This window comes from Pteropus medius, unplaced genomic scaffold, assembly GCF_902729225.1.
Source record: "Pteropus medius unplaced genomic scaffold, Ma_sr-lr_union100, whole genome shotgun sequence".
Taxonomy (NCBI): Eukaryota; Metazoa; Chordata; class Mammalia; order Chiroptera; family Pteropodidae; genus Pteropus; species Pteropus medius.
In genome coordinates this window covers 10,420,855-10,709,212 of record NW_024342467.1, presented here as the reverse complement: position 1 = coordinate 10,709,212, position 288,358 = coordinate 10,420,855, and the positions used below count along the sequence as shown (strand labels likewise).

Sequence of the window (288,358 nt, the reverse complement as noted above, 5' to 3'; positions counted from 1 at the left end):
GGGAAACTTGGAAGGCCGAGGTGGAGATGGCCCAGCTGTCATCCCTGAAGAGCTGCAGAAATTAGTCCCTCTTATCTTAAGTTACAACTACAATGGGATTTCAAATGAGAGCAAAATGAAGGTCATGGGAAAAGATTTCCCATTGTTCTTCCACGGCTCCGAAATAAGCTGCCCGCCCAAGAGAACCCCACCACGGCAGGGAGGTCTGCGTTGCCATCTGCAGATCTGCTATGTAGTCACTCTGTTTGTAAGGAATGCGGGAAGGTCTAGGCCCTCAGCCCCTGCTGCCAACCCCACCTCTGCCTGAAGGCCCTCAAACTGAAACCGGCTTTCCAGATTCTTAACAGAAACGTATCAGCAGAAACAACACCCTCCCCCCCACCTTTGTTTTACAGCCTCTCAGGCCTTTGGGTTACAAAAGAAAACAGGTGTGACACAGCTCTCTGTGGCCACCTCCTACCATGTGGACAGTGCAAAGTTTACTCTGGTGACAGGAAATGCACACCTTGTCGGGGGGCGACGGGTTGTCCAGTTGTCAGTTTAGGGGGAGGGGCTACAGTGTCCCCACTCACAACAAGAGTATTAGAGAGCCCATGAAATATCTCATCAGGTTTTACAGGGGTTTACTCTGCACAGAGCGTAGCTCATCGGCTGTAAGTTTCTAGGTGAGATTGTTGGATCTCCAGGGGAAAACCAACAAAACAGCAAGTGTTTGGGAAAGGGTTTCACTTCCTAGCTGGCAGCAAGCCTGAGATCAAACCTGTTACTCAGAGCCACAGGTGGAGTTCCTGTCAGAGGCACAATCCATCCTATTGTTCTGTCTGAGGCCCTTGCTTCTCCCAGGGGCCCTGTGGGTAGATGAAGCAGAGACCCCTTAGTAGCTGAATCGAGAGCTCACGGGCCATCTCCTCAATGAGCTTGACTAGCGTGTCTGCAGAGAGAGTCCGGTGGCCTTGGAATACTCATGACGGGGGTAATTTCAGATAACTTCCTGAAAGTGGAAGGGAATTTGTATTTTAGTTTAGTTTTTTTTTTTTCCACGAGGAAGTAGGTAAGAGTGGAGTGATACATAGTCAGAGGCAATCAAAGTTAACATAATGATTGGCTAAAGCCAGGCACACAAGGACAATAATAACTGGCCGTTATCATGCACTTTCGAGTTGCCTTGAACTGTGCTAAGCACTTCCTAGACGTTATCTCGTTTAATCCTCACGATAACTCAGTGAGGTAGGTGCAATTACTCTCTATCTTTCATAGCAGAGGAAACTGAGGCCTACGGAAGCTGAAAGACTTGCTCTTTGTCACAGGACTAGGATGGCAGAGTTGGGATTCAAACTGCAACCTCCCCAAGAGCCCCGGCCTGGCACCAGAGCCTTAAGCGTGGCTGTTTCATCAGACAGTCCCTGCTGTCTCTGTGGCTGGTCTCCTCCAAGATCTCCTCAGCTTCCAGGGGCTTCTGGCTTGTACCACACAGATGTTGGCAGGAGTCGGGGCGGGGGGACCTGGGGAAGTGGGATTCAGCATCCCCTGAGAACCAGTTTACAGGGACAGCCTCTGGGGCTCTGTGGGGCCTCCCTTGTCCCCCCAGTTCCACAGGCTCCCACGTGACCTGCCACCCTACGCTGGACACCAGCTCTTGGTCAGCTCCTTCTACAGCCTGGAGCTCATTCAGCTGGGGTGACTTTTGGGGCACTTTATGCAAACCAAATTCATGGTGGCTCCACCAAAGCGGAAGTGTTTTACCTGATTTGGCTGAGTGTGTGTGTGTGTGTGTGTGCGCGCGCGCGTGCACACGCGTGTGTATAGGACGCAGAGCTGAAAGGTAGCTGGCAAATGCCAGCCCCTAGATTACCACAGTGTCACGGAGCTGGTGACACTGTGCTGTTGCCCTGCTCCAGTGCTCGCTGGTGGCAGTAACTGAATGTGTACAGCGTGGGAGGGGCACAGCCGCAGCAGAAGTCACGTCGTGGGAAACCGAAGATCTTTTCAGTCTGCTGGGATGATCATTTTGTATGTTTTTTCATCAGATAGCAGATACCGCTTTAAGTTTCAGCAACACCCAAGACAACTTTTCTTCCCTGAGCTCCTCACGATCTTTCCTTTTCCAAGTTGCCTGGACAAGATAGTCACTTATGTCTTCCCTGTTTACTGTCATAGCCCCACGTCTCACGTAGCTCCTGGCATGTGGCGGGTGCTTAGTTAATACCTATTAAAGCGACTGATTAAGTAAATAATGAATTGAATAAGTGAATCGGTGAAGCATTAATGTTGGGTCCTGATGTTGGAGATAAGCAGAGAGCATAACAGGAGGAATGTTACTTTCAGAGATTTGGGGCGTGTGTCAGTTCAGGTCCTGCAAGAGGCAGACACTGGAATAGAATGAAAAGTGTGGGTTTCTTGGGAGGAAAACGCCGGTGAAAAATAAAGAAGGAAGAAGCCAGACTGGGTAAGGGAGTCTGCTCCGCAGATCTGACACTCCTAGGGAGAAGGGAGGAGCGAGCGGGGGTGCGAGGCCCGTGGGGAGCAGCTGGAGGCCCGTCAGCCATCAGCTGACTGCAAGTTCTTTCTTCAAGTGCGATCTGAGCTCTGAGCACTACACCTCCATGGCTATCAGGAGGAAGGGTGGGGAGACTATCTGGGTGGGCCAGGGGTTGTTGCTTTTCCTTCTTTAAGCTGTGTCTTCCCATCCCATGTTTCCTCCAGTTGGGGGCACCTGTGACTCCATCACCTCAAACGCCTCCTTCTTTCCAACAATACCTCTGAGTCCTCCAACCTGGGAGGCGAGGCGACCCGGGATGCTGTGGCCCTTTCGGCGTTGCCATATTCTCTCTCTTTCTGACCAATTTCTGAACGTCTCAAACTCAGTGGGCCCAGACCTCACTGGAGTAGGTTCCTTTCTGTGACATTTTTCTTTCCTAAGATCCTAACTCTGTCAAGGCACCACCAAGTGCTGCAGATGAAAATCCAGCTTTCTTGTTCACCTTCACCCTTCGTTCCTTTCCCAGTGGCTCAGACACTCAACCAGCCACCACCTCCGACCCCACACATGTGAGGAAGAGCCCTTCAAGACTTCACTCCCGCTCTGCAGGCACCGGCTGCAGGCCAGGCCTGCCTCCAGGGGGGCCGGGTCAGAACGGGCGGCACCACATCCTTGTTTTAGTCAGAGAGTGTGTCTGGTTATCGGGGCCTGAGTAAACAGCCGACATGCGGAGGCCTCTGTTATCGGAGAGGGGAAGAGCACGCTTGTTTTCTTGTCTCCTTGCATCCTGGCAGTTGGCGTGCTGAACAAACAATCCTGTTTACTCAAGTCACTTATCCCTCGAAAAGTGCTGGTTCTAACTCTGAACCTTTCAGCCGTGCCTTGAATATGAACTTGTGTGTTCGGCACTTCCGCTCACTTTGATCTTTTTACCCACGGTAGTTATAACGATTGCCTTTGCCTTCCTCCTGTTCACTTCATTCACTCCTTTGGTTTTTGTTCATTCTACAGACACTTACTGAGAGAGCCACATGAGACTGTAGTTAGAGGCATGGGCCCTGCAGCCAGACAACTGGCTAGGCTGAATCGCTGTCTAGGATGTGGGGCCATGGTCAAATTACCTCACCTCCCCCCGCCTCGGTTTTCTCATCTGTAAATGGGGGTAATTAGAATGCCCATCTCAGAAGTTAATAAGGATTAAAACAGTTAAACAGCGCCTGGCACATGGTAAGGTCATTAAAAGGATACTGAGTCAGTAACATCAAACCCTTGCTCTCAAGGAAGTTCCGGTGATCACGACCAAGGCTGGTGTGAGCTGTCACTGGGGTAAACTCAGAATTTCTCCAACCTGGAACCCTTTTGAGATGAGGGTACTAGTATAATGGAAAGTACCTAGTTCTAGAAATTATTTATTGACTAGCGTTAGTTTCAGCCCAGTGGAAGAACTATAAATAGCTCTCTTCAAAAATGAATATAGAAAAGAAAATTCTTTTTAAAAAATAGAAAATAACTTTGCTCATGAACATAAAGCAAAGTTTTTAAATAAATAATTTTATATTGATTAAGAAAATAGAAGCAAAATACAATAATATACATATTGTACATTAATATGCATTAATCAGTTTTTCAGTAATAACTGTCTATTGCGATAAGTTCCTCACATTTTTGAAGAATGTATTTACGTCATTGTCTTTATTTTTAATTTTTAAAATAAAATTGGCTGCCATATTATTTACGATTTCACTTCATGATTAATAAACTTGAAATGGTCCCTTCTCTGTGAACCAAAGTATTTTTAATTGAGGAAATGCTCTCTAGAGGCACTGAATTATTTAGTAAGCTCAGAGCAAATGCAGTTAAATGGAAGATATTCTTAAGTCTAATGTTTTTAAATTGGATCGTTGATATTTCAGCTCAAATAACTTCCCAACGTATGTCTTTTGCCCTCATTCAGAGCATCCTTATTCAACAAATATTTTTACGAGGACTGAATCGTGAAATAATTCCTCGCTATTTATGATTCTTTTGTATGTTTCACTAAGGTTAGATGTAAAATGGCAGGCCTTTTCAATTATATTCTATTTCAGTACAGAATGTAAATTGATCCAATTAAAAATAGGAGATTCATTAAACAATCCTTCCCACAAGTCAAGGTATTGTCTACCTCTGGGCTCCCGCGGTTTAATTTCTTCATTTCCTCCCTTGCTTTGGTAGAGGCAAAATCAGCATGTCCCAGTGTCAGCTTGTTTTAGATCATTACAATTCGTAAAAAGCTTCACAACTTGAATTTCTTTGTGTCCCATTTATTGAGTAATTTATTAAAATATTCCAATTGATTTTCATCAAAATGTAACTGACATTTTAAAAATTATTCCAAAAAGAATTTGGTAGTAGTCTAGGACACATAGCTTGATTTATAAAATGGTTATTTGGAGCCTCAGACATTTTAAAAATCAGGTGGCTGATGAGCAAAAGAGAAAGGAAGAAAATGTGTACTGCCAAGCTGAAGTTTTTGTTGTTATTGTTGCTGCATGAGGTTGGTGTGTTTTGAGAGAAGTGATTGAATACTTAATATAAGTTCTGTCACAAGAATTTTGGACTTTACTCAAATCAGTAGTTTCAAAATAGTCATGGGGTTGTGAAGTGCAGCATAGGAAATATGGTCAATAATACTGTAATAACGATGTATGGAGTTAGTTGGGTCCTAGATTTATCAGAGTGATACCTTCTTAAGTTATATAAATGTCTAATCACTCTATTATATACCTGAAAATAATATAATATTATATGTCAACTGTAATTGGAAAATAAAAAATTATTTTTTAAAAATTTTGTGCTTCATACATAGAAACATTTGTCATTTTTGACAATGACAGTTTCTGTTTCTTTTGGTGGAATGTCACAATTGTTTGGATACGATCATGAATTGTGTGTCCACAGCAGTGCCTAAGTATATTTTTCTCTGTAGGTTTCTTAAGTTGGTCAGAACATTATTTTCCACGAACCTAGGCTCCCCTCAATATTTATATTCCTGTTATTATTGCAAAAACACATCTTCACTGTTGAACTTTTGAACTGAATATATAAAAGTATTCCCAATAATGTCAGATGTTTTACCTGAGAATAAACGTCCAACAACTTTACTTTGATTTCGTGAATTGTATGAGGAAAGAAAAATCACACCGTCATTGGAATTAACCAATTTTCTATTGGAAGTATCTGGGGTCTCTAGTATATAGGGGGTTTCACGTGTCTGGTCAGCTGTTCTTCTTTTGCTTAAGTCATCAAAACACATACAGCTATCAATTCACTTTCTGTATGAACAGAGGAATAAAAGTGGGCAAAACTAATTGAGAAGAGCAGTCGTTTGAACTAAATGAAAAGTCAAGCTTCACAGGGTGATTCATGAACACATTTTCTGCAGCCGCACCTGTGAAATAGTTTTTTGGGGATGAAGCATTCTTAAAATAGTTCTAACTTTTGAAGGAGAGGCTGAAACTTCATCAGTATCGTGTCTGGTTTTTATGCAAACAGTGATGTCACTAGGGTCCAAAGGTGGATTGTAAATGTCATCAAAGAATTTTCAAACAACAAACATATTTATTAATTTTCTTGATATATGAACATTCAGCACTTAGTTTTTCATTTAATGTGCACATTTTTTGTTGAGTTGCTGCTGCAAACATTTATTGTCAAATAAAAAGTGTTAGCAAATAGTAAAATAGTTGTAATTTTATGTCATATTACAAATGAAAAACGTCTACTGCAAGATTATTCATATGCTTATTATACACTTTATTGAAGGACTGCCCAATCTCTAACTCCCACACATTTTACACAGATGCCTAACATACAATTTCCCTCATTTTCCAGAGTATACTAACTGGAAGCCTGATGGCTTTATGCATCTTTCAGGCCACTGCACTGGCCACGACACACCTGGCTGATACGCCAAACGCCCAGCAGCAACAGTGGTACAGAATACAACTGTACCATCCAAAACCAGAAGGATACATACATATATATTTATCAGCAGTAAGTGCCCTGCATGTTGTTCTTGAAAGGGAGATGTTACTTATCACCTCTTCTGGATCTTATCTAGAAAAGTTCAGGAAAAGAGAGGGGGTATTGATGGTCATCTTTCACATTTAAGCATGTATTAAAATAAGAACCCTGATTCAGCCCATACATCTTATGAAGGACATCAACCAAACTCACCCCAGCTAGTTTTAATGCAATCATCACTAACGGTATTTTATAAAACATCTGGGACAAATGCTACAAACTGCATGGGACACTAGGCATAAACCGGAACTGGTCCAGGTGAAACTGGATGAGTTCTCTCACCAGCTATGAGTGAGGTAAGTGAGCATTCTTTTGGGAAGGGTGCCCAACAGAATGGGAGGCCAGGGCAGGTTTCTTGGTACCCGAGTTCCCAAACAGAACCTTAAAAGATAGATTAGAAATTGCCAGGTAAAATATAAGAAGTGTTTAAAAATAAGAGATTAGAAAAATGTAAGATGCCACTGGAAGGAAGTGGAGGCCAGGTTGTGATGGGCTTGGGATGCCAGGCTAACTCGAATTGAGTTTTGAGAGTTGCAAAGAGCTATATCATGGCTCCCCTTCTCCATGAAGACCTGCGGAAGGCTGCAGCCTTCACCCCACCCCACGTCTCACCCATGGTGCTTATTGTTTACAGGTGAGCTGTAGCTGTAGCTAAGGTAAACACAGTTTAGTACTTTGCTGAATACCACCTTATACAATTTTCTTGCTCTTCTATGTGTGCATATTTGGTCTCTCAAGCAAAAACCTTAGGATTTTTAAGGCAGAAAGTGATACTTTATAGATACTATAGACTTCTTAATAACCCCCCTCTTGGTGCTGAACACACAGGAAGTGTTCAGAAAAACATTTGTTGATGGAAGAAGGGTCATCAATAAGTAGATTTTGGATTGCATTCAATTGCTTTCTCTAATACAGTCATGAGCCACTTTAACCACTGGGATATTGTTTTGAGAAATGTGTCATTAGGCAGGCAATTTTGTCATTGTGCAAACACCACAGTGTACACCTACACAAACCTAGATGGTATAGCCTACTGCTGTAATTGTATGTGCTATACTTTTATATGACTGACAATGCCGTGGGATTGTTTGTATCAGCATCACCACAAACACATAAATAATGCGTTGTGCTATGACCTTACAATGTCTCTGTCATCACTAAGCAATAGGAATTTTTTTGCTCCGTTATCATTTTCTGGGTCATACAGGTGGTCCGTCATTGACCGAAACATCATTATGCAGCACATGACCATATCCCAAGATTTTAGAAATTTGACAAGTTTGGACCTGATTTAGCTCTGCTTTTGGACACGTGCCAGCTTTGTTCTGTCCCCCAAACTTGCTCTTTGGTTTGTTCACAGCTGGGGCTTCCATTTTAGCTGCTCGGTCTTGCATTATGGTTGTACTTCCTGACTCCTTTTCTGCCCCATCTGAGTAACAGGCTCATTTTTTTTTTTCCCAGACAGTCAAGGTCAAGTGAGTCCAGATGTGCAGGCAGTTGACCCATTAATGCCTCATTGACCACTCCCATTAGTATGTTACTTGATTTTAAACTCAATTGATTAGTCTTCACTGGTTTTGGTGAATCTGGCCAGATCTACATAGGACTAGAACTCTGGAACTGTTACACAACATGGTAACCACTATTTAAATTAATTAAAATTAAATTAAATTTAAAATTCAGTTCCTTAGTCACATCACTTACGTTTCAAGTGCTCGATAGCCACATGTAGCTGGTGGTTACCCTATTAGAAAGCACAAATTTAGAACCTTTTCATCATTGTAGGTATTTCTACTGGAACAAGGAAATTGATTTGAGGTAAGAATGTGGACAAAATTAACAAATCGTGGAGCCCAAACTGAGCAGTATAAGACAAAGTTTTGATACATGATTCTTATTCTGGCTTATTTATTATTTAATATAATATTAATAGAATTCCCAGGGATAAAATTACTTTGTAGCACTTATATAGCTATTTGTTCAAGTGTCTGTGACTTACAACAAATCTGTGAGCTCTTCTGGAATAGGGAACGTATTTTATCTTTCTGTCTACCAGGCTTGAATTTGTGTTTGGTACAGAAAGGGCTCAAAAACTGCTTGAAGAATGAATAAATAAATGCTTAGAAACATCATTTAATTTTCTTTATTGCTAACGATAGCTATAAGTCTCACAAATTATCTTCTGAGATGTACCAACTTTTTAAACCTATTCCTACAATTTTTAATACTGTGTGTTATTCTGAGGGTATGAAAGAAAGCAGTTCAAGAATGACACACAAATTTATGTGAATGAGAAAACTATGTTGGGGACACAGAAGGAAAGCTCCCAGGGGACCCAGGTGGAGACTGTGGAGGCTTTAAACTGGAAGCGATGTGACCCTAATTTGTCTTTTTCGTGGAGTTGGCAGGAGCCAGCATGGGTCATCATGACTTTCGATGGCCACAGGTGCTCTGTCCCTGGGTCAAGGAAGGCGGTACAGACTCTGGAAAGTCAGCTTCCTGTCCCTTGTCTTTCCCTGGAGGGGCCCTCTGCCAGAGCCCTGTGATGCTTATCTGGGCTCTGCAGATCTTTGGAATGAGGTCATCTGGGAAGTTGGATCCCTTTGATACAATATCTCTGCATCCTCAGCCCTTTGTTCTTGTGGAGAATGACCGGTGACCCCCATGCTTCTTACGTGGTTGGAACAGCTGTTGTGAGGTGGGGTGCCAGGTGCAGGCTTCTGTGTGGCTGTGCATGTCCTTCCCCAGATGTCAGGATGGGGGCCGATGGGTGTAGGTGGGCTCCCCAAGTAAAGCCCAGTTACAGAACTGCAAAGGAAAAGAGAGGACAAAGGAGAATTTATCTGTGGTGGAGACTTTCTCCCACATGGACTTATATACGCACGTATATACACACACATTCGTCATGACAAAACCAGCAGTTTTTCCTTTTCAATTCATTTTAGCTGACAACCAGTTAGACTAGCTCTAAGGGTTCAGTCTTTTCTGAAGGGGTAGAGGTGGGTAACTTTTCAGAATGAGATTCCTCCACAGTCCTGAGCCTATCTCTTCACATATTTTAATATACTCTTCCTATTATATGCAATATTTTCTACCCAACAAGAATTTTCCTGTGTTGCAGGCCTTTCCAAAACCCCATACCTCTGCCCTGTTTCCTATACAAATCCCCGCTCCCCCAAACCTGTGTGGCCTAACCTGTCCGGCTGTGAACACAAGATCACCTCTCCCCACGGTTACAATCAATCAGTGTGTGGAGGGGGAGGAGGGGTTGGCAATGATAGGGAAGCCTTCCGGCCACAGCCTAAGACCAGTCAAATCGCGGGAGGACTGGTGAGATGTGCATTTCTTCTGGAATAACTCTCCCATTTCGATGTTCTTCCATTCCGAGATCCCCTGTCTACTCACTCTTTGTCCCTTGTTTTTCTGTTTTCTGTTTTCCAGCTTATGATTATTGAAATGTACTATGAGTGATCAGGCATTATGTGTTGGCAGCAATAGCGGGTCTGAAGATCTCAGCATTTTTCTGCCCGAGGTTGAGCTCACAAAGCAACTGAATTCCTTTGCTCTTAGGGAATGAGAAAGCATTTCTCTAGAAAGAGACAAGACTCCTATTTTGTGTGTATGTTTAAATATTGTCCATATTACATGTCACCCATAGAATAACACACTGGGATCGTAAACTGCCTATTAGAAACAAAGGAAGGGAAGGTTTCTTGTTTCCAGTTGGTGGGTGAGTGGGGCAGGAGGGCCGGAAATAGTGGATTACGAAGGACATTTGCTGTTTGGGGCTGCCTGGTATCCATTCTTCTTCTTAGTAATATTTTCCCAGTCTTCATTCGGGTAGTATACTAGTCAAGTTTGGGAAGAAGACAGATGGCAGAACCACGGGATTTAACAAATGGGCTTGTTGCAGAGGCGTGGGTGGGATGGAGATCAACACAGGGCAGTGGAACACTAAGAGACTGGCACCAGCAGAAGAGGCCATCACCACCCTGGGCCTGATGAGACGGGAGCCTGGCCGGAGCTGGAGCTGGCTGGTAGGCTTGGGGGCCGCCCAGCAGTTGCTATCCCTCACGAGGAACAGGGCCTCTGCTGGGACCCTAGCAAGGCAAGGGCCAAGCTGGGGAATAGTCACCCGGACCCTGTTCTCCTCCCACCATCTGATCTCCCATTGGTGTTCCCAGGGTCAAACCTAGCTACAAGCCAGAGAGCGAGTGAGCTGGGGCGATGCAGTATGAAGGGTTTGCCCCTGAGGGTAAAGAACAGCAGAGAATGGAGGAGGGGCGAGAGTCAAACAGCGCAGGCATCATGCCTCTTCCACCAGCCATGCGCTCTGGGATTAGAGACTCCACTCCAAAACCATAGCCCTAGGCTCTGATTAGCTGGCTCTGATTAGCTGGCCCCGATCAGCGCGTTCCATCCCCCTGGCCACAGGGCTTAGTTCAGAACACACAACCCGATTCAGGCCGACAATCCAAAATAATTTATGTTTTAGAGACTTTTGGAAAAGACATCTCACTTCTATGAGAGCTCCTAGGAGAGAGAGGTTTTTTTCCCTTCTTGCTAGGCATAAATGAGAAGACATGCAGCCCCTAAAGCTGCTTCCAGCCATTTTGCAAGCATGCAGGGAGTCAGCTTTAGGATGAAGCAGGTACCAAGAAAGAGAAGATGAAAAGAAACTGTATCTTTGTGCCATCGTCGGGCCACCCAAACTCATTCTATCACTATAGTTTTTAATTACTGAGCCAATACCATCTTTTTATTTATGTTAATTCACATTGGAGTTTCTGTTACTTGCAACCAAAAGCATCTTATCAAAGTCACCAAGAATGGGCCTGGACCCAGAGAACATTTGCCCATTCAGTACATCCCAGAAGAAAGAGCACCATCGAACAAGGCAAGCTATAGTTTGATAGGGGTAACTGTAATGTGAACAATAGGAAGACTCAGAACAGGATCAAGTCCAAAGTGCCTGTGGAACGGTGGGAGCTGGAATCACGGGACCCAGGGTTCCATGTCTGGTATAGACAAAGTTGGCGAGAATTCATGTCAAGAGCAAATGAAGAAGACCACATCATGGTGGTGAGTGTGTCTGTCTGACGGGCTTTCAAGGCCTGGGGCAGGTTGTTCAGACAGTTTGAATGAGGTCATCACATTCTTTAAGCAGCAGGACACAGCTTTCCCCATATTTCTTGAGAATACTTGGCTGTCGAGGCAAAACCGGTGCTGCGTTCTCAGCATTATCCGTCATGACTCAGGAGAGTAAGTCTTGGGGCTCGGCCTGTGGTTTCAGTCAGAATTAAGGGGCGGAGGGAGGAGATGAGGTTGTCCCCAGGCTGGCACTCGCTTTGCTGCCAGCCGCAATACAAAATACTCTTTAATAACGCCTTCCTTTGTTAGGGATTGTAATAATGCCTCTCCTTGGTCGGAACATTAAAGACGTGCTCTCCTGGCAGTGCTGGTGGTAAATAGGAAGATAATAGAAATAGTATTAGTTATATTTATTGAGCACTTGTTATACACCTGGCTCTAATCCACGTACTTTATGTGCACTTATTCATTTAATCCAGAAGTCCCCAACGTTTTTGTCACCAGGGTCCGGTGCTCCTATGAGAATCTAATGCCCAATGGTCTGAAGTGGAGCTGAGGCGGTGATGCTAGTGCTGGGGAGCGGCTGCAAATACAGATGAAGCTTTGCTGGCTCACCCACCTCCTGCTGTGTGGCCCGGTTCCTAATAGGCTATGGACCAGTACCTGGTACAGGCCCGTGGCCCCAGGGTTGGAGACCCCTGATTTAATCTTCACCACATCCTATGAGAAAATTACAGTTATTTTTCCAAATAGGCAGGTGAGGGAAATGAGAAGTCACATGGGTTGAGTTTTAAGCAATAGAAAGGGTTTTAGTCATCTGGTTCACCCTCTTTAATAAACTATGATGTATTATAAATATGAACCTGAATGTAAATGTACATATGTATTATGAAGAATAACATAACGAATGCCCGAATGTTCACAACCATTTTGAAAAGTGGTGCTCTCAAAGACGCTGTGTATCAATTCCCTAATTGAGCCCTCACATCCTCTGCCCTTGAGGTAAACCCTTGGCTGAACTTGGTTTTTCTCATTCCTTGCTTATTCTATGTGGTTTTACTACCTATAGATCTGCCCAACCCATGTCAGGCCTTTCAATCACATCAGACACACTTAAAATCTTAAAAATATATTATTTATATTTATAAGTTTTTGAAATTTATATAAATAGTATCATTTTGTATAATAATGCAACATGACGTGAGATTTATTCATGTTGATACAGGTAGCTCTGTTTACTCATTTTTCACAGAAATGTGATATTTCTTTCTATGACTATACCATGCTTTATTTTTACTATTGTGATTGTTGGACAGTGTGATAGGGGGCTTTTACTATTCAAACTTCACCACTATGAACACTCTGCAAATGTCTCTGGTGCCTACCATAGGCAAGAGGCCCCCCAGGGTATAAACGTAGGAGCAGAGTGTTTAATTTGTAGGGTATATGCAGCCGCAAATACCCCGAATAAAGACTAGCTGTTTAGCAAAGTGATTGTGTTAATGTACACTCCCACAAGCAGTGTATAAGGGTTCCTATTACACCACAGTCTTGCTTACCGTTCATATTTTCAGATTTTTCGAAAAAATATTTTTCTGAGTATGTTGGAAATTGTTTTATTTGTTTCAAATCAGTATTCAAATACTCGTTTGGTATAACTCTGAAGTCTCTCTTGCTATATAGGTTTCCTCTCCATCTCTAATTTTGTTCTTTTTACGACTTCTTTGTTGAAGAAACCAGGTCATTTGTCTGTATAGTTTCCCACAGTCTGGATTTTCCTGATTGCCTACAATGTGTCAATCAACATGTTCTACTGAACCTTTGAGTCCCTGTAAATTGGTGGCATGATCTGGAGAATAGGTCTGATTTAGCTTTATTTATTGGACAAGAATACTTCAGATAATGTGTTATACTTCTACCCATTAGGAAACATATCATATCTGGATAAGTATTTTTTTTATGATGTTAACAACGGTCATTAATGATTATTACCTAGCTTCATTACTTAACTATGGTGTTAAAATGTTATCACTCTCATTTCATTTATTAGCTAGGATTTGTCTATGAAGAAATCCTTCTCCTCATCAACTATTTGATATCCTAAGATACAGTTTATAAATAGATTCAGTTTGCTTGATTCCTTTTATTTACTTGTTTTCAAAATAACAAATTGGTTCCCAGCATCCTCTGGATATGACCAGTGAACTTTTTAAATGATTATCCACCACATTTAAAATATATTTGATATTCCAACTCATTGCAACTACTAAACTTACTGATGTTCAATTGTCCCATCTTTGGCCAGTGGGAGTCTGAGTTGGTTTATATGTGATTTTGACCCATTTGTAATATACTTTTTATGTCACAGACTTGAAATCAGCTATTTCCCCAGAAGTTTGGAAAAAAATATTAAGAGTAACAACCTGGGTGCTAGGTGTTGTTATTTGCTTATTGTTAAAGACAACTTCTTGCTATTGGGTTGGTGATGGCTCACCCTTGCTTTTTTTCATATTAAATTTTTTTTTTTTTTATCAATTTGGCATAGGTTTATAATGATATTTCTCCAATTTACTAATGAGCGTGAACATCTTCCATATGTTTATTTCTTCTTTATTATTCCTTTGTGGTGACAGAACTATTCATATCTTTAAGGTAAATTATATTAAAAGATTTTCTAGTATTAAACTAACCTTGGTCATACGTATTTTCCTTGTTATTCACTGGGCTATTTAGTTTGCTAAATGTTTTATTTAGAATTGTTGCATTTGTGTTTATGAGTGAGACTGTCGTATAATTTTCCTCGTGTGATCCTTGTCTCGTTTTGACACATTAGCTTTGTGGAGTTATTTGGAGTGTTCTTCCTCTTCCATCTTCCTATCCTTCACGTCCCTCTTCCTCTTCCTGTCCTTCCCTTTCTTCTTAAGAAGTTATATAAAAAGACTGGAAACTTTCTGATCCTCGAATGTTTGTTAGAGTGTACTGTTGCTTTCTTTATAGGAAAACAAAACCCACAACCAGAGATCGAATTTATTTTAAGATTATAAAAATATCAGGTTTTCCGTTCTTGAATCAGAGTTGGAAAGTTATACTTTATGAAACTTGTCTATTTTGTATTTCCTATTGTAGGTCTAATACGATGTCGAACTGAGTATGTTCTCATCTAAACTAGTGCTCTCCACCAATTCCTCCAGTGTTCCTCTGCTACCCTTCTTCGTCTCAGAATTCTATTCTTCCAGTTAAGTAGAACACAAGTCTTGAAGTCTTGTTTGATCCTCTCTTTCTCTTTCAACCCATTTGCGATCAATCAGGAAATCCTTTTGACCTTTCCAGAGCCATCTCCATTACACCGAATGTCTAGTCTGTTAGGGCCGCCATAACAAAACATCACAAACTGGGTGCCTTATAAGCAACATAGATGTATTTCTCAGAGTTCTGGAGGCCGGAAGTCCAAGATCAAGGAACCAGCATGATTGCTTTGTGGTGAACCAGCCAGATCTTTTCCTGGTTCACAGCCAGCATCTTCTGGCGGTGTCCTCACATGCCGGAAGGGAGGCTAGGGAGCTTTCTTTCATAAGTACAGTAATTCCATTCATGAATGCTCTTCCGTTATGACCGAGTACCTCCCAAAGTCCCTGCCACCTATCACCATAGGCTTCGGGGGTGAGGATTTCAACATATGAATTTTGAGGGAGACTCAAACATCCAGACCATGGCGCCAAGCTGTCTATCCATCATGACCTTCTGCTTGGCACATAGTATTAACTGATGCTCCAGCTTTCACTCTTGTTGCCCTCCAGACTGTTCTCCACACAGCACTTCGAGTGAGCCTTCTAAATGTTAACTTACCCTTCAGTGTCTTCCCAGCAATTGAGAATAAATTCTGAGTCACCATATGGCCCACAAGGTGCTCTGTGGTCTGCCCTCCTGTTGTCTCTTGGACCCTACAGAAGACTGTAGAGAGTTTTCTACACTCTTCTTTTCCTCCCCCTGCTCCAGATACCTCTCATTGCTCAGACAGGCCTGGTTTAGGGGCTCTTACATTTTGGGGTCCCTCTGCTTGAAAGTGCTTCCCTTTAATATCTGCATGGCTCACTTTCCAGCTTCTTTCAGGTCTTGCATACATGATACATCATCAAAATCCTTCCTTCACCAAACTATAAAATGCCACCTCTATCTAGTCAGTTATTGTCATCCTTAACCTTATTTATTTTTTTTCTTAGCATTCATCATTGCCTGATTTATATGTTTGTTTATTGTCTATCTTCCAATATTAGACTATAATCTCCTTCAAGGTAGGGCTTATCTGTTTTGTTCGTTGCTGTATCTCCAGTGTCTGAACGCACAGCATGGAACATAGTAGGTATTCAATAAATCGGAGTTACAAATTCTCAGGGGAGACTATTTCACTTTTCACCCAATGCCACAACTCTGCCTTCTTCATGTGGCAGTTTTGTTCTTGTGTTTTTGTTGTCATTCACCGTTTTCCTAAGGCGTGGGTAGCCCTTTGGAAATCTAAATTTGTGAAGGAAGTATCTGCCTTTTCACCCGATACCTTCTAAGGGCCCTTCTTTCATCGCTTCTTAAAAATTCTGAATTCTTGCTCCTCACTACATTTTTTTTTTTTTTTTTTTTTTGGTCCTCTGAGGATTCCTCTTACATTCTTGTGAGTGTAGCTGTGCATTTCAAAAATTATCTCTAAATGTCATCGGATTTTAGGGAAGGATTTTAGGTGATGTGGCACCATATTGAGTGGAATTATGGTAAGTGCCGTATGGAATATGGAACTCTCCAAACTTTCCTTCCTTTTTTTTTTTTTTTAATGCAGTGCACAGAAGCCCGACAGAGGACTTGTCCAAGGTCTCGTTGCAAATGAAATAGCTGAGATCAGACCCTGGGGTTCCTCACCTCCAGAGTGACATTTCACTTCCATGTTGGGCTGATGCTCTGCCCTATTTTCTTTAGAGTGTCTAATAAAACAAATATTTTCTATCTATATGCAGAGAGGACAAAAACGAGGAAAAACCGTAATAACACAACAGTCTCCAGTGCTACGGAAACTATTGCAGCCACTGAGGAGGCTGTAAGGGCCATTAGTGAGTATGTAATAGAAAGTAGCTCTGGAACTATGGCTTATTTCAGCAGAGTTGCTTTTGTCAGAAGTTGCTTCTTTGCTTTTTCTTTTATTTTTTCTGTCTGAAAGACGTATTTTCTTTAGGATTTCTGCTCTGGCCTAAGGCTGGGCAGCCATCTCCTTTCTGTTCCTGCAGTTCATTTAGGCCGCACGTCAAGTAGTTATCAGTCAGAGTGGAAACACTGACACCTTGATAAATCATATGGCAGATTAAAAAAAAAACTCTTATTGGCGCTGGCGAGATAGTATAGCTGGAAACAGGCTATACTTTAAGCAAAATGGCTGTGGATTGGAGCACTCATAACATTATGCAAATCAGTTGAAAACTGAGAAGTTCAGTCAATTAATCAATTTGCTGCATATGATACCAACTGACATTTTTCTTTTTAAACCTTATTTGTCTCGTGGAATTGACTCACTTTGGGGCCTGAATTGACTTAATTGCATAGTTTGTTTTGATATATGGTGCATAGTGATTGCTCTGTTGGAGCAAGATCAAATGCAACAAATAGGCCATGAATATTAGTGGACAGCCTCAGTTGGTAGATTGCTGTCTAAGCTTTTCCTTTCAAAATAACTTACTGCTGCCAACCTAGTAGTTTGTTGGTTTAAAAAGCATGTCAGTAATAGAGAGTACAGCATTCTGTCCAGTGAATTAAATTTTAATGTATCACATCAAATCACTGGATCAGTTAATTCAGTACTGGTTTTGATTGGTAAGGTTATGATGACCTTTGAAATGTAGGAAACAAGCTATTCTGGGATACCTGTCTTTGGTCTTTTGCTTTGAAGATTTTCCTTAAATTAACAGCATTAAATTATATTTTCTAAAAACTATACAAGTATTATTACAACGCATAACTATTTTTAATGGTAACATTGTATTCCCTTGTAGTAAAGTAAAACAGTTCACTTAAATATTCTGTTGTCAGGTTGTTTCTTGTTATTGATTATTATAAATAGTGCTCAGTTGAACATCTTTGTACATTAAGTTTTTTTTCTGTGTCGTAAATCATTCTTTTAAGCTAGCACCCCGTAATTATACTAGAATTATTTAGTCAAAACTTATAGATGTTTTTCCAGCTTCTAAGACAAACAACCAAATTATTTTCCTGAAAGGATATCCTTATTAATATTTACTCTGACAAGATTCATGAAGATTTATCTCACCACACCTAAGGCAGTATGAAATATCACATTTCTTTTTTAAAAAATGCTATTTTAACTAGTAAAAATTATAGCTTTTTAAATTTGCATTTTTCGATTATTCTTGTTTGAATTTTTTTTATTAGTTATTTTTTGAAGAACAGCGAACTAGTCTGTTCCTGTCTGTTCCCCACTTATATAGTGGGATCTCACTGCTTTTTTCTCATAGAGTAGTATAAAATCATTACATACTAATTAAATTAATTTTTTGTCTTATGTATGATAAACGTTATTGTTCATTTAGTCTGTGCATTTTATTTTTCTTTTGTGTTTTTTTAATAAAACCTCTAAATTTTTATATAACCACATCTATCATCCTGTTGTTATTTTTTACATTGTATTTAAGCTTGGGAATCAAATATAAATAGATGGTAAAGACATCGATCATAGTGTTTACTTTTAACAGTGCTATTGAGGTATAATTTACATACCATAAATTCATTTGTTTTAAGTATCTAATCAGTTACTTTTAGTAAGTTCAGAGTTGTGCAACCCTCACTACAATCTAAATTTGGAACACTTCTATCACCTCAGAAGAAGCTTCATGCTGATTTTCAGTCACTCCTAATTTCTATTCCTAGTCCTGGGCAAACACTAATCTACTTTCTGCCTGTAGGGATAACTCTATTCTAAATATTCTGTAGAAATGGAATCGTACAATATGTAGTCTTTTTGGACTGATTCCTTTAATTTACTATAATGTTTTCAGGGTTTAGTTGTAGCCTATACAAATATTTTATTCGTTTTTACAGCTGAATAATAGTCCATTGATGGAGAGACCACATTTTGTTTATCCATTTATCCTTTGATAAACATTTGGGTTGTTCTTTCCTTTGGACTATTATGAATAAAGGTGCTATGAACATTCACACAAGTCTTTGTGTGGACATATAGTTTTACTTCTCTGGAGTATGTACCTAGGAGTGTAATGGCTGGGTTGTATGGTAAATTTACGTTTAACCTTTTAAGAAACAGCAAATTACTTTCCAAAGTGGCTGTGCCATTTTCCACTCTCATCAGCATTGTTCCAGTTTCTCTGCATCCTTGACAGCACTTATCATTGTCATTGTCAACTTTTTATACTACACTCCTTCGCTTGTCTCTTTTGTTTTGCTCTGAAATGCAAGGTAAGGATTCGAAATAATTTCCCCCATCCCATTTGTTTGTCGTGTCTTGTTATTATATTAAATCTATAATTAAATAAAATATTTTTATATCTTTTTTCTCCCAATATCTCCTTTCCATATTCTTCAATAAAGCTTCATCTTTTTCCTTCTCATTCAAACAAAAACAAGCATTTCCTTGAAATTTGGCCATATGAAATGTTAGGATAAACTAATGTGACAATTTATGTGTTAATTTATTATTATTATTATTATTATTATTATTATTATTATTAGTGACATTGGTTAACAAAATCTAGTAAGTTTCAGGTGTACAATTTAACAGGAAGGCATATATATATTGCAATGTATGTTCACTGCCCATAGTTAGATCTCTTTCTGTCACCACATATTTGATGGGCCCCTTTTGCCCCACCCTGCCTCCCCACCTCCTCCCTCTCCCCCTTCCCCCTCTCCCCTCTCCCTCTACCCTCTGGTAACCATTAGTCTATTGTAATGTGACAATTTAATGAGCACTGACTGCTTTAAATCTTTTTAAAAGAAATGAGATAAAAATCCTTTTTTAAAAATCCTACAAATGAGTAGGTTTATCCTCAAAGTCTTTACCTCGACTATTCTGATGAGGCTATCCCTGAAGGTATTTGGGGACCGTTCTTTTGGAATATTGCTCTGCAGAGTCTGTGGCATAATATTTTGGCTCTCTTTAGTAGTTACTATGTTTGTGGCAGGTAAAGTTTATTTTTAGAAGGAGCATAAAGTCGTTTGTAACCAAACATACTCAGTAAGGCAAGTAATAGTATTGAACCAGATACATGGACTGGATGGAACACACACCGACACACACACGTGTGCACACATGCACACACATATGGGATTGCTTCTTCTGTGTGTTTCCTAGATTAAACAAGAAAACAACTCCAAACATAGATATATCAATATTTTTAAGTGATAACACTATTAGTTAAACAAGGGAATAACTTTCTATAGTTTACAACTTTAAAGATTAAAAACATTTGAATAGATGTTTTAGTTCTAGCATGTCTATTTAAAAGTTTATCTCACAATTTGATAGTGACATTTAAATTCACAGTTAACTTTGATAATTCTAAGTTCAAAGTTTCATTCATACTGAAAATGCTCCTCTAGGAGGTTCTGATTACAAAGTCAGGGGTATATTGGAAGAAGAAGTCTGTACTTTGTTTTTAAGCTCCCTACTGGGCATATAATGAGTTTCTGGTCTCACTGGCCCCGTGTGTTGAACTTGATGAATATCAAGCATATCTATGCTTCTTGTAGGCTTCTTCAGAATGCTAATGATTCGCAGTTTCTACAAAAATGCTTGGAAAAATCTCTTTCTTTTGGTGTCCTCTCACCGTATCTGTATTCCAAAAGAGTGTTGGATTGCCAACACTGAAGCTCTCCTGAAGGCTGAAAAGCAGACTTTCAGAGTTGAGTTGGAACAGAGATGGAACTGCCTCGCTGTGTTATGAAGGCGAGCAAGGGAGAGTTCAAAGACTCTAACTCTGCTGCCTTCCAGATGGAGTGTAGTCAGAGCAGCCTAGACTGTGGACTTTGACGTGCTTCTGACACTTCCCTGGGCCTCAGTTTTCTCAGCTGCAAAATGGGCACAGAATAAAAAGTATCTTTCTCACAGGGTGTTGAAAAATTGAAATGTAATAACACTCAGCACAGTGTGTGGCACATATTAAACATTCAAATGATGGTAACTCTTATTGTTGTCATTATTATCAGTCATCATTATCTTTGTACCCCTCTTTAGCACCATCACAGTGCCTGTTTAATAGGAGCACAATAAATGGTGACATATTACTATCATCCTTGTATTCTTGTCATCATTTAGCACAGAGCCTGGCATACAGCCAGTGTTCAATGAATAAATATTAAATGAGTGAAAAAATCCACTTTAATGATGTGGCTGCCAGATGTAATTCATATTGGATTTTCAAAAAAAAAAAAAGATGTTTAACATCATTTAAAAAAATTTTTTTATAAGAGTGTATTTGAGCCAAGCTGATGACATATGCCAGGGAGCAAGATCTCAAATGTTCTGGAGAAGGACAGTTTTGCAGCTTCTTTAATGTCTTCAAAAGTAAGGAGGGGGACATCATTTTAAAATTAATAGAACCTTTCTATTCTATTATGTGTTTTGAGAGAGGCAGTAGAATGTGGTTGTTACAAGCACAGATGCTGGGACTGCACCACCTGGGTTCAAATCCTGGTTGTGTTTCTTATTTGCTGTGTGACCTAAGACAAGTTACCTTCTCTCTCTGTGCCTCATTTTCTTTATCCGTAAAATACTAGTGCCTTCCTATAGGGATTAGAGAGTTTGCGCATGAAAGCGAACTGGCAAATAGTAACGGCCCTATAAGTATGTGCTTGGGAAGGGAAGAATTTTAAAAAGGGAGAAGGCAGAGCCGCCTCCTCTGAGAAGCATTCTGGTCCTCAGGGATCCACCTACAATCACAAGGCAGGCGAGAACATGAAGGCGAAGCCAATCATATGTGAAGAATTTAGAATAGCAATGGTGGCTTTTTGGTACATGTTTAATAACCAGCTCTCTGGGAGGAAAAAGCCATGACTGATAGTTTCTCTAATTTCTGTGTTGTAAGTATTCCTACCAAGGCCGATTTCAAGCCACCATGGTGGCATTGCTGAATGTGGCACTGGGAACAGATGCATACAATTGGTTCTTGCAGGCTGATGTGAGTGGGCTCTGGGGCACTACTGAAGAGAAGCTTCAGGAATCCAGAGGAGAACTCTGCACATTGGTGAGATGGACTGTGTGCTTTCAAATCTCAGCGGCTGGAGAATTTTATCTGGTTCTGGGGATAAGACAGTAAGCCAGAGGGAGGGTCTACATTCTTTGCAGAGTCTACTGCTTAAAAAAAACATTCCCCTTTTCACCTGATCCCTAAGATCATCCAATAAGTCAGTTTCTTTGACCATTCAAGCCTTGACCTTGAGATTGCCAGTGGATAGGACAATTATGGAGATGGTTCAGGTTTGCTGAGTTTGAGAGAGAGGTAGAAGGATGGGATCCTCATTACCTCCTAAGGTACCCTTCTTTAGGCATCTCAGAGAGAAAGAATCACACCAGAGTCCTGGGCCCAGACTCCTGGGGTGACTTTATGAAAGCACTTGAAGTTGTCAATTCTCATGTTTCCCATAACACAATGGGTGGAAAGTATGGCGGTTGTCCTGTACAGCAATGATTTCCTACTGCCTGCCTTCCAGGTGCATGAGAGGATCAGCTTCCTGACCACGTGACCACATCCTGTCAGGGACTTGTGAGAGGGAATGAAAGTCTTACCTTTGAGCACAACATCCCATTGCTAGAGCAGAACACTTCCAAGGGCTCTTTTCTCTCTGCCACAGTGAACAGCCATGTTCTGGATGATGGCTACTCGGTCAGTGTGCATGCTACAGAGAAGAGGACATGAGCTAGATCGCGCAGGTGACTCGTGAGAAAACAAGCAAGAAATACATATTCATTGTGTTCATCCATGGAGACCATGGGGGTTTGTTATGGAGCACAACCTGTTCTATTCTGGTGCAAGGACCAGACATGAGAAGCAAATGCAATTATAAAAGTCGGATGGAGATATTCTGTCCATATTGAAACTCTACCCAAGGAAGGAATTAGCATCTCTCAATTAGCAAGTGGGTAAAACAATTTGAGAAAACTCGTTCTTAGAAACATTATTTGCAATTATTTTTGAAGTAGAAATCAAACTCTGATATCAGATCTATACCATGGGTCAAATTTGCTGTTAGCTTTTCTGGTCTCGGGCTGGAGAGCAGTCAGCTGCAAGCCTTTGGGGTTGAAGTGTCCAGAAGTGTTAGTGAGGAGGGAAAAGATGTCTTGTTTAGGAATAGGAACAGTGACCATGTAACAGTAGCAGCTCCTTCAGTAAGGAGTAACTATGAGAATGGCCATTTCTTGAGTGCCAGAACTTCATGTATAAAAATGTCTAATCCCTGCATCACCTTGACCCCTTTTCAGAGAGCGAAAGCTTGTCAACGGTCATATAGAAAGAAAGTGCAGAAGCCAGAATTCAGACCAGATCTACTGTAAATTCTGCCTTAGATTTTCCCAGACAGAGACCCTGAGACAAGGATTCAAGTACAAGTAATGTGTTGGGCAGTGGGAGTAATCCTGGAGAGGGGAAACAGCCAACAAAGCATAGATTATTATATTAGTTACTCTGATGGCAATTGTGGTTTAATCCCAAGGAGAGAAAAATAACACAACTCATGGCCTAGAATTACCACACTCAAGGGCTGAGGGAGCTGGGGTTTTATACACCAACACCTGAGAGTCATTGGTTGAGGACTGCTCCCAGGGGCAGAGTGGCCTGCTGTGGTCTGGGGAATCACAAAAGCCCTCAGGTGCAGAGATGCAGACCATGGCGATTGGCAGTCATGTGGAACTCATGAATGTCCAAGGGTTGTGGGTGAAGATATGATAGCATTTGCTCCAGGCTCCAAAGCCTGAGATCTCCCCACCACAGTACCCAGCTCAGCTCCCTGCGTCCCTGAGACAGGGTGAGCTCCTGGGCACATCCCTCTACTCTTGCAGGGCCCCTCCAGGGTCAGGGAACATCGCCCCCACCCCCGCCCCCCCTGCCAATCCCCAGGGCTCTAAAGGGTTAAAACTAGAGGCCATTTGATGCTTAGCAAGTAGACTAAGAAGCTCTTGGATGAAACTATTTTAAATGGGGATAATGGAATCCACTTCCTAGGGTGGAAGTGAGAATTAAATGAGCGCCCGTAGCATTTTTGGACATGTCTGATGTATAGTAAACAGACAAAAGATGTTTAGCTATGATTGTGCTGAGGACAATGTATTGGGCAGGAGAGGATGAAGGGAAGGAACAACAAGAAGAGAGAGGGACAGAGAGGGAATTAAAGAACAGAGACATAAAAAGCTCTTGTCACAATGTATCATTCACATGGTTCTGTCAGATCAGCAAACTGTTGTTCTCTTCCCTTTTCTCAAGGTTTGGGAGTACTATACTTTCTTATCAACTAGAGTAGTGCTAGATAGCTTCCTGCAATGTCTCTAGTTCTCATGTCTACTCAAGGTTACACTCCTGATTGTGACACTGCTGAAAAGATAAGACAAACAATCTGGGGCTGTAATTCTGGGCGCCAGAGCAGCCTAGGATAGGGTGGGGCTTTCCAAAAGGCTTTTTCAGTTGAACCTAGGGCCCAGAATTTCATGTTTCCCTATGTGATAATGCCAGTGTGTGAAATAATGTCCTGGCAGTGTGTGTTTGTGTATGAGTGTGTGTATGCACATGTGTTTCACATGCAGGATGGATATAATTTTAGATATTCTGGAAAATAATTGCTCTTGATTAGGACAAATGGCAGTCACCATTTCCTATTTTCACTACAAGCTGAAGGAGAAAAGCAAAGGCTTACATCACAGAACAGATGTTTCAGATTCAATATAAGGGGAAATTTCTTTTTCAGATGGATTCGATAAACCCTGGAATGGATTGTCAAGGGAAATTTTGAAGCCTCTTTCTCTGGGAGCTTTTAAAAATAGGTTAGATACTCATTGGCCTGAGATAGCTAAAACACAGTCCTATCTGGAGATGACATGATGCACTGGCTTCCGGATAGGAGTGGAAGAGAAAGGAGACCTTTTTACTGAGGTCTACTGCCTAAGCATTTCATTTCACTTTTTAGAGCATTTCAGCATAATTGATTTTATCCGATTTAAAAATACATAAGTGTTTGTTATTTAAAATTCAGAGGATATAGAAAAATATGAAAGTAAAAATCAAACAAAATCCTGTAATTCAAAGATACAGAAAATAACTTTTGGTACATATGTATTTTTCAGACTTTTTATATATAACACAGAGCCTCAAAAAAATTATTTCACACACTGCATGCTTCTGTAATCTTGTTTCCATACTTAGTATATTGTGGACTCCTTTCTATGTTGATAAGTATTGTTTTGTATCATTTTTGGTAGTGAAAGATTATTCCATGCATATGCATGTAGCATGATTTATTTAGCTAATTTTTTTACTGTGGAGGTTTAGGTTGTTTTTCCTGGAAATTCTTGTACATATGTCCTTGTCTAATTATTTCTTAAGGATAAATTCCTGGAAGTAAAATTGCTGTGTTGAAGGTATGCCTGTTTAAAATATTTCTACTTATTGTTAGATTCCCCTCCAAAAAGGTCATAGCAATTTACATCACCATCAGAAATGCTTGAGAGAAACTGTTTCCCTTTTTTCTAAATAACATTGACTACTGTCCATAGTCACTGTTTTAAGATACATTTCTTTGAGCCCTATGAAGGTTGAGGTTTTCAAGGTTTTCAATCACATATATTTATTTTGTTGCTTGCTTTTTATGTTTTTTATCCATTTTTCTACTGAGGGAAGAGAGAGAGATACATATGGATGGATTATATCTACATCTACATCTCTCTATCTCTATCTAACTATATTTTTTCCAAGTTGTCATTTACCTCTACCGATTATGGATATGTTGTACAGAGATTTGCCACTCAGATTATGCTTTGGGCTACATTAGTTGTAACTAGAATATAATTACCTTCTGAGATCCTGGCCAAAATTTTGTCACCTGCTTCTGAGCCAGATGAAGTCTCAAGTCACCAGGGAGTACAGGGCAGAGTGTGGGTAGGTGGGTAAGTGCATATTTTACGGAATCAGGTCACGGATGCCTGTAATTGAAGTCTGAGCCACTAGGCTTGAAAACAGAACAGAAGCCTTCAACATAGAAGCACATGGTGGCGAGTAGAGCAAAAGATGAGAGACGAAGAGAAGGCAGGGAAGATGGTTCTTCAGGGCCAGTTCCTCTGATCCCCTCCATCTAAATGTAACAGCACTGATGGGATTGACCAGTCGATGCAATCGAAATGCCTAAGCCAATAGTGTGCGACAGCCCTTTCAATGTAATATTAAGATAATTGCTTGAAGAGGGTAAAATTTAATCAATCAATCAGATATTATGTCTACACAATGCTAGATAATCAGATTGATCTGCATTTCTCAAATTGACACAATTAAATTAATATTGTTTTTGTACCATGTAGAGATAGCCAAGTACATTATCTCTTCAAGTGAAATCCAGGTACCACCTCTCTTGGGAAAGTTGTTTCAATATAGATTGCTGGTCTCCCACCCCAGACCTCCTGAATCAGAATACCTGGTTCCCAAGTTTTTCTTAAGCAGAAGTTCTCAAACTTAGCTGCACATTAGAATTATCTGGGGGAACTTTTAAATCGCTCAGGCTGACCCCAAACCAAGTGAACTAGAATCTCTAGATGGAAGCAGTGTGGTGGGAAACAATCATCGATGTGTTTCAAAGCAAGCCAGATGGTTGTAACGCACAGGTAAAGTTAAGAATCTCTGAGTCAAGTTGCATGGGAGGAGGCAGACATCAGGATATTCTAAAAGCTTCTCATGGGATTCTAATGTGTAGAAATTCCAGAACATACCTTCTGAGAGATGTTACCTGTACGAAAGGCATGTGAGCATTCCTTCTGAATTCCTGGAGCTGTTTGCTGCACTAGTGACTCATGGTGAATTTTTGGCTGGTGAAGAACTGCCGTGGAGGGCAACGGGTCTTGTGTCTGTTTATGTGTCTAACACGGCAGTCAGAAAGTCCCTAATGCCCAAATCCTCAATCCTAACGTTTTTCTTGCTTGTAGGTCATGGTCTCCTCCTCTCAGAGCATTCCCAGGTGCATCCTGCCCCCTCCCGCTTTGTTCTCAGGGTTTTACTCAGAGCTTCTCTCAAAGCTTCTAAAGCACAAGGCTCTTTTCCCACTGGTTGTGTAGTGAGAACCTGCTATTCTAACCAGTCAATACTTATTCATGTGGGCTAAGGGAATCACGGACTACTTTCTCCAGAAAACTCTTGTGTTTTAGTGCGAGCCTTTTGTAGAGAATTCTTTCAACCAGATAAGACAAAAACTGCTTTCTGATCCTAACTCACCTTGTCTTGTCTGCAGTCCCTAACCTCTCCCCTCCCCAACCCCATCTGTATATAATTGATGAGCTGAACTGGAGACACTTGTGGGATAGAACCATAAAAACAATTTTATTTCTTTTTCCCACTGCTCCCTTAAACTTGTTCAATGGGGCTGTTTCCCCCCTTTTCTTGGATGAAAACTCAGGGTGATACCATAACTTTTTTGGTCACTCTCAGATAACAATAATCTTTCAGTCACTTTAAGTCATAATTTGGACATGAATTTCTTCCCTTTCCCAGTGGTCCAGAAAGGAGCAAAAGCTGGTGGCTTCTTTCTTCTGTGTCTTATGTTTCTACTGCTCCTCAGGCTAACTGGACCTCTAGACCACATTTTCTGGACCTTCAAGGTTGAAGCAGGAGGAAGGTTGGGGGATAGGACAGGTAAGTTGCCCATATCCATTTACTGAGCATTACAGGCATCCTGTAAGTACTTGACCATATTTGACAGGTATCGTCATAAATTGATGGCACACTCTCTAGGCCCTTCTCTTACAGGTGCTTTCCTAAGTTCTCCTGAGACCCCCCACACTGGGCCCTTCCAAATACAGTCAGCCCTCCAAATCTGTGGATATTGTATCTGTGGATTCAACCAACCACATATCAAAATATTCAGGAAAAAAAAAACCTAAGAAGCTGTAAAAAGCAAAACTTGAATTTGTCACAAGCGGAGCACTACACTGAATCCACGTGAATGGTGTGTAGGAATACCTGCTGTAGCCTATATGCAAATATAGGTTATACGCAAAAACTACCACATTTTATGTAAGGAATTTGAGCATTTGCAGATTTCGGTATCTGGAGGCGGGGTCCTGGAACCAATCCCCGACAGATCCTGAGGATGACTATACAGCATCCCTGACTCAGGCAGTACCTCCCCTCTGGCTGGCCTCTCCTGATGCCCCTTCAACTCTGTCCCTGGTATTACATACCCTCTTACTTCGGATCCCCACCTACTGGGGTAAAATCCACAGGCCAACATTCCTACCACTGTTCCCACATCTGATTCCCAGGACTCATACATCTTTGCCCTGCCAATAGAAAGCAGTAATTCACTCTGCTGACACAGGCCATAACAGCTGGGGAAAAGGAGTGGGCAGGGAGACTCGCTGTTCCCAAAGAAAGGATCTTTAAAAATTCTCTCGACTCTTTGTCTTCCTCAGTGAGAGCCTGAGAGTCCTGGAGGTGGTTCTCATCTCATAGTCGCCTGTCTCCCAACATCCAGTGTACATAACAGCTTGGTGTCCCTGCTGAAACTTCCAACTTAATACTTGGTTCCATGTGATGGCCTTGCTTCCTCATCCACAGCCGATGAGACCAGGGGTGAACTCCTGGTCAAGGCCACCCAACTTACTGGGTGGCCAAAGACCTGAGATGTGAGCGTTCCAGTGCAAATGAACTAGTAGAGATGATCAGATCTGAGTGAGCAAATTTAAACAAAGTAATACATTGCCTCTGATTTGGAGCAGAATTTGTAGCCAAAGAATCTCAACGCACATCAGGAGCGGTGGCTGTGTTGCAGGAAGCAAACCAGAGGAAGAAGCAAATTGAGCCAGTTGAGAGGAACAATAAAATTCAGACAAAGGAGCAGTGATGAGCGATGGCATGTGGCATCTAGGCAAAGGAGCAAGTCTTCTCAATTCCTAATTGCCCAGGGGCCATGCAGGGCTTGGCTTATGGCCCTCCCATATCCATGCGCTTGCCTCTTGCCTCTTGCATCTTCCTATTCCATCTTTTTCTTTGGGCCAGCACAGTGGGCTTCTGTTGCTTTCAACTCAAACTGGCTGATTAGATCAAGAGGCAACTGCTGTTCTGGGTGTCCTGGATAACAAACTTCTGAATCTTATCCCTTTCAAGTTCCCCTCCTGCAGAGATCTTTTCAATGCTGGAGCAGATCAGCTGCTTTATACCATGTTTTGGGAAAATGCAACTGTCAGCCAGACTGTCGAGTCAGCACAGCACAGGCTTGGTTGTTTTGTGTGTGGTTTGAATGCCACCCTCCCCGAGCTGGGAAAGGGTATCAGCTCACAGGAAGTCTCACATCTTGTTGTTGTTACTAACCAAGTTGAGAGAAACTTGAGAGTATCAAGCAAACAAGCAGCAATTTGCTGTCAAGTGTGGAAGGGTAATTCTGAACCCTGGCTGCATCCACTAGACACACTGAAGGAGTTATAAAAACTATTAGTTCTGGGTTTCGCCTAGGCCAATTAAATTTGAAACTCTTTGGAGCAGCCCAAGTTTTACACTTTTCAAATCTCCCTAAGTTATTTTAATGGGCAGCAAGGGTTGAGAGTCACTGATCCAGGAGGAAGAAGTATGTGAAGGATCAAGGAAACTAATATTTGCTGAATATCTACTATGTGCTGGTCAATTTACCTAGTAGTAACTGCTATCTATTGAGTGCTTATTATGTGCAAGGCACTGTTTTAAGCATTTTATATCCATTGACTGGTATTTATAACAATCGTCTAAGGAATTAACATCCATGTTTCAGTGAGGAAATTGAGGCACAGAGAAATTAGAGCTCATGAGTGATGGAGCTCAGTTTCATATCAAAGCAATGTGGCTTCATAACTGGTATTCTTTAATAATACATTTTACTGTCTCACAATAACCCTGGCCATGAGAGAAGGTGGGCTGTTTTATTCTGGGGATGGTGGAAATAATGCAGAAATCCCTTAACAAAAATCACGCAAAAATTCAAAAATCTCCGTGCTACCATATTAACAAAGATTATTTCTTATCCACACTAAGGAAAAAAAATATGGCTTCCTCAATCTTTTGGACCAGGTAAGAGAGAGATAGTCATGTATGGGTTTTGTACTGCTTCAGCCAGAAGTGACATATGTTATTTCCACTCATCCTTCATTGGCTAAGACTAGTCACATGAGCCCCCTAACTGCAAAGTGGGTAGGATGTGTAGAGGAACAAATGGAATACTTGTAAGAATTAATTTCTTTGCCATACTCTGAGGTGTCTGTTATTCCTAGTTCAAGAAGCAATCTATGAGAGATGAAGAAATGTGCCTGAAGAAACACAAAATTTGGAGTTGAGCCTCACACTCGAGTGGCCTCACTTGAATTCTTGTGCTCTTTCTACCCCATCAGTGACTAACTATAAGTGCGTGGCAAAGTATTCTCCATACCAGTTAGCATTTATTTATCCTCGAGGGCATCTAGTAAATGTGAAACAACATCACCAAACATAAGCTGACACTAGAAGTTTCTGGGTTGTAAATATAGATAATTGTGCTATTTTTATGAGGTGTGCTCGTTAAATCATCAGGTGTAGTATCTGTTGCCTGGGAATATAAAGGATCATACTTGGTGCCTAAAAATAAAGAACTGATTCACTATGGATTGCTAACATATGTAGTTTTAAAAAAAGCAGCCACCTAGTAGCATAGCTCCTGTCTGTGTAAAAGACTGCATTTACACTGTTAACAGCAGCTTTTTGCAGTTCCTGGAGCTCTGCCATCCCAAATTGCTCCAGGTACAGAGTTGACAGGTTGGAGGAAAGTTTCTCTCTCTCTCTCTCTCTCTCTCTCTCTCTCTCTCTCTCTCTGATCAGCCGTGGCTATGGTTGCTTGTTAACTCACAGCATGAACAGGAGTAAGAAATTTGCTAAACTGATGACTCCACAATCGTAGTGTGAAACTTAGCAAGTGCTGAAATGTCTCACCTTGTCCAATAGCTTGAGATCTATTGTTTTGATAATTACATTTTAAAAGATCCTGCATTTTCCAAACAGCCAGTCATATGAATGGGAAAGAAGAGTGTGTCCTGGGGTGGGTAACCCCCACTTATGTGTGCCGCCACAAGGAGCTGCTTTGTCTCTGGTCCCAAGCCAGACACCCAGTGCTAGGACCCCGAGGACACATGTCCATCCTGCACCTCCAGGAAGTCTCACTTCCACAGCATACCCCTCACAATGTGATGCCAGTGCTTGGGGTTCTATTGTGTAAACATTGGGGAGCCCATTCCAAAACTTCCTCTCTGACCCGGCACCTCCTCCAGTGCCCCAAGGATACTACTTCCCCTAGAAAGGAGGCCAAGGCAAGAGTACCTAGGCTGGCATGATGGACCACAAATAAAAATCAAACGATGATAAAAATAGCCATCATTAATGAGCTTTACTACATGCCAGATGCTTCTGCAACCACTTTACATATGAATTTAATTAATCTTCCCAACTATTCTCTAGCATTATCTTTTACAGATATGGGAGCTTGAGGTACAGAGAGGTTAAGAAACTTGCCCAAAGTCACACAGCTGGAATGTGGCAGAACCAAGTAGTCGAGGCAGGCAGAATGGTTTCAGAATTTAGGCTTTTAACCAATAAAGAGAATAAAAAGAAAAAAAAAGGTTTTGAATGGGACAAAAAGATTGACAAGAGGTAATGACTAATCCCTTTGCTATGTTTCTCTCCTTGACTTTGACAAGGCCCAGCATGAGACTGGGTTACTTCCAAGCAAGATCAGACCTGGACTCCATCATTCCACAGGGATCTGGGGCCCAAACTGAGCTGATCATTGAAACCTCCTGGGAAACTTTAAAAGACAGCTACTCAAGCCCTGCTCCTGAGCTACTAAAGCAGTCGGGGTCCCCAGAAATGACATTGTACATTAAACTTCCTTGGGAGTTTCTAATGGCCAGGCAGGTTTTGGAGTCCCGAAGCACAGGGATAGGCCAGAGCAGGCCTGGGGTGCAGGAGGCAGCCCCAAGACAAATCAGCCTTTATATACATCGCAAGTGTGTTTTAAAACAAGCACGAAGAGGCTCAGAAGTGGTCATTGTTCAGAACGGGAAATGTGCAGCCAGCAAAAGTCTGATCATACAGTTAAGTCTGCCCCAGTCATCAGTTTGTCTTGGTGATGGCACTGAGTTCCTTTGAAAAAATACTTTTATTGTTCCTTTTGCTTTGTACACAATATGCACCATTGTAGGAAATGCAAATTAGTAAAAAGGAGAAAATTAAAAGCATGGGCATTCCTATCATCCAGAGTTATACTGCTGACAGCTGGGTGTACAGAATCACTTCCTGCCAGATAGTGCAGATGGAGAGTTCTTGTCCGTATTAGTCAGGGTTCAACAAGAGAAGCAGATCCAGTAGGAGATATATACATATATGACGAGAGAGGGAGAGAAAGAGAATGATTGATTGATTGATTGCAAGAAATCAATCTTGATTAAAAACACTTCTTGTCGGTGTTTTAGACAGGCTGGTGGCACTCCCATTTTACCATCTTCCCACCTGTGGCCTCACTAAGTGAGGCACCAGTAGGTACCCCATTCCTTCAGTGGTGGGGGGAGGGTTGCCGAAGCTTGAAACTCAGGGCCCTCTTCCAAAGAGCTAAGCTGCCGGAAACCTGTGCAATGGACAGATTTGCTTTGGTGGAGCTGTGCCACTGTTTACCACGACTCCTGCCACATTAGCAGCACCACAACCACTAGCACCAGCTCCGAATCACAGTGTCCAACCTGGGGAAAACCTCAGAGAGCACCTGGCGGTCATTTTGTAAACAAGGAAACCAAAGCTTAGGAAGCGAATGTCAAGCGCAGCTGTCTATCTTACCTGGCTGTGAGCTCTCACATCCCTGAAACGTAACTATGTGTCTGGCAAAGCATCAGGTGATTCCCAAGGGACATAATTAATGAGAGGGCTACAAAAAAAACCCCACAAGGGCAAAGCTCACTGAAGCTGGACTTTGTAAATACTTTATGACAAGTTGGCTCACCTCTTTCTATAATTTAACTGCTGGTTAGTTGGGGGAAACCCACAAGGGTTGCCTTCCACATGTTTTTGTGACAATACTCCCATACTCCCTTTCTTGCTATCTCCTTCTGCCATGTGATTGGTTAGGTCTGGTCCTGCTGAAGCTTATAGTTTTGGAGTATCTTAGTAATGACCATTTTAATAGACACTCTTTAAAAAATATTTGTGGTATACTGCTAGAATTGGAAAACTTTTTCTTGGGGTCATATAGTAAATTTTTTCAGTTGTTTGAGCTATAGGATCTCTGTTGCAATGACTCAACACTGTGGTTATTGTACAAAAGCAGTCACAGGCAATATATAAATGAATGAGCATGTCTGTGTTCTAATAAAACTTTATTGACAAAAGTGGGCAGCCAACCCACCTAACTTCTACTCTCTTGAATAATTACAGCCTATCTAAAGTCTTAATTGTTGGATGAGATGTCAGGAGAGAAATCACTGAATCTTTAGCGAGAGTGCGAAGTTATATCTATTCATCAAACAAAGTACTTTGTTCTGAAAATTCTACTTTTTCTGCTTTTTAATGAATGCCGGAACAATGTTTTTTTTTTGCCAAACATATGTGCCAGTGATTCCATGTGAATATATTCATAGTGTGGAATTATTTAAGCTTGGAATACACAGTTCACCGGTCTCTCCAAGACATTAAAACAGATGAAGGTTGGTATCTAAACCACAGATGCTAAAATTTCAGTTGTTATTCAAGCTCTCAAAGTAACTAATTCTTTGTAAGAATATGTTATAATTTCCTGTATCAGTTAGTTGCAAAAATAAACCACTCTAACTTAATGCCTTAAGACAATTATTTATTTAGTTCACGAATCTGTGGATTGCCTGGATGATTCTTTTGGTCTAGACTGGCCTCATAAGATATAGAGTGGGTTTGCTCATTGGTCTGCAGTCAGCTGGTAGGTCTGTCGGGAGCTGACTGATCCAGCATGACCTTCTTCATGTGTCTGGTGGTTGGATGGCTGTCAGCTCAGGCAGTGGTGGGTGGGGAAGGGGTACTGGATCTCATGCTCTCATTCTACCAAACTAGCCTAGAATTATTTACTCTGTAGTTGCAGAGGGCCAAGATTGGAAATGGAAGCAGGAACGGAGGCCTAGGATCAAAACTGGCACACGGTCACTTCCACTGCATCCTATTGGCCTAAGCAAGTCATGAGACCAGCCCATATGCAAGAGTTGTCAGACGGGAAAGGGGTTGGGGACTCGGTGAAAAAGATAAAAGGAGTAAGAAGTACAAATTGGAGTTACGAAATAGTCACAGAGTTGTAAAGTACGGCCTAGGGAATGTAGTCAATAATATTAGAACAACTATGCATGGTGCCAGGTGGGTACTAGACTTACCTGGGGGATCACTTTGTAAATTGTATACATGTCTAGCCACTATGCTGCACACTTGAAACTAATATAAAATAATACTGAATGTCAACCGTAATTGAAAAAAAGAGAGAGATGGGGAAATAGATTCCACCTCTTAATGAGAGGACCGCAAAGGGGCACAGCAAAGGGCACAGACTCAGGGAGGCGTGGACAGTCGGCTGTTACTGTGAGCAATGCAGCAGAGCGTCTACGAGGATGGGCGGAAAATTGTCTGGAAAATAGGACAGGAAGATCTGTTGACAACATCATTTGCATGGCTGAGATGAAAACAAAACTAGCAAGACTGACGTATATTTTCACACAGTTGAAGCCTGTTCTTACTGTTGAGCGAATCCAAGCCAAGTCTCAGGTTCTGTCCCTGCCCGCCTCACAGGTCTGTCCAAGTCCAGCGTGTTTCCGGGTGTGGGCAGCTGGGTTCTCCCTTCAGAAAGCTCTGAAGACGAACACTCCAAGTGTCAAAAGAGAAATTAGGATGTTATTCTTTGACTGACAAGAATTCTTTTAATTTTTAACAGACGGTTTTATTATAGAGTTCCTTGAAATAGTGAGTGCTCTTTTTACCATGTCATTTACTTTGTACAAATTTGGCCTGGAAATTTTCCGGCCACTCCTATCATGTGAAACAAGACATCCTATTTCTTTTCTCAGGACTCCTTACATATTAAGATGTTACTCTTAGCCCCTGCCCCATGTTTACATATATGAAAAAACAAATGTGAGACAATAGTACCTCTTTTTTGTTTTTCTTTTTAGGGGCCATCCACATGGGGTCTGGGGGAAAAAGCATGGGGCAAAAGTTCAGCAGATGTGAGTCCCAGCCTCAGCTCAGTGAGATGGCACAGGTACTAGACAGAGCAGCAGGCTTGGAGTCAGGAAATCTGGGAATGGAAGTCATCTACAAATATTTTCTTCTTTATAACACATCCTTCAATTCTTCCTGCCTTCAGTTTATTAGGGTGGGTACCTCTAGTATCTATCACTACATGGTTCTGTTTCTGGCTTCTTTGGGCTTTAGTGTCCCTCTCTGTAAAGTGGGGCTAATGGTACTTACCTTGCCAATTTCACCAGATGGTAAGAATCAGCGGAAAAAATCAGAAGTGCGTTTACCATCAAGCTCCTGAAGACTGAACTGTGGAGCTCCTCACTTGCATGGCTTCCTTCTAAATAAGTATTCTTTTGTACCTAATTTCGTACTCATAATTTTGAATCTACCAGAGTTTCTTAAGAAAAAGAAAAGAAAAAGGAAGGTCCTTAACAGTAAAGAAAATAGCTATATAATAAATAAAAGCTTGTATCTAAATAAATATAAATAATAAAGGAAAGAATAAGGTGGGTCCTGAAGGATGCCAAAACCTGAATATGCCTCCAGAGAGAATATTAAAGAGGTGTTTTATTAGGCTCTAAAGCTTAGAATTGCGTATGAAGTTCTTTCATTTAAGGTTTTCACACCTAATTAAATGCAAATACTGCTGGAATGGGTAGACTTATCTGTCATTTATACTTAGAGTGTGTAGGTTAGAGCTTTTCCTGAGAGCAGGTTTTAACTGATAGGGACAGAAGAGAAAGCATAAAGTATGAGACCCTAAAATGAGTGGGGGAGAACCCAAAAAGAGAAAGTAGGGTGACATCTAGGGTAAGACTTGGACAGTGACCAATCAGAAAGGGTGCTGGCCATCTCCCCACAGTGGAGCCTTTAGTGATTAGATCCTAGGGGAGGCCCAGAGATACTAGGGGAAGAGGTGGAAAGTCATAGGGCAAAATGTTGACAAAGCATCTATCTTTGGGTGGCATGAATATTTTTTATGTGTGTGCATGCTGTTTTTCCCCCCCCAATTATAAAATGAACATGAATTCACTATATAAGAATGGTTTCTAACGTTTGATAAAGATTCTACATTTCAAAGCAAAGAGTACAGAAAAAATACTTCACAGTATTAGACCAAAGCTAGACTGAATTGTTTTGAGATGAGATAATGTTTCAGACAAAGGCCCTTTCTACTGGAGGTTTTTCTATTTCCAGACAAGCATACCTATTTGACAGAAGCATTTTCCTCCATGAAAATGATTCAGACTAAATAAGAGTTTTTAAAACTATATAAAATCGAGTCTAGTTTTCTTATGGATGCTATTAAGAGACTCTTAGGATAGAAACTTTCACCAGAGTTCATTCAATTTAATTCAGTTCAGCTCAATTCTAAAACCATAATTTACTGAGTGGGAGGTATCGCGATGAGTAAGCCTTGATCACTGCCCTCAAGATGCTCAAAGCCAAGTGAATGAGACAGGTGCAAACACAAGAACCATCATACCGTCTGTGACAAGTGCTGTAGCCCTATGAACTCCTGCCACCTCAATCTATTGGCCTTGATCCCAGAGGCACAGGGAATTTTGGATAGCACTTCCTATGTAAGGGAGTTTCTCTCTCTAGCTATTCACTAAGCATCGCCACTAACACAGACGCAGATCAGATTTCAGCTCTCATTTCATACTTTGGACTTTAAAACCTTGGTCCCTTTCTTTAGCTGTCCTTTGGAGACCTCATCCATAAGTATGCTGGAATATTCTAGAACACTGCTCCTTCTAACCCACCAGCCTTCCATGCTTCGCTTCCATCAGTTTTTGGTCCCATAAACATCACTCTTTCCTCCTAATAAAAAGTGGAGTGAAATTCAAAATGCCCGTATGTGATTTGCCCCAGTTTTTCCTAACTGCTCCAAGTACCTGCTACCCTACCTTCCTTTGCCCATATTTTTAGTAAGTCCTGTGAAACAGAGGCCCAGAGTGTGGAGGGATTGAAGGAGAAAATGAGTTCCACTTGGGAAGAGAAACCTGAGTCAATTCCTGGAAGAGAGGCCATTTGTGAGTACATAGGTATGATTTCAGAAGATGAGAGCGATGCTTTCTAGAAGTGGGATCTCCATAAAGAAAGGGCCAGAGGTGGGCAAATAGAAGGAGGAAGATGATGGATTTGGAGTCTGCTCTGGGATAGGTGTACTGCTCGTGGAGGAACGTGACTCAGGGGAGAGAATGAAAGCTGGAGGGATGCTTGGCAGCGATTCTGCAGAGGCTCTTAGATGTCATTCTAGAGAGTTTAAAATGTATTCTTTGTGCAAAGGAGATAACCCTAAAATACGGTTGAGGGGGAAGTGTCCATGGAGTCATGTGTGCTGAAAGTGAGCACAGAATCCCTCTCTGGAAGCCTCCCCACACAGCCTGTATCTTAGATCCTGTTCACAAACCAGCTTGCCTAGAATGGGGCCTAGAGGGCAATGCTCCTACAGCTGAACTTCATAATCAGCCCCCAGAGCCCTGCAAAAGTACATGCTCTCAGAGCAGAGAGTTATTCCCTCCTCTTCTGCTCTACAAATACTTACTGAGTCTAGGCCAGATCCACAGGAGTGCACTGGTAAGCCTCAGGCATGGAAACTTCACGAAAAATCCCTCCGTGTCCAATTTCAACACATGAACCTGGGAGTAAAAGGAATATGTTGTGAAAAGCAGATTTCCTATTATTTTGTTGTGAAAAAGACCAGATATTCACTCTCGCCATCCTCTGCCATGGGATGAAGGAAGCGAGATTCAGCTCATAAGGAGGCAAACAGATCTCAGGGAAGAAACACATTAGAGACATAATCCCTCCAGAGTGTTTCAGAAAATTGCCTTTGCTGAGCCATATTGGAAAAACAAAACCAAACCAAAAAAAAAAAAAAAAAAACAAAGTGCATTTGATGAATTCTGCCAAAAACTCCTGGAAAATTATCTGAGTTTAAAAAAATTTTAAAGCAGAGCTTAAAAGCATTAGCGGGCTTTTGGGGGTTGGGAAAATAACAGGTGTGCACACACATGCACACACACAATGTCAATTCGTGCCTTAATGGTGTGTCTCTTTGTCAGATAGTGCCTCTAACCTAGAGTAGTGTCATTTATTGTTCATTTCCTACCGGGAGAGGGAAAGGAGGGCTAGTGAAAGGTGTGAATTTTAAAACAGACTCCAAGAGTGAAAGAAATCATATGGGAGGAACCCGAATCCCTTGTGTTTATTATGGTTGAAAAAGTGGAAGCATTGAGTCTTGTGCGTGGGACTGAATCTTTAATTTTTATAGCTATTTCTTATATAGAGAACAAAGACATCTGAAATACATTGGCAGGGCGTGTCTAGGGGAACAAGCAGGATTCTTACTGTTTACCTACTATTACTGTTCTTGGGACAGGCCAGAAAAGGGAGGAACAGAGTGTACGATTATCTGCTCACTTCCTTCAGTTTCCTGAACGTCCCTTTGCAACACCTGGCCAAGGTGTGATACAGATCTTGTGCCCCGTGGCCAGGGCTTCTTGGAATCCAGAGAGGTAGAGACTCTGGGCATCCATCTCTAAGGACAGGCCTCGGGTGTCCAGGCCGACCTGCCACCTGCCCTCACAGAATCAGTCTCAGCAGTGGCTGCAGCAGCAGCAGAAAAGTGACTGAAGGTCTGGGACACAGAGGAGGCAGAGAGCATCTGAAGATGTACATAAAATGGGTCTGACACAGGGAGGAACCAAAGACGGTTATACCGGATTATTACAAAGACCTGTCCTTCTGGTCAGATGACACAGAATTTAGGCAGGACAGAATACTGTTGACAATGTGTCTCTTAGTTAATTGGGTTTGGAGTATATCATCCTCTTTGAACAATTATGCAGGGACTATAATCTAAGAGAATGAAGATAGGAAATTATTTTTAAGGTCTTATTCAATGGCTTCTCTTGTTATAACGGTGTACCTTCAATTTGTCTGTATTCTGAGTTTTACCAGGGGCTCGTTCAGCCCAGAAAATGGCCCTAACCAGAGTAGGCCTGGGGCACTGTTCTAGAATGTGCCTCATCACTGGATTTTAATTGAACATTTACTAAGTACCAGGCCCTGGATGAGAAGAACATACGAGAAGAGCACACGAGCCTGCTTTCCAGGCCCTCACTTTGCAGAAGGGAGGCCCGCAATGGCCTGATCGAGTTGCACTGAGGGGGGCCCAGTGTTTACTCTCAGGACCCCCAACATCTAGTCCTCGAGTGGTCCTTACTCCCCTGAAGTCCTTGATCAGATGTCACCTTCTCAGAGAGACCTACCCTGAGCACCCTATTATTAAATCGCCGTGCCTCTGATCCCCTGTCCCTACTCTACTTTTTTTCGTTTTCACACATATGCGTCTTCTAACATACCATATAATTGACTTAGTCTTCTGACTATTATTCATAAATAGTCTCTACCCCCAAGAATGTAAACCCCACAGGGCAGACATTTTTGCCTGTTTGGTTCACTATTTTATTCACAGACGAATCTTGAGTGCGTCATAACTGACCGGTAGAATAACCTTGGCGCAGCCCTGGGCCCCTGAGCTATGCTGGGCTGGGGCTGGTCTGGGCTCCCACTCGAGCAGGCTTCCGGATAGTGGCTGAGCCAGGCTCTGTGTTCTACAGCTCAGACCACTGCTTTCTTCTTCTCATTTTGTGATTGAACACTGATTGCTCGTTAGGACCTAATACCGGGATCTGGGGTTACTTCTTCTAACGCTCTGTTCCTAGGCTGGGGACAGAGATTGTTTCTCTCTCTTTTCTGCCTTATCTCTGATCACAGTGCCTGGGATTTCCTAGGTGCTCGATTAATGTTTATTGAAATGAAACTTAGTTGGCGATGACATTTAATCCCTCCCTTCCCAAATATGGGAAGAGCCCTATTGCACTCTGTTTCCACCACCCAGGATTTGGCTCTATCTAATTGTGCGTCTCCAAGAACAGCCACGTGGGGCGAAAGACTGGTTTGGTTTGGGGGTGTGGGGTGATTCTTGTTCCTCAGCATCAGTTTTCACCACAGCTTCTCCCTCTTCTGTTCCTAAAATTCTCTCCTAATGAGTTGCCCAAGTCCTTGCACACGTCTGCTCTCCTCGCTGTCCTCGCCTGTCATCTCTGAGTCAGCCTGGATGTAATCACACCCCTCCTCATTGATTGGGCCCCAGATCTCCACTATCAGAAACATTATTTACATCTCCCAGCTCCTTTCTAGGTTACCCGAGATAAGCAAGGGGAGGAAGTGAAAATAGGGCGGAAGGGCCAAGAGACACCAGAACGAACTCTAAGGGGTCATCAGGTCTTTCTGGGCCAAAAGTCACGTCTCTGATGCGTTCTGATGGCAGGTTTCATTTCCAAGAGTCAGCAGCCTGCAACGGGGCAAGGTGAAGGGTCGCAGCAGAAATTCTTTATTGTTGCTTGAGTTCTGGAAGGCTGACTCCAGATGTTTCCAGCCGCTTGTCCCCTCTGGCCTGGGGCATCCAGGAAGGGTGCAGAAAGTTGGTGGAGCTGCACAGCATCTCTTTGTGGCTGTCAAGCCAGAGTTTGGTGTGGGGAAGAAGCCCTTCTCCCCAGGCTGGATCCGTTCTCTGCAGCCCAGACAGGGCCTTGGAGGGGACATCTGGTGTTAGTCCTCTGTTCATTGATAGACCCAGAAGAGGGAGGTCAAAATTCTAGAAAATGAACATCAGTCCCTCGTGTTGCTGCTTCTCTGGGAAAGCGTCTTTACAGTCAGAGCTAGATCAAATAGGCTTGAGCCAGAGCAGGCTGGAAAGGGATACAGATACTCTCAAGGGAATAGCTTTCCCCTGGTACCAGGATTCCTTGGCCTCAAGACTTTGCTGTGGCCGTCAATGCCCACTGGCCATTTGGAGAGTGGACAAGTATGGGGACCCAGATCCCTGTATCAGTACCTAACTAGTAACCAATGTCCTCTGAGACAACGAAAAGAAGAAAGCTGTGAGGGGAAGAAAATAAGAGACTTGGTCTAAATTACATGTCCTCTGCCTTTTCCCCAAGTTTACTACCTTGCCAGGACATTCCCCGTACTTCTACCATACAGCCGGTCCCCCACCCCCACTCCTGCTTGGTTCCTACACACGCACACTTTCTCTAACTCCAACAAACTAGGGTAGGAAGTGGTCATAAACTCCAGTGGTCTCAGCAGAAACATGCGAGGTTGTCACCACTTTCAGTTTCTGAGTCGGCAAAAGATAAGGAAAGTCAACTCCCCACTACTCCATCTGAAGACGCCCCCAGCTGCTGCTTCTCATGCCCAAGTGTGGCAGGGGGCACCCACTGAAGCATGGGGCTGGGGTTCCTTGGAGAATCCCACCGCCCTTAGGCAGCTCTGCATAGCCACCATTTTCCTCAGCTAAGGCCCCATCCTCAGGATGAGTTGGGGAGAACGGGCAGGTGGGTGGGGCCAGTATGATTTTGCCAGGGCCTTAGTTCAGTATAGCATGCCCGTTGTAAAAGCCAGTGTTACCTTACTGAGAACAGAGGTCTGGTTCAAAATGAGAAGAAAAGATAAATAAGGAATAATCTTGGAGGTTGCTATTGATATTTGGCTTTCCGTTGTGTCTGGAACTGGGATATTTAACCATAGATAGTGCTGGGTATTGGCCTGTAATTCAGTCTGGATCATTTGGGCTGAAATTAATTTTTAAAATGTCTTTTATGGTAATGTTAACAGAGACTTCCAACTATGGACATAATTGTAAGTTACAAGGGCCTGCTGTGTTTGGGAAGTTGCTAAAAGCAGGGAGAACCCATGCTCTGCTGTCTATGTATACATAGCCCAGCTGTGTACCATGATCATTTCTAAATATTTATCATGGGTCCTGTGAACAGGATAAGAAGCCCACAATAGGTAGAAGTCATGGTTATATAAATACCTCTTTTTCTTCTTTCCCCAAACTGATTTCAATTCTTGGCCAAGAGGAACGTTCAATGTCATTTGCTATTTGTTTCCTACAGTGAGTAGTGTTTCTAAGGAATTGGCTTCTCTGAGAGTAACGTTCAACAATATCATGTGTTTGGAAATGTATGCTCGCCCACTTCATGTAGAGAATATTCCTTGATAGCAAATAGAAATATATAGACTTCAATTGAAAATACAGAAACCAACTAAACATTATTTATAATATCTTTTCTGAAATGGCCAGCTATATAGCAAGGAGTTCCCTGCATAGCCTGAGAAGGATTCAGGAGAATAAATCATGTTTCATTTGCTCCTCCTTTGATGGATGCTCCATGACACTATGTTCCATCAGACTGATGTCTGGGGAAAGAAATACTGAAGGATGAATGAAATGCCAGTTAATTCCATTATGTCATTTACTGACACTCTTGCTAAGCTCAATCTATCCTCAGGGGACTCTCTATAGGGGAGTGCATCGGATGGGAAATATAGATTTTGTGGTCCTAATAAGCCAACAAAGGTAACCACGAGTCCTGGGCTTGGCAGTGGAGGATGTCAATCTGAGACCCAAGAGAACTGGACAGATTCTTATTCTTCCTCTATGTGCCATGCCCTTTGAGCTTGGGAAAGGTTGTGAAGACTGGGTTAATTCTCTGTAATTAGAGCATTACCCACATATTGAAAATTATGCTAGAAAGAAGATCTGAGTTCAGACTCTGTTCCACCAGTTATCAGTTCGTAGCTGTCTTAGCCTTCAGTTTCCTTGGTGATAAAATGGTGATAACCACAGTCACCTCCTGAAAACACTTTGATAGCTTTGAGGTGACATTCAAATATAAGCCATAATTATCACCATTACGATATGGCCCATTATGCTTCTTCCCTACTTTAAATAGTGGAACAGTGTCTTTAACAAGAACTAGTAACTTCCTGAGTTGCTTTCATGCTCCCCCTCATATTGCCCATTAGAGACAGATCTTCTGACAAGCCCTAGGAAACCACCAACCTCAGTTCCTCTTTTGGAGATGAAAAGCTAAGGTAGCAACTGATCTTGCTAAGAAGAGTTGAGGGGTTTTTCAATCATAAAAATCTAGGTTTATTACCTGCCAAATAACCCCCTCAAGATGAAACCCAGCAGGGGTAATTAAGCTAAAATTAGCAATAGTATCTGTCACTGAACTTCTAGGATGATATAGAATTTTGTGTGATTTTAAAAACATCTTACCTAAGGATTGAATTCAGTAATTAAATATTGTAAATTAAAATATTATGCTCCTTTATTATTGCTCACTCTGAAAAACTAAGCATTCCATTCCCGCCTGAAGGTTGGCACACTTAAGAAATTGGAGCTTTCTTATTTCATCATGTTGGATTTGATACGTGATGAGGAGTTTCACTGGTCTCTGCCCTAAAATGCATAGGTGTTGCTGTAGGAGGTAGCCGATGTGAGTCAGTGACCTTGATTGGCAAGGGTTGGACAACCAGAAGGAAGCACAGGTTGGATATTGCAGAGAAGTCACCTATATCTTGATTTTCACAGATGTTTAGGTGATTGAGATTATATCAAGGACCTGATGTTCAAATCATAGTAAGCCTAGACACAGACTCATAGATTTAGACCTGGAAGGTATTTTAGAGACAATTTAAACTTCTGCTACTCAAGAGTGTGGTCCAAGGACCAGCAGCCTTAGCATCACTAGGGAGCTGGTTAGAAATGTAAGCCTTCAGAAAGAAAGAGAGAGAGAGAGAGAAAAGGAAAGAGAGGAAGGAATAGAATGAAGGGTAAGAAGGAAGGAAGAAAGGATAGGATAGCTGAAGGAAGAATAGCCGAAAGGAAGGAAGCTGTGAAGGCTGAAAAATTGTTGTTGTTGTTGTTGTTGTTGTTTGTTGTTGTTGTTGTTTATTGTTGTAAAAAAAAAATGCTCGTTGTTGTTGTTGTTGTTGCTGGTTGTTGTTGTTGTTGTTGTTGCTGTTGTTGAAAGTTAAAGAAAGAAAGAAAGAAAGAGACAAAGAGACAAAGAGACAAAGGAAGGAAGAGAGAAAGGAAGGAAGAGAGAAAGGAAGGAAGAGAGAAAGGAAGGAAGGAAGCAAGCAAGCTATTTGGTGGCTAAAAAAGAATAATATGGACTTCAGGCCCCACCCCAGACTTGTTGAATCAGTCTGAACATAGTACGATCCTCAGAGGACTGGAAAGCACATTAAAATTTTAGATGTACTGGTCTAACCCTTTCCTCTTATTTTATAGATTAACAAACTAAATCATGGCAAGTCTAAATGACCTACCTGTTCAAGAGCTGACAGAGGTCACTGGCAGAGCAGGAGCAACCCCATCTCATAATCTGATTCTTAGACCTATGAATTTGAGTAGCAATGAATGAGTCGTGGACCTGGTCCCCAGTTCAAAGTTGGGTTCTCCCAATAAAACATGCAATAGTGACATAATACAATGCTGATTCAAGACATCAGTCCTCATGCTTGTTAGTTGTCTTCAGAGTACCACAACTTTCTGGGTGGCAGTTTATTCTCACTGCAGGTTGAGTAGCTAGATGCCTTGAAAATAGAAACTGTTAACAGGACAGCAGTGAGGAATGTTGTTTTATATCCATTGGATGAGGTAATGCAGTGCACTGTTGAGATGGGGTCCACCTCTGCCTTGGGGCTCCCTCTGCCTTGGACGCTCCACTTCTGACTCTTCACATGGTAGGCTCCATCTTATCATCTGAGTCTTATCCTTGAAGAAACTTTTCTTGGTTACTTGATGTAGAGTACTTCCCTTCTGATCTCATTCCCCTCATCTCTATTTCATTATCTTGTTTTATTCTATTCTTGGCAACTATTAAACGAAATTATTTAGTTTAACAATTTTATTGTCTGTCTTCCCTCCCAAAGCATGTACATTTGATGAGAGTAGGAATCTGGCTCGGCTTATCCAGTCACATCCCTCTTGGCCAACAACAGTGCTTGACACATAGTAGGTGCTTAATAACTTTTGCTACATGAATGGATAAGTAATTTAGAGCAAAGTTTGTCATATTCATGGTAAGGATAATCATCAGCTGACATTTATTGACTTTAGAAATCTGCTAGGTCTTGTGTTATGGGCTTCATATACATTGTTTCATTTAACTTAAGTTTTAATTATTAAAGTTTCCAAAAACCAGCACTAGTGCTGACTGTTTGGAAGTTGTGGCTTTAAATTTCTCTTCCTGAAGATGAGAAACTGACTGAAACCCAGACTTGACTTCAGGACATTTCCCTAAAGGAAGCACTGAGTGGCCTTCTGCATAGTCATCTACACTGGCCGAGGGTCTCAAGGATCCAGGCTGAATGGTTGGACCAAAGAGATCACTGCATCCAATCCTGTATATTGGCCCCCTTGCCAATTTTCCTTTGAGCACATGAATAGAACCAAATGGACTTAGGGGTATGGCTTGGAATGAAATGTCCTGATGCACTTTTTCAGAGTGACAGTGGAAAAATTAACTCTTGCCCATTACCCCTTGTGGGACCGGAAAAACCATCTGTAGTGGAAAAGAACTTGTGTAGAGAGGAACGTGATGCCAAACAGAGGGCGATCCTTGATTTTCTCATTTTTCACCAAAGGAGCAAAGCGAATAGGCCAATTTTGGCCTCGATTATCAAATACATGTCATGGCGCCTACAGAGAGGTGAAGGGCAATAAACTTGTCTTCATGATAGCAACTCAGTATTTCTGCTCAATTTTTTTTTTTTATTTAAAAATTTCCCAAAGTGTTCAGACCCCATTCCACTCTCCATCTTGGCTCCCAGCAGCTCCACACATCCATACCAAACAGATGCAACCGACTGAGTCAGTCAAACTAGGCCCACCAAGTGATCAGGGAGCCAGCCGGAAAGGCACCTCTATAACTAGAAGCAGGAGGATGGAGGGAAAAACAACTTCTGAAGAGCTTTTTAAAAAACTGTTTAACATTTAAAGTTCTATTATTACTTTTGGCAACGTGTTGAGTCCATGTCTCTTTTTTGGCTACTTTTCTAGTACTTTATGTATCTGGAAGCAAATTTTGCAACCAATTTCAGTAACACTGGGAAAGATTTTTCAGTATAATTATAGGAAGTATTTAAATGCTATCTAAATGTTATTTTGTATCCTCACCAAATAAGAGGCACAACTTAAAATGACTGTATAAAATGACCTATAATATAACTTATGTTTATATATCATAGACCTATAAAATGCCTTAGTTCATTGCAGAATTAATTGTATTTAAAAATCCAATAGCAATTACCCATAAATTCCAAATTAGTTGCCCAATACAAAAAACAGATGGGTATATAAACCTGTGGGTGGTCCCTTCCTTCACATGGTCAGTCCTGGGGCCTGGTATCTTTATTTTTATAGACTTTTTATTAGGGACATTTCAAACATACACAAAACTAGGGAGACTGTATAACCATCATCCAGCTTCAACAATTGTTCACCTCTTGACCCTGTACATCGATGGTGAGAGGATGCTGGTGTGGCTCTCGTGACAGTTAGAAAGGCAAAGCAAGTGTCTTTCATGGCAGGGATGGGTCTGTAGCTGGTTGTCCATACTAACTGTTTGAAGCTGTAGAAAAAATATGTCGTTCACAAGCTTAATCTTCACGTCTGCTTTAGGATATCAGGCCAATTTTTTTTTTAAGTTTGTAAGCATTTGTTATCTACCATGAGCCCATCGTTGTTCTAGGTAATGTGATATATATAGTTATTAAAATATTGGAATGGTAGATAGTTTCCATTTGCCCTTCCACACATAGTCTCCACATTACTCCACCCTGCTCTGCATCCTGGAGGCTGGTCTGTACTACATCGGAAGTCCCCCTGCCCTCTGGCTTCTGCTGGGTTGAGCCAAGGGGCAGCAGAGGGAGAAGGTCATCAGCAGGAGAGTGGGAAGCTAAGTGGAGAGGGTACAGGTTCGTATACAATGTGAGGTGGTGCTACGGGCTTTGACTGTCCAGCCAAGGAGTTTTAGTTGATTCAAAAGCAGTAGTATGGTCAACATCACTAATCTTTAGGAAAGTACAAATTAGGCCACAATTAGATACCACGTCACACTCATTACGATAGCTGTTATTGAAGAAACAGAAAATGACGACCGTTGGTAAGGGTGTGGAGAAATTGGAAACTTTGTATATTGCTGATGGAAATGTAAAATGATGCCACTGTGGACAACAGAATGGCAGTTTCTCAAAAAAGCAGACATAGAATTACCACGTGACCCAGCAATTTCTTACTGGGTGTACTGAAAAGCATGGGAAGCAGAGACGTGGACAGATGTTTGTATACCAATGTTTATAGCAACATTATTTACAATAGTCAAAATGTAGAAGAAACAACCCAAATGTCCATGGATAGATGAATGGATAAACAAAATGTGGTCCATACATAAAAGTGAATATTATTCAGCCTTAAAAAGAAATGAAATTCTGATGTATGCTACAACATGGATGAACCTTGAAGATATGCTAAGTGAAACAAGCTAGACACAAAAGTACAAATATTATGATTCCACTTATATGAAGAATCTAGAGTAGTCAAACTTATAGAGACAGAAAGCAGATTATAGGTTAGCAGAGGCTGGGAGGAATGGGGAATGGGGAGTTCTTATTTCATGGGTACAGTTCTAATTTAAGAAGATGAAACTATTCTGGTTATGGATGGTGGTGATGGTTACACAACAATGTGAATGTATTTCATGCCACTGAAGAAGAAGTCAAAGTTGGGAATATAGCGTTCGCTAACTTTATTTTCTGCAAATTGGGAAAAGACCATCATTAGTTGAACTTTAGAATTAGAAAAGTTTAGATATTCAGAGTAAAGTGTTTCCACTTTTGTTTCTATAATCTCTCCTTTGCCAGCCTGGATTTCTGTGACTCAGTTACACACAAAAGGAAAATCTAACCCTTTTGAAAAGCAAACCCTCTCAAGAAGTTGGTATCTATTAGGAGCCAACAGTATCTTTTTTCACAGTTGACTCTAACTGTCTCATTATTCTCCCTTCTCAAACACAGACCCCTAATACACCCAACTGAACTTTACCTTCTGATTCACTCAATCAACAAATATTTTTTGAGCACTTAACATGTGCAAGCACTATTCTGGTCTCTTGGGTTATGTTAGTGAACGAACAAGTAAGAATCCCTGACCTCTAGAAGCTTACATTCTAACCACTTTGAGGGTAGTTTACTATGCAGATACTAATGGCATGACTTCTAAGGAAAGTAGAATCCATTCTGATGTAGACTTGGATTCAAACCACAGCCTTTGCATTGCCATATCTGCTGGTAAATAATCTGAGTAAGGAATATTAACAGGAAATATTCTTATAAACTATGTAGGTTCTGAATTCTGACATTTGGACCCTACTTCAGATGGGACAACTGAGAGCCTGGTAGAAGTTACTGACTAGTAGCCATTAAGAGTTAGGTCAAGTCCGAGTTAAGAAGTATTTCCTTCAGAGCAGTCAATGTTAAAGAAGCCTTTTCTCTTCCACCCCACCCCAAGCATTACGCTAGCCATTAACTGCTCACGAATTTCGGACATATATTTTGTTTTTCTGCACAGATATCAGTAATGGTAGAAAAACAAAGTTTCGGGATAGAAACAAAGTTTCGGGGTAGAAACAAGGCAGAATGGGTGGGGACAGAGAAAGATGACAGAACAGCCTAGTGGTTTAAAACCTAAGCAGTGTCAATAGGCACAAAGACAGAAATGTTTTATTGTATCTAATGCTGTTTCTCAATTTAGGCTAATCCTTTTGAAACATCACACAGCCTTAAAAATTTTAAGAGAATCTTTGCCATTCAAAATCTGAAAGCGTTAGATAATGGAGAAGGAGTGTGGCTTATTATTTTCTTTAGAAAATGTGCTAAAGTGTAGATATAAATGAACTTATTAAGTAGATTTTAAAAAGCAAATGTGAAAAATATTGAGCTTGTATATCTATAGCTTTAACTTCATGAACATTCGGACTCATAAATTAAGACTTTATTTTTTTAATTAAAATTGCTATTTTGATAAATTATATATTTTATGTATCTTTTAAAAATTCAACAAATTCTTTGTGCCAGTTTTTCATATAAGAAAATGCTATTTGGTACTTCCCCAAATTTTGCTGTTCGTTAGGCTCAACTGACATGAGAAGTTATAATTTTCTTGGTTTTCTTAAAAAAATGACAGTTGACATTTTGTGACTTTTGAATGTGGGTAGGAAGATGACAAATAGTGGGAAATATATCATTAGGCACTACTGAAGAAGTTGATTAAACTCTAGGATGCGGGTTGGGGATGAAAGCAGCACAGAGGAGGGGGATTCTTAGCAAAGCAGAAAGGCCCATCTCCGACTGCTGAAGAGTTCAAAAAAGCGCCTGAATTTTGCACAGGCATCCAGCAGTCTCTTGTTCAAAGTTTGTTTGTTTGTTTGTTTTAAGATATCTAATTAGGATTAATAAAATAGTCTTCTTCTGTGTGAAGATCTTCAATATTGTAATTACTTATCCAAAAAAAAAATATTTTAAATTGAATTTCGTTATGTTTCATGCTTTCCTCATTGATGCCTTCTAGACGTTCTTTTCATGAAACTTATTGCTTTCATCTTGATGGTACTTCAGTTTAATTAATGCACCATCTCTTTAGCTATGAACAAGAAATATAGCTCTTCCCAGATTAAATTTCAGAGAGGTTTTCTTAATCTTTGTTAATTGAAAATTAGAAAGCTTGCTTGTCTGTCTGCAATACTGAGATATGTGTGGATAGGTCAGATTCATAAAGAGATAGAAAGGCTGAGAGTCCGCCTGAGTTATCTTATTCTGAAGAGCTTGATTTCGTGTGTGTGTGTGCTTTAGCCATGAGCTGAAGTATAGGTTCTCCATTCTGTCCACAAGTTTAGGAAATTGATTTGAAGAGATCGATTGGGTATAAAAGCGATGAATTATGGACTATCAAGAGCCCTTCTCTGATTAGCAGAATTGTCATTGGCGTTGGTCTGGACCCCAGAGGGATGGCTTCGTGTGTTCACACTGAAGCCCTGTGCTGCAGGCCCTTGCCACCATCCTCCCCAGAGCCACCACCTTCTGGGCCAGTAAAAAAAATCATTCCATCACATCTTGCAGCTAATCAGCCCCTGTTTTAATTTCCCAGTGCTCCTTCTCAATATACTGTCCTAAATATAAATTAAGATTGCCCTAAAATTTAGAGGGTGTGAGTAGTAGTGCTTTGAAAGGTCCTGTTAGGTTTTTCTAACAATTGAAAGTGTAGTGGACTGGATCCAACAGCTGTTGAGGGACTAACACCATTTTGGCTCCTTCTTGCCTCTTCAGGTCTACTTGAGTTCCTATCTTCTGAGAAACCCTGAACCTTGGCTGCTTAACTCAGAATCCAATATAGACAATGCATGGTCAGGAATGGCCAGCCACAAATTAGCTCGTTGGGATATAGTGGGGATTTGTTAGTAGAAAATATGCTGAAAGCTTATCAGGAATTTACCTCACAACTAAGTTTGACACCAGGGTTTATAAAGATCTTATTGATTGATAATGTTAAACCCTATTGAGTTTTATGTGTGGCAAGCTCTTTTTAAAGAATTGTATTTTCTCTGGGGAGCTATGTCACAAGCGTTATGAAGAACTATATATTAGCAATTCCTGACATTTTGGGAAAAGAATCTACTGTCTTTTACCCCTAAAAACTTTGCAGTGTAATTAGAAACAGTTAAGTAGATGTACACGAAAATCACAGGTCAATTTTAAAAACATGGCATTGAATGAAAATGGTTTCCAGTGAAAAAGAATGAAATGAGATTTAGCACAGTATGATTTATGTACATTAAAAACACAAACACACAACCAAAGACACTACACATTACATAAGGGTACGTAGATATAGATATAGATATAGATATAGATATAGATATAGATATAGATATAGATATAGATATAGATATAGATATAGATATATAGATATATCGAACACTTGAGAGTGACATGCATTTGGGATGGAGGAATGAGGAGATGTGAGGGGAACCTGGAGATGAGGGAGTTAAATGAAATAAAGTAAAATAAGCAAGCGAGGACCTTGCATGGCCCGAGAATTCTGTGCTATGGACTGAAGAATATAATTCACTCACCTCTGTGAACCTGAGGGTCAAAGATAAAAGAACAAACGTCATTCCTGTTGTAGGAGTAAGGAGAGATATAAGAAGGGAGGTTTTTAGGAGGGGAAAAGGAACCTACTTAGCTCATGCTTCCTCTTCCATCCTGCCTTCTACCAGGCATCGCAGTGGAGTCTGAAGAAGGCGCCATGCCACAGGGCTGGGGTCAGCAACTTTTTCTATTACATATAGAAAATATTCTAGGGTATGCTGGCCAGTTGGTCTTTGTCACAACTACTCACCTTTGTTGCTGTAGCTTGAAAGCAGTCATAGACAATCCATAATGAAGATGCATGGCTGTGTTCTAGTAAAACTCTTTTTTAAAAAAATAAGGGGCAGGCTGTATGTCACCCATGAACTATAGTTTGCTGTCTCCTTCCTTAGGGAGCTGGACCTCATCAATTGGCATGGCCTCCCCTCTTATGGAGGGTCCAGAGCAGGGCCTCTAAGATGATTCTGTCTTTCAAAAGTATGACCCGTAAGGACAAATGTGAAGACTTGAGGCTTATTTAAATTCAGAGAAAAGGAACACGAGGTCTGCAGAGGCTTTCATGATTATAGAATCTCAGATGCTGAGCATTTGCTGCTGGGATAAATAACCCGTGGGCAGGGTTCTTGTCGCTTTCACTTGCTCAAGTCAAGAGCTTGTTTTATAAGCAAATGCAAATGCTCAAGAGGTTTTCAGAGTTTGCAGCAAGTGGCATGAATTTACATTCTGCATCTCCCAGTAGAACTGTGTCAAGGACTCCCTGCCCACCTTTTTTCACACATCTGTTTTAAGTCCCAAGGAAATTCCCTCCAAGAACCCCCACACTGGACAGAGGCTGTCTAAACAATAGCTAACCCCATGCCTGCAGCTCATATTAAGGGAACGTAAGTCAAAAATATAAAACCCTCAAAGCAATCATTTGTAGGTGAATAGGCCAATCAAGCACTGTACATTCAAACACTGTGATTATTAGTGCCACGATTTCCAGATACCAGCAGGAAGAGGCAAACGAAATCAAGTGCTCTGGACTGCCTTTCACTTCACCCTGGTCCACTGGCTTCTAGTCGTTAATAATTGTCTCTGAAGGCACCTGCCCTGTCTTGTTGTCCAGGGAGCATCTCAGGCTCCCTCTCATTACCGAGTCCCCAGCTGTTTCCCAGCAGAGGGACGGCTTCCTCTGGCACCGGAAAGACAGCTTGTACCCTGATGTGGCTGACATCTTAATTTAGTCCTGTAACAGTGTGCTGATCCACGACCATCTATTTGTCTCAAGTTAGATTTCCCTAGGTGCCCCTCCCCCATATCTTACTCAAGTCTATACTTTCTTGCTACAGTGCCTATGCTTTACTCTCCCGAGAAGAGCCTGTAAGGCAGAAAAGGACCCTTTTAAGCCTGTATAAATTAGTGTCAGTCATAAAATTCACCCACAGGATTGCCCGGGCGTCCATGGGTCAAGAGAGAGGTGAAGAGAATTATTAGCTAAGATGCTGGTCTGTTGGGGCCCATCAGCATTTCACTCCAGGGTCTGCACGTCCCGACTATGACAGGGAAGGAGTTCTCCAAGAGGACTCAGGGGAAAAAGATTAATAGATAAAGTCTTCATGGACCTATTATTCCCGTGTCTGGTTATAAATCCAGAATATTGAAACGTGTTCATGAAAGAAATACACTTCATTCATTTCTAAGTAATGGGGAATCGCCCTCCGCATCGTTAACTGTACCTGGTTTGAAAGTTTACTGTTAGGTGACAAGAGGAAATGTTAATCTGACTGCGTACTTTCCTATAAACAAATGTTACTCAGTCATTCAAAATGATGCTGAAAACATTCGTCTTAGCTCGCCCACATGACGGTTTGGCTGCCCAGTGACAACTACTTCCATCTTTTCTGTTTTGTTGGGGTGAAGAGAACAACTCATTTGTGACTGCTGAGTGTCCTTTGTCTTCCCCCCCTCTCTGCCCAGATCAACCGTTGTCATTATTTTCTCAATACTGCAATCGGCCCTCTTTTTTTTTTTTCCCCTCCTATATCTGGACCTTCTAGGCCAACCACTTACATAACCTCTTCACCTTCACAAATCTGCATTTCCTTGGAGGAGGAAAATCAAGTGTGCTTTCTCTTTTTCAGGCACAAAGATGACAGTAAACTTGAGAGAAAAACAGAGAGACGTGGAATTCCTCCCACTTCTGCGAACATTCTGGGCATTTTGTTTAAAGGGGTGATAGACTGACCTTATTCATAATAGTATTATTAGCTAACATTACTGAGTGCTCATTGGATGTCAGGCACTGTGCTAAGAACTCTGTGCAACCACACAACAACTCAGTGTTGAACACTTCTTTTAGATAAGGAAACTGAAATTAGGTAAGTTAAGTGACTTGCCCAGGACTCAGAGCTGACAACGGGGGTGGAAGTTGAAACCAGGAATCTGGTCCCTGCTTTCAGCCTCTATTCTGGAAAGAAATACAGGAGGTACCATCCTAACTCCAGCCACTCTTTGCTTATGCAGCTTCTCAAGGAAGACGAGTCTCCATCATCCCATGTAGGACTTATTCAACGTAAACTCAAAATGCCTTATGGATTAATCTGGCAGCCTTCACCTTGTCATCCTCTCCCCTTATCTTGCAATCAGCCCTTGTCTCTTGAGGGAATGTGAATTCAGGTTATGGTTAGCTAAGGAATAATTATGAATATGTATATAATTTATGTATGTAACTGTTAGAAGTAATAACACCTCTTTCCTGTCCTTAATCTTGTCTATAGTATTATCATGAGGGGGCATTTTGATGTCTACAACCTTATCTCTTAATCAGAATAGAGTTTTGTTTGGATTTAATTATGTGTGGCATAAATCCTTAGTAGACTAGAGGTTGGATTTTTTTTTTTTTTTAAAGAGAAATGCTTGTACTTGGCCTACTAAAAAGATGTCACTGACCCCTTTATCAATGAAGTGTTTTTCTAGACTATTTTCCTATTTTGAACAGTGACACAGGTACGAAATGGCCAGGCAGAATCAGGGGTACAGAACTGTTTTAGAACAATGCAAAACTAACTGTTCTACCTTTGCCCCAAACAGACCTTGGCTCCATGGCATTTTTCTCTAGTGGAGGTAATTATCCAAAGACAGACTCACACACGGACAAAACCCAGGAGCAACCGTAACAACAAGAGCCGATCTCTATTTAGCGCTTTCTATGGGTTAGGTGCTGTGCTAAGCAAATTACACATATTAGGTAGTCGCTGTATATTTGAAAGCAGTATTATACAAACCTAACAAATGAGGAAACTGAGGTATAGAGAGGCAAATCACACAGCTAGTAAAATAGTAGAGCCAAATTCAAACACAGATCCCATTGACATTTTTAGTTCTCCGAATCACCATGATACTCAGCCAAGTGACACAATCCCAGCTGTTCCCGGGGCCTGTGATACCTCGTTATGGGAGTCCTAATAAACAAATACGTGCTTCTTTTTTTGGACCTCTGTCTCTTTTCCATCATGAAACTTCAGACAATAGGAAATGGGCATCTGCCTGAAGTAAATGGGAGAAAAATGTACTTTGGGAGAAAGAGAATGTTTGTCTAAAAACTCTGTCTTCTGGCCTAATACATAGGGGACTTGCTGAGGAAGACCCGTGTGGCAGAGCCTGTTCATGCCCTGCCCATGTCCCCTCAGGCTTTACCCCTATCACATGCCCCAGCCAGACTTTAAACTGCCAGCATCATGTCGCTGTGTGTGGAGCTTTTTCCTTGGTGCCTAAAACCTACTGTGTCTGTGCTCAGGGCAGACAGGACCCATCAGATAATTGATACCCAACGACTGACGGGTGTTGGAGTGTAAGTACCCCGGCTCTCTCAGCCTCCATTGGAATAACTCTGTCAACTTTATAGCGGCTTCCAGAATTCTCTAGCAGGATTAAGCTCCCTTTATCCTTCTCGATAATGCACTTTAATTGGCTCCTGAGGAAGTTCTCCACTCTTCTGCTGTTCCTAGGACCATATTCCAAGTAAGCTACTTGTTCTAGAATTCTTATTTCGACAACCTGCTTTCTGGCTACCTATGTGTGCATGAAACTTCCATGTTTAAAGTTGCTTCTGTGGTTTCTAATGTAATGAGCTGACACATTGTATCAAGTTCTTTCTGGGGTGAGTAGTCCACCACTGGTGAACTCTTGGAACATGTCCTTGCAGGGGAGGGGCTTGCTCTACAGTCTTGCCTGTGTGAACGTCCCTGCCTCGAATAAAACACTCTGCATTTTTTCTTCCATAAATACGAAAGCACAGTCCTTTCAATGCTTATTGGCTTTTATTGGCTTGTGCTCTTGTGTCATACATATCTATATGTTGAGTAGATGTGTTTGCATCAGCATTGTGTGATTTTAATAGGTTGGCTGTGGCTGAGCCAAATACCTCCTTATGGGGCTGTTACTATAACTATTGTGAAGTTTGGTTTGCCCATGGTATGGGGTGATTGATTCTGAATAGAAATCCAAGAGACGTGACAGAAGCAAACTTCTTAGGAACAATGCAAGCCGCCCTGAGTGCACTGTGAAGGCATCTGCCAAGGACCGCTGACCCTAAGCCTATTCCCCTTTACTTACAGGTTGATGGAATGTATGTCAGAAGGTTTAGGTCTTCTCAGCGACCACTCAGAAAAATGCTAACGGCACTCCTCATTAAGTAACTTTCAGCATCCTGGGTTCCCTTAACCCTCTGAAAACTGTTTATACACAAGCCCCATAGTTTTGGAATGAGGACAGCTCTGGGATAAGGCTCTAGATGAATGTATTAACAAAGCCTCACCTGACGAGGCATTTAACCTCGACAAGTATCTTGCCAGTGAGATGCCTTATCTTTACCCATTTTGGAAAGGTTTTTGCCACAGAAGCTCTAACTTCGTTGTTTCTTTCATGAATCTGTTATACGAGTACATAAATCCTAAGAAGTCTTGCTGGCTTACGGAATTTATATGAAACTTTCAGGGGTCCACCATCATCATGTTTAACCAGCAGTAAGTGCTACATGGTGTTTAGCACGGGGCTGAGGGACAGAAGCACAGCTTTAAAGGGCTGCGGCTGACTCACTCCATGCATTTGAGCCGACTTATTTACCTTCTCATTTACTGGTAAAAAGAAAATAATAAAAGTGTACGGCACTCTATTATTTTCTATCAAATTATTAAGAAAAGCCACCCCTGTGAATTGATTAAAGTATTATATGGAAGGAAGATTTCAAATAGGCTCTGGGTAAATCTACTAACTCATGTAAATCCACCCATTACATTTAAATGGAGTTCTTCAAAGTAGGTCATTCTGTAAAAGGATGAGGGCCTTAATCCTGTCTTTAGTTTAAACATGTTTTGTAAGATAATTTCTCTTAGCAACCTGTTGGGGTATTAGTCTGGCCCTGATGCAAACAGGGTTAGCAATGAATCAAGAAATACAAAATCCCTTTATTCGTTTCCCAGAATTTGTTTCCTAAAATTTAAAAACAGTTTTTGTTTTTGTTATGTTTTAATAATGGCAAGTGAGTTTATTAGACTGAAGATCTGACATTGTCTTGTTATTCTAGACAAGGGCGCTGAGCAGCTCCTGGAAAGTTGGTATCTTTGCCTGAATCCTCCTTTCATCTCCATCTCAATATCTTGTTGGATTTTGCTTCAGTATGTTCAGCTCTTCCTTTCCTCTCCATTCCTGCTTAGACTATTTGGTAGCCTAAGTTGTCATCACCTCACCCGGTGTCACTACGATATCTCCAAGCTGGTCTCCTTGATCTTAATTCTGGAAGTTCCAGTCAACGCCGCCTCCTGTTTCTTGGCTAACCATCCCAAAACATAGTTCCACCTTGTCTCTCTCCAACTCAAATATACCATGTTCCCTAAGGCTTACCATGCGCCTTCCAAAGTCCTCTGGCTGGTTTTTGATGCCCTTCATAATCTAGTCTGTCCCATAGTATCCTAATATATACTATTTTTCACTGCTCCACATGATTTTTCCACTTACCATGAACACGTCATGATGTCTTCCTTAACTATGCCAACTCTCATTTGTCTCTTCCTCCTTTGAAATTCTGGATGTCTTTAAGCTCTTACCGCTCTAACAGTTCCTTATAAGAACTCCCCTGCTCCAGAGGGCATGAGCCCTTTCTCATTCATCTTTCCATCTCTACAACAGAACACAGCGGGGCCTAGTGACTACTGAACAGCTTTCTCTTTGTTCAGATGTGATTGTTCTGACTCCTCCAATGAGTTTCTGAGCCCCTTGAGGAAATGAACACTGCTGTTCACATATGTAGTTTGCATTGTGCCAAGTATAGGATTGGTGTCCTATAAATATCAATTGTTTGATTCCTGGGCACAATCTATGATTAAACCAGGAAGAAGAAAGAACAACAAATGTTGATATGTTTCTTAAGGCAAAATCAGCATTATTTCTACTTTGATTCCAGAGATATCTAATGTGAACCAAAGGTGTGATCTTGAAGTAATAGGCCCTTTCCAGGCAGTTGTCAAAACTGTCCAGGGAGAAGAAAGAATTGATCATTTTGTAACCAATATTAATCAAGTGGATTTCAAGTAAGGCAACTTCAATTATTTAGTTATCAATATGCAAACCGAATGGCAGCAAACCTAGAAAAGTAACATCTCTGCCTTCTTGTTAGAGATTCAAATTTTCTGACGATTATCTGTTGTCATGGCAGAAAATTGTTCTAAATACATATCCAACAGTAGCTACGAAGAGTCATAAATTCTCTAGTAAATGCTCCAGAAAACACGGTCACAAAATTCTGTCATCCCATATGTCTTTTTCTTCTCATGGAAGATCTGTGCTGCCTCAGAAAGACAAATGCAAAACTAAAACAGAAAACAAAGCTTCCTCCTGCAGATGCCCTCTCTTGGCATTTTACCCCATAGCATTTTATCTCTCATATCTGATACTGTGATGATTGTCACTTTTTTAGGGCATTTTTAGGATACGAGCATAAACAGAGGTGTTGTATTTCCATTTGTTTGCCCTTCCCAGACTGCCTCCAATCCCTCCAAAAATCTCTTTGCCAGCTGATATTGGTCTGTTTTACAAACACCAGTGTGGAGTGTTAACTTTGGTTTGTTTTCAGGTTAGTATCTTATAGTGGTGGTGGGGGTAAGGAGAGGTCCATTCGTGCTAGTAGGTGTCCACTAAGAGAAAGAACAATCCTTTAAATTACAGTGGAATTCAAATTTGAAAGCCTGATAAAGCCTTGTCTCTTTCATCAGAAAAGTGCACCATCATTGTTCATATAATTTCAGGAGGTTCCCAGCCTTTCTAAAGCATATGGACCCTGGATTGAAAGGAATAATAAAGATGATCTCTAACACACCTGTATTCATGACTGTGCCAGCACCATCCTAGCAACTTCATATATATTGCATTTATTCCCTGTGGTAACCTAGTGAGGCAGGTCCTATGGTTACCCTCATTTTACAAATGAGGGTGTTGAGGCCAAAGATGTAGCCTGCTTAACTTCTCAGGACTGATAAAAGGCAGTGGGAGGATTTGAAGCAGGCCAGTCTGACCCTAGAGACCACCCATACTATGTGGTGCTCTTTTAGGATTCCTGGATTAGAGACCATAAAGAAAGATGATAAGAAGTGAGCTATTCAAATAACACACAATATTTCCAAGTCTCCTCTATGATTTCATGGACTCATGACTTCTTCTTATCTCTTCTAATGTCTACACTATAAAAAGAGATCTAAAAAATCATCCTGTCCATATACCTTGAATAAACTTAAACTTTGTAAACATTAAGGCCTATTGATCCTCTGAGTCTCCCTTGTCAATAAATATTAAATTCTGTTGTTACCATTGTGAATAGTATCTAAGAGAATGTTTCAAATCTATGTATTTGAAAAGTGAAAAGGTATCAGTTTCGATCTAGAATTATAAAATTACAGTTCCATATATTACCCACCATGCAGAAAACAATCCTTTAAGTAATGAGGAATTTACATCGTATTCAAGAGTGACATCAGTCCTCGGGAAGTTCAAGCCAAAGAGGAGTCAAGGATAAAAAATGTGCAGACATCCCAGAAGACTATGACCAACACCTGCTCATCCTGAATCTATGAGAGAACTGAATCAGAATCTCTCAGCCTTGACAATGCAGGTTTTGAAATTTCACCAGGAATAAACAGAAACTTTATGACTATCACTTCTACTTCTAAATCTACAGACATAAAAGAGATAGGCAGATGAAAGATTTTGTTAGCAGCTCTGTTAAGAGCAGTTATTATCCCTTCAAGCATCTCTTCCTCTAGTCCTCCTTTCCTTCCCAAGGGACTGGGTCACAGAGAGAGAGAGAGAATCAGATGAGTGTCACATTTTAATTTTCTGAGAATGTTCTTCATTGCTGCTCTTATCTCTATGATCTCTTTTAAGTAGGTTTATTTAGAAAAAAAGATTGATATGTCTTAGTGTTTTTCTTTACGTGGGCTTTATATAAAGCTTTAGAAAGGATAAAAAAATTGGGAGCAATGCCCAGAACACAAAAACAAAGTTTGTGTGCTTATAGAAATATATGCAGATTTCACGTTAATATCTAATAAATGTATACATGTGTGTGTAAATAATTTCGATTAAATATTCAGTATGGAATTTTTTTTAGGTTAGACCAATTTTTAATGTAGAATAGATGAGATTTATTAATGACAATTGACACATATATAGTTTTACAGTTTGCAAGGTGTTTTTCTAAATATTATTTACTTTAGCTTTTATAACCACCCTATAGATTGGGTTTTATTATTCCTGCTTTATAGGTGAGGAAACAGGCTCAAGGAGGTGAAGTGCTTGGCTAAGGTCACAGAGTTAATAAACCAATAAATGTGGGACCCAATCATGGTGTTTCGATTCCATATTCAATGTTTGTTTTCCTACCCCATAATTGTATTCAGACTGTAGAGGACAAAGAGGTTATGTTTCGGTGGCTGGCAGTACAAAAGATACTTCAGGAATAACCTGTATAATCTTTATAAAGATTTGGGATCTTTCTGGAGAGGTGAATATGTGGGGAAAGTTGCTGAAAACCATATCTAGGCCATGGTTGGTTCATGAGGTCACTCAGCTTTTTTGACGCGCATTAGGGATTGCCTACTGGCGCTCTGGCCGTATGGATAGCTGCAAGAGGCATCTTATTAGCTTAGATTCTTCACATATATCTTGTCTAATCTTTTCAACAACCTATGATATGAGTATTACACAGAGCAGAACATAGAGGCTCAGAGAGGCCAAGTAATCTGTGACCACATAACTAGAAGGTATAAAAATCTGGATGTGAATTCAGGCTCATCTGATTCCAAAGCATGTGTCTTTCCATTTCACTGCCCCAGGTCACCTTTGTGGAAATCACTAGTTCTGTGTCGTGATATTAGCTTCACGTAGGTAGTTGGGAAGTGGGCAGGTCAGAAAGCTTTTTTAACCTGTTCATGTCATCTTCCTTTCTTATTATCAGAGATAAATCTTTTTTTTTTGACCATGCCTTATAATAGCAGTTTTCAAGTTTTTTGATCTTAGGACCTCTTTACACTCTTAAATTTTGAGGACCCCAGAGAGTTTTCATTTTTGTGGGTTATATCTGTGGATACTTACTATATCAAAATTTAAAACAGCAAACATTTAAAAACATTTATTAATTTAATACATGGTAATATAAATAATATGTTTTGTGAGATATAACTATTTTCCAAAACAAAACAAAATTTAGTGAAGAGAGTGGAATAGTTTACATTTTTGTTAATTTCTTTATCGTCTGACTTTATAGAGGCAGCTGGATTCTCACATCCCTACAATTGTCTGTTGCAACATCATATGTCTGTGACCTCTAAAAGACACCAATGTATACTCATGACAGAATAAGAACAAAAAGGGCAAATAACATTTAGCATTATTAAGAAAATAATTTTAACCTGTGGAATCCCTGAAAAGGTCTTGAGTATGCTCAGAAGCCTCCAGACCATACTTTGGAAATTGCTGCCCTATAACCATTCCAGTATGGAGTAGAGCCAATGAAATAACCAAATCTTTGTGTTGGAAGAAACATTACAGGTCACTGAGTCCAATCATCCATATGGCAAAATAAAATCCCATGAAGTTCAGTCTAAGCTCCCTATTTTGCAAGGATAAGGACTCTCTACGTTCAAAGGGACTTCACTATGTTCAGAAGAAACATTTTTCTTTATTGTCTCCCAATTTGGTCTTAATGCTGTATAGAGTAAGTCCAATCCTCTTATGGATATTCAAAATACTTGAAAACAACTACCTTGTTGTCCCCTGAATGCTGTCATCTCTCCAAGCTAAAGACCTTCTTTATGTTTAAGAACTCTGGAGACCTTCCTGCTTCGAGCATTTTCTAGCTCCAGATCTGTGTCTTCTTTCCAAGATCTTCAAAAGCCAATTTGCGCTCAAACGATGTTGCCAGAACCTTAAGGCAGATTTTCTTTACGTCTTATTCTGTGCTTGGCTTGGGTCAACGCTATAAATGTTTAATATTCACAAACAGGAGGAAACATCTTATTAAAGTTCTCTCTTTTGGTCGGGCATGATCTTGAACACTCTTCTCCAAGGCATCATTTCATGTTCCTTCCCTTTATCCCTACAGAAAGGCAGTGCTGTATGTGCAGTGCTTTAACATTTGCAAACGGCTTTACAAATATTAGTTTCTTTAATTGGCACAGAAACTGTGCACAGCACTCAACGATGCAAATAGTAGAAGAAAAACAGAGAAGTTTCCATCAAACAGGTTTTATGGATTACCATCTTAATTCTTCATGCCTGGAATTCTGTAACCTGCTTTGCTGGCTGCCCAGCTCTCAGTGTCTCCCTAATTCTGTCTACATTTTGATGCTAAAACCATCTTCTATCCCTGCTGATCTGAACAAGCCACCATCTGGACTCTATTTATAGCCTCCATCACCTTGGGATAATGCATTTTCCTCTGACCTTAGAGACCATGCATCTGCTAAGACCTCTGTCTTGCTTTCCTTGACAAGGATGGTGGTGTTTAGCTAATCACAATTTTGTTCATTCGTTTGTTCATCCATTCAGAATTCACTCATGCATGCATTTACTAACTGAGCATTTACTATGTGCTACGCACTGCATTTAAAGAGAATATGAAAATGAATAATTTCTGCCCTCAAGGGGTTTATAGCCTAACATAGGTCTCACATGCAAACATTTAACTCAGACATAAAAAGGACTATGATAAGAGAGGTGGTAAAAGTAGACTTAGAGTTGTAGGTGAGCCCTTAGGTTTACCTGAGGAAGGATTGATCCCAACGGGAAGAGCAGAGAAGGTTCCTAGGAGGAGGTATTGTTTGATCTGTGTAAGGATGATTTCCATGAGTACAGCAGAGAAGATGGCACAAGATTGGCTTGGCTTTCTTGCCGTCTGCTGGTCAAGTTAGTTCTCTTATTTTGCTCTTTCCCTGTCTTCTTGGGCATTTGACCATAGGAATATATATATTTTTAAAAGTGTCCTAAATATGCAAGGGCCTGGTAAACTTGCACACCTGACTTAAGAAAAGAAATTTCCTGGATGATAACAGTAAATGGCATATGAAAAAGCATGAACAGACAGATTTCGTTTCAAGATTATGAGTGTAATGAATAGAAGATGAACTTAAAGGATCAGTACCCATCTTTATGAGCCAGTCTCTGGCTGGAGCTACCAATGCAAATAGTGTAAGGAAAATGTATCATCCCCGAGGGGAATATATGCAAGATGCATAGTACAAGATGTACTACAAAAATAATAGCACAGTATCACACAGGTTTGCCATGAACAGTTTGATGGCAGATAGTTCTATTTATGATTCCCGAAAACTAAAATAAAATGAGTAGGCTTAACATTTTTAGATTTGAAACATGTTTCATTATTTTGCTATATTTCTCCCAATGCATATTCATTCCATAAGAAAATATAAAAATAGTGTTAGTATCCAGTATACAGAGTTATATCTGGCACTCTCAGTAGAGGCAGTATGGACAGTATTAAATTTCTCATGCAAGATCTGCCTTCTGATCTCCCACTGCTCAACCTTAGTCCTTGGGAAGGTCATATTCAATCCACTTTAATCATTACACACTGAAGTGTTGGCAGGCTTGAATAGGGAAACGAAATTGTGTGTAGGTTTTCTATTTTTGAGAGCTGGTAAAGCAATGCAAAACATCTTAAATGGGAAGGGATGGATGCCAAGGAGGACTCATCAAAGTACTAATAACTATGATGTCAGGAGACTCATTAGCATGACATGTAGTTTGTACATTTATCAGGAGATGAACAGGTACAAAGGGAGTGGAAAAAATAAAGGAAAGCCCAGCTGATAGATGCTTTCCTTGGTATTCATGGTAGTCATGAGACCACAAAAATTAAAGGAGGAAGATTTACTAGACTCGCTATGCCAAATTCCATACAACTGTGAACGGGAAGTCATCTGCTGTGTCCTCCAAGGACCCACTCTAGGAAGAGGTAGACTGTCTCTGCTCTCCCTCGACCCCCTGAACACCATAGTCTGGCTCCACCCTTTATGATTATGTTTTTGGACACTGGTACATCTATATCTCTAGTCTTTTCTCTTGAGCTCCAGCTGCTCTGCTGGTTGGATTTCCACTTGGGTGCCCTCTAGTTTGGTCAGTTTAACTACAATGTAAAACTAGCTCCCCTGGCTTCCATGAGTTCTCTGAATCTGGAAACTTTTTTAAGAATAATTTTTAATAAGTAATACCTTTACATATTTCTTTAAAAAACAGAGTTATGCATGAAAAATTTCCCATCTTTTCTTTCCCCATATAGCCAATTCCAGTCACTTGCAAGAAATTTCAAGCTTTTTTTACCCACATACAAATACCTCTAAACTTAGTGGCTTAAGACAATTTGTTATTGTCTTTCATTGTCTGGTGGGTTGATTGGGCTCTGTTGGATAGTTAATTCTTGCTTCTGCCTCTCACCGTGGTTGCAGTCAGATGTTGTTTAGTACAGGAGTCATGTGAAAGTTCGGCTGGACTGGGTGTCTACATTGTTTACAAATGACCAGCAATTGATGCTGTTGTTGAATGGGAGCTCAGCTGCCAGAGCAGTCCTGCATGAACCCTCCAGGTGCCTTGGGCTTCTCACAGGAAGGCAGCTGGGTTCCACATAGGAGCATCCAAGGAGGAAGCATTCCAAGAGAGCAGGAAGTAGAATCTAGTAGGCCAATTAAGGACTACTTACAGAACTGGTACCATTACCTCAGCTGTATTCTATTGGCCAAGGTAGTCACAGGACCTGCCCAGATTCAAAGGAAAATAAGCCCCATCTCTTCATGGGGAGTGGCGAGATCATATTGGAAAAGACCTTGGGGGATAGGGATGCTGTGTTGTTGGTCATCTTTGTAAAATACAATGTGTAAGTATTTTTTTACTTCTCCTAACGTGTGCAGGGCCTAAGGAGCTTTCTTCCATAATGTCTGATATCTAACCTCCCCCTATTGCCACTGTGCCCACTAATTCAGACTCTTATCACTTTGTAGCTAGTTGTCAAAGTCATTTTCCTGGTCTCCAATTTCCCTTACTGCAAATAGCCAATAAAACTTACATCTTCTTACTTTAGTTTGATGATGTCATTCTCCTAAGTCAAAGTCGGCTCAGTTACCCCAGTTGTTTTGTTTGATCTGTGTGATGTTGGTGTGTATAGTATTTACATTTTTAAAAAAAACTTCCAACATTGCAAAATCCAGATTAGGCTCCTTTTGAAGAACTGGGTTCTCATATGTGGAAAAATTCAATTACTCAACTAATATGTTCAAAATATGGAACAAAAGGGAAAAAATTCAGGCCCTTGTGGAACTTAGATTTTAGTGTGGAGAAGCGGACAACAGACAAATAAATAAAATATATAGAGTACTGGCTGTCAATAAGCTATGTGGAATGCTGGGGGGGTGGACAGAAAAAAGAGTAGATGAGAACGGCTACAATTTTAAATTACATTGTCATAAAAGGCCTCACTGAAATGAGACATTTCAGTTAACAAATTTGTGGAGTAGAGAAAGAGAAACATGGATTTCTAGAATGTTGCCTTCTATTAGAGTAGCCCACAGCCACATGTAGCTATCTAAACTTATATTAATTCAAATTAAACAAAGTTAAAACTTCAGTTTTTCAGGTATGCTAGCCACATTTCAAGTGCCTGATGTGGCTAGTGGCTATGCAACAGAGAACATTCCCACCATTGTAAAAATTTCTGTTGGACAGCATTGCAGAGAAGTATTCCAGGCAGAGGGTACAGCAAGTGCAAAGGTCCTGAGGTGGGACATAGCTTAATTTGAGCATGGCTCTTCTGTTTACACACGCCTACTATTCCTTGTTGTCTGTCTTCTACGGTGGTTGAATGGCAATTGTCATTTATCCAAGCCAACTTTCCAAAGGTCCTTGCTGATACTGAGTTTTAGACCCTTGGTCAATGCCATTGAATGTATGAGACAAAGTCCAAACCCCCTGGTCTTGCATTGAGAGGCTGTGTGAATGACAGCAAAGACCAAGAATCTGGACTAGGAGACAGAACACATTTGTACAATTTTGGGGGCATAGTAGGTTTATGGTGTGATTCAAAAGATATCATTAGGAGTGAGATGGCACAATCACCCACTAACCAGAGTGAATGTTGACCAAAAGTGTCCTTGAGGGTCTCTACTGGACCAAGACTACTGGACCTTCATTTGGTGTTTCAGAAGGAAATCTGGAGTTTGGGGTGGGATTCTAGGGCTCAAGGCAATGACTGATTATCAACTGGAGCTGAAGTATTTCAACATTATATAAATGGGTACAGTCTTATATGATACATACAAGTGGGATTTCTGCCTTGAATAAATAAATGGGATAGGTATTTGGAAACTGTGGTGGACCATATAGTTCATTGCAGAGTCCTTTCCAGTAAACACACACAGCTTAAGGTAACTGGAATCAAGGCCTCCTGCAGTGTGTCACCAGCATCTGTTTCTGTGCGATACCACCTTGGCATTGTTCTCATGGTTTTCTTTTTTACTTGAAGGACCCTCACTCTCCTTTCTGCCTGGCTGAATCTTCCCATTCAACTTTAAGGCACAATTTAAACTCCCTTCATTGACTTTCTTCACCCATCTCAGGCCAGAAGCATTTCTTGCTCCTGTGGTTCAGAATGCTCATTATTCACACTCACTTGGCAATTACCAAGAGTACAAAAGCAATATCTTTGTCTTTCTATATGTTTATTTTCTCCTGGGCCAAACCTTAAGTTTTTTGTGGGCAAAGGTCATAGGTCATTCATTTTTCTTTTTCTCTTACATGGCCATATTTCCATATTTATTTGCCAGGCATCTACTCAGTGAGGGGCTGAGGGTACATGGGTAAACCAACTAGATTATTCTCTGACTCCTGTAACTTTATTATTTGTCTTTTTTTTTTTTTTTTAACGTGAATAAGCTTATTCAGTTCTTACAAGTCTTAGGCAAATATGGGGACCCCAATGTCCTACCGATAAGCAGTAAAAGCCCTAGTTGGCCCTCGTTGAACATAGCTTGAGCTAGTATGTGAAGATTCACAGCCACCTGGATTTTAAGGTCCCACCGGAATAGCTTCCCTCTCAATGCTTTACTATCCTCGCTTCTGGAACAGTGTAAACAGTGATTCACGCCATGGTCGGCCTTCGCAGTTTACCAAGCACATTCATCACACTCACCAGCCTTTCAGGTTCCAACACGCTAACAGAGATTCACCTTCGGGTCACCAGACTTGCATTTATTTTGCTAAACGCCTATCATAACCAACACAAGTCTTCTTCCCTTATCCTTTCATGGTAACTGTGCCAAAGAGGGGACAGGGTGGTGGGGGCAATTCTGTCTCAATGGTGTAGCGGAATACGGAGCCTATGTTGAAGTTCTTTGGCACAAACCGCTTCCAGGGCTGGGGATTATGATTTGGGGCTAGGCTGGGCAAAAAGCAACGAGGGAGTGTCCCAGACTTCCCAGTTCACTTGGTTGAAGCCCAAGTCAACCCGGGGTGTTGGGAAAAGGGAGTGAAGTGGGACTTTTCGGCCTAAAGGGAATTGGGGGTTGGGGGCAGTAGAGTGAGTTTGGTGGGGGATTCTGGGAAGCCCGCACCTAGGGATGAGACGGTGCCCAAGGTGTCCTATCTTCTCCTTCTCAGGTTCCGGGATCCGCGGAAGCTGGGCCAGCTCCGCCGGCGTAGGTGAGCCGCGGGAGAGGGCGGGGCCGGGCGCACCTGGGCGGGGAGGGGGAGGTGCGCGGGGCTGAGCCCGGCGGGGGCCCCGGCGCGCGCCAATGGGCAGCGGCTGGCAGCGCGCCCCGCGCCCGAGCCGCAGTCGCGCCCTCTCGCTGCCTGGCGCGCGGAGGCGAGCGTGGGGGAGAGGAGCCGCGGGCGCTGCAGCCGCCGTCAGGGCATGAGGATGGCCGTGGGCTCCGTCAAGATGCAGCCGCCGTACGAGAGCCCGGCCCTGGCCGCAGCGGCAGCCGTGGCGGCGGCGGACAGCGCCCTGCGCCGCAGCTCCAGCGCCCGCGAGCCGGAGCGCGAGCAGCCGCCCGCGCCGCTGCGGCCGCGGCTGAGGGACCTGCCCGCACTGCTGCGGAGCGGGCTTACGCTGCGGAGGAAGCGGAGCGCCGCCGGGGGCAGGGTGAGTGGCCGGGTCCGGCCGGGCCCGGGCGGTCCTGGGCGACGCGCACGTGGAGCCCGCGCCCACCCTGGGGGTGCTGGAGGGGGCGTCAGGAAGCTGGGGAGGTGGCGCACTGGGCGCCCTTGTGCGGGACTGAGCAGAAGAGGGGCCCGGGACAACGGGGTCGTGGGGTGCTCCCCAGTGAGCATTGGTTTTTCTTCCCCGCTCTGATGCACCTGACTTAACCTGAGGGCACCTGGATTTCGGCTACGGGGTCGTGAGCATCGCCGGAAGAAGAGCCGTTTGCCTCTCCCCAGAGGGGAAGCTGCAGGTGTCCGGAGCCTAACTGTCGGTCAGCCCTGTCCCGCCTGCAGCCTCAGGCCCACGAGTGGGATCCCAGGTTGCAGGACGCATGCGACGTGTGCACTTGTTTTGGACGTCCCGTTGCGAGCTCTGGGCATTGGAACTAGCTCTGGTGCCGCCGCCGCCGAGAGGAGACCCAGAAGTTGGAAGTTCCAGGGCGAGCTGTCTAGCTCCAGGGTGGCAGTCTCCAGCACTTAGTACTAGGCGACGACGCCCCCCTTGAACAGGAGGGTGCACGCCCACCAAAATCTTAAATCTTAATACTTCCTGATGGTGTGTTCAGATATGATTTCCTGGTGAAGGAGTGTCCCTCTCTGGGTTCTTAGTGCATCTAAGGCTTGGGAAGGTCAGACATGTTTTGTATGTTAGAGAAGAGGGACGGCCTGCTGATCCCCTGGCATCTTTCATTAGCCTCTCAGAAGGCCCGGGGCCTCAGGTCATCTGGCTGACTTACTCACCAGGGCCTACGGAGCACCTTCGTTGGGTTCTACTGAGATTTAAAAAAAAAAATTGCCATTATTAAGCAGACTTTACTGAGAAGCTGCGACAAGATAGATTTAGGGTGCTATAATTTAAAAAAATGAAGTCTTGTTTGTCTGCCTTGTAAAGAATATCTTACAAAGGGACTTTTACCTCTCGCATAGATAGGTTTGTAGAAGCCAGAGAGTTAGAGAGAAACACTCGTTCTGCTGTGGCTTCCTTTGGGCAGGGAAGGGTCTGAGTTGTTGTAGGTCTTCAGCCTCTCTAGGCTGACGTTCCTCCTTTCTTAGGCATTTTCTTTCTCATGTTGGGATGACTGCATGTGGTCTACCTCAAAAGGATGTTCTGAGGATTAGCTAGGTGTAATAGGATGTCTTTAAGTTCATGACCAGGGGAGTTTAGGAATTGCCCACGAGTGACCTTAGTGTGTGGCATACAGGATTGCCTGCAAAGAAAGCAAGGAAATATGTCGCAAAGATGAGATAACTAAGTAGACATAAGAACCAGAGTTATAGATTTTGCATGAATCTAAGGAAAAGTAGGTCAAATCGTGTTCCTATTATCCTTGACAGGTTTTCATGGCACGGAATGCTGAAGACATGAGGGCAGTCAGGCAATCTTTGAGGTGATTTGCTGAGGGTTTCTGTGTCAGTCGATCTGTAGTGTTCGTCTGCATGGAGGCTGTGTTTCTCGCCACCTAGGATAATGTTGCGTGCCTTACCAATATACAGGTTTCCTCTTATCTTCTTAATTATTCTGAATGTGGTGTATACTTCACATAATGTATACTTTTCAAACCCTTCTTCGGTTCTAATACTGTATTCTCTTTAGGACATTCCAAACACATTTCATAAGTGCACGGTCAGTTTCTTATTGGGGGAAGATTGTCAAATTTTCCAATGTTGGAAACCCATAATTTTCAACTGTTTCCCCCTCTGCTGGCTTTGGAGCCACCTTTGTGATTTTGGAACCTTCCCTAACAAAGAGGTACGAATCTGAAAGAAAGAAAAACAGGTGAAATAAGTACTTGTATTAGTCTACTCAGGCTGCCGTAACAAAATACCATAGACTGGGTGGCTTAAACAACAGAAATTTATTTTCTCATAGTTCTGGATGCTGAGAAGTCCAAGATCAAGATGCCAGCTCATTTGGTTTCTGGTGAGAGCTCTCTTCCTGGCTTGCACACAGCTGCCTTCTTCCTACGCCTTCTCCCAGTGTCCTCATATGGCCATTCCTTGGTATACGCGGAGGGAGAAAGATCTCTCTCTCTTTCTTTTCTTTTCTTATAAGGCCACAAATTCCATCATGGAGGTCCACCCTCATGACCTAGTCTAGCCCTAAATATCCCCCACATGTCCCATGTCCACATACCATCACAATGGGTTTAGGGCTTTAATTTATGAATTTTGAGAGGACTCAGACATTTGGTCCATAACAGAAGTGGACTGAAGGAAAAAGAAAAACAGGTGAAGTGTGTAATAAACCAGTTGGTGACTTGTGAGCATCTGAGGTCATCTGCTTAAACCCCTTGGTTAGGGCAGTGATGCTAATGCAAACAGCTCATGGCTTAGATTCTTCTGTAGACCCTTAGTCTTGTGTCTTATGGGCTATACCTTCAGATTACAGCTGAGTGATTATATGGACAAGTTAACACAAATTTATTACCACTGATTAAAAAAAGACAAGGAGCTCTATGCATTGCACAAGTTGGTAAGAAAATTTGCAATTTCTGTATTGACCAAGATCTGGTTTAGGAATACTTGTGGCTCGTGTCCATGCTGCCTTGGGCTTCCACAAATCTGCACAATCTGATATCAACTGTCATCAAGTAAGCTCTTTGTGGATTGTGTTGCCCAACCTGTGTGCCTTGTAGGTGATCTCTTACTGGAAAAAATTAAGCTGACATTTGGTTAATACTGTGAAACTCCCAGGTTCCTTGGTTCAGTCACTTCTAATCATATTGAATTCCAAATGCACACTTATTAATACTCTTTGCATCTCTTTAGGCTAAGTGGGGAATGACTAAATTTTGAGTTGTGGGAGGACCCTGGCTGTCTCTTAAAATTCGCTGGTAAGGTAAGGCACAGCTTGAATTCCCACCAACACCTTTGATCATTTTTTTTTTTTTTTTAGAACTTTGCGTTATGGACGCTATGAGAGTATAATAAGCACCCAAGCTTCAACAGTTATTAACATTTTACCAGTCTTGTTTTATTTATTTTCCCCTCTCCCACTTTTTTATGAGGGCTGGTATCTTTTAAAGCAAAATCCAAAATATCATGTCATCTCACTCATAAATGTTTCAGTTTACATCTCTGAAGAGGACTTTTTTTCTTTGAAGAAGAAACAACTTCTATGCTTTTTTTCATACCTAAAAATGTTAATAATTCCTTAATGTAATTCCCATATTCAGATTTTCTCAAAGATATTCTTTCACGTATGATTTGTTAGAATCAGGAACTAAACAAGGTCTGCACACAGCATTTGGTTGTTAGGTTTTTAAATCTATATTTTAGTCCTCTCTGTCCCCACCCCCACACCGTTTTTGTTTTTTCATGCCATTGATTTGATGGAGAGAGCGAGTCATTTGTCCAGTAGAGTGTCCCACTTTCTGGGCTGACTTCTTGTGGGCTGACATTTGTTTCTCTATTCTCTGTATTTCTTATAATCCTCTCAGTTAAATGTAGAGGCTTGATTAGATTCAAGTTCAAAGGTAAACATCTTTTGTAGGTGCTGCTATGTAAAATCTATTGCATCACCTCACAAGACACATGTCTTTCTTTTTGAGATGTTAAGATTGATTAGTGGGTTCAGGTAGTCAACTTACCTTTCTACCTTTCACCTAATGATTTTAGCTTCATAGATGGTTGTAGCCTAGATCCATTTCATTAGGGGTTGCAAAATGCTGATGATCTGAATCTATGACTTCTACCTCTTTTTTTTAAATGTTTATACTTTTTTTCTTTTTAAAACTGAGGTATAATTGACATACAATATTATATTAGGTTTAGGTGTACAATATAATGATTTCTATTTGTATGTATTGTGAAATTATCACCACAGTAAATCTAGTGAACATCTGTCACCATACATAGTTGCAGGACTTTTTTTCTTATGATGAGAACTTTTAAGATTTACTCTTAGCAACTTTCAAATATGCAGTACCATATTGTTAACTATAGTTGTCATGCAGAATGTTACGGCCCGTGGCTTATTTATTTTTTTAACTGGAAGTTTGTACCTTTTGACTCCCTCACCCCTTTTGTTTACCCTGTACTGTCCACCTCTGGCAACCACCAGTTTGTTTTCTCTATCTATGAGCTTGGTTTTCTTTTTTGTTGTTTGTTTGTTTGTTTGTTTTTAGATTCCATGTATAAGTGAAGTAATATGGTATTTGAGTTTCTCTCTCTGACTTATTTCACTTAGCCTAATATCCTCAAATTCTATCTATGTTGTCACAAATGACAGATTTCATTCTTTTTAAATGGCTAAATAATATTCTATTGTGTGTGTGTGTGTGTGTGTGTGTGTGTGTGTATGCAATATTTTCTTTATCCATTCATTGATGGGCACTTAGGTTGTTTCCATGTCTTGGCTATTATAAATAATGCTGCAGTGGATATGGAGGTGCATATATCTTTTCAAGTTAGTGTTTTTGTTTCCTTCAGATAAATGCCCAGAATTAGAATAGCTGGGTCATAAAAGTAATTCTATTTTTAATTTTTGAGGAACCTCCCTACTGTTTTCCATAGTGGCTGAACCAATTTACATTCTCACCAGCAAAGGATTCCCTTTTTCCACATTCTCACCAACATGTATTTCTTGCCTTTTTGTATCATTCTTCTTGCATTTATTAATTGGAGTTCTGTCTAGGAAGAACCCACCCTCATGACTATTTGCGTCTCCTGAAACTTAGATTGTGTAGAAAAGACAGGAAAAAGGCTTAATTTTTTTCCTTTTATCACTTTCTAAGTAATGATTTGGTGCTCTGACAACCTCCCATGATAATCAATGAGTTTCTCTTTTTTGGGTATCATTAAGAACTTGTGGATCTTAATGTATTTGTTTCAATCCATTGCAGTCAATATTCTTTTTGATGATCAATTTGTCCTTATCTCCTGTATACTTTTTACAAGATTTACCCAGTAATCTTTGACAGTTTTCTTGCTTTCCGGCACAAGATCCTCTCAGCTTGTCTTGTCCATTCCCGACTCCAGACCTGAAGTCAGCCATTTTCTTAAGGAACACTTATTCTTTTTACCAAAAACTATTAATCTTGAAGTTTGAATCCAGGCAGTCTGGTTCCATAGTCCAACTTTTGCCTCTCTTAATGGTAGCGTTATTTTTACCTTGGCCTTCCATTTTAAGTTTTTGTTTCTTTTTAAAAGAATCCTTCTCATCACGCTGTTTCTAAGGCTGTCATTTTCTCCCTCTAATAAAAAGCTGGTGACTACCATTCTGTCTTTCTATATATACTGTCAGAGTGCCGGGCTGACTTATTTTGGGCTTTGGCTGCTGTGATCTTTTCTGCAGTGCTCTGCCACTTTCTTCAGCTCCTTGAAATCTGTTTCATTTCCAATAGCCAGAGCGATTCGCCAGTGTGCCAGATTGTTCACCAAAGCCCTCCAGTGATCCTCAGGTCTTGGATCATCTTCCCTCCCTGACCTCTTCTCTGTAGCCACTCTTTACTCATTCAGGGTCCCTGTGACACAGCAGGTGAAACTGGAGAAACCAGAAGAACAGCTGCTTGCTCTGTGCATGAGATTCTCTCATTTTCCTTTACAGTCACTACCCAGATGCTTCCCTCTGAAAAGAAACAAGGTAGTCCATTCCCCTTGTCCAACCTGGACTGCTCCGAGTTATACCAGTGTGTCCCATTTATAGTCATTTTATACACATATCATACAGGCAAAGCATGTAATTTATTCTTTGTATTTAAATTAATATCAGTGGCTAACACTTCATGACACTTAATTAGGTGGCATGAATGTTCTGATATACATAAACTTCATTGAACCCTCATGACGAGCCTATGAGTTAGATGCTATTATTTGCATTCTACAGATGGGTAAAGTGAAACAAAGATGAATGTAACTTGCCCAAGATCATAGCGTGGGTGGAGGGACGGTTTGAATCCAGCTAGTCTGGTTCCATAGTCCACACTCTGAACTGACTCTCTGGTTTTCTTTAAATGCACTGAGGGCAAAGGATCTATTTACTCTGAACTACCATAGCCTCATAGTACCTGCCGATATCACCCTACCACTCCAGGGGTCAGTTAATGCTCTTGATAAGGCCAGATGTTAACTTTTCTTGTATTTGAGCCCACAGACTCTTGAGATAGACCTGCTGGGTATGAGGGGAGGGAGGAAGGGGGTGTATTGTGGTTATAGGTGAATGCTAACTGTTATTTACTAAAGGTAAAAGTACCATTCAGTGTGTCATAAACAAAAGCTAGCCAGGCCCACCTTAATCAAAGCCAACCCAAAAAAGCTTGTGAATTTACCAGCTTACTTTTTTCTTATCTGCTTATGGTAGCCTGTCAGAAGATAAAGGCCATTAAGGGAGGCATGCGTCTTCCAGAAAAAGTGAGTCAGACCAGATATGAGGGACACGTGATGATCTTATTTGAGAAACATTGACTTCTTACCAGCTCAAATCTTGATAGTGTTATAGAACTGTGTTGACCATGGCTACAAATAAAGTAAGACCCTAGGGATGCTGCCTCTAAAAATAGTTATTTGGGGGAGAAGAAAAATTATAGATCCATTTATTCCATTTTAATTTCATGTGAATTCTAGCAAAGGAACTCGATGGCAAGTTAATGCTGTATTTACTTTTTTTCTTTCTCTCTCCTCCAACTCCTCACACAGGCTTTGGTTGCATAATTAGATCAGAGGAAAAGAGCCTGGGCCATGGCTTCAGAAAATGGGTTTGGATTCCAGGACCAACACTCTTGTTTTCTGAGTTCGTTAAGCCTCAGTTTCTTTCTCTATAATGAGATTCATTGTGGGTCAGGCTTTTCCAAGAATAGAGACAAGGCATAGAAAGTTTTGCGCACATTGGAGCTTAAATTTTTCCTTCCCCAGCTGGATGTTTATTCTAGGCAAATGAACTTTCATAGACATATTTATGAAAATCTAGGCTCAAAAACTTTTGCTTTTATATGCAATGTCAGATTCCATGTTTTTAAAAATTGTGATATCCTAATGATAGTGAATATTTTAGGTGATATCTAAATACTGGTGCCATAACAAAACGGTCTTGAGTTTCACACTTGCACTGTCTCTTAAATTGACTTGGCAGTAATTGGTAACTTGTCTAAAAATAGATGGCTAGGTGGGAGATAAGTCATTGGTGGTGACTTTGAGTACTTGTGATTTTTTTTTTTTTTTGGCTTCTATATTGTATAACAACCATCGTTAGGAATACAGTAATTTCAGTAATGATATGTGATCTGGAACTAGTTTGTGAGAAGTTATACAATTTTCTGTGAAGGCAGAAGAGTTAAAATCAATGACCTAACTTTTTGTGGTAAATTACTATAATGATAAATCATTAAAAAAAAATGGATATCGAAAAGGGAAAGGTCCACAGACACCATTGTGGATACTGGCACATTTTTATCAAATTAAAACTTTCATAGTTCCTTAAAGGGAGAAGGTATTTTCACGTATGAGGGAACTATAGTCCAGAGAGGTTCAGTAACTTCTCCATGGTCACACAGCTAGGAAGTAGAAGAGGGAAAATGGAGCTCAGGATGTTCTGATTCCAAAATCTATGGCCTTTCTCTAGTACCATGTTATCTAAGACTTTGACATATCATAAGATGTGTATTGAAACAACGGATGCACCCAACATTTCAAGTTTTAGTGTAAAACACTAACTGCCAGCGTCTTCAGTATTGGCATTCAGGATCAGTCTTTAATTACATACAAGTTTGGCAAGGCTCGAGCAGCAGCTGTCTATCATCTCCCAGCAGTATCAACCATAGACAAGAAACGGGAAGGTTTGAGATGACTCATCCCAGAAGCCATTGTTTTCTCAGGAAGTTTGGAAGCTGACTTGCTCCATATTACAAATGCACTCGGAGATTTTAAGGCAAGCAAATCACTTTTCTGGGGTATAAAGGGGACTGGAAGAAGAAGGAAGAGTTTTTGGTAAGCCAGGATTTTCGTTTGTAGTGTAGTAGGATGTTTAAGAAACTTCAGATTAGGAAGTGGGAAGTGTGAGTACCTATCAAGGTAAATGGATCATTTACAATTGAATAAAATCATTGAAAATACTCAAATATCCTTTAATTAACATTTGGTATATTAATCTTTTAATGTAGTATGATTATCCTAAATGAGGGGTTCTTAACATTTTGGATCTCAGGCCTTTTTAAGAATCAGAGGATAGCACCCCAGTAAAATGCACTCGCAGACATAATTTTGCATCTCATTTCAGATGGCTTGCAGATCTTGTGAAGCTTGAGCTATCACAGACCCTAGTACAAAGGACTTTCCCTACCTTGCTTTCTAGAGAACAGTATCATGATTCTATAAGTATTTTACTTTTTATCTTTCTTTCCTCTAAAAACCTAGCATAATATCAAGCACTGATTCAGTTGTCAGTAAATATTTCCTTGAATTAAAGTATTTTTTTGGTTTGTTGAATTGGAAATTCAACCTCTGAATGTAGCAAACATGCCAGTGAGCACTGGTAGATGGTGGCGATGGTGATGATGATAACTATTATATATTTAACAAATCCTTATATAACATCAGTGATGTCTAGTTGTTTGAAGTACTTTAAGAATATTAACTCCTTCAATCCTCAAAACAATCTTATGTGGCAGACGCTCTCATTCTCTTCTTTTCCAAAAAGGAAAATGAGGTACAGAGGCTAAGTTGCCTGAGATCACCCATTAAGCGGAGGAGCCAAGATTTGAACCCAAGAAATCAACTTCCATATCTCCAGGTCTATCAATTCTGCTGTATCCTCTCTCTAAATAGAACAACGGATATATTGCCTTGATTATAGTCTCAGTCTCTCTCTCTCTCTCCCCTCCTCACTGCCTCTCCTCCTCCCCCTCCCTCTTCCTCTCTCTTTCTCTCCCCACCCCCCACCTTCTTCATTTTAACATTTTTGAAGTAGGGATGTATGCTACAATTGATGTCATCATTTAATGGGATACTTTTCTTTTTTCCTGTGAAGCTATCATTAAAGTGATGGTATGTCTTAAAATTTTGGTGTCTTAAGAGTAAGTAAGGGAACTATAGTAAAGTCATGTTTCAGTTTTTGAAATTAGCTGCATAGTTTATCTGCAGAAATATCAAAGTTAATCACACCTTTACAACTTCATACAAACAATATCCATATCTATTTATGAAGTGTGAAAAATATGAATTAAGATATATTAACAATTTATGTACATACTGATATTGCTTAGGTAATGATTTAAATGTCAGAGGAGAATACATTTAAATGTTTCCTACAGAAAGTGTGAATAATAACCTCAGAGTAATGTTGAAGGTAGAAGAAACCAAAATTCTTCCCATATAAATTTCTTACTTTTTAAAACCAAGAATTGTGAATATACCCGAATGACAATAGATTGAGACTTGCCTGTGAGTCACCATACTTTGTGTGGTGAGTTGGCAGATCTTACCTCTGTGACTCAGTTCATCTTCTTTTATTTTATCTGCTTTGTTCATGGGGCACTGGCTTCTCCTTTGTAAAATACTTTTCTTTCATTTTGCACTATTTGTGTTATCTGTAGAAAAAACCTAATTCAGAATTTCTAATAAAGGCAACACAAACCTTTACTATAGTTTAAGAGTCTGGAAAACCAAGGCTTCTGCAATCTAGGCAGTTGTCTTCCTGCATTTTTTTCCCCCCTAACTGGTCTAGCAACTTAAACTCCAGCCCCATTGGTGGTTTTGTTGTTCGGTTGAATTTGACCTTGTCAAATCATTTACCTGCAGCCGTTATGAGATGTACAGGCAAATACTTGTGATTGCCCCACACTGACGCCTTTGGTGCTGACTGTAAATTTGTTTTACTCTCTCCTGTTACTATTGAAGGAAATGAACAGCTTATCACTTCTGCTTGGTCTAACACTCTAAATGTTGACTGTAATGAACAAACACTACAGACGGTTTACTCCCTCATATTGTGTTATGAATTTATATATAGGTATGAAATCTTTTGTAGGAAAAAAAAAAGGTAGGGAAGATATGTGATGATACCTTTTAGATATTAGGGGAAGTGTTATACCTATTTCAATCCATTAAAATAGAATTTGGCTGTGGTGGAGTAGAGAGAACATTTCCCTATGTTTGTCACTTAATGACTGTTGGACCTGGATTAAGTCAAATAACCTTTCTGAGTCTCTGACTCTAAAATGGATACCAACATTCTATCGTAGGACTCAGTGTTGAGAGGGGGTCAGTTTTCATTTTGTGCTCCTTGTCAGAGCTGTGGTTTTTCTCTATTGAGATGCCAACTCAACCCCTGGGGCACTTCGGGGTACATCTTAGACAAATGGAAAGATGGATCTTTAATCTTTACCACGTCTCTTGAGTTGGGGAGGAGGAAGATAATGCATTAGTAGGAAGAGCATTCGAAGATGCAGGAAGAATCTGATTAAGAATCTGTCATATCAAAAGAGCGGAAAAAACATATCTATAAATTTGTTTCTAGAAGATTGAATTGTTTGGCCATTAACAGAATTCTTGGAGAGGTGTCAGAAAAGAACTGTGACAGCCAATTCTTTCGTCTGGGGAGAGCCTACCAGGTGGTTTTATCTTCTTTTAGATAAGAGGTTTGTTGCTATTTGTTGACATCAATGAAAGCTGTTTCTTTGCCTCAAATTAGCATCAATATTGGTTTTCTTCTCCTATTTTAAATTCATTGCAAATCTTCAAATAGCACCCACTGAAACATTCAAATTTCCCATTCCTCTTGACACACAACTCCTTAAAAAAAAAGCGGCCTAGTCATATTCTAATTTACCTTGCATATCTCATAAATTAGAACTTAAAAAGAAAAACTGAGCCAATGCACTTCATCAGTCGTTGGCTGTTTACTCTGTTATCATTTATATAATGCTTTACATTACAAAGTGCTTTTACATACATTCTTATTTTACTGTTTTCATAACACTGGAATAGGTATTCCTTTCTTATATAGAATCAAGGGCAAGTTACTGAACTTTTCTGTATACCACAACCTCACCATCTGTGAAGCAAAGATAGTGCCCGCCCCATAGGGTGGTGAGACTAAATTATTTTATACAGCACTACTAAGGCAGAATTAGTTATGTAAAGAAGGCTCAGTAAGTGTGAGCTGCTGCTGTTGTCATTGCCGCCATCATTGTCATCATCATCATCTGAAATAACAGATCTGAGGGATTCCAAGGTCAATCCCTTTGAAAGCTGAAGGAGATCTTATTGGTTATATTGAAAGCATCTAAGTACAAAAACTGAGGCGCAAACACTGGTCTTGCTGAAGGTCATAGTGAGGAAATTAAAAGAGATTCCTTAGGCTGGATCCATTCAGTCCAAGGGTCTCTGTTAGTTATCTATGGACTGTTCTCCCTGAAGCTGTCAAAGATGGGTTTAAGGAAGGACTTCTCAGACTTTAGCATGCATGAGAATCCCTGGAGGGCTTGTAAAAACATAGGTTATAGGGCCCAATCTTAGAGACTTTGATTTAGTAGCTCGTGAATGGGGCCCAAGAGTCTGCATTTCTATCAAGTTCCAGGCGATGTGGATGCTGCTGGTCAATGGACCACACTTAGTAGCAATGGTTCAAAGGGCCTCAAAAGTTTGGTGACCTTCATCATCATAAAATTACAGAGGCCAGGAGTCTACTTTGTTTTCTGTGCGTGTTCATCCCTAGGGCTCTCTTGGTCATGTGGCTTTGATTTGGGTTCAGTCAATGGAAGGCCAGGAGGAGAGAGATATCAGGGGTATCTGTCCCTCCTGCTGTCTCTTTTCCAGTGTTGCTGGCAGTGACCGTGGCCATCTATAAGTAGCTACCACTGGGCAGTTCCCTCCTCAATCTCTTCAGCTCTTTCCAGCCTCCAGTAAAGCTGTGTCTTCTCCTGGCCCCGCCGCCTATGACTGCTAAAGGCTTGTCATTACTGGCTTCTGTATCTCCTGGTGGGTCTTGAACCTTGCCCACACATCTTTGACAGGCTCTTTTCTGAGAAGACCCTCAATGTAGGAGCCCAGGGAAGAACAGTGCTGGGAAGAGTGACAGTAGAAGGTATAGCCTGGGTAAGAAGAACCTCATGAATGGAGTGGACATTGGCAGTGATTGAGGCACGGAAGCCCGCATAGCCCCTGAAGTTTAGGTCGAGAGTAGAAGAGGAGAACAGGGAAGGGGCCCTTTAAAGTGGTGCTGGGCTTAATTAACCACAGAAGGTCCCAAAAGGCCCCTGGTAGAAGCTGTACTGTGCTAGAATGTGACCCTTTTCCTGTGTCATTTCTGCACATAAACTTGGATGGCGAGGGTTCAGAATCAGAGAAGCTTTTATATGAGGAATTTGCATTTCTTCTCTGCAATTACCTAACAGTGTTTTTCCCCCTACTTTTTTCCCAGACACCCTTAGTGTTGTTAGTCTATACACAGGAGTTATGTGGTACTTTGATCTTTGCTAAATTTTGTCACAGTATATTGAACATGTTCTGAAATGCCTGCCAAAACTACATTCACAAAGTAACAAATAGTTGAATAGAATAATTATACCTTCGGTTCCTTTGCTCATGAGTTCTAATGATGGGCGTGTCAATAAGATGAAAAACATTTTTCATGGTTTTTGTGCTCAACCAAATCATCTTCTACTATAATGTTACCATAAAGCGGGACCACAACACAAACTCATACCAATTCTGTGTGTTTATCAGTTCTTTTATATTGAAATGTTATGCCCAGGTTGAAACTGTTTCACAGCTTTTATGGATAATTTTGGGGTAGCAAAGGTTGAATATCAACATCCAACTACCTTGTCTTAACAAGTGAAATGTTCGAAGACAAAACAGGCCCTTTGGTCTCAAATTTTCTGTTGTTAAAATTCTTCTTCAGAAGAAAAGTTCTCTATGACAGAAAATTAACTCTGGAAATTTTTTTCCTTCTTTCTGGATTTTCCTATATTTATGTATCAGGAAACATGGATATGTGAGGGAGTTAGGGGGTGCGACCCCATACATTTGAGGCAAATGATGATGAATCACCTCGTGTTACTCACTGTGGCACAGATATAAGGCATATGAGCCCTTTTGTTTTTTGCTCCATTTTCCTTCCTTTCTGGTCATTTATCCAATTAGGTTTGGTGGCCGGGCACCCAGAGAAGAGAAGCCACTGGAAGCACAGAGGAGAGGATCCCAGATCTGCTGGGAAGGGGCTGGAGGCTGCCCAGAAGGGTTGACCTGTGAGCGACGCCGTTAGTGGAACCTGAGCAGAGGAAATGAGAGGGATTCCAGTGCAAGTCCCTCTGGTGGGGAGTCCACATCCTGTTCAGGGAATGACGAGGAGCTCGGTGTGGGGGCCTGGCCGGGCCCCGGTCCTGCAGGCTTCTCTTCCGGTCTCAGACCCCGGGGCGAGGATGCTTCTTGCTCATCTACCTTGTTTCCACCTCCAGCCTAGACTGGAGGTCCTCCCTCTTCCCCTCGCGGGGGAAGGAGCCCTTTCTCAGTATCTTCTTCTCTGCTTCGGCCCTGTGAAATCTCTAGTTAACCTTTCTCCTGTTTTTGTGAAGACTCGTCTCCTTACTCACTTCCCTCGGAACAAGATATCCACCTTCATTTGGGGTTTGGTTTCCTTTGGCTTTGCCATTCCTGTTTTCTTCTCCTCCTCCCTCAGGCTTTGTTCCCTTAAGTCTTTTCAGGTAGGTCGTTTGCCCAACACTTCTCTGAATCAGCTCATCCTATTGTTTGCTCTCCTTGTTTCACTGCACGGCTCTTCTCCAATTTCTCCACCCCTTTACTGTTTACCTGGCCGCAGCTGAGGGTCCTATTTCATATGGAAGAGGATGCTGGATGCTCTTTTTAGGAATTGAGGTGATTTGAGGCTACTTTAGCATGTTAAAGATAATTAAGAAATTCAGAGAAGCCCTCATCCAACTTCCCTTAAAAAAATTCTGAGACTATTGAAGCTCTTACAGCATTTACGATATCCTCTCCTCCATCCCTTACCCTGTCTCCTCACCTCCACTCAACAGAAGAGGAACATTTGCAAGTAGCCAATATCTAATTGGTCTGCATTAGGGCGATGTAGAGCTTACGAATGTATTGATTGCTGACAAGCATTACATTTTCAAAACTAACTTCTTCGAATAGAGACTTCCGCCTTAGTCAAAAAAGTGTGTACAAGAAGGCATTGCTCTGGTGAGAAGTAAGATTATAAAATTTAACATCAGTTTCATTTCTTAATACCTAATAAATGTAGGAGCTTCAATTCAAGCAGTTAGCTTTGGGAGTACAAGGCTAAACAGAAGACAGAATGAAGTGGATTGATGATTTTATTGACTGTTCTTTCACAGCAGGTAGCTTCTTGCAATGTAGCACCTGACTCTCACATCCCAGACTGAAGTCCAGTGTGGTCGCCCCCATTTTTGCATTTCCTGGTATCTTTTCTTTCTTCTAAATATCTGTATTACGTGCCTATAATTGATTTGTCAGTAAGGATAATATACGTTTTGCTGCAGTAACAAAAACACACCAAAATCTTTTTGGCTTAACACAACAAGAGTTTATTTCTTGCTCACAAAAAGAACATTTTTTGTCTGGGTGCTCTTCAGGGTAGCCATCATCCATGTGGCAGCTCTGCTTCTATCTTATGACAGTCCCATGTCATCATCTTCCACAGTGACTGCAACATGTAAAAAAAAAAAAAAAGAATTTCAAACAGGCATTCAATGCTTCTGCCTGAAGTGACTTTGCTCACATCTCATTGTCCAGAGCAGAGCACATTACCTGATTTCAGGGCACTGAGGAAGTGCGCTCTTCACAGGAGTTTTTGAGAGAAAAGGAGCACAGATATTAATAATGCCTACCTCAGGTATCAGAAGCCGAGAATACAGAAATGAATAAAGGCACAATCCTAGTCTCTAATTCCAGCAGGGGAGATAAATGTGTTAATAGTATTACAATATAGTTTTACAAAACCATACCAATTGCAAAATACATAGCATAACCACTACTATAGAACAGAAAGTAGCTTGGGAGCACAAAGGGAGAGAATTTATCTCCCTGGGCCTGGGGATGAGAGGCAGACCTCGGAGTGGAGGTCACATAAGAGCGGGAGTTTGTCTGTTTGCTGAGTTTAGGCCTACACTACTTTGGTAAAGGTGGTATCTCACTTTCTTTTATGTGCTGCATAATACCTAAACTAATAATTTGAGATAAAGCACAAAGAAATAGGTTTCTCTATTCTTTAAGACCTCAAGAAAGAATTGAAAGCAGTCTGTCAGCAATAGAATAGATCTAGTTCACATAAAATGCAGCACACAACAGATCCTTTTAATGAAGACTTGCAAAAGCTACTTTTACTGAGCAATTATGCTACTGACAGTTCTTTGATCTCAAAAATTAGACTTGTTACAGTAAGAAGAGAACAAAGTCAAGTGTAAAACAACAATCAAGGTTAGTTATTAGGCAACAAATATTGCATATATGGTACTTTGATTTGCCCAGAGATTCTGACATATTTTACATTAGATATAAATATGAACGTTGTTAACAGTGTGAAGAATTTGCTTTATAGACAAAAGAAGACAATCTCGTTCTCCAATCTAATAAAGCCATATCCGTGTCCTCTTTCACTGCTGTCACCCTCCTGGCCTTCCTGCGGGTCCTCCGTCATGCGGGGCATGCTCCCATCTCAGGGCCCTTGCCCCTTTGTCTGAAATCCTCTTTCTCCAGATATCCACTCACCTGCTTCGTGTCTTTGCTCAAAGGTCATTGTCTTGATGAGGCCCCTTGGCCACCCTATTTAAAATTGCACATCTACCTGCTCCTGTCCTTTTCCTATACCACCTTCTAACATAAATAACTGATAATTAACTAGCTTATTTTCTTTATAATCAGCTTTCACCCACTACTACATAAGCTACTCAAGGACCAGGATTATTGTCTGTTTCATACATGGTTGTATCCCTAATCATTTAGGCCAGTGTGTGGAGCACAGTAGGTTCTCAGTAATACTTGTTGAACACATGGGGGATATATTTTTTCCTATAAAGCTTCCTCTAAACTATATACAAAGTTGTGTACTTACATATATTTTTCATCCATAAAACCTCAACTCTTTTTAATTCAATAATTATTATAATGAGCCAGGACTGTTCACTAGGAGAGCAAGATTGAGGACCATTAGAGGAGCTCATAGTCTAGAGGAGAAATTTGATGATTCTGCTTATAATAGTAATTATATTTAGCAGATTTTGGAGCACCTAATGTGTATAGATTTCGAATAAGATTTCTACATTCTAGAAGCTTCTTCTTTTTGAATGTGATATGCTAGGACTTCAGATTTGTCTCTTCACATCATGAACTTTGATGGAACACCTCCTCCCCAGTGGCTCTTAGCTTTTTCTCTGCCATAAGACACATGAAGAGTAGGGCCCACATGCTGGGCCCTTCCAGGGTTGAATCCTCTGTCAACAAATGGTAGATTATTTTTCCCATAGGAATTCTACCAAATTATACCTGCAGTTGGTCTTCACCTTTTGCTCTCCCATTCAGAAAGTACGTTGGAAAAAGATGTTTCAGAAAACTATTCTGATTTGATTTAAAAAACTATTAATAAACCTTTGTACTTATCTTACTAGTAATAAAGCTCTTATGGCATATAGCAACTGTGTCATGATGGCTCGTTTAATAATTGGTTTAGACAATCTATACTATAATGAAGACAAAGAAGATTGATCTTGATGAGCAGGATTTAAAGAGGTTTCTGGACAGAGGTAGTACTTGAGGATAGAATTTAACTAGTTGGTAAGACTAAGAGGTAGAGAAGACATTAGAATAAGTCAGGGCAGAAGGGAGTATGGCATGTGATAGGGACCTTGAGGGGTGGGCCTGGCGAGCAGGAGAGAACAGGGTAAAAGGGTTGGATCTGTAAACTGAGAGGAGATGATCAGTGATCTTGAGTTTGCTCTGTGTTTCAATTTTCCATTGAACATGTCAATGGAAAACTGCACTATAGAGGTTGCCAGACTTTTTATTTAATTCCCTAGTAAAATTGGTTTTAAAAAGTGGGAACTATCACAGGACTTTAGACTTCTTTTATTTTGCCAAATAAGAGTCTAAAAAAAACTCATTAGCTCTTACATTTTGTAAGTGAAAGACATTTTAGCACAAAGGCAAAAAGAACAAAACCCCAAATAAAGAGCTGCTCTTCATAAATAAATTTAGTTTTATAAAAAAACTTACTCTAATGCATGTATGGGGACATTTGAGGACATTTGAGGACAGTAAAGTTGAGACTGTATGTGGACGTGATCTAACAGATATAAGGCGGCAGTAACTCTCAGTTGACGGAAGTGCTTCTTTAGCAGGATTAGTCTAGATGGGTGGTGTGAAAAATGGAGAAAGGAGAGGCTGACAGCTGGGATGTCACTTAGGGGGTCGCGATCCTGGTGGCAGGGGCCGAGGGCCCGATCTAAGACGGAGACATTGAGAAAGAAGTCTGAGAGTTGGAGAAGGATGGGATGCTAGGATTTAGTGGTTTCCTTTCTGTTTTAATGCGCAGCTAAAAATCAGCAAGCACTCAAAATCAGTTCCTGGTGTCAAGAGGGATGTAACTCTTTCGGAAATATGACCGCAGGTTGTCTCTATAGACAGACAGACAGACAGACAGACACACACACCACACACACACACACACACACACACACACACACACACACAGTGAGAGACAGTGAATTTAAATGAAAAGTTGTCTCTATACATGTAAGTCAGCTTATTTTTTAATAGTAAAGGAAAATTTATTGTTTAAAAGTAAAGGAAAACGAGGAAAAAGGGGTGCTTTTTAAATGACTGACTGGCGGGATTTTTCTCTAGGACATTTTTTGAAGTTTCAGTTTTTTGGTTTAGGGAAGGAGAAACTAAGTGGCCGTCTGCTGCCGTTCTGGTTTGGCCCCTCAGCGTCGGTACTGCCTTGTGGCCTCTAGACAGATAGAAATGGATTCCTCCCCATCCTTCCCTCCTTCCTCTACCCCTAGCCCTCCCCTCCCCAACACCTTGTCCTCAGGCTGCATCTGCTCTGTGCCAGCTCTCCACCCTCGGTGCCCAGATAAGTATTATGCCAGCTGCCCTCACACTCAACCTTGGGTTAGGCGGAGGAAGATAAGGGAGGAGATAGCTCATGTGGGAAGAGAGGCAGCTGGCTGGATATAAAAGAGAGTGTTTTTTTTCCTTTAATCACTCCTGACTTTTCAGTTCTTAAACTTCTCTGTTTGCCAAGTTCAGGGAATTATGGCCTGAAGATACTCATAGCTGCTTTTCACAGTTGACTCAGGTAGAAAATTGTGAACTTCTATAGCTGACCACATGAAATCTACCAGCCTTCTGTTTGAAACTGAGAATAACAAAACACCACTCACTGTTTCTTGCTTTTATAAATTTAATGATAGCTGTTGCTTCCCACCCTGTAAGATAAAGATTTGACTCATTTACATGACCAATATGTCCCACCCTCTCTTCCCAGTGTTTCTCAGGCAATCGGCTTGTTATTGGGTCAGAGTACAGTGCAGGCTTTTGTGTTCACCTAAGCTTGTCTCTATATTGGATTTGGGACTGAGTCAGTCAGGGGTCTTGATTGCAAACAGAGAAACCAACTCTGAAATTGCTAGAAAGATGCTGGAGTGCAAGTTGGCCTGCAGAATTATTGGATGACTGGAAAGGTAGGCTTCCAAAGGGGCAGGAGCCAAAATCATTTACAGGGAAGAAGACACAGAATGTAGGAAATAGGAGCACAAATGCTGAAACCTACCAGCCTGGGTTTCTCTGCCGCTCATCCCCATGGGCAAGTTATTTATTCCGTGCCTCCAAGGATAATTATGAGTAGTATGTGCATTAATATATGTAAAAAGTGCTTAAAACAGTGCCTGGCAAATAATAAGCAAGGTATCAATGTTTGGTAAGTATATATTTCTAATCGAGTTTACATATGTATATGTATTGGCATTTAGCTGCTAAATATATGCCAGGTTGCTCTCTAGCCTACAGATTTTTCTTCCATGTCCACAACCTTTTCTTTGCTCATACTGGCTCTTCTCTTATTACAAATTGCCAAACTCTGTTCAAGGGCTTTGTTTTAGTTCTTCATGGTTCCCTCAGAAACATAGATGATTCTGAAACATTATTAACAAGAGAAGGCACATAAAGATCTCAGTCTCTATATTTGGGGCTTTAGTTTTACTTTGCCGCAGTTGGGGTAGAGAACAAGCCACCCCAAGGTATGCAGAATATTTTGAGCTAAAGGCAACTGAGACCCTGTGGGCTCAAGAGGAACTTTTGCTCCACCCCCAGCTGTCTAGAGGAATTTGAATTAGGGGCCTTGTCCATAACAAGAGGTTATCAGAGATGACCTGTCTTTATGGCATGGTGAACTCCTGGTTACTGAGCATGTGCTCTCCCTAATATTACCTGTGAAGCCCCAAGGTGCCTCATCCTTAGCCCAGAATGCCACAAGTACCTCAGTTTCCCTTTCTGTCTGGAACCTCTTGTGTATGTGGGATCTCTGACTCTCTCATATTATATACATATGTATATAATTAAAATTGGTCATTTTCTCTTGATAATCTGTCTCATGTCTATTTGATCATTAGATCAGCCGAAAGAACCTTGAAGGTAGAGGAAAGTTTCTTCACCCCTCACACCACCCTTAGAAATAGAATAGTGAAACTTTTCCTGCTACTTGGTCTTTTTTTTTTTTTTTTCCTGACAGTTTTCATGATCATTAACATCCTCTTTATTCTTTCTTCCGGTTATTTTGTGAAACGAGAAACAGCCCAAATGGAAACTCCTGTAGAAGGTAAACCATCCTACCTCTATGAAGATTTGTAGGAGCCCCATTCTTTTAAAGTGTAGCATGAATGTTTAAAAATAAAAAATAACAGGAGATATTTGCAATACATATTCTTTTCCCTTTTCAATTTGGTTCAAAGAAAATTATATCTATCCATTCTTTCACTGAGATACTCTTTTCCTTAAGTAAGATTGTTAAGAGTGTTGGTTATTCTGGCAAATCACAGCATAGGCTATTTATAGAGAAGCTTTACTTAAAAAAAATCAGTGACTAAGTATATCCTGTGCATTGATTATGCTGTTTGGGATCCTAAGGTTAGTTGGTTTCTCTCTCTCTCCACAGAAACACACAAATAACATTTAGTTGTATAGTCATGCAGTTCAGTCTGATTTTGAATATGTAAATATGTAAGTTCTTAAATATTTATTGAATATTTTGAAGATTCAAGTAGCTCAAAAAAGTGGAAATATTTTCAAGACAATTTAACATGAGAACTGTAGAATCATTACAATGAAATGTTACCATTTAATATAAATATATATATTCAAAGGCTCAGAGTTCATCTTATTTGGGAGGCAGTATAAGGGATGATTAAAAGCATTTGATTCAGATACACACACACACACACACACACACACACACACACACACACACACACACACATGTTTACATGACCTGGATCACCATGTAAAATGTGTTCCTTACTGTGGGTTCCAGTAAAAAAAAATTGAAAGGCAATGATTTAAAAAAAACAGCCACAGCCTCTTCCAGTTATTTTCTGCTCACCTCGTAGTGGGTTGCTCCCTCAGGCGTAGAAGAGAGTGAGAAAGCCAGAAAGAAGATGTTTGAAGATGAAATGCATCACCTGATGGTTAATAGGATGGTGATTGTGTCGAAGTGTTTGTTGTCCAGCTTGAGATTCATAGGACTTAAGTGAGAATTATGTGAAAGGAATTGCCTGCCATGAGTCATAGGATTAATTTATAATTGGAAATCTTTTAAAAACAAGTTTCCCTGTGTGTCAGATATAGTCAGTAATAAGAAATGGGAATTGACTTTCAAAAACCTTTTGTCAGCATTGACTCTTGACTACAGATGTGGGTGAGTGTGGAGGGACAAAGTGCTTTGCCAGGAAAGAACTGAGGTCTGTTCTCTACAGGTGGAACAGTCCTCATTTTTACCTTCCTATTTAAGTCTTTGTTTATACTGGTGACCTTTTGTGCTGCATTTAAATACAGTTATAAGAAAGAAACAGGGGCACACAATTGTGTTAATTAACTCCTGGAGTTACATTTGCTCGTGAGTACATTTTTGACGTTGTCATTTAAAACCTCATTGAATTTAAGAAGTAGGCTTACAAAGCATTAAATCTCCCCATCACATGCAGGCACAGGCAATTCAGAGGCAAAGTTAGAGAGTGCCCTAGAAGAAAACCTTCAACCTGCATAGTATGGCTTCCATTATGTGTTTATTTCTTAGTCATGGAGATTATCATTTATAAGTAAATTTGGAATTTCAGAATCTATGAAATATGGTTTAAAATTTTTAAAGTTTTTAATTGTGGTAAAATATAGATAACATAAAATTTACCTTTTTAATCAGTTTTAAGAGTACAGTTCAGTAGTGTTAAGCACATTTACATTGTTTGTACAACCAATTTCCAGAATCATATATGGGTTTAAAGCCAGAAGAGTATAAAAGCTTTATTATAAGTCTGCTTTTCCCTAGGATTTTAACAATATTTTAGTATTCTATATTTTTCTATTACTTAACAAGTGTCATCTAATTCTTGGTTTTAAAATACGTAATAGAGATAGAAAGATCCTTGGTTACTTGCTCACTGCTCTCCCCTTCTTTCTTGAAAGTTCTAGGTCAGCTCAGTATACCCCTTGTAACTATTTTTAAAGGAGTCTTGGCCTTTTATTCCAAGGGACTCACATATATCAAACTCCAACTGGTACAGAAATGCCAAGCTTCTGTGGGCTTCATACCCTGGAGTGGGGGCATACCTCCTAGGAAAAATGCAAAGGTCTCATATCTTGTGTTCTTTTGCAAGGACTTTGGTCTAATTCAATTTTATGTTCTATCTGTGAGTTTTAAAATAGTTTTCAGTGTAGCTTAGGAACTGCTTTAAAACCACTATCTTGGTGATTTTATCTTACCTTAATTGAAAGATTTATGTGGACAAGTAGTTGATTGACTATGTACTTAAAGGCTCTTTAAAACCTCTCTTCCTCCTCCCTCTCTGCATGTTGGGGTCTGAGTACTGACATTCTCTTCTGTGGAACTGGAGAGTTGTCACTCTGGATTCAGGAAGGAACGTGATAGACAATGAAGGTCGTGAGGCTGGGATCAAAGTGTCAGTCAGTTCTTGCTTATGCCTCAGATGAAGCCAGTGTCCCATATATGTAGATCATGATAAATAAAACAAAAATTGATGTGCAATTTGCATATCCAAGAGTAGTGAATGTAGTACAAATACTCTGGGACAGAGGAGGGAGTCTAGATTTTACTAGAAACTACATTGACCATGTGCCTTCATATCATGTATTAAGTAAATTTGGAATTTTTGAAATCTATTAAACATGGATTTATAGCTGTCTTGTAATCCATTGTATATCTCTCATTCTTCCCTAGGAAGATGATATCTGACTTGGCTGTGTATAGACAATTAAATTTAAACACCGGGACCCCCCCAAACTATTGATATTCGACTTTGGAGTATTTATTTCTTCAATTGTTTTCTTTAGATGTGGTTAGCAGCAAGAGAAAGTGATCAAAAAACACTTCTGCAAATTGACCACAAAATAGACACTCTGAGCACTGATGTTATCAGAATAGGAATTCTGAGCAGAGCCTGATTTATATAGGGTACAAAGGCCATTTAAAAGTGGAAGGGCTGCCCCCTATTCTTGCTATGCTGTTTGAAATTTCTCCACTATAGTTTCTCATTGTCTTCTCTCTCCCTTTTTCTCTCACATAGAGCTTCTTCCACTTACATCGAGCCTCTCCATGCTCATGTCTCTCTAGGGCAGACATCGAGAGTGGCTGAATGGACTCCACTGAGCAGAAAGGAGGAAGAAGTAAAAACATCCTTCCTAGCATCGTCTTTAACCTGACCTACCTTCTTGGCCTTTTACCTAGAGGTTTATCTTACTCTCCCCCACTCATAAATACACTACCATTAGAGCTAACTTAAGCTACTGTAGACATTTTCTTGATCCTTTACATATGAAGTGTTACCATTTTCATCTATTTAGCTTTGACTTTCCTTTTAGACGGAGGGCAGAGATATGAGTGGAGGTTTTATCCTGCGTTTGATGTAGATTTATCTATCTGGTTATAAAAGGAATATATTTAATATAGAACAAATGGAAGTTTGGAAAGAAACAGCAATCTACCAGAGACTGTTGCTGTAAGCATTTGGCTTTATATTCTTTTCTCTTTGTTTTAGTTGATCTCATGTTGTTGCTTCAGTTTTACTTACTCCCCTGCCCCACTTTTCACCGAAATACTTCCATGTGTTCTTTAAAATATTTGTAATGGCTGCTTAATATTTCATCATGTGCTTCGAGTAAGATGCGGGAGGGGTGGAGTGTGGGTGGAGGAGGGCAGTGGAGAGACCACAGTGTTTTTAGATAACCAAGGACTGTAAAACCCTTCTATGTGGAAAAATACTCTAGCAAAAGGTTTCCTCCTCTATAATTCATTCGCATTGTGTCGGTTAAATCCTCAGTCACCTACTTTTGGAATGTAGGGCACTTTATTAACTTTACATTTTTTTTTTCATCTAGACATAGATTATCAATCAATATTAACATACTTTGAAAGGGACCTCTTAAAAAATTAGGCTTATGATTTATTCTAGCTGAGCTGAATCAAGTCAGAGAAGATATTAAATTTGTTACCTAAGTTCCTACAGATCGAAAGCAGAAAGAGTGCAGTTGTCGGTGTTTAAAATGAAGTTTGATTAAAAGTAAAAATTGAGAGAGTTCTAAAAATGGAACCTCTTATGAAATACCTCTTAACAGTAATTATGCTTAATGAGGAGGGGTGAAGGCAGGAAACCTGAAGTGGCTTTTGGATGTTATATAGCAGAATACATGTAAATTAGAATCTGAATGTGACTTTCCTCTTAGACTATGGTGAAAAATAGTAGAGGGAGGAGGCAAAATATGTCCAGAAAGTGTGGGGCGATCACAGACAGACTGCTTTCATCGGTACGGGTAGCTCTGGTGTTGGCCTCATCTGTTCATCGTGGCTTATAATGTCCTGTCTTTGGGGCCAAGGCTGGTCTCTGCTGGATCTCCCCGGCCAAGAATGTAGAAAGCAGCATCACATCTAAACTTGATCAGCATATATACATAAAGGTCGTTGATAAACAGGCCAGAAGGAGAAGTTTGGAGCGAATACTTTGTAATTGTCAAATGGAGGTGCTTATGTTCTGGAACGAGATTTTTAATCTAACATTTTCCGTTAATGCCGATAAATATGCTGTGAGACGGTAACAGATGTTTATCAAAGTAGATAAGTAGATTTTTAAAATTCCTTGGTCAGACATGTCTGAGAAATGTTGGATTAAACGTTTGTTTACTGCAGGAATTCTTTAGCACCTTTAATATGCTTAGGTGCAGTTTTTATCTTTAAGGAGAGAGAATAGAGTAAGCAACATTTTCAAAACTCATTTTGCCCATATAATCCTTTTGCAGGGGGGTCTCTAGATAGCTTCAGGGGCTTTATGTGATTTAGAAACATTTGTGGCAGAAGCAGGGTTTCTTATCCAGATAGTATAGATGAATGCTTTTCAAACTTTACTGTGATATGACTCAACTGGGGATCTTATTACACCTCATCTATTAATTGTGCAGGTCTGGGGTGTAACCTGAAAATCTGCATTTCCCAGAGGTGCTCTGGTGATGCCGAGGCTGCTGCTCCACAGACCACATTTGGAGGAAGGGTGTAGGTAACTTGATTACTAGCATCCGAGCTTAGCTGCGATGGGGCCCAGAGGAAGATAATACTTGCCAGGTAGTTTTAGTAGCATTCCAGAAGCCTCTACTGGGAGACCTCTGATGAGCAAGGAGAACCGATTGGCAGTTGTGGATGCCTGCTCTGGCGAAAGGGAATTTCCAGAGGGAAACCAGAGATCCCCTTGAATTCCTGAACATCTGAACTCTGCTTACATTCTTTGTTTCTCGTTCTGGCTGAAGAGATCCCTGCTTATGTGTGCTAGGACTAGAGTGAGGCTTTGTGCCCGAGTGGAAAGCTGGGGGAGGGAGGAAAACAGTTTGAAGAAGGCCTCTTTGTGATGACTTATTAGAGAAGAGAGAGGCTGTCTCGATGAGTTGGAAGAAATAACTTGGTAGGAAGATTAGGAAGGGGATGATTTGGTGGAGGTAGGAGGAAATCTAAATCAGTGTCAAGGCACCGGGAAGTGTAAGCACACAGATATCAGCACCAGTGTAGCACAATGCTGATTAGACTCTGCCCTTTGTAGAGAGGGAACCCGGAGAGGAAGTGACCCTGTTCTGAACCCCACACTTCCTGGAATCTGATTTCAGCAAATTAAGAGAAGTGATAGCGTGTCGTGGAAACAGTAAAAGGAAACGATGTGATTGAAATTCAGATCCTATAGTGTTACCGTTGGAATATATTAGAAAAGTAAAAGGAAGTGAAAGAAACTCGTGTGGCTATAAAGTGAGCTTTCAGTGGACCTCATTTTAAAAAGACAAGTACACAAGAGGAAGCGGGACATGTGACCCAGGATAAATAACGTTTCACAAGCCTGTAAGACTCAAGCACCAGCTAACTGAGGGCTTATTAAATAAGTGAAGGCCAACAAAGCCGACAATTTTCTGGATGATCAAAGCAAGAAAATAAGGAAGGCCTAGACCGAAAAGATGACAGTATTCTTACCTCCATCAAGAGAATAATTTTTAAAACTGGAATTGCACAAGATAGGCAGTAATAGAGTTCCCATTTGCTTCAACAGTCAGCAGTCCCCAAACTTTGCGGCACCAGGGACCAATGCTTCTATGAGAATCTAATGCCTGATGATCTCAGGTGGAGCTGAGGCAGTGATGCTAGTGCTGGGGAGCGGCTGCAAATACAGATGAAGCTTTGCTCACTTGCACACCACTTAGCTCCTGCTCTGTGGCCCGGTTCCTAACAGGCCACAGACCAGTACAAATCCATAGCCAGGGGGAACCCCTGCTTTAACTGACTTCAGGGGAGCTAGAAAAGCAATCTTCCATGATACTGAAAGTCCACGTTTGGGATCCCAGTACTGCTGTTAGGATTATTTGCAAAATTGTGGAGAGTCTGTGTCATAACCCTGTATTGCAGGTGTCATGAATTTTGTAAGTTGTGTGTGTGATTTTGTAGACTGCTAAGATTAATATAGATCCTCTCAAATCCTAAAATGAATTATTAAAAGATTTGGGAGCACCAAGGACAGTAAGTAGTAATGACCAGGAGACAGTACTAATTTAGAATGAACGGCAGGATTTCCTGTTAGTAGTATCCAGGTAAAACTTTTGTTTATGTAAGGACAGACTATACCTGGAATTTTAAACAGTGATGGTTGCAGGTTGTTACCATTGACAGAACCCCAAAGAAATTCTGTACCCATCTGGGGATGGACCATGGTCCCCAGAACCTTATAAAGCTGATTGATCCCGAGTTAGCTCTTCAGACTCCCAAGTATGGGAAATGGGGCCCAACCCTCATGAGTCGAGTGGGTGAACAAAAGAGACTATGTCCAAAAGACACTTGATGTGAAACTCCTGGGCATGTTTTCTTTCACGAAAATCCTATTTTCTCTTCCAGCCAAAAGGAACCTTGGGTGAGAGTCAGAGAATTCTGTCACTGCTCTGCTGGCCTTGCTTTGTCATAGGCACTCTGCCATGTTCTAGGGATGTGGATGAAAAAGATACAATCTTATCTCTTTGAGAAGCTTACAGTGTGGTTGAGAAGACCCACATTTGTGTACATAATAATAAGTAAAGTTTGCTGAGAGCTCACTAATGGTTAACACTCATTGGGCATTTATAAAACAACAGGCACTGTTCTGAGCTCTTTTATAATTTTTTTGTAAGTCAGTGCTTCTCAAAGTGTAGTTCACCAGCATCAACACTCTTTGGGAACTCGTTAGTAAAGCTGATTTGTAGGCCTTTCTCCCGACCTGCCGAACCCCCAACGCCTGGGGATGGGGCTCGGCCATCTGGTTCAGTAAGCCTCCAGGTGACGCTGATGCATGCTGAAGTTTGAGAACCACTGTTTTAAGTAATTTAATCCTTACAACAACCTTATGAGTAGATTTTATTTCTCCCATTTAAAGAGGTGGGAACAGAGGCACAAAGAAGTTAAATAACTTGTCTGAGGACACATAACTTTTAAGTGGCACAGATGGCATTTGAATCTAATGATGTAAATTCAGAGCTTGGCTCTTAACTGCCACGCAAGGCTGGCTCCCAGGAAAGAAGGTGCAATGCACAGAATAAGGAGCTGCAAATTCAAGAAGATGGAAAGAGTTAAGGAAGGTGTTAAAAGAGCTGGATTTTTCCCCCTCTCCAAATGTTTGATAAGAATTAAATGTATGCAGCGATACTTAATTGTATGCAATGCATCATGTTAGATACTGTGGACGTTTATAAATACGAGTGGAATAGAGACCCTATCTTTAAGATTCTTAGAGTGAATTAGAGGAAATCCAAATATAAATAAATATCTGGAATCTAAAGTGCTTTGGAAGTACATAAGAGAAATTTTAACAGGAGATTTGAGCATGTGAATACATTTAAACATAAACTGTATGAAAACTTAAATGAACGAGGAGAAAAGCATTCTAGGTAGGGAGAATACTGTGCAAGATTCAGATGTTTGAAACCACATATTCTTGCACCGACCAGTCCTTTTGTGTATTTGGCCCTTAACATCAGTTTTGTGTAGTTTAGACTTGTCTATATTATGGTATAGACTGGAAGTTCTTAGTTTAAAAGGAGTTAGTAAAACTCATTGCTTCTTTTTTTATTTGTTTTAATCTTGGGAGCCAAAAGTTGTTTTGATTCATTTCTTGCTTTCATGTAACATGTAAGTGAACATGGAAATGTGCATTAAACAGTTTTGGAGGAAATAATCTTAAATTGCAGTGAGAGATCATTTGGTTCAAAATGAAAATAAAATTGTATCAATTACTGGTTAAGCACTGGAATATTTTGCCAGTGAGATTCTAGAGCACCTCCAGCTCTGTAAAATTTGATAATCTAGACCAGGATTGGTAAACTTTTTCTGTAAAGGGCAAGATAGTGAATATTTTTGGCAGGAAAACAGAGACCATATTTAAACAAATGGGCACAGCTGTGTTCCAATAAAACTTTATGAAAAACAGGTGGCAGCTGGGTTCGGCAGTGGGCCGTAGTTTCCCGACCCCTTATCTAGGTTCCCACCTGACTCACGTGGTTTAGATGAAGGCTATGGAAGGGGCCAGGTCACCTCAAAATGTCCTTTGCAGTGATACAGTTCTGAGGCTCTTTGTATGTCTTAGTTGAGTAATTGAGAAATAAAAACTAGAACTAGTGACTGGAAGACTGTATTTTATCATCTTTGTTGTTTTGCAGCTTTCAAAAATATATGTACAGATTGACAAGAAACATATAGGAGACTAATTTATTTCCAGAGCCAAAGAAGGCAAGACAGGTGGTTGTTCCAAGGTGTATTTCTTTTGCTCACTTCTGGAAAGAAAAGGAGAAATGAACATTTTTCACTCTTGAAGACCCCACACAAAGTGACTTAACTGAAGTGTTTTTCACTACAAAGAAATAATTGGCATTCAAGTGGATATTTAAGTTTTAAAACAAGCACATTAATTATTCAGTGTATAAAATAGATAGCAGGTCCTCGAATAACATTGTTTCATTATAACATCAATAAGGAAAAGAATCGATTCCTGGCCGGGGCCACTGTCTGTGTGGAGGAGTCTGCACGTTCTCCCCGTCTGCGTGGGTTTTCTCTGGGGACTCTCTTCCTCCCACGTCTGAGAGAGATACATGTGTGGTGAACCGGCATGTCCCAACTGTCCCAGTCTGACTGAATGCTGGTGTGGGTGGGGTCCCGCCTTGCGCCCTGAGCTGCCAGGAGAGGCTCCGGCCACTTGGGACCTTAAACTAGAATGAGTGGGTTGGAAAATCATTCTTTCCTTTTTATTCATCTTTCTCAAATGTATGTGTAGCTCGTCTGTATTTAAGTGTTTAATGTTAGAAGTGTTTGGGGTCTTTATTAGGAGTTTGGTGATGTTTCTGTGACCAGAAATATGCCATAGGAACTTAACTCTTGTTTATATCAGTTAGCCTGTGGTAAAATTGGTTTCTTTATATTTCGTTTCTCTTAAAGTTCGCAGTTTCCAAGAACCTGCGGACAACATTTAATGTGGCCTTGCCGTGCTCTCTGTAGATGCTCGCTGCGCACGTGACCACTTGAGACGGTAAAGGAAAGGAAGGTGGCAGCAGTGGCATATCAGAGGTGACGGTGGGTTTCGTAGATTTTGAGGTGGTAACATCCCACTTTACCACTTGGCCCGAGAGTCCGGATCATGAGGCGGTGTGGCACTGGGAGCAGTGGTCAGCTCCTTCTACTGTAGAAGGTGCTAGATTCACAGGAGTTATAATTCCCTCTGGGGGTTTACAGGCTGGTTGAGGAGCGATGGCATACACATACACATGGAGCCTGCTCAAGGCATTATATTTTAGTGGCAAATACAGACAAATGTTAGAGCTTTGGGAGGGAGTGATAAATCATGGGAGGCTCAGGGCTTGAGGTGGGCTTCATGCAGCATTTACATGGATCGAAGGAAGGGCAGGATGTGGCAATGTAAAGAGATGCAGGGAGCAGAGGTCATGGCAGGGGCAGGGGCGAGAAGGCACACAGTTTGCATAGTAAAAATCGGACGACGTGCTTGGCTAGAGCGGACAGTGTGCGGGGGAGCAGGGCAGCGGGGCTTATGTGGACACTGAGGGCACTGACCTCTCCAGTGAAGTCTTGGAACACAGTCTGTGAGCGCTGAGGAAAAGTAAACTGTGTTTGTTTTTAAATAATTATCTTAAAAACAAGGTGACATAGGTAAGGAGATGTCTGAGGAAGATGAATGTGATTTATGTGAAGATGCTAGCGGTCAGAGTGAGCAGGGAGCAAGTAGGGTCATTCTGTTTTGTAGCCTAAGATAATAATATGCTGAGGGCAGTGCAGCTTTTGGCAAGGAAATAGATGCTGTCTTTTGAAATAATACTTGAGTTTTTTGGTTTTTTTTAAGACTCTATTTGTAGGGAGGAAGGAGGCCGTTCCTTTTCTGTGTAACTTATTTTAAAATAAGTTACTTTCAGACTTAACTTTCAGACTTTAAAGTTGTATAAATAGTACAGAGAGAGTTCCCATGTAACCATTACCCAGCTTCCCCAAATGTTAACATTTTATATAACCACCGTACACTTGTCAAAACCAGCATCAACACTCAATTAACTCAAATATTGACCTCATTCGAATTTACCGGTTGTCCTACTACGTTCCTCTCTCAGTCCAGGATCACACATTACCCTTCATTGTCAGCTTCCTTTGGTCTCCTCCAATCTGGGATAGTTTTTCTTGGTCTTTCATAACCTTGACAGTTTTTGAAGAGTAAGGCTAGTTATATTGCAGAATGTCCTTCAATTTGAAGTTGTCTGATGTTTTCACATTAAATTCAGGTATGCATTTTGACAAAAATACCGTAAAAGTGACTTTCTCAGTGTGTCATATCAGCAGGTACATGATGTCAACATGTCTCATGATTGGTGATAACTTTGATCACTTTGTTAAGGTGGCGTCTGCTCATCACCACTGGAAAGTTACTGGTGGTTGTGTTTTTTTTTTTCCCCTCTGTACTCAGTAATATCTTACGGGGAGACACTTTGACACTTCACAAATATCTTATATCTCATTATATTTTTGTCCCCTAATTTTGGCGTCCACTGATGTTTCTTGTCTGCAACATTTAGTAATGTAGTGTTTGCCTAAGGGTGCTTTTCTATTTTCCTCTTTTTATTGCATTAGGTAATTAGAATTATTCTTTATGAAAGAGCCACCCTCCTCCACCAAATGTTTATTTAGTTATTTATATCTGCATATACTCATGGATCTTTATTCTATGAATATAATGTAATACTTAAATTATTTTGCTGCTCAAATTGTCCCAGATGTAGCCAGTGGGAGCTTCTTCATGTTGGCTGCTGTGGAAACGATTCTTCTTGGAGTCCAGGTGTGACTGGTGGGTTGATATTAATACAAGTCAGGAATTTAGTGAAATGTGGTGATAAACTAGCTGGTTAATTTGACTGTTGTTCCAAATCTTTAGTGACTTGATTCCTAAAATTTGAAGGCTTTTCTGGGATTACATTAACCAAGGAAGCTCACCTTGTTAGGCAAAAAATAATATTCTCTTGTTTGTAAACACAGTGAAAAGAAAGATATTTTCCCAAGGATTGCATAAAATCAAGTCGTCAACACTTTGGGTTTGTTTCAGTTGTACCTATTGCATATATTTTCCCAGAAGCTGCTGGTTTTGCCGATTTATGTCCCCAGGCAGGTGAGATTGTGAAATATTTATAAGTATTCCTAGAACCCACTTTGATTTTCTACTGAAGCTTTTAAGTGGGGCAAACATGTTTACACTAGAAGAGAGTCCTTTAATAATGGGAAGTGAAAATTAAGTTTAGCACTGTGGATCCCCTTAAAAGGGTATGTTCTTTCAGAAGGTATGTAGGTGATATGCTGTTCTGCAAACATGAAGGTACCTTGGCTTAGGGCTATGTCTGGGCCGGGGTAGATAGAAGGCACATACCGCACAAACAGGTGCAAGGTGGGATTTACTGAAACACTGGCTCTTTGTTCTACGGCAGCCAGACTTAGAAGCTCAGCCACAGAGCCCAGTGCTGCTGATCAGATGACTTACTACTCTACTGTGTTATGAACTCAGCCAAGAGTGTGAGGGAGGAGATGTTTGAGGAGTGCTCCAAGCCTTATAGATGAAACTGGATGATGAGAGGTTCCAATTGCCAGTTTCAACCCCTGATTTTTACAGTTTTTCTTGAACCTGGGTACATGTATGGGGCCGTAATTAAAGTTAGGCGTAGGCTGCAAACTCGGATACATTTTTTAACCTTTTTATGTCTAGTTTTGTCATCTGCAAAAAGGGATTAGTAATGGTACCTACCTCACAGGTTTTCAAGGATTGAGTGATACGTTGCATGTAAAATACTTAGTAGAATCTCTAGGATATACTAGAAACTCTTTTATTGTTTAGTAATATGCAGCATGTTACAGCATGGCTTTGGAATCAATGACTTTCGTTTCAGTCCTGGCTCTGTAACTCTCCAGCTCTGGGACCTTAAGTAAATTTCTTAATATTTCTGGCCCTCGAGCCTCTTGTCTGTAAAAATATGAACAGGTGGGTGTAGTGACTGATATGGGAAAGTGCTGAAGACAAAGCGCTCAGCAAGCATTTCTGTCACCTTGTCTGTCATTCCATTTTCTTAGCACATCACAGAGCAATAGAAAAATGTAATTTTAAGAACATTGTGGACTCTGGTGCAGCCAGGCCATGCTGAGAAGCTATTATTACAAATGGCCCTTTGGCTTTGACTGACTGTTGGGAGCTCACTCCTCGGAGCCCAGGGGAAGTGGTTGTGGGCCTGCATTGTGACCAGAGCTTGCAGAGAGTCATGGTGAATTGCCCTGCCCTTCTGGCTCCAGTTTGCATTATACTTAACTTATGGTGACCATGTAATTCTCGCACCAGTATACTGGAATTCTGTACTTTTAACCTTGATCAAGCTTTGATTGGGATATGAATGTGTCCTGGGGCTTAAAAAGGACCTGCAGACTTACAACAACTATACTGGAGCTCAGCCTTTAATGTTCTAGTCCATAATCTCTTTCTTTTTTTAATTTTTAATTTTTCAATTAGAGTTGACATTCAGTATTATTTTATATTAGTTTCAAGTGTACAGCATAGCAGTTAGACATTTATATAATTTACGAAGCGATTCCCTGATTTGTCCAGGACCCGCCTGGCACTACACAGAGTTCTTATAATATTATCGACTACATTCCCTGTGCTGTACCTCGCATCCCCTTAATCTCTTAGCATATCTGCCCTCCAGTTACTTAGGGAGCTTTTCGGTTTCCCAGGACTGTAAGAAATCTCAGTATACTTATTCTACTTTAACATCTTCCTATTCAACTCGGTCACCAGAAGGGGAAAAAGACAATGGCCGAAGGTGACATAAATTTGTGTCATGAACTGAATTCTCAAGTTATCGATAAACTTGGTGGTTTTGTTGGTTCCTGTTGTAATAGAACAAGTCATACTTCTGTGGTGAGCGAAGTGATTCAGCCTTTCTCCTTTCATTTCTTTCTTCCCGTGGTAGACCAAGAGCTTTAACTCAGTCCGAGGTGAGGATTAAGGCACGTCCTTTAAGAGCTGATAAAAAAATGTGCCGTCAGTCTGCCATACAGTTTAGCAAGATAGTGACTCTGGAACGAGTCCCTTGCTTGGTTCAGATCCAGCTTCATTCACTGTTATAGTTTAACTTTAGTGGACACCTCACTGAAAGACATGAAGGTAATGTGTGATTGCTAACCACTTTCCCTTTTGAGTTTTGCTGTTGTTTTTTCTGGAAGTTCATTTGTGACTATTAAAGCGTGGCAATTTTCTAATACGTGTTTAAAATATGAGGTTTGCCCGGGGTCATTTAGGGAATCGTTTTTCACGGTTTATTAAAATGGAAAGGAGAAGAAATAAATTTGAATTGAAATCTAATTTTATTTATATTGTTACCAGGCTTCTCTCTATCGTGTGTATGTATATATATATATGTTTTCCATGAAAGCATCATTTCACCTAACTTAAGTAATTCTAGGAAACTGGAAATAAAGGGGGAGAAAAGAACCATCATCTCTTCTGGGTGTTGTATTTATGATGGTATGATGGTGGCAGGCATTTAAAAGAGGACACCCTGTAGCAAATGGACCAGCCATTCAAGACTATAAATTGTTAAGAAAGTGAGGTCAAGAAAGAGAATTCATGGGTTTAAAGTGTTATTTAGATCCTATGTCTTCTGGTAAATGGATTCCTAAATAATGGATGGAAACTTGTTCATATGCATGTTTCTGGAAGCTCCCATACTGCCTGGCAAAGAACTCAGTAGATGCTTCATGGATGTGAAATGAATGGAAGTGGTTAGATGAAGCCGTGGAACGCTGAGAAAGAAAACTGAGGGAATCAAAGATGGGAGGAAGACATGAAAACAGCTGAGTAATTATATATTAGGGAAAGAATATTGCAATGGAGAGGGGTGCATTTTCAAGGGTGTTAGCCCTGCAGGTAAATCCTGGGAGAGGAACTCATGAGGTGACTTAGAGCAGTGTTTCTTAGATTCATATAATTTGGCCCATGGTATTCCCTCGATAAAATTATGCAACAATCCTTTCCTGTTAAAAATGAGGCAATGGATGGGCTCTTCCTCCATGTCCTTTTTTTCTTTCAGTCTTTGACACTTGGCTATTTTTGCCACAACTAACAGAGTAGCCTTCGAAAAAGTACAGAGTTATGGTAGTTATTTTAAGTTTGACAAGTCAGTGCTTTTTGGAGTTCTGCAGAGAGCTCAGTAGCTTCCCCGAGCTCAGCTGAGTTTGAAAACTGCTGTGCTCCAGCATTAGTGAAACAAAGCTCCCCGGGCCCGCTTAAGGGAGGGCTTCACAGGAGTTTCTGACAGCAGATCAAGGTGTATGTCCCGTACAAGGCAGTTTCTTGTTCTGTTGCTCTTGTCGATTCCCTGTGGGCTAGTAGCTTATCTAACACTGTTATCTAGTCAGCGTGGAAGAATCCCATTGCTTTATTTACTCGCCTTACCCATTTTTTTCAAAGGAGCCATCCATGGGGGAGGTTTCTGTGAAGTGGAATTGTGTGAGTGTAAAACCAGAGTTGAGATAGCCAGATTTAGGTTGGCAGCAGAGAGAAAGGAAGTGGTACTTTTGTGAAAGTGCCCCTGCCTAGTTCTTTAGAACTTGTTTCTACCTGAACGCTTTCTTCTTAACTAGATCATAGGAAGTTATTTGCTTTTCTGAGCTGATTCGGGCCATTAGATGAGTAATAGGTTGTCAGTTCTGGCCTGCCGTATTGATTTTTAAACGTCTCTCTGGGAGGAAGAAATCACTTATCATGATTCATCTTCAAATTATAAATCTGGTGGATATGCAAATTTTAAATTGTTCAGTATTTCAATAAGTGAATACAATACCTGGGCTCAGATGACAGAAGGCCTAGGAAGAGCCAACTGGGAGTGTGCATAGACTAGACTAGAAGGGGTAGGTGGATGTTTTATGTAACACAGGGTAATTTAAAATGGCCTGTCTCATAAATTTCATTTTCTTTGAAGCTGTTGCAAATCTTTAGCAGAGTGTACCGATTGGCATTTTTGGGTAAAGAGTCTATACATTTATTTTACTTTAATTAGAATATAAGTAGCGTGGAAGGCGTATGGAGTGGGAAAGAGGCAGAATGGGAATTCTATCTTAGATTAGATTTGGTAGAAGGTCCAGATGCTGGAAGGCGATGATTGGCAGGGTGTGCTTTATAAGTTTAGCAAGTTCTAGGAAGTAGAGGTGGCAGACTAAAAACTACGGGATCTGAAAAGACAGCAAGCCTTGGAATAGAGGTGTAAAGAGCTTTTAAAACATGGGTTGGAAGCTCAGTAAGTGTTAGTTCCTCTGTTCTTTTTCCTATACCACGATGGGAAATGATAGTCATTTTCTATTGTGCTTAAGCATATGTGGGTGATGGTGCTGCTTACTGGATTGTTAGTTAGGAAAAATTAGCTCCTACATTACTAAGTTGATATAGAGATATAAATATCTACAAATAAGTAAATAGAAAAATAAACATTTTTGTGAAAGGTGGTGTGCTAGCTGCTGTGAAAGCAAAGCCACATAAGCTGCCAGCACGCCCGCCCTCCAGGAGCTGATGGATTAGTTAGAGCAAATACACTCACAGCAAGACAGCCAACAATGCAGAGCACCTAGGAGTTGCTACATGAATAGTCAAAAAAGAAAAAGAAAAGAAAGAGCTCCAAAGGCAGACAAACCCTGGTGGATCGCGGCGGATCAGAGGAGCTTCACCCAGGAGGTGATCGCACAGATCTGAACTTCAAAGACTGATGGGATTCAAGGAAGTGTCAGGAGAGACGGAGGGCTTGCTAACGTGGAGGGTGGTGTGCGTGGAGGCAGGATATGAGTGGCAGGTTCTTCTGATGAGTTCTTCTTGATAAATCAAAGAAGCCAGATAGGGAGGTGGAAAGGGAATACTAGAAACCAGTTAGAAGCAGACTGTGGTGGGCACAGAGGGCAGGCCGAGGGTTCTGGATTGATGCGTGTAAGCAGTAAGAGACCCACTGTAAGTCCAGGGGACGGTTTAGAGACATTTGTTGAGTTGAGGTTTGCAGGATGGCCTGAGAGGGCTTAACTAGAGGGCAGGGAAATCCCTGGAGAAGCTGAGGCAGCCGTTCAGGTGCATAGAGATAAAAGCCTGAGTTAGACTGGGGAAAGCGGAAACGAAAAGGAAAAGAGAAATGCAATTAAAATCAGATCGAGAGTAAAGTGACAAGTACAGAAACATCCCTGTCTTTCTGTTGTACTTTTTAAAGTCGTGCTGTCTAGATTGGGGGCTATTCAAATGGCAGATCCTGTCCTCCTGGCACGAATGTTGACCAGATACACTGAATGAGAATAAGGATGTTAATCGAACGCTGTGGCCTGTGACTAGAGATTTAAGCTCATCGATTGGCATGGACAACTGCTGGGCCTGCCACTGTTGCGCATATTGTGCCCTTATGGTACAAAGATTTCTATTTGGTTCTAATTTTTCCCTTTTTTCTTTTTAAAATAGACTCTATCGAGAAGAATTTCCAATCCATACCTTGAACATACTTCTTCCCAGGTATGATTCTTTTCTCTCTTACTGTATTTTATGAAACAGTAATTCAGAAATCCTGATGTAGAATTCTCTAGTTATACCTGTCCCCTTTGCTCCTGATCATGCTACCTCTTTCACCTGCGGATTACACAGCCGAAGGTATTTGAGATGTCCCAATAATTCTGTCATAGTTCAAGATGTTTACTACAAAGGAAAAAAGTTTTTTTCCCTATCTTCCAAGTCCTTTAGAATACATTAGCAATATAGCAGAGTTAATTTATAACATAAATATTTTCAATTTGCTGTATTGATAGAAACATTGTATTTTTAAAATAGTGGATATTTTACACTGAAAACTGGATTATTTATATTTATAGTTATCTAATAGTAGAATATCACTGTATGAGGATGCCTTGATTGTGTCGTGTTAAAGAATCAGTCAATAAGGAGCTGCAATTTTTAAAATAACTGGAGACCATGAACTTTGTGAGGGCAGGGACCTTTTTGGCCTTGTTCCATTATTGTATCTCCAGCATCTAGAATGAAGCCTGATAGCTGCTTATTAAATGTTTTTTGAATGACTGAGTGACTGACCATTGGTACTATGTCAGGACGGGTCGAGTGTCAACTGACTTGTAGGTCTTTTATGGTAATAGTTTCTGTCATCTGACTTGTAGAAATTTTTTTTTTTTTTAGTTTTTTTTTTTTTTTTTTTTTAGTTTTAACATGTTAAAAATAAGTCATTTCCCACCCTTCTCAGTTTCTCATTAGTTTAGGAGGTGATAACAGGAAAATTGAGGAAGTTTAAAGATGGGGTTGAATTATTCCCTGTCAAGTCTTAATATATCACTAGTTTGTTTGCTTTGAGAGAAGGTATATATTTTGTAGGGGCAAAATTTTATAGGTGCAAAAAGAGTTCAGAAAGAAACTGGTAAGTAGATGTGAGCACATACACCCAGTATGTATTAACGTTCCTGAGCATTTACTTATGAAGACAGTTCGTTTCCATTTAGCCTTCTTTATGAAGCAGCACTGCACTCCATAGGGAGGTGCCAAGTGTAGAGAAAAGAGATAGTATAAAAGTAGGACGTAGACCTTTCTGGGTCTAAAGAATACCCTCCTTCATTCTCCAAGAATTAGACACTCATATAGGCAAATTAGAAGATTAAAAAGAAGTTAAATGAAATTTTTATCTGCTAGATGGAATTGGGAAGTAGATGAAACCAGGATTCTTGGAATTAACTATTAACTCTGCAGTTGAGTGAAGCTTAAAAGCCAGGCAGATAGCAAGCAGCCTGCTATCAAATCGTGTCATGGTGCAGGATGGTCACTAGATAGGAAAATATTATTTTCCCACCTTCTAAGGCCTTTACATGAATGCATTATCAATATGGCAGAGTTAATGTATAATAAAAATATTCTTCAATTTGTTGTATTACTAGAAACACTGTGTTTTAAAAAACTGGATATTTTACTCTAAAAATTTTGTGTAAAAAGAAATTATTTATAATTACAGTTAAAGCAGTTTAGCATGTGGAAAATAGCTCAATAACATAAATGAACCAGTAGCAAAATTATAATACAATAAGCAGTTGTAGTTCTGTAGCTACATTAAGTGTCTTAAACTTAGGAATTTGGTCATGGTTTTTTATGTATAGTATGCTTACAGACTGTCACATTATTGTTCCAAACTTACAGTGATTATTTGTCTTTTCCACTTAGATTTATGGAGAGAATTCTTCTTGTGCAGGAAGAGCACTGAGGAATATCATTATTGTTCAGGCAGCTGACCTGATAAAGGACAGAGTGAACCTCAAGGGATTTTACAGGTAACACAGTTTTCTAACACCTTGTCAGAATTTCTCCTTGTGAAAAAAAAAATGTGTTAAAATTGTAACCTTGATCACAGAGAGCTAGGCTATATCAGGACAGGAGTAGGAGGGATTGGTCAGTTTGTTTGAAGTGTCTACTCGGGATACTGGTGGTGACCTATTCCTTCTTTAAACTTAGCCGAGTGTTTGTTGAGAGCTGGACTCCTGGTTCTGAAGTCAGAGTCTGGAATCCCCAGCCACAGACGTGGATGGATTCCTGAGAGTCTTTGCTTTCTCCGAGATGGAATATTTTATAGTAATTTTATTGGGTGTGTGCTGCACTAGGACTTCCATAAGTCTAGGTCCTCTCTAAGAGAGGACTCTCTGTATGTAGGTCCATGGACTGAGAGAACTGCTGCTCAACTCGCCAGGTGAGAGCGAGCATCCTCTTGGGCACTGCAAAGAGGGGAAGGGACAGGTTGGCATAGGGATGGCATTTTTCTGCATTTGCTCGTGAATAAAGGCAGAGTTATTAGAGTAAATGGTGGGTTAGTGGCCAGTTTTAAAGTACAGCTGGACCAAGATAGCCGTGACTTAGAAAGTTAGGAGTAGATGTTTTCATTTTCTGGAGCAGTTTAAAGAAAAAACAAAAGTAAATTTTTACCTTATTTTTTTCACTTTTTATTTTTATTTTAAGTAAAGATATTAAACCATATCAAACAATACCAAAACTACAAAAATAAAACAAGAATTAAAAAAATATTACCATTTATTACCTTTATTCTATCCTATAGAAATGAGATTGTAATACCATAAAGAATAGGATGGGTAGTCACAATAAGTGACAGCAAAATAAAGTGGGAAAGATTCCCAGAATAAAGGAAGTTTCTTTAAGTTAACTAAATTTAGACACATCTGATCCCCCTCGCCCCCTTTTTTTAAAACTAAAACTGTATAAGTCTTTGGGTCTAGATGTGAGCAAGCTCATGGGATTCACTTTAGCCACTGCATAAAGCTGTGTGTAACATCTGTTGTTGTTTTCAGTTTCATTTCTTTATGTGATCTCTATGGATATAGATTGAAAAAAGATTTGGAGATGTACATTAATCAGGTTCATGGAAAAGGGCCTTCTGTCCAAGTCAGAACATTCTTAGGGTTTAATGGGAATAGAATGGGGAGAAAGCATGTGTTTTGCTATTTCAGGTTCTCAAAAGTGGGGCCAGAAACTCCTTTCTTTCATAGTCTAAAGGCTGATTAATATTCTGGGTTTAAAAACAAAGAGCTGAGACGATGGCCTAGCACAGGTTATTTTCATATGTCTGGTAGTAAATTGAGGTAAAGTGTTCCCCATGTACCAGATGAGAATTACTTTCAAAACTGGTCTCTGAATATCATCACCCCATTGGTACTCGAGATTAGCGTTCTGGCTGCACTACCGTGAATTAATTGCTAAAAATGTAACCAGAGACAGAAGGAAGCCAAAAGATATCAAATGTTCAACTCCAGAGACTGGTAAAATCAATGCTTTATTATGGCAGTCACATCGACCTTGTAGCTAATCGCACTCCCTATCAGCATTCCTACCTAGTATTGCAACTGTAGTTACATCTACATGTACTTGGAACAGTTTCTTCTGGATTCGGTACAAGACCGAAAATATTCTGGGAGTAAGAACTGGTGGCGGTATTCAGATTGCTCTCTTCCAAATATCTCTGTTTTCTTCCTCACTGCTCTCCCCTAAATCCTATTTTAACTGGATTGTAGTGGACCTGCCCAGAAGTCACGGGAGTGTGAGTGAAATGCAGAGGCAGCTCACCTCATTATTCGCTAATGTTGTCATGGCAGTTCTGTATTTTAGCATATTGACTCAGCCTCGCCCCTCCAAACAAAATGAACCCTTGGCAATGACGAGGTAGAGTTGAGGGTCGGGGCACTGTGGTCACCACCGTCACCAGGGAGCCAGTTAGAAATGAGAACTCTCAGACCCCAGCCCAGCCATACTGCCTCAGAATTCACGTTAACAAGATCCCCCAGGTGACTCCTAAACATGATTTTGAGAAGGCCTGGTCTAAGAAATCTCTTCCCCATCACGTGTGAACAAACATACACATGCAGTCTGTCTAGCCACTGTTTGCAATTTGGCAGTTTAGTTTGTTCAGGAAACATTTTGTTGTGTCTTTTCATATTCCAGGTCATGTCAGACATAGAGTAAGCTGAGGAGCTTACTCTAATGTTTTGAGAATAAGGATTAAAAACAACAGTGTTTAATACATGTGATAAAAGTGCTTCCAGCAATTAGCTTGAAGATGCTGGCTAATTGACAGAGGTGCTGAGAAATTAATTAACACTTTGAGCCTTTAATATGAAAGGTGTCCTATAGAATTAGAAGTTAATATTGGTCTAATTGCTTGTTTTGTTGCGATCTGTTTTCTCATTTGTTTTTTTTTTTTAAAAAACACACATTTATTTGACTGTTAATCTTTGTAATGTCTTAATGCTAACCTGCAATTAAACGTGTCTGTTATTGCCTTAATTGCCTTAGAGTATCTTATAAATAGTGACACTGTACCAAAAAAAGTGATGCTTTATCAAAAGCTAGAATATTTGATCAAATATCTCAGCATGAAAGCTTACTCCCTTATGTTTTCTTTACCCTAGAAAGTGTAGCACCTCATTTCTTCATATCGTTGGTTACTGCGTGATTTCTAAGTATTTGTGCCCATACTAATCACAAGAGATAGACAATATTTTCCTATTTTGGGAATACAAATAAAGTCGACATCTTTTAGTCATTAAATACCAAACGTAGAATAAATATAGCCATTTACATGATATATCTTAAAAAAAAAAACATTTTGGTGACAATTTCCCATGAAGGAGAGTGGGATTCAATGAAATTTCTGCAAATGAAAAACCATATTTCAAAAATTTTTCTTTTTTTAGTTTTTCATCAGAAGCTTATAAAGATGGAAACATAGGTGCAAAAATACTGCTTATAAGGCTCAGATTGGGACATCCATTGAATATAGTTCTGTATTTTAAGATTACAGAGACTATTGTGTATATATGTGTGTATAGTTAGTGGAATCCATCACATACATCTGGATTTATGGGTTTTTATGATCTAAGTTGCTTAGCTCAATTGCTTAGATTATATTTAAAAGATTAACAGTCAAATTTATTGTTTTTTGAGACATTTTCGAGTTTAATCTCTGAAGAGTAGCAAACAAAACTCTACACTTCTCACTGTAGTCCCAACTTCGTCTAACCTTCTTGGAATTATTTTGTTTTCAAAGAGATTAGGTAGAAATCCATAAATGGATGAACCAAAGTTTATCACCACCAGCTTGAGGTACTTGTCTTACCAAGGCAAAAGCATTACCTTTATTTAAAGGACTACTAAATTTATTCATTCATTTTTTCAAACATGTATTTTGAGAGCTTACTACGTCCCAGGTCTGTCTTAGTTGTTGAGGTTTAATAGTGAGTTATACATAGTCCTTGCTCTCCTGAAAATTATCCTTAAGTGAGGAAAGCAGATATTATTTTTCCAGAAAGATGTATAGTTACAAAATGTTAGGTGATTTGAAGAAAAAGTATAAGAGGATACATTTCTAAGTTTCTCTAAGGAAGTGATTTTTGAGCTGAAATCTGAAAGATGAATAAGAAGTACATGTCGTTTATTCTCGAGTCACTTGTTTTGAAAAGCAAGCACATGAAAGGGATGGTATTAAATATCAATTTTTTGGCAAATGAGTAGCAACAATGTCTTATGCAAATGGCTTTGTTTTTGTCCAGGAGGAGCTGTGTTGGGTCAGAGCTGGTAGACTGGCTTCTGGAACACTGTCCTTTTGTCCAGTGCAGGTCAATGGCCATAGGGGTCTGGCAGATCCTACTGGATATGGGAATTATGTCATCAGGTTAGTATTACATGTTTTGAAGGCACAGAATCATTATTAAGCTACCAGACCAAAATACAGTTGATTTTCTAGAGGTTGTTACCATCTGGATGGAAATTGTTTTTGCAGGTAAATATTTGTATTCTCTCTTATTTTAGAAATAAAAGTGACACGTTGTTATTTGATTGTTACTTCTCTCATACCTTTTGTAAAAATAATTAAGGTATAGCTGCTGACTCATAGGCCTGCACCTATAAGAGTCTTTTCCTTACCTCCTCCCGTCTCTACTCAAAAGGCAGCTCACATTTTTTTTTTTAAACCGGTGACATATTTAGTTGCCCTAAATGTGTGATTTATCTTGCTATACTTAGAATAATCATCATGAACCATTAGTGGAATGTGTATGCCATCTTGATTGACTAAGTAATCATGAACAGTTAGAGATATGACCTATGAAAATTGGCTGTTTAAGCAGAACACAAAATTGGTGTTAACTAGAAACTAAAGTAGATGGTGGGTATCTTTTTTCTTTGTTGAGCCCAGAGAATTGAAAAATTAGAAGTTAAAGCAATCCGGATTCTTCATTTAGCTCTGTCACATAGGTGCTGGCTGGTCACTATGAAGCCCTTTTTTTCTATAGGTAATGTACTGGGGGCCAGAGAACATTGTGAGGTTCAGAAAGGCATAAGGCATATCCTAAGTCCCATTGTGAATGAGTGGTGCAGATGGGGATGTGAGTATAATCTTAGTTAGTTAATAGTACCTAGCACCTGATATTATTATTTAGAAAATCAATTAGCCATCTTTGAAGAATGTTATCAGCTTGCTTGTGCAGTTAAACAAAACATTGTTTTAATCTTTTCTGGATAAGTCTTCTGTTATTGATTCCTTTAAAACGGTGTTTCCCAGCCTTGGTAGGGTTGAGATTTTGGGCTGGGTAATTCTTTGTTGTAGGGGGCTGTTTTGTACCTTATAGAATGTGTAGGAGCAGCTCTTTCTTCTACCCACCAGAAGCCAGTAGCACCCCCTAGCTGTGACAACCAAAAGTATCTCTAGACATTGCCAAATGTTCCCTTGAAGTCACAGTCTCCCTGGTTGAGAACCACCAATCTGAAACTTGCCATCTTTTTGTATTCGAGTGCCACTAAAATAATTAAATGTATTAGTTTGCTTTGAGCCACTAAAAAAATTTCTCCTCACTGTCTTTGAATTACTACAGATTTCACTTGTCCCTAAAGCAGAAAAATGATAAAATATACGTGAATATGCTAGCCAAAGCTTCAAGGAATAAAAATAGATTGGTCATTAAATCCTTTTTAATCAATTGGATGGTGAACATGAATGGATTTAGAATGTATAAAGAGTCCTACCCATGGTTTCTCCCTAACAATTAGTAAGGCTTTCAATTTAGTATTTGGTTTATGACTCTAAATAATACGCTTTAAAAAACTGACCCACACCGTTTTTGTTTGTTTGTTTCCAACAGTGGACCAGCATTTATACTTTCAAGATACCTATGTTTTCTATCAGTTTTCATCTGACGAATGTAGCTATTTGTACTGCGAATTCGAAAGAGAAGAAGAATGGCAGAATGGTGTCAAACTTTTACTGCAGCTTGTGCCTCTCATTCCCACTAGAGCTGGCCTCTGTGACCTGTAAGTAGATACTTTTTGTTCTGTTGTTAAATTATTCTCACTTAGAGAACGTTTACCATGTCTATTGTTTACTGTTCTTTACGATTACCACCTCCTTCAAAAGCTAGTCGTTCTATTCCCATTTCTCGGATGCAAGTTCAGAAAGCTAAAATAAAGTGCTGAAAATTAAATCAGCTGATAAACGACTGAACTGGTATTTAAATCTCAGAAGTCTGTGCCTTGCCAGCTGCACCATGCCACACCATGCTGCTTCTAATTTAATCATCGCTATAGGAATAGATGATCCAAATTAGGAATAAACATAATTTGGCTTAAGTTGGAAATAAAATAATAATTTACATCTTATCTACTATCCAAGTCGTGACTTTCCTAAGAAAGAACTCAACAGACATTTCTGAAAATAATCTAGAAGCAACATTTGGCAAATTAAAGCACATGAGTCATTATCACATGAAGATACTGAATCACTATATGATTAAAATGAATTAAAATTAACTCAGTGGAGAAGGTTTGGGAACAGGACTTGTCATGCTATAGAAATTCTGACATGCTTTTGTTTATCCACAGCATTAATGACAAGCTTACTTCATTATAGTGAATTGCAGATTTAAAATTTCTGTTAAGAACCTTTCCATATTCAGTCAATAACTTTTACATATTCAGTTTTCTGAATACATTCCCATGCTGTTGACTCTTTCAGTTCTGTGAGATTAGCAGGGCAAATGACGTTATCCACATCTCATGGGTAAGAAAGTAAGTTCAGGGAGAAACACCTACAACTATAACAAAGAAAAATTACTCTTGTTGAAAAAAATGACAATTAATACTGAACAATTAATGCAGGCTTTTATAAAAATAAGTGTTAGAATACTAATGAGACACTGTGCTAATAGGTTGATTGTAGAGAATATGTTTTGTGTCAGGTTCTATGCTAAATGCTTTATGTTCGTTATTTCATCTTCAGATGAATTCTATAAGACAGTTACTACTATTATTTCTATTTTGTAAATTGAGAAGTCAGGTAATCTGTCCAGGGTGACACAGCAGCGGTGAGTGGAGTGTTTAGGGTTTGAATGTATGTCTAACTGGTTGTAACACCCACACTTTTAACACGTGCTCCCTAGGAGTTATGGAGGTCATTCTAGTTTCCTTTGCAGTTATAAACAGAAGCTATAAAAATGTTAGAGTGACTCTGGAATGGTTATGAATTCACCACGACTGTTTATAGAGGACCTGGCAATGATAAAGCAAAATTCAAATATAATTCACCACTCAATTGTCCAAGTACAGAAAATATGCTTTTAATATAGGTCAGAAGTTTCAATAAACTTGAACCAGCTTTCTAAGAAGGAGTGGTATGCTTTTTTAGCTAAAGGTAGCCGTCACTAGCTTTGACTCTGGCATTCTCTAGCAACTGTTAACCATTTCCTATCCTGAATGCAAGATGGGCATGTGTGCAGTCCCATGGGCATACACAGATTCACGGCGGCAGAAGGGCACTGAAGTCAGCTTGCTGGCGGGCCTCATGCGTTTGCAACATTCCCTTCTCCCCGCTTAGGGGCAGATTGGAATGCCAGCGAGGTCACCTGTCTATAGGAAAACCCCAAGTCTACTCTCAGTTCTGAAAATGGAAATGTTGTAAAAATCCAGGTCTTAATATTCATTCCAGATTACTTACAGTCTTTTGTCATAGTGATCACTGAACACAAATGTCATTCCTCTGGATTTGAGAGTCACTGTAGCATGCTTTGTTTATCAGCAAATTTTTTCTGTCAATGTGAACATGCACGTTTAGGAGTGGTAATTCCTGTTGCAAAACTGTCATTGGGGAGCTGTGGATCTTTTGTCCCATATTAATAAGTACTAAATATAGAAAGATAATGAATCACTGCAAGTCTCTTCTAGAGAGAATATATATTTTTTCTATACTACAGTTATAGGCAAACTTTTAAGCTATGGTAGAATGTCTTTGGCCAAATTTTGAAAAGCCAAGGTTTAGGTTATCCAGACTTGGAATAAATGATAGAAAAAAAGATGCCCGTTGTCGTCTTTCAGTTGTCACAGCCCTTTCTTTGGTTTGATGCATATGAGTCTGTCATAACTTCTGCCGTAATCTGGTGAGCTCCATTTTTTCCACCCCATCCCACATCCATTTATTCTTTCATGCTCATGTAATGCTCTGCTCTGACCTCTGCCTCTTTTCTGTCTAGTCAAATTCTACCCACCCCTCCAGGGGGAGCCCAAGTCCTACCTTGTAGACGGCAAAACTCCCACGATGTCTGCAGCCCGTCAGTCTTTCTTTTAGTAACTTAACTGTTTTTGCTTTGTTGTCAAAAATTTTTCCATTTTTGGGTCATTTTTAAATTTTTTTTTTATTAATTTCAGGTATACAGTACATTGGTTAGACATATAGTTTATGAAGCGATCCCCCGATTGCTCTTTCTCTCCTCTGGCTCTCCACCCAGCCATTACATTAAGGCTGACTGCTTTGCCATTCTTAGTCCTATCCATCCTGCTGCGTTACCCGTTCCTTTTTATCCGTTCTACTGAAATGCCCTCTAAAGTCTGCTTGATTCACTGCCTTAGGTTGACCCCTCATGAGCTGAAAACCCAGTCTCGTGGTCCTTTTAATAACCTTTTTGATACTTGGCTATTAGGGTCTGCCTCTGTGGCTCTCCATTAAGCCCCTCTAATTTGCTGTCTTCTTTGAAACTGTGAGGAAACCACTTAATGTCTCTATGTTAACACAGCCTGTTTTGTACAGATGCATTTTTAAAAAGAAAAAATAAAAGTGGATTTTTTTTTTCATTTAGAAAAAAAAAATGTTTAAAGCAGGAACAGAAATGGAGCTGCAGCATGTTGTTAGGCTAGTTTAAGGAAATGAAATTCCTATTCTATACAAAATGACTTTCATATCCAAACTGAGTAGATAATTTGAAAGAAGTCAAGGGTATTCTATCTTGGAAAAAGAAATAACAGTCCTGGTGTCACGTGCAAACGGAAAGCCAAACCAAACCACCTAGAATGAACTTTTTTCTAACTCTTTTATGGGGAGGGTGGGCCTGAGTAGGAATACTGAAAGAACTGTGGGGAAACGCAGCTTAATAATTCCTTCAGGACTAGTGGGACGTTTTTCTCTGACACTGATTCGGTTGAACATTTAGGCTGCGAGGAAGCTTCGCTATTTCAATTCAGCCACCATTGCAGCTCCCAGCTTGCCAGGGGTGGGCAAGGGGCGCTCCAAACAGCCAAGTCCATGAACCTTGAATACGTAAAACTATTTTCTACCAATTACAGGAATCTGTTTTTAAGAGTTGTAGAGGATTATTGAAATTAAACTCACACCATACTCAGACATGTAAAGAAAAAATACAGCTTTATTTTTCTCTTAGTCTCTACATGAAACTCCATGCTGCTGCAATAGCCAGAAAGAAGGAAAAGACGCACCATAATTTTAGTCTAATCTGGTAAAATCGTTCTAATCAATTTTAAAAGTCCCTTTAGTTAGCTGTTTAGTATATTTGGGTTAAAATATGCCCTCCCCGTCCTCCTCAGCAAGAGAGCCTGTGGGTATGTGGGGCATGGTGTGGGCCCTGGACCCTGGCAGAGGATGCTGTCCTGTCAGGGCAGACCATTTTCCGCCCTTACTGATGCTACCCAGCTGATGGGCCGCCAGTTCCCTAGAGACCCCTGCGGTGAAACTAGGGTGTTCTGTTGCATCCGTTGTCAGGCCTGAGGCTGGTAAAAGCTGTGTCTTTCTCTCCTGGCTTGAAAAGTGCCTGGTGGTCCTGCCTGGCTGCTATGCCCTCCTGGATGCCTGCTGGCATTGCTTCCACAGACATCCCACATCCCATCCAGCCATGTGACCTCTGCTGAAACAGCTCCCCCTCATTGCATCCCAAGCTGACTTATTTTCCCAATTCTAACCTATTTTTTTAAAAAACCATACCTGTTCATTGTTGTTACTATTACTGAGCAGTATTTTTAGTTGGCTGGTGTGCGAACATTCAGATTCCTCACTAACTGGCTCTATGGAAAGTTCAGTCCAGTGCGTTAAGGTAAATTTCTTAACATTTTTGATTCCATGCTCCAGATGGAGAAGCAGAAGGGCACTTGAGGTAGATGGAATGGTGTGTAGAACATGAAGTTGGGAAGACTGGTGGCATGTTGAGACAGCTTGATGTGGCTGGACAGTGGGTCACAGCCAGCAGAACTCAGACTTCAGAGGGGTAGGAAGCAAGACTCAGATTGACTGCAGGGAGCTGCAAATCCATAGAGAAGCTAAGCATTATCTTTACACTGAGTAAAGAGAATGATTTAACTGTGTATAGATGCTACTGAAATAAGTACTATGTTACTTGAATTCACAGTAACATTTTTGTAAAGGATTTCCTCGGTCAACATATACAGAGTTTATGGGTCTGTGATCTGTTTCTATGATAAAGGGGTTCCCTTACTTAAAAAATGGGGAACTGACTTAGTCACTCAGCCGAAGCTGCCCTGGCAGTGACAATAATGAAAACAGTAATCACAATAACAATTAATACTTATTACATGTAATGACTCATTTAATACAACAGTTTGAAGTTACTGTTGTTCCGATTTTTCAGATGAAGAAATTGAGGCAAGGGAGGACAGGCTTCTGTACTTAGTAGCAGCAATGTAAATTAAAGGTAGAGAGTGAAGCTGGAAATAAGCTCTAGTGGTGGTCCTCAACCTAGATGCTTTTAAGAAATAAAGAGCTATGATCTGAGATCTGCTGAATCAGGACTGGGGTGGAGAATGAGATGTGGGTATCAGGAAAGAACTTTTTTTGTAAAGTGCTAGGGGGCGTGGCTAATATACACCAGGGTCGAGAACTACTTTTCTATAGAGCTACCCTTATAGAAAGAGCCCTGTTAAGTGATAGGAAATATGAACATTAATTGAATCTAAGCCTCAAAATACTATGTAAAGAAGCCAGATTAATATTGTGACATAAAGAAGATTTTATCGAGCATGGTACCTATCACCACTTGGCTGACACTTCTGAAAATTTCGTAAATTTAGCTTCAAATTCTATCTGGAAGGGATTTTCTAGATAATTGAATTTGCTACTCTTAATTCTTAGATGAGAAAAAGGGGCAGAGAGTAGAGGGTCTGGAAAAAGATAGCCACTTGGCACCAGCACTCTACAGAGTGACTCACTCAACAGGACGTTATTGATCATCAAGTTTGTATAAAATACTCTGCTTTGCTCTGTGAAGAATATGACCGTATGTAAATAATGTAAGGTCTTTTATGAGGCCAGCATTATAATGATAATGTTTAGAAAAATAAAAGAGGCCAATATAATTCATGAATGTAAACACAAAAATTTTTCTCAACAAAAATTAGTAAATGGAATCCAGCAATATATAAAAATAATAGTACATCATGAAAAAAGGAAATTTAATCCCAGGAATACAAGGATGCTTCAACATTCAAAATTCAATCAATGTAATTCACCATATTCGCAGTCCATAAAGGAATCTAGATGATAAACTTCATAAATACAGAAAAAGCTTTAAAGAAAATTCTATATTCAATCATGATGAAAAGTCTCAGAGAACTAAGAATTTAAGAGAACTTTCTCAATCTGATAAAATCTATAGCTTACATCATACTTAATAGAGAAAGAATGAATCCTTTCTCACTAGGACTGGGAAATCTATAGCTTACATCATACTTACATCATACTTAATAGAGAAAGAATGAATCCTTTCTCACTAGGACTGGGAACAAGGCTAATACATCTTTTCTTATCACATCTTTGCAATACTAGCTAGCACAGTAAGGCAAGAAAAAGAAATAAAAGGTATACAGATGAGAAGGAAAAAAAAATAAAGCCATCTATCTTTGCAGATGACATAATTATATTCATAGAAAATCCCAAAGAATCTACAAAAAAACCTTACTAGAACTAATAAGTGAATTTTGCAAGGTCACAGGATACAAGGTCAATATACAAAATTCAATTATATTTCTATGTATTAGGACAAAGAAGGCACCGAAATACTTAGGTATAACTCTAAGAAAATGAGTGCAAAAGCTGTATGCTAAACACTTTAAAAGTCTGATGAAAAAATCAAACAAGACTTAAATTAAGTTCATGGATTGGAAGACTCAATATTGTTAAGATGTTAATTCACCCCTAACCGACCTATCTTTTTAATCAGTTATCTCCCGATCTGTTGCCCTCACCATACCTGCCTAATAATAAAACCTACATTTAGAAACACTGACCTCTAAACAAAGAGTATCCTGGAACTCAGTCTTCAGACTTCTTTTCTGCTCTCACTTTGGATGTGCCCTCCCATAGTCATGTATTTAATATCAGTTCCACAGTGACGACTCCCAAAATTCAGGTCCCTGTCTCCTCTTAGTACCCTATATACAGTATCACCACCACCACCCATTACCTGTCACCTCTGCTCTCTTTACTCTCCTTATCCTCCCTAACTCTTCCTTTTCCACCTGACATGTAAAAGCAACATAAGAAATCCATTGGCATCCTTAATTTCTGAAATGATGCTGGATTAACACCTTCTAACTGGGGAGATCAGCTTCATCCCAAACCTACCCTTCGTGTTCCCAATTTTTCTTAATGAGATTTTCATTTTGTGATCTTTGGAAAGGAGAAAATACTATATGAGTAAATAAACATTTTAAAAGTCTTTCTCAAAAAAAGGTTTTCATGATGGAACTTGGCATAAATTTTGTATTAGGATCATAGGTGAAGAAAATTTCCATTTATCACTTTAAATTGTATAAAAAATTGCAGTGAAACCAGCTGGTCTTAGTTCTTAGTCTTCATTATTACTCATCATCCCCTCTCGCAAGGAAACAGTAAGTCCTCCAAGATTTCCATTGTTTAAAAATAAGGGTTATTCTAGGTGTGGGAACAGATTGGTTATCTTTGTCAGAGTACATCAATATTTAAGAGTAGTACAGGAATTTTAACAAAAATTGAACTTTTAGGCCTGGCTGTGCTAGCATTTGAAATTTAACTGTTTAATTAAATATAAAGCACGAATCTTCAGATCCTCAGTATAAACTGTGTAAAAGAAATATCAGTAATAATTTTATTCAGTTTTAGATGAATGTGTAACTATGTATTCTGGACCCTTAATGAAACCTATTTCATTCATAATTGACTACTTTTTGGTAAATTTCCTCTATAAGCATAACTAGTAGCCTGGTGCTATGGAAAATTATCTTCTCTTGAGAAGATTTAACTGATGTTTGTTTTCATGATATCAAAGACCTCAAAATTTTAATTTTCATTCTTCCACCCTCTCATTTTCTTTTTTGTCATAGGAATTCACTTAGTTAAGCAAAACAGACCTGTTCAGAATATGGATGTTATGGGAGAATGTAGATAGGACAGTACTTGAGTGTTACATATGACACCTTTTTCACCCTCTTGAGGTCAGTAGCTATTGCATGTGGTAGAGATTGAGTGTGTTCCTTACGGAGCATTCCCTTTTGTGCCGTCTGGGACTTGATGGCAGTGATTTCTTAGGAAGGAAAATTTCAAATCTGGCTCAGGCAATATTTTTGAAAAAGAATGTTCCTGAATACCTTCCCTTGCCTGACACTCAGCACGTGTAGACTGGACTCTGGGTTGTCAGAGGAAAATGTGAATTGTGGCCTCATTGGCCAACTTAACTTCACTCCTTCTTGGCTGGTGGAAGAAGAGCCCCTCCTTCTGCTCAAGACTCATTTGTCTACCTGGATCGTGAATCTTACCTCCTTGGAGACTTCCATGCCCGCTTTCTCAGTCTCTCATTCTCTCTTGGCTGTTCTCCTTCAGCAAACAAATGTTTCTCTAAGTCATAATAACAAGAAACCAAACCTACATTTGGTTTTATATTTTATAAAACCAAACCTACATTTGGTTTTATATTTTCTTCTAGCTACTTCTCCATCCATCTGCTTTGCTTTACAGCTTCAGCGTAAAACCAGACTCTTTAGCAGTAGCAGACTGGGCCCTGACTCGTCTGGCCTTGCTTTTATTTCTTGCCATTCCCCACTTCCTTGTCCTGGTAATCCTGCTGCAGTTCCTGGGTCACTCCTTCCCCATCAGAACCTCACTTGGATTGCTTCTCCCAAGATGCTTCTGACCATCACAAATCAGGCTGGAGACTCTCACTTGTGTTGGCAAAATATCTTTAAAATAGATTTTTCTAAAGCCACTGCACGGTATGATTTTTTTTTTTCATATATTTGTGTGCTGTGCATTTCTTATTTCTCGTGGGATCATGTTTGAAAGTTTCCTGTATAGTTTGTCTTGGTTCTGACATATTTTATGCCCTAAAATTTCATCAGCCTCTGGCAGGAATAGTCTGAAGTCCATCTTAAAAATTGTGTTTTCTCAAGTCCCTCCAAACCAAACAGTCCAGGGAGGTCAACAGGAGCCTGGCTACGGGGGGTTACGGTGGGAGGTAGTGGATGGGTCTTCCTATTTCCCCCAAGAAGACCCTCTTTCCTGTCAGAATTCTGATTTGGAGACAGGTGTGTTCCCCGCCCTCTTTAGATCTCTAGCTAGAATATGTCTCTTTAATGCAAAGGTTGATGTGTGGTTTGTATGTAAGAAGCACACAGAAACAAATGAAGGCCCCTGAGGTGGCGGTAATGGCATTGTACATGAAAGTTGACTGACAACACGCTTCATATTGTTAGCATTCTCTGCAACCTGCTCGTGTCCTGTATAGCGCTGGCTCAGGTGGGCCTGGAGGCTTGTGAATGATATCTCAGCTGGATTGGCATGTGCCAGTTACATGCAGTCTCTATCCCTTGAACTACTTAACTGCAAATGTCTGTCTATTTTGTGGTCGTTAGGATGTATTTAATACATTTTCCTGTAGGAACAATGTTATGTAGTGGTACCTCTTGGTGGCTCACATATGCTAATCAATATAGAGACACAGATACACAGCCGGAACTTGTGCATTTTTAAAGTTATATGAATATACAAAGTTAAAGTGATATTATTTGAATACTATTTCTGTAAGAAAATGCTTCCAACCTCCCACCATGGAATATCAGGAAACTTCTTCCACTTTTGAAAAGGAAATGGCATTTTCCTGTGCAAGATGGTATTGATTGCTCTTGGATTTTAAGGCACAAATGTTTTGCTCAAAACCTGATTAAGGAATGTGGATTCTCTCTCTTATATATAATAGTTATGGCAAGCTTTATTTTTAAAAACTTCATTCTGTGGTACATATATACAGCGGAATATTACTCAGCCATAAGAAGAGATGAAATATTGCCATTTGCAACGACATGGATGGACCTCGAAATAATCATACTAAGCGAAATAAGCCAGACAGAAAAAGTTGAAAATCACATGATATCACTTATATGTGGGATATAAACCTAAAAGCAACAAATGAACAGGACAAACAAATAGAGACTCATGGACGTGGACAATGGACTAGTGGTTAACAGAGAGGAGGGGGGAGGTAGATGGGGGAAAATTTTTAAATCATTTCTTCAATTAAAAATTAATTAACTAATTAATTTAAAAAAATTGAAACCCATTATACTAATTCTCATGAAGGGATTTTCACAAAGAAAATTCTGGGAACCTCTGCAAGGGATACCAGTTAAATCCAAGTTGCTAGAGCTTATACTGGGACTGACTGGTGTAAAGTGTATTCCATTGCTCAGGTCATGGCTCCTGCGAGCTACCTCGTAAGGCTCTTTATGGGAACTCAACCATGATGAGCTGAGAGCTGGTGTTGGGAGACTTCTCAGGTGGGGAGCTTCCTGCTCCTGTTGTTCACTGTTGCATTGTGAATTGTGCGAATGTCTGGCCAACAATTGCCTTGGTGGGGAGCTGTCACTCCGTCTGTACTTCTTATTTCTTAGGTGAAGATGAGGAAGTAGGGGTGAGTAATTATGTTGCTGTTATCTAAGATATTTTCAAAATTACCACCTGTTTGGAATTCGATATTAGAAAGTCAGCCTTGATGGATTTTAGTGACAAGGAGGTCATTGAAAGGAAGACCTGTTGCAGGTTGCTGGAAGAATGATGGATAGCTAATGGGAATGAGTATAAGCAGGGTCCTTCAGTTGAACTGATGGGACAAGTTAATATTTTGTGCATAGTCCTGAGATAGTGGTTCATAGAAATTTAAAGTACTCAATTTATTCAGCAAATATTTATTGAATGCCTCTTATGTCCTAGGTTGTGTTCTAAGTGTCGGGAATGTAACAATGAACAAACAGATGGGAATCTCCCATGGAGCCTAGAATTTAGTAGGGGAAGATAGATCGTTTCATAAATAAACAGATTTATGTTGGTTAAAAGTGAAAACGTTACGAAGAAAAATAAAGTAGGAAATGAAGGATACAGATATGGGTCAGGAAAGGGTTCTCCAGGAAGTTCACAGAGACGTGAAAGACATAAAGAGAAAAGCAATGTGGATATCGAGGGAAGTGTTTGTTCTAGGTGGAGTGGACACCAAGGCCCAAGGCAGAAGCATTAAAAGCAAAGCAGATGTGGCTGGAGGAGGGTGAAGAGATGGAGAAATGAGAAAATTACCCTGAGGCTGGATCCCCAGGGCTTTGTCTGCCATTGTAAAGGCTTTGGCTTTGTGCTTAGATTTTGAGTGATTCTTGGATTCTGAGCAGAGAAGGGACATGATCTAACTTACATATTAACAAGACCACACCGACTCCTGGATCCAGGTAAGATTTTATGGCTGGGACCACAGTGGTAATAGTAGATGTGGTGATAAGTGATCAAATAGGAGATACACCTTGGAGCCAGTAGGATTTCAGGATGGATACAGGGTGGAGTGCGGGCAGCTGGGTGTACATCAGTGGGGAGACTTCCAGCTGGAAGGTTGGAGTTGCCATTAATTAAGGCCAAGTCCGCAGGGGAAACAGGGTTTTTTTGTTTGTTTTTTTCATTGAAGGCTGGATACAACGAATGTTAGAGATTACAAGGGCGGAGGACCACAAGCTTTTGCCATTACTGTGTCCTCACAGCTTCACCCCTAGACATCGCAGGCCTCTCGAACCTATAAAGACATCTGCCCACAGCACTAGGACTCAGCACTTTTCCTTGGAGAATTACTGTGTTCAGGCCAGGGCTGTTGATAAGCGGAGACCTTGAGAAGCAATCCCAGAATTCTAAAAGCCGAGTAACTGTTGGAGCTTCCTCCTGGCACAACCCTGAGGATGGGTCTTCCTTCTTGGGGGTCACTCCTTTTTTCTTCTGTCTTAATGCCAACCTGTCACTGCCATTACCTGCTGATTCCAGTGAGGCTTTCTTTACTTCCTTTCTCTAACCCCTGACAAACCACACTCAGAGCTTCTCTCTTCCTCTCTCGTTCCCTGAGTGGCACAGCCCCCTTTGGTAATAATTGGAAAATGTGCAGTTAAAGTATTTCGTTATTTTCTTTGTTCTCCTTTGCCCCATCTGTTTCATTATCTATTTTGATCTGCTACATGAGAACTTTGTCTTCACCGGATTGCACTGATGTGTATTTACATTCCATAAAATAATCAAAATTAATCTACATTTTCGTCAAAGTACATTTGCTGGGAAAAGAGACTCTGGTATTTCCGGGCATTTGGCACCGAGTTGGGAAGGAACCACAGTGGCGAGGAAGGAGAGTGACTGTTATTTTCTCTTCCTTCCCTCTTTTCAAGCTCTTCCACTGTTTACCCATTACCACCAGTTCTGCACCCTCTTCCTCCTTTCTGCCAGGTGAGGTGCAGGTACCTGCAGATGCGGTTGGGCGGGGGAAAGGGAATGGAACACTTTAGCAGGAAAAGAAGATTATTTCTGAATTCTAGAGCTCTTGGTAGGCAATGGAATAATTCTTGATGGTTTCGACTCTGGAGAATAGCAGGACCAGATCTGGGTTTTAGAAAAATAATCTGGTATCTGTAGGAGATTGAAAACCAGAGAAGCCAGAGATAAAGGAATGGGTCAGAAGGTAGTTAAAATAATTTGTGCAAGAAAAGGTGAGGACCTCACTTTCAGTGAGCTTCACTGAGGCTCGACAGGGAGGGACTGAAAGAAAGCAGAGCTTGAGGACCAGAAGTGAGAAGAGCTAGTGTCTGGCAAGAGTGGAAGGGCGGGAGGGAGGGACCGGCCACAGGGTGACTGTGAAGCTGAGCTGTAAGAAGCACAAGTAGAAACAGTGAGGGCAGGAGGCACAAGGAGTACAAGCTAAGTTATTTTGAGTTCGAGGAGCCTATAAGATCCCCACATGGGTGAAAGTATTCTGGAATTGCCACCTCAGAGCCACTCTGAATGCAGATGGAAAACCAAGGTGAGCCCAGGAGAGATTCAGGAGCTGGAGAAAGGCTTGAGAGTTCTAGGCATAAATCACCGAGGGGATAAAAATGGCATGTGGGCTGCGAGGCAGCTCTCGGGAGATCATCACTGTCTTTCTTACACGCATTTCCTTTAGAAACCTTTTTGCCAAGGCATATTTTGTGCTGGAAGAATGATGAAAGATAGTTGTGCTTCTGGACAGGGACTAAATTATTTGTCATTAAACCAGCAACTGCTCAGCCATTACTCATGAAGTGGCCATTATCAGTCACATACACAAGAGCTTCCCTTGGAATTCTGAGTTTCTTTCAGCAGTTTGTTGAAAACACACTTAGGACAGAATGTGTGGTTGTGCGAAATACCTCGTCCCATTAACTAATCCTTCAGGTATCTGCTGGGGTCTGAGAAACATGAGACAGCAAGGCCAGCCCATGCTTCATCGCAAACACAGATGGGACATCGAAGCCCTTGGAATGTGCTCTTGTGTCTTTGGTGTTTGGTGCTTAATTTTCTGTCCAATCTGTTGAGTACTTTGGCTTAATCATATAAATCTGGTTTGGTGGCTTAGGTTATAAAGGGTTACAAACCTCTTAGTACAACTTCATGTATAAGGAAACCTTGTGAATAGATGATTTTAATCATGGAACTCATTGTTTGAAATATTCATTATCAAGGTAACTTATTTTTTTGGGAATACAGTAAGTTATAGTGTTCAGTTCCCACTGTTTTTATTGGGAAGATTATTAGCTAAGATTTTGAACACTTTGATGTACAAATAATGAAGTCGTTTAACAGCATCAGCTCTGCTTCATACCTGTATCACACAATTCTTGTAAAGGTAGTAGTTTGTAATTCATTGCTTTGATTTAAAGGGTATGGCATTTTTTTTTTTTATAAAAGGGTTTAATAGCATGTACAGAAACAGGAAGGCAATGACAGAATTGATCCCACTAGCTTTTCCCTTCTTAAAGAGCTATAAGCCAGGAGAAGCCCTCCTGCCCCACAAGCTAGTACTCCAGCTGGCCCACTGCAGTCACTGAGATTGAAATCAATCACTGGACTGCCATTCTGATAACTCTGCTCTGCGGGGCAATTACCACCAACCCCTCCAATTCCACAGAAGGTGTTGAAAGGGATTGCTTGTGGAAATAGATCGGGGAGGCAATTCTATGTATTCAATCGGCATCAGTTAAATTTTTTTCTTTGATCAAACCCAGAAAAATGCCCAACTTTATGTGTGTGTGTGTGTGTGTGTGTGTGTGTGTGTATTTATGCGGTGAAAATTTTTCATGAATTACATTAGAAAGGTGTTTTTTTCTAAACAAACAAACTGATCATATACTGTGTAATATGTTATATATTTCTTCAGTTATTTAACTTATGCAAAATTTCCTTGGCTTATCAGCTGGGCTGTGGCATCTTAAAAAAGAACAAAAGCTTCTGCTATTGTATTCCTCATAATTCCTATCATAGTATTGGGCCTGTAATAGACCATTTCATAATATATCTGTTTTGGCTGAATCTCAAATATAGTGGAAACTCTAGTTTCATATTTTCAAAATCTGGGTTTCGTTTAGACCAGAGGGAATTTCAGTCCTTAACCACCATGTAGTCACATTTCCTTATGTTTTGTGCGTGCCCGTATTTGTAAATCTAGTGTGTCAGAATTATTCCATGAAATCATTTGGAGAACAGTACTCCAGCCTCAGGATTTAATTGGTGCTTTGTAAACTGGTACTTGCTAACTGATTTTGAAAGAACAGTTGGGCTGCCACAGAGTTGTGTTTCCAGGGCGTCGCTGACACCATATTATTTGCATGCATACCTTCACCAGTATATTACACAGTAATGCCATTATTTGCTACATAGTCCCCGTAACTTGATAGAAAAATTTGAGCAACCAAAGGTGAAGGTTCATTCATTCTTTGTTTTTCAAAGGTCTCATCAGAAAATCGAAGACTCGGAAGAAAGCAGCGATGAAATTCTTGCTCGTCTAACATCTGCGGTAAGGCCATGCAATTTCCCTTCCTAGGGTTGCAGAAATAACGAGTCCAGGGTTTGTGAAGGGAGACAGTTGGGTGATGATGTAGAGACACTCACCCTGTGGCTACCTAGCCTTGTGGGAGGCCCAGATCAAGGCAAACGGAAACAATGGCATTGACTGCAAGATCATAGATAGTCCTGGTGGAAAAGTCCTGGAACTTTAGTGAAGGCTTAGCATCTGATTTTTTAAATACAGTATGACTTAACCTAGGGAAAGTTGTGACTTGCTGCACAAGGGAGAAAAGACTGTTTGTTTCATTAGGGAAAAAAAGAACTACCTCAGCCATCAAAAGGCCAGGTTGTTCATTTTTAATGTACTATATTGCAGCATTTTCATTCTGTTTTTTAAAGCTGCTAGTCAGAGTTGGTCATTGTCTTGTTGGCTGAAGAATAGCTTAAGCCCTTCACAGAAAAAGCTAGCTGCAGTAGGTCGCTAATCATTGAGCTCTCATTTTTGATGGGCTCTAGCAATCCTGCTCACAAAATCTTTATGCATTGGCTAGGTTTCCTGGAAACTTTTCTAGCCTTACCGAAGATTCTTTAGTTCTGCTGTAACTGTATTATTAAAATGGTAATTGCTGAAAATCATGCTGGATTGAATTATGTATGTAGATGAAACTGATCTTGCACACATTTATACACCAGATCTTCACCTCTGGGCACAGCCTGAAAGTTAAAAATTGCCTCTCCTGCTCTTCTGGAATGTAGCTTAGAAAAGTAATTTTTGGCTAAATACAGTGATTGGTGGTATAAAACTTTGTGTGAGATGGAATTTTGGCAGCATGTTAAAAACTGTCCTTTGCTGCTTATTTTTATTTATTTTATTTATATTTTTATTAAGGTGTAATTGACATACAATGCTATATTCGTTTCAAGTCTACAACCTAGTGATTCAATATCGGTATATATTGTGAAATGATCGCCACGATAGGTCTAGTTAATATCTGTTACCATACTTAGTTACAGAATTTTTTCTCGTAATGTGTGTGTATATTCTTTATCTGCCTGTTGATGGACACCTAGGTTTTTCCATATTTTGGTTATTGTAAATAATGTTGCAATGAACATGAGTTTACAGATATCATTTTAAGTCATCGTTTTCATTTTGGGGGGGGGTAATAAATACTCAGAAATGGAATTGCTGGATATTATGGTAGTTGTATTTTCAATTTTTTGAGGAATCTCCAAACTGTTTTCCATATTGTAGCAACTTACATTCCCACCATAGTACACAAAGTTTCCCTTTTCTTCATATCCTTGCCAACACATGTTATTTCTTGTCTTTTTGATAACAGTAAGATGATATCTTATTGTGGTTTCGATTTACATTTCCCTGATGATGAATGAGGTTGAGCGTCTTTTCACATACCTGTTGGCCATCTGTAATTAGTCTTTGAAAAATTGTCCGTTCAGATCCTCTGTCTATTTAATAATTGGTTTGTTTGTTTTTTGCTATTGAATTTATGAGTTCTTTATATATTTTGCATATTAACCCTCTATCAGATGCATGATTCGCAAATATTTTTCCCATTCAATAGGTTACCTTTTTATTTTGTTGATGGTTTTCTTTGCTGGGCAGAAGCTTTTTAGTCACACTTTGATTTTTTGCTTTGGGTGCTTTTGCTTTTGGTTTTAGATTTAAAAAATTTTCATCAAGACCAATTTCAAGGACCTTACTGCCTATGTTTTCTTCTAGGAGTTTTATGGTTTTAGGTCTTACATTCAAGTCTTTAGTCAATTTTGAGTTCATTTTTGTGTGTGGTATAAGGTAGTGGTCCAGTTTTATTCTTTTGCATGTGTCTGTCCAGTTTTTCCAACACCATTTATGGAAGGGACTGTCTTTTCCCTGTTGTGTATTCTTGGCTCCTTTGACTATGTAAGCTTGGATTTACTTCTGGGTTCTCTAGTCTGCTCCATGGATCTATGTGTCTTTTTATGCTGGTAGCATACTGTTTTGATTACTATAGCTTTATAATATAGTTTGAAATGAGAGAATATGATGCCACCAGCTTTGTTCTTATTTCTCAAGATTTCTTTGGCTATTCATAGTCTTTTGTGATTCCATACAAATTTCGATATTGTTTGTTCTGTTTCTGTGGAAAATGCCATTGCAGTTTTGGTACTCATTGCATTGAATTGTAGATTGTGCAATTTAAAATTTTGACCAAAGAAGAATGCCCAGTGTAGGAAAAATATTTAAAAAGGCACTCACTATGAACCAGATACTATGTTAAACATTGTCTGTGTTTGTACAAATATGTACGTACACATTCTGCTAAACTTTGTAACAGCCCTATGAAATAGGTGGCATTATCTCCATTTTATAGATGTACAAGATTATGGAGGTTAAGTAACTTGTCCAAAGTTACCCATCCAGAAAAAAACATAGCCAGGATCTAAACTCAGAATTTTCTGCTTCGTAATCATGTTCTCTTATCTACTATACTTCATTTTTTCATGATATATTTTTTGTAATATAGTTATTGGGATATTTTCAGAAGCAGCAAAGACATGTAAGGTGTGGTTCCTATATCCATACTAGGACATTTTGGAAGTTAACACATAGAGTGATTAGCAACTGAGCACCAAAAATTATGGTGTCTAGGTAGTAAATTCAAAAACAGTAATGGAAAGGTTCGTTGAAGAGACCGGACTTGAACCACCATTAAAGGCAGTCAGGATTTGAACAAGTGACAATTAGAAAGATGTGTACTCTAGCTATTGGGCTTATTATGTACAGGTGGAGGAATGAGAAAGTACAATGAGAAAATAGTAGACCCACCTGATTAGAGAAGATCCTAGCTAAGAAAAACGAGAGATTTTTTTGGACAACAGATTAACATGTTAAAGTAGACATTTAAGAAAGATGATGAGTTGGAGATGGAGAGACTGGTTGAGAGGCTGACAACAACCTAGTGTATGGAGGTTCAAAAAGGAACACAAAGAATTTTTAAAATATCAGTAGGACTGGGTAGAGGTAGAGGATGAGTGAGATGACTAAAATTCTTGCATGAATGGCAAAGTGATAATTCTTTTAGGAAGCTGAATAAAATATGCAGAAAGAGAAATGACATATTTTTGGACATATCGAGTTTGGGGAGATAAGAACATAAAAATATTCAGAAACTGCCTGGAGACATGAATCTGGAGCTCAGAGAGGTCAGGGCTGAAGTTATGGAAGCCAGTCACAGAGAGGTTATTGATTGAAGAGCAGTGGAAGATGGAGTCTTGGGGAGCACTCACAGTCAGAGGGCAGTGGGGAGATGAAGGACAGTGAGAGGAACTGGAAATAACTGAGTGGTTTAAACGATGAAAGTCAAATTCAAGGGAGCCTTTAAAAAGGAAGCGTGGACAGCGAAGTGTTTGTTGTATATTCGGTTGAGGTGATTTACTGGAAAAATCTCCAAGCTAAAAGACTGAATAATTTGAGGTCAGGTCCTAGAGTAGTGGTATTTAGGAATGAAAATAAAGGGCAGAGGAGAAAATTTCATCTCTTTAGCTGGCCCAGAATAGTGAAAATATCATTGACCTGAGATTAAGGGCCTTGATTATTATTTTTTATTTTTTTTTGAGTATAAACATACTTTTTCTTCTTTTTAAAATATATTTTTAAAAAATTTATTGAGGTGACATTGGTTAATAAAATTATATAGGTTTCAAGTGTACAGGTCAATAATACATCATCTGTATATTGCATTGTGTGTTCACCACCCAAAGTCAAATCTCCTTCAGTCACCATATATTTGACCCCCTTTACCCTGACTAACCTATCCCCTCCCCACTTTCACTCTGGTAACCACTAAACTGTTGTCTGTGTCTGAGTTTTTATTTGTTTGTCTTGTTTGTTTGTTACTTTCAGTTTTATATCTCACATATGAGTGAAATCATATGATTCTCATCTTTTTCTGTCTGACTCATTTTGCTTAGCATGATTATCTCAAGATCTATCCATGTTGTTGACCTTGATTCTTAATTCTTTCAACAATGTGACTTTGGCCAAGTTGAGCATTTGGACTAGACAGTACTGAGTTTTAAATTTCTTAATCGTATAAGCATTTATTAAGGAACAGTTGTGCTTCAGTCTTCATGATGTAGTTACTCTTGTTGGCAGTGGTGTAAAAACTTTGTTACCTAGGTGTTAACACCATACAGGAAGGAAAATATTTATATTCCTCACTGAAGTAACAGTTTTCATCTACCACGACTGTGAAATGCATTAAATGAAAGCAAAAGTGACATCTGTAATGCAGAGCTGCTAACGTGGGCCTCAAGAGTTTGCACGATTTGGGGGCACTGGAAAGGGAGCAGACCCTTCCAGCAACATTTGACTGTACCGTCTTGTACATTCATCTTTTGTTATTCAGGCCTGGAAATATTGTAGGTGGATGTCTTAAAAATAATTCCTCATTCCCTTAAGCCCAATAGTTTATTTCTTAGTCCCAGTTTAGGTTCATCAAGGGAAATGTCCCATCATCAAAAAATAATAATAATAATAATATCTGAAATTCTACCCTGGAAGAAAACATAAGTGAGTTTTCATAGTAAAGGAACATGACAAGACAGTGCCTGTATAGAAATAAAAATGTCTTTATAATTAGGTCAGATTTACAATTGTTAAATTTATACACACATGAACGATAGAAATGTTCCACCCATGTTTCTGGTGATTTTCAGCAAAGAGCCACCCTTCCAAGTGCCTGGTATCCACACACCTAAACAATAGAACTCAATAAGAAGTTTTCAGCTTAGGGCATAAGGACATGGCTATAATAGACTCCTTCACTTACAGAGCTCCTGCAGACACACTCTGGGCATTATTATCTGGAAATTGTTTCCCTGTTGTACATACGGTTTCTGCCTTAGCACCTTTGCTTCCTTTCTAATATCTCTGACCCTGCAAGTTTTGTTACCTTGAAAATCTTCTCTTCATTTACTAGGAGTCTCTGTTGGTCTGATAAAGCTGACGGGCTAAGAAGGACCTTTGAATGACATAGCCTACCAGTTCCCATCCTTCAACTTCAGAGCGTTATTTTATTTTTATTTTTATTATTTATTTATTTTATTTTTAAACATGAATTCTTTTAGTGTTAATGACAAAAGAATATTCAGAATTGATGACACAGCTTTTACAAATTTGTATCACAATCCAGGGTAAACTCAATACAGGGAAGAGTTTACAGTGCACGAAGTATTATTTTCAAAGCCATAGCTCTTAGGATGTAAATTTAGGAAATATATTAAACTTGGAGGCATTATAAAGAACTTAGAGTACTTGGGAAGCATCCAAAGACAGGAAATGGAAACATAGATATCCTTAAATAGGAGATAAAAACTGATCTAGACTTCCATTTCTTGCTTACTTAAAATCAACATCCAAAACAAACCGTATTAGGCTATTTTTCTTTCTTTAGGCTAAATTTTCATGATGCAAAGTGTAGAGATAAGAAAACACAAGCATCTTATCTGGGCTTGAGTGAAATTTGTGATTTTTGTTTACACAGTCTAAATGTCAAACCACTGAGGTGATGTGAGTTAAGCTAAGATGTGAATTTTGTATATTAAATGCCTCTTTGGTGGAGTGGTTACATTAGTGGCACTTATAAAAAGACAGGGGGCATGCGGTGTGGTACGCTGTGCTGCCTGGTCTAGTGAAGTGAGCCTTCATTGGACGGTGAAAGAAAACAGTGTTGAGTGTCTACAATAAAACATTAAGTTGGTGATAATAATGGTGGAGAGTTTGTGGTCAAATCTGAGAATTCAGTGGGAATGAGCAAAATCCGATGCTCTGGGACCATTTAATAAGATACTCTTATAATCTCGTATTCCTTCTCAGAGCTTATTGAGTTTATAATGTTCATCATTTTAAATTTCTCTGTATGTTTCTGTTGTATCCCCTCATTCATTTTTCTTCTGTTCATCTAACTTTATTGTAGAACTTCTGCTTCTGATGCTTTTAATGGTATTTTCTAAATCCCTTCTCATAGGGTCTTCAGGTACATTATCACTCCTGTGAGAAATAACACTGAGCTAAAAAATTCTTAACTTGCCAATCAAACTCAAATTATTAATGGAGGTGTTTGCTATAAGTTCTGGAAGATCTTGAAGCAGATGAAACCCCAAGAAGCAAACAGTCATGCTTTTAGTGAAACTTATAAAGTGAAAGAAACCTGCTATAGATTTTTTTTTTTTACATCTCTCTAGGAAAAAAAGAGATGGTTATTACTAACTGCTGCACATTGTCCACTTCACAAAAACATTTTTTCCTGCCCAGTGTCCAGAAATCGTGACATAACTCTATCAGTTTTCACATCAATTGTGAAATCGTTCTCTTATGATTTCTTGCATTCTTTCTAGTTAGAGTCTTTTTCTCACTTTTCGCCCATTTGGGATCCTGCTTGACAGGTAAAATCATTCTGATTTTACTTTCATTAACTAAGGCCTGCACTTAACGTGGGCCTTTATCTGGTTCTTCTCCCGAGTTGTCTTTTCCCCAGAGAGAGTTCTGGTTACAAAGGCACAAGGAGCTGGGTCTTAATGGAAAACCAGTTGTCTGACTCACTGAATGCGTGACACTATGAAAGTCAAAGATGCAAACATTTCAGAATTCCTGTCTTGTCAACTATCCCATTCCTCTAATATTGCCTGTTCTCATATTTTGCTTTCATTCATTTAAAACTCCTCTCCTTTCCCATGGCTAATCTTTCACCTGAAGCTTCAGTCATTTTCTTTAAGAATGTGTCTTTCGTAAGACTGTTTATCTTCCTTCCGGGTCCAGGCAGCATATAAAGTGTCTAGGATTCCTAGAGTTTATTCTTCTTGATGATTTGCAAGTTGGGTTAGATACGTTGGATAAATTCATTTTTGAGCAGTAGTATCTGAAGATGAGAGTGACAGTTTTTTAAATTGGAAACTTTCAAATCGATACTGGTCCAGGAAGCAGAAATAGCATGGAATTTTGGCTTTGGTAAATCTTAAAAAGTTAGAATTTTGGAGAATTACTTATAGGCTGAGTTAGCAAGGTCTAGAAATAATCTTAGGTTAGTCAAGATGGAGACAATCTGTCACATTTAGTACATGATGAGCACAACCCAGTGATGATTTTTACCGCATTTAGATATATGTTTTTAAAAACACTAAAATACTACTTTCTACTCATCCTTTTTCCTGGCTATCTGCCCCTTCTTTTCTGGGGAATGGAAAAATGAATTGTAGTTAATCTTTCTTTTCTTCATCTATCACAGACCTGAGTGAGCATGTTTATTCAGAGAATAAAAGTAAGTTACTCCCTCAGGGAATGACTAACCTTCTGTCTAGCTGCCACAGGATCATGAACATCTTGTCACCTTATATTTCTTATCTGTAGGGAACATAAAATTCCAACTTGGGATCCGTAGCCTGGCTCCAACTCTTCCAGTGGCTTAAGAGCTACAATATGATTTGGAGACAGGCCAGGTAGATTGAGTCCTTAGAGAAAGTGTCAGTTGAGACCCTAGAAGACAGATCTGGTTTCAGGGAACATTTGAAAAGCACTAGAGGAATTGTAGCACATTTCTGGTATAGTATTCCTTGTTCTTGTTTTTTATAAGAAGCCCTGGGGCTCATTAGTACCTTCCTGCATTGTTCTTTAGAGCTGCCCACATCAGCTAGAGTGTCCAAGGGGCCTTGGCTGTGGATTGTAGGTCTCTAGGACCACATGGAGAGCTGGTTAAAGCTCCTTCAGTTTCCCTCATGTAGAATCTCACAGTAACACTTCACAAACCTATGCCTGTCAATAACTGAACAGGTAGCTGAATGGTATATTTCTATCCCTTGTCCATAAAAAAAAATGCTTATATGTTCTATGTCTATTGCACATTTAAATGATTTTCTTCATCATGAGAATAGATCCCCAAATACCAAAAGATGCAGATGTACACTTCCAAAGAAACCATCTGCACCTACCCAGGTTATGTGGTAATCTAATTTAACTCTATAGACTTGAGAATTTTAGTCTTGGTGAGCAGTATAATACATGCTTTTTGCCTACTGAAATGAGCCCAATGGGGGGACATTTATTTAAAAGCATCTGTTCAGAAAGCTGTGTGTGCAGAACCAATTCAAGAATAAAACATATCTCAACGAGTCCCTTGTGAATAGGGGAAGAAATGTGTGTGTATGTGTGTGTGGTGTGGTGTGTATGTGTTTGTGTGTGTGTGTGTGTGTAAATGTATATCATGGTATTTAGGTATCTATTAACAAGATGAAGAAAAAATTATTTTGATATGCAATACACATAGAAAACAGACATTTTAAACTAAAAAGAATAGAAATATACCATTCAGCTATCAATTTGTGTAGACAGTCATGGGTTTGTGAAATGTTACTGTGAAATCCTAGGAAGTTGAAGGAGCTTTAGAAAGATGATCCATGAACATTTCCTACTGAGCTGCTTCTCTGTGCATTTGTGTAAAATAGAACTTTTTATAGATGCTAAGACAAAATGTAATTTTGAATCCTAAGTGGTTCCATAGTATCCCATTCCACAGAGTTACCATTATCCCTGTTTTTTAACATTGTACTTATTTTCAATCTTTTGCTATTGTAAATAAGACAGAGATGAACTTTCGCGTGGGTAGATGAGTGAAGAGACTTGCTTGCAGTTGTTAATTTATTAAACCGTTTTTGATTTCAGAAGACTAACTAAAAAATCGGTAAAAGGCTAAGTAAGAATGGCTGATATTTGTCTAGTTTTTACGTTGTGCAGGCTTTCTGCTAATGCTTTCCATGCACTATCACATTTCAATCTCACATAGAGTATATTATTATTTACGTTGGAGAGATGAAGCATTTGAGACAGAAAATATTAAAAGTTTATGTTAATTACAAATAACAATTTAGGGTTCAAAAAGCAATTTTCCACATTATCTTCACTTAAAACACTTTCTAGTTACTGAATAGGTCTCGACAGATTGGGTTTGGGATTTGACTATAGAATTTTCTTACTTGAAGAATTTTATAAAATGAGACCTATGAAGTTATATTAAATAGCATTTTCATTTTTAACCTGTTAGGAATTATTAAATACTGGTTAACATAGCTGCAATTTAGAAATTCATTCAGACTGGTTATCAGGTCCTCTGGTTCCATTGTGTGAACTCAGAAGTGTGTGAAGTCTGGTACAGATTTTTATAGCAGATAAATCATGTTCCAGAGTCAAACTCTATTAGCAAGTTACTATAAGGCCCTAAAAAGGTGTCGAGGGACAGTTCTTCAGGAAAACTCTGAGGACCTATGTTACTATTTCGTGGCAGGTAGAATGGTCTCCCAAAGATAAATACCCTGCTTAACACCTGTAAATATCACATTAGGTAGCAAAAAGTACTTTGCAGATATAATTAAGGCTACAGACCTGGGTTATCTACATGGACCCAGTCTAATCCCCTGAACCCTCTGAAGCAAAGAACTTGCTCTAGTGAGAGTCAAAGAGAAATAGCAGAAGAGATTGAAAAAAAAAAATCCAAGTGCAAGAGGGATTCAGCATAGCATTGCTGGCTCTGAGGAGGAGGAGCCCACATGCAATGACCAGAGATAGGCCTCTAGGAGCCAAGAGGTTCCAGGTAACAACCAGCAAAGAAACAGACACCTCAGTGCTACAGATGCAAAAAAAAAAAATAGATTCTGCCAACAACCTGAATGAACTAGGAAGCATATTCCCCCTCAAAGCCTTCAGTTAGGAGCACAGTCTTACCCATACCTTGACTTTGGCCTTGCGAGTCTCTAAGCAGATGATGTGGTTGAACCATGCTATACTGGACTTCAAACCCCCAGGAATGTGAGATGATAAATGGATGTCATTTTAAGCCCCTAAATGGGTGGTAATTTATTTTGGCAGAAATACAAAATTAATACACATTCCTTTTTGAATACATACCCATGATCCCTTGATTCATAAAACAGCAGTTCTCTCTCGAATGTCAAAAGCTGCCAGCCCACAGCTAGTTGATTGCAACCTCTGAAGTTTCAAAGGGAATTTCTAAACCTAAAGTCTGTGTTTCAGACATTTATAAAGGCTTCAGAATTCTGTGGAAATATAAAAGTTTATTTTTAAAATAAACTCTGAAAATGCCAGTACTTTAAACACTGTTCACAACTTTTTGATGAAACGTATCAGTCCCTTTTATGCTGGTTACAATGGAGGTCTAGGTTGGTGGAATATAATGAGCATAGCTAATACTGGTTGTCAAGGAGTAACTAAGTAAGTGACAGCCACACAAAGTGGGGAGGTGGAGAGGTATTCCAGACAGAGGAAGAACACATGGAAGTTGCCTAGAGCAAAGAAAGATTATTGTTTCTTCAGAGAATTGCGAAGGTTCTATTTCACTAAGGCTGGAGCATTGATATCTTTTTTTTTTAATACATGGATTTTGAGAGGAGGAATAGAGATAGAGTTGGTACTGAAGACCAGATCAGAAGGCTACAATATATTCAATGCTAGACATTGGAGTTGGTCATGGTGTCACGGGGGAGTCTTTGAAGAATTTTTTAGCAAGAGACGTAATATTATAAAATTTATATTTCAGGATGATTAGTCTTGCTATAGAGAAAGAATGCTGCAATATGAAGAGAGATGAATTAGAGACAACAGTCTGAGTAGGAGAAGATGGTGGTCTGAGCTAAATCAGGGATACCTTACTCTTTGGCGTGAGACTCGAGTGAATGTATGGTGATACCATTAATTGACTGGGTGTTTGGGACCTGGAGCAGATTTACGGGGTGAAGAGAGGTGGTAAGAAAATGTCTTTGTGTTTGGAAATGTTGAGTTTGAGCTACTAGTAGGACATTGAAGTCCAGGGGTAGATGGAGATGGGACTCTAAGGCCTGGAGATGTAGACATACTCGAAGCTCTGTGACTAAATGAAATTGCCTAGGGAGAATGAACAGAATGAGAAGGAGGTTAAGAGGGCTGAAGCTAGATCACTAAGAATCATCGAAATTTAAAGATAGAGGGAAAGGAGAGCCTCGAGAGAAGAGAGGTAGCATCCAGAAAGGAAAGAGAAAAGCTGGAGCATGTGGTATCATGGAATCTCAATGGTTAAGAAGAGAATGAGGAGCAGTGTCAGATCCCGCAGAGAGGACGAGCTAAATCTATCACATTTAGCTTCAGGGAGGGGGCTATCGCCTAGTTGTCCTCTTATGGATTGAACTACTCCTCATGAACCTAAATAAACAGTATTCTAGACCAAATACAACCCAGATGTTGGTCTTTCTTCAGTCCATCATTTTTGTGTGTGCCTGTGACCTGAATGTCATTCTTCTAGTTACATTCCTAAAAACATTATTATCTATTCTAGGTAATTTCATTTCCGTTGTTAACTCCTACCACGCTTGTGATCATCTAAAAACTATCGGATCTTTTTAATGTGAACCTCTGTCCAAGTAGATGTATGTACGTGTAGCCGACTTAAATGATGGACTTAACAACCTGAGTGTAGGACTTTATTCTTGTCCATTTTGTTACCTTCAGGCCACTTCTACATATATGTTAGTCTTTGAACGGTCAGCTATTGTCTAAGTTATAATAAAATTAATAGGTCATATCAATATGTAGTCAACAAAAAAGTTTATGTAAGAGATTTTTAAAATATCCTTAATAGCTTGAAATAGGTGAGTAAGCATAAGCATATTTTATCAGCCCAGCATGCTAAACAAACACATCTTTGATGTGGCGACAGCAATTACTGGAAAAGCAACTATTTGTTAAATAACCTATTAGGTAGAGAGCAGTAGCATCTGGACAGATATATAAATAACTTTCTTAATTTCTAATTATTGGTTGACATTATTAGGTAGTCACAGGACTATTCACGTGTCAGACTTGTGACAATGAACTTGAGAATAGGAAAACAGGCTTCTGAGGAACAAAGAAAATAGTTACTTAGCCCATGGGTATTCCTTTATGGGACAAAAGTCTAGCTACCATCACTGCTCCATATATGTCTTATCTAAAAGTACGTTAATTACTTTAAGAAGCATATTTATTTGTTTTTTTTTTTTCCCTAGAATTTTTAAAGTCCTTAGTAGCTTAAGATTTTATAGAGATATAAGTGAGTATATTTGGGAATAAAACAGGGAAGAATGTTGGATCATACCTCTTCTTAGATTTCATTTAGGAAATTGAGAAAATGGGTTCTATGTTTTAAAACAGTTTTATCATGGTGTAAAATTTAAACATTTCTAAAATTAATAGATTTACTAAGAACCTTTAGGAAATTTGTGAATTGATGATTCTACTCAAAATTAGTTTGTGAGGACAGCCCTTTGGTTAGCTAAGACCTTTGCACTATTGGTTCGTCCTCTCTGAATGACTTTTATTCTGTCCAGCTTTGCACTTGGTTTTCAAGGGCCTCTTGCTCCAGGAAGCCTGCTCATGTCTTCTCGGTTTACCTTTCCCCCCATCACTCAGTTTGTGTGACACTTTCTGTTGTCTACTGAGTCTTGGCATTGATGCAAACAGCTTTGCCAGCATTTGGATTTTGAGGCTGAAGGCACGATTATAATGCCAGAGAGGAAGGAAGACAAAATGCTGAAAATAATATTGGCTCTTGTTCCTGTTCAATTTTAGGGCTATTTTGTGAACAGCCTTGCTGATTATTGAAGGCAGAGAACCCGAGCATTCTAACACGAGAGGGAAATTTTTGAGATACATCTTATCAATCTCGTAATTATCCTCTATTTAGATGTTTACAAGAGCAAATATACCCTAAACTACGGGTGTATATTGAATTATATAGTTCTTTTTCTGTTGAATAAACTATATTTTAAATTAAAGTTAAGCTTTTTAAAAAGCATCCTTGCAGTTTTCCTTATACTTCAGTAGACTGCGTCTGTCAAACTGCTGATGTGGTAACTGAATCTTACCATTTGATGGGATTATAGCATCATTTTTATACCTAAAACACAGTGATGGTCATGTTCCTTTACAAATGAATTAAATCAGAGGAGAACAAAATAAAAAGTAAAGATTGATTGTCAGTTGAAATAATTATAAGATTAAAAGGTTGAATCCTGGGAAAACTAAGGTATCTTATTGAATAGAGCAGTGATTCTCAACCCTGGATACAACCTATAATCACTTAGGGACCCGTGAAACAGCAGCCGCAGCAAATACCGATGCCTGCGCCTCTCCCCCAGAGATTCTGACTTAGTTGTTTACAGAGAAGGCCAAGGTACTTCCTGTCAGATTAAGAAGAATGCGTTTCTTCTAATTACCTAAGTAATGGCTTAGCACCCACATTCAATCAAAATGGCCAATATCAGAATGTGGCTCTTGGCTCTCGGTGTGTGCATTTCTCCAGCCTGATCTGAGAGGAAGGTTCCATTCCAGTTATGATGAGAGAAACTAAGGTTAACCAACAACACAAATAGATAAAATGCAAAAATAACCATTGTCCTATAAAAGACTCTTCATCATAACAAACTACCCAAACATTTAATGGTTTAAAACAACACATGTTTATTATCTCAAACGGTTCCAGAATATCAGGAATTCAGGAGCATCTTAGAGCTGGATGGTTTTTGCTCAGGGTCTCTGAAGAGGTTGTCAAAATGTGGGCCAAGTGTCATTCCACTGAGGGCTTGACTCTGCTGGAGTACGGTATCTTCAGTGCCACCAGGTCCCATATTAGTAACTTAAAGAAACTTCTAGTTTCTGTTTCTGCAGTTGCTCAAAGGTTTCGTTTGCAATATAAACCTAACAGTTATTTGCAAAGGAAGCCTTGAGTCCTAATATGTTCTGAAGATTCCCATAGGGGTAGCTTATCAATGGGGAATGCCTTCTCTTTTGATTTTCAGGCAGCTTTTTCTTTCTCCTAAATCCTTCCTCTTCTTTTAAAGTTGCCTATGCATCTGCCTCCCTGAGCGTCAGTGAATGAATGCTGATTGCCATAAAAAGAGAAACAAGTCTCTGTCTCAGTGGAGCTTCCATCCAGAAGACAAGTGTTCGTCAGAGAATTGAAAATGATTAAATGATTGCTAGTGTGCTTTAAAGAAGTGCTGTGAAGATACTATAGAAGCGCATAATGGGATCTTAGCTAATTTGTGTCCTTGACCATGCTTTGTGGTTTGTGTTTTGTAGGAAGAATAACCTACCTTTGGGGTTTTGTCAAAAACCTTTTCCATCCTGGGGCAGCGGAAGCTATTCTATACCCCATCCTGCACAAAACACTTTTACATCCTCCCTGACTACAGACATTCAGGGGGGTGAGTGTAGTACAGTAGAGTAATCTCATTTACTTTATTTTTTTTTAACTTATGTTTCTTCAAAATTAAACTGTGCAGTTATTTCTCATTGTCATCGCTCATCTCCTTCCCTGCCCACTTCTTTTAAAGTTGTATTGATTTCTTGTCCATCCATTCCTCCCTTTCTTCACCAATCTGTGAAAGATGTAGTTATTCAGTGGTAGGGATATAATACTTTCCTTTCCTGAGCTATTTATATTTTGGGCTTTATTTCTAGTTTGAGAAAGAAAAGCCAAAGATACTCAAGAGAATTTCAGGCATGGAAAACTGAAAGAGGAGGGTAGAGGGAAGACTTGTTTTTGATCCTCCGTAAGCAAATGAAGTGGTCCACCTCATGTGTCATTTTTTCCATCTCTGCTTTCTTTCTGTCTCTGAGCCATGATGGGATCATCCCATGAAGGTTATAAAATCAGGCAGCTATTGACAAGATCCTAGTGAATATTTATGGTCTGTATCTTGGCCCCATCCCCAATATTTGTGACATGGTGGAGGACAATCCTGAGATGTTAATAAACGTTACTAACAATTTCACATACATAAAATATGCAATCATCGATGTTTTATTTTATTGTTATTTTTATTTGACTACCCATACAAGTATTTGTAACGTTTTTCCTATGGTCACTTCTATCTATCTCTTCCAGCTCTCTTTTTTCTCCATACATCCTTCAATTGCAAATTTTCCTACTGTAAGTATTTCCAGAGCTCAGACTTCCAAGGTTGGAGAGGGACTGATTGTCTTCTCATTACTGTATAACTTTCCAGAGAGAGTCTTAAGGTATCAAAGAATCAGCCAAATCAAGAGTATACCCTTTTGAATCACATGCAGACTAGCCAGCCAGGGAAAGCATGGCAGTAAAGCAGTGACATGAAGCTGCCTTCTTCAAGGTGATGATGCCCTAGCCATTTTGAAAGTGGTCCTAAGTGGAGTCCCAGTGTCTAGCCGATAGTGCTACTTTCACCTTCAATGGAACGAATATAAATTAGATTCATTTCAATAGTAAATCTTTAACCTTGAACTTCCATGTTCTCCCTTTAAAATATAATTAGCAGGGCACTTCCAAACTCACTACCACCACCTCCAAACACCTGAAAACACACACACACACACACACACACACATCTAAGCTTGAAAAGATTGTGTCCTGAAGAATGAGCTTGCTCATTATGGAATTTTTCTATTGCTACCGACATAGATTTCCCAAAAGATTACCCTCGTTATCTTTTTTTCCACGTTACTTTAGAAAGTCTCTTTGGTTATCTTTTTTTTGTCTCTGTTTTATGCTCCTCTTTGAGAAGACTTTTACGAAAGGATTTAAGCATTCAAAGTGTGTGGGGTGTTGAGAGAAAGTGAGCAAGCAAAAATCGGGACCAATAAGTGGGGCGTTTTAAAGGTTGTCTTGTCTATTCACATTCCACCTACCCTATGAGTCGATAGCACTAGCTTTCATGTGCCATATTTTCTAAGCTGGTTGCTGTAGCCCTGTCAGACATCAAGTGAATTCACTGTGTTTGAGCAGAGGTCCAATTAAACTAGGGTCACCTGTCTTAATTGTTCTAGAATTTCTGTATAAACTAGAATCTTCGAGAGATAAATAATAACACTTTTGCCAAGGTAGCATACTTGTTTTAATAATTTATTTACATTATTTCTGAATGTTTTGTAGTTTTATATTTTAGTGTCTTCTCATCATCATGGCAAAAATACCAGTGTTTTTACAACATATACATTTTGGCAACTCTAATTTCTTTTTTAAGTGAGTCAATGTGATTCTTCCAGGTTTTTAACCTAAGATTCTCATGCAGAGGTTTTCTCATGTTATTAAAAACAGATAAAAACACAACAGTAGCAGCAAACATAGCTCTAATTGTAATAGCTCTTAATTTGGGTTGCATATGTAAAAACAAAGTACCACTTTTGATGACTACATTTTTCTTATTCTAATTTGATTTTTTCCCTAATATTTCATTAGGTGCAGAGAGAGCTAGCAGCTGTTATTGCTTTGAAAGCAAAGAAGTCTGGTAAGTAGTCTTTCATGAGGCCTGAGGAAGGTTTTAATTCTTTGAGGATATTTCGTATATCATGTGGTAGTGAGCAGTTAAGTGTATTTCAGAAAGTTTGGGTGTAGAATGCAGAAAAGAAAGTATCATTGTATTTTTTAAATCATTTATTCTACCCTCAAAATAGCACAGGATATTACATATGGTTCTTTAAAAATTTGCTGCCTTGCTTTATTTCATATTTCAAGGAAAAATGAAATTTAAAATGTTTCTAGTTCTTGCAAACATGAAAAAGTCTAAACTTCCACGAAAAGAAAGCAAACACATTGTATTACCTATATAACAGGAAAATAACATAAAGGTAGATATATATTTTTTATCTCAAACTAGTTTCTGCTAAAAAATAATTTAATTGCATAATGACACTTAAAATCAATCATTTTGCAAAAGCCTGATTGCATGGATCTGATTCCTGATACCTGTAGGAAATAATCAGTGGAAGTCATATGTAGAAAGGAAAAGGGAGCTTTCAAATACATTTTGGAGGAGAGGCTGAAATTCAGCATGGAATAGAGACTCACTGAAGTAGAAAAACACTTGCTGAGAGAGGAGGAGTGTCAGACAGAGGCATCCTTTGCTGTTCAGAGGGAGGAGGTCAGTGCCGAATGGAATACAAACTCAAGCAAGATTCTTCTTGGATAACGTCGAACTAGAATAAGACTTTTCAGGTGGAAAGACTATGATAAAATCAAAGAGCGGAGAAAATTTGAACTAAATGAAATGCAAATGTCTTGAGACCACAGGCCATCTATTTTACATCTTTCTTTTCCCAGTTAGAAACTCCAAGGATTTGCTTTTCTCTCAGTTATTTTATGAATCACACACACCTTAGTATGTATTTGCCAATTATGTTTATACTACATCTTTGTTATTTGGCTGCTGTAGAGGGCACGGACACTGGATGCTGTAAAGGTGGAGAGGAGGATGCAAAGAACACCAGTCTTGACTTACAGGGTATTGGACAGAGAGCGCAGCATCAATAGGGCTCCTTAGTGAACAGCGTTAGGTTGTGGATATTTTCACAGGTGGAGGCCAAGATGGGGAAAGATATCAGTATAAAGGTTATAGGAGGGAGGGCTTAGAAATAAAGTGCTAGAGCTGATCTTGGTTCCTGCAATCATAAGGAGACAAAATTTACAATCTGTACAAGTTGGGGTGTCAGTGCCTTGGAGGTTAGTTGTTTTTTTTTTTTTTAGTTCCAGAAGAAGTTGGAGAAATAATTAAAAACTTAGAGTGTGTCATTGTTGAAGAAACACAGAGCAAATAAATACAGATAAGAAAGCTGGAGAAGGGGGTTGCTGATTTGCACAGAGTTGGGTGGGAAGGCCTCTGACAAAAGACTTCTGAGCAAAGCCCTGAAGCTGGTGAGGTGCCAGGCCCTGTGGATACGCAGACAAGAGCATTTGGGCATTGGTGTGTGTGAGCTGTGAGGGAGGGCAAGGAGATGAGAGTGGCTGCAGCCAGGAGAACAAGGTGAAAAGAAGTAGGTTTGGGGTGCCAGGCTAAGAAGTTTGAACTTCTGGAGGTGAAGGGAAATGAAGAGGAGTAAGCAAGACCCACACATGTTAGACTATGCACCGTCGAAGATTGATAGGAAGTCAACTTTATTATGCCTTGATGTAGCCATGTGACTGTTTTCCTTCCTTGTTTTATCTATGGAGATCGGAATGTAAATACAGCTTTGACAACTTCCCACGGACAGAGTGAAATGGTCTCTCACGCATACACTAAAGATGGGGACATAAATTTATAGTTTCTCGGAAAAGCCATTTTTCAGTACGTTCCACTCCATGATTGTGGTTCCGGCTATGGGGTGTAATCAGATGCATGTGAAGATGCAGATAGAAGAAAACTATTGCATTTTTTTTTTTTTAACAATAAGAAATTAAAAATAATCCTTAAGTCCCCATAGTAGAGAAATGGTAAAATTGAGAACTCAGTGTAATGGAATGTTGAGCAGCTTTAAAGATTATATTTTGATGAATTAATGTAGTAAAATGTTTAGTAGAAAAATATATACAACGAGCATGTATTACTTTTCTTTTTCATAATAAAAATAGCTTTGATTACTTTTTCTTACTACTATAGTAGTATCATACTCATTGAAAAAACTTTGGTATGAAGTTTTATGAAGAAATTGAAAAATCACCCATCATATCACCAACAGAAATAACCACTATTACTATTTTCTTATGTATATATTTCCAGACATTTCTCTTTTAACATGTAGATATTATATTATGATATATTAATGTGTAGACTTTATAAAAGTGGAATCGTTTTATATGTGCTCTCTTATTTTGAGTTAATTGTACATTCATATGCAGTTAAGAAATAATACAGAGATGTCTTGTTCCATTTACCCAGTTTTCCGTAGGATAACATCTTGCAAAACTAGAGTACAGTATCACAACCAGGATATTGACAATGATACAGACTGTCTCCACCACCATAAGGATCCTTCATGTTGCTTTTTTTATAGCTATGCCGACTTTCCTCCTTCACCACTCCTTAACCCCTGCAATTACTTTTCTCTATTTTTATAGTTTTGTCATTTCGAATATATTACGTAAATGGAATCATACAGTATGGAACCTTTTGGGAGTGGCTGTTTTCGTTTGCCGTAATTCTCTGGAGATTCATTCTGGAGGTTGTTGTGTACATCACTAATTCATTACTTTTTGTTGCTGAATAGTATTACATCATATGAATGTACTACAATACGTTTAATCATTCACTCATTAAAGGACTTATGGTTGTTTTCAGTTTGGGATTATTATGAATAAAACTACATGTACAAATATTAATGTACAGGTTTTTGTGTAACTGTCTTTATTTTTCTAGAATAAATGCCCAGGAGTACAATTGCTTGGTGTTTTGGCAGTTGCGTGTTTAGTTTTTTTTTTTTTTTTATCTTTTTTAGGAAACTGCCAAACTGTTTTCCAGAGTGTCTGTACCATTTTATATTCTCACTAGCATGTGTAAGTGATCCAGGTTCTCTGCATTCTTGCCAGCATTTGGTATTTTTATTATTATTATTATTTTTTATTTTAGCCATTCTAATAGGCATGTAGTGATATCTCACTGTAGTTTGTATTTGCATTTCCCTAATGGCTAATGATATTGAACATCTTTTCATGTGCTTATTTGCCATCTGAATGTCATCTTTAGTGAAATGTCTGTTCATGTCTTTTGCCCTTTTTGTAATTGGATTGTTTTCTTACTTTTGATTTTTGAGAGTTCTTTATATAGTCTAGTTACCAGTCCTTTGCCAGCTACATGGTTGGCAAATATTTTCTCCCAGTGTATAGCTTGTCTTTTCATTTCTTTATCAAATTTTTATGCTAAACCAGTTACCCCAGTAGCATTTATTGGATATGATGCTAACTTGATTATCTACTAAGTTTATATATACTTGAATTTATTTCTAGTCTCTGTATTCCTTTGATCTATTTATCTCTGTGCCTGTTTCAATTACCAAAGCTTTGTAAATAAGAATTTGATGGTGGTCGGGGGGAAATGGGGATAAAGCAAATCTCTTCTTATTTTTCTTGGTTTCTTCAGTTTTGTTTTGTCAAGTCTCATGAAACCCCTTTAGGGAATTTTAAAAATATATTGAATTTATAGATTATGAGAGTCATTTTGGAGATAATTGTTTCCATTCATGAACCTAGGATATCTTTTATTTTTCAAATCTTCAATACATTTTTTTTAAAATTTCTTCTGAAAAACCTTGTACTTTTTTTTTGTTTGATATATTTTTAGATACCTTGTGATTTTGGTTACTATTATAAATAAACTATTTTTTCTATTCTTTTTCTCTGTCTTTTTTTTTTTTATAGTTCTCATCTCATTTTGTGAGGGTTTCTCAAGTTTTTGTCTTTCATGCCTTTTTTTTTTTTTGGATAGACTTTACTTTTTAGAGCAGTTTTAGGTTCACAGAAAAATTGAAAGTACACAGTGTTCCCATACACCACCTGACCCCACATATGCTCAGCTTCCCTCACATCAGCATCTCAGAGTGGTACATTTGTTCTAATCAATGAACCTACATCAACGCATCATTATTGCCAAAGTCCATAGTTTACCTTAGGATTCACTCTTGATGGTGCGCATTTTATGGGGTCGGACAGATGTATAATGACATGTGTCTACCATTACAGTATTATACAGAGTAATTTCACTGTCCTAAAAATTCCTCGTGCTCCACCGATTCACTCCTCCCTCACCCTAACCCCTGGCAACCAGTCATCTTTTGATTATGGTCCCCATGGTTTTCCCTTTTTCAGAATGTCGTACAGTTGGAATCATACAGTTAGTAGCCTTTTCAGATGGGCTTCTTTCACTTAGCAATATGCACTTAAGATTCCTCAGTGGCTTTTCATGGCTTGATGGCTTATTTATTTTTAGCATTAAATAATATTTCATTGTCTGGATGTTCCATAGTTTATCCGTTCATCTACTGAAGAACATCTTGGTTGCTTCCATGTTTTGTCACTTATGAATAAAGCTGCTATAAATACCACTGTGCAAGTTTGTGCAGCTCCTTTAGGTAAATAAGGCTGGAGGGTATAATAAAAGTATATTTAGTTTTGTAAGAAACCACCAAACTGTGTGCCAAAGTGGCTGCACCACACTGTAGTCCCATTAGCAATGAATGAAAGTTCCCATTGCTCCATATCTTCACCAGAATTTGTTGTCAGTGTTCCAGATTTTGGCCATTTTATAGGTATGAAGTGGTATTTCATTGTTTTAGTTTGCATTTCCCTGATGACATATGATATATTTATTCGCCATCTGTCTTCTTTGGCGAAGTGTCTGTTAAGGTTTTGGGCCCACTTTTTATTCAGGTTAGTGGTTTTATTTTTGAGTTTTAAGAGTTCTTTATATATTTTAGACAACAATCCTTTCTCATATATGTCTTGCAAATATTTTCTCTCAGTCTGTGGTTTGTCTTTTCATTTACTTTCCATTGTCGAAGAGGCAGAAGCTTTTAATTTTAATAAAGTTGAATTTTCTTACCTTTCTTTCATGGAATTATGCCTTTGGTGTTGTATCTAAAAAGTCATGCCATTCCCAAGGTCATCTAGCTTTTCTCCTATGTTATATTCTAGGAATTTTATAGTTTTTCATTTTACGTATCGAATTGATTTTTGTGAAAAGTGTAAGGTCTATTTCTAGGTTTATATATATTTGTTTTAATTTCGGTGTCCAGTTGTTCCCACATCATTCGTTGAGAAGACTGTCTTTCTTCCATTGTATAACCTTTGCTTCTTTGTCAAAGATCAGTTGACTGTGTCTGTATGGGTTTGTTTCTAGGCTCTCTGTTGCATTGTTCTATTTGTCTGTTCTTTTGCCAATACCACACTGTCTTGATTACTATAGCTTTGTACTAAGTGTTGATGTCAGGTAGTGTCAGTTCTCAAACTGTGTCGTTCTCCTTCGTTATTGTGCTGGCTATTCTGGATCTTTCCCCTTTCCGTATAAACTTTAGAATCAGTTTGTTGATATTTACATCTATTATCTTTTCTACTTGGTTATTTTTTGCTGTAAGCGAACTCGATTTTATTATGTCTAGCGAAAGTGTTGAACTCAAATGAATTCCAATAGCTTGTTTTAAAATGATCTTGGATTTTCTGTATGGAAAAATACATTATGTGTATATGTCAATAGTGACTATTTTGTCTCTATCTTATCAATCTAAGTAACTCCTTTGTTTTCTCATATGATTTTATTAGCCATGGTCTTGCAATATAAGGTTGACTGATTTCATTGATAATCAGCATTCTTATATTGTCCCTGACTTTAACTAAATATAATATTTTCTGAGTAGAAAAGTAATATGAGCAAACATATTTAGAGAAAAACAAAGGCATTTCTCTCCCATACCCCAAATTTGTGATGCAATCTAGGGACAAAAATAGCCAACAAGTCGTGTATTACAATATTCAAAAAATCCAAATATAGAAGAAGTAGAGATACTTACTTGTTTCATCTTACACTCTGATTGCTTGAGTTGGCATTGAGGGTAGATGAAAAATAACAATGGCAAGGTAAAAGAGAGGCTAATGTGTAGATATTGCATTCATTCATTCCTTTATCAGATTCTAATTTGTCACCTACTATATGCCAGGTACAGCGTAAGATGGGAGGATACAGTGACAAGCAAGAACAAATACAGGCCCTGCTGTTTTTAAATCACAGCATGTGTTTTATAAATTTTAAAAAAAAACAATTAATACTTAATGGCTGACTGAAAAAGGAAAACTTAGTACTGTACAATTAGGAGGTGATGAAAGGCAAAACTGTTAAGCACAGTCTTAATTAAAAAGAATTCCAGCTGCAGAGTAGTACTTTCTGTGTGTGCTTGTTGTTTTTTAAACACTTTTTTTTTTTTCCAAGTAGAAGCTGGTATGCATCTACTAAAAAAGTATTAAAATGATAGCTGGCTGATCTTGACAGAAGAAACTGATTATCCTAATATCTTATGTCTTGCAGTAAAACTGTTAATTAAGGCTCAGGTGGTCATGCCAGATTCATGTCATACTGCAAAGGGCTTATTAAAACAAGAATTAGTATAAAGTTTTTTGTTTCAGCTCACCATACAAAAGGAAGTGAAAGTAATAGCCAATGATAAATTATATAAATGATTCAAGGCTCTAGCTTAGTAAAAATCCATTTTGTTGTAATCTTCTAAGAGGCCATTAGGATGTGCCTTTAAACAGTTTTCTCCTCTGCTAACCTTAGTAAATGTGAAGAGCATTTTAAGGTTTCACAAGATTTTTAAAAATTAGCCCAGATATCCTCGCACGTAGTTCTTTTTGTTGGGTTGCTTATTCTACTGCTAATGCTGGCGAATTAGAATCTTGGAGATATGTTTCTTCCCTTTTCCATGGAATCCACAGCCAAAGTGCTTTCATCTCTCTATCTTTAGATCAGATGAACCTCGTATCATGGTAGACTTCTATTTCTGGAAAGCCAGAAATCTCGTATTGGTAAATCTCCTTGGCAGTTTTAATATTCCACTCTCTTTGATTAGCCCATGGCTAGTAAAGTGTTTCAAAACTAAGTATCTAGGATACTAATGCTGGGAAAAGAAAGGAGGGGTCCTAGGCTTTATTTAGGGCATGAAATATCTCTATGACCTTAGCAAAGTGAGTCCACTTTGGATTATGAATGGGGGGTTGGTGTAGAATCTGGTAACCTTAGAGATTCCTTCCAGCTCTAACATTTAATTTTAACAATGAATATTTTCATTCATTACCTTCATTATTCTTAATGGAGTTACAACCCTGGGGACATTTTATTCAGAATTCTTTTAGGTGCAAGTGATAGAAAAATAAACTGAAAACCAGAAAGGGAATTTATTGGCTCAGAGATCCTATGGAGTTAAATAATCTCAGCAGAAAGAAAGCAGCTCTTTCCTGGTAGGCCCAGCAGAAGTCTTGGCACCTCATGGGAAGGATGAAATGCCCACCTCTGGACCAGTGGAAACATGATTGGGGGATCGGGAGAAGAGATCAGGTCAGCCCCACACAAGACATGTGGACGAGGCTAGAGCAGGCATAGTTCCTCAAGGAAAACCAGCAGAAGGGCAGCGGCTGTTGGCACCTGTGCACCATGTGTTTGTTACTGGAGTAACTGTTCGTATTGACCCAATCTCAAAATTCAGAGAGGAAGTGTTGTGCTTGAGATCACTCAGGCTAGAGAGTCTCTAGACAGGATGCAAAACCAGGTTTTTCAATGCTCAGTCTCCAGTTTTTCCAACTACACTATGTCCTGTCTCGTGTTTATAAGTTTCTGGATTATGAGAGTAGAGATGTGATTTGTGAAGACATTCCCATTTTCCACTTTCATTCCTGAAAATGGAAAAGAACAAAGTGAAAACTCAAAAATTTTTCAAGTAGTGGATAGCAGCATTTCCCCCGCCCCCCTCTTTTCTAAGATAACTCAGCCAAGGGTTCAGGTTAAAGTGTTCTTTGTGAATCAAGATATTTTATTATTTTTTTTAAATATTAAAATATATATAACATTAAGTAGTATAAAAGGGTTTACTTGTTGTGTTTAGTTTTGGCTGTTTATAAATGTTATTTTTAATAGGCTAGAATGATTAAGAGTGAAGTCAGTATTTGACATTGGAGTTAAATTACTTCTCCTAGCCTTGGAGATGCTCTTGTTTGTTTTATCACCTATGAATCCTGTATTCAAGCTGAACTAGACATTTGAATGGTCGCGTGATTTCAATAATCTGGTTACTCCTGTTTGCCATACATTGAACTCGGTGTAACACATTTAGGTAGGCAACTCCTAGGTCTGGTGATCATGTGGCCCCAGCATGTAAGTTGAGGGTCTGTTATCACCCTGGTACTCTAGTTAAATTCCCAGCTTTTAATATCTACTGTTAGTAGCAAATATTGGTCACTAATAACAGTTTTTAGGAAATTTTAATAATTTTAAACCCCCTTCTTAAGTATATGTATATAAGATTAGAAGAAGTCAAATGTTGACAGGAAGCTCTGTCTGAGGTTTGAGGTCTGACACAATTGAAAAGACATCTCCTTCAGGCAGAAGTATTCCAAAGAAAAGATATTCATATTGCTTTGTCATGAGAAATTAAATAGATTATTTTTAACAGTAGAGAATAAGGCTTTTCCTTTTGCACATTTAGGAGAAAAAAAATAACCATTAAACCTATGGAATTGTTCTGACTTTTATCAGTCCTCTAATTGTTTAGTTTTTATTTTTAGTTGACAGATTTCTTTTTTTTTAATATAGCGCCATGTTTGATTTGACCCTTATCCTTTTGTAAACACATTGCTCTTGTATAGAGGGATGTACAGTATAATGGGATTGTAGAGTAGATGTCAGTACTAAAATTAAGGATCAGCAAAGATGGACTCTCATACTAGTACAGTTATTGCTCTAACACCTGCTACCTTTTGGTTTTCTGTGATAATTTTTTATTGAAATCATTTAAATGCTCTTAAAACTAAAAGCTATGGTGATCTCTTGAATTTTTTTTTAAAATCTAATCTCCGAGTTTTCCTATAAAGAATATTTGAGCTAAAAAGAATGCTAGTTTATAATGGCAGAAGTCTGTTGGCTGTATTTAAAGTAATTAAGAAATTCTGCTTAATTTTTAATGATACTTTCAACTATTCAAATTTTCCCAAGTCTTTCAGAGCCTGTCCTCAAGGGATATACCTTGTTCTCTCAGAACTGGTATTTCTAGAGTTGTTTTGTTTGTTTGTTTATTTGTTTGTTTGTTTGTTTGTTGTCTTTTTCTTCTTCTTTGCCACCTCCTGGATGTCATGCAGGCCAGCAGCCACCACTGCCATTTGTGGTCAGCACAGAACTACATTGATTGTCTTATAACTCCACTGAATGTGGTATTTAGCATCTGTTAACTAAGAGGAAAGAAGTAGCATGTGTTTGCTCCTAAAATAATCAACCACATTCTGGTCTTCCCTGATTGATTTATGATCTAGGATGATTTCCCTAGAAGAGAGAGCTTTGTTTAACACCATGCTGATTGTTGAAGTTTGTAAAGTCTTTCTCCTGCTCTGATCCTATAATAATTCCTTGTTCTAACATTTCCAGAGACTGTTCTTCTGTTTCTGATTAGTAACAGATTTGTGCATTCACATCTCATCTCCAATCTGTAAGTTCCTATTGAACAGCAATCAATTCAGTGGTTGACAGGTTGTATCTTCCTTTTTTTTTTTAATATCATAAAACCTTAATAAGAGTCTTGAAACTGTAATTCTCAATGCAGTATAAAGTTAGAGGATATTTGAAAATGTAAAATTTTTATAATCAAGAAAATAATATTTATAAAACCCAGGAACAATTGAAAATGCATGCAGCAGATGCTTTGTAAATTTTTCCTAACTCTCCCACTGGGATACAAAGAAAATTGCCTTTAAAAAGAAATCCCGTGACACTGTCTTTTGTAATTAGAGCTATTAAGTCGAAATGATAAATAACCATTCAATGACATGCTATAGAATAAAATAGCCATTTGGCCTGATTTCTCCTGAATAGCAAGAGATCTGAGAGTGTCAAGTATAGGAAGTTGGATTCGTTTAACCCTGAGGGTTGTTTAGAATTTAAGAAATAAGAAAGCTAGGCAAAATAATTTTCATTCTACAATATGTTCATCGTGTCCATCAAGATAGTAAGTGAAACTGATTTGCTAAGGTGGTGAATAATGATAACCGCAATACAGGGTACTCTGGACTGCAAAGTTTTGGGGGCCTTTGTTTTCAAATATGGCTGTGGGGCACATCAGTGACAGGGCATCGTGTTCATAAGGTAATTACCTTTAGACAAAGGTAATTTTGCCATTAGTGGGATCTTGTTCCTGACTTGGAGGATCAGATAGTGGGAAGGAGAACTGAGTACTGAACTGAACCGAACTAGGCTCTTTTCTGGTCCCATGGGGTTCAGGACAATGAGTTTGCATCATTCAGATTCCTACCCATTCTTGCCTATGTTTCATAAATGTTACCAAGCCTGGAGAAACAGTTTCCTGAGGTTTAGAGCAGGAGAGAGGCATTAAAGGGAGGATCGCGTGTTCCATTCAAGATCCGAAAAAAACAGCTTCGAGCACTGCAGCTCCTGGGAATGTATTTTCTGTGAGGAAACTAAATGAGTATAATGAGTGTACCCTGTGCATAAATTTAATATTAGTTCTACACCCAAGGTCAAGTGAAAGTTAATGACCATTGGCACACCAGAGATCTGAAACCCACATTTTACTTCTTTCTCATAATGACAAGAAAGGAGAGTAATTTATATTTAAATTGATTTAAATTTCAAAGCATAAACACAGAGGTCTCCTTGGTACCCCTTTTTCTGCAGTGAAACTTCCTGGCAGGGCTTGACTTTCATAACAAATTAAATCCCATTCCATTCCAGCTTCCCAGTGTGGACGGGTTTCTGTTTTCTGTGGAACTGCCCTGTTCCTACCCTGCTGGGTTAGGGACACCAAACCAGCAGTCTGAGCAATGCAGTCAGGGCCACTTTCTGTAATGATTTCGGTTTTGCATTTGTTGAGCTAATTAGCTGATTGAGGCATCTAATGGGTGTCTTTAATACACTGTTGACTGGGCAACTTCTCCCCCGAAGGCTTCCAACTTCTTTGATCTTGGGTGCCTGGTAAGTTGGGAGCCGCTTCCCAGATGAACGTATGACATATGCCACCCAGTGTCCAGACGCTGGCCCGAGAGGCTAATGTGCTCATTACCAAGTTGCCCAAAATGATATGTATCCACTTCAAACCCTGTATCTGACTAGTGCTGAGTGTTTGAATAAAGGTTTACATTTGAGGGGTGCATGAGTGAGGGCAGGAGGAGGGTCGACATCTAACCCACTTTCAGAATTTATAATTCCGTGATTGCTTCTCTGCACATCAGAATACACGCATCTATAGACGCTCACAAATATTAAATAGACTAGTTAAGGAAATATGAAAAAGAAGATGATTAGATAATGAAATGGAAAGCTAGATTCATGTTGAAAATCATCTTCATATGAACTAAAATATTCCTTAAGAAGAAGAATCCTGCCATATGCTGTTTTTCATAAAGTTATGGAATTCTGCAGTCTGGTAAACACAGTCTGCTACTGAAATCCAGCAGTCCTCGGCTTCCACTCAGGATTGACTCCCACGCTGGCCTGTGTTCACTCTAGTAAGTCACTGGCTTCCCTCAGCCTCAGTTTCCATTTTTTTAGAAAAGGGCTTGGTTGATGACTAGGCTGCCGTGCTAAGTCTGCCGTCGGGTCCTGCATACTCAGTACTAGGCAGCTTTACTCTTCCTAATCATACATTGCTGTCTGTTCAGTAAGAACGTATGGATAATAACTGTTTGTAATTTAATTTGCTTTGCAAACTTTTTTCATTTCACTGACTTTTTCCTCAGTGAACATCTACAGAAGGCTCTGTTCCCCACCCCCACCCCCACTTCCCCGGGAGCATTTTCTGCTGTCATTTGTATTGACAAGGAGGAGGTATCAAGGGAATTCTTTGTCTTGGCCATGTGACCCAGCTATTGTCCATCATTCGCCACATTAAAAGTCTAATTGTATAAACAGCCATGAAAATGGAGCTGTTCTCAGTAAAACTGAAAACGACATGAACACAGTGTGTGCGAATATAAGTAAATAATGCTCCATAGTATGTGACACAAAGCATGCAATTCGATTCAGTCGAGTTCTGCTAGAGTACGTGTGCTGATAAAAGTGAAATTTATTTCATATACTATTATTTCTATTGATGTAACACATAAATACTTGACATTTGAGAATTTCTTAATCAGACGTTTTGCTTGTAAATGGCTAAACAGACAGGGGTTGTAGCTATCTGCATTTTACAGATAGGTTATGAAAATACTTTAATACTGCATACAGTGATTGTGATGTGTTTTTGGAATGAGATTGGTGATAGAAATTTTGACCTTAGAGTCAACGAAGGTTTATATTGTACAACTTCTGCTTCAATGGTATCTTTTGACATAGGTGTTTTGTTTGGAGATTAGGAAACAGAGATAGTAGGTAGTTAAAAAAATAAATAATCCTAGGCTTCTTTTTGCAAAGCTACTTCAAAAGTCCTCCTTAACAAAATTAAATTTTGTTTTTTTTTAAAGCAGTGGTCTTCAGATTGAATTTGCATAGCAGTGAGTTGAAGCATTTGTTAATAGTGCAAATCCCTGCCCTGTCTCCCTCCTTCCCTCCCCCTCTCCCCCAACACACACAATTGTGGATAGAGGCCCTGGCATCTGAATTTTTTACCAGTCTTCACCCCTAGGTGATTCAGATGCCAAGCTTTGACAGACACATTCCAAAGTCTGTGATAGTCTAATGAACCAGGCATGGTAGACGGAATCAAAATGTCATTTATACTTTTGCTATTAACTCATTTATTGGACAACTGCCTAACTTTTCAGTGTTTCTCTACCTGAATGGAGATTTTTCTCATGAGAATAATAACAGAATTATTATAAAGCTCTCATGTCACTGGCAGTAAAAGCTTTATAAATCAAAAAGAATTATTACCAACTTTGATTTGGTAGGCAGACTCAGGAATAAGCAAACCTTCGCACTGAAGTTTCTATACTGACCTTGCCAGGAAGATGTTTTTTGCGGGGAGTGGATTGCACTGGTGTAAAAGAAAGTGAATTTAACCCTGGCTCCAAATAGGCACATCTGAACCAAAGCCATATCCTCATAAACCGCAGGCAGATCCCAAGGCAAGAGTTCTAAAGGGCTTGTCTGGTTCTCCTTTTGCTAAAACGTAGTAAACTTCAGTCTGTTGAAAATGCAAGCATTTGATAAGAATGAAGCATTCACTTTTATTAAGATGAATTGAGGAACTTTACACCTTACCGTGTTTTTGTTTTCTGGTAGAAAAGTGACTGAGACGTTTGAGATTGAGGTTATCTTTATATCCTTAGGAGCAGATGGTAGTTTTTAGAAATGTTGCCCATTTTCCCCCCACTCTACAAAAGAGAACAAAGCATGACAGATACATTGCCATCTTAGTTTCTTATGTTCTGATTCGTCTTCATTTTAATTTTTAGTTTTGTTTTCACATGTTTAAAAGGCTCATTTCTAAATCCTAGTTCCAAAGGTGGAGCTATGTACACGTCCCTCTCCTGTGTCTGAGGGGGCCGTTGTACAGAAAATGCAAGTTTATCACATTTCAGTAAGAAAGCAAACTTCCCCGTCCTTCACGTGGGGGGTTGGTGCACTAATGGAGATTGGAGATTATCTGTGAACCCTGGCCAAGAATGCCTCTTACTGGATGGAGTATTAGGGGGAGGCATTTTTCCAGTCCATGGTCCCCAGGGAGTGGTGTGTCTACCTTGTCTGGTCAGGGAAGGGGCAGATTCCATCATCAGGCCTCACGGTGTTGGGGCAGCATCCGGCTCTGGGCTCGGACATGGCACCGCGGACCCTGAGGTTGTCTCAGAGTCATCACTGAAACTAATGCAGAGAATCCAGGCTTAGCATTTGTACCTAAATCCAAGTGACTGACGTTGCTTCGTTTTGCTGGTAGCATCGGGCCTGCATGAATCAGCTCAGTTCAGGGTTAGTCTTGTAACCAATTGGACAGTCTCATCAAAAGATCATATTTCTTTGTGTGGTCCAGGCCCTTCCAAAGGCGTTTTGCTGGGGCCTGCTCTAGTGCAATTTTTTATTACCCTGAAATTTCAAGAAGAAATCCAGGCAGATAAAATAACCTATATGTTTTCTATTTTATGTGAAAATTCAAACAACATATACTTTTACTTATGTGAGAGGAAATATGGCTCAGAGACTTTGGCATAGATTTGAAAATAGTTTGGGCTAATAGCTAATGCAGCAGCATCACTTTTTTTTTTTTTCCTCCTCAAATATAGTTTGGCTTGGTTTTGTTATCTGGTAATCTTATAGGATTGTTTTGTCTTATGAGCCCTTGGAGCACTTACACTGATACTCAAAAATAGTAATATAACAGGTTCTCAAAATTATTCACACACTGAAATGTAGATGAGAAATGCTGTGTTCTTTATTTTCAACGACTGTGCTGTGGTCCCCATAAGCTGCTACCTACTGCCATATTTTTGGGCTATTTTTTAGCTGTTTCTGACTTGAACTCTTTTTGTGATAAATGTGCTGTTCAGATGGTTTCTCCTGCCTGGGCCTAATTTAAATCTTCCCTTTTGGGTCACTCAGCCCCTAGCATTCGAGGGTCATTGGAACCCCATGGTGCCCCTAGATTCCTCTGGTCTCTGAAGAGGCACTGTGCCAATCGCTGCTGCCCCCATGGGACTTGCAGTGGTGGTCAGGGGCCCATCTTGGCTGGGTCAGCGTCTCCGGGCCTTCCTGGCTGTCTCACCCAGTGTGGCCTCGTGCTGGGGCTGTACACCTCACTGATTCCCTGCTACGAGCTCCATTCAGCCTCTGGCTCTTTGTGAGTTTAGGTTCCTTTGCTGGCCTTTGTCCCCAGGGCATGTAGAAACTTTTGAGTCCTTGCAAATTTCTCCTCCGGGGAAAGAAGAGTAATTCAGGAAAAATCAACTCCGTCTGCCACTCGCTCACCGCTGAGCCACTGTGAGTGTGCTCACCCTGACCTGGGTCTGCCAGGAGACTCTGAGTCACTCTCCTCTGTGTCCCAAGGCTCGATCCACTTGTAAACTTGCACTCCCATCTGCAGTGTGCCCTCAACCATCACCTGATCTCACCCTCTCAGAGCCCAAGTCCATCCAGGGAAGATCAGGCTCATAGCTCTCACCTTCCATCTCTGCTGCCTCTTTACCCTTCTCCTCCCCACAGCCCCTGGAAGCAGCATGGGGCAGCACGTTACTTTCTCAACCACCTCCTTTAGGGGAACAAACCTGCGGCTTAGCCATCCCGGGAGAGAAGGATCAGAGATCTGAGATCTAAGACATCCAGAGCTGGTTCTGGGTGTGCACAGGAAAGTAACATTTCTCTACAGACTTTGTACCAAGGTTGTTGTCTTGGTACAGTATTCTACCTTGGATGTTGAATACAAATACTAATGACTTGTTTTTATGTTCCAATCTTTCACTCTACAGCAGTAGTATGTGGCTCTGATTAGAAAAAACTCGCATCCACAGACAAAAATGCAAAAGTAAAAAGTACATTACCGTGTGTTGTAGTATTAAGTAGCTACCCTTGATTAAGCCATTTATATTAATGCTTTCCTCCACACACCCATCCTATAGGGGGGTGCTTATTATCACTCCCTTTTTGCAAGGAATGACGTTGAAACTTGGTAAGTTGATGTAACTTGACAAAGGTCATATACTAGAAATAGTATAGGAAAGATGCCATATTTTTTTCCTGAATGTGTAATAAAAGGAAATTACCTTGAAATCTAGCAAGTCAGATTTAGATGAGGGTTAAAGAAAAATTTCAAATCTTTCCTAGCCTCCTCTTGGGCTACTCGCCACCCACTGACTGATAGATGGGTGGATTGATTAATTGGTTGGACCAATACTTGTACTTGCTTGTATTTGCAAACACAAGGTCTCTTAGGGAATTCTTGGTGGTGTCTCTGTTTTAAAATTCCACTGTCAAGTCAATGGGAAGAGTTAGCAGTGGAATTGCTGACAATTCAGGAAAAACAACAACAACAACAACATCATGCAAGTGGCAGAAAGGTGTAATGTTATTTTTTAAATGCAGATGCTTGTCTACCGTGAAACCTTACTTGACAAGTGTGTCAGTGTAGATCTGACCTGTTGTGTTTTCTGATTTACAATCCCAGAGGCAGATTTGTGTAGCTATGAAAAGCAAATCAAAAGACTCAGGCTCCGTTTTCCCTTAGCCATTGCTATGACTCAGTGGTTTCCAGAGGCTCATTTTCTTACCCTGTGAAACAGAGCTATAGGCACGTGACTCTGGGGCTTGGTAGGGGGAGGGAGGAGAGGAAGGACTGGGAGGGGGAAGTGGGAAGGGGGAGTTAAATGAGGTGGCATAAAGCATGTAGCTTCATATTAGCATATAGTTAGTTAGGCTCAGAAATCACTTTTCTTTTACCTCCGACATAAAGTTCTTTAAAATGTTTAATCCCTGAGAAATTACATAAAAGTAGAGTACAAGAGTGCACTAGCAACTAACATCTTTTTAAATGAACATCTCTCGATGGCTAAGCATCCCTGCCACTGTCTCTTTTACTGTGGGATTATGGCAAATTGACCTGAACCTGTCCTGTCACCAGAAACCTCCTTAAAACGCCCCTAAGAAACTAAAGCTTTTCAGTTTTATCAATAAAAATGTTGAAGAAAAATTATAGCTAAGGTAAATTTGATTTTTTTTTTTCATCGAGGTTTTATTTTAGTCGGATCATGTACAAGCCATCTTTGCATTAAAAGGTAACATGTTTTGTTTTTGTTTTGCTTTTCTGGTATTTTCTTCATAAGAAGAGTAAACCACATAAGCTACTGGGATCAAGTACTGATGAGCTCTTTATTACTTTGGCCTGAAGAGCCAATATTTATGGTCTGATTAAAGGATTTGATACAGGATGTACTTTGCTCTGGTGACATTATCATTTTTTTCTATTGAATAACTTTTTCATCTACTGGACATGTATTAAGTGTTACTCAAAAGAAAACACTAAAAGGCCTATTAAGAAGTGAAAGGAAAGGAGGTTTGGAGGGTGTCTGTTCTAAGACAAAGACTTAGAACTGAAATGGCACCCTTTCTGCCTTAGGGCGGGGCTAAACCTGCCATCAGCCAGGCTGCAGGGAAGCTGCCCAGAGCCCTGTCTCAGTGGCTTGAGTTGCCTCCAGCCAAGTGTGCAGAGCAGGGGGAGCTGATGGAAGTTTTTCACCTACCTCTGATTTTAGCCTCCTCACTATAGATTTCTTATGTTATCTGGGTGCCGCGAATTTTCAGAACATCTGCACACCTGTATTCAAATGTTAATAAAGGCAATACATTTCTTTTGTGCAGCAAACATTTATTATTTGCTCCATATAAGTCCATGGGTTGTAAGGCATGGCGAGGGTTGGAGGGGAATATGGGGTATGTAGGAGCACTTAAAAATGAGTAAGTCGCTATGGTTTACTGAATTCCTAGTAAGAAATTCATGTCAGTTCTTACTGAGGCTGTTGGCAATAAAATTCCTGTTTTCTGTGTTTTCAGTTTCACTCGTATTCAATTCGCTTTAGACAATTTAAATTTTCCTAGCATATTGGAGCAGATAAAGCATTAAACCTGGGTACTTACCTGTCTCTTCCACTCACTTCCTGTATAATTCTGGGTAAGCTATTTAGCATCTCTAGGTCTCAGTTTTCTCACCTGTAAAATGAGGCTAATCATAATTGCACTAGGATCTGATTAAGGAGAAGGCCAACCATATATCTGTCCTAAAACATCACTTGGGATTAAACATCCATTATGGGATAACAGATATACAATCTCATGTAACTCAGGTGTCTGTATAAAATGAATCAACTAAGGTACACCTGGGGGTAGAGTCTGAGACCCCCAGCCTTCAAGGCCAGGCTGAGGCTTCAGCCTGAATGTCGGCCAGTGTTTATTAATAAAGTGGGCATCACAGGTGTTAAGGTGCTCAACTCGCTCATCCCTGGGCTAAGCACTACTCTATCAAGATCGCGGGGAGTGGGTCCTGTGCTCGGTTTGGTATTGAGCTTCCTGTGTGCTTCTCATGTTCCCTAAGTGGGGAGAGGAAGGATCCTAAAGGAATGGAGGGATGGCATGATCAGACTCATCTTTGCAAGCAGAACTCGAGCAGCTGTGTGGAGAACGGATTGAGGGAGAGGCCGGCTTGGAGGCTGAGGTGTGGGCCGGGTGAGAGGTGGTGAGGTCATGAGCTATGACCGTGGCAGGGAGGAAGAAGGATGGAAACATTTCAGAGGTAGAAGTGACAGGATTTAGTGAGAGATCGATGTGAGGACTGAGGAAAAGGAAAAATGTGAAGATGCATGGTGGTGATCTCAGCTAAAATACAGACCCCAAGACGGGGAAGAGGCTTGTGGAATATAGTGAAGGTGACACGTGTGATTTCAGATCATTGTGTCCTCACACCCTATGAAATAGATGACTCTTTCTTGAGGACAGAGGTTGTACCACTGCGCTTACCACAGCAACTCATGCACAGCAGATACGTGATGGTCTGTGAAATGAAAATATTCAGTGCGTAACTGGAGATACTCAGGGAAGAGGGAAGAGATGGAGACACAGATTTGGGAATAACCTGCATAATGGTGAAAATTGAAACCATAGGAACAGATAAGGTCACTAAAAAAAAGCAGCAAAGGGAAAAGAGAGCCTGCAGGAAACTTGCATTTTTTTAGAGGGTTCAAGTATGATAAGGACCAAGAAAAGAGAGGTTTAAAACAACAGTCTCAAGTTCAGCTGACGCGCTGAACAGATTGCGGCTGAGAAGAGATCGTTGGGACACAGATAAAGTGGCCCTTGGTCAGCTTTCAAAGAGAGGTTTGAATGGCACTGGATGGGCCAGATTATGATACTATCTGGCACGTCCTGATGGTGAATACTGACCACTATTTTTCAAATTTTAAATTAAAAATAATACAGCGATGAGGTGGAAATTACAACTTACTTTTTCCTTACTTTTTAAAGAAGAGAGTTGAGCATTTTGAAGCATTTGTGATTATATTGCCAAAAGCGAACATACTCCATCAGCATTTCTTGCAGCAAGCTTTCCCTGCCATCCCACAGGGAAGGTACTGCTTGCTCAGTGTGGATGGAGTGCCATGGGGGAAGGGGGCGGGGCGGGTGAGGGAGGCTCCTAAAGCAAATATTATGGCCCCTCTCCAGGAATGGTACAGAAAAATAGCTGGTTATTTAGATAATGAGGAACCGGGTTTTGCCTCCTGTGGCCCGGAAATGCCTCCATGTTTTCCTAACATTTTTATGTCCACAACCCACAGAACGCACAGAAGAGCCTGACTCAGTACACATCTCATCCCCATCTGTGAAAAATACTTAACTTTACTAGTTGTGATGCCAGGAAATAGTTCACTAGATTTCGATCTTTATATTTTTACCCTATTCTTTCTATTATATTCTGTTCTATTTCATTAAAGAAAAGAAATGAGAAGGAAGACGTGTCCACGTGTCTTTCACAGCATCTTGACCAGCACTGTCCTGCTCCATCCTTGACTCTGCAGACTTGAACTGCCACAGATACATGCATTTTATATAGAGGACTAGGACAGGTTCCTTAACCTCATCTATAATGTGGGGGTGATTTTACCTGCCCAACTTTTTAGATTTGAACATCAGATGAGACCCTTTAGGAAAGAGCTTTCTCTCTATAAAATGCTGCACGGATGAAAGATTATATTATTGCCCAAACGTTAATCCTTGGCAAAGTACTCCACGAATTATTTTTCTTAACTGTATTTGCTGATTTCTCACATTGAGACTCTAAGTGCTGACTTTCTGTTGTTAAAGTTTTGGTTGGTTTGTAAATTTAAAAAATGTATACTTTGGCTGATTTTTAAAGAACACTCAACTATAGTCACCTAGTGCATCACGATCACTGTGTGCTTAATGTTGTATAAGGGTGGTCTTAACGTCACAAAATCGATGAGCTGAAATTAAATAAGCATCAATTTGAAAGGATGTCAATCCCTTTTGTGTTTAAATAATGATATTAGAGTTATTAGGAGGGTTTTCTTAGCAACCATCTTAGTAAGTCGAAGGGAGAGAATATCTGTTGTCCCCAAGGCAAAAAGAAAGTGACATCAGGGAAGCCCTACCACCCTGGGAGGCTGTCAGCAGTAGCTCCTCTTGAATTGCTCAGGGCATTACAAATCGATACATTTAAACTAAGTGTTCTTATGTCAATTAGTGCTAATTAATCCACATACATTCTTAGTTCTCATGTGGGCCCTCATGTTCATTATTCAGAATACATGCTTTTGATCTTGTGCTTGTGACTTTTGTTATGGTAAGTTTTTTTCAAAGGGCTTTTTTTGCTTTTAGACTCTGTGTGTTGAGAGATAAGGGGGTGGTTTGTGTTGGCAGTGGGTGAGACTCCCAGCCTCCCTTGGTCCCCGGAGCTGTCATTCCTGTGTACGTGTTGCGCTGGAGGGAACTGTCCCAGAATCAATATTTGCATAGGAAAATTTTCCCCAACCTACTCTTATTCTGATCAGATAAAAGAAAAACTAAGCTCAAAAAAATCTAAATAACTGCTTCCTCCTTCTTCCACCACATGAGCCACACCTCTGGGAGGCGTGAAGAGAGAAACTGCCTCCTTATTTATTCCTTGACGTTAATCTTTGTATTAAAGGGTCATAGGATACTCCCTTTTAGGTGACTGTGTATTTCATATAAGAGATCTCTTGGGATGATCATAAATCTTTGAAAATCCAATATAAATAAGTTTTTGTTCCAAACTGGTATATAACCACTGGCTAAAATGCATTTTTAGAATCATAATTTTTTAGTATATCCAAGAAAATAATCTTATGTGTGTTGGAAGAGACCAAGCTCTTTTCTTTTCATCAGGGCGCTGAGGCTGATTGAGTCCACCAGAACTTTGAGATTCTCACTATAGTGCTGGTTGAGATTGCTGAGTTTCCTTCCTTTGCCAAGTACCTTAACTTGATTGTGTTTCTAATTTTTTTTTTTTATGTCAACCAAAGTGTAACACTAGGCAACAAATATTGGGGTCTTCAAAGATGTGGCAAAAAAAAAAGTAGCACTATTATTGGGGAGAAGCTAGAAATATAGGACTGAATTTTTATCCCCAGGATGCTTTTGTATTAACATCTTCCTCCTTCGATTCTATTTATCTGCATTAAGAATTTTGCCTAAATCTCAAAAAATAGTGTTAACTCCCAATCCCAAAATTCTTATTCACTGTCCTGCATGTCCTGTTTCATAGTGTCATAAGGTAAGAAAAAGAAATGCCTTTACCCCAGAACATTGTTGTTTTAAAAACAAAAAAACACATGAGTCTAGTAGGCAAAAATATTCTAAAATTTACTTTTCTTTATTTTCATCGAAACTAAAACTTTAAAGAGCAAAAATTCAAATAAAGCATATAGTAAGTGCCAAGGTATTGTTGATACTTCATGTAGTTGAAGCTGTCCCACATTGATAGAGTATCAAATTGCCTGCCAAGAAAATTACTCCCCGTTACAGGATGAGGAAAGTCTTTTTATATTATTTCACTTAGTTAAATGGAGTTCCTTACTTCTCCAACCCATTGCATTTTTAAGTGGAATTTAGGATGTCATTCTATATTTTGTTTTTTCCTTTGCATTCACCTCAGTTTTTCAGAGAAAACATTAGTGTTTTTCTTTATTCTTAAGTTTCCTCTAAATCAGGCAACAGTAGCAACAGGGGATCCCCTTTTTGAATAGCATGAATGGAACTTTTTGCTGAAAATGGAAGAAATGCCTCTGCCCACTTCTGCTGTTCCTGCCTTTGCCTTTGGATGCTCAGCTGGTAGGAATCATCCTACTTATCCATGGAGTTTAACAGCATTTCCCTCCCCTCTTTTTTTATGAATAGTAATGAAAGATGTAGCTATACAAGTAGGTGTAGTCAAGTCATACGGTTTTGGTCACTGGGGGAGGAATTGTTCATCCGGTTGGTTGTCGCAGAGCGCACACTGTGTGCATGGCATTTGGATGGCTCCGTGGTAAGCACCACACAGTGGGCGTAAAAGGCACACAAAAGCAAAAGGTACATGAAGTGATGTTTTTAAAAATACAGAGCAGAAAGCATAGTGTTTAAAAGTACACAAAACAACGCAAACTGAAGCCAAAAGTACAGCGAGTGACCTCACGGTCAGTGAGGTTGGTATGTTTTTGGTCTGCTTTTCATGGAAAGAAAAGTAGAAAGAATAATTGGTATAATGGATATAATCAATGACTCGTTCTACTTAGGAGTCATCTTGATGGCGTCTTCTCCCTTCCCACCCTCACCTCCCACATTCAATTCATTGGCAAATTGTATCTATTTTGTCTAAAAATACAGCTCAAATCCTTCATGGTTTTGTTTTTTGTTGTTGTTTTTTGTTTTTTTTCAGCTCATGGCCACTTCCTTGGTCTGAGCCAGTGTCATCTCTAGCCAAGACAAAAGCAACAGTCACCTAACTGGTCTCCCTGCTTCCTCTCTTGACTCAAGACTTATTAAGTCTGTTTGCCACAAAGACTTAGGGAAAAAGAACCTTGGAATATATACCTCTAATCATGCAATTCCCCATTTTAAACTCTTTAGTGCTTCCATATGTTCTTAGGCTAAAATCCAAATTTACCGTGGTCTATGCGCTCCCTAGGCTCATCTCACATCACTCTTCACCTGCTGCAGGCGGCTCCATCTCAACCTTCAGGTCTCAGCCCCAAAATCACTTCTTCAGAGAAGCACCATTCCTGGCCTCCTCTCCAAAATGGGCTTCCCCACGTGGTTTTCTGTCGTTTCCCCATTTATCATGATCTTTAATTCCATTTAATTTTTTAAAAATTATTGTTGTTTTTGTTGTTGTCGTTGTTGTTAGTTGCAGTAATAGTTATTGTTCATTGGCTATCTGCCCGGCTAGTTTGTGTACTTCATGAGGTCTTTACACGGGAATCACCCCAGTGCCAGGCATATAGTAGGTGCTCAATAAATATTCGTTAAAATGAAAGAGCCAGCCGTATGAAGAGAAAAACAATGAAATCACCGAGCTAGGGTCAGAGTTGGGTACAGTATGTTTTGGTGTTGAATGCCAGCGTGAAGTTGCAGATGGGGAGAAAGCCGGAGAGCTCAAGGCAGAGCTTTGTTGATGAACAGAGTTTGGAATTGATAAGATAAGCAATTCATAGGTCAAAGCATTGCATTCGTCATATTTTCTGAGAATGGTTATTTTAGCAGTTGTGCCTGAGCTGGATGGTATTAGGGAGAGGCTGGGATCAGGGCCTTTGTGTTATGAGGTTATGGCCCCGGTAGAGAAAGGGAGACAAGGACTTGGGTAGGGAGACACTGAGGGAATGTGGGAGAAGAGGAGGACTTGAGACTCCACAGCTCAGATTTTTGTGGAAACAATGCACTGAGCAATCCAAATATAAAATATCGTACTGCTTTTATTGTAAACACTAAAAAAAAAATCACATGAAAAAATGACGTTCTCACATGGACTCAATAAAAGCCTTCATCTATCTATACCCCAACTTCCCTTTGGGTGAAGCACAGAACTGACATAATAATGTCTTGTCAGGTTTTAGTGAAAAGGAGAATGAGGTCAAAGTTTTCCACTGTCACTGATTTAATAAATGAGATAATGTACGTGAAAAGTGCCTAGTGCTATTAGTTAAACTTTTCATCCAAGAAATTAAAAAAGTACCATATTTATATTTTGTAAATCTGACTCGTATTTTCCTGTCAAGTTGTATCTGAAAGAAAATGATCTGAAACAGTTTTCTTATGATGCTACATTTGCTTAATATTACTCTTCTCTTTTTCTGAACTTAAGCAATGGCACAAGATGAAGAAAACAGTGACAAACACGTAACTGTGACAGAAGCTGAAGGGGTTCCAGATTCTCAGGTATGATAAATTCTGTGACAGTCCCTGAGTGCACCCTTCTTTTGTGTTGAGGGAGGCGAAATGGTGCAGGTTTGACATAGGTTTTAACCTTTTATGTTCTATAAAAATAGTCATATTATGGGAATAAAGTACTTGTTTTTGATAAGGAGACATTTCACAAGAAAGTTTCTTTGTTGATAATCACATTCATCATTCGATTCATGTGGGAGGGACAGGTAGGGAAACATACTTCACTTCCCAAAGAAAGCAAGGAAAGTAAGTGAAGAGCCAGGAGAGACCACCCTTAGGGTAGACCATCCGCTGGAGATGGCAGAGGCGACTCAGCGAGCTGACAGCACAACAGCTAAGGCTTGGCCATTGTGGTGCCTCATGCATCAAAGATTCTGTGCCAACCCCAGGATCCATTTCATGACATAGATGTGCTTTTGGTAGCAACTTACTGCCAAATACTATTGCACCTTGGACACCTTAGTGCCCTCTTTATATAAAAGCAGAGCATTTAAAGATTCTTAGTGGGACAGAGGGAAGAGAAGCAGAACAAGTGACATTCTTTAGCAAGTCCCCAGTTATTTTGTAAGTCCTCAATAATTCAACTGCTCAGAATTCCACTCTCCTTGATACCCAGCTATAACATTATGTGGCATAGCTAAATATCTAGGTACCTTAAGCCAGTTTCTTAACCCTTTTGAGTTTTGGATTACTCATCTATAAACCTTCCTGATAGGATAGTTGTGAGGAGTGAAAATAAGAGTATGCAGAATAAGTAAGCCATTTGCTTTTATGATACATGAGAACAATAAAAGAGTGGGCCCAGATGAGTCTACCACTTGGGAATTGATCGTGGGATATGCAGAACAATGGGCTGTCCTGCCCAAGTAGGAGAACCTGACAGAGTCTACACTTAGGCGGTCAAGGGTGGAGAAACTTTGGAAGCATACGAGCCCTTTCGTGAACCCTCGTTGCATGCAGGGTGCTGCTCTGTTCTACTAGGCCCTGCAGAGGGAATTGCCTCTCAGGATTGTAATATTAGTATTGTGATATCACATTTGTCCACACTCATCAAGATGTGTACATTAAATAAGCACGATTGTTTGTATATTAAGTATACGTCAAGAAAGCTGGAAGAAAAAGAGAAAAGAGTCTTAGATTAGTTGGCCTGTTGCACTTCACCTTTAAAGTTCTAAAACTGTTCAGAATCATCACATTAGCTTTTCAGCCAAGATTGCACAGGTCGTAATGTTTTAATAACTTTATATAGGAATTGTTTGGAATTGTTTTGCTATAGTAATATTCAAAATGCTGTGATCCACAGGTTCCTACAGAAATTACCCTTCAGGCTTCCAAGCAAACCTGGGAAGAGATTCCTTCCTGGAAGGTTTCTTAAATCATTAAGTTATTGATGGGACGGATAGTTCTAAGCTTAAATTGTTATTCTTTATTTGTTTTGAACTTATTCCATGGGCAAGTCTGTTTTAATGCAATTTTATTTCTTTGTGTATCTCAAAAGAGTACATAGACTTTGCTCTTCTATATCTTGTGATTTTCTGCAGCAACCATAATATCAATCACATAGGATGCACAGAGGAATGAAATCATAAAACCAGTGAATCAGTAATTAGATCAAGAACAGATTCTGTTTAGATTTGAAAGTCATGAGTTAAGTTCACTGGGATGCGTAATTATGAGTGTTATAGGCCTAGGCTGCCTAGAGAGGAAGGCAGCTGTCACCTCCTCTGATATGGCTGAGAAAGCTCATCTGCTGCCACAGGAGAAACACGAATTTCATTGGTTTGATTCTGCGGGTCCATCTATGCAAACGCTCAGGGCAGAATCCTCAGGAGTTCAAGTCATGTAAGGTGAGCTTAAAGAAAACTCAGAATTTCACCATCAGATATCTAGGCAGAATTAGAAATAGATGTATGTATGTGCTCATGCATGTATACATGCGTGCACTTTTGTTAATTTGATGTTCGATGTATACATAATTGAGCACGTAAATGCCAGACTTTAGGGCATTTCACATTATTGCAGTCTTCACTCCAGAGCATATTTTAAACAAGTTAAATGGAAATTGTTTATTCATCCCTTCCCTATATGTGATGGAATATGTCACTATGGGAAAAAATGACCCTACACTGTTGCAACTTTTGGGTGCATGAAGGGTTAAGACAATCCCTAACTCCAGAGAGACTGGGCCTTCTACACAAGTTTCCCACCTACCAGAAAACTCTAGCACTATCCTGATATATTGGTTCCTTTCTTCCTTTTCTCACCAAAAGATCTTTCCTGCCTACGAAACTCCCTGTTTTAACGCAGCAATGTGTGCGCCGGGTGAAGAGCTCAAGTAGAGTGGAGTTTGCATCCCAGCCCTGCTTCCTCATAGCTGGTGCTTGCAGGCAATTTATTTAGTGTCTCTAAAACCGTAAGTTCCTGTAGGGTAGCATCTGTGTCTTTGTCACCAGAGTATCCCCACCATGTAGGCAGGGATTAGCATGCTTGGTTTTCATCTCTGTGAAATGGAGATATTATAAAGTTGTCATGAGTTTGGAATGAAGAAACATTAAAAAATGCCTGCCATCCTGGCACGTCAGAGCTTCAATAAGTGTTAATCCACAAGCTCGAGGTTTAAGAGCACAGGATCATTATCATTACGATCATCTATCACATTGTTTTTCGGCTCAGATGTTTAAGGTATCTAACCTGGCTGGGCTGCAGTCATATTCTCGGTCTACCATTAAGATATCTTCACATACCTAAAACATTTTCTACCCTTCTCCCGTTATAACTCTTTAAATGAGACTAAAGATTAAAGAATCTTTATTAAAATGCAAAGACTTTTTGCCAGGTTCTAGTTTAAGGGTCGAGATCTGCAATGAGTAATTTATAACATGTCAGACTTCAGAAATTCTCATTTTTATTCGGATGGCCATCGACCACTGGATTCAGTAATTACTTTTATCGTCTCCTATCCCCCATTGGAATCGATTATTTTAACATTAAATAATGATAACTGTTAATTATACAAATTAATTGACAAATATTTGATGATTAATTTATCACTAGCCAAAGTGTGACTTTTTTTTAATAGACTAAAGAAAGCTCTTATCTAAGGCTGTGGTAACTTCATAGAAAACACGTGATTTTAAAAAATCCTTTGTTAGAATTTATTAGAATTCTCTGATTCTCTTTTTTACTTTATTATTTGTCGGTTTTGCTGCCCTGCTTAGCAGTATGGTTGATAATATATCCAGATCTGAGCTGTAATTTCAGGTCAAAACAGGATAAAATATTGGTGACCTCCCTCATCTGGTCTGAAAGTTCAGGGAATCAAATATGTAATGAATGAAGCCCTTACTTTGTTCATTATGTAAATATATAGTGTGTTTAGTTTCATCAGAAGAAAAAATTATGTAAGTATAGTGGATTAAGAAAATATTTGAGGGAAATCACAGTAATACATTTCATGTAACTATGGTTGCTGCCTCCTTCCCTGCTCCCAGCATTGTCTGGCAGGATGTAGCATCATATAGTGTTTGTACAGGATGAGTCTATTCCACTGCCTGGTGTATAAACACCAGTAACTCCTCTAAGGAGGAGGACGAGAGGAATGAGCCTCCCCGAGCTGCATTGCCTCATCTGCACAGGGAGAGACTAGGAGTCAGTGAATGATTTCTGAGGCTCTGTGATGGTCCTGTTTGGTGTTTGAAGATTGTACTAGTGATGCACTGTTGTTACTAAACATGCCTTTACCATCTCAATTTCTGTCATGTGCAACTGTGAATTCTTGTTGGTTCTTCTCTAGTTATCAAAGGATATATTTTTCTATCCCAACCAGGAAGAAATTTTTCTTAGTTTTCTTACTTTCTCTGAAGAAATTTGAGAAAATGAGTACTTGCTGCCCTAAAATAATGATGATGGTAATAATTGATGATGATGATGATGATGATGATGATGATGAAGAATTGTCTTCTGAATTTTTCTGGAAAGAATTCTTAATACTTTTTGTTTTGGAAATAGGTACATACAATTGAATAATGTAATATATCATCCTAACCCATCAGTGTTTTATTCGGTCGTTTGGATTTTCTGTTTAAAGTAGCAAAAAAATATATATTTTATGAATTTCTATTGAAGATTTAATTTTTAAAGAAATGACTCTATTATGTACCAATCAATAAGAATTTATTTGAACACTCTGAATTTCTACTAAATAGCATTCTGTAATTGCTAAAGTGCTTTCATGAAAGATGGATTCTGATCCTAGTGTTCCTTCCCTTAATAGCAGTTTTTGCATGATATTTTTTTCTAAGTGTTTTAGAAAGAGTGATTTTTAAAGTTACAATAATGCAGAAAATGTTTCATATAGAACTGTGATCTTTCACCTTTTGTCATAAAGGTTGCTCATTTGTCATCCTTGTCCCTTTCCCTAAGGAAATCCTGTCCATGTTTCATTTTACCACTAAAAAATGAACCCAACATTTTTATGGCTCCATTTATAAAGGAAAAAGACTTTTTCATTTACATTCATAACATTTCTCTTCTCAAATACTGAAAATCATATGAATAGCTTTAATTATACATTACAGAGCTTTTTTTTCCCCCCTAAGCAGACCTTGAAATAAGGTTCTTAAATAACTCTTCTGATGATTACATATTAATCTTTTGTTTTTTTCCTGTCCTAGCAGTGTTAGGTAAACTGTTTATAATTAATTTCATATCAATAAATTAAATATTCCAAGAATGTGAACCTCTAGGTTGAGAGCTGTTAGTTATCTCGCTTCTCCTACTGTAACAAAGCTCCTAAAATATTAATAAATTCATGGGTTTTTGAATTAAATTACTGAATTACAGAGCTTTGAAAGGGACCCCCAGAAAACATCTGGTTCGGTGTGGTGCTTCCACAGAGGGCTGCCTTATGGAACTGTCTAGGATGTGTGGGCATCTCTCTGGGCTTAAAGTTCTCCAGAGAATGAAGAAGCATTCAGAACCTTCCTTGAAAGCTTTTTTTGATAGTTGTTATGTAAGGATTGCTTAGAATTGATTATCTTGTGAAAACGCTTCTAGGAATAATAACCAGAAAACCAAGACAGCAGTATTCCTTTTTAAATTAAAGGATGGTTTAATTATAAATATGAAATAAGTCAATCCGAAACCCATTCTTAAAAGTAATAATGTTTTGTGTTTAAAATACATAATTCCTGCACCTAAGTATCTGGTTCTAATAAAAATGTATTTCCTCAAGAAAAGAAATTCTGTATTTAGAATTCTAAGCATATGATATGAAGAATGTTCAGAGTTCCTTAAAAACGCAAAAACCAAAAAAAAAAAAATAGTCAAGGTCTCTTAAATTTTCTCTGCTCAGTCCTACCTTCTTACTGCTGATGTTATCAGTTGTTTTTTAAGAACATACGTGGGACCCGCAGACAGAAGGAAAGACTCCAAATCAGAGTCTAGAGGTGTGAAGCCCAGTCACTTTGATGCCTGTGTAACAAGTTCACCCCGCCTGCCAAATTAGTTAGCTCCGCGGTGCTTTCTTCCTGTGTGCCGCCCTGCCTTACCCCGGGCTCATACGTGCCCTCTATCATGCAGCGATGCCACCCTGGGGAGTAGAGAGATTGGGCTGACTCATCACCCTGCTGAATAAACAACCACGGAGCAGGTCCTGAGGTCGTAGGGTCATTAACATCCTCTCTTCACTAGCAAGACAGTATCTTAAACACCGTGAGTATGACATGGATGGAGAGAGAAGAAATCCTAGATGGTTGACATAAATTCATTTTCTAGATAGCAGAAACTTATTCCTTTGAATGTCAAAACATTTAAAGAATGTGAACTCTTTTCACATAGAAATTTCCCTGAATAGTTTCCTTGCCTTCCTAGTTTGAAGGAGGACACTTAACACCACTGATCCTCTTGTACTCTGTACTATTGATTTAAAAAGCATCTTCAAGATCGGCCCATATATTAAGCATTAACTCAAGTTATGGGCTCTGTTAAAATCCTGACAAACAAAAATATACCAAGGAGGATGGCTGGGACGGTAAAGGGCTCTAAATATAAAATCACGTGGGCCCTTAGCTCGGTGATCTTATTCTACTTTGCTCGTTCAGTTTCCTCTTCTCTCAGGTCAGGAGTTGACAAACCCCAGCCTACTGCCTGTTTTTGTAAATGAAATGTTACTGGAACACAGCTGTGCTGTTTCATTTACGTATTGTTTCTTGCCGCTTTTGCGCTAGAACTGCAGAATTGGGTAGTTGCACCAGAGACCACATGGCGCATATTTACACTTTGGCCCTTTACAAAAAAAGTTTGCCAACGCTTGCAACGGATATGGCTGTTCCAAGCCTTCTTTTCTCATAGCTCCAGCATCTTCTCACAGTCATAACTCTGAGCGAAGGAAATGATTTCTTATTTTTCTGGGAACTAGAAGCCTTTGGAAAAGAACTTCCACATGTTCCCACCACCAGATATGCCAACCTACCTGCATAATCGCCCCTGTACCTCACCTGCTCTCTTGTTAGAGTGAAAATATTCATATTTATGTTTCTGTCTGAGAGTAGTTGCTCAAGGACATCACTCCTAAAAACTCCTTCTCTCCCTCCTACATCCTCAAAGTTCCCTCCTTACTGGATGATTTCTAAGAAAGGTAAATATACTGGGACACCCCTCACCTGAAGCAAATGAGCAAACTCCCTTCAACGTCACTCTTTAGCTAGCATCCCATTTCTCATAACAAAAGTCCTCAGAAGAGTTGTCTCTCCTATGTCGAACCCAAGCTAAGAAGGCTTTTTTATTTTCCTACTACTTTTTTTCTCAACAAAACGAAAACATTCTAAATTCAGAGTCACCAGGTACTTTTGTCAAATTCAGCATCAAGTACTTTGAATCTATCTTATTTGATATTTCAGAAGCATTTGATACAGTTTATCTTTCCCTCCTCCCTGAAGCACCTTCTTCCTCACTTACCAGGTTCTTCTCCTGGAGCTACTTCTTAGTCTTCTTTTCTGATTACTCCTTGTTTTTCCAGGATCTAAACAAGAGACTCAGTTCCTGGATTTATCCCCTTCTCTGTTTATATCACTCCATCGGTAACCTCACTCATTCCTTTGGTTTTAAATACCATCCACACGATGATGACTCTCAAATTTCTGTCTCCAGCCTGAACTTCTCCCCCGAATGTCCAGAACACCAACCTAGCCACTCCACCTGGATGTCTAGCAAGCTTATTCCTTCCAAGACGTTCTCCTCCTCCGTTCTTCCCAGTCTCAGTCAATGACAATCCTACCCTTCCAGTTGCTCAAGCCAAATATCTTGGAGACAACAAGATCTGCTGCCCTACCTTTGAAAAATTTCCAGATTCTAACCACTTCTCAACACCTCCACCAGTTCTAAGCCATTTCTTATCTGAAGACCAGTCTCCTAAATGGTCTTCTAGCTTCAACTCCTTCTTTCCGCCCAACAGTATTTTCTCAGCCCAGAAAACGGAATGATCCTGTTAAAATGTAAGTCAGATTGTGCCAGTCCTATCTTTAAAACCTTCAATAAAGGATCTCCATCTTGTCCAGAAAAAGAATCTAAACCCCTTACACAGTCTGTAAGGAAACTACATGATCTGGCCCCAAAACACCTTTCTGAACAATCGATTCCACCAATCCCTCTGCCTTACCAACTCTACTTCAGCTGTGCTGTTCTCTTGGCTCCTTTGAACAAGCCTCAGAGTCCTTGTACCTCTGTCCCTCTGCCTGGAACACTCTTCCTCACTTCTTGCAGGTCTCCACTCAAATGTCACCTTAGTACAGAATCCTCTCCTGACATTCCTATCAGAATAACACCTCCAATCATTTCTCTGTCCCTTTACCCTGCTTTATTTTCTTTCCTATCATGTATTACCATTCGATAATACATATCTATATGTTATAGAATCCACATCCCCTGTAGTTAAGTTCAGTGACATGTGGGACTTTGTTTTTTGTCGTCATGGTTCACTACTGTATCCCTAAAACCTATATTAGATTTTGGCACGTGATTGTTTTTCAAATAAAATCTGTTGAATGAATGAATGAATGAATGAAATAGAGAGCTGGGGGATATATATGGAGAATGCTAAAAGGAGGATATCATAAATATTGGTGTTTAAGTATTTGGAAGATTGTCATTGAATGAGAGATAGACATAGTTTCAGTTGCTCTAAGAGGCAAAACTCGTACTCATGGGTTTAATTTCAGTGGTTTCAGAGTTTTGTCTAGTGTGATAAGGGGCTTTCCAATAGTTCTGGCTCTCCAACAGTACACAGGCTGTCTTAAGATAAACTGAGATTCCTGTTCAAGGAAACCTTGGAAATGAACTGGAAGACCTCTTGTGAGGGATGTTGTAAAAATAAATCTCTGCCTTTGGTGGAGGAATTCCACTTATCCTCTGGGAATCAGTGATTTGGGCAACTTTATGGATTTTTTTGTTTCCTTCCTAGTTGTTGAAGAAACTTCTAGATAAGGAGGAGGTGTCCTTGCCCCTAGGAATAAGGATTTAATCATTGCTTTGTGTGTATGGTCCCATTTCTCAGATGCCTACTCAAAAAAATTGGGTATCTTTAGCACAAAGCATTAAGACCATGAAGCTGTGATCACTTCTGGCCCTTTCTACATATTTGGTCATGTTGCTGAGTCCATTTAAATCCTGTAGGTTGTATGGGGTATAACAGAAATTCCATAGTTTTGACCATTCCTGCCAAGAGTAACTTTAGATTTCTTTATTAGCTCATGTCCTGATATGTGCGTATGAACCATTTTCGAAAGAATTTGAGCAAAAACAGTTCATAATTTGTGTGTTGTAACAAACATTTTTTTTTCTAATCTAAGTCTCAGATTCTCCTTCTTCATGTTGTTATTACTTAGATACTTTAGTGAAATAAAAAAAAATATGATGCTTCATGGATCATTTCCAAACTCTGATGAAATTTTAAGCTTTTTTTTTCCAGCTTATTTTTTAAAAACTTTTCCACCATATTTTAGTGTAGCATTGGAAGTATTTTGCTAATAATGCCCCATAGTAACTTTCCATTTGTCCAAAAAAAAAAAAAATCTTGTGATCTCCTTGTTAACCGCGTATTTGTCTATGGAATGATTTGGTCAAGTGAAAGAACCAGGAGGTTGTGTACTGCTATTTTTAGTGCTCTGTATCACTTCACCCTTTTTGCCGGAGTGGTTCCTGGCTAACTTTCCCATGAGTTTTTAACCTCTTGTTAGGCTTTGCTTATGTAACAGGAAACAGGCTGTCAGGAACAAATAGTGACGTGTCAGGGGCACACGTTAGTAGCAATTGATTTAGTTTGCTCTGCCCTTCACTCTCTTAAAGTAGACTGATAAATGGTCTCAACTTTAAGACTTTTAGTGTGGCATTCCTAGATTAAAACTTCACTTTTGGGAAGACCAAATATTTTACCAAGACCATGATTTAATCCAGGAGACAGAGAAGATGTGTTTATTATAAGGTGAACTTTGCAGCGGTGTCATGTCCTGGGACTGTGGATTTAAGTATATCTTCGCTTTTTCTCCAACTCTTAAGGCAGGGGTAATGTGCAAGCTTCAGGAAAGAGATGACATGGGACGAATTGAACTGGTCCAGAAGCTGGCGAAAGAAAACTGTCAGTTTTTGCAGACAGAGAAAAAAGAACGGGAGAAATCTGAACACGTAAGCCTTTTTCCTCTTGGGGATGCACATTTGACGGGGTGGAAAATGTTTCTGCCTGGGTTGTATCTTTGGAGGAAAGAATACTTTATTTTCAATTCTTTAGGGTTTGTTTTTTTCTCCCTAAAAGCATCCTCCCTAGTAAAAATGACAGATCGTAGCCAGTGGTTTATGACACTGGATTTATAAGAGAACTCATCTCAAAAGTAAATCATGTAGAAATATAAGAATGCATGTAAGCAAATATGAACGCGTGTCTATTTATGATCCTGATTTGATGGCTTTCAAATTTGACCTTGGGAATTTCACCCCATCCGATAGTTTGTAGAATATGAATTTGTCCTTTTATGTTTACGTTTAGTACAAGGGGTGGTTCAAGTTATCAAACAAATGTATCTGAGGTCACTAGAAATAGACAAGAACAGAAAGACAGATTATAGATGTTCTCACCAAGCAGGAGAATCAAAAGGGAGTTTTCCCAGTCTCTTATGAATGTTTGTGTTCCAACAAGAGTGATATTGTTTAGATGTGGTTAAATGAGGGGAAAGGGTTGCTCTGCCCGCTTCTCCTGAAAGCAGTTATTCAGATCGAGCCTTAGAACTGAGAGCACTGCCGACGTGCCAGGAAGACAGTGGAACCGCTCTCTTCTGCTGCATTGCTGTCCATTGGCTTTTTGTTGTTGTTTGTAAGACTTCACTCTTGGTGACCTAGCCAGGGTTGCTCATGAAGGGGACAGTTTCTCGGTGTTTATAAACATGTCTTTCTGGGACTTTAATTCTTTCTTGGAATTTTATTTTCACCCCTTTTCAAGGGGGAAAAATTGCTCCATGGGTTTTCAGATCCAAGGCCATCAATACAAATGCCAGGGTGTTACTGAGCAGGAGAGGAGGTGAGATGTTCAAGGGTGGCAGGCTGTTCGGTTTAATACTGTAACATCTCTAATGGCGCAACATCAAATCTTAACAGTGTCTCAAGGGGGAGAATAACTTGGCAAGCTTTGTAACTGAACTATTTTGGGGGTGTCTGTTGACTTTAAGTACAAATGGAGGTCTCAGGAGCCTTCACTTTGCTACGTACTATTGAAAAGTTTAGGGACTTATTTAAGTTGTCAAAAGCACCCTAAAGTTTGACTATATCCAAGACTGACTCCTAACCTCTGCTCGTTTTAGCATATTTGAATATCCCAGCACATGGCTTGAATTTCTCAAAACAATATTTCTAATGATTCATTTTAGTTAGAAGAGCAACAGTTTTCATATGCCATATGTTATTGATTTCAAGATGCACATTTTCCCCACCTTTTAGCATCTCTGAAATCACGATGAATCTTTTAACGATTGATGATTTGAAACCATGTCATAGTTTAATTGTGGGCATTTTTCTTTCCTAGTGCTCCTTAAAATGAATGATAGATTTTACAACGGATCTCATATTCGATCCAATGGGCCAGCAACAACCTGAGCATAGGGCAAGATCTTTTGAAATCAAACAAACAGTAGAGTACCTCTTCACCAAGTCTAGACATCATCAGCCTTAGGCCACAAACAACATTATGCTTATTAAAAAGGGAACTGTGTTGTGTTCACCTTATATATTCAATCTGGAATACTGTAGTCATAGCTAATGAGAATATAATACCCTCCAAATGAATAATAATAGAAATCTGAATTTGGTGCTGATGCTTATAAAGACTTTTCACATGAGACAGAAATTTAATGGTAGGAGGTTCGCAGCTTTGCTTATGGTTATCTATCTCCAAACTTTCATTTTAAGATTGTAAAATGGGACAGTAAGGTTTTTTACTTCTTGTGTGAATGTCATAACGTGGATGCATTCACAGCTCCGAAGTGTCTGTGCTTCTGAGAGGAAAGATGCTGTATAAATGAACATCGGAATTATGGCCTTTCCTACCTAGGCTTTTCCTAATGAAGCTGAGAGTAAGGAAAGGTGAATGTTAAAGATTTTTCTTCCTTAGTGATAAATACAAACTCAGCCATCCCCCTCCTGCAGGATGACATCAGTTGAACTAATCAATTCTCAGAGCTAATATTTCTTTCTTTTTTCTTTTTTTTTTAATGTTTTAATTTTTTCTTTTTTTATTCTTCAATTACAGTTGACATTCAATAATATTTTATATTAGTTTCAGGTATACAGCATAGTGGTTAGATATTTATATAATTTATGAAGTGGTCTCCCCTGTTAAGTCTAGTACCCACTTGGCACCATAGATAGTTATTTATAGTATTATTGACTGTATTTCCTATGCTGTACTTTACATCTCCATGACTATTTTGTAACTACCCATTTTTACTTCTTAATCCCTTCACCTTTTTCACCCAGCCTCCCAACCCCCCTTCCATCTGGCAACCATCAGTTTGTTCTCTGTATCTTTGAGTCTCTTGCTGTTTTGTTTGCTTGTTTATTTTATTCTTTAGATTCCACACATAAATGAAATCATTTTGTTGTCTTTCTGTGTCTGACTCATTTCACTTAGCATAATATCCTCTAGGTCTATCCATGTTGTCAGATGTGGTAAGATTTTATTCTTTTTTTTTCTTTTTTTTTCTTTTTGCCAAGTGATATTCTATTGTATATACATACCACATCTTATTTATCCAGTCATCTATTGATGGGCACTTAAGTTGTTTCCATATTCAACGTGGTGTTCCACTAAATGGGTTATTCAACACTAGATACTTACACTTTTTACAATAATTTTTTAGGAGTAAGAGCCATCTGGTAGATAATATTACTCTTTCAAGCGTTCCATGTATCTATACCTTTGCCTGCATATTGAGTTTACAGTGTCTGTGAGGTGGGTGAAGCAGTTTCATTTTTCCTGCTCGTGTTCTCTTTTCAATAGCCGTCATCTGCTCTTGCTCATGATAACTCAGAACACACAACATGTACAGAGGAAACTGCAGTTTACTTAATGTAAACCTAAGTCTGCAATTTCCTCCTCTTGTTATAACAATAACGACCAAACCCTGGAGTGACATACAGATTTTCTTTTTTAAAATGTTTTAAAAATGTTTCATGTACCTCATCTGTCATTCCTGGGACCAAAGCTAAGGAGAGACAGTGATAAAATCTGAGTTAGAATCCAAGTTGCCTATTGAGTCATTCTTTTTGCTAAACAACATTGCTTCTCCAGTTCTAGAATGCTGCATCCCTTTTTATACATAAATGCCAAAATGGGAAAGCTACTTTGAAGTAGTCCTGCGTGGAGAAAGACATGAATTTGATAGAATAAAGCTTTTGTTGCTGGTATGTCTTGTTACAAATTGAAGGGGCTTAGAGCTTTCTGAGTAGTCATTTCTAATATTTATTTAAACTGGTAAGTGCCATGATTATAAATGCATGTAACTAGAGAATCACTTCATTCTGCGCTTTTGCCAAGGTGTTTCTGAAATAAAAAAGTTAAATGTATAATTATCACAAGTTTCTCAGAAAGCACTTAGTTTTTCTATTTTCTATGAACTAGCTGCAGGCAAAATTAGCCAGCACTCATTCCTAAGTGTTGAAAATTATTATGTGAGAACTTTAAGAAGGGGACAGAAATTGGCTCTTTCTTCTAAATATTATGATAGTGAAATTAACATTTGGTCATTAATTCTTTAAAGAAATTACCTCTTTTATGGGCATCCTGTTTTCTACTTTTAATTCTATGATTATATCAATAGAGGAAGGAGCTTGTGTTACCAAACAGGGATTTTTCAGCTTGACCTTGAAGAATGACTGATGGTCACAGAAGGGCAGGGTGGGGAAGAGCGTTTCATGGAGAGGGACAAGTAGGAGGACACCACTTGAGCACTGGGTGATTCATGGGGAATGAAGACCGTGGGCTCTAGGAGAGGCTAGAATTCAGATGTGAAAGACCTGGAAAGCCACCCTAAGGAGTTTAGACTCGCTTTTCTGGCAGAAGAGAGCCATCAGAGATGGGAAGTGGCATAATCAGATGTGGTCTTCATACGATCTCCTGGCATTGCTTTAGAGGAACAATTGAATGGGGAAAAGAAGGTACTGGAGGAAACCCTGAGAAAGCTGTTGTAGTGAGTCGGGTGAAACATATAAGCCTGAACCAGGGTGGCCACTGTGGGAAATAAGAAGGCCGTAGATGTTGAGTCATTCAGATGGTAAAATTGGCAGAATTTGATGACTGGTGATGGGAAGATATGTGTGCTATTTTATATTAAGCCATTTTTGAATTTTTATAAAGGTTTCTTTGGTATCGTGGTAGACATAAGGATGCTCTGTTTATTACCAGAATGGTTGGTCACCTTTGTCAAAAAGATGCATGAGACATTCACTTTGCTTTGTTTTCCTGCAGTATGTTTCAGGTGTCAGATAGGTGCTAAGGCACTCAGTGTTTACCTGAATAACAAATTGTTAGATGGCGGTTCTAGCTAACAGTATGGGGACTACATAAACCCTCTCCTTAGACCAGACACTGTGACAGTACCTTAAGCAGGGAAACTCTATGGTAGTCCCTGAATAAACTGGATTATTTGGCCAGAGCTTCTGCATTTACTTCAATGATGTGTATATATCTTCTTCAGAATTAACTATGACTTTAGAGGTGCTCTCCTGACCCATATAGTCTGAGTTGGAGTTACTATACTGTTATTCAAGAGTACTCTTGGTCACTTATTCATTCAATACACCTCTATTAAAACCAATGTTGTAGGGTATCTGGAATAACTGTGGTAGCTTCAACTTTCAGGTAGTGTAGTCAGGCTCCTATCCTGAGGGAGTATCATCAACTTGTGGAGAAAAGACATTGACACAAATAATAGATAGAAGGAAGCAGTGCTGTTAATCCCAAGAGAGAGGCATAGGAGTGTACACCTGGAATTTACACCTGGAAAAACAGGATTCTCTGTTATGGCAGAGATAGAGTTTAATGTGGACCTTAAAGTGGGTTTTAGGTTGGATTTTAATACTTCAAATACAAGAAAAGCTTTAGAAAATGCACAGAAATGTCCAAATACTAGATATTTTTTTAGAAATCACAAACCATTCTTTGTCACCAGAGTACCAAGGGTGGGAATGAAGGAGGAGATGGTGACGAGGAGGTGGGAGAGGGAAGATTTAGTGAGAAATGAGACAGAGACCAGACTGTGGAGGATTTTGAGGGCCGAGAAGTTTCACTTCATCATAGAAATGATAAGGAACCATTGACTAGTGTTGTTAGTTTTCATAAAAAAGAGAATTGGAGGAGGGGTAAGATATTATTTCAGTTTGACGGAATAGAAAGCTGAGGCTGCTGAGTGATGAAACAGAGCTGGGCTAAGCATGAACTCAAGTCTGATGGCCTCTGGAGCACATCTTCTCCCAGCAGTCGTCGTTGGAGGGAGGACAGGAAGCCAAGATGCTAAGAATCATGACAGTCCTAAGAAAGAGGACCTACTAAGGCGACAGCCCTGCAGAGTAGAGACAGAACAATTCCTTATTGAAATGGTGGTGGTAAGCGCAGGAAAGATAAAAGAAAAAGAATGATAAGGTGCCTGCTTAATTTGAGTCCTAACTTAGATTTGAGAAGCATGTAACTTGTTCGCATTTTATCAGTCAAATAGCTGTATTAAAATATATATTTAGACGTTGGACCTGTTTTCTGGAACACCACTGCTCTGTTTACCAGAAAACCGAAACTGGTTTTCCTGAAATGCAGTTTATGCTTCGGAGTGTGTCAACTTGTGCAGTGGAAAAGCCAACGGTAGCTCCTGAACTGCGTTCCCAGGTTCCAAGTGGCTGAAATGAGGATCTGTAAAATGTCGACGAAAGCCATGCCGAGCGACACTTTCCCTGGGGACCACATCTGCATCCCCCCCTCTCCCCACCCCATTTTCTTTGGTTCCTTTGTTAAGTCTGGGGACCCACCCTACTTCCTTCCCCTTTTCGAATGCACTTATGATAGATGGGTGGGAAGGGGATTTTGCTTTCATTCTGAAACTGAATCTTGGCGTGGTCTGCGGCCAGGGCAGGGTCCCTCTCACTCAACCCCTCCTGGAATTTCCTTTGCCCTGTTTCCTGCAGCCTCATCCTGGAATTCTGCCGACGTCAAAGGGTTCCTTGTGCAGGGATTAATAGGGGAGAAGTGATTTGGAGTACTGTGGCTGCTGTCACTCCTATTTCCCATATAAAAAGTTGGCCTTGGCCTTTTCCCAACTTTCATTTCGTCTATTACTTTAATAAATAAATTCATACGTACATACATACATACATACAAACCTAGGTATAAGGCGAAAGCTCTCTTTTTACTCTGTACGAAATATTGAAAGGTAAAGCAGTTTTATCATTCTGTAGTCAAATTGGCATTATCCATCTAGTCAAGTAAAGTTAAGAGCAATCTTGGCATTATTTGAAGTTTACCAGTAATTTAACCAAAAAACTACTTAAAGACAAATAGAATTTTATGACATTATTGCTTAGTGTTGAAAGCCAGAATCCAGGTGTAATAGGCAATGTCTAATATATTTAGTTGCCCATCTATAAATTGAGAAGCGCTATGTAAAAGTCACGTTCTTTTTCTTAATAACAAAATTTTGACTTTGTGTTGATTTGGTACCAAAGCACCTTTTCATAGGAAAGAAGCGTCCTCGAGTGAGTGATTTTAGTTCATTTTTAATGAGAATTAATATGGCCACCAAAGTAACACAAAAGTGATAGAAGATAGTTCTTGCCTCCAAAAAGTGTACAGTCTAGCCGAGGAAAAAATTTACGCATGGGAAACAAGTAACCATTCAAGACAGCATTTAATGAAGTGTTTAAGAAATTCCACAGGCCTTCAGAGAGAAGGCAATACCTTTGGTAAACGTATTTCATTATTGCAGCAATCACACTCTTCCTCTTTGTTCAAAAGCAAGGTTTGCAAGTTTGGTTCACTTTACGTACTCTATAAATTCTAATTTTTGTTGTTGTTTTTCCTCCAGAAAAATGGCAGCTAGGCAGCCAGTGAAAGTCAGTGATGTGCTCATGCTGTGCGATGGAGCCATCTGCTCATTACTTGTATTTTTAGGTTCTCACAAGTACCCCATTGCAAGTCCCAATGGTTTTTAAATTTTATTTGCAGTATTTTTAAGATAGAAGACTTTTTCAGTATGCTATTTGCTTATTTTTCTGAAAATACTGAAGTTTCTTTTGAAAGGCCCGATTAAGAAAATTGGTAATTAAAAAATCAAAAAAGTGGTCGAGGGAGGTGAAGGGGAATAGGAGGTTCAAATTTTCAGGTATAAAACAAATAAGTCGTGGGATGTGGTGTACAGCATAGGGGATCTAGTCAGTAATATTGTAATAGCGTTGTAGAGTGTCAGATGGTTGCTGAACACATCATGGTGATCACTTCTTTAGGTATATAGATAGTGAATAACTGTGGCGTACACCTGAAACTAATACAGTATTATATGTTAGCTATATTTTAATAAAAATACTTTTTAAAAAAAGAAGAAAAAGAAAATTGATACTAGCTCAGTTAGATTTATCGAACTTACCTTCTCTGAGGATCTTGTATTCTCTGTGGTACAAATGGTGCCCCCTAGGTTTATTTAGTTCTTATACTTGTTAATTTAAAATAGCCCTATTATCTCTAGTATGTTTGAGAAATCATTAAAGTGAAATATTGAAGAATAGATTATCTTTCTTTGGCTTTTTGCCCTCCTCAGTGGTATATCTCATTCCAGATCCCTGGCATCTTTTCTTCTCTACCAGCATCAAGGACTGATCTGCATTAAAATAACAATTTTATTACCTTATAGATTTTGTCTGATCAGGTGACACTAGAAATCTTTGGCGGTTCAGTTTCACTTGGGTTTATAATGGATGCTTCATGACAAAAATGTAAAGATACACAGACAGCTAGACAGTTCTTCACATACAGATGGACGGCCCTTCGTGACAACTGTGTACTACCGAGGCTTGGAAATAAAAACATGAAGCGATATCAAGGGGTAGGGAGACATAGGAACCAATGTGCCTTGGTTCCCCGGGACTGTCCTGATACATCACTGCCTTTGGGGAGTGAGTGCTCTGCAAGAAATTCGGAGGCTGAATTCACAATTACCTGTACGATGCTATACAGGGTGCAATGTTAGCTTGTCATGGGCAGGTCAATTGGTCTAGGTAGACGTGCACAGGTCCCTGATGAAGAGACAGAATCTAAAGGGTCAGGAGAATAACTAAGAGAAATGAGGAAGGATGGGCATTCCAGGCAGAGGAAAGAACATGTATGACGATGTGGAGGGTCTGATGCCAGAGAGGATGCTGTAGCTCTAAAGGCAGAACCAAGTGTCTGGAGCATAAGGGGATGGGGGTGGGGATGAGGGAAGAGGCAGGCTAGGTGAGAGAGGTTCAGGGGTCAGAGGATGCAAGGCCTGACAGGCTTAGCCAAAAATCATGTGCTCAGAGCAAGATTGAGTTCTTGTGAGGAATTTAAAAAGCAAGAGGGAGAAAGATGATTAAATTTGAAATTTTGAGACTCTGCTGATGCACTGTGGGAACAGTTTTGCAGGAGGAAATATGGGTCACATTCACTCCTCTTAAAACTTTCTGACTCTCCTTTCTTCAGAGTTCTTTCTGTTGGTTTTACATGAAGGGGTAACCAGCATAAACATTAAGGCTTTGCTGAGAGGAGCTCAAATCCAGAAACTTGAGCTGAAGTCCCTGTGAAGACAGAGTGTCCAATTATAGCTCAATTCCAGTTCATTATCTTTATCCTAAAATATGCTACTTCATCACCACTTTCTTTAGAGAGTTGACTTCGATTCCTATTTTCGTAGAAATGAATTTTGAGCTTGCATGTAACGTGAGTACTTTCTGTTAATAAACACCGCGCAGGCATATATGTTCACTTTAAATTTATTTCCTCTGCTGTATATTTGCCTCATATTGATTCAGCCAAACTGATGATTTCTGAGTGATTCAAATACTTCAGTTGATAAAGATGAGGAAAAGGAATTTATAAAAGATTTCCATGTAAGATGCAAAGAATCTTTTGCAGTGGGAAGTGGGTGGAAGGGAAAAATTCCATCTGGCATACAGCAGCCCTAAATGTTTTTTAAGATAGCAAAAATAGAAGATTGCTGAAAATACCAGAACATAACAGACTGTGGGCAAGTGTGCAGTACATATTTCTCTAATAAATCATGTTAAATACCCATATTTTACTTAAAACATGACCATGTTCTTATTGTCATTACATAAAAATTTGTCTTTAATTTTTAAAAAAATAGTGCACTCCATGACCAAAGCAAAAGGGACTTGTTTTAGTCTGCGAAAGTCAATACTGTAGCTCTTAGGTTTACCTGGAAAAGGTTTTTCAAATTTTGTTTTTGTGTTTTGTTTTTCTTTTCCAATATTTCCCTCCTGTAATAAAAAAAAAAGGTAGGGAAATAAGATATGGCATGTGTGTTCCTTTATTATACGTTTTACGTAATTAAGTGAATAAGGCTCAACAATTTTAACAAACCCTTGTAAATGTTTTCTTTGTTCAGGTTCCAGTAATGGCTGGGCATGATTGAGGCAAGCCAAATCAGAATAAAGGATTAGGGGTTCCTTAAGATCCAAGAAATACGTACAGGGAAAGAATAATGGTGATGATAAGACAATTAAGATGGCAGGAAGTGGCTTGGCAGTAGGGATTTGTAAGGAGGCTCATGAAAACTTAATGAGTCATAAGAGCATATCTCAGTGACCACAAAGAGGTGGTATGGAATGTATCAAGGTAAAATTTTGGCCCTTTGCAGTCAAAGAGGAAGAGTATGTACTTCATATAGATGATATTTTAAACCTTTCATGATCTTGACTTGGCTAGAATTTATAGAGGTAAGACCATCTCTATATTGATACTTTTATGGATAAAGAATTCTAATGATCCCCAAATGGTACAATGCATAATAAAATCCCAAACTGAATTTTCTGGTTGATGGATGCTCTTTCCCTGCCCAATGAGCTTATTGTTATTACAAGTTGAGGGATTATGATGCTGCATTATTTTTTGCAACCAATCTGAGTATCCCGGAGTTTTCCGCTGAAAGTCATCGGAATTGGAAAGAACTTCAGATATCATGTGTCTTGATTGTTTGAGTAAGGAAAGATTTCATTCAAAAACTGGTACCTGCTCAATAGGATTAGAAAGAGTTTTCTCTAATATGGGCAATAAGTACTATACAATCGTGTTGGAAGTTTGTTAAATACAAGAAAATGTTAAAAAATATTATCTTCATTGATAATATTTTTTTAGTAAAATAGATAATTTTTAACTTTTGTAATCAAATGCAAAAAAATCACTAATAAAAATACTAATTATCAGAGACCCTTCAGGTTTGTTAGAGAACGTTGTAATTCAGTCTTTGTCCTTTTATCTCTCTGTGCTCCTGAAGTGTTATTTTGTGGGGCCCTGATGTGAGGCTAGCCTGATTGAAATGACCCTTGCCCCAGTAAAACGTTTCTGTCGAACTGCTTCTCCCCTATTTATTAGCAGTTACCCTATCAGAAAATTAACATAACAACTCCTGAGAGCAGGCACAAACAATTTTGTCAGCAAGAAATAAATGGGGTCATTCAGTGCTTCTTATTAAATACCCATATGGAAGCACAGTTCTAAAAATTGACTCAATATTAAAACAATACTCAGATATAACTCTGAAAAGATGGGACCCGAAGGATGATTGAAGCCATGGAGTTAATACTGTCTCTTCTAGTAATTTGTATGGCTGGAATTTTAAAAGATGTAAGTGAATAGAATTCCAGAACATAAAACGACAGAGGCAGAAGCACCCACAGCCCAAGTGGGTGCTAACTTATACCCATAGGTTTGAAATTAAGGGCTAAGCCAACAAGGTGATGAAGGGAAGATTTGGAGTTTAGATAAGGCAGAATTCTAATGCTTAAAATCCAAGAGAAGAAACCCTGAAACAAAGCAGAGAGTTGATTTTATTCTCATTGTCTTTTAAGAAATAAACGTAAATGCCAGATGCTTGTGGTCTGAAACCTCTCATGACTTATTGAACTATTAAAGGACATTTCCACTGTAGTTTGGCAATCAAATCTAACCTTTATCTCAATTTTTAGTAGACCTATTTCCGTCCTAAGTCAGTAAATCTCAAATTCCTGTCTTTTAGTATTACTCATGGTCTTGGCGTATAGGGGAGATCTGCACAGACCTGAGAAAAGTTTACCACACCCTGGAAAATTCCTTATTAATAAAGATCAGAGCAGCCCGAGGTATATTCAGCTTCTGCAGCTGCATATTCTCCTGTGCCATGCCCCCTGTGGTTTGCCAATTTTGCATCTTAGCTCTGACTTCTTTCCTGTCCCACCTCTGGCTGCCTTCTCCAGAACTTTTAGGTAAGAATGTAGTAAAGAGTGTTTTGATCCTCTTTTGGCCCAAAACTAAGTTTTGAGACTGCTTCAGTCCAGAATAGAAAAGCCAGGAAAGGTATCTTTTTCTTCTGAGTGACAGGATGGCAGGCTACAGACATCTCAGTCTGGGGGTGGGGGTCGGGGGAGGGGGGGTGGCTAGGAAAAAAGAGCTGGGTGGCAAAGGCCTGTGGAAGATCCAGAGCAAACTGAACGTGTATTCCTTAGCTGAATATGGTGACTTACTGACACTGGGGAATTTGGTCATTTACCTAACTGCCCTGAGGTCTTCAGAAAGAGGCTAACATTCTCATCAGTCAGTCACTTAGTTTCTCTACCATTAGCTTATCTCAGATTCTCTCCCATGCTTGAGCTCGTAGAGATGACTTAAAAGAATCACACTAATGAGCAGGACAAACAAACAGAGACTCATGGACATGGGCTAGAGACTAGTGGTTACTGGTGGGGTGGGAGAGGAGGCGAGAGGTAGACAGGGTAAAGGGGGTCAAATATAGGGGATAGGAGGAGGGCGAAGTAGGTAAAGGGTATCAAATATATGGTAGCTGAAGAAAACTGGGCTTTGGGTAGTAAACACACAATAGAATATACATATGTCAAATGATAATGTACACCTGAAAATTATATAATTGTATTAACCAATAAACTTAATTCAAATAAATAAATAAATACATAAATAAATAAAAGAATCATACTAAGTGAAGATGGGAGATGGACAAAGAGCTCTTTAGCTTGCTGCTACCACTAGTGGCTGTTCAGCCACAATACATAAAGTTGACTTCGTTGAGGGCCTAAGTACTTTTTCATCTCAGGAAAACTTTCTCCTTTTCTTATACAGAGTGAAGTTTTTAAAAATCTGACTAAGATTAATTTATTCTTGCCTCCATTTATCGAGAAAAGCATTCATTGAACACCTATGGACCAGCAATCCCAGAAAACAGAACAGAGAAGTGAGCGAGATTGGATCTGACCCGCAGAGGCACCCACCCCTTAGCAAGGGAGACAGACGAGAGAACAGAGACAGGGGAGTCAAGAAGTAAGGCAATGAGAAGACAGGAGAGGGCCTGAGAGGGCTTCCGGAAGGCAGAAAGGGGGACCCTTTGAATAAGATATTTGTTTGAGAACATTGTCCTGTGAGGCATTTGCTAAATGAAACATCATCTTTTTAACTCCCTGGGTTATGACCAGCTAAGGACACAAGTCATAAACGGCAGAGATCCTAAATCTCAAATCTAAAGAAAGGTACATATTGTTGGCATTTAACATTCTCCCCCGCCGCCCATTTTTTAGCTACAAAATGTATTTCTCAAAAAAAATAGTGTTTTTATATAGTTGTTGACCTGTTTTACTGATTGAATCTGTTTTTGAAAACAGGCTTTATTCCTAAGTAGGTTTATAGGTGTTTAACAGTTAAAGAACGAGATATTAAGCAACTTGCTAGAATTTACTACAGTTCTATTCAAGATCTTTTTGTTTGAAATTGTTATACCAATTGTAAAAATAATACATACGTTTCATAGAGAATTTTTAAATAATAGAAAGCTACAAGGAAGAAAAGAAAAATTGAGGGATAACTAACCACAGTCCCCCTCACCATCCCATAATATACATTATGAGGCTTGCCTTATGTTTCTATAATATATTTTATTTAACCACCCTTTTCTGAGGGTTCAAATGTTTTCAAAATTTTGCTATTAAGAAAGATCTGACATGTAATTCTCTACAAAAATCTTTTTTTTGTTTTTTCTTTTTAGATGAGGCAAACCTTGGTTGACCTCACAGATCGCAAGGAACTTGTCAGCTTATAACCCCTTATTTTTTAAGCCTACAGCATCTGGTCTTCCTAGGTGGTCTCCCATCCAAGTACTAACCAAGCCCGACCTCGCTTAGCTTCCAAGATCACACGGGATCGGGCTTGTTCAGGGTAGCATGGCTGTAGACCACTACAAAAATCTAACTTTATATTTCTTAAGGGTAAATTCCTAGCTGAGTAATTACTTCTTACAGGTATGAACTGTGTTCATCTTTTATGTTTTTGCTCAACTACTTTCCATAAAGCTCATGCCAGTTTTCACTTACATCAGCAATACTTGTTTTGTAATGCCCTCTTCCTCACCTTCGCCCTCATTGAGTATTTTGATATTATGATTCTTAGGAGGAGAAACTAAGTATTTTTGTTAAGCCAACGGGAAAGAAGGAGTATTATCTTGTTCAAATTTACATTTCTTTTCTAATGAGGTCAAATATTTGTATTTATATCAATTCATTTATCTTTCTTCTGTAGTCTATTTACCTCCTTTGCCCATTTTCCATTGGGATTTTTCTCATTGATTTGACTAAGCTCTTTATATATAAAGGATGTAAATCTTTGTCTCATTTGTTGCATGTGTTTTCTCCAGTTTGTTTCTTACTTATTTACTTATTTTTATACATATATGAGCAAAACTGTTAATTTATATTTTTTAATTTAAAAAAATGCCTTTAAAATTAGAACGTTCTTCCTGATTCTGTGGCCAGATATTCAATTTTATTTTCTTCTATCTCTTCTGGAGATGCACTTTCACTCAGGTCTTTATTATAGCTGGGATTTATTTTTGTAATATAAGATTTCTTGATTAGCTATCACATGCAAAATTTTTCTTCAGTTACTTTACTATTTTGTTGCCAGCATTTGAAAATCCATTTTATTCTTAAGGAATTGAAATTCTGTTAACAAATTTTCTTCAAATTAAATATATTAAGTACAAATTTAGTGAGTCATGTCTCTGAGCTTTCTCTATAAAATTAGGAGATTAGATATCTAAGATTTCTTCTAGCTCTAAAATTCCTTTCTTAAGTTGAAAACTCTCTTCTCAAATTTAGCAGCATCCATACTTGGGAGTATTGAACACTTTTGGGGAAAGTAGCACCATATTAAATGGGTACCAATTAATTACTCAGGAGGCTTTCAGTAGCCAGTTTTTACTCTGGCTTAATATGCCTCTCAATGCCAAGAATCATTTTGTTCTTTTATGTTCTAAAAATACTACTGTGGCTAGAATGTCTAAAATTTTACTCTTCGTGAAATGGTGTTGATACAGGACAGATGGCTGATCTAGCATATCTAGCTAGAAGTATCTCTGCTATCAGGGTATTAAAGCCATATTTCAAGTCAAGTCATTAAATATTTGGAATTGTTTTTCTGAGTTCAGAATGTCCTGAGGAGGATTGAGATATGGAACTCCCAAATAATGACAAACTAAAAAGAAAAAAAAAGGCTAGATTTTACAGACTTGAACTCAGAAGTAACGAGAAAGTGGCCTAGTTATTTATATTGGTGAAGTTCATTAACCACTATCCAAAGCTTAGCTCCAAACTATGGCTTTTAAAAAATGCAAATTTATCTCTCTCCCGTATCTATCTCATAAAGAATTTGCTCTTTGAGGGCAATCCCCATGTTTTATTTGAACTTTTATACCCGACATCTAGCACTGCGCTTTTTCAATCAATATTTTTGGACCCAAATCTGGTATTGTGGGTGATTTGAAATGTTTCCCAAGTTCAAGCCCTCCAACCAAATCCGTACAACTCCCAAGCTGCACCAGCTCCAGGATTCCAGTTCATTGGAGATTTAAAGTTTTAAATTAAAGATTTCGTGCCATGGGGAATCAACCTGGAAATGACAAGCAGGAAAGACAGGGGGATTCATCACCAATGGCCGATTTGTAGACAAGCCTTTGGGGGAAATTCATGTTTGGTAAAGAGTAGACACAAACTTTCAAACTTTGATGAGTCACAGTTTATGGAGCAAGGATCTTACCTGGGCAGGTTCGTATATGAGGATTTCAATTCTCTTTGGCACCCTAAGTGCACATTAATATTTAGAAAGAGAATGTTTTTTTGTTTATTATCACTTAAATACTTTCTTTTCAGTCCGTTCTTCTCTTTCCCTCATGCCCACCCCGGAAAAAGAGAGGAAATGACCTACTACTATTTGCAAACACATTTATTTTTGTCTTATTTTAATCTTCTCTTTCTTTATTTTCTAATTTTACTTGTTCGTTTGCCTCTCAAATAGTTTTAGCAATATTTCATTGCATTGTAAATACTCTTAACCTATTCTAATCCCAACTTTCTATGGCTGTGCAATGAACCAAGACCAACATCATCTTACCTTTCACCCAACCCACTGCAAACTGTGAAATGAGGTTTCTGAGATGGTTGCTGCAGAAACCAAAGGCGTGCCTCTCTAAAAACACCAAGGAATGTACAAAACATGAAAAAACAAGATTGTTTACTTAAGATGCTTTGTATCTGCTTGTTCCCATGCCATGTGATCTAGCAGCTGCTACAGTAACTAGGAATTTTTCATTCCATAACTTGCATAAGTATTGAGGCTGCCCTTTTTATTACCGCTTTACCCTCTCTGAAGTTACACATTGTATGCATGTGTGTGCACACACACGCGCAAGCATATCCACATGCATACACACAGACACACACGTAAGTGCACATTTACTTACATGCAAAAGAGATTTAGAGTTATAAGGTTTCTTGACTTGAAGCCTTCTCATATCTAAGCATATTACTTTACACTACCTTTACATTTTACTTTAAAAATTTTTTGCAGTTTTATTGAGGTATGATTGACAAATAAAAATCATATATATTTAAGATGTCTGATGTGATGTTTTGATATATGTATATATTGTAAAACAATTTCCACAATAAAGCTGATTAACATATCCATACCTTACTCACACAGTAACCATGAGAAAGAGAGACAGAGAGAGAGAACTTAAGATCTACTCTCAGCGAATTTCCAGTGTTCAAACTTTTTAAATTTGAAGACTACTTCTGCCGGGTCTGTTCAGTGTTAAGAACTAGGCTTTTCATGTAAGAGGCATTTGGGAGAAGCCAAAGCCATAGGAACCAGTCAGGGCTAGCTCTCAAACGCTGCTCTAAAAGTCCATACTATCTTCTTGTTATTCAGATTTTAAAGACTTTTATAAAACTGCGGCCATGAATTATTCAAACCCCAAATGACAAGTATATCTGCTACTCAGACTTTGAGTCATAATTTAGCATAGGTTTTTATTCTATCTTTGGGCCGCTTGGAAAAGTGTCAATATTGATATTTTCCCTTTAGAATAACTTTGTGTCTATTACACAAACACATGAAATGATTTGAGAATTCTTAGAAACTAGAAGGTATTTCTGTGTAACATTTATATTTATCATTTCTGTAAAATCTAGGAAGCAAGATATCAGATTTTTGGTTTTTTTTTTTAAATCTCATGGAACATATGTATTGTATTTTGAGGGCCATCAAGATATACCAATAATGAGAGGTGGAAATAAGTGCTGTGCCCAGCACTAAGTCACCTCAGTTTTTTGCAGATCCCAGGCTGACAGAATCTGTTGCGAATATATCATACAACCCATGTGGGTGCCATGGGTTGACAGAATTCATGTGTTTCAAGTATTGGCGGACAGAATTTCCTCCAGTGATTCCAATCACTGACAACTTTTTCCCCTTTTTTCTTCCCCATGTTAGGAAATGCTTAAGGATCTAATTTAGAATTTGAAGGCATCCTCATTTCTTCTGAGTTACCTTTGAATGTGTCTGCGTGAGGCAGTTCTCGCTGTGCCCTTTGACCTTGGCTCCTTGATTCCAGAGAAGCTGTGGGCTAAGTCTCAGTGACCTCCCAGCTCAGCAGGTCCTCTGTCTGTTTCCGTGGGCCTGCTAACCAGGGTGAGTGTCAGTAACTCACGAGTCTTAGCAAAATGAAATGACCCCACATCCGGGGCAGTGATAGCAGAAGCTGTGGAATTCAGAGGTTTCACCCCAGTGACCGTGGCTGACGTGGCTGACGACGTGGCTGACGTCACGCCTTGTTTGTTGCTGCTGGTGTTTATCTTGTTTATACTTTAGACCTGCTGATGCTAAAGGATGCAGACTGTTCTCTTGCAGATAATCAGGAACCCCACCCAAAGACAAGGCATTAACTATCTCTTGAAATTTTATTTAAAAAATGTTGAGTCAGAGACAGCGGAACTTCATTTTTTCCTTTCTTTGAGATTTTTGCTTCTAGAAGTGTATGGCTTCTTGGTGAGTGAGACTTAATACAAAAGGGTGAGGTGCGTGCCAGAGAGAAAGAACCCTGTGTTCCCATGAAAACGATCCAGTTTTTCAGGCCCACTTTTTCTTCCAGCAGAGGGGCTTCGGGCCTTTTTTCCTCCAGGTTCACTGAGCTCTGTAATTAACTCCCACGATGGCTTCTGGGCTCTCAGTGGTGCATACAGCACCATATGGAGCAATTTTCAATGCACCTGAAAAAAATTTGATGACATTATTTGTGTGTTTCTTTAAATGTGGATGATATTTAAACACACATACATGATGAAATTGTAGCAAAGCCCTGATACAAATTCAATTTTGTAACATTTTGGTATTAATATACTTAGATGTCATACAGCTGCAATAGAGTTTGTATGTTTTTCTGCCAATAGTTATGGAGGGCTTTCTCTGTGTCCAGCACTCATAATTGCATCAATAGGGTGTAGGTATTATCTCATTTCACACGCAAGAAAAACGATGCTCAGGGAAATTGAACAATTCAGTTAAGATCATCCAGCTAGTAAGTGGCAAGTCTAGGAGTTGAACCCAGGCAGGTCTGTCTTCACTTTGGTGTGGCTATCAGTTTAATTTGATTCAGGTCATAAGTTCTCCACCACCGTCTGCGTTTAATTTGTACATGAAATGGAAATGCACTATACCCTGTGTGGGTTCTGTGGAGGGGAGGGAGCTTGGTAAGGCGTGTGGATTGATAAACTATTTTATCTAGTCATTGGTGATTGAAAGATAGTTGGGGTGGGACTATGCTAGACCTTTTGCATACACAATTGTGTATTTTTTTTTTAAGTTCCTAAAAATCTTCTGGGGGATATAATAGCGTCATATTTCAAATGACACTTTAGGATTTCAGGAATACATTTTCCCCCGGAACACAGTTCTTCCGTGATTGTCAGGATTTCACTATAAACAAGGCAAATGCCATAACCCCTGTCCTCTCAGTACAGTTGGAGGCCTCCCCTGCAGCTGTGAACCCAGCCTTTCTCTGAAGACTCTCCCCGGATGAGAAGTGCCTCAAAACACCCCAGTCAGAATCAAGGTTCCTTTTCTGCTGTGGGTGAGCTGTGCCCATTAATCAGAATCTTTGCCTACTTCTGCGTTTGGAGCTTTGATTCCTGGCCACGGGTGGTCTACATGACTTCTAGCTTGAATTTCTCCTTTCTGCCCTAGCCTCCTTTCTGGACTGTGTCGCTCTGTGTCTGATCCTCTGCCTCTTTGTCCTTGCTGACCTCTCTGTTCTTGATCTTGGGCCATTCTGATGTATGGTATCTATCTGCTCATCCATCATTCACCAGGCCATTCTTTTCATTCAATAGACACTGTCGTTCTGGGTGGTGGGACAGCACAGAGAACAAAACAGGCCAAAAACAGCTGTCCTGTCACACAGCTGATATCAGAGAGGAACTTGTCCTGCTATTTCTCCTCTCTCTTCTCCCCTCTGGCCCCACCCCGAACCTGGTCATCCACCAAGAACTTTCTTACTGGAACTTGAAGGCTTACCAGGAAAGATTTAATAAAATTTAAGCTTTTATGATAAAAATAATAACATCTGTGTGATTTAATAACAACTCTCAAGGATCACATGGGGAGTGTCAAGTATAAAGCAAATTGTAGGATGTGAATTATGGGAAACTGATGTAGGTACTAGACAAGAAAGAGTGTTAAGACAATAAAGCACGCATGAGTTAGATTAAGTCAGGCAAGAATATGCTAAGACACCCTAAGAATGCTAAGAATTTGAGTTGTTTTGCTGACAGCAAGATGATGGACTACGTGACCTATATGGAGGCATTTAAATTCATGATAAGTCGACACAAGTTGTTCTGGAAACTGAAAGATCAAGTGCACTGGATTGTATCCATTCGCCTCCCCTTCTCTATTCTCACCTCTGCTCCGTGCTTGTGGGCCGTGGGTCGTGACCTTATGGACCGTATCATCCATGATCTCTTGCTTTCCAACTCCTAGTGGGACTTGGCCATTGGTAGATGTTGCAGGAGATCAGAGTGTAGGAGAGGGTCGTGGTGTTCCTTCTCACCTCTGTCCTGCTTCCTCCTGCCATCCTGGCCATGCCCACAAACCTCTGTGGCTGCAGCTCCTCTGGAGGCTCCCAGTTATGTCTCGCTCCCAGTGGGATCCAGTACTTCCTCTTACCTCCTCTTGCCCCTTCAAGCCCAGGGGCAGTTAAGAGCTCCCTCTTTGTTGATTTATGGTTATCACCTTTTTTCTTTTCTTTTCTTTTTTTGGTTAATTTCCTCAAACCTACCCACACTTATGCAAATAGTCACTTCATTAAACACTTTTAGAACCCTAGCCGAGCGTGCCTCTCTTTTTTTGCTAGAATAATCCATTAAGCTAATAAAGCGTATTGAAATATCTTGGGATGCAAAGAGATTGATTTTGTATTTCAAGATGTTAGCATCCATCTTCATCTCTCCTCTATTGTACAAAAGGTTTACAAGCTAAAGTTGGCCTCGGGATCAAATTCCTAGGCTTGCTGTAATTTTAGGGTTCTTAGACAAACTTGTTTTACATGATAATAATCATGTGAAGTAATATGATTTAATAAATGCAGTTCTCTAGCAGCTAGAATTTTCTATCCAGTCCTGTTTACTGGTTTCCTGTGGGATTTTGGTCTCATTCCATAACAACTTTGTGTTTGCTTTCACACCTGCGGAAGTCAGACTTTACCTAGCTTTTGTAAATTTTAGGATGATGATGGATCCTATTAGTCCCACTTAGGTTTCAGTTTGAGTAATTAATCTTAATATGTGTGGAATTTTAAAAGGGAACCAATCATTATTAAATACTCTCTTTCTGCCAGAGTCACCTGTACAAAGATGTATTTGTCAGGCCAGCACTTTGCAGTCCAGTAAACCTAAACCACTGCTCACCTTGACCCACATTTGCTTACTTAATTTTTCTCTCAGTATACCATCTTAATCAGGTCTATCTTGCCAGCAATATTCTCTTGACCTTTTTTTTTTTTTTTAATGTTTACTTTTTTCCCATGAGAAAAAAGAACCATGAGATACATTGTCAGCGAATTTTGTGAAGGTTGTTCTCATACAAAGTTGTTTTTGGCCAGAGAAGTTTTTTTTTTTTTTTTTTTTTTTTTTTTTTGCAGATAAGTGTTTCAATTCTGCTGTACCCACATTTATAGTACAAGAATAGATGCGGGCATTGGTGGTTTGGTTTGCTAAGCTGTGTGTCAATTTCCATAGTACAAGATGAGAAGATATCTAACTGCTAAATCATGTGCGTCTTTCCTATGTAATAGAGAGCCAACACGTGGGGCTTCTGTGAGAAAAGTAGAGTCCAGACAGCTGAATTTTGTAGACTCTTAGTGATGGAAAAGATGCCAAGGTCATCTTGTCCAGGCTACACTCACTGAAGAACCATCTTCAATTGTTCTATAATATTGTGGATTGATAGGCTCTGCTCCAGCCTGAGAGAGAGCACATTCTGCCTCTGTTGTCAGTACTGGCTTAAATCAAGTCACAACCGTGTCTTTCATCTACCACCCATTAATGGAAGGTCACCTTGCTAGAGCATCATGAGTAATCCTATAGCTCCCTTCCCCACAAGGCAGGTGAGCTCAGAGAGTGGAAATTACCTACTGTAGTCTAATTCTCCAGATCTTTTCTTTCTTAGACATCCCAGCAACCTGAACTATACCTACAAGCCATGTTTTTCAGACCCCCTGGTATCTCCTTGGTGCAGGGTCCCAGGTACCCTGTCAGCAAACCCTGTGCCCACGAACTCATCACAGCCCAGTAGAGTTTTTTTGTTTTGTTTTGTTTTGTTTTGAGATAAAATTTACACGGCATAAAATTAACCCCTTTCAAGTATACAATTTGGTATTTGCCCTAGTGCTCAAGCCCATCAGGCCGAAGGCACCTTATGCACCAGAAGCCCCACCAGCCTTCACCTGCATGTCTCTATGTACCCAGGGTGTGTGGGCACACAAGAACCCCTGCCATGTTTAACTCTGCTCCTGCCAGCCCCACATTTCTCCTTGCTAGGTCCTGAGCGCTGCCCTGGTCTGAGCTGCTTTAGCTGTGGTCCTGATACCAAGCTCAGCCCTTGTCAGCTCCATTCTTCTCTTAGAATTCAGTCCCTCAATAGCTTTCACAAGCCAGACTGGCCATCTAGAACTTAGGACCTGCTACCCTAGTAGTTAAGAGTCGTGCCATGGCTTAAACATACCTGTCGCCCATCCCACCAAGCAGGTTGGCCTGTTTTTGCCTGTCAGCACCAGGGTAAACCAAGTGCCCTTCGATTGTTTTAGCATCATTGGCCATCTTTAGGAGACATCTGTGGTTCTGGTTAAGGACTCTGTTGTTGAGCTTGTTTGGGTTCAGTCTCAATGTCACCATACCTTCACCCTGTGACCTTTCTTGGAGCAGTTACTTTATCAATGGATGTTCAGCGTTTAGCTTTGCCTGATATATGGTAAACTCTCAGTAAACGATTGTTGTTATCGATCTGTCTGATCATGGCTTGATTCCTCCCTTGTTGCCTGTTCCTAGTAGGTCTGTTTGTTGCATGTGGCAGTGCTGTCTCCTTAGTTCATGAGTTGTGGTTACCTCTACCACTGTGAGATAAAGTTATGTTTGCTTTTAGTGGTCCAGTAACTAATAATTGCATGACATTTTATTTTTCACAAAATACTTGTCATGTATTCTTTGAGATACTAGGCAAATCATGGGGCTGCCTCACAGTGACTTTCACATCAACTCCCCTCACGGCAAGATCCTGAATTAGAGCAGGTCATTTTGATCTCATATGTAACCCTTCACCCATCTTTCTCGTTGTTCATTTTGATGAGCAGGACAGCTGTTCTTTTGAGTTCACCTATATTTGGTTGAGTGCTTCATCTAAGTTGATGGTGAGGAAGCAGAACAGGGCAGGCCAGTGTCATCGCCATCAGAGTAGTTCGATGACCCTTTAGGAAGCTCAGCTCTCAGCAAAATGTCCCCTCTATCAGCACCATTGGAATTTACCACTTGAAATGTGTTCTTTGAGATTTAAGGTATTGTTCTTTAAGCCTCCACTCTAAAATGCACATTCATTCATCCGTCTTTTTGTTCATTTATTTATTCACTTAGTTAATGTTCTTTGAGTATCTGTAAAGTGTCAAGACCTGGCTCTTTGTTGGGAATTCGAAATTGAAGAAGATACGGTGCCTGCCCACAGATGAGCTTGTGCTTTAGCTTTAGAAGGGAGACAAAAAGGGGTATCGATGTATATTCCTCAAAATGCTGAATCAGAAGGACCAACGTGCTGCTGAGGGGCCACAGAGAAGAGCCGACCAAATCAGACTGGAAGTGGATGGGGGTGGGTTTCCTGGAGGAGGCAATTCTTGATGCGAACTTCGTGAGATGAATAAAAGTCACACCAAGAAGATTATAAGATAAAAGAAGTAATAACAAGCTGTTGGCTATAAATGCTGTCTTAGTCTGTTTGAGCTGCTATAACAAAACACCACAGACTAGGTAACTTATAAACAACAGAAATTCATCGCTCACAGTACTAGAGGCTGGAAAGTCCAAGATCAAGGCGCCAGCAGCTTCAGTGTCTGATGAGAGCCCACTTTCTGGTTCATAAATGGCCATCACTTCACTGTGTCCTCACATGGCAGAAGAGATGAGGGATCTTTCTGGGGCCTCTTTTATAAAGGAAGTAATTTCATTTATGAGGACTCCACCCTCATGATCTAATACCTCCCAAAGGCCTCACCACCATACACCAACAACTAGGGATTAGATTTCAACATACGAGTTTTTGGAAGGGGGACACAAATATTCAGTCCATAGCAACTGTGTTCCTATAGATAAGTTAGCATCTTCAGTTCCGTGCTCACTAATTTGAGGGAAAACAGCATTGCGGCTTGTGCTACTAAAAGACTTCTTGATGCCGTGGCATCAAGCTAGGTGATTCTCTGTGCCCACCATCTGAAAGGGTCTCTGGTGCTGCCTGCTTCAGACAGGTTTGATTATGGAGCACTGGACCACATGGGGAGTGCTGAGGATCCTGGTTGGAGCCGAATAGAGCAGGAAGAGGACATTAGAGGGCACAAAACACACATCTTCCCCAGTTCACAATTTAGCCCACAGCTTGACCTGTTCATGCTCATCCCCCTTTTTTTTTTCATGTACCCTAGACTAAGGTATAGTACCATTTAGTGAATGCCTTCCTGGTGTTGTGTTAGTTACATGGCCTCTTATATGTTAGTTGCATGGGGGTTTAATTTGGTAGAATTCCGACAGATGGAATAAATAATTATAACACTCAAGTCCAAAATACAGTTATCTCATATGACGAGCTTTGTAATAGGAAAATGACTAAGAGGAGGGTAAAGGAAGTCTGGTACTAACAGTGACTTTTGAACCATGTGAGACAGAATTCTGCCTTTTAAAGGTAGTTCACTCACTCATTCTCTTGCTTGCTCATTAATTTTCATGTTCAGCAAAAATTGATCAAGTGAATGTCCTGTGTCAGGCCCTGAGCTATGTGTTAGGAAGAGAAGTAGAAATCTCGGCCCTTAGATGTCATCATTTAGTAGAGAACACAGAGGGAGCCTATAGTGTCAGTGTGATGGGTGTCATGACAGGTTCTTTGGGCATCTCATCTGGATAGAAGGTGTTAGTGGCAGGAGACTTGTCCAGGAAGATGAGGTGATAAATGAGTTCCATCACATGGAATGGCTTGTACCTTTTGGGGTTCATAGACTTCAGTGAGGTTTAGAACTCGACTCAGCCTAGAAAAATGTGCCTACACAAAACAATTTCACTTACTTTCAGAGGATTCTCTGAGTCCCTGAAGCCCATCAGTGAACCCCAGTTAAGCACGCTTGTAAGAGTTTATGCTCATAGAGCAGCAAGAACACGATGCCATGGAAAATGCCGTGGCTGCTTTCTGTGAATACTTGGGAGAGGAATATTTTCCATTATCTCTGATTGCAGGCAAGTAGTTGTGGCAATTGCAGCAGGGCTGAGAAATCCCTTAGTAGTCACTTTTTTCTTGCTAGTGCTGGTGATAAGTGAAAATGTAAATATAGTCAGAAATGTGGTTCAGGACAGTACAAGTTAAGCCCTGCTAAACTGGGAACATTAATTCTTCACCTTACTTTTTTAAAAAAATCAATATTTTGATTACTCTATAGGTACTTTCATCTTAAAATAAATCTGTCTTTTATGTGAATAAATGAAAGAAAAAAGTTTGATTTAGAAGTACAAAAGTTGATCACAATCATGGCAGTTAATCTAAAATAAGTCAAAGGTACTGGTTCTATCATTCATTCAGAATTCACAGGCAGGATAGCTGTGTACCCTCACACTATGGGGTACCGTGGGGCAGCTCAGCATAAGAGGGTGTTTGAGGAAAGGACTTATAGGACTTAGGTGATTTGGGGGAAAGGCTTAAAGAAGCAGGGCTTTGCTCTGGATTAGATGCTGTCAGGAAATGTGTTAAGTCTATGACTAGATAGATGTCTTAAATCTCACCCACAGGGAAGGTAGACTAGAGCAAAATTAAAGCTGTAATTGAGAAAGAAGCAATAGTCTGGGCTTTTTGGTATTTTCCGGGCTTTTTGGTATTTTCTGGCTTGGCCAGTGTTCATGCTTTGGCTGTATTCAGATACGATTACCGAGTGGCCGTGTTTTTGTTTTGTTCTCTTTTGGTCACAGAGTGGCCTTGTCTGATGTTGATTTTCCATGAAATCGTTGATGTTCCACAGGACAACACCGAGGCCCAGCTGTGAACGCGAGGCCAGCTCCAGATGCCGGGGGCTGCTCCTCTCTTGCTCAGTCTTCCCCACTTTGAACTGCCCTCCTTCAGATGCACATTTGCCTCCTGGATCAAAGCCTCCGCCTGCTTCCTCCTCCACCACTTGCCCGCTCCCTTAGCTCCTGTGGGGACTTGTTCTCAGCTCTTCCACGTTTCCCCAGTTTATCAGCTTTTTTCTTGGCTCACTCTTTCCCTAACCAGACAGACACCATGTGGTGATGAGCTGTTTTCTTGGTGTGCTGACAGCTGCCCAGAATCCCTCCCCGAGTTACCTGCTGTTGTCTCCTCTGCCAGGCCCTTCTCCTGGGTGAGCTATCATTTATTATTCCCCTCGACTTTTCTGAGCACTTCAGCAGAAAGGCATAAAACCGTACACATGTGTTTTCTACCCTCAGCAGTCCACAGAGCTGCCTGGCGATCCTTTATTTTCATAACTTGTTTATCCCCTGTTGTACCTCCTGAAGCCATTTTTCTAATAACATTCTCTTTAAGCCACCAACTTCACCCCACAATTCCAGAAGATGGTCTCAGTTCCCACTATAGTAAGAAGGTAGACGCCACCTCATCTGACCTCCCTCATCTTCCTTGTTTTCTCTAATTTTGTTCTAAATCTTCACCCATCCTCTTCCCCGTGGTCATCTCGGAAAGGACCCAGTCTCAGTCCTTTTAGAGGCTACGCCCTCCCCTTGTGCTCCTGATCCTGTCACCTCCTCTCTGCGCCCCCTCCCCTCCCTGCCTCGCAGCCACACAGCCTCTGCGGTCTGACTCCTCTCCTTCCAGATGCCATTCCCAGGTGTCCACTTCCTCCCCATTCACTCGCATCTTAACACGTCTCTCCCCACCCCTAGGCCTGACGTGAGCTTGTCATCACTCTTTCTTAGACTTATCGTCTTGGAAACTTTATAGCATCAGCCAGGCTTTTTGTGCGAATCTCCTGACAGTGCCCTCCAGGTTCTCCTGTCTCCTCTTGGTTGTACTTTTCCAGAATCTCTGTGAGTAGGTTTCCTCCATGACTCTGATTCCCTCCCTCTTCCCCCTACTTTCTGTGTTTTTGTTTTTGTTTTTGTTTCTTTTTTCGCTTCCCTTGTCTCCATCTTTATAGTTCCTTTTCTGTCCTGTTCCCCTTTAATAATCTCATCACTCCCCAAACTTGAATAATTCACAAATTTGTCTCTGTCTTTGACCTCCATCCAGGGGGCCGAGTTCTTAATTTCTAACTGCCTGCTAAACATCAACGGCATGATGCCTTATCAGTACTAACACATCAGTTGTCTGAAACTAGATTCATCAGTCTCACCAGAACCAGTTTCTCTATACATTTGTGTCCCATCGAATCCCATGGGTTACGGCTTTGCATTGTCTCTTGCATTTGGCCTCGTCTTAGAGTGCTCACCAAGTTAGACTTAGGTTGTCAAGGAGCCTATTAACTTGTCATTTAAGGGCAGAGTATTTGTCTTACTCGCCCCTGCTTGCCGCTTGGCGTCTTACCGAAGGAGACTCTCCCTGTTTCTTGAATGAATTAAATGTTTTAATGCTTTACTTGCATTTCATGGCTATTCGTCATTAAACATATTTTCTGTCATTAGTTCTCTAAATGCTTTTATTTTTACCAAGCAAGCACTAAAATAAAGTTTCATACCCACCCATGGTACCTCTGCTCTTTTTTAGGAAGAGAAGTTAGGTTGGGAGGCATTAATTTAACCTTTCTTCTTTAGAGCCAGATATAATACATAGGGGTATTATGTTTCCATGGCAATTTTAGATAACTTACATCTCCTTTTATACATTGATTTTTCTGCTTTTTTCTCTTCTTTATTTTTAATAGGTTTTTGAAATGGAAACTATCACTATGACATAAGATGCTATTGATAGTACATCAATATGATTCAGCTATTCCCCTGCCCAGCAGACTGTGGCTGCTCTGTGCACAGTCCTGTAATACGTATTAGCTACACAGACACTGGAGAAACCCTTCCCATCCATATGTATGTGCATGGCCTGTGGAAGTTAATAATGCCATATATCACGTACACATAGAATGTAAAATGTACTTCAGAATGACAGCGGGCTCGTACAAAATGAGTATTGGCTTACTATGAGAGGAAAACCAGGGAAAGATTTTTGTCCTTTCATATCTACTGTTTACAGAATTATTTGTTTCTATGTCTCTGAGTATCCCAGATCCACATTTTGCCTTTTTTTTTTCTTTTTTGTCAATATATGCCCCTCTCTGCAGCCAGCTTATTTCACTTGGATAACAAAAGAACCTCTTTGGAGAAATGAAAGATAGCAATTACACATTGGTATTCATGTTACAGGAGTCACACTGCTGTCCTTGGGGAATTTAACAATGAATATCCAACATTAATTGCCACAGTAACTGCGTGTCTGACCTTGCTGAAATGTAATACATCAGCTCTATATAGTAAAATATTTTGCCACTAAAGGTTAAAAAGAATCATCCTGAAATTGTATTGATGTTTAGAATGACCAATATTTTTTGTTTTTAAGAAGATCCTAGAAGTCTTATATGACTAGGTCCTACATTTTCTTAGGAATCAGGACCCTGGGAGTTGAAAGCATAATTTTTATCACTGATTTGGTTGGCAATTATAACAAGACGAATGCCATCCAGTTCTTATGAAAGGTGAATAAGATACCTTGACATCCCTGATTGATCTATGGAACTGATTAATGAGGCACGAGGACATAGTGCATTTTATCCATGGGGGGCGGAGGGGGGCGGAATATTCTTTTCGTTTGTTTGTTTTATTTGTAATGTCTGTACGTAATTATAGGTAGGATTTTCTGCCAGTAGCAGAAACATTCTATGAACCCTAGGACATGTTTCCCCTTTTCAAGAGGTGACATCATTTCTAAGGTGAAGCTTACTTACTGTCAACTTTTCTTTCATTCATCTTTTACTCGAATCCTCAGAAATACAGAAGCTTAGATTTTTCTTCTGTGGATTTTAAAGCTCGGTTTTGCCCGGGCTCTCTCACACTCACTGGGTGTCACACATCAGGAGCATTTCACACGACACACTCTGGGTGTGTTCGCAGAGCTGCACGCTGCTGGGTCAGCGGTGAGCCCGGCTCCGACAGAGCCACGTCAGCGGGCCGTGCTGGCTCCGGGCTGTGGAAGCTGTGTGTGCAGAAATGAATATGATTGTTCAGCCTTCTCTCCTTTTTAAAAAGGACTGAGGTGAAGAAAGTCAGTGCGCTCACCCGTGACACCCGAATCTCAGCCCAGAGGAGAGTCAAACTAGAGGTCTATTTTTGCTTGTTTTCTGGCAAAACAAGTACATGATCAATATGAAGGCCATCTAAGTCTGGGGGGGGAAAAATGAACTGAATGATAGAATGGATGGTTGTTGGCCGCCCACCTTTTAAATAAAGCAGTGATGGAAATGAACATGATATAAATCTACTACAACGATTTCATATGGCTTGCTCATTGTTTTCATGTTTAAATATTTTATATAACTTTCCAATTTTAATACGCCGATTGTTTAATAAGTGGTAACTAGGTAAATGAGAAAACACATGCAATTAGTAGTATGTTTTTTTTAAAACTTTGAACTTTAGATTTCTTAATTCAAATCATTCAGGTAGTTTTAAAAATGAACTCTCTGAACCTTATCCCCACTTTATTTATCTTTTCTTCTATTTAAAGTATTTATGTCTCCCTAATGCTCCTTGTGTCCTTAGAACTTGAGCCTGGATACTGGACAAGAGGGAGATTCTCCAGCAGACTCCTAATTTATTCTGAATCTTTAAAGAAATTAAGGTGCAAAGCAACTCGAGTAAATGCAGCTTTTTTAGTTAGTTTCTTTTTTTTTTTCTCTTTTCTTTTTTAATTTTCTCTCCCTTTTTCCTTCCTCCATCCGTCACTCCCACTCCCAATTCGAGCAGGATGATGAAGTGACAACTGTTCAGGAGCAGGAGCAGGACGTCCTGGTGCTGAGGAAGGTGCAGAGCTGCGGCCCGGCCCCCTTGGGCGGGAGCTCGGAGGGCGATTGGAGGTGAGTTCCCTCGGAGGCTCGCGCTCCCGTGTCCTTTCCCCGGCCTGCCTTCCTTTCCCTCGCTCCATCTCGCTCGCTCTCCCTGCCTCCCCTTCCCTCCCTCCCTCCCTTTTTTCTCCGCCTCTCCAGCGTTCTAGCTGACTGCAGAGCTCTTAGCAGCCAGATGGACTCAGTTCCCAGTGAAAGGACAGACATGGCCAAGATCTTCTAGCATTTAGGGGATGCCTTTGTTAGCAGCCCTTCACAATGGGCAGCTCCCGGCTGAGGGTCTTCGACCCGCATTTAGGGAGGAAGGATTCCGCGGCGCTCGCAGAGCGCGAGCTGCCCTTGCCTACCTTCGATGTGCCTTATTTCAAGTACATTGACGAGGAGGATGAGGACGATGGATGGAGCAGCCGCTCACAGTCGTCAACCGAGGATGACTCGGTAGACTCTCTGATCTCTGACAGATACGTGGTCGTGTCCGGCACCCCGGAGAAGATTTTGGAGCACCTTTTGAATGACTTGCACCTGGAAGAAGTCCAGGACAAAGAAACAGGTAAGACCAGGGGTGTCTCCCGGTTCCAGACTCTCTGCGGTGGCTGCCCTTGTCAGTCTCCCGAGGGGCAAGGCTCCCACTGCTGCCAAAGGCAGGGTGGGCTGGCAGAGCATATGCTCTGTGCCCCTCCCCCTGGGCCCCCGTGCTGTTTTGTTTAAATCCAGTAAATGGACACATGGAGGTCCAAGCAGCTGCCTGGGAAGTAGCCGTACAAAGACAATGATACTAAGACAGATGTTCTTGTTTCTTTGGCAGTTTTGACCAAATCTTACCTCAAGGCAGTTGGCAAGAAGCCAGCATTCAATAGCCAGTGTTCATTCAATGGGAAGAAATACAAAGCATGGGGGTTAGCAAGCATTCACCTGGCCTGCGGGACGCGCTTGATCTGGGGAAAGTAGCCTACCGGCCAAAATGTCAGCAATCAATGCAAGTACTCAGCAACTAGCTTAGCAGCAACTTTTGCCTTTTTCCAAGTGGTTTACAAACTGCCCGGAGCACGCCCTGCTGTGCAGAATGTCATCCTCACAGCTTCTCAGACCAGAAATTATAATTCATTGTAGTACTGATCAGACTTCTTATCCTTTCTATTTAATCTGGGAGCAAAACACCCATTTAGCTTTTTCACTCTTGCACATTCGGAAATACTACCATTGCGTTTACAGAACGACCTGTCCATACTTTCTTTTTCAAGGAAGGATGAGTACTTGCCTCTCTTAAGCAGTATTTGTAATTTGTTCCAGCCTGGAGCAGTTATTCCAATGAATAGGCCTCTGGCTGTATCCTAAATCTATAACTTGATGCCCTGACTAAGATGCACTTTTTGCTGCCACCATAGCACCTGTGATGTCCATGGTTTGCAATATGTTGGCTGCATCAGTAAAAGGCATTTTGGGGTTATATTAGTACTAAGTAACTCTTTAGGTTTTCCCCATGCAGAAAGGGTTGTGAAATGACAGCTTAGGCGGGAACAAGAATTTCTTTGGGTCCCAGTAGTTTTGTCTGAACATAACTGATGTCTGGCTCCATGTTGCATTATAAAGGGCATTAAGAGAAACAAAGGTGTGTGAAATATGTAAGTGGGTAAGGAAAAAAAAAAGCAAAATGATCTAACCAGGTATCCTACAGTAATGTTTCTGTTTATTTGATCTCAAAATTCAAATAAATAACTTATTTTGCATATATGTTTGGTAGTAATTAAGAGTTGTCATTTGTGCACAAACAAGCTAAAAGAAAAATATATTCTTGTGGCATTTGCTGGGCTGTTTTTATATGTCAGTTGATTAATATTTTGTGCATTTGAGCACTATTCCCGTGTTCTGCTTCATCAGAGATAATCATCGTGGAACTGGCCATAATTTTCTGTGTACTGATTACCAGACTACTGCATTACACAGGTGGTTGGGTCTAGATTACAGGCACATTACTTGCCATGAAGAGGATACCTTTAAACTGGGATAGAGGTTTTGAGGGATCGAATGCTTGCTTTCTTCTTAATAGCACCACAATTCTATGATACAAGACTTTGTGTCTAGGTCTTATGGATAAGAACAGAAATTATTAAAGACAACACTAGGCCTACCTTGATTTCTTTCTTCTTTCTTTTCCATTGTCATTAGTTTCTTGTGAAAGATGGCCTGTGTGCCCACTAAAAGTCCCCACTGTCTAACACTGATTGCTGTTGCTAATGCCAGGAGTTGCCTCCTGTTGGGAAATGGTGTTGTGCATGGTGTCTAGTGACTGTTATTCCACTTTTTTCTCAGTTCTCAAATATACAAACATGGGGATCAAATAGGTCACTTTAGCCACATGCTCAGCAAAGTAGGGAGGACCAGGACTCAGTGGCTTGACCTAAGCAGGGTAGGAAAGCGCCCCTTGGGGTCAGCCTCTCCTCATTCCAACTCATCTCCTTGGAGTATATGCAGGACAAACTCCAGATTATTGCAGAGATACTTGAGGGGGAAAAAAATGGTAACAATTTTTTCTCCAATCAAAAGGAGAATTTTATGAAAATGAAAAAGTTAACTTTCAAGAGTCATTGATGTGTATGTAATAGGGACACCTAAGTGGAAGTCACATGCAGTTCTTCAAAATTTCACATATTGCACCGTGGAGAAAATACAACAGAAGAGCCACTATGTGGTTTTTGTTGATAAAATTAAAAGAAATATCATCAATATGAGATAAAATGCAGTTTATGTACAAATTGAAGGAAAGTGGTTATGAGTTTGTTCTAGTTTGACTACTAAATGAATCACATATTTAAAGTAATTGAGGCCCCTCATCACTGACGGGTGAATTCTAGGTCTTTATCTTGGCCAAACTGGTAACCCTCGTTAAAAAAGCCTATGTGTACAAGAGCCTAATAGAGTTACATAAACATATGGAAGACAGATGGAGGAAAATGAGAAGGGGCTGCAATAAAAGTATGCTGCAGTGTTTTTATGTTCTTGAGCGCCCCATTTAGGGAGCTGGAGCCATATGAGGCTGGGTGGGGCCATATGGTGGTTGTCCACATGGCCCCTATGGCAATGAGGAGAAAAGGGTCCATGGGAGGAAATAAATGGTCCTGGCAGCTGGGATGAACCTGTCCTGGATTCTTACATTCCTGTACCTGCCAGAGACTGGGGAAGATAACCAGGCAAGAGATGCAAGTGACTTCCTGTCTCTTTTCCACAAAAGTCACTTAGTTGTGAAAATGTAGATGCAAGGCCCAAGAGGAGAAACCTTCTATATCACAAAGGACAAATTGAAGCGATTATAAATTGATGTTAACATGCAAGTGGAAAAAAGTCTACTTAAATGGAACAGGAAGGAGAATGGCAGGGCTATTGAGATAATGTATTCCTGCTGCTACCTGAATCAAGCATAGAATAAAATACAATTCATGTCACCAAGTCAAACAGAGTTTTAAAATCAAAATAATATTAGAGATGCTTTAAAGCAACCTACTGATGACTTTCCTGAATGATTAGATCCACATAACACTTACCATGCTGATTTTCATAATCCTCTATATGCATATCTTTCTTCCCTGGTAGTGCCAGGCACAAGGAGTCATCAGTGAATGTCTGTGGAGTGAATGAATGAAGGAAGGAAGGAACGATTCTTCATTGTGTAAAGTGGAACAAGTATTTGAGTCTGGTAACTGGATATCTATTTGTGAACATGGAAAGTAATTGAAGCTATTTTCAAAGATTTGCTTTTTTTTTTTTCAAGGTTCAGGTTCTGACTTGAAACATTTGGAATGTTTGAGAAAAATCGAGCAGCTCTTTTTCCCAGAAATAGGGCAGACATCATTGGGCATTCCCAGCCCAGGAGAATTACAAGGAAGGCAAGAAGGGAGAAAAACAAGGAGTTGCGAGGAGGTAGCCTGGAGGAGCAAGTTCACACCAGCCAGCCCTGCACCGTAGGGTCTGCAGAGGGTCGCGCTCCTACCGAACCTTTTCTCGGTGCTGGAGAGGATCAAGTGCGTTCTATTAGAAATGCTTCTGGGAATAATAATTTCTGTTTTGAAGCAGGGGGAAAATTCCGCATTCGATGGATTATGTAGAGAATAACCTTCTTATTGATTTTTCTTTCTAACTCTGCATTCTGACAGGTTGACCTTAGGAAAAACACCAGAGGAAATGCAGTATTTGCTCCCCTCTCTTTTTTTTTCATTTCCTTATTTTTTATTCATCTTTTTGATGAAAATACACTTATGATTACAGGTTTCCAAGAAAAACAAGTTAACAGGGAGTAAGATAGGAAGACTAGGGAAAGCCTACCAGCTGATTATTATTAGGCTTGACCTGATTTCAAGGTACGGCTGATTTTTTTACTTCATGAGGTTATATCATTCAGTACGTTCTGGTAACGTGTACTCAGTGTGGAAATGTCCCCTCTGCCTGCTTTGATTGTGTCACGGATGCCTCAGTGTCGGTGGGGTGCTTTCAGCAGCACCTACTAGGTGGAGAATGCCATTGAAGAAGTGAATTCATTATCTTGGTAACAAGGCAACAACCTCTATGAAAGTACCTGGTTTCTATCATGAAAGTGTCTCGCTCAGTCGATAGAGTCCAAAAGTTATTCTCCAGAGCCAGCTTAATGCTTTTTTAGAGCATTATTGCACTGATAAAACCTTGACTAAAGCTAGGATGGGCACTTCATTTTCTATTAACTTTTTTAAAAATCTCCTTTCCTGCCAGCACCAAGCCTGTCATAAACACTTAATACATATTTCTCATGTAGAAAAATTAAGAATACTTTTGTCCTGATCATTGGAAAGATAGAGGACAGTTTACGTCAACTTCTTCCTTGATTTCCTTACCTTTTAGGATTCTGGTAGAGTGTTTGGTGCCTCTGTTCCTGGCTTTCTCTTGCAGGTGGCAAGATCTTACTTACCTTATAGCAGCACGGCTTTTGCAGAACTAAAGCTTTTAAGGGTAGGCACAGAAATTTTTAGACGGTAGTGAGTTTCTCTATGATTTCGTATAATTAATATAGACACAAATTATCTTGTATTTATCTTTTCTTTTTGTTTTTGTGATGTCATTTAACGAAGAGACTAGCAGATCCCATCTATGGCTGCACATTAGTAGCACTTTTAAAAAATACCAATGCCTGGGTCTCACCCAGAGTTTCTGACTCAGTGGACCTGAGTTGGGCCTAAGCCTATGGGCTTTAAAAGCACTGTGGGTGATGCTAATATCCAGCCAGGCATGAGAGCCACTGAAATAGAACATTGACTTTGTCTCACTTGCCTTTTTCTTAAAGATGTATTCCAAGTTTCTAATAGATATATAGTTGCCTCTGAGAGTTAGGGACCTCATTCCGCCTTTCCTTTACCTCCCTACCCCACCCCCTTTCTAGGGCTTTATGTCCAGCCTCATGTCCACTGGAGCCTCTGCAACCTGAGAAAGTCAGAATTCACAAACCTGCACTGCTGTTCCATCCACTCGAGAAAAGGAAACAATCGGAAGAGACAGAGGACATACAGTTGTTAGATTTCTCAACCTTTAGAAAGAGGAAGTGATGATATACGAACTGAACCCATTTGGAATTTTGCCCGGGTTCTGCCACTACAAAAATCTCTGGGTGATCCTTAGGTCTCGCAGCCAAGAATGTTTGCTTCTGTAAAGAAATAATATTTTAAGGAAGGAGAAAATGCAGTGCACACAGTGGAATAGAAAGATACTAAATGAGATTCTGAAGCCTCGTTTCCCAGATCTGGGCTCCATTCATAAACCAGCCTGAGACCTGGAGCAAGTCATACTTGCTATTTGGTATAACTTCATGTTACTTTATATTACTACTGCACTTCTTTGGTTTCATGTTTGCAATGAGAATGTTGATGGAGTAGGAAGCTTGGAATCCAAGGCTCAGTGGCCATGCCTGGTGATGATTTAGGTAAGTTTGTATATAACCTTGTCCAGTGGGAAACTTTTTAAGTTCCTTTGAGAAATTATGCTATAACATTTCCAAAAGATAGCTTTGATTTATCACTCTCTAGTAAAATCCATTTGCACAGTTTTATTACCAAGCTGTTTTTGGATATTCAGAAGCAGTCTATTGCCAGAGAAAAGCAGCGTTTTCTCCTCGTGATGAAATTACTATACCCTATCTCTTACACCAGCCATCCCCCTGTAATTCCTTTACTTGTAAATTTATATACTGCTTCTGTAATAAAATATAACAGTACATTTTTAATTTTTCGATTTCTACATAATATGAATGATTACTTTAGGAAAATTTAATTCCCTCATTCCATAGATATCCTCAAATTTCTATTATGTAGGTGTTGTTCTAGATGTGGGGTTACAGCTGTAAATGAAATAGACAAACTCCTTTCCTTCATGGGGCTTACATTCTAGTGGATGGAGTCTGACAAAAAACAAGTAGGGAAATAACGGGTATTAAATGATGGATGCTAAGTAAACAGTATCATTACAGGTTTAAGGTAACTGTGTTCACGTGTCTTTAAAAATAAAGAAGCTAGAGGATATATTAATGTATTTAAAGTATTTTAGAGAATTAACATGAAACTGATCTATTCAACAAAGTTCAGAACCAAAAGAAATAGACTTAATTGAAAATAAATAAATAAATAAAAGAAATAAAAGAAATGTGAAATAGTTATGGGTATTCCAAATGGTACCAGCTACCCCCGGAAGCCGTAGACTCTGCATCCGTGGAAATGATTCATATCAGCCTTTTACCATCTCGACCTGGGAATGTAGCTTTCTCAGAGACAAATCACTGGACTGCATTGCTGCTTGAGGTCTTTTCAGCTTTATGAAACTGCCAGTTTTAAATATTAGGTTAATTTTGTTTGTATACATGCTAATAAAAACATCAGCAAAAGACCAAATAAATTCCTTAGCACTAGCTCCAGCTTCCCTGGGTGTGTGCCTCAGAGGCAGACGGAGATCACCACCTTTCAGTGAAGGCCTGTTTTCTCTTGAAACAGCAATCCACAGGGACAATGAAAGTCACCCAGGAGCTCTCGAGAGAGCTAGGAGTGAAAGTGTTCACATGAGAATATGGTTTCTGCTCTGCTCTATCATTTTCGTGCTATGCGTTTTGTTTCTTTTGGTTCGGATCGAGGTTTTGGGAGTTCTCTTAGCTTCTCTCCTAATTACTCATACGGAGAATATAATATATTTGCCATAATTGATGCATTGACAGAGCAATGAGATAATTAGAATTGTGCAGAAATCGTCTTGTCAGTTGCCTCATTTATGGAAGCAGAAGACTTAGACTATGTGACATTTGAGGCCTCTTCCTGATTTGAGAGCCAGGATTTGAAGTTTACTCAAGACACCACTCTACTTATCCAAACTTCCTCTCTGTTAGATGGATCCTGGTACAGGGTAGTTATACTCATCTAATGGACAGAGAAGCTAAGGAAGAAGTTAACTAAGCTGCTTCAAGGATAGAGTGATCATTTGAATCTGAGAATGAACCCAGGTATATTACTAGCTTCATCCCAGAGATCATTTTTGTCTAATGACTAGATCTATGGATAAAAGACATCAATGAAGTAAAAAACTACCATTCAATTCTAGCTATAAACCCCAAATCAGGTGCTTTAGTAGAGGCTTAAAAGCCATCTGATCTCCATCACAAAGACCTGCTTCTTGCTTTCCAGCTGTGAGCAGGATGGCTGCTGAGTGAGCTAACTGCTTCAAGAAGGTTACAGAATAAATGGGGTGTGGGGAAGAGGTCCTGGTTCCAGCTGATGCTAAATCAGACCACTCACATGAGAAACGATGAAAAATCAGATTTTGACTGGATTTCATTTGAAGTGTTCATCTCCTGGACTAATCTATTTACACCACCTCTGAACATGCAATATCGTGCAGGATAACAAGGGAACTGATGCTTTTACACTGCCAGTAGATTGTGGGTTAATTAATACTCTTGTTGGTAATGAAGCAAGGTGAAATGAAGTGAGACAGAGCTGAAGCATAAGGTCATTAACATGCACTGATTAATAATGGAAATGTGGAAGTTTTCATTAAAGCATAACCAATGGGCAAAGGATAAGGCTCTAAGTAGGAATACTGCATGCTTTTTGGGGAAACAGTTCCTATTTAGAATGAAAATGGATCACTGGAATGCATTTTTTTTAATTGCATCATTTCCATGTTGTCTCCACATGATCTCTTCCAATACCTAGAGGTCAAGTATAAGAGCATACTGGAAACAAACTACAATATCGTAGGGCTATGGGAAATCAACTTCGAAAGGGTCTGAAGGTAGAAAATGGAAAATGAAATATGCGAGGGGCAAGAATCACCTTAGAAAAATTACATCTTAAGGCTCCTGACTATAAGAATTTTGAAAAACTTGGGCATCTTTCTTCTTTGAATACTTTTAAGGAAAATATCAACTCCTTTCTGATGGGTTAGAGCAAAGGCCTTATCCTTGAGCCTGGATGGGAGATAGAGTGTCTTTGAAAATTTCCTTCACACTGTGTTCTAAATGAAGTATACATGTGACTGCTTGTTTCTGCAAAGTCAGTCCTGGTGGTGACATTACCAAACCCGAGTTCATGTGCCCAACACTTCAGAAGGCCAAAACTCAAAACATCAGAGTTTGGAGTAAGGAAAGGCTTATTGATTAAGAAGGTGCCAACAGGAGAGGACTGTTTTGAGCTAGTTTGTGGTTACAGTGTCCTCACCCCCCTAATGTAAACTGCAGCCAGTATGGAAGATTTAGAAATGAATGGACTTTCTCCTTTATTCACATTTGTACATTTTATTTGCTTTATTTCTCTTATTTACATTGTATTTGCTTCTCCTAAATTAGTTTCCCTCCACCGCAAATGCTCAATTTGATATTCATTTTTTTAGATAGATGACTCTGAAAACTTTAGGTATTTCTTTGTAGTTAAGTACATTGCTAATTTCCTAAAAATGACTGGAGGATAAATTATTACAAATAATAAAAAACTCTGGTACACTGAGAGTTGCCATAAGTATGTACATGAATCATTAATTTTCAAAGAATCAGAATCTGTAAAATTACAATATTTTAAAATATAAAATATAAAGGCCCTGTCTAATAAGTCATAAAGTTCACATAGAATTAGGAGGTCCTAATAGTTTTGTTTTATTATTCTATGAATAAGATTGGCTTAAGTTTAATGTAGACATAGGATGAAGGTTGTTTCGAAACACAAATCTTCAGTATAACTTGTAGTTTTTCTCATAAAAATAAATTTCAGAAAGATAGTTTTGTTTAGTCTTTATAGTCTCTTCCCAATATATTCCTTTAAAAACTGAAGGCTGCTACTTCTATTTCTTTTCTATCTGTAATCTATAACACAGGTTCTCAGTTATTTGGTGCTGATTTTTGTTCTTGTGAATTTTCCTTTTTTTTTTTTTGTCCTTTCAAAAGGGAAATGGAGTTTTGTTTCTTTAGAAAGAAAACACTTCCCTCAAATCTTAAAGTTTTAAAATTTACCACATTTTCTCAGTGAGGTTGGGTCTATTACCGTATTTAATATTGTACTTTAGCAGAAACACTTGTGATTTTCTCAGTGTCCAGCCATACTGCCAGAAACTTGTTCACATGTGTGACGTTAAGCATTTTAGGAGCAGCAAATTGGAAGAGCAACCGATTCTGAAGTTCGTGGAGATAAGATATCGTGTCAGTAACGAGACTGACAATCTAATAATTTTGGCAAAACCATAGTTTTACTGTAACATCAGCAACTGCAATTACTTGAGGCTGTCGAAGATAATGTCAGAGGATGGGAAAACTCTCTCTTCTCTCTCTTTTTGTCTCTCGCAAAGGTCTCTGTGTATCATCTCCACACACAGTTGATGGATTTAAAGTGAGACCATCCGATGTTCTTGGCTGTGTTTTGAAATGCTGTGACATTTTCCTCAAGCAAACTTGAGTATCCTATCAGAAAATGGAAAAAAAGACCTGATTTTTTTTATTTGTATAAGAGCGTGTACTTCAGGTAGCTTTTTAAGTGTGAGGAAGGAATGTTAGTGGATGGCAATTTGTTGATTATAATCACTGCGTGTTAATCTCTCACAGCATGTTTTAGTCAAATGATTGTTTCCTTTAAAGGGCGCAATGCCACAGAATTGCTATAATTGACAAGCACATGTCTAAAAGGGTTATTCTTTTGGAGAATTTCTGCCTTTAACATACCTATAATTGAGCTTTTCTTCATTTCATTTTGCAGTCTTTCTCATTATAACCTTCTCTCCCATTTCCCATAATCCTCATTTTCTGCCTTTGGGGCTTTCTTGTTCTACAATTGAAACCATTCTTTTCATTCTGTTTGCAGCTTTTTGCCTTCTACTTAAGGCTGCTCCTTGGCTGTCAGCCCTCCTCCAAATCTCAGAAATAAATATGAAATCAGACAGAATTGTTAAATGTGGGTGAGCAGAAAGTGTGGAAAACTAAAATATCTTGTTGTAATCCCCCCCAAATCCTGTCGTAATCTAAATAGTGATAGAAAATTATTGTCAGAGAAATTCTGTATCCTTTTGTGTTTCAGAGTTACCATTCTTATTTGTTCCCAACATACCAGATACTTAGCGAATCTTCTAATTTTTAAATTCTGTAAATGAGCTTGACTTAGTGTGAAGATGAAAACTACAAGTTAAAATTGCCCATTGCGTTTCTGGCTGGGTATTTCTACCCAAATTCTCATTCTAGAAATGGACATGGTTTACGTGAATGGGTGTATGTAGCAGGACTCATAGTGCGTAGTAGTTCTAATATTAAAGCATCTGATACGGTCCTTCTCATTGCATGCCCTTCAATGTGCCTGAAATATACTTGTTTTGAAGAGAGCATTGTGAATTTGTGGACTATCTCCATGTGACTGTCAGTTCTACCTTTAGAAGGGCAAATTAGCTGATCTCTTATAGCTGTTTGCTATTGCCAGGTGTTGGCTAGAAAATAAAAAGAAAACAAAATTTGAGTAGAAATAAGAGAAATGAGCATGCTGGCGCATAGATAGAGAATGACTTCATCAATCTTTGGCGATTCAAAGCAAATAAAAATACCAAGTCCCTATGTCTATGGCACTTCTCCCTGTCCAAACCCAAGCTTCCGTTCAGGGCGCACTTTTCTGCACTCCCTTCTCCCCTCCCCCGCTCCCCCAGTATGGACTCTTTGGATCCACACTCTCAGGAGAGCATAGTGCAGTGAAAGAGCCAGAGCTGGGGCTCCGCCCACCTTGGGACCTAGGCCCCTTCAGACATTAACTTGAAGTAACTCAGTGGTTATTCCCCTTACTTATCTCAGTCTCAATGTCATCATCCCACAAAAGAGAATATAGGGCCAACCTCCTAGGATGGATTTGAGGAGCACAGATGGTGGGGGTAAAGCTCATGGTACAGAACAGAGTATGTGTTCAATAGAGGGTGGCTGTTGCAGTTATTTTCAAATAAAGTAACTACTGTCTTCCCTTCCTGCTTTCGTCATTGCCCACCAAGCCACCACTGGCTTCCTGGTGCACTGTAAGAAATGGGTGTGGTTCAAAGCAAATTTGGGGCTCTGTAAGGCTAGAATGTGTGCTGGGTGGTGGTGGTGGGCGGGGTTGGGGTGTGAAGGTTTGCTCAGACATTCACCTGAATGGACTGTTTATCAGCCTAAGTTTGTAGGCTGCCTCATGTGGTCCTTTAGTGATCGCACCAATCAAATTACAAACCCCTACAGAAGTTGAGACCTTATTTTACAACTTTGTCTTCTTCATGGCAGAGAGCACAATGCTCAGCCCTAAATAGTAGCTGTTGGGTCATCGGTTGCAACCAAACCTTTCTTTGTGACCCTAAACCACAAATCTCCCTTTCACCTGAGTGAGAAAGAAAGCAACTATGTGTTATAGAGAAGAACTCTAATGACTATTCTGGAAAGCAGAACACAAAGGTGAGCCTGCTGTCAGTAACAGGTTGAAATATTCATCCTAGAAATATTTTTTAAAATAGGAAATATATTAAAATAAATTTTCCTGGATTGGAAGTTTTCAGTTTGCCTGTGATCTGGTGCCAGATTGTTTAGAAAGAGCCCTAGTTGCATTTACTTTAAATTAGTAAGTTTGTAGAATATCTTTTTATCTTTAATATATCTAGCTGTCATACTCATTCTCAGCTTTAAAATAGGCAGTTGAGTCTATGGCCATGCTACCCTGAACAAGCCCGATCCCGTCTGATCTCGGAAGCTAAGCAGAGTCGGGTTAGTACTTGGATGGTTAGTACTTGGATGGGAGACCTCCCAGGAAGACCAGGTGCTATAGGTGTAAAAAATAAAAGAATAAAAAAATAAGGGATTGTAAGATGACAAGGTCTTTGCAATCTGTGAGGTCAACCAAGGGTTGCCTCGCCTAAAAACAAATAAGTAAATAAATAAAACAGGCAGTTGACTATCCATTGCTAAACTTTAAGGAAAATAACTTCTCTCTTGTAACCCTAGAATTTCTGTTAACCAGAAACAAACAAAGTTTTACTCGTCTGAAATTCACTGCTAATGATTCACAATGAATAGGAAAAAAAATAAATATGAGAATTGTGATATATCTTCAGTTTTAAAAGAAAGCTGATGGTAGAGATTCTTCTTGGTGCTTGGGAGATAAAAATATTATACCTTATCATAAGTCAATTCAAGTATTAGAGTTATTGCTTAAAATAATCATGCCCCAGATTTCTAATTTAAGGTTCAATGTTTAAATTATTTTTTCCTTGTTTCATGACATTTTAAAACGTTTAATTGACAAGCACTTAAGAACACAGTTTGTATCTTAAGAATGCATTATGTGATGTTAATCATACAAGATGGAGAAGCTCAGCGAAGTCAATTATATTCAACTGAGAGAATCTCACAAGCAGATATTAATTTTTGTTGGTAGATGCTTGCAGATGGGTATTGAAGGCTTCATACCCATGACAATTCCTACGTTGTAATCTATACTGTTAAATAAAATGATACTTGCATTGATCATGAAGAAATTTTTCTTCCTGGCTCATTTGTGAGAGCAACTGCTGTTTCTGATCAATGAGCTATATAACTGCAAGAAGTGGCTTTGAGGGAAAATCGTGTGATAGTGGTGTGAGAGCTGATTGTCAGAATAGTCTTAGTTCCTTTCAGTCTAAGTAGAGTATGCCCCTACCAGTTACTAAGGGGCATCTCTCTAAAGCCATCAGATCAGGGACCATCCACACACCAAATCCAATGGCCTTTGAATGCCCAGACTCATGAACTTGCAACGACGTTTGACACTTAGGATCTGCTCTCTTTTTCTAATTCTTCTTTCTTATTGGTTTCTATTATATCCGTGTCTCTCGATTCTCCTATGTTTCTCTTTCTTCTCTTTCCTCTTCCTTAACTCATCTTTCTCTTACCATTGCCCAAATGTGAATGCCCACCCCAGCTCAACCCTCAGACCACTGCTTAATCTTTTCAGGATCCTATCTGAGAATTCACCTCAGTTCCCAGCTATCCTCTTTATACAGTAGTTCCCATAATCCAGCCCTCTTTAGCAAGCTCTGGTCTTTGATATTTTTGTCCAATAGCATCACTTAAACCTGGAGAACTCAAGTTCAAGGCATTTAAAAGTAAATACACCCTCCCTCCCCTTATTCTTCCTTTATCCAATCTGACTTCCCTGATGCAGCAAACATAATCTGTATCTCTTGTCACTTCTCACCTTGAAAATCTCCATTTTCCTCCCTTGGGGCTCCTTAGCGTAGTACTTAAAATCTCTCTAGGAATTGGATCCAACCTACTTTTCTAGCTTTACTTTTTAGTTAAACCATGTGATCTCTTCTATTACTGCTTCACCACTGTACCACAGATCCAGATTTACAAGCTCGCATGTCCACAGACAGCATGAACACATGAAGCCAGCCAGAGCAGAGCCCGTGATAAACTGGAGAGTGCCCCTGCATAAAAAGATTAACTCAGCTCTAAACTATGGTTAACCTAAGAGTCGTGGGCCTGGTGTTGCCAGATCTTCTGATTTTTCAATATTACCATCTAACAAAACATATCTTTAAGGACCAAACAGGACCCGAAGGCCATATGTTTGTGACTCAGCCACAGACACACCTACGTGCACTCCTTTGCTCACATCTACTTCATCTCTTTCTCCACCAGTTCTTAAAAGTTCAGGGTCATCTTCACATGCCACCCATTTGGTACACTTTCCCTGGCATATTCGAGTCTCTCCTTCATCAGCTGTGACATGTATGGTTGGTGCTGCTCAGTCGAAATGTTGCCTTACTTAGTTCATTGCATGAGGATGCATGTCTTAGCTCACTAACTAATTACGAACTGGAAGCCATGGATCACTCTTTCCTGTCTTTGAGCCCCAATCCCTTCACAAATGCTTTATATTAGCCAGTTCTCAATACTCAGTTTTGGTTGGTTGATTGGTGGCATTTGAAAAATTGGAACAGGATCTAAACATAATTTCATGAAAATAAAGAACAGGTAGTGTTAATGAGTGCTTGACATATGGCAGGTTCTCTGCCACATGCTTTAGATATACTATTTAATCCTGCCTACAATTCTTCTATATCCATTTTGCAGGTGATTTAACGAAGGCCCAGAGAGGTTAAGTACAATATCTGAGGCTATCCAGGTAGAACTCCAGCTCTCTAATTCTCTTTGCATTTTTCACACTTTTTTTGAGCTTCCCATTAGGCTTGGCAGATGCATGAACAAGTCACAAATGGGTTATAATTGTCCCTAGACTCAGAGCAGCTGATTGGGGGCGGGACAACAGAAGCTCATGGGGCCTGTCACCTCTCTCAATCTCAGGGTGACCTGCAAACCTGACCCTTTGTGTGGAGAAGGTAGGCAAGCACTGTGTTTATCACTCCATGCTCCTTCTAGTGACATTTTGAAAAGGCAGCATGCGGAATGTAATGTAGCTGAGAACATAGCTGCTGTATTCAGATCATCCTTTCCTAAGGGAAGACTGGTGGGATTCCAAAATCAGGTTTTACGAGTTAAAGTGAAAATGAATTTCATTATTTAGTGCCTCTCAAGCCTTATCTATAGTTAAGTCCCTGTCATTTAAGGTTTAGTATGGAAACAGCATTAAATGAATAAGCATTTCTTGTGAAACCAAATATCAAAAAAGAAAAGTCGATCTCAAGGTTTGGTAGTTTTAGAAAGGCGAAGCGATACTCTGGTAAAACTGTAAATATATGCAGAAATCGAGTGAATGTAAAAGCTGTGGAAAACAGCTGCATTTGAGGTCAATACTGCTTTTAGAAATATAAAATACACTGAGAAAGAAGCATAGCATTTAACAGCATAGCGCTTTAACTTATTTTACAAACATGAACATTAAAATTTTGTGTGTGCGTGTGTGTGCTAAATCAAATTACATGGTACGCTTTGGCACTGCTTTTCAAAAAAATATGGTAAGTTGCAACCTTCCAGGGCCAGAAGTAGCCTTTTCAAGTACAAAGCTTTTCTTGGCTCCTTGAAATAAAGGTTAAGTAGAAGATATTTCAGAGTGCCTTAAATTCCATTGCCTCTGAGGCAGAAATACAGGTGAAACAAAACCGCTAACAGTACTTTAGGGAATATGAGTTAGTACAGAAATGTTGAATATTCACATTACCATACTTAGATTAAATGGCTGCTGTAGGCAGTTGTCTGTCAAAATTCTTTTCATTTGCTTTCTTGGTAATTCACTTTAACAGATGAGTGGTTTCATTATTGCAATGCATTTTGCTTATGTGTTTGTAGAAAAATAACTGAAGTAGATTATTCTAGTTGTTCCTGAGTAACCCTATACTTCTAATGATTTCTAGACTTCAGGGTTTGTTTTTATATTTTTGTTTTTTTCTTTTTTACAAAAAAAAAAAAATAAGCATTAAGCTTAGGCCTTTTGGAAACATTTAGATTAGTTCCTCTAATTTGATTACATTTACATAACAGAATCCTATAAAAAGGATCTGTACTATTCCACCTTGACACAACTCTAGGTTGCTCTAGAAACACTTGTGTTTTGCAGAAATATCATGGAAATTTTTAGTGCTTCATACACTTAAAATGAGACCGAAAAAATAATTTATATGTAAAAGAAAAATACGTTCAAATAAAATCAAATAAAAAGAGGCAATTCTGTTCTTACGCCTTAAAATTAAAACAGTAACAGAGAAAAGTCCTGTATTAACATCATCATGGCTAGTTATAGACATAAATTTTAGGGCCATTTCTTTCAAAGCTCTAGGTTTTGACTGCACATTGATATACTTTATTTCAAGTTACACAGTACTTAAAATTGTAAGAGTATTTACCTTAAAATTGTAAGAGTATTTTGATTGTCATCAGCACATTAACTTCTGTACTGCAAGAGTACTTCCTGTATTCTAAACAGCCACTACAAAAAAATACTATTTTATCTTTTGGGAGGGGGATAGTCCCAAAAGGATGGCTGAATAGTTTTGTCAGCGATGAACCAAGAACTCTGGATTAGATTTAGTAATTGATTTACTGAATAGAATTTCAAAGAAAAGTTTTTTGTATATTAATACTTAAGTATTCATAGAATTAGAAATCAAAATGAATACATCTTTTTATTCAGAATGTTAGCATATATAGCAAATACAAATTTGTTTAAATGAAAGATGCTTTGATACACAAAAGTGCTTTTTTGCCTAGTCTTAAATTACTATTAATTAAGCACCATATAATATAATAGATAATTATAGTGTTTAAATGTGGATGCCAGTGGATTTGCTAGTCTTTCTAAATGGCTATTGTTGGCTAATAGTCTTCAGGGGATCATTTATATAGCCATTGTGGTTCTAAAAATATCTTTAAATACCAATGGGACAGCCTTTTCTGAAGCATGGCTATTATAAAATGCACTTTTATTTGAAGTGTGTCGTTTTGATTATATCACTCAATTACTTTCATGTGCAGCAAAAAAAAAAAAAAAAAAATTACCAGTGTTGAGAAAGAACAAAGGAAAGTTCTTTATATATAGAAATTTTCAGAACAATGTGGTAGTTAAATAGAGAAAGATTTGAGTTAGGAGTATTGGGAATCTATTCTGTTCGTTACGATTTTCAGCAATTCATTACGATTTTAGCTGGAGATGTTTTTATATAGCCTTATTGTTCTTATTTAATTAATACTTCTATGGCAGAGAGATAATTAGGTAAATGTGTTGAATATTAAATATGGTAATAGCTTTGGGGGAAATAACCATTTGTGGGTCAAAGCCCTTTACAAAATATTGTTGTGTGTGAGCTGATTAATTGAATTGAATGCCAAATTGTTTTGCCACCAACCAACAGACTTTCATCGTCACTCAGTTCATTATCTAAGGCTGTTCCAGGACGGAATGACTGGTTATGTCAAAGTTAATGGTGTTCTTTTTAATCTCAGCTACTAATGGAGTAAATCTTGATTAGAGAATCGTTCCAACCTCATTAAATTAGCTGAGTGTAAGAACATCTCAAAGAGTATGAACCTGAATGTCACATCAAGCATTTTAAATGCTGAATGTATAAGGTTCTCAGCATTGTCACCCAGTGGTTTCTGAGTATTGTTGGCTCCAATCTATATGGGCCCGTTGAAAACCCTAAAATGAATTCTAAGCTACTCTGGGGTCCTTGCAGCCCATATCTAACGTTGAGTGCAAAAAAATAAAAATAAAAAAAGACTCAATTTCTACTCAGACCATAGAAGTTGAGGGTTTTTATCAGGTTAGTAGAGAAAAATGTTACAGTTTGTGAACATTACTATTTGGTAGCATCCCAGAGTGACAGTTTCAAATTATATTCCAAAATACCCTAGAAATTTGGACGTTATGCCATTGTTTGACTTCAGTTTCACAATTAAAAAACCTGTAATGAAAGACATACAAGTTTCAAATGTGTATTCCAAATTTTTCATCAGGATGACCAATGATAAATTCGTGCTTCCAGATTAACTTAGTTTGGGGGCAGATCTTAGAATAAAGCTTCTCCTGCCTTTTCATGCATAGATTTGAAGCCTTTATAAATAGTCTTGTAGAGAGCTGTCTAGGTCTTCTATGAATGCAGGGCGTGCATGTCCACTCACATTAAATTGTCCAACCAGCCACATTCTCACCGGTTTCTTGTACTGGACTCAAGTTGTGCCCAGCAAGGCCCACACTCATCTGTTTGAGAACTTGCTTTTGCCTTAGAGGATAGTGAGTTAGACCAGTGACTGTTCGCATATTGCCATATGATACGACATTATAAGTTTAGGCTTATTTTACATTTTAAGTGCCATTGGTCAAATTTGCTTTGTAAGAAGGACTATTGTTACTTAAATAAATAAATATCTTTTGGGGAAAAGTCCCTTACTACCCTTCTTTTTGTTGTTGTTGTTAAACGTTACCATTTGCAGCCACTTACCTACATGATCAGGATTGTCTTGACATTCTTCAACATAAACAAAACGATAGAAGAAAATTAACTGCTGCAGCTGACATAGGACTGTAGATGGCATCCACAACCTCTTTTATCAGAGATTTGTGTTCATAAACATAGCCTTGTTGTTTCTCATTGATCAAGTTTTAAAGTAAATGTTACTTGTTATTTCTAAAAATTCTGGAATTTTCCTCATCTTCAACATGTAGCTGCAGAGTTCTATACTGGGCAGTTCTTTCTGCTTACACACGTATAGTGTGTAGGTTTTGGAGAGCATAAATGCTACTGAGTATACAGTCTCGCTATCTTATAATTTATTACTATTTCAAGTAACTAAAAATTTAATGTTCAGAATGTAACAGATATGAAAATTAAATTATATAGTAAAATGAATTTCAAGTGAAGGAGATTAGATAAGCACTATTAATGGCAAAAACTCTAATTTGTATTCAGCATATAATCTTTATTTTTAATTTGGAGATTACATCTGAGGTCAGCATTTGCCAGTTTAGCAATTCATATTATGCGTAACCTGGACTTTTCCAGGAACACTTACTCAAGGCAAAGAGGCAATGAAAATGGAACCTGTTCTTGTTGGTTCAAGAGGCAGAAGAGAAATTATGGAAGGAGCATGGTGCGATGTGTTATACCTGCTCTCTGTTTTTGACTGGACTTTGCTCTGTCTCTCTTCACGGCAATAAGAAAATCACTCACCACTCTCCCAACTTCTTACAGATACATTTGAGAGATAAAAGTGAACGGCCTTGGAACCTGATATGTGTCCTCTGAGTTTTATTATCCATAGTTCTTATCTTAGACTTAGGTAAATGGCTTTGGAAAGCCTTAATTTATTAGAACATGCAGGCTTGTTCTCTGTAGGACTGGAGTGTGTGTCTCGGTAATCTTATAAAATTTATTTCTAAAAGCCCGTGATTTATGCATTGGTTTTCCACAACATCTTGACCAACAAATACAATGATGTTTTAGGAGAGGAAAGGATGACAAAAGTTGTATGTTAAGAGTCTTGCAATAAAAAAAAATAAAAAAAAAATCTTGTTGCTTGAGGAGTTTTAAATTTTTTAAATGTAATAAATAATGTATTTTGTGGTTAAAGTTCTCTTACCCGGCCCCTCCCACTCCCACTACCATTTATCATATCTCTGCCATGCACATTATTTATTCTGAAGTTGCCCTTCTTACCACGGCTTTGCTTACCTAGTTTTGTTTTCCTTTCTTTGCAGAGACCCTCCTTGATGACTTCCTTCTCACGTACACCGTCTTCATGACAACTGATGACTTGTGCCAGGCGCTGCTGAGGCAATATCCTTCATTAGCTTCAGGATGCCGTGTCGCCTTCCTCGAAGGCAGATGTCTCACATTAGGAATTAACTGCCTTTCTTAATTTACTCAACCCCCCGGTAGAGTATGCATATGTTTAATATTAATGTAATGATATCCAAGGTAAAAGATGAAATGAGACGGAAGAGACAGGGCGACCTGGAAATGCAGAGCTGCTGTTTTCACATTCTAAATTGTAGTTTATGTTTTCTTCAAACCTATGTCTCAAGACTTTAGAATTCCAGAGGCACATTTGGCCCGCTGGGTAAACCCCAGAGTCAAGAGGTTGAGTGAATTGGTGATAAGTGAACTTATAAGACAATCAATCAGTTAGTGCCAGACCACTTGGGTGGGAAAGTGTGCATATGTGATATCATGTTTCTGGGCAAATGTCCCAGGGGAGATGAGCCATTCTCTTACATGGGACGTCTAGACTACTACTGGAATCAACTGTCTTTTTTTCAGAGCTTGTCAAGGCATGCTGTCTTAGAATGTGATTGGAAGGTTAATGACCAGATAACAAGGCTTTATGATTTATACTCTGAGTAGAAGAGATGCAAGAGATGAAAGGCCAAAAAGCCAAGCCAGGTAAACTTAGTCTCGAAATAGTCTTCTTGCCTCTCAGTGTTTAAGGAAGATACTTCGGAAGCATTTAAGTAGCCTGTTAACCGTCAGGTTTTTTAATAAACCAAACTGAAGATTCTATTCCAGCCCACCTGAAAAGTTTTAGGAAAAAGGATTTTTTTGCATTTTACCTGAGTTTTATTGAGCCTTAAAAATGGTCTTGATAATATTCATTTCCTGTTAAATAATTGTTACATTTCTACCCCATTTTACAGCATTTTTGCTTAAAATCATTCTTTAAAACTCCATGAAGTGCATAATCTCTCTTAATAAATTAGAAAGTGATGATCACACTTAGTGCTTTGTTACATTGTATGGCCACACAAAGCTACAGATATTTTGAAGCCTTTTGCAACCAGTTCACAAAACTGATCTTGAAACAGTATTAGTTTTGAATTTGGAAAATTTCAAAAACAGATTTCTTCCATGAAGCTTCCAAGTAGGGTGTTACTAAGAAATTTAGTAATAATTACAAGGTTTTCAATTTCTTCTTTAAAAGTGTTTTAGAAAAATATCTATGAGCTAATTTCTATATTTTAATGCTAACGTATTTTCAAAAGAATTACCATTTATTAAATAATAGTTTGTTTTATAGCATATTATGTTCCTTCGAACTATAGCTTATTAGTATGATCCTAATGTTACTTGTGATTACCACTGAGTAATTTAATGCCTCTAAGAACTTCTCTGAAGAATCTCTAAAATTTTACTTGGCTATAATGTTTTGAGTCTTTACCTAAGACATTAAATATGAGCTACATTTAAAATGTAGCTCAAATTTTTATCAGCCTCTTTATTAATTATCAAAACCTATGAAATTCAGAACATGTTAAGCCAGGAGTCTTTCTACATGATACTTTGATGTATTTCCAGACTCTGCCTTTCATGAAATAATACGAACCACAAACAAATATATGGCATTCATGTTTAATTTGAGATATTTTGATGTACATCTTAGTGAAGCTATATCCTACTACTATTACCTTCTAAGAAATGGCCCAATTGTTTTTTGTTGTTTTTACTCCCTTTTTTAAAGAACATTATTTATAGATTAGTGATTTGTGCTATATTTGGATATCTTAGATCAATATTTTTGTCATGATAGAATTTAATACTTTTCAGCTTTTATCATCATAAAGGACATTATTTAAGCTCATAGCCCTCGGTGGGCTAATGTTCACCACATTACATTGAAGGTATAATCCCCACCAATACCTTCCCATATTTCTCTCCCCAGACACCCAGATGCCCAGCTAAATTTGTAAATCAATATCATCTAGCATGAGCAAAATATATAAAAACAAATATACCCTGTTATAGAAAACTAGAATAATGCAAATGTAAATTTAATTAGTAAATGTTTTTTTTTAAATACAACTTAGAGGGAGGAGAACAAGATTAAGCAAATAAATGATAGTAACTATGAATGAAATAGTAGTTGAATTTTCAGTTCCCAAAACTGCTTTATCCTGCAGCTCCATAATTATAGAATGTATATGCAGCTGTAATAAAAAGCTCATCTCTTCCTTTACATATGCTGACCTAAAAGAAAGAAGTTGTTAGTATTTCGTAATTTTCCAGATTATTTTTCTTTATATTAGTCAAGCTGTGATAGTTACATGAAGAGACAAAAAGGACATTGTCATAAGTGGAAATAACGTAGGATAAATCTTTACAATTTTGCCTTTCAAGAGAAAAACTAGAAGTAGATACTTAACAGAGTCTCTGCCTGAGTTTATTTCTCAGGTAGAAATCAAAGAAGTCAGATGGCATTAATGTATTTTTTTCAGGTTGGGGAGATGGTGACTGAATTGTGTTTTAAAATATTTACAAAGCCTGATGTAGAATTTATTTCTATTTTGCAATTATAAATTAGCATTAAAGACTGTAGAATCCTGTCCATCAACCCCAAAGCTTACCTCTGTTTGGTATCATAGCATTTTCTATTCCTAGTTAATTTTCGATGTGTCCAAGATACTCAGAAATGATCATTTTGGGGATAAAAACTTTGGAAAACACCGAGCTTCTATCTCATTCGTCAGGCTTTAATCCCATTGCCTTTGAGCCTGTTATTTATATATAATTTTAACAGCATAGTTAATACATGGTCATTGCATACAAATTAGAAAATGCTTGTAAGTATAATAAAAATAAGCTATGTACTCTGAAATCTCATTACCTCGAGAAGCCACTGTTAACTTTCAGTATATCTTTCCAGGTAATGGAATTACTTATATAAATAAGCATAGTCAGGAGAAATGGATCATCCTAACATATTCTTTTTTATTTTCCTATTCAACAGTATATTGTGAATGTTCTCTGTCAGTATATGTACCATCAGTTTTATGGCTGCAGAACAGCCCATTAGATGGCTATGTAATAATTTAGTTTTAACTCTCCCCAATGGTTGAAACATTTAGGTTATTCGTATTTTATTTTTTTATTCCAGTGGAAGTGAATTAGCAGTCTTTTTTTTTTTTACTTATGTTTGCCCATTTATCCAGTCCTTTCTTCAAGTAAATTCCTAGGGGAAGACATTTGAAAAATATCAAGAACTATGTTGCAGAAATCTGCGCTCGCTTGGGGCTACTTTAGAAGTAACTGTTTTTACAGAATGTGTATTTCTGAGGCTCAAAGGATATCTGGACTAGTTCCTTCCTAACTTTTTTGGAAGCAGTGTCTGCGTATATAGTGTGGCCAGATCTCTTGGATCCTTCTTTGAAATTAATGGGCCACCTACTATCTCTTTGAGGTGGCATCAATAACCTGTTCCTCCTTTGGAACTATGTCAGCAGCTGTCAGTGCAATCAGCTAACCCTTACCTTCCTGGCCTGTCACCGAGCGTGCATAAACCATTTCCCTGGGCTTACTTTTGCTCTTTTCAATGCGTACCTTTTGCTCTCCCTACACACATTCTTTTCAACTCGCATGCTTAGATACTTGTGGATTCTTTGGAAATGTGCTCTAGCAAGAATAAATAGATCTTTTCGCGTTTTTATTTTCAACATGTAATACTCTTTCTTAACCATTTGCACCTATTCTGCTAAGAAGTATCAAGGCAAAGACGAAAACTCGGATGTTTCTTGTCGAAAACGTAAGGTCTTGCATCTTGTTTCTCAGTGGATCTCTCTGTACAAAGACTGGTTACATGAAGATGAACATTCAAAAATGTTTTTAAAGGTAATGTAAAACTTCCAGATAGTCTTTGATGTCAAATGGCTGTTTTTATTCTCAGTTATGCATTTCAAAAAATCCCATTTGTAGGTTGCAGTTGTTCACTTTTTTGTTATATTCAAGTTGCAATTTGAACAAAGTATTAATTTGTTTTGGCCTCAAAGGCCTGATAGTCTTTACATAGAATTTTTTTAATTTTAAATAATTGGTTACAAAAAAATGTAGAAGACAAATTTTAAATTCACTAATTTAAGGCTATTTTATACAAGTATTGGGAAGTTTGCAAATGAAATAAGGAAGGTAAAATAAAACATATTTTGAAATTTGATACTATTTAATATGTTGAGATTTATTATAAATTTGAACTAAACCAATCTCATGTGTACAATATTTGGATAAAACATCATTTATCATTTAAAACCTGTATTGACAATATATACATTATGAAACTTTTGAGGACATGGTATATCTCTAGAATTTTAAGCAATAATAACTTGTAATACTAACCTAGCTTTACATTTGGAATTAGATAAACTGATATACTTTTCTAATCAATAATAGGCTTTAGTATCTTTTCAACACTGTTAACCTAACGATTCTCTGGAGTTGGTTTGTAGACAGTTGGATTCCTTTGGCCATCAAAACCATATGAGCTGTGCAAGTTAACACGAAATGGAATCTGAGCAAGGAAGAGTTCTGTTTCAGAATAAACAGGTGTCTAAAATGATTGTGCCTTTCATGAAGGAAGTCGCTTTGAATTCAAACTTCAGATATCGTTTAGACATTCAGTTAAAACCTGTTTAACTCTTTAACTAAACTAATATTATTTCAAAACAACTCGATACTTTAATTCAATCGATTGTTTCCCCTCCCAAATGATCATATGGATATTATTTTTAAAAATATAGAAAAGGCAAAGAAACCTGGAGTAGCCGGCCAGGGATCTCTAAGTTTCCGGTGTTCTCTCCCTCTAACCCCTAAAAGCTGTGAGGGAGTCATGCCAGGTGAGTGAGGGGCTAGTGGTCCCACTCAAGATCTCACTGGTACCTGAGTTAACCTCCTGCATTGTCCTGGCTTTCACCTGTTTCCCTGGGCAGGCTAACCACTGTATGAGTCTTAATCCTTACTAAATGGGCATTAAATCTATTCAACTGCCGTTTTTCTTTTTCCCCAAGACCATATACAGGAACGTATTGGATGATGTATATGAATATCCAATCCTTGAAAAAGAATTGAAAGAATTTCAAAAGATACTCGGAATGCACCGTCGTCAGTAAGTATTTAATTTTCCATGTTACAGTTAATGAAAGAAAGAAGCAAATGTGATAGAATTTGGGATGTCTTATAAAGTTCATTTGAACTTTTTTTTTTTAGGCAAAGCAACCTTTGGTTGACCTCACAGATTGCAAGGACCTTGTCAGCTTACAATCCCTTATTTTTTTATTTTTTACACCTACAGCACCTGGTCTTCCTAGGTGGTCTCCCATCCAAGTACTAACCAGGCCCGACCCTGCTTATCTTCCAGGATCAGATGGGATCGGGCTTGTTCAGGGTGGCATGGCCGTAGACATCATTTTGAACATTTTGAATCGGAGATTCATCTTGATTTCTTAGCTTTTCTGATAGTAAATTGTGTATTTTGTCTTTATATCTCAAAATGAGTGAACACTAAATCAAGCTTATTCACTGGTTTTTTAAATCCTATTTGATACAGGAGAAGCAAACTGAGCCATGACAAATTGGGTACCCAAAACAATCATGTAATACATTATGATTTAATTTTAAAAGTGTAAATATTAAAAATGTCATTTGGAGGGGCTCACAGCTGTTTCTAAAGGAATAGGAAAAAATGTTTTATAAATATGTCCTAGGAAGTCATGGAGCATTTTAAAAGCTCAATTTTATGGATTCCCTGAGGCTTCCATATTAATTTAGAAAGATTAAAGAAAACCATTTACTCAATGACTTTTGACACGTCCAAGTATCCCCCAGGTATCAATCATTAGTCTTTCAAATTGCTAATACCTGACTTTGCTCTGCTTATACTAACTCTCCTTATTAATTTTGGTAAATGAAAACATCAAGTCATTATTCAGTTTTCAGATATAGCTGCAGAGTTAATCTGAGAGAAAAAAAAATTGTTCTCTGATTTACAATGTAGTTTCTGTTTAGCAAACATGAAACACATCTGTTGTCAAGTTGTGAAAAACTTCTATTAAGATTTCATCAGTCACAAATGCATGTCTCAGAAAACGTTAATTCAGGCCTTCCAGATTATTGATTTGAGATTTAAATCCTGACTTAATTTTAGTAAAGAGAGATCCTACTGCAAATTAAATGTCTACACGATTTTAAGGAGCAAATAAATCATGTGTAAGCCTTAATCCTCAACCATGAAAATCACACATTTAGAAATTCAGAAATGAGATGCAAGTTAGGACAGTGCGTAAAATGAATGTCGTGAATTTTGGTGGCCTCCTTTTTTCCTAGTCTACACTATAATAAGTTTCCATAGCCTAAGACTAGTATGAAAATATGAACAAATAAGCGAAACAAAAAAGAAAGACAGCCTTTACATCAAAATAATCCCCCACATGGAAGTCGGTCTCTGCTGTAAGGCAGGCCTTGTTACTGTTGGGAACCTTTAATTTATAGTTTAATACACTTACGTACATTAAAGACATTAACAGAATTTAATACATTCCATTAAAAAAAAGCTTACATAAAAATGGGAGATAATAGATTAAGAAAATGAAATAAGACATGATTCTTGCCTCTTGAGTACAAGATTATGAAATATCTGTAGATTCTGGAGTAAGATTAGAGCTGGGGACCTGTAGAATGTCCCCCAGTTCCACCACACATACCTACATCCTGGAAAAGGTGCACCTTAGCTGACTTATTTAGCTATCTGAATAACAATAATTTCACCTAAAATCTATCATTATGTGAGAAAACTTAGAATTTCTGTGTCTTCAATCCCATTCTTCTCTCAAATCTCACTTTCCATGGGTAGAAAGCAAAATATACCTGTTGAATAGATTGCTTCTTTCCTCCCTGGTTCACTTGAAATCCAGATCCCAAAGTCAAGTGCAATATACGTGGTAAATGAATGAATGCTGTGTTTTATCTTTTGGAAAAGCAAATGCCTCTGCCCAGTGCCTAAAATTAGTCTTTCGTGACAATATATGCATTATTCTGTGTTTGGGACAAAGACTGACTTCCTGTTCTTTTATTTTCAGCACTGTAGATGAATATTCACCTCAAAGGAAGGTAAGGCAGACCCTTCTCTATCTAAAATGGGGCGATCCCCTTTGGAGACCTTGCCTTGCCTCACTCAGCATTTCTTCATAGTTAAAATGAATACTGCCTCAAGCAGGACAGTGCACAACAGGAAGTCTGGGGCTGCGGCTCCCCGGCACTTTCCTGGTTCACTTCAGTTTCCCTGTGCAGGTGCAGATCGATTTCGGCCCTGTGTCCTTACCTTTCTCACATTCTGCATAGTTTTGTGGTGCATTTCGGAGTCTCGGAGTTTTCCCAATGTTCCCCGGAGTGATAAAAATTTGAATTTTAAACATCGATACAAAAAATAAATAAATAAATACAGGCAAGAAACTTGACTGCAAGAGTAGGAAAGTCTTATAAGAGAAAGATTTGCACTTTTCAGCTCAACAGAAAGAGAGATGGTAGCAAGAATGAGAGTGTTCCCTATTCAACTTGAGTAGGGAAATGCAGAATGAGATGTCAGGCACAGGTTTTATAGAAGCTGGTAAATCAGGTGGATAATTATAATGAATAACGTATCTATTTCCCTTGAGAAAGTCATTGTACTGCAGCAGAGTATGAAAGCATCTCAGAGTTGTTTAATCCAAAAGCAAGATTGATGTTGGTTGAGATGGGGAAACAGTGTCATTACTCAGAGGAAGACACTGTAGATGTTTGTAGTAACCAGATATTCCCCAGCACATTGCAAGGAATAATTATAGGGGCTTTTCGCCTAATGCTGACCTTGGGCAAGGTCCGCCATGTTGCTCAGAATCTCCACCTCCACATGCATTAATTGAGGCAACTCCTAGTTTATTCCTCTAAGATTGGATGAATGGATTTAATATGAAAAAAAAAAGAAGAAGAAGAAAAAAGAAAGAAATTGGCTGGCTCTTTTGGAACATGTTATAAACAGCCGTGGTTTTCCAAAGGGCAGGAACACATTCATTCATTGTTCTCTTTCTCCCTTCTCACAGAATAAAGCCCTTTTCCACCAATTCAGTCTTAAGGACAACTGGCTCCAACATAGAGGAACTGTGACGGAAACAGAGGAAAGTGAGTATGATTTTAACGAGCGTTTGGGGTGGGTAGAGCAACAGTTAATCACCATCCTTCTGCAACATTAACACATCAGTCTGCTTTTAACCATTTCCAGCTGTCACACCCCTTTCACAAGCATGTTAGCGTCAAAAAACGATGGTTTGCTTTGCTCTGCTTTGGGCGTTAACATTTTCTTGATCGTATAATAGTGTCCCAGGGACCAAGGACACTTTTAATTTGGGAAATAAGGAAAGAGACTGCGAAGCCTCCTGCATTCTTTGGAGAGGTGCAGAATTGCCTGGAAATGCAACTTTCCCCTCTGGTTCCTCTTCTCCCCTGTCGGTCAGCCCGTTGCTCATGACTAACTGGAAAGTCCACTCAAACCAATGTGCAGGGTACATTTAGAGGGAGAAATTTTGGAGAAGATGACGAAAGGAAGGATGTGCAATCGAAATTCCTTCAAGGCAAGGCTCTGCCGGGCAGCGCCACACATCCAGTATGTCCTCAGTCAGTGCCCGTCAGTGACCAAAGGGAAGAGGGCTGCTTGGTCAACGCAAGGGAAACATTTTTTTAGCACCCCGAAGATGCTGACGCACTTTTCTACGGGGATATTTTGTAACAGAACAGAAAATGGTTTCCTCCTGTTTAAATAAACATTGATTCAAGTGCAGAGCCAGGGAACACTTACAGCCATCAAAACGTTCACACTATTATGACTCAGAGACTTTTCTTCTTTTCATTCACCTTTCAGCGAGTGCTGAAATTCTAAGTGTGAGCATTTAACATTTGCTAAACTTCTTGAACAATTAAACAACAAAGTGTCACCAGGATACATTGTTTGTATGTAATGCTGCTCCTGATGGTGCTGTTGTGTCGTAAGTATCATATGTACAACGTGGAAGCGCAAACAAGGTGATCTTACCTTCTAATTCCTTACTTGCTCACCTTCCTCGCCCATTTGTCTCACAGTTTAATCGTATAATTTCCCAAGCTGAGTTTCAAAGAGTCTCTGTATTTCAAGGCCCCCAGCCTCTTTTCGTTCTTCCCATCATTAAGCAGGCTATAAACTTACATCACATTCAGCGGTTTGTAGATCAGAACTTTGCCTTGCTCAGAAATTCCGTTTTTCTATGGAAGGATAAAAGCCCTTTTGTCTTTCACAAGTCTGTTGACAACATATAAAACAACTATTTGTTAGATGCCATCGATTGAGTGACACACCCAACCAAACCAAAGAACAGAACACTGTCAGTGCCTCCCAGTGGCGTGTTGACTTTGAGGTTTGTACATGTAAACTCACAGTTTGCCTGTTGCTCTATTCATAGCCATGAAAACGTTCCTGGATTTAATTTTGTGGTGCCATTTAAATTGCCTATGAAATTTTTCTTACAGCTGCACTCCATTCTTTTTTTTTTTTTTTACATCTTATAATAGAGAAGAGAAGAATATCTAAGTATATTTTTGTCCTTTGTTTTATTGTTCAGAATAGCTGATATAAGCAGCAAATGTGTCAGTTATCTGCAAAGCTATTAAAACAGTTTCTGCTATCAAATCATAAATAAAAAATTTTCCAGGACTCATTCATGCTGCCAGTGATAATGTCCTGGTAATAATTATTAGCACTGCAGACAATAAGAAGGAAATTAAAATGACTAGAAATGTGACCTCTACTTGGAAACTAAACTCACCATCACCTTGATCCCAGGGGCGAGGGGGGTGGAGGAAGGGATCATTCTTAAATGATCAGAAAGGCTAAACATCAAAAACTATGGCAAATGACAGATTTTGAGATAAAATGATGGGAATCGTAATAATGAAATATGGTGTTTTTGACTTGGCCACTGTGACTGTCCAGAAATGGAATGTAAAATAAAAATGTATGAGTTAGACATTTTAATATACGGCTTTGAGAGATCTCAGTAACCCTCAGAGAAGGGACTCAAAAGGACAGAACATGTTTCACAGGCTCCGCTGCTTTGTGGTCAGGTTGTTGCCACCACGAGCACACAGCTGGGTGACATGGGTCTCTCATTACAGCGTGGGCAGCCTAAGTGCTACTCAGGCTGGCTCATCAGCTTATAACGTCTGCATCTCGTATGTGTGCAAGCACACATGTGCACGCATATGCCCTCAGGCATCCACATGCATACATAAGTATGTAAATCTAATGAGGATAGGAAGGGAGGTGCCTTGACTTGGAAAAGTCTGTACCTCATGGCCACAGTCCTCTGTTTACTAACAATTCTTCTGTCTTGTGTAGTTTTTTGCCACGTGTATATAACAGAGCACTCCTATGTCAGTGTGAAGGCAAAAGTTTCCAGTACAGCCCAAGAGATCCTGAAAGTTGTGGCAGAAAAAATCCAGCATGCAGAAGAGGATCTGGCTCTGGTGGCCGTCACATTCTCCGGAGGTAAATTATTTTCTGTCCTTGAATATTAATCTTTCACTGGCTCTCCTCCAAAAAAGAGAGAGTTGACATTTTTATAGAGTAAACGTGCAGCTCGTCTCTTCTGGGTCTGCAGCTAGATGACCACGCTAACAATGAGAAGCTGCCTACCAGAGGTGTTTCCATGACAACAGCTGGGTACCATTGGATATTGAATTTCCTCCCCAAGAACTGAATAGAGAGGCATGCCAGTGTTTTGAACTATATTATAAAGCTTTTCATATTTTGTACTCTAGATAAGTTTTATATTTTCATATTTAAATTAACTTGGGAAATTACTAAAGGAGGATATTAGTTTAGGAAGAAAAAAGAAAGACAGCCTTGAACTAGTCATATTGCTGGCTGACAATTTAATATTTAAAGACTCTCTATCAAAGGAAATAAAAACTACAATAAGCCAAAGCTCACAGACAGTGTTCCTTCAGGTGGATGTGCAGAGTAAGGCCTGGTTATAGATTTTTCTTCTGTTGGGCCTTATTTATCCTCAGAGAATGGTTTATTGTCTGTTTTGAATAAGATCACACAGATTACAAGCTGACACTATTGATCTATGCGACCTGAACAGACCCTTTCGTTTTCACCAGAGCTCGTCAGATTTCAGTATCCCTGACCTCTTTTTTGGTTTACAATCTTTATTTAATTTCTCATTAGCCCTGAGAAAAATACAAAGAAAGTGACTTAGCATCAGTTGTTGAAAAATGGGAGGACTATGTGAACTAATCAACAAGAGATGGGATGATGGGGGGGTAGGAAGAACAGATAACAGGCATTCCCATTTACCCTTTGTTATCATTCTGGAGTCAGAAGAAGAATATCTGAATTTAACTTGACATTAGAGCATTATGTGACAGAATTCTGCTTCTATTGCTTTGTTATTCAGAGCAAGGTAAAATGGTCCTACAAACTAGTTGATTATATACGCAAACAGTTACAGCCCTTCTCTCTAGGCCGAATAAAAAAGTCCTACCTCTCCCAGGGCCCTAATGTGCATCTGTCAAAACATGATCTAGAAAAAAAGAGCACACGTTTGAGAAACGTGGATTACATGAATTTTAATCAAAGAGTGGTTGAATTTTTAATAAAATATGTCAGACATTCCAGATAGAAATGATGAATGCATATTTAAGTGTCCAAAAATATTAGATGATTCTAAACAATATTAAGCTTCATTAAAACCAACATTTGCTTCTCAAGAGAGTACCTTGAGTCCCCATTCAGGCAGGAGGTGCTGGAGATGAAAGGACCTGAGCGAAGTTGGTAGCTTCCCTTTGAGGACCCATCCCTTTGAGGCTGGCTCTGAGGCAGCCCAGGGCCACACGTGAATCTGGAAATTAATGGGTGGGTTATAATACCCAGTATCTATTTGATCGCCATGAAATACCATTTTTACACTCTATTAAATTGGATTCATCAGGGTGGGCAGTGGTGTTTTTATATGTATAGGCTCATTGCTAACTGTCACTGGAATTATCAGCTTATCTCCTAAATTATCCTGCAGATTTGGAAATGTGCCATCATTTTCCATCCATTAGTAGTTTTGTCTGCTAAGAACCTTTCTGCCTGCAGCTTAATATCCCCCAAACAATAATGTTTTAATGGAAGAGGGCAAAAAAAAAAAAAAGACAGAGCTAATGTATTCCTTGCTCTAGTTATGTAATTTCAATAAATAGTGTTTTAAATACTACTTCAAAATGACAATGAGTTCTACTGTTGTTTTGTCAAAAAATTTTAAAGATGTTGTCAGTTTGTAGGTTTTGTGGATTTCTCTAAAAGGCCTGATACTGTTATCCTCATAGCTTTCAGTAGGTTTTTAGCTGTTTTGTACCCACGGTGGTTATAGGTAATAGCAACCTACTCAGTTGTTCAGAGCCTAAAATTCTGTCAGCTTTAATATTTTATAGTATAGTGACAAACCCAAATATAAGAAAAAAAGTCTTAGCAAACGGAAGAATTACTGTCAGAAAGCTGTGGCCTTTTATTCCACACCAAGGTTTGAATGGCTCTCATAAATTCAGGCTTAAGGTATATATGGGCACACAGAGGGTTGCAAGAAATTGTAGCTAAACAAAGAGGGAAGATATGGAAGAACATTAGAGCCCAGCCGTGTGGGACCATTTAGTACACGTGTCAACAGCCAGACCTGACAGTACTATTGATCTTTCTAATGCTGGGCCATAAAGTATATATTAGATTATCATTTGTGTACTCTATATTAAGCAGAAATGTTCAAAACGAAACTTGGCATTTGAACTGATTAAGTTTTCTAGAAAAAGAATGTAGAATATGTCATTTCTCGACCATGCTGGATAGCTAAAGGGCTGCTTTAGAAGAAGCTGATTGTATTACAGTGTTTTGTAGTTAGAAGGAGAACATTTTTCTATGAAGAAGGGTACTGCGTTATAAGAGAGCTCCAACAATGGCAGAAAAATGGTTGAAGGATAAGGTCAATTTGTAATAAGGGAAATAAAATAGAAGAAGAATATATGAAAAGATTCAGCTTCACTTGTAGTCAAGAAATACAAAACAAACTGTGAATCTGTTTTTGGTTTCAACCAAATAGCAGACTTACCCAAAGTAATGATCAGTGTTGGTCAGTTTAAGAATTGGAAACCAGTTTGGTAGTTTGCATCAAAAACTTTAAAAATATTCATTCCCTTTGAGTCAGTAATTCCAGTACTTGGAACCTATCTTAAGAAAAATCATCTATAAGCAGCAAAAGATTTATGCACAAAGATGTTGACTTCAGCAGTATGTATTATGGCTGCTACAATAATAGATCCCATTTGTTAAGCCCTAGGAATATGTCAGGCCTCATGTTAGTATTTAGCATATACTTTGACATATAATTTATATGACCAAAAAAATGGAAAAATTAAATGTTCAGCAATAGCAGAAAGATTAAATGATGGTATAATGGACTGTTATGTAATCAAACCTGACATATATAAATAATTTTGGCAAGTGGTTAAGTGCTTATAATAAAATCAAAATATGAAACCGCATATGGAATAATAGCAAATACATATGCATAATATGTATGTATATGTGTAAATAATTGCTCCTCTGTGTATGTGTGTACACACACACCCTCTTACATAAAGATCAGAACAAAAATACACCCAAATGTCAACCAATATTACCATCATATGGTTATCTCAGAGTGACGGGATTACAAGTGAATTTTACTTTCCCCCCTAAACTGTTCTGTGTTCCAACGAATGGCTAAATATTATAAGAAAGAATCACAAGTGGATTTCACTTTATGGATAATAAGCAATGATGTCCATGGTCCTGCTCGTATCATTGTAGAGAGTATGCAGAACTGAATTAAATCTACTTTACATGCGATTTACTTTTAAATATTTTACTTTGACAAGTTTTACTCTTTAGATGAACCTTTCACACCTGCCGCTGTTCTCGTGTTTCTAATTATTCTTTTTTTTAAATAAAGAAAAGCATGAACTTCAGCCTAATGACTTGGCCATCTCCAAACCCATGGACGCGACTGGTCGGATGCATGTCTACCGGAAAGATCTGGCTGACACTTTGGTGAGGACCTTTAACCTTGTACTTGAAACACAGACACAAGTGTCAGGCTAAAACATACTCTTGTGTGTTTTATAATGAAAGTTAGCAAAATGCGTTGAAATATTTCCTCCTCTAGCCAACAATACATTTGTCAAAAACACTACTTTTGCAAATCAAAGACACACGACTTTGAGGGATTCCAAACCCTTCCTAAGTCAAACCCAGCTTTTCTCTCTGAGCCCCCGAAATAAGGGGTCTGAGGAAAGTGACTCCCTCTCCAATGAAATCTTAACTCCATGTTTCCTTTTCTTGTGTATCTGGAGGTCAGGCTGAGAGATGCACCCTGTGTGGTTTTAAAGGGAAAGAAACTCTGTCCTTTATTTCTTTCCGTTTGGTGCATGTGGAGTGTACCCTTCCCCGAAGAAAGGGCAAAGTGTCTGCCTTCCCTGTGTGGGAATGGGCTCGTCACAAAGTGACATCGGATGCCACTATAGAGTAAAAGTGTGAAGAAATGTAAAACCCATACTGTAAGTTCTTTAAGTTCACATTTAAGAACATTGATGCCTAAGCAGATGACCTGTTGTTTCTACAAACCTCGGTCTCATGGCTGCTTTCCAAATGGTCAGAGCAGGCCTCAGATCCATCACCCATGAAAAGCAGGCTTTAGCAGACTGTGATAGTACCATCTAGACTCATGGTCTCATCTTCACTGGCCTGGGTCTTTCTAGCTGTCTCTTGCTGTCTGTACAATAGAGGAATGTATATACCATGTGGATAAACCAAATTTCGCAAAATATTTTATGCTTATAATTAAAAAGTTATTATCTATACGCTATCAAGCCATCATAGTATTAGTCACTGTCATTGTTTATAGTTACTACCAGACATGTATGTGCTGAGTAACTTACATACAGTATCTCATTTAACATTCCCAGTCACCTTGTGGAATTCAGAGAGGCTGAGTGACACTCTAGCTTCCCACAGCCAGGGACAGTGCTAGAATTTCAGTCCTATTATGTTTGACTCTGGAGCTCCTGCACATTCCTTTCAATTGGACATGATGAGGGAGAAAAGGAGAGGGAAACCCGTTGTCTTACTTGGGCCTTTCTGGTTCTGAGTGCCCTTCAGCAGGTCACTGGTCCTGTGTCTGCCCACGATGTAACCCTATCAGTGAAACATGACAAACTGGATGCTGCATAGCATCTTAGAGTAAACGATGAGATTGATTTGCCTTTGCCCCTCCCCACGAAGGAGTACGATATAACATGTAGCTGCAGGGTCTCCTGGTGATGGAAGGAATCTACGCTCTAATAGACTTCAATCCCTCCTCCTCCGTGCCACACAGACTTCTCATGCAATTCCTTTGGACGCATTCCAGGAGCTCTCTTCTCCACTGTCCGGGGCCAGCTTCAGGAGAGTAGAAGGCAGGCCTGAGGCAATGTCTTAATGAAATAAACGGGTGCTAGGAAGTGTGTTCCGAGATGAGCCAGATGCCATCCTGCCCTCAGATGTTTCCCACACCTGCTTTGCACACTACCTAAAATTTCCCCATTGGAACCATAGCTTTAGGTATTCCATCTCCAAAATATTTCAGTTGAAATGGGACATTGTGAGGGAAGAATAACATGTGAAGCCATTCATACCCACTATCCTTGCGTATAGCTTAGTTAATCTTAGAAAACAGGAATTCGAGTCCTGAATGAATGGGGTGGAGAAATACCGTATTGCTTGGAGAGGACGGTGCAACCTTGAATAAGCCGAGGGCAGTACCAAGGCAAGGGGAGACGTATTTAGGGAGAAAGTAGCGGGGAGGGGGTGAAAAAACCAAGTGAAAATATCCTTATACCACCCAATCAGTGAGCTGAGATTTGTGTTACTTCCCAATTTGTGGCTCTCCCTCTGAATGTCTACAGTGCAACATAGTGTCCCATCTGGTCCCAACCTAGCCAGACCAGTCAGTCTCTGGGAAGCCTCGGCTTGTCCCCCACCTCAACACCTCAGTATTTGCACATGCATTCATTCAGTCTGCGCTTACTGAGCTCTACCCTGTGTCCCACTCTGGGAACACAGGGACGATTTGTACCTTGACCTGCTCTGTACAGAATCAAGTCTGCAGGAAAGTTCTGTGAGGGTCTTTTGTCATTCTTTTTTTTTTTATTAGGAAAACTTTTTGAAATGTAAAAATTCTAAAATGCAAATAATTTATTTTACAGTTTAGAAATAGAGATTACGATTTGGGATCTGAAATATTCCCTTTATCCTGCTATGTCACTTATTTTTGAAAAGTCCCATTCTTTTATTTCCAAGTCACTAGCTATTCTAACATTGTTCACTATTTAAGTTTAACCCCTCAAATGGGAGCATTTATATTTTAATTAGAAAAAATAAAAAATTTTGAAAAGATGCCGACTAATTTTTAATACATTTGACAGTGACAGTAGATTTAAAGTTGTAGCAGCATTTAATAATTTCATGCCAGATTTTAAGGAAATACTGTCACTAAACTGATACTTATTTGTGCAGGGAAAGCAATTGCTACTTAAAATAATCATCTGTTGTGGGGATCATTTATACTGTGAGGTATAAATGAAATAACTTTTATTTTTTATTTCACATTTAATTTTTTTTTTTTTTTTTTTTTTTGCTTTTCACAAGCGTTTTAATAAAATTTGTAAACGTGTGTCTGGGATGAGACTTATTAAACGTATTTCCTGTAAAAGCCATGTCTGTCTTTATTGAAGTGCACCCTGACATTTCTTTTGTTTGTTTTTATACTAACCCTGCTGGCACATTAATTCTTACCAGAAGCCAAAGTGATTTCAGGGCTTTCGTTTTCCTGGTGCTGTCTGCCCAGACAGTGTTTTATAATCAGATTTGTGTGTGCATGTATATGGTCGGGGGGAGGAGCAAGCGCACTCATTGATCACATTCTACTGTATCCAAGGCTGTTTCCTAAATTGGCTGTAACTCACTGAAGGTGAAAAGACCACGGAAAATATTAAGTGCCCTCAGACAAGATTGCTTTTCTAATCTGGGTTTTTAGCGCCTTTGTGTGGCCAGCCAATTCAGTGCTAAACATTTGGGAATTACTAAGGATCCTTTTGCTTCTGTTGGTTTAGAACCCGTTGGCAGAAAATGAGGAATCACAGCAAAGGTCGATGAGGATTTTGGGAATGAACACTTGGGATCTCGCTCTGGAATTAATGAATTTTGATTGGTGTCTCTTCAATTCAATTCACGAGGTAAGGAAGGAGTGAGAAGATCAAATAAACACTAGAGCTATTTTAACCGTAAATTCTTTCTGAAGAATATTTATGTGTGTGACTAGGTTTTTAAAAGATGGTGATATAGTTATGTCAGGATACCATGGTCTGAAAAGATATTTGGGGACTTTCAACATATTGAAAGACTGACCCAGTGCTGGGAAAATCAGAATACATAATCATGCTTTATTTGCTCCTAGTGCAATATGTTTGTGTGATGTAGTGTAAGCATGCTATATTTTTATACGTATAATACATATATGTGTGTGTGATATATATATGTATATTACAGATACATATATGAAGCAGTAATGGGGTTAGAGAGCTACTTTGCATGTGATACCTTTGATTTTTATATTTTAATTTTTCTCATGACGTTTACAATAGTTATACAAGAATCATATTTAACTTTATGTATATGTGTGTGTACACATACACGCACACACACCCTTACACTCTTTTACTTAAGAACATTCTATAAATTTAGATTTTGCCGCAAGACTTCAAGTACTTTCTTGAAAATTTTGAAATATATTTCAATTTTTTGTGTCCATCAACTTCTCCCTTGAAGACAGCTTATAACATTTATAGAATGATAGATTATGGGCAAAATGCTACTGATAACTAATAGATAAATTTAGCCAGTGGAAAAGTTTACAAGAATCAGAAGATGAAAAATATGACTGTTCTGCAACCGTATGTTGCATTTGCTTTGCCATATAGTGAAATTGTTCATTATGAAATGGCCTTTCCGTCTGAAGAAGTTCATGTCCAGCTTTAAAGTCCTTGAGCTTCACTTTCATTTTGGAATGTTTCTTAAATGTCCTCATATTTTCTCGTTACATTTCCAACATGGTGATCTAAATTTGAGCAAGTGGTGAACTCGTTCAAGCTAAATGACTTGTAACTTTGGAAATGTTAATAGAATGGGATGTGTCCCTGCTTATGCGGTGGGAAAATGTGAATTACCTCTGTAAATACACACACCCACACACACGCACACACACACACCTCCATTTAGAAACAAATCTATTTATATACGATGTACCTATAGACAGTATAGTTACTGGTCCTGTTCACTTTTGTAAGTTTTGGACCTTGCCCAAATCTCACTCTTTCTGTTTATGATTTGATACGACCTTAGATCAGTGATTCTCAAAGAATGAGTATCCAGACCAACATCATCAGCACCACCTGGAAATTGGTTAGAAATGTAAATTTTTGTCCCTAGACCAGCTGAATCAGAAACTCAGTTGGGGAGGGGAAGCAGGCTTTAACAGGCCTTCAGGTGATCTTGATTCACACTAAAATTTGAGAACTGTGTTTAGAGAATCTTCCTGTGAGGGTCTAATGTGCAGCTTAGCAAATACTAGTAATGATTTTCATTTACAATTTGCCAGTATAACAACTTTAAGAAGTCTGTCTTCGACTCAGCCTGTGATTTAAACTTTAGACTGTCTTAGATTTTCACGGACAGGTGTCATCCTTATATTCCAAAATATTACATTTCTATAAAGAGTCCAAGTGAACATTATTTAAGGGGGCATTTTTAAAATTAAAGATAAATTGTTTCAAATTAAAGTTTTGTTATTCGTTATATTCTTGATATGAGAATAACTACCTGAAACAGCTCTTAAAAATGGACTGAATTTTGTATCAACCTGACTTAGTGCTAAAAATAAATGCAGGCATGAATACATTTTCTTTCAGCAAGAGCTGATCTACTTCACGTTCAGCAGACAAGGAAGTGGGGAGCACACTGTGAACCTCAGCCTTCTGCTCCAGAGATGCAATGAAGTCCAGCTCTGGGTGGCCACGGAGATTCTGCTCTGCAGTCAGCTGGGCAAGCGAGTGCAGCTAGTGAAAAAATTCATCAAAATTGCCGCTCAGTGAGTTTCTAGTGGTGAAAAGTACAATTCCTCTTGTCTATTTGTGAGAGTACTTTTTTTTTCCTTGTGATGATAAAGGTTGAGATATAAAAGTGTAATATTAAGTTAGATGACCAAATGATTGAAAAGGTTTCTTCTTTAATATTTATATCTGTGCATCTGAAGTATTTTTATTTTAAAGTAAATGTCAAAATACCAGACTGAAGCAGTCTGCTCTGTGTCACAGAATTAATAAGCGGGCAGTGCACACATACCCCATTCTGCAGCTAAATTAAAATGTGACTGGGTGAGCTACATAAACTAAGAAAAAAGGGGAAGTTGATATAAGGGGGTAAGAATCATTGAAAGTCAGGTGTGTTCTGAGATTCTGCTCTTGGTTCCTTGATGGCCTACAGTTTGAACTTCACAAACTCCTTAGCAGGCCCTGTACTGGCTGGCTCCACACCCCCTGGGTGCACCCCATGCTGCAGCCACTCACAATGGTTATCTCTTTCCCATGCACCCCATCCTCCAAGCCTTGGACACCTGTTGTGTCTGCCAAGAAAGGCCCCTTTCATCCAGCAGCTTGTTGTCATTCTTTAAGACCTGGGTCAAATGTCACTTCCTTCCCAAAGTCCTCCCCTGACTTTCAAGTGCAGGGTCAATTACTCCCTACCCTTACTTCCTACTCCTCCCACCACACATTCTTTTTTCCCTTTTTTAAACTTCGTTATTTATTAAACTTATCTGTTTATATAGGATCCCTTCACTGCTGTGTTGGCCACCAGAAGACAGGGACCAACCAATTCTTACCCATCATTGTACCTGGGCCCCTGGTACAGAACTTAGTAAATACCAGCGACTCAGTAAATGCTGGTCGAATGACATTTTAGTAACTTGCTGGGAGCATCTCTCAAAAGACCAGGTTAGCATCCTGAGACTGCTCTTAGGACAGCTTTCCAACAGAAGCAGACAACAGGAAACCAAAACCTTTTCTAGTTGCTTCTACCTCCTAGTCTTTCCATTTCACTTTTCCTTTGTCTTCCAAAATAGTTTTCATATCAAACAATTTTTGAGTACATGTCAGTATAATATATTGAGTCAGAAAATATGCACAGATCCATGCAAGATACCGTGGGGAAATCAGACTGGGCCTGTGGAGACCTAATCCCTGTCTTCTAGAAGTCTGCGATCTGCCGGCGCAGGTGGGCAGTACATCTATAACACAAATAGCTCGTGTGCAGAAGAGAAGGGGACTGTACTGTGACGAGATCAAATTCTATTGGGGCTTTAGAGGTGGGGAAGCTCATATGCCAATGACGTGGGACAGGAAGAGTCAAAAAACATTTGTGCAAGACCACATGAGGCTGTATTTGAATTCTGGGTAGAATTTGACAGGTGAGCATTCGAAAGAGCATACTCTTCATGGAGGTCAAACTCGCTGGAGGAGAGAAGCAGAGGAGCTCAGCGGAGACAGAGAACATGTATGTGGTCAGCAAACTAACCTCACTCGGTGTGGCCCAAGTGGAGGGTATTTGTAAAGAAGTTGTGGGAGATTGATCTGCAAAGGAGGACGGGATTTCAGATTAGGAGTTTGGACCACATTGAGAAGGCAGTAGGGATTCACTGAAAGTTTTGTGCAGGAAACTGATGATCAGAATTGTCCCTCAGGAAGGTTGATCTGAGAGTAGCACACAGACTGGACCGTAGGCCAGGAGACCCCAGGAGAGGATGTTTTGTGTACTTAGGTGACAGATAATAGAAGTACCTGACTTGTAGTTTTGTGTGAATTGTATGGAAGGAGAAAAAGATAACAGATAAGCCTAAATCTTGGACATCTTATATGGTAAATGCTCTTTTTTTTATTTGGCCACTATATTCCGTAATAGCCTGTGAAATACCTAAAGATAAGGTTCTGTTGGATCAAAAACATTCTTATAAATGCCAGTTACTTGGAGAAACGGGACATTCATGTTCTGAGAAGTCGAATGACACCACACAGCTCTGTTCATAGTCTAGGATTATATCCGTCCTCGGGGAAATGAAATCTATTCACGTCTTCTTTATAGGACCCTATGATCTTGAATTATTTACAGTGCTGGTCTCTATCCCTAGCCCATGGACTAGAATGCCAACAGAAACATCAAGTTAAATTCCTGGTAGGAATAACCAAGGGAAAACGGTAATTTCCATGACCATGAAGTGTCTTCCTCTGCCTAAGGCATCCTATTTGCATATTCATGTTTTTCTTCCTTCTCTCCATCCCCATCCCCCACCTCTGTGGATTGAGTGGATTTTACTTTCTCACACAGACAAAGGAATGTTTGCTAAACCGGAATGTTTAGTGTCAGACAGTCTATTCTTATCACAGAGTGAATGAAGCTTGGTGACAGGATTCCAGCCTGGAATAGTATCCAATATTTTGTACCGTATCAATTTGTCTTCTAGAGAAATCCTGACTATTCTAATTCCTTTTTCTTTTTTACAGATTCAGATGTTAGTTATATGTGCTTTTTTATTCCAAATATGACTAAAAAAGAGATCTGGACCAGAAAAATTGTTTATGGGGGGCTAAAAGATAAAAAAGATGAGGATGATATCTAAGATTCCATTTAGATAAATGATGCTGAATAAAAAGAAGAAGAAACCTTTTCATAATGAATAATAATAAAACCATTTACCCAGAAAGTCTTGGTTTCCACTTCAGTACATGCTATCTGAAAGGCTTGCTGTATACTAGGCATTTGGGTGATGGGCAGAATATAAAAAATCAAATAGATGTATAATTTAGCCTTTTAAGGAACCTAGTGGAGAATGACAGAACCAGCGGGCCTCCATCATGTTAAGGCAGGAGGATCTGGGAGTACGGGAGAGTGTAGGCATCAGACAGTCCTCACTGATCACAAGATCCTCAGCAGAGGAGCCCGGTGCTTCAAATTATCATGTCAGGCTGCCTCAGGTCTGTCCTGGTGGGTGTGAACCTCCCACGAGTGTGTCAGAAAGGGTGCAAGTGAATGGCAAAAGAAAAGTCATGTTATTGTGACTTTAGGCACCGATGATTCTCAAAAACAGGTGAATTTCTAAGTCATAGACCAGAATTATCAAGCAGAGTATATCCTTGGCATAGCTCACGAATAAACAAACAAGATACTTGTTAGAAAATTGGCAGAAACTGGATGAAGGGTCAATTAGGCTGAGTTTTAGGCCCTCTTGCCTACCGGGAAACTGCAGACGGAGTCCAAAGCTGGACAGAAAGAAGGGCAGAGCATGCCCTGGACACTCAGTGACGAGGGGCCTGCAGGACTGCATTCACTTGGGTATATTGGACACTAGACTCGGAGGCAGTGCCTTTCCAGGTCTCACTAGGAATGGAAATAGAACTTCCACGGTGCTCCCAAGCATGGCCCTCAGCTGTACTTGGGCAGTATCTGGTCCATGAGGCTGGCTTTGTGAGCAGGCCGGTACATCAGGACCTGCCAGGGCACAGCCGGCTGTGTACATTACCACACTCACAACTCAAACCATTTTCCTGGTTCAGAAGCAGATGCTCTTAAACACACAACCTATGTGGCTAGAAATCGGTAGTTTTGGGAGACAGAAGTTTTTAATGTGTCGAGAACCTTTAAAGTGATGGCAGCTTTTGACCAATCATGGAATGACTGGAAGTCTAATGTAGTAAAATAATGATAAATGCAGTAAAAAGTTTTATACACAAAGACATGCATTGCAGCATTTCATATCAAATTGAATTATATCGATTGAAAATAATTTAAATATCAACAATAGGGGTGAGTAAACACATTATGTAATATGTTTTTGATAAAGTGTTACATAGCCATCAGTGATGATAGTGAAAAAACAGTATATTATTGACAAAGCAAAATACAAAGTTATATATATATACTGTTCCAGAATTTCATCTGAGACATTGATGGAGATGTAAAAGAAAAGATGTCATCGGGGAGGAGCTAAATTGGTTCATACTAGGTAGTTTTTCTGCACCCAGTTTAGTGCTAAGCACTTTCATATTTTTTCATATTTAATTCTCCAGTTAAGGTAACTTCTTGGTTTTAAAGACTTGCCTCAGGGGAGTAGTTTCCTCAGGTAAAGGAGTGTCTAGAATTGACAGACTGTTCTGGCCAACCGAGAAGCCCAGCCTCCTTCTACTATACCAAGGCCCCTTGGCTGGCTCGGAAAATTGGTGGGCTTTTGGCCAATTGAGTCAAGAGCATGACCAACAGTTATGCAGAACAGACAACCTTACCGAGTGAACAGAGCTCAACATGATCTTATTTTGCATTTTATTTCCTTTTTCCTTTAAATGAGAAATGTGGGGCAGTATCCCCATAATATAGGCCATGTTTTAAATATACATATAAAATAACATAATAACAATTTTGTTGATCACAAAGAAAATATGTCTAAATGTAATAAGAGGTGAGAGGGGCTTATCTGCCAAAAAAACATAGACAGGATACTGATGAAAGAGACAGGATAAAAGAGCTGTTATAATGACAGTGTGTATATAAAGAAACATGAATTTAAGAGTTTTCAGTTGAAATTGTAGATGCACCCAGAATATTTTTTAAAAGGAGGAGTCTGTTAAAGTGTCCAGAGGGTTTCAAGAACACAGGTCTTCTCCTAAAGGTAAAGACGGGCTGAAACATTTGGAATCATTTGTGTTAGAAACAGTGGAGGGCACACCATCTCCCAAAGGGGCTGTCGGGGGCGTGGGAACTGTGGGGCAGAGTTCAGCCCTACCCTTGAGGTTGAACTCTGTGGCCTCGGGGAATGGTTTCAGCTGTATCTTTTGCGGTTGTCTGGAGAGAAGTTGTTGCCTCAAAGTGCCTTCTGCTTTCTTTTATCCCATAGCTGCAAAGCCCAGAGAAACCTGAATTCTTTCTTCGCTATTGTGATGGGTCTCAACACAGCTTCTGTCAGCCGACTGTCACAGACCTGGGAGGTGAGACTTGGGGGTCTGCGGGGGAGAAGGAAGTAGGAGGGACAGGTAAAACCGAATGGGAAACGGTCCAGCAAAAAGCCTTTAGTTAAAATATGTAAATTGTTGTAAATGGTTTAAATAAAATAAGTACTATTAGAAAAACATGTTAAAAAATAATGTGTCAAGTCTGTAGGGACTATTTTGATCAAATGGTCTTCAGAATGGTTTTGTAATATATAAGAAAGAGATGAAGATTGTAAAATATTCCCCAGCTGGAATTAGCCTTGCTCTGCTCCCATGAGAGCTTGGCTACGTTCCACGGTGATTCTTTCCAAAGCTCACCTGGTGACGACCGATGTGCGTCCAGAAGCCAACTGGCTGAGATGCTGATGAATTAAGCTTCCAGGCCTCTCACTTGCACGGCCCTTGGCAGTGTGTTCACATGGATGATGGATATCTTTGTAAACTTCGCAAAAGTCGAGTAATTTTGTATTCTTTTTCTTAAAGACAGTCCACAAAATGAGTTTTAGGCCTTCCAAATCTTGTCGCTGCCTCTGCCAGTGTTGCGTGATGAAGGCTGCTCCAGCCTCTGAGATGGACCCAGCACATTAGCACAACATGGGCCAAAGGGCCTATGTGGAAAGAACGGACACCGGGGCGTCCCTCCACTTAGCCAGGCACAGACGTAGGGCTCTCTGCCTCTCCCCATCCCCATTCCTTCGGCTTTTGTTTCCTTCCCTCCTGACTGGCTTCTTCACTTAGGGCACCGTTTCTCTCCCTCCTTTCTTCTCTTGAACCACCAACTCTTCCCCCTTAGCCTGCACGTGGCTCACTGCCATCTCCTTAGCCTCTCTCCAGCCTTCTCAGATTCAGCTCCCGTCACCCGCTCCATTCTCTTCATGCTCCCAATTCAGACTCCCATGAGAGAGAAGGAGTTAGGCCAACTTTTTTTTTTTTTATCTTGCATTAGGTCTCAGCATAGGTCTTTGGACAACTACAGATACGCTTTTCGAAGTCAGGGTCATACTCTGATGGAATGCACTGTGGTACCTGAGGGTCAGGGTCAGTGTCAGTGATCTTTAAAGGGGTTCAAAAGAAACGAAAGGCCTGCCTGCTCTGGGTAAGCAAACAGGGCCATGTGTGCACATCGTGAGATCAAAGGAAGCAGGCAACAGACGCCCCCGTCCATCAGAAGAGGAAGAAAACAAATGGCTAGCGAGGGCCAGGGGAGAGTGGCATTTGAATTAAATCTGGAAAGAACCTTTGGCAGAAATCGAGAGGAGAAATAATTCAATTATAGCATGCATTTCATGAGCATATGCGTTGCCTACTATGTGCAAGGCACTACATCGTCACCATAGCAGATAGAAAATAGGTCAGACAAATTAGAACAGAATGTGCTCTTGATGAAAGGTAGGACATGGAAACAAAATCCAAGTTTTTATTAAAAAATCACCAGTGTGTGGAATGTCTAACCAGCTAGGTTCCTGAGTCATGTGGCCATTATTTATTTTAAACTGTTTTTAGCCACATTCGCAAGGAATGTCACATTAAAGGATGATGAAAATTGCCTCATGAGAAGCAATTAGGGTACAACCAAATGATAGATGTTTTTATCTAGATGTCTAGAAGCGTGACACACCTAAGCACAACTTAATCAAAACTCCCCTCGTTGCCCCTCAAAATAACTGACTTCTTTAACCATTTCTTTTTTGTTTGTTTTTGGTTTGTTTTTAGAAAATCCCTGGGAAGTTTAAGAAACTTTTCTCTGAACTTGAAAGTTTAACAGTAAGTTGTTGAGCCAGATGGGGCTTATTCTTCAAATTAATCTCTAGTGTCTAATTTCCTTCTAGATTCCAGGGGTCGGTATCTGCACTCTATCAAGTCATGTAGCTTAGATGAATTCACTTGGATAGGAAAGTTTAACTTTGCTTCTTATGGACTGAAGCAAGTTCATGGTCAGGGCTTCCTCCTCTTCATGGAAAAACGTTGTGAGAATGGTCCTTTTGGTACGATTTTCAGAAGGCAGATTTTTACTATAGTCCATTTCAAAACCCGCGAAATTAATTGGTATTAACTTAGTGCGTAGTCAGTGTCTTAGGCATTATTTTTTTCATTTTTCTCCTTTTTACCATTTCTTAGGTTTAGATAGAAAATGTATCGTTTCTTTCAGAATGCAGTAAGACAGTGTTCTCTTGTTTACTCTGCATTGTCTGTGCACTGTGAGGCTGGTTTGCAGTGTGCCTAACAAAATACGTTGGGGTTACCTCATGATCAAAATTATGCAGAGGAAACTGTACTTAAAGAACCCATTTAAGGAAAATAATAGGGCAATCAAAAAGTGTCTCTCTTTTGCAGTCATTTCCCATTATTGTAAACCAATAACTTGGCTTTTATTCATTGCCTCAATTTCCTGCCCTAATTTAGTGAGTTTATTTTCCAAGGAAACCTTTATCTTCTTAGTTCTTAGGAAGATCCTCTCGATAGCTAAATCATGTTCAAGTATTATAGCAAAAGTGGATTTAGAGTTGTTTCTAAGGCACATTGATTTTTCTTTCTCTTTGTAATCTGCTTGGTTTGGCAGGATCCTTCCCTGAATCACAAAGCCTACAGAGATGCATTCAAAAAGATGAAGCCACCTAAAATCCCTTTCATGCCCTTATTGCTTAAAGGTAACGATTTTTTTTTCTTTTATGCTGTATAATTTCATCTTCCAGAAATGGCTCATTATAATTATAGAGGACTGAAAAGAAAAAAAGGACTCTCTGTTTATTTCTTTAATGTTGCCATTCAGATCTTACTGTGTTTGCTTGTGATTGTTTTCAACTGCTCAGTTATTTCTGAGGTACCTAAAATACTTAATTGTACTCGAGTTACCATCAAAGCATTTTCTCTTGACTCACAAAAGTTAGCACTGAAAACTTTCATGTTTTTATTTTACTCTGCTTCTAAGCGCTGTTTTATTTTCTCTGAGTTTACAATCCAACCAAGAATAGGTTGGCATAAACAACCAAAACGGTGATTGATCATGCACTATGTTTGCAACCTAAGTTTCAGAGATACAGCCCACAGCCTTCTGCTGTGTGAGAAATACCTTTGGTTAACACAAGTAATGTAGTGGATGGATATTACTGGTCGAGAAACATACGTTCTTCTTTCTCAGAGTGGAACACATTTGGGAAAGTATGTGACAGCTCCATGTTAGTCTACTGACTTTTCTTCCGTAGAACAGCTAATAATTCATCATGAAACATGTTAGTTAAATTTACTAATGAGATCTCAGTGGTCTCCTTCAAACCAAAGGAATTCATTTCAATCTGGCGTGCACTCCTGACATTCGGTATACATCGTACCTGTGCGCTTTCCAGCAAAAAGGGATTTGGTCAGTTTTCTTAGCCATATTTTGATCCTTTCCAAGGGATTTTATAGGAATACTCTTTTATATAGCATTTGCCCTTCAGAGGCTTGTCACTTCTGCTGGGTCAGGCACCAATGACTGGACGGATACGTGTGATTTTTGAAATGAGTTTACCTAGGAACTGGGTTGCTGGTTGGCCTGGTCATCCTCCTCCTCCCCCTTCCCCCATTTACCAGCCCCACTGGCAATAAAGCTGATATTCTCTCCTAGGCTTCTCACAAGAACAGCCAGAGCTTGGAGAATTACTGAGCTGCTGTGCATGCCTGCAGCCTACGCATTTAGTCTTCATCTAGCATAAAGCAAGAATCTCTGTGAAATAATAACATAGTAGGACAGAGGTGCACAGTTACTTCATTCAAGCTGGATGACGTGAGGAGAGATTGTAATGCCAAAGGAACAATTTAAAAATTCATCTGATGCTTCATATTTATTTCCTTCGAAGATAAACTTATTGAGGCTTATATTTTTATTTGCAAAATAAAACCCCTTCAGCTGGAGAGTAGGGGTGGCAGGTGGGAAGTAACGTTAGAATCATTTAGTCACAAATAGAAAAAGTAAGAAGTGAGGACAGATCTTGGAAAGGAATTGATGTTAGGAATTAAAAATTCTGAAACAATAAAAAATTTTAAAGTAATAAGAAATTAGCTGGCAGTGCCCCTTGATCTTAATTAGATAGGAGTAAAGCTTTCTGCTATATTTTAGTTGTTTTCCCCCAAAAAATGTTTAATGCAGCCCAGTATCTCACACATCTTTAGCTTGTATGCAGTTTTCTACTCTTCTGAGTTCTAGACCTTTTTGTCGGCAGCACAACAAATTTTCCTTTTTTTCTACTGAAAATACATTTACTCTAGTAAAAATTTGCTCTAGTATATTAAACATTTTTTCCATTAGAAGCTTCCTTGAATTTAAGTAAGCACCTATTTGTCCTTTACCTAAATTTTTTGTCATTATAAAAATAAACATCATTAACACTCTATTGTATTTAAAGTTACCATTTTTGTCTGAAATAACTTCCAAAGGAAAATAGGATGAAAATTTGAAATATGTATATTATCATGACTTAGATAAGACATTTTGGAAAAACTAAATATTAATTCTTAGGCTTTTTAATGCAAAATTATTGTAAAAGTTGCAATAAACCACTTTGGAGGAACTAATTTTTTAATGAAAACTCTCCCCACCCCTCCCTTGTGCTTCCTACTTTGGGTTTCTTTTACCTAGACGAGAAGGACCAAATTGAACTCCTTGGGTGCCAAGGAGGATTAGGTATCCCATGTTTCATTCTTTGAGGTAGTCAGTGCCCAGGAAACCTGCAGATTAGTGAGTAAAAACATAACCTGAGGATCCTGGCAGCCATCAGCTTTCCTGTTTTCCAGTTGAATTTCTTGGCTTTTGATTTATTCTCCCCTGAACAGTGGTGTGGTATCCGATTAGAAAGTGGGGCAACCCTAAATAAGTGTCAGGGAAAGGAGGCAGCTGAGCAGCCAAATAGTCTGTATCTAGTGGTGTTTTTGGAGATGGGAGTCCCTTCCAACAGAATGAATAATCAACAGGTGTTTGAAGATAAACTGAGGTCTTCATGGTGGGCTGTGTACGTATCTTAAAGTGGAGATTACTCTTGCAGTTTTGTTGGGATATTTAAATAAAAAGAGTGGCGGGGTGTTTGTAGGTTTCTTCTTCCCCTTTTACTTGCCATCTCTTCAAACGGAGTCATCTCACCCGGCAGTTCTATTCCAGGGAGCATTCGGAGTGTGTTCAGATGTCTCCAGATGAAAGGGGCCTCGTAGGTGCTCGTTTTCCCGCACCTGAACCACTCCATAGCCTGCAACTTAAGTTCTAAGATCCCATTTTTTGAGCTCAACCACCTGTTGGTTTCTCTCTCTCACACTTGCCATTCAACTGTGTCAAAATCTTCAGCCACTTGATCCCCCGTCTCCTGGGCGGCAGCCTCTTCCAGCCTCTCCTCCCTCCCCACCTGGCCAGACGCACTTTCCCTGTCTTATCCTCACGCCAGCACCAGCCTGATAGCCTGGGCCATCAAAAGAGCAGCCATCCTCATCAGCTGACCTGATGGAGTCCCTGAGAGTTGAGGTTAAGTGAGGCCACCCAGGAAGACAGGAGACCTAGGTCTGGAGGGAATAGATGAAGGGAGTGATGAAGGAAGCACTTTTAAGAGTTACAGAGACACCCCCTAGGCCGTAAATTCAGCAAGTTGACTATAACAGGTTGTAAGAAATGTCCAGGTCCTTTCAGCTGGTGAAACCCCAGAGAGACACAGTGGCGAGAGGAAACTGGCGCCCTGGTTTGAATCCTGGCTGTGACATTTAGTGCTGTGATCATGGGTCAGCTGTGCATGTTCTTTGGACCAGAGTTTCTTCACATTCTTTCCTGCTAGGGCTTTACCTGAGAGTTTTTTTTGTGAGGATTAAATGAGTTAATGCCATTTCTGACGCTGTTAGTAAACATAAGCTGTCATTATTGCCATCACCCCGCATCGTCATTCTCGGGAGCATAGGAAGGAGATGACAAACCTTGTAACGCTAGGGAAATGGACTCTGAGAGGGCGTTTGTAATCCAAATTCTCAGAGAATTAGGGGAGACTAGGTTTCCAGGTGGCGTTTAACGTAGATGGAGTGCACATGGTGCTTTATTTGCTATACGAAAAGGTAAAAAAATAACTGTTGACTACTCTTTCCTAAATATTGTGTCACAGAATGAAAACTTATCATTCTTTTCTGCAAGCAAAATTACGAAAGATAATAAAATAATCAGATAGTTTGTTAGGTGATGGTGTAATTGTGAATTATTTTCCTGCTAGGATATCAGTTAAAGAAAGAAAGAAGGAAAGAAAGAAAATGAAAAGAAAAAAGCACAGGGAAATGTTGCAGTCCTTTCTGGAAGCTACGTCAGGGATGCCTTTGGGGAAGTTCATCAGTGTGTCCTGTAAACTATGTAACCAGTGTCGCCCCCTGGTGGGAAGTCAAAGTTAGGTGGACGAGTGTGTTGTAGGCAGGTTTATGGAGCACCTAGCTCATAATTGCCCCCGTGGGAACCGGCAGAATTAAGTCTTGATTAAGTACAAATGCTTTCCCTTTCTATTTGTTGGCATTTTAAGCTATTCTTTTCCCTCTTATACATCAGGTTACTTTAATCGATTTTTGAAAATTATTTTCATTTGGGGGCCCTCTGTGTCTGTGCTATAACATGATTATTTTCATGCTCTTCAAGTTGTTTGTAATATATTTCTTACTCTGATTCTTGTCTATGTGGATTCCCTAATTAATACTCACTCATTGGCTCTCCGATCTGAGATTCCGTCATCCATTCCCAGAGTTTTAGCGGCTGTTTTTATTGTAACTAATTCCCAAATCTCTCTCTCCTGAGGAGGCATTCGTGTTTATTGCAACCAAAAAGGTTCGTATTTCCATATCTTCTGTCACTTTAAATGCTGCGAGGCTCAAACCAAGTGTAACTTTCCCTCCTCCGATAATGTACCTTCGTCCTACTTTCCTTAGCTTATTTTCATCAGTGACACTTTCTTTCTTCTGATTCAGTTGTGTCAGAAACATTGCCGTTTTCAAACCTGTGTGTTTCCTCACTCACTTCTGATACAAAAATCAGGCACTGGCTTTGAGAACCAAAAATCTTAATTTAAACATCTAAATCTAAATATGAACATTTTAAGTAAAGCAGGTTCCCTATAATTTACCAGGGATTCTTCAAAAACAAACACGTAGATATTAAAATCCTATTGTTCCTGGATATTCTTTTCTGCTCAATGTTCTGGCCTAGAAACGTAATGGACTGGTTAAGTTATGGAATAGCGTTAGTTTATATGAAGCAGGTCAAAGTCATACACTTCGGCGTAAGTGCAATGTTTGCATTAATGATATAATTTTTCCTCCTCACGCACCTATAAATTATGCCCTTTCACTTCTAGTAATATACAGATTCAGTTTCAAATTGCCTTCTCATATGCCTGGAATAATCCCTAATGTTTAAGAAAAATTAATAACTTGCACTGCATCTAGACTTTGTCAGCCCTGATTCATGATCCATTTCTAATGGTACATATATCTTTTTGTTTTTAATTTTCAGATGTAACATTTATTCATGAAGGGAATAAGACATTTTTGGATAATCTTGTCAATTTTGAAAAGCTGGTAGGTAAACTTCATTATTTCTACGCTTTTCTTTCTTGCTCCAAGAAACAAATGGATTAAGCCCTTTTCTCCATTGAATGCATGGTGATTTCCAGGAGCTTATTTGCTGCATGTTGTGCATTGTCAATAAAATGTATTCCAATTAAAAATAAGTATGCTAGCAAGTTTTGGAGAACCAAATATAAAAATCTGCGTTTTATTTTTGAAAAATGGAACTTCATTAGACTAACATCAGCAATTGAGTGTATGTTATTGAACCATAAATAAAACCATAAAGGTCCTTGTCAGGAGGCATTCATGCTCTCGGGGTTCAGTTTTACTGCTGTAGAGGCATCTCTGTCTTTGTCCTGACGTGTACTGCTTCCCAGGCACCGGAGAAAGCTTTCCTTCTGGGGAGATGTGTCCACCCCACAATACTCCCAGCTTGGATATGAAGGTAGAATTCGTAGGGTCTGCATTTGAGAGGAGGGACGGCCCTTTTATCAGCCTGTGGACAGATGGTGCCAGTGTGGAGAGAGCCTACAAAGTGCCCCCCCTTGCCCACAAGAAAGGGGTCCCTGGTCAGTCTTTTCTTACAAGTTACTGAAATGCCTCTTCCTGAATTATTCCCAGGACATTCCCAGGGGCTTTGTCTTGCAGTGGACTCCTCCCAGCCTTTCCTGCCAGCCTTCTCTTAGGGCAGAGGGGGAAGTGCCTGTAAGCACTGAGCACGTGTAAAACAGGAGTGCTCCAGAGAGACCCAGTGGACGGTGAGAAGAATAGATTTCTGACAGATGAATTTTAGTCAGAGATCAAACTATCCTTCATGGTTCAAAATGATGCCAGTGACCCCTGTCCATAGATCCTGACCTTTGAGTGACCTTTTTAGTGATGGTAATGAATTTGTGTGAACTCTCTCAGAAACTGACCTCTGGTCCCCTGTGTGACTGGGTCAGGCATTTGGAAGAAAGCTGAGTGAGGCGGGGGCCGCAGACCATGACCAAAGAACAATACAAACCAGTGAATCCAAATGAGGTTTGGCATCTGACCTTTGCCTTATGAGTGTCCTGTTCTAATCATCAGGTTAACTCACCATATAGAGGTTGAGACAGCACAGGACCACTGTACAGCTTGAAAACCCAAGCGCCTAGTATCCGGAAGACCGACGTCTTAGAACATCTCGCCACAGGTCCATTTTAATCATTGCTTTATGGCGAGTTATTTTTAAAGTGGATATGCCTATAACTTTTCAAGTCTCTCTCTGCACTAAGTGCTTTGGAATCAGAGTTCAGTTATTTTAGTTACTGTAGTCAAACCATCACAGCTGGAAATGGTTCAAGTGTTGGCTTTTTTGTTCTTATTCTTTAGAGATTTGCTCTTTGTCACTATGTAATGTTCTGAAGATCACAGCAGGGCACTGGTTTGCAGCCAAAGGCTATAGGCACTAACTGGTCTCTAGGCAGATTAATCCCCAATGTTTGCTGTTAATGAAATGATTGCAGGAATATGAAGCCTTTGGTCCACGTTTACTTCAAATCCTGGCCAACGCATCAGGTTAAGAACGCCAGATAAGCTTTGGAGAGCACGTGCGAAGATGTGGGATGAGGCGTGGCATGCCACGTGGAATCCCCTATAAAGGTCTAGAAACTTTCCCTGTGACAGACCAGAGGGGACGCGAGAGAACAGTTGTGCTCATATAAGCTGACTCTTGTCTGTTGTTAAAGGCAGACAGGTGGCCGACCTTTGTCTCTGAAGTGAGCCAGTGGTTTGGTTAAGTTCACTGCATAATTTTCCCTCAGATAGTGCCACCAGCGTGAGAGAACAATTGGATAAAGGCACCCGTGGGAAAGAGCAACGGAAAGATCCCTGCACACGTCTCCCTTTCATCCTGGCCGGCATCTCTGGCCTTCCCCCTGCTCTCCCCAGTGACCCAGTAGAAGCCTTTTGATGCCAGCTAATGTAGTCCAAGGTCTTGCTTTCATATATGCCAAGACTTCAAACTAACCATTGGGACTGAAACAAAGAAAGTCTACCTGATAGTGCTTCTATTAGGGCCAATAATTGTCTGTATCCTTCATACTTTAAGAAAGTTTCAGGAACTAGCATGGCATAAATAAGTAATATTCTATTTTAAATTCCTGCAGAAAACATTTATGAGAAGGGCGACTAGCAGATAAGTACATGCACTTGCATAGCAGGCACGTGCTGGCACCTCTTTTCTGAAGAGAGTAGATTTTGTATTATCAGTGTGTTTCTGGTCCTCAAAGCATATGGCACACCTCACACTGACCTCCTCCTTGCACAGAGAAGATGGGGTGAAGCTGAAATTTTCTAGAAGGACAGAGATCTATTTTATATTATACACAGCCCCGTGTTATACTTGGATGCAGAGAATGATATTGAATTTCCTAGCAGAGTCAGTATTTTCGAGGAATGTTTCTTAGCAAAGGACAGGGTTCCACTTAAGCAAAACCAGGATCATTTTTCACAATAATGAACCCATAGAATGTAACTGAATTAACTTGTGAGGAGCCAGTTCCTCATGATGGATATTAGCTTAAGCCAGCTAGCAGATAATTCAGTGCATTATCTTTATCTGGCTGACACAGGCCAACACATTAAGTCAGATGACATGAAAACTCAGAAATCTTATTGAGTCTAAAATGATTTTCCATCATTCCCTCTGCTGCCTCAGCAACTCTACGTGTTTCTGTCTCAAACTATGAAATAGTAAAGAAATAAATGCTTTCCCTTTTTCTTTGCCCCTCAACGTTAAGAGCATCATCTTTTATCACACTCTCAACCCCTGCAGAAAACCTACAAATGAGGATCAGCACTCAGGTTTCAAAGCTGGACTCAGTACTGGGCCTTGCATCAGCTCAGGCCTTGCATGAGCTGCGCAAATGGCATATGATAGAAATCGACGTGACGCCATAGCCTAAAACAACGAGGGAACTGTCCTGGGAATAGTGGCAAATTTGGGGAAGGAAATTTAACAATACATTCGCAGACATGAGTCAGGTCTCATTTCCTTGACAAATGCAACTCGAACTACTGCTATAACCACTGTCCTATTTAATTTCCCACTATTGAGTAGAAATACAGTAAAAATACAGCTGTGAGAACAATTTAATACGTGAGTCATGTTCAAATACAGTTTCTGTAGTTCTGCCAGTTTTAAGTAAAAAAAAAATTAGTATTAACATTTTTTTTAGCAATAATTTACCGAGGGTGTGCTGCGTATGAACAGGCTTGTGTTTCCTGTGTGTGTGTGGGGCAGGGGGAGACACGAAAGGTGTTGACTCCCTAGGGTATGTTTGAAGCACCAGATAATGAACAATGTTGGTTCTCGAATAATAGGACGATGTTTAGATTTTGATGTGAAACCAATTAGGGAGTCACTGCAGATTTTCCTCAGGACTGGGACAGTGTGTGGAGATTACTCTGGCAGCCATAGAGGAGGAACTCTAGTGAAGGATGGTCTTGCCCTGAATGCTCTCTTTCCTTCATCATGGAAAATCGAAAATGATATAGCTCAGAAGGTGGTTGCAGGCCCATAAGTACGAGGTGATGGGAGCTTGTCAAAAGTAGCTGTGAGTTTAAGAACAGTTTTGCCTGGAGATCAGTGAGAACTTTAAAGAAAGAAATTAAAGTAGAACACTGAAGACTATAGCAGGGAATGTAAATTACAAACGGAAAACAACCTTTGCAAAGATTTGGCTGTTTTAGAAAATGTGTGTCTTTCATGACTGTCTCACTTCCTGTCGCCATTTGAGATACTTGAATCATTAATTCCACAAAACTTCCTACCTCTGTTTAGCAAGCGTGTGTGAGTCAACGTGTGTGATACACGGTAGGTGCCAGGCATGCAAAGTCCTCTGGTGGCACCTGGTCTAGAGGAGGAGAAAACTTCCACAGCAGCTACAACACAAAGCCAGTCTGCATTGTACAAAGACAGTGAGAACGTTGAGAATGGTGCCTCCCAAGTTCAGAAGGGCGATCTCAGGCCTCGTGGAGAGAAGGTCAAACATCCCCTGTAGTGAAAAGCCAAAGCAAATTCGGACAGGTAGACGGGGGGCGTGGGAGAGCTGCATTTCTTTGCAGTGTTTTTCCCGTGGCCCAGGTAGAAGCCGTGCAACCAGGTTTGGGAGCCACCATTTCTATGGACCAGGATTAAGCTCAATATTATCAATTAAAGTTAAGTCCAGCTCCAAATTACACCCAAGGTTGTGAATATCCTTCATTCCAAGCAGGCACGCTGCTTCAGCAACACCCTAAATGATCATCCACTGATATGTTTCCCGCTCTGCCTTCCAGCATATGATTGCAGACACTGTCCGAACGCTGAGACACTGCAGGACTAACCAGTTTGGTGAGTAATTGAAGTCAGCGTGAAATGTAAATTTACCATACAGTGGTACGGACTGTGACCATGTCACAAGTATTTGGTAGAAATAACTTTAAATGGATTATAAAGTATAATATGCACATTGTGTGCATTTACTATGTCCTCCCTTGTTTTATCGCCGTGTGTTTGAGATGCAGAGGAAGACAAGTTACAGCAGATTTCTATCGACTCATGGCCGCAGGTTCACACTGTACCAAGTGACTTCGGACAATTGGAATCTCCCACCTCACCCCAACCTAGAAAGTCTTGTTTGCTTGCCCATTGGCGCAGAGTTACCAGTGGGTTTATCAGGGGTGACCCGGCCCCTAACCTCCTTGGTTGAAGCCTTCCTGGAACAGGAATATAGTTCGTAAAAGTGCCTAGCACAGCCTTCCAGGATCTTTCCTCCTTTCCAACAAAAACTTCCTGTCTGGAGCTGCCTTTCACTGAGAAAGTATTTTTCTGAGCACTTTCGTAGACTCCCCACTGAGACTAATGTGTATAAGAATATTGTTCCTTTTTAAATCTCAGGCATAATTTACATTATGTTTAAATTATGTTAAAACATTGCAGGAAGGAAGGAAATCAACCTTATTGAGTTCAAGGAGCTTTCACATGGCCAAGGGGACACCAGTATTGGTGATTGGTGAACAGAGATTAATTCTATGGGTATAGAGCAGAGGCAGCTCAGAAAGGTTACCTCATTCAACCATTATTCAAACCAAGTCTAACTTCCTGGCCCATACCCTTTCCTTTGCCTTGTGTAGATTCTATAGATACAACAGACAATTTAAAAAACAGAAAGTTGAATTCAGTAATTATAAATCAATCAAAGGTAACCAGTGAGTAAAACTTACTTTGCTAAATAATGCATCCTCACTGTAAAACTATTTTTTCAACAATACAGAGAGAGAGAGAGAGAGAGAGAGAGAGAGAAAGAGAGAGAGAGAGAGAGAGAGAAAAGAAAAATCAAAGTCCCACTTCCTGAGGATAGGTGCATATTCTTAAGAATCTTTTTCCTGTCTGAGCTGGTCTTGGCTGGCAGTTTTGTCCCCCAACAAAGCAATTGAACTTCTGTATGAATTACAAAGTTGCTGTTTGAAAACAAGAATTATAAATACAGGACTTGATTTTCTAAATATTCACACCAATTAATACCATTTGGTATGTACTTACATGATTCTCCATTAAGTACACAAGTACAATGCAGTGATAACATTGTCACGGAGATTCATTCAAATGTACTAGCTTAATGTTACTGACGAGTTCATATTTCTTCCATCCTCCTTTGCTTCCCAAGCATTTACAGGTGCTCAGCTAATTCTAAGACCTCAGTTTCACCAAGGGACTGTGGTTGATATATACGGCAAGTGTGGACGGGAAGGTTACACTGTTTTGTCTGGCTTTGACCCTGTCTTGAACCTCCCATCACCAGAGAATAAGTCTTCATAGCACAAAGCAAAGGAGAAGTTTAAATAATTCTCAGGCCCGTTTGTGTTCTGTATTTCTGTATCTTTAAAAATTGGGTTTGGGACTCATTATCTAAATTCATTTTGATAGTTTATATAGGCATAGTAAACCAATCTCAGCATTTGAAATAAAATAGTGTTAATCAAACCACTCATAAAGTGCATGCAGGTGTCAGTTGTCATTCTATCATCTTTTTAAGGCCAAAAATTTAACAACAAGGTTATCTTTGTAGCATCGTGTCGTCTAAAGCAACATTTACTAAACCAAAAGTGGTCCCTTAGTGGCTTCTAGAGAAGACGTTCTAGAATGACACAGCTTTTTGGCCACTTTTAAACAAGCGGGATGGTAAAAAGTTTAACTCCTGGTGCTTTTACTTTTTGAAACCAGTAAGCAGCGATTTTTGGAGGGGGAGGGTTTTGTATGTTTTTGACTATGGAAAGTGGGCTTGCTCCATTGTGCAGACTGCGTTAGCTCTGCTTCCTTATCAGAGTTGTCACCAGTGTGACACATGCGTTCACAGTGCACCAAAGCCACGTGTTGTGGCCTTTGATTTTTTAACCACCCTGCACTTGGGAGTGGAAAGCCGCCTTGCCTGGTCCTTACCTGGGTCAGTGTTAGCCCATCTGATACTTTCAGAACCTATTTCGCCTGGTAACCGTAACTTAAGTTCAGTTCTATGATATCTGTTCATTCAATTGGTCCCTTATTTTCTTTCCAAAAAATAAGGACGCCAGAGGATTATACAAAATCAACAATAACAACAACAACAACAAAGAGCTATTGTGTCCATGCACTCGTTAGATTAGCAGTGATTTCAACAGTTCCACACTGAGATAAAGAGCCAGTGAAAGCCACGTAAACAGGCAATTGTTGTGACATGGGACCTCAGACCACGGAGGTCTGGGTTTCAGTCCTGCTCTGCCACTCACTTGCCGTGTGTCTGTGCTGTTTCTCATTCTGTAGAGGAGGAGACTAATGTAGTCACTACGAACGATGTAATGTTAGGGAATAAATGCCATGTAAGTGTGTTGGTAAAACAAGTGCCTTGCCGGTCTAATTACCTGACCCGAGGAACCTAGTCTGAGTGAAAAAGCAACTCCACTGTCAGGATAAAGAAATCTCCTCTGCGATTCTGACTAACGAGAGTCTGCCTAGTGCATTTACTCTAAGCCTTAATGTCAGTTTTCACTGGTATTTAGAAATAGCATTACTACTCTCATGAGATTGACTGCCTTTTTTCCCTCCAAAAATTAGGAGGTGAGATGTCTCCAAAAGAGCACCAGGAGTTAAAATCCTACGTTAATCACCTGTATGTCATTGACAGCCAGCAGGCCCTGTTTGAGCTCTCACACAGGATCGAGCCCCGGGTGTAAGCCCTGCTGCCCCAAGCCTCGCCTCGCCTGTAACTGCAGCACTTTGAGCTACAGAAATGTCGATGCCAACCAAGCACGTCACTTTCCTGTGAGAAAAAAAGTTGCTGAGTTTTATCAGTAAATTGCAAGACATACGCAGGAAAGCCAACCAAAACGTGCTCAGGAAGTGATGTCAGCCACCAGAGATGGGGAGAGGCCTCTCCTCGCTGCTTTTAGAACGAGAAGGCAGAAGAGTCAGAAGCATTCTGAAATGGAGAAGTCTGGTTTCTTCTGCAGATGTCTTCGATCCCATCCAGTTTTTCAGTTTGAGATATGCCAGCGTCAAGACAAGGGAACACGTCTTGTTATACAGTGACCAAATATTTCAGTAAGCGTGTGTTTTTAGGCTGTCAAAGAAGTAGCTTGTTTGAACACCTGAAGGTAGTGATGGCACCTCTAGATTTCCAGGGAGAAGGACTGGTCTCTATCTGTACAAACTATGATATCACCAAAAGCCACTTGTGTCTAGGGAGTTAGCGAGAACCAGAAGGTGACATCTATGCTTTGACTTCCAAAAGAGAAATGTCAAGGCATGCATTTCTTTGCATCCACAATCACTTATGGATGTCTGCTTAGAGGTGAAATTCATTTCTGCACAACTGGTTTGCAACTATGGGCAAGTTAGACTAAGTTTTGCCATTAATGAAAAATAGGAATCTTTAGTGACTCACTGTTTAATTTCTAGGGATTTTCTTTACACATGCAAATGGGCTCTCACTTCCTTTTGGGAACAATATGATTTTTGAAAGAGCATAATGCCTAATGCACTGTAGGCACTCTATAACTATTGATTGTGGTGACAGAGAGTCACAGAGGTCTGCGTTCTTGTGCCTGATGACGCCCTGGTGTTTTGCACGTCTTCTGCAGGCTCCTTGCTCAAAGGTGTGATGATGGCAGCCAGTCCAGGGAGGGTAAATGGGATTGGATGGGTGAAGCACTGAGCGCTCCCTGGAGAGGAGCAAGGTATTAAGATAGTGGTGATTGCCTGTCTTACAGCAAATTAAGAGAGCCTCAAAACAGCCAAATGTCTGATTTTTATTAGACACTTACAAATCCTATAGTTCATCTCCCAACCAAGACAGGGAGCCTTCCTATAATGTGTCTTTTTTTTTTTTTTTCAGTCTTTTAAGTCTTTTTTTAATGCCCATTCTTATAGGTTAGGCCTCGTCTAGTAAATAAGACTCTTGGTATTCTCAAGAACTGGTTAGAACTCCCTCGACCTTCAAATGAACAAAAACCTTGTGAGATACAATAATGAAATCCATCCCTGCCAGGTAGATATCAGGTCCATTCATTTTCCATGCATGCGAATCCTGGTGCAGCTCTCACCACTCCTGCCTGTTCAGCTCTTAGGTGCCTGTACAGAGCTGCTCCCTTTTGTCTCATCAGCATCTCATTCCCTGATGCTTTCTGACACCTTGAGAGCAGTGTTGTTTCCTGGGCTCAGGAACCCTATTGAGCTTGAGAAATCCCTGGGAGGAAACATGGGGAGAAGATTTTTGGTAAGACTTTCAAAGAGTTTCAGCCTGTCCCAGCATGTAACACTTCAGTCCTGAAAATGAGCAGGATTTTATAGAAAGGCACCATCCTGGGCTGCTCTACTCAGAAGTGCTCCAGGCTACTGGAAACGGAATGAGACCCACTGGAGGAGACAAGAACCTCGGAACCAGAGCAGGCAGATGTCTCTCACATCCGATCAAGCACTGGGAAAGCTTCACAATCACTGAGGACAGAGCGAGCATACAGCACACACCTGTGTTCTTGTCTTTTCTCGCTAGTCTAATCGTGTAAGACCCTTTTGACATTGTCTTTATGTTTTACAGTTTAAATTGTTATTCATAGAAGACCTACAGTGTTCCATCTAAAATGATTTCAGTTGTTCCAGTGGAGAACTATTTCAGCACAGACCTGAATTCAGATTCGTACATGGCTGAACAAGCCACCTGTACATCATGTTTAACCACACTGTGATTGGCGGAGTGAGCGTATGGTGGAAACAGGCTGGGGAGAAAATGCTGCGTGTCCACCGTGTCCTTCAGCCGTGGTTGGGCGGCTCTCAGGCCAGCAAAGAGAAGAGAGGATTTTGTTTAGTTTAGATTTGCTTTTGCATTCCCATCTTCTGAATGTCAAAATCTCCAAACCTTTCTGAAATTTAATGACTCTCTCCAGAGATTTCCCAGGGAGCAGCTCTCAGAAATTTCAGAAGTTCTGAGAAGACGTAAATCTGGAATTAAAGAATTCAAGGCAGAATCGTGGGAGCCAGATTTAGCTCAACATGAAGCTCTAAGGACTCTGCACTGTCCAGCGGGAAGGTGGGGTGGGGGGCTGTTGGGGGACTTAGCTCTTGCTGTCAGGGATGGGCCACATTCCTTCTCCAAATACTTGCCAAGGCCACTTTGGAATAGTTTTATTCTGGCTAGAAGGGTGGACTGGAAGACGTCTAAGCTCCTTCTCAGCTTTTTTAGATTTTATGATCGCATAAAGGCTCCACTCTGAAAACCTGCAATCTGCCACCTTCACCGGCAAGTGGGGCACAGGCACTTTGAAGTGGGTCCCTTTTGCTACAGCACGACTCTCAGATAGGCCTGCGGGTCTGTGGGTTCATCAACGCCCAGCAAACCTGCCCTGCTTAGAACTTAGCGCAGGACAAGTTCCTAGAGGCAAAATTGCAACCTTTCTGAAATTTTTTTTTTTCCCATATACATTTGCAGATGCTCCAAAGACTCAGCGTTTCAGATTCACTCTTTGTTATAATCTGTACAATTGCCAAATGGTTGTAGTGATATTACGGCCTGCATTTCCTTTATTCTAGTATCGTTCATTATGTGTAGCATAAATTCATTTTCCTAGACCGCTATCCGCAGACAAGTCACATGGCGTGTACATTGAACTCAGCGCGAGGGTAAAATAAAAACCCACCCCTCCGTGTCGGCAGGGAGAAGGCGTTGCGCTCAGGCATACCTGCCTCCGAGTGAGAGAAACTGCTGCCTGCGAGAGAGGGTGCTAGTGGCTTCGGATCCCCAGAGCTGGGCTTCCCCCGCGGCCCCCGTCCCAGCTGCTTCGCGATAGCCGTCACACACACCACAGATCCCAAACTTCTTGCTTCCAAATGGCACAACTACTCCAAGCTTCTCAGGACCCGGCAAAAATGTTGAAACGGGGAAAATCAGGGGCACTGCAGTTATGTAACATGGAGTTTCTTTTAAATGCTTCAAACATGTCCTTAAAATTTCAGCCTGCTTATTAATGAGTGGGCCATTGTGCTTAAAACTAGTAGGGGAACAAAGTTTTTTTTAAAAAAAAATTGCCAAAAAGTTAGATGAAAATGTACTACTGTATAAAGCAAAGCTGTATATACTAAACGTTTTTTAGCAGAGTACTATTTATTTGCATAGCCTATTTATTGTATTCGTATTACAAGGTTATTAAATACCAGGATGAAATCGATGACCTGAAGCAAGGACTCTTGCCTTTTAACGTTTGATGGATTAGGACTGCTGTGACATTGTCAGCTTGCGTTAACAATTAGGAGATAGAAAACCCGAAATCAGGGTATCTACCTAACTTCTCAGGGACTACACTTTGTAGTTTTCCACCCTTATAAGAGCTGGTAAATATGAAACATTGGTTGAATTACCAGAATTGCCATTAACAGTATTTTCTTTCTCAGATTCCATGCTTTCTGCTTCTGTACATATGACTGTGCTGTGTATTTATCGAAGCTAGCAAGCAATAATTTATATGTAGAAATGGTCAAGCAATATAAGGTGAAAACTTATATAAGTCACTGTTACCTTATCTTGTATTTTCAAGTGTTTTTTAAAACTGCTTTTCCAAATATAAGACTACGTTAAAGGTACTGTTCATGCCTCATAGCTTCTTGTTTTGTGTGTGATGTAGCGGGCTACATGGCCTGTGTCCTGGCAGCATATTATGTTCAGTCGTTTGGAACTTAGAAATCACTTGCCCACTGAGAGAGCTACAGGTCGGTGAAGAGAATTCCCAAGCAGCCCGCAGACACCTGACTCACACTGCCGTTCCGTTGTCGCCGACCTAAACACCCTGTGTTGGAAATCGCGCCAGTCTTCTCACATTCTAGGATGTGGAGACCCCAAGTACGCAGTCATGGGGTGAGACAGGAACTCTCCCTTCCGTACCTGCCCAGACCCTGAGGGAGGCTCCAGGTCCTGGTGGTGATGGCCTAGGCCATGGGTGGGGTGGTAAGGAGAGTAGTGACCGTGCTCAGCGGAAATGGGGAGACATGGAGAATGTACACTGTGGTCGTTGACCGTCTCCCTCCCGCCCTAGGAAGGGTTACACGTCTTGTTCACTGGCGTCGAACTTGGCCTTTGGCCTGCGGTGATCCCTCCCTGCAAGAGGATTAGGTGTCTCACCGCACTGAACTCAGGAGTGGCCAAATGTCTTATTCTGTTCAATGGGAAAAGAAGGGGGAAAAGTGACCTGTGCGTTTATAAACTGACGCTTTACAAGGTAGCCTATGCTGGCCACATCTCCTGCTGTGAGACGTGCAGTGTTCCAGGTAAAGGTGTCGGCATCTACCTGGGTCTCCAGCCTCTAAAAAATGTATCACTTGAGTAAGAAATAAAACATTATCATTAGAAGCCCCTGCGATTAGCAGGGGGCGGAAGGGGGCTGACCTCGGCAGAATTTAGCCTAAGCTGACTAGGAAGTACAGTCTCCCGGGACACTTTTTTCTTGATAAACTGCCCTTTCCCTCAGCCCACGTGTGGGCAATCATATTGGCTTTGCATAATACCTGATGGATGAAACTACCTGACGTCCCACATGCACCCCAAGGGCTTGTCTCGACATGGGAAAAGCTGAAGGAGGCCAGAAGGTGATTTTCTTGGGCTCTTCATTGCCAGGAAGTGGCACTTCTGTGAAACGAGGGAAAGTGGGAGGGGAGAGCCGAGGGCTCGTTGCCTCAGAGGCCCTGGGGAGCAGGGCGAGGAGGAGGAGGAGGACCGCTGAGCTTTACCGTTTGTCCTCATCCTGTGATCACTGCCTCCGTGGGGGCGGGCCTGGGACCTGCAGCGGCGCAGGAGAGGAAGCCTGATGCCCCCCGCTTTGGAAGGGAATAGGGGAAGAAAAGGAGGTCCCCTACGCTCAGAATAGGTGGGGGTTCTCTTCGTTGGGATTCCCAGTACAGGGAAGGGGAAGACGAAGGCTCCCACCTCCTCAGCAGCTGGTTCTTGTTCATATTTTCAAACCCCAAACTGCACTTTCTGGTGCTGGCCCCGGTGAACTAACTACAGAATCATAGTTCGGGGACGGAGCTGCCCGTCTGGAACAGCTCTCTCAGGTCTTCCTGGACTCACAGCGGATCCCCTTGTGTGTTTGTTTTCCATTCACTTAAACCAACGAGGTTCCTAAAGCTTTAGATGTGCTAATCTTGGGTAAAGTATTCCTGGTCCTGAAGGCTGCAGCACGGGAATGTCTCCCCTCGCAGAAGCAGCTCGCTCCCTTGATGCACCAGACGCCTGCAGAAGCGCTGGGTCCCAAGGCTGTGTGCGGGCCGGGCTCCTGCGTCCACTGGGCTCCTGGGGACATGAGCCAAGGTCCCTGCTCCAGCCACACTCAGAGCCGGGTCAAGTCACAGCTCTTGATTTCGTTTCCTTATGGTGACTTGGCCTTTGCTCGGGTGGAGTGAGCCAACTCCACAGCCTTACCGTGGCTCCTAACTATGCGTCCCTTCCCTCGGACTGGGGGTCTTCCAGGGGGACTCGGTTAGGATTCCCTGTGGTCAGCTTTCAGGGCATTTCCGCCACAAGGTCGCTTCACTCCTCACCAGGGTAGCCCCACAGTAAGCCGTGCAGCCACCTTCTGAATCTCTTGCTCCAGCCCAGCCTGGAGGTGAAGGACCTTCCTGGCCCTCCTCATATATGGCCCTTCCACTCCAGGGTGAAGACCTGCAGGCCACCCCAGCGTGGAGCCCCGTGTGCCCGAGAGAGACGCTGCCACGGAAGTGGTGCTGAGCCCTCCTCTCCTCCTGGCTGCTTTCCTGCTCACAGACTTTTGAAGGTTCCCAAGTTGTCTGTGTGTGGTTCGAGGCTGGAATTTCTAGTTAGAACTTGAATGAAAATCATAGCATTCTGAGAAAATCCCTGTAACAGACACTTGTTCTTGGAATTCTGACACTAACAAAACAAAACAAAACAACAACGACAAAAAAAAAACCCACCTCCGCAGAGAGACTGAAGTCTCAGCCGCAATCAGCCCACACGGGAGACTTGAGGCAGCGGCAAGCTCTTCCCCACGTCCCGCAGCATCAGTGGCTCTCTGGTGTCTCATAACTGTGAAGGCTCTTTCTCCAGTCTCCCAGGGCGAGTGATGTCACCACCCAGCCCAGCCTGAACCACAGGCACGCTCCTGACTCCCCACCCAACGCCACCTGCCCATCTCCCAGCTGCACCGTCCCCCAGAGCCTGCACAGTGAGCCTTGCTGTCCGTTACGTCAATCATTTCAGCACCCTTCCACCTACTCTCCCTCCCTCTTGGCTAAATTTCCCCCCAGATAATCTCCAAACTGTTCTCAAAAAAAATTTTTTTTTTCCTAAAACACAAATCTGATCGTGTTTTTCCCAGCTCAAAAATCCTTCAATAGCACCTCTCAGGCTGTAGACCTATACCTCTCTCTCCTGCACACACGTTCTTCACATTCTGGCCTCTACGTATCTGCTCAGGGTCACAGAGTTCAGGTGGATGTCCCCAGGACACGAATAATTTGGGACCCCCTTTAAAGTAGTATTCTAAAGGTAAAGAGATTGATTCTTACTAATGAAAATGCCTATTGAAAACGACATGCACCAAACATTTGCGAAATAAGTATATGTGAGGTTTATTTGCTACTTGCAAGGTATTAAATCTTGAAGCTAGACTGATAAGGATACACTGATAGCGGGTTGGCAGACGCCTCACTGGAGGAGCCCAAGCCACCAGAATTGCCTTAAGTATGGTGAGCTCTTCCTCCCTAGAGATGTGCAAACAGACCTCGAACCAACTAGCAATTCGTGCATCAGATGAGGGCTGTACCAGGAGACCTCTGAGGTCCTTCAGGCCTGGCCGTTAGGAAAGCCGGTGCAGATCTGTGATTGCTGGAGCTAATTACTTTTGTTTTGTCGAAGGAAGTGACTTGGCAGCTGTGGGAAATAAGAACTGTGCATGCTCCTTTGTATTCAATTGACCTGGGCTGGGCCTCAAGCTGGAAGGGAAAAGGCAGTGGGTGGACGTCGGAAAGGAGCGCCCGGCCCCTTCCTGTCCTGTGCCCCATGCTGACTCCACAGTCCTGCCAGGGGCGCATGCCTGCAATAAACAACCGAATAAAGGCCCTGGGATCAACGCAGCAGCGCCCACTTCCGAGTATTAAGCTACTGCCTCCCGAAGGTAACAGGGGTGCACAGTAAGAGTAAACTGTACCCTGCTGTCACTGTACTTCCGGCTCCGGCCATCTGCCCCTCCCCTCCCCCACGCCGTCTCACCCAGGCTCCTGGCCTGGACCCAGCACTCACGTCTGGCCCCTCAGTCTCTTTTTCACCCCTTGGATATGTGGTGCCCAGGACCACCCAAGCCAAGCTCATCCATTCCCAAGCCCTCCTGGGTGACCCCACACTGAACCCCCTTATCTCTGAATTCCTGCAGCAGGTCCCACCCTTACTCTTTGGGGAACCGCCCTGCATTGTCTTGCCGCCCACCCACCCAGCGTGGGCCGGCTGGGGGAATGGGGTGAGGAACAGGATCAGCAGTGCGGCCTCTGCAGCCAGACTGCCAGGTGCAAAACAGGCTCAGACATTTAAGAGTTGGGAGAACTGGCAAAAGTTTCCACCTCGATGTTATTTGTTATTTCTGCACCTCATAAAACGAGGGTTAAAATTCCAACTCCCTCGAAAGGTTGTATGAGAAATAACATGAGAAAATACATGTACAGTGCTTAGTATAATTTCTGGTACATAGTGAGTACTCAAATGATAATGCTGCTGCTGATGAATACTGGATGCACGCCAGATGATTCGCACCCATAATTCTACTCTATTGCGGGCAAGTTACTTCTCTTGCCCTTAGTCTCTCAATTGTCTAACAAGTCAATCAGCAACATCTGTGCCACAGGGCTGTTGAGGAAATAGACAACGCACACGAGAGTCCTCTGTACGTGCTAAATTTAGTGAGATGCAAATATGAGATTTCCTCTTGAATCCCCACATACTTGCATGACGCTGGGAAAAAGCAATGACTCCCTAAATGTTTGCTGACTGATCTGAACAAAGATGTCTGCCTAGAGCCTGCAGAGTTGGGGGTGATACTGATGTTGGCAGGACTGTTGTCATTGACATATTAATACTCAGGAAGAAAAAAGGCTGATCCACTCCTGGGCCTGTTCACATCTGATCCAGGGCCACCTCTGTGAGGACTCAATGATGCTCCCAGAAGAGCTTCTCCCTGGCCCCACGCCAAGGCTCTCCCTGTTGCCTCTCTGTGTCCACCACAGGCCCAGGAACCTGGACAGCAGCTCCACCTCACAAGCTTTGGGCTTCCTGGTAGCAACACAGAAGCATCATAATTTCTGACATGAGACTCAGAAGGACAGAAGCTTACTGTGCCTTAGTTGTATCTTCTGTGGTTGGAGGGAATTTTCCCTGGTTTTATGTAGAGACAGTCAGTATAAGCATTTATAACTTTCTCTTCCTCTCTCTCCCTCTTCTCCTCCCTCTCCCTCTCTTTCCTGTAGGCTAATATTAATCTGCAACAGACTTCATCAGCTCCATATCTTGAGTGCCTACTACGTGCCAGGTACTGTTCTAGGTGATGGGAAAACAGACATGAGCATAACAGAGATGCCTTCCTTTATGGGCTTCAATCCAGTTGGAGAGATAGACAATAAACAAGACAGATAAGTAAAACATGCAGTAGTAGCACACTACATGATAAGAAGTTTCTAAGAAGAAAAAAGCTAAAACGAGGGGCTTGGAGAGTGCCAGAAAAGTGGGTGAAGTGTTGGGTAGGACAGCCTGGAAAGACCTTCGTTATGGGTTGAACTGTGTCCCCTCAAAATTCACATGTTGAGGTTCTAACCCCCAAAACCTTGGCATGTGATCTGATTTGGAAATAAGGTCTTTTACAAAGGTTATCGAGTTAAAATGAAGTCATTATGTGGGGCCCTGAATCTAGTATGACTGGCACCCTTGTTAGAATGGTAAATTTGGAGACATATACAGGGAGACTGCATGTGACCTGGACAGGCATCTACAAGCCAAGCGGAGAGGCCTGGAGCACCTCCTTCCTTCACAGCCCTCAGGAGACAGCAAACCTTCCGACACCTTAATTTCCCACCTCAGCCTTCGGAACTGTGAGACGATGCATTTCTATTGACTTGTCCACCCAGTGTGTGGTACTTTGTTATGGCGGTCCCAGGAAACCAGTATAGCCTTGCTGACAAGACTGGAAGGGAAGGAGCCAACCATGCAAATATCTGAGGGAAAAGCACTGCGGGCAGGGAGAAGAGCAAGTGCAAAGATCCTAAAGGTTTTAAGGACTAACAAGGAGCCTGGCGAGGCTGGAAGCCAGAGGTAACATGGCCAGGCCACACAGAACCTGGATGTTTCCTCTAACTCAGAGGAGAAGCCACTGGAAGATTTCAAGCAAAGAGTGATAGGACGTGATTTGCGTTTCAACAAGATCACTGTCTGGCTGCTGATCTTTCAACTGACCAAAGAGGGGCGAAGACGGAAGCAGAGCCATCAGTTAGGAAGCTATTGGCATAACCCAAGCGAGATACCGTGTCAGTTTCCGCTGGTCGGTGGCAGCGGGTGGTGATGTAGAACAATTCTCCATCTATCTGAAAGGTAGGTTTGACAGCATTTGCCGATGGATCGAATGTGGGCAAAGAGAGGAGTTAAGGTTAACTCTAGGATTTCGGCTTGAGAAACTGGAATGATGGAATTGCAACTCATTGTTAGGAAAAAGACCATGGAAGTAGCAGGTGTGAAAGGGAATATCAAGAGCTCGGTTTGAGAAGTATTCCGTTCGAGATGTCCCCGAGACATGGACTGGAGCCCATAGGAGTTTCTTTACAGCAGATCTAGCTTGCATGCTAGACGTGCTACAGCTTAAGCCCCACCCACATCTTGTACTCACCAGGGTCAAAGGTGAAAGCTGAGGCGTTGCAGGCAATGAGTATGTGCTTTGAGTTGATTCAAGCTCAATAATGACCCTTCAAGCCTCCAGGTCCACGTTCCAAGAACAGAACCCTCTAAATTTCACCAAACATATACCACCCCGTTGAGCAGCAGGTCATCTTGGGCCACCAACTGTGGCTCTTGACACTTCCTCTGTCAATCACACCTTCGACTTTGACTTCACAGATTCATTTCATGCCTTCTCATTCAGGCTTTTCTTCCCAGAATAAATTCAGAAATATGAGTTATAATCTTGTCATCACAGATCCTGGAGGCTGCAGTTAGCCAAGATGAAATGCAATATGCCTACAATACATGCAGTAATAGGCCCTCGAAACGAACTTTTTAAAATGGTTACAGATTTTCAATTCAATTTTTCCATTGCACAGCCAAAGACAAACTTTATCCTTTATGGGAAATAACCTTCTTTTATCCTTAGAATAATCTGAAGGGAGGAATTTTTTATCTACAAAGTGCCCAGCCCAGCACATGGTGCACATTGGACGCTTTGGGAATAATTTGTCGACAGAAAGACGCCTCTGCCACAGTGACCAAAATGTGAGTCATTAGCGACATCTGGTGGGCTGAGGTGAATTTAAATCCTGTGCAGAATTAAAGTCAGAAATGCGTGTTCTTGAGGACCCCAGTTAAATCTCAGCGCACAATGGGACACTGTTGAAAGCTGGCAGCGGAGGGATAGGCAATGGCTCGGCTGCTTTGCGGCACCAGGTCACCGTCCAGTGGGTTCTTGTTCTCCGTTTCTACAATACAATGGAGAGGGTTTTATTTTGGGGGTTTTTTGGTTCTGTTTTGTTTTGTTTTTTAAAAAAACAGACATCTAGGGTGTAAGAAAAGAGCTAAACTAGAGAATGTTAATGCTTGAAGGCGTCACGCAGGCTCTGTAGTCTGTCGTCTCCTAAGGGGAAGAGGACGGGCAGAGACAGGATAGGATGGATCAGGCAAGTCCACACTTCTACCCGCTCCCCTGGCATGGCCCTCAGAATAGAGTAAAATCCCCACACATGGCTTCCCGGGCACCCCAATCTGACCCCCGCTTCCTTCCCCAGCCTCTACTCCGGGTACAGCTCCCCACCCTCGCCCCATTCCCCAGAGACACACACGTTGGCTCCACACCCACTGAGCCAAACCTTTCAGGTGCCCTCCCAGGCCTTTGGGGTGTTCTTTCAACAAGCAATTATTGAGCAGGTCCTCCGTGCAGTAGGAGGCGCTGTGACAAACGTAGGTCTACAACGGTGAACTAGCGTCCCACTCCCCTGCTCGCTGAGCTGTGGATGTGGGCTGCCCTTGCCCGCATCTCTTCTCTGCTCTACATTAAGTGACTCTCCTTCGTGTCCCCGTCTCAGCACTTCCAGGAAAGCTGCCCCATCCCCTCTACCAGCTTAGATACCCCTCTGAGGGATGTCTATGGCCCCTCGGCTTTACCTCTCTCCAGTTAAGTCACAGGCGGGCAGTGCCGGGCCTCACCTTCACCCCCGACTGGATTAGATAACGCCTAAGGGAACAGGCTGTCTTTTTTACCCCTGATTTATCAGCGTTCATCGCAAAACCAGGCACATGGCATGACGTACTCCTGTGGTCGGAAGAGCTAAGGTAACTGTCGCAGACCAAGGTAAAGGACACAATTGACTACACAGAGATGCTGCAGTAGCGGAAGACTCGGCCGCATTCAAACCAGCACTGAGCTACCTCTGCTGGCTTCCAGTCCCCATGAGGGTGGAGCTAACCTATGACCCTGCCCGATAACGGGTGAGGACCTCCGGGAGCTGGGGTGAGGTGAGGGAGGTCTCTCTTGGTCCCTCCCAGTGTTCCGGTGTCTGTTTCTCCAAGGAGCTGGTAGCAATTTCAGCACATTCCTGAGCACTTATTGCTAAGGTGAATCCAAGTTCGCGTTCTCAGGGCAGGTTCCAAGTAAACTCTCCCGAGGTCTGTGCCAGTAGCAATCAGTCCAGGGGTCCTTGGGCCACCACTGTCACACTCTTCCTCAAAGCTCCAGAACACCGTTTCAGAGGAGACCGTGGGAGACATTAGCTAAGCGGTGCTCAGAAACAACATTCTCGCTGACTGGGGGTGCTGAGAATACGTGTCCTCTGCTCACCTTTCACCTCGGCACTGTCACCCCAGGGCTAATCACTTTGGCAGCTCACAGATCCCATGAGGGCTAAGAATTTCTCTGTTACAGTAGCTGAGCCACCCTGCTTCCCCAGCTATTTATAAGCATCTGGAACATTCCCAGGGGTAGCCTCAGTGGGCAGCCTGCAGCCTGACAGATTGGGGTAGGGGTGGGGGTGGAATACAAAGACAAAGCTTCATTTTCTTCCCTCCCATCTTTCCCATGAAAGAGCCTTGATGGCAGATCCAGAAAGAAAAGAAGGAAATGTCATCAGCTTTTCATCCCTCAGTCACTAGTATTGGCCCCATGGTTGCCTCTGGGCTGCTTTTGTTCTTTGGAGGGATAGGAGGCGAGATTTGAGGCCATACTTCTCTGGAGTCAAGATGCTGAGATCAGCCAGTGGTCCTAGAGGAACCCATGTTTTCTATAGTGCGTTGAAATTCCCATTTGCCCTGGGGCAGAGCTTCCCCTCAGAATCAGAGGTCAATAAAGGCCTGGGACAAAGCACAAGCGTAGCCTGGAAGCCAAGAGACGCTCATAGAAAATGGAGATAAATGGGCATTTCAGAGTAGCTGCAGCCGTGGGCGTAGGGCATTTCCTCTTCTCTGGCTGGCGGTGCCTGGTTACTTGGTCTCCAAACAGTCCTTCCATTTGGGAGATGCCAGGTTAGTTTGGACCCAAGGCTTGATTGTTTTGGGTGAGAGTGAGGAGGATTGACAAGAAAAAAGGCTCCCCCTGGACGATAAATGTGGCACTTACCGCATTTCATGCTCCTGTACTACTCCTTTCTGGTATGGAGGGCCCTCTTTTTGAGAGGGTTGTTTTAATTTATATTTTAAGAAAAGGTCCCAATCTTGGGATTTTTTTTTAAATAGTGCAAATCCTGGCAATTCAGGGCTGCTTAGTGTCTTCATTTAGATGTTAAAAAATAGCTCACTAGTTCCTCTGCCTTGCTGTTTATTTCAGTCCATGCTCTGTTTGAAAGACCCCTGGAGTTTGAATCAGGAACTCTGAGTCTGGTCCCTGCTCCACCTTATGGACGGGTGACCTTGGTCAGGTCACGTATCCTCTCTGAGCCCAGTTTTCTAACATTCTGTGACTATGCAGAATCATAGGGAGGGAAGAGACACGGCTTGGTTAGCTCACTATGTCACCATGTAATGACTGTTATGATTCTCTGTTGGAGAGTTCATGCATTCACTCACCCATCAAATATTTGGTATATGCAGGAATCATGACAGGCATAAAAATGCAAAGTTGAGTAAGACATGGTCCCTGCCATGAACAGGCAGCATGCTATGATAGAAAGAAACTGATTTTCTGAGGGACACAACCAGGTCCTAGCACTAATTAGCTTGTGTGTTTAGCTAAGTTTCTATAACTTCTCTTAGCTCTAGTTTTCTCATCATATAATGGAGTTATCGTAGAGAGTGACCAACCATCCCGGTTTGCCTGAGACTGAGGAGTTTCCTGGGACACAGGAATTTCAGAGCTAAAACCTAGAGAGTTCCAGGCAAATCAGGACGAGTTGGTCACCTAAATGAGAGATGAGTTGAAATGACACATAGAAAGGGCATCTAATAGCTGTTCGAAAAGTGCAAGCTTCTTGTGCATACTTGTGCACAGGCAGACACAAACACCCACACCCACATCTCATCATACTTTAAAGGGGGGAAAATGTAAACAAATAAGTATGGCACCCCTAAGGCCCCACACAGAGAGCAGGACCGCTCAGAGGAGCCAGAGGAGGCAGCAGAGATAAGAGCCCTGGGGCTGGGTACCGAAGGGAAAGGAGGATTTTATCAGGTGAGCAGTGATGACTAGAGAGGTATATCCTGCGCATGAAACGTTTGAAAATCGATGAAAGCTTAAGAGCTTAGAGCTCTGTGGGATGTCCTGTGTGGCTAGAACTAAACAGGTAAGATGCTAACGGTAGGTTTGATGTGTTAGGAAAGGCTTTATGTGTGATTTTAAGATCTCTAGACACCTTCGATGATGCATCCTTCTGGTGAGAAAAAAAAAACATTGAGAACCCATACCTTTCCCAATATACGTACATGTGTATAAAGAATGCACATATATTGCGTAAATAAAGCATACACAAAACAGAAATGTTTAAAGGATCAGATTAAAGGTAAATATAGATAGAAGTTCTGTTTTCTTTCTGTGCTCCAGTGAATTATCTTGCCTTTTTCCTTGAAAATTGCCCCACCCTCCACCCCCCACAACTTGAGAGAGCACAGTGGAGAGTCATGGAAGGTTTGGGATTAAAGCAAAAACAGACATGATCAGATCTGATTTTTTGGAAAGTGCCTCTGGCTGCCTATAGAAGGGGCTGGAAGCAGAGATTGGTAGGAGGCTATTATAAAAGTCCAAGAGAAAGGTACCAGTAGCCTGGACTAAAGTAGCAGCATGGGTATACAGGGAAGGTGACGGATTGGAGAGATATTTAGGAGGTGAAATCAAGAGGACCTGTGAATGAGAACGGAACTTATGGAGTTAAATGCATGCATCTTGAAAGATGCCCACAAGGAGAGATGCTTCCTGAGAACTGCACTAAGTTTCACTGACATTTTTGATCCACACTACAAATTGTGAGGCAGAGAAACAAGTCAGGGCCATATTGGGACTTTCATGGGCCCTAGACACTTTGCTTTCACTTTGGGTTCCTTACTTTATTAAAAATTATGTGTGTGTGTGTGTGTAAATATTTTATACATATTAAACACATATATTACATATATAAATGCATATTTCCTAACTGCATTAGTATAAAGATATATATAATCCAGGAGTATTATATTCCTTTTCTTCCTTCAGATTTTAAAAGAAATTAAAATGCGGTCCTGGGTTTCTTAAAGTATCGGGGTGGGGGCAGGGCGGTGCTTAGGCAATGCCAGCTTGCGGGTGCCTAGAGGATAAGCCAGCCCCTGAAGCCACTCAGATTCTGGTTGCACTGAACTTCCACAGGATCAATGTGAGCATAGTGCGCCATCTAGTGGCTCACATGCTCACAAGCTGCTTTTGTCTTGCTGCAAAAATCTGCAAAACCTTTACTCAGGAGTTCCAGACCAGACACAATTCCTGTTATTACTGCTTAATTCAGAGCCGGACTGCCCTGGACTCTGGGTTTTGAAGCTGTCTGGTTTGCAGGCAGACAAAGTGAGAATTCAAGTGTACAAGGAGAGCCCTATAGTGCTGAAAAGAGCCAACAGTTCACTCTTTTCATCAAACAGGTCGTGTAGTACAATAGTTTCCAACATTTTTATTCTTGAGACAATACATTGAAGGGAGTATAAATGGACACAAGTTTTAAAAAGCAAGTTTTAAAACGGTAGAAAAGAATCAGATTTGCAATAGTCACTCAATATTTCTTGCTTTCTTCTCCACTGAGATTCCTTCTATACCTACAAGGCAAAGTTACCCCACATGTGCTAAGTGGCCAGTCTTTCCTTGTAGCCAACTTGAGATGACCACATTCTGGCTGCATATTGTAGCCTGCTCTGTTCTGCTATTTGAGACTCGCTCGGCTGAGCATTCCATCTGACACGTCACAGAATGGGTACATCTTCACAGAAAGGCAGAGAAAGTCTTCAGAGGAGGCTCAGCTGTGCATCTATGGTACAGATGTTGGCACACTAACAGCCACTGCAGTAATGTCATCTGCTAAGATTCAGGAGGTTTTCTTTTCAAAGACATATATTTATAAAATATATTTAATAATAATTGCTACCATACATATTTTGGGGGATTGAATTGTGTCCCCACCCCCCAAATTCATGTTGAAGTCCTAACTTCCAGTACCTCAGAATGTGATCTTATTTGAAATAGGGTCACTGAAATTAGTTAAGATGATGCTAGATCTCAATCAACATTTCATACCATCCTGTTACTATAGCAACACATACAATTTAACACTGAATTCAAGACATCTCTGTATTAAAAAAAGAAAATCCCTTGGCCATTTTTCCATAATCCAGCCTCCAGCTTCCCACTCAATTCCTCTACTGCATCCCTCTTAGAAGCAGAATGAAATTTTCTTAATTTCAGCTCCCTTCTGTCACATCCCCAGAGTTGAGCTCCAGGCCAAACTGCTTATCGAAATCCATTTTGGAACTTGGCAGAATGAAAGGGTCTTTCATTTTTCTAGGAATCGCTCTCAAAAAGATACTTAGGATTATAGATAGCAATTTATTTTCCTTTGTTGCAATCATGTTGCATTATTAGTGGCCACCATGCATGATTCCCTTTTTCAACTAATCCTCTGCTACTTCCAACACGCTACATGAACTACTTTGGGCACCTAGATTCTGATGGCTGGTAGGAGTACCCAGTGGGGACTAGGGTTTTGTGGAGTTTTTACTGAATTATCTTATGTTCTCATTGACACGAGCATCTATCAGTGATGTCGAAGAAAGTCTTTTTTGCAATGGATAATGTTGCCTGTGTTAGATTGTTTGTCTTAGTGAATAACTTTGATTTGCTTTAAGTAAATATCTTATGAGAGGGTAACTCAATTGAATTGCTTCTACAGATGATGCGCAGAGTTTTAAACATACTGTTTTCTCCTAAAAACAGCTGAGCACGTTGAGTAGACATCCCTGCCTTGTGTGAAGGAGCACGGCAGGCGCATACACGGAAATTGGGGCTCTTTCTCCTGCAGGCAGGGCAATCATTTTACCCCCTAGCTCAGGGCATACATCCAGTGGCAAAACACATGGGCTACCACAGGCCAACTGAGTTTGAGGTGATCCCAGGAATATTATTATGATTTAAAGGAAAACAAAGTTGATAAAGTAAGTTCAATTGCTCAAAACTCTGTCCTTAACAGAAATTAGTTCCTGAGCAAAATCTGAAGCAAAGATCAGCCGTGAGCAGCAGCAAAGTTATGCCCACCGACAAGACTTAAATCTGGTGTGCAGGGGGCTGCACAAACATGCCCAGAAGGGTACCTGCTTGCAGTACAATGCTCTGCGGCTTCCATCTTGAAATTCTGAAAATTTTAGTTTTGAATTTGTGTTTCGTAAGTGATGTCCAGTGGAAAAATGGGGCCTGTGCCAGGGGCTTGGAGGCTTTTCAGATGGGAGTTTTGTCTTTTAGAATGCCTTATAATATTTTTGTTGCAAGCTGGACCTGCGGTATTGGGTAAAAGGAACTGAGTGAAATAGGCCATTAGTGTGGGAGTTTATGTTTATCTGGCCAGGGGTTTGCACTTTGTTTACTGTTTGCTGTAGTTGTAGGTGTTAGAGGCCAAATGCCTCTTTGTCCTGTTTTTGCCTCCCCTGTCGTCTGTGGATTTCTCCAGAGCCCTCAGCATCTTCTGAGATGCACAGTTGCCTCAGCTGTTACCCAGGAGCACTAGTGATATGGAAGGTGACAGTGGTCTGTAGTCCTATCACTAGGTCACAGTCTGTTAGTGAGCCTGTGCCCCTGGGCTGTGACCTTCACAAGAGTTCTCAGTTGTACTTCATTTTTTTATTTATCCCCTTAGGTGAGACAGGGAGGCTAAAAGGGGCTGAGGTGGGAATCTCCCCTCCCCCAGGTTGAGTAGATGCTGGTAAAACCCCAGCAGGTGAGGCGCTGGAAAACAGTTGCTCTGGAGGGCGGGCTTGTTAAGAAGGCCACTATGAACTGCTCTGGGTTAATAGTGGCCGTTTTTCCCTCCCCCTTTGCGAAGCAGGAGGGGATTTTTATTCCGGATGGGGATCATCGCTGTGGGAACCTGTCAGTGTCCTGCAGGTAACCCTCAGGAAGAGTGGGAGCTCCCTGGAGTTTTACCTCTGGAACTTGTCTGCACTGAGCCTCCAGCAACTACTCGATTACACTTAGCCTTTTCCACCCGGCACGGAGTTCCACAGAGGTTTCTGCTCCCATGATTCTGCTCAGGTGAGTTGTGATTCTCTGTATCTACCTGCGGTCGCTCCAATTTGGCGGGGGGCAGTGTCTTGTTCTGTGACCTCAGTTGTCTAATGGATCTGAGACGAGTTGTGGATTTTCGTTTTGCTCAGCATTTTTTGTTATTCTATGGACGAGACAAACAGCTTCCAAGCTTCCTTACGGGCCGAACTGGAAACCGAAGGCCACTAATACGATATTTTACATTTTTCTACAGTTTTAATTATATGGGAAGCAGTAAGGTCGTGGGAAAGAGCATGGGCTTTGGAGAGCTGGACTGTGGGGTATGCTGACGGCCCCCCTCCTCCTGACTGCTGCCCTTGAAGCCTCCCTCCTCAGCGCAGTCCGTGAGGCAGCCTCGTCCTCCGTACTCAGAAGCTTGTTAGAAAGACAGCATCTCAGGCCCCAGCCCAGACAGACTGAATAGAATCCACCTTATAACAAGATCCCCAGGTGATTTCGGAGTGTGTTAAAATTTGAAAAGCTCTGGCTTGAAGTGACTTCATACCTTTGAGCATTAGTTTATTACCTCAGTTCCCAAACTGTGAGCTGAGGCACCCTGGGGTGCCTCGCAGGAAGCTCTCTGGGATATTTTTAAATTTCAAGGGAAGCAGAGCAACGGCTGTTCAGCACTGTGTGAACCACCAGCTTGAGACAGTTCAGCTTCATCATTAAGTCACTACATTCTTTTTGATGCCACATCAATGAGAAGCTGGGATTCAGCTGGGATAAAATGCTAGTACTACGTGAAAAGCAGGGTGGAATGAGAAATGAGCTGGAGCCCTGTCTGATACCAGAGTCTGAGAAGCTGTGCAGGACCTCACAGGCGCTCGGTTGTTGGGAGAGCAATATGAATTAAAGTGTTTGAACCTGACTGCGTAATCAGTAGAGCTGTTAGGTGTTTCCTTTTCCTGGGGTTACTGACACGTAGGAGCATCGTGAACTGAGGAAGTCTGTGCACCTCTGGTTTCACGTCGGGTTAATTACTTCCCTCTCACTTGATTTTGGAGTGGATTAAATGAAATGAGGTATAATAAGTCCCTGTCCGTTGAATGTTAATTCACTTCACTTTGCCCTTATTCAATCTGCTGCTTTTCCTGTTGAACTTCATCTGTATTCTTTAAAGACGTGCAAAGCCATCCTACCAAGGTCAACAAACGCTGCCTGACCATTATCAATTTCCATACTGTATAGTGCTTACATGGGTATCATTCTCTGTTGTTCACACACACACAATCTCCTTGAATTTCACACACACAACCTCGTGAGAAAAGACAAGGAAATATTATTAAATCCATTTTAAAGAAGAAAAACCAAAGCGCCCAAATTCAGTGAGGTTTCATAATTGCACAAGTTCACACAGCAGCGTCTTTTGCTACCCCGAGACTAATGCCCCTTATATTTCTTACTGCCTGGAGGAAAAGGAAGCTATTTGAGAATTGGGTGAGATGTGGGCAGGGAGTTTTAATTTAAACTCTGCAGCTGCTCGGAATGCTAGCTTCCTGCTAGAGCAGAAGGTCATTCACTGTAACTACTGAAGTCAGCTGACAGCTGGCCTGAGGGTCACACTTGTGACACTGCGGTATCATTGGAGCCCAGTTAACTCCCCAACTTGCCATGAAACTGCACAGAAGTCAGCCCAGCCTGCTGGGTGATCCCATTGGACACTAAGCACCTGTCGCGGGGGTGTTGCGGGGAGACACACTGTCCCTGAGGTGATCTCTGCCTCCTCAGTGACTCAGAGAAGTGGCAGTCTTTGAAATGGAAAAGAGCCTTGGAGATTGCATAATACCCCACTCCCTTGTTAAACTTGGCTTTTACAAAATGGGCTTCAAACCCCCAGTGCCTGGCAGGGTATACGATGGGGCTGGCAAGAAAGAAGCGAGTCCTTGATTCCTTGGGTAACATGCACAGAAGTTTGAAATAGTCTGGCTCCTTTCTGCTCTCTGGCGGACAAATAGAGGTGAAAGAAGTGACTTGCTTACAGAGGTTGGGCTCCTATTCCAAGGTGGTCCTGCCTAACCAGCAGCCGGATAACTACACCGTGAGAGTTGAGGAAAGGGAACTCTCTATTCTGCTTCATTTATTTCCATTTCAGGTGATTTAATGAGCCTTACACACACACACACACACAGGCCATTTTGGAGGATCTGAGTAGGTCAGGGGATTGGTAATGGCCTTTGGTCCCTGTGGCAGGGATGCTTAAGCCTGGAAAAGGCTGAGACAATTTATGGAAGGCAACTGAAGCCTCCATAGAGAACGTAAGAGATGAAGAGAGTTACATCAGAGCTATAGAGGGTAGAGCCTCACAGATGAGATTAGTGCTCTTAAAAGAAAAGATGGAGGGGGCTCGCTTCCCTGTCACGTGATCACCCAGCAGGAAGACATCGTCTGCAAACCAGGAAGAGGCCCCGCCAGGGTCGACCATGCTGACACCCTAATCTCTGACTTCCCAGGCTCCAGAATTGTGAGAAACAAATATCTGTTATTGAATTCACCCAGTGACTATGGTATTTTTTTATAGCAGATGGAGCTAAGGCACTCGGGTGAGGGAGACCTCAAAAATTAAGTCCTCTGCCTCCAGGCAGTGCCCCATGGTTTGCCCCTTAGGAAGGAGGAGAAGATGGTGGACCATTGTGGGGAGGTGGGGAGCACAGTGTGGTGGGTTAGGATTCCTACTCACCAGCAAGCTGCCCTCCTCTCCCACCACCCTCCTCCTGTAGGGTTAAACCAATCCAGGAAAGCTCTCTTGGTCTCGTTCCCTTTCCTCCCACTCTGTCCCCTTTTTTTCTGCCTTGAGCAGTTGTTCCCCGGGAAATTTCCCACTCTACCTAGATTTTTAGGTTCTTCTGCTGAAATACTATTTGGGAGATGGGATGGACCCAGCTGGGCGCAGAGACACAGAAACGGCGGAAGCCCTGGCTCCAGGGCCTGCTCGGCGGCGACGGGTCGAGCGGATTAAGTGTTTTTACTTAGGGCCGCATCTTTCCTTCTGAGGGGCTCATTTAACTCTAACCAGAACACTAACCGGCCAGAGGGCGCTGGTCCTTTGATTGCCTGCAAGACACCCAGTCTTCCTTCAGGGTCCCTCTGGCCAGCCGGGGGCCTGCAGGGCACCACTCCGAAAAATTGCCCCGGGGCGCTCTTGGGCAGCAGCCGCTGGCGGGTGGTCAACAGCTGGGCGAGGGGCCTGCGTCCCTTGCTCAGTGCGGTCCTCCTGCCCCGCGCGCTGCCGGGACGCTCTGCCGGGAGCATCACAGCGCGTTGCACATACCACGTCACCTCGGCAGGTGTCACTGTCGTCGGGAAAGTGAGTACTTGAGAGCAGTGCACCTCCCGACTTGGCATGGGGAGACTGGGGGAGGGGACACTAAACCGATCTGTAAATAACTGCAGTTCCCAAACGGACTAAAATGTTCCCCAAAAGGAAAAAACTTTCCCTTCAGTGGCTGAGACTTCTGCAGTGGCCACGGTGGAGGCAGAAGGCGCTATTTTTTTTTTTTTTTTTTTTTGCAAAGCAGAGCTGCGACCTGAATCAAACCTTCCTTGTCCGGTGGGGTCCTGTGGCCCCTTCTCCCTGGACTTACCTGGGGCCAAAGGTGGATGGTTCTCGAAAGGCAGCAGTACCCCTTGGGGAGCTTTAAATGCTGATCCCAGCCCTCACCTCAGTTTCTTATTTGGAGCTAATGGGACACTCATCAGGCATATGCATTTTTAACAAGGGCCTCTGGCGTCACAATTAGTGCAGTGCCTGCTTCGAAAAACACTAAATAAAAGAGGCAGATTAAATCAGTTTCCTGAAGATTTTGAAATAATTTCAAAAGATGTTTCACTGACTAACTAGAAAATTACATCAGTTATTTTACCTTCAAAGGGCAGACAGAAAATGACCATTTTCACCACTTATGTGACTGCATTTTGGGTCTGATTACTATCAAACACCTGCTACTGTGCCAAACCCTTACTCATATAACTGTCTTACTTGTGTCTCCCACGATTTGATGGCATCAGCCTCTTCACACTGGGAACCGGACTGTCTAAGGTTAAGGAACTTGCTCCGAGTTGCCCTGGCAGAATGTTGACTCCACGCCGAGTAAGCTGGGCCACAACAGCTTTGTCATTTTCTGTGCAGTTTGTATAAATGGATAAGGAAAGCTGGGCTCTTGGTCTGTCAATCTGATCTCAGATCTGATGATATGCAAGTTCTTTGGAGCCGGACAGGGAAAATGTGCTAGAGATTTAACTTGGAGGTTAACTGCAAACTCAGCAGGGCTTTGGAGTCCAGATTTGGTCAAACATTGGTCATTTCCGTGTACCAGTAAGTTTTTAGTTCTTTGTACTGATGCACAACAGCAAATTTACAGCAACAGCCCTAAACCAAGCCACCTTCAGCTCTCGCGTTTAGTTGGCAGCCCCCAAACCGGGCTCCCTGCCTCCACGCGCCCCCTACAGTCTATTCTCTGCACAGCAGCCAGAGTGAGCCTTTTAAGCAATGTCAATCGGATATTGCCACTCAACCCTTCCAATGGATTAGAATAAAATCCAAAATCCTAACTGTGTCACTCTTTGACCTAGGGTACCTCTCCCTCCACATCTTCTACCATTCTCCACTGCCCACTCAGCTCTTTCTTCTTTCACTCCCAGTTCAGGGTCTCACCCACTGGAGTATAGTGGCCACAGGGGACAAGAACTTTGCCCAGTGCGCTGCTAAATCGTCATTGCTGGCATGTGACAAATATCTGTGAATGAAATATCGATGAAGTAATTGGTGAATCATGTTCGACTCCTGAATGTTGTTTCTCTAGGGAAGTCAGAGTGGGAGAAAGCTCAGCAATGCTCTGTTTCACTTCGATGTGTCAGTAAGATTTTGGAAGAGGAAGGGAGGCTGCTGTTTTCATTACTGGGTTGGTTGGTTGGTTATGTTTTGAAAGAAGTTGCTTGCCAAAGATCAGTTGGTGGTTATCTTACCATCTTGGGTAATGTTGGGGGCAAGGCTGGAATTTCCTGGGGTCTGAACCGAAGTGATCCTGCCTGCTTAGCTCCGCATCCTCAGTTCTTTGGTCCAATAGCCACCCTCCCTCTCACTGCCACCATATGCCTCTCCCCGTCTACCGGCCTGAAATGTTACTCAGTAGTTGCCTCTGTGCAGACAGCCACTGTGCGAAAGTTATGATTTTTATCAATACAAATATATAGGAGCAACTGAATTTAGTTCTCATTACAGAATAAAGTTTCTATCATTCTTAAAGGATTTTTTCTGTATCTGAAAAAAACAAAACCCAAGTTAAACTTTTTCCGTAGCAGAGGCAGATTTATAGTGAAGTGACGGAAAGTTCAGAGGTACGTATTTGTACGGTGTCTTCTGAGGTCGTAGGCATGACCTAGAAATGTGTTCATATGTCACACGTTTTAGTAAAATTTGAAAAATAAAATATCTCAACTGTGATCAGTTAAAACTACTCTCTTTTTCCTCTTCAGCTTTTCCCCTAATGACTTTTTGCATGTGATGGCACTGGAGGTGACGATGGTCATTTTGGGGATCCAGCTAAGAGAAAGTTGAATTGCAGATACATTTGGTTTGGATT

The 288,358-nt window shown here is 40.2% G+C and overlaps 1 protein-coding gene and 2 pseudogenes across 3 annotated transcripts; 1 reads left to right on the top strand and 2 right to left on the bottom strand.

The window, feature by feature from the left end:
- The first annotated feature begins 67,636 nt into the window (after positions 1–67,636).
- Positions 67,637–268,416, top strand: RAPGEF5 (Rap guanine nucleotide exchange factor 5). Of its 3 annotated transcripts, XM_039862520.1 has the most exons (26): positions 67,637–67,882; positions 104,700–104,750; positions 106,449–106,555; positions 110,336–110,457; positions 111,923–112,091; positions 126,352–126,418; positions 142,707–142,755; positions 166,769–166,842; positions 176,404–176,529; positions 205,717–205,826; positions 206,276–206,364; positions 225,482–225,560; positions 229,238–229,382; positions 230,552–230,649; positions 232,619–232,649; positions 233,618–233,696; positions 235,942–236,091; positions 239,579–239,676; positions 242,775–242,897; positions 244,629–244,807; positions 249,659–249,749; positions 251,466–251,516; positions 252,313–252,400; positions 257,245–257,309; positions 261,606–261,660; positions 264,400–268,416. In XM_039862520.1, the coding sequence occupies exons 1-26, from the start codon at positions 67,652–67,654 to the stop codon at positions 264,516–264,518; spliced, it is 2,646 nt and encodes an 881-aa protein (XP_039718454.1). In that variant the 5' UTR covers positions 67,637–67,651; the 3' UTR covers positions 264,519–268,416. The 3 variants fall into 3 exon arrangements, with proteins under 3 accessions (XP_039718454.1, XP_039718455.1, XP_039718456.1); XM_039862521.1 differs by lacking the exons at positions 67,637–67,882; positions 104,700–104,750; positions 106,449–106,555; positions 110,336–110,457; positions 111,923–112,091 and adding an exon at positions 122,460–122,810; XM_039862522.1 differs by lacking the exons at positions 67,637–67,882; positions 104,700–104,750; positions 106,449–106,555; ... (3 more) ...; positions 142,707–142,755; positions 166,769–166,842 and adding an exon at positions 168,439–168,698.
- Positions 189,722–189,840, bottom strand: LOC120602537 (uncharacterized; annotated as a pseudogene).
- Positions 230,827–230,945, bottom strand: LOC120602652 (uncharacterized; annotated as a pseudogene).
- Positions 268,417–288,358: the final 19,942 nt, after the last annotated feature.

What these genes read in the sequence shown, in the direction of transcription:
- RAPGEF5 (XM_039862520.1), top strand. Translation starts at nt 67,652, where the DNA reads ATGAGGATGGCCGTGGGCTCCGTCAAGATGCAGCCGCCGTACGAGAGC. An exon ending in AACGGGAGAAATCTGAACAC is followed by an intron (nt 176,530 to 205,716) that starts GTAAGCCTTTTT and finishes CAATTCGAGCAG; the next exon opens with GATGATGAAGTGACAACTGT. An exon ending in GGCCGTCACATTCTCCGGAG is followed by an intron (nt 236,092 to 239,578) that starts GTAAATTATTTT and finishes TTTTAAATAAAG; the next exon opens with AAAAGCATGAACTTCAGCCT.